Source organism: Prionailurus bengalensis, chromosome B1 (genome assembly GCF_016509475.1).
Source record: "Prionailurus bengalensis isolate Pbe53 chromosome B1, Fcat_Pben_1.1_paternal_pri, whole genome shotgun sequence".
In the NCBI taxonomy this organism is placed as follows: Eukaryota; Metazoa; Chordata; class Mammalia; order Carnivora; family Felidae; genus Prionailurus; species Prionailurus bengalensis.
The window spans coordinates 111,278,021-111,540,037 of NC_057344.1; the positions used below are offsets into that span (position 1 = coordinate 111,278,021).

The 262,017-nt window shown below is 37.9% G+C and overlaps 4 protein-coding genes, 1 long non-coding RNA gene, 1 other non-coding gene and 2 pseudogenes across 9 annotated transcripts in view; 2 read left to right on the plus strand and 6 right to left on the minus strand.

The window, feature by feature from the left end:
• Positions 1-61,124, minus strand: part of ANK2 (ankyrin 2) — a 671,502-nt gene extending 610,378 nt beyond the window's left edge. Inside the window, exon 1 of the mRNA XM_043569982.1 lies at positions 60,947-61,124. Coding sequence (XP_043425917.1) covers positions 60,947-61,018 — 72 coding nt within the window. The 5' untranslated portion in view covers positions 61,019-61,124. The remainder of the gene's footprint in view (positions 1-60,946) is intronic.
• Positions 61,125-97,272: 36,148 nt separating this feature from the next.
• Positions 97,273-97,772, minus strand: LOC122468048 (annotated as a pseudogene).
• A 21,204-nt stretch (positions 97,773-118,976) lies between these two features.
• LARP7 (La ribonucleoprotein 7, transcriptional regulator) lies at positions 118,977-138,444 on the minus strand. 4 transcript variants are annotated; one of them, XM_043570241.1, is made up of 13 exons: positions 138,334-138,444; positions 131,587-131,790; positions 130,912-131,012; positions 130,759-130,842; positions 130,453-130,617; positions 130,279-130,372; positions 129,855-130,208; positions 129,617-129,761; positions 127,800-127,948; positions 126,893-127,011; positions 123,631-123,790; positions 123,328-123,419; positions 118,977-119,598 (listed from the first exon to the last, which is right to left on the minus strand). In XM_043570241.1, exons 2-13 carry the CDS (start codon positions 131,786-131,788, stop codon positions 119,518-119,520), a joined length of 1,746 nt encoding a protein of 581 aa, XP_043426176.1. In that variant the 5' UTR covers positions 131,789-131,790; positions 138,334-138,444; the 3' UTR covers positions 118,977-119,517. The 4 variants fall into 4 exon arrangements, with proteins under 4 accessions (XP_043426176.1, XP_043426189.1, XP_043426171.1 ...); XM_043570254.1 differs by having other exon boundaries at positions 129,855-130,205; positions 131,587-131,797; XM_043570236.1 differs by having other exon boundaries at positions 131,587-131,797.
• A 170-nt stretch (positions 138,445-138,614) lies between these two features.
• ZGRF1 (zinc finger GRF-type containing 1) lies at positions 138,615-231,786 on the plus strand. Its single transcript, XM_043570225.1, is given in 30 exon segments — positions 138,615-138,931; positions 145,199-145,288; positions 146,937-147,017; positions 155,861-155,920; positions 158,134-158,319; positions 158,636-159,238; positions 159,240-160,908; positions 167,019-167,092; positions 171,306-171,356; positions 174,130-174,213; positions 181,595-181,697; positions 181,800-181,897; positions 185,947-186,070; positions 189,563-190,197; positions 191,325-191,463; positions 192,241-192,425; positions 193,586-193,782; positions 195,514-195,653; positions 204,185-204,328; positions 205,864-205,978; positions 208,213-208,472; positions 210,266-210,425; positions 211,678-211,755; positions 212,195-212,342; positions 215,959-216,086; positions 218,308-218,431; positions 229,063-229,239; positions 229,372-229,506; positions 230,201-230,462; positions 230,615-231,786. Coding segments are annotated over 29 exon segments (6,327 nt in total). The 5' UTR covers positions 138,615-138,931; positions 145,199-145,267; the 3' UTR covers positions 230,761-231,786.
• On the minus strand, positions 169,833-170,787 carry LOC122477339 (annotated as a pseudogene).
• An 11,431-nt stretch (positions 231,787-243,217) lies between the features above and the next one.
• LOC122479328 lies at positions 243,218-243,357 on the minus strand. Its single transcript, XR_006296349.1, has one exon. It is a non-coding gene; the product is annotated as a U4 spliceosomal RNA (small nuclear RNA).
• Positions 243,358-254,377: 11,020 nt separating this feature from the next.
• Positions 254,378-257,316, minus strand: LOC122477351. Its single transcript, XR_006295680.1, has 3 exons — positions 257,157-257,316; positions 255,625-255,703; positions 254,378-254,684 (listed from the first exon to the last, which is right to left on the minus strand). It is a non-coding gene; the product is annotated as an uncharacterized LOC122477351 (long non-coding RNA).
• A 587-nt stretch (positions 257,317-257,903) lies between these two features.
• On the plus strand, positions 257,904-260,630 carry NEUROG2 (neurogenin 2). Its single transcript, XM_043570273.1, has 2 exons — positions 257,904-258,270; positions 258,662-260,630. The coding sequence occupies exon 2, from the start codon at positions 258,663-258,665 to the stop codon at positions 259,479-259,481; it is 819 nt and encodes a 272-aa protein (XP_043426208.1). The 5' UTR covers positions 257,904-258,270; position 258,662; the 3' UTR covers positions 259,482-260,630.
• The last annotated feature ends 1,387 nt before the right edge of the window (positions 260,631-262,017 follow it).

A 262,017-nucleotide genomic window follows, 5' to 3' on the forward strand; every position in this document is an offset into this window, starting at 1 on the left:
GGCCAATGGAAATGATGTATGCGGATCGCTGAAGAAATGTACGTTGAAACATAGACTTAGGAATATCCCACATGAACATAATAATTATTGGCGGTAAATGAGATCAGTAAGTGTAAGAATGTTGAGCGTCAAATATTGGAATGGAAGAAGCTCTCAGAGCTCCTCAGGGCCTTTAAGGAGAGAGATTCCAAGGGCACAGACAGACACGGAATGTCCTCACAGATCTGCTACCCACCCATGTCCCTAGTCCACCTGCAACCTGCTGTGGCCATACAGCCGTAAGGAACTTTCATCTCAACAAGGCCAAAACTAGACTTATCAGCTTTCCCTACAACAAGACCTGATCTCACATTCTCAGTTTTAGCATTTGGTCTTCTTCAACTGAACGTGCCTGAGGCACGAGAGGCTCCCTTGAGGGAGGCTTCCCTTCCCTCTCTGGCTGACATCCAATTAACACCAGGTTCTGAGAAGTCAGTCTATGGAATCCACCTGGTCTCACTATCATGAAGGCAGCTAGCAAATCCAGGCATCTAATATCTCTTACATGTCTACTGTCTCAACATCCTTTTTACTGGGATCCTAGGTCCAGTCTTACCCCCGCAGCCATAGACAGAGAACCTCCCATAACTACAAATTTGACCCTTTTGCTTTCCAATGGCAAACTTATCAGTGGCTTCAAACTGCCTGTGAGGTAAAATCCTAAACAACTACTATAACCATTAGGGTTTGGACTCAGCTTCAAGTCTAATGTCTATTAATTTATTTTAGTTCTCAACTTCCTTGGTAGTGGTACTCATTACACCTTACACTAACTGCTTGATTAACTGTCTATCTCATACACTGTGCTAGTTAGTAAACTCGTTGAGAATGGAGACTGACTTTGTCATTCCTAGCATAGCATCCAAGCATAGGCACTCAAAAACTATCACATGGATGGACCGATGGCTATGAAACCTTCCAAACATAACAACCTCTCTTTATGTTTTAAATGCACATTTGACAGGGCACCTGAGTGGCTCAGTTGGTTAAGCATTGGACTTTGGCTCACGTCATGATCTCACAGTTCTTGAGTTTGAGCCCCACATCAGCTCTGTGCTGACACTACAAAGCCTGCTTAGGATTCTCTCTCCTCTCTCTCTGCCTCCCCCCCCCCCCCAGCTCTCTCTGTCTCTGTCTGTCTCTCTCAAAAACAAATAAACATTAAAAAATAATAAATAAGCATAAGCACTAAGAAACCTTGTTTAGAAAATGTACATTTGACGTGCCATAACCTCTGTCTAAAAGGTGCTTACATACAGTCCTAATTAAATCTTCTTCAAACTCTTCGACCTTCTTAAACATTTTTGTGTGTGATTTTCAACTCTGGCATCACTTCCTCAGCTGTCACTGCTCAGTCTGTATTTTCATAGGACTCTAGGTCACAGCCCACATCAGTCTATATCAGTCTATATGGCCCACATCAGTCTATATGGCATTGCAATCATACTGCAATGTCATCAGCTGTTTGTCTTTCCCACACCAGACCCCGAGCTCCTCATTACATGTACTTGTTTTTAAATGTTTTACCAAAGGGGTGCCTGGGTGGCTCATTCGGCTGATCATCCGACTTCGGCTCAGGTCATGATCTCACGGTTCATGAGTTCGAGCCCCTTGTCTGCTTCAGATTCCGTGTCTCTCTCTCTCTCTGCCCCTCCCCTGCTCATGCTGTCTCTCTCTGTCTCAAAAATAAATAAAACCTTAGAAAATAAATAAATGCTTTACTGAAGATTGACATAAAAAGCACAAATAATAATGCAGGGCTTCATGAATTTTCACAGAGTAAACATATTCTTCTAATAAGCACTCAGGTTAAGAAACAATTTTTCAACCTCCAATGACAAGTAGTGCCTCTTGCCTGCTCTGTCTCTTAATCTTGCTCTCTCTCTCTCTCTCTGTCTCTCTCTCTCTCTCTCTCACACACACACACACAACACACACACTAAATGAAAGCCTGAATAAATGACTCAAAGAAGGAACCGTCAAAGGAATGTAATACAATTAAGAGATTGATGTGTCACCAAAAACAAAAGAAAGAGTTTCAAGGAGGAAAGACTTAACAATGCTAAGAATAAAGGAAGGTTAAAAAAATGAAAACATGTGAAACAGCTGGTGATTACTGATCTTAAAAAAAAGGAAAGAAGTAATGTCAATAGAGAAAGGCAGAATGCAGGGAGGTGAAGAGTAAGCCATTGATAAGGGAATAGAGATAGTGGATGCGATTTGGGTGATGAAAGAACATGTTGGCAGGATCAAGAAAGGATTTAAGCAAAACAAAAAGCCTGCCTAGTACTATGGTTGACAGCAAGAACTCTGGAGTTATGCTTCTTGGGCTCAATTCTTCACCCTGCCAAATACTAGGAAGTGACTTTGAACACATTACTTCACATCTCTATTCCATCTGGTCCCTTATTTGTATCACAAGGTTCATAATAATACCTCCCTCATAAAGTTATGAGGATTAAATAAGAGTCTGCTAATAAAAAAAAAAACCCGAAAGTGTGAACACTCAATATTTCCTAAGTGTTGAGTGCAAAAGACAGGTAATTTCCGGGGGGGGGGGGGGGGGAGGGATTAGGGGGAAGACAGCAACGTATGCTGAGAGGCTCTGCCTCAGAAATGTTGGCAGTTATCCTTGCCTTAAGTTAATGAGAAATTATTGTAATAATTCAACACAAGCAAGGTTCTTCGGGCATTCTTAATAGTCAAGTTTCCGTGGAACTCCTGAAATTAGCTTCAGCAGTTGTGTATGGGCTCTCCATTAATGAGACTATGAGCTACTCACTGAATTAACAAGAGTTGAGAGTGGGGTCAAGACCAGATAGAAGATACTGGGAAATACTTCAGTGGAAGAAAAGTTTGGGACTCCCAAGGGAATGATTGCTTTGAGGGAGAATTTCCTGTTTGCCAGATGGTAGAGCTAGTCAAAGTATAGAAAGAACTCTTAGAACAGTGAACCTTCCCCATTCCAGAAGCTTCTCTGGGTCTGAGTTACTGCAGTGTTAACTCTCATAGGCAGACTCAAGTAGGAAAAAGCAGAGGTTTTGCATTGGGCCTGGATCTTAATGGTCATTCCTAAATAAAGTGATAATTGACATAAAATGAGTTTTGAAAAGTATCAAGGGCAATTTATAAAGGAATGAGATCACCCCAGACTCCCCCAACAACAGCTCAAATGAAGACCTAACAGTTATGTAGTGAAAAGAGAAAAGTGCAAAATAAACACTGTTCACAGATTTAGAAAGAAATGTGTAGTGCCTTTCCTGCAGGAGACTAATTCTTTATACTTTCATTTACCTTTCAGGCCTAGTCTCCTTTATGCATTACAGTTCTGAACTCAAGAGCTTGGCAAAATCTTTTAAATCTTTTAGCAGTTGCTAAAAGCCTGGCTGAAATGTCACTTCTGAAAGGCCCTGCATGGCTCCGTCTCCTCACAGCCTAGGAACAATAATAACCTAATTTTTAAAGATTTTTTTTTACCATTTATTTATTTTTGAGAGAGAGAGTGAGCAGGGATGGGATACAGAGAGGGAGACAGAGAATCCAAAGCGGGCTCTTTGCTGACAGCAGACAGCCAGATGCAGGGCTCAAACTCACAAACCATGAGATAATGACCTGAGCCAAAGTCAGACGCTTAACTAACTGAGCCACCTAAAGGTCTTTTAAAGTTAGGAAACACTCTATCTCTACATGTCACTTAAGGCACAAAAGTAATGAATGGTAAACTATAACTATCCCTACTTTACAGATGAGAAAACAAAGCCAAGAAGGATAATGGCAATGGCCAGTCGGACCTGGGGCAACTGCCCAAACTCAGTATTGGTATTCTGGATCTTGAGCCCACCACAAACATGATGGCAAACAAGGGCATATAAAATATTGTGGGAAGGGCGCCTGGGTGGCTCGGCTGGGCATCCGACGTTGGCTCAGGTCATGATCTCGCAGTTCATGGATTCAAGCCCTACATTGGGCTCTGTGCTGACAGCTCAGAGCCTGGAGCCTGCTTCAGATTCTGTCTCCCTCTCTTTCTGCCCGTCCCTCACTTGCATTCTGTCTCTCAAAAATAAACATTTTAAATATAATATAATATAATATAATATAATATAATATAATGTAATGTAATATAATGTAATATTGTGGGAACCTCCCTCCCACTAGTGACTGCTGATCAAAGACTGATCTTGAACTAGAACCACTTTACCTTAAAAGTAAAGTTTCAACTGGATGATTCAACTCAAGTTGGGAAACTGACCAGTTTATCTGGTACTTTGTAATTCTATAATCTGATTTCTGGGACAAGGGAAAATTCCACCACATTTACTTATCTTTTGAATGCAGCAGATTACCCCTCCTAGGGACCATATTCCCTAATTATCACAAATCTATAGATGTAAGAAACTATGTAAATTATCACTACACTTTGTATGTCCTCCATATCCTCTTGATTTGATACACTTATCTTCCTAGATAAAATTTCCATGGGATTCAGCTCCAAGCTATGTTCCTTAATACCTTTTGAGAATTGCAGCAGATTCTTTTTCTTGCCTTAAATGCATTGAATATTCATCATGTGTTCCAACAATATTTCCAGGAGTTATCACTTTATACTAATCCAAATTAGTACTTCCTTCCCATTAGTTGCAAGTTTAATTTTCTCCTAATGAAATGTTGAATATGCATAGAATTAACTCTATCAAGTAGTATTGAGCATTTTCAAAACACTTAATTAAGGATTTAACAGTTCATTCCTGCCACTGGAGGGCACCAAAAGCCAAGAAGCACAAACATTAAAAAAATAAGCAGTTTTCAAGTTGCTACACAATTCAATTCTGAAGTATTAAAAACAAACCAAAAAAGTACAAGTTAGAGTGTCAAGATATTTAGGAAAACTAACTTGTGCTTAATTTTATTCTTTCCCACTAAATATTTTTTTAAACTGATTTTTAAACATTGCCAATAAATATCTGAAACTCTTACAAAAGTAAAGTTTCAACAGAACAATATTGTCAAACCTTGCTGCAATTTCAAATCAGATGTTACTCTGCCTAACCAAGCAGATTACCTCGCCTTATTAAGAGTGCAAATTTGAGCTTAGCAATTTTCCCTTAACTAGCAAGTATCTTTGCATCCTTTCATTTTCCAATGATTTAATCAAAAGTTAAGGAAACATTTTTTTACTTAAATAATAAAGTAAATTTTAAAGAAGCACACTTTTCTTAGAAGTCTGTGTTTTCAATCTTCCGATGCACTAATCAACTGGGGCAACCTGGATAAAATCCCACCTAAAATGGTGGAACTCTCCCTCCTTTGGTAAAACAATTTCTTTTACCTGAAATGTCCTTTTCCCTAGCTCGGTAATTCCAGGCTTAGTTGAAATGTCGGTCCAGGTTTCTCTAGCACCACATCACCTGTAGAAAAAGCAAAGATTCCTTCCTCTGTGCATTTCTGTACTCCTACAATACTTGGTGTACTCAGTGCAATTACATGAAGGAAATATTTCTTAACGATCTACTATGTTGCATGCACCAGTGGCTTGGTTCTTCCCTCGAGGAGTCTATACCACAGGGTTCAGTACATGCTTCCCCCAAATATGGCAAATTAAATGTTAAATATTGTAAATATTGATTGAATGTGGCAAACTGGCATTTTGAATATCTTCTGCTTAAGGAATTTGAGAAATGACACCTGCCTGGAGTGCTTTCTGACCTTCTCCAGAGAAAGGTCACAAGTCCCAGAGGAAAGGAACATTCCCAGAGAGAAATCCGAATGAACAAGCCTCACTTACTAAGTTTCCCCAGTTTCCTACACTTTCCTCCTGTCTTCTGTCCCATCATATCTTTCCACCATTTCCTACTCTTCATCGAACCTAGCATAATAGCACTCAGGCTTAACCATCTCACTGGGACTTCCCTTCTCATGGAGGCTCTCATGTCACATTAAACTTACACTCAATACACTTGTATGCTTTTTTCCTGTTAATCTATGTCTTGTTACAGATGTCTCAGTTAAGAACTTAACAGGGTAGAAGAAAGATATCTTTGCTCCCTTACAATAAGTAATAGAGTAAAATGAGGGAAAAAATACAGTTACATGCAAAAATAGAAGTATAATCATGAAAGACAGGGAGATCAGTAAATGTTAAGAATACATTATTAAAAGAAATACTTCCAAACACTGTCTTTATATTCACCTTGGAAAGGAACCTTCTTTTTATTAACTGAGTACCAGCTCAGAACACCATACATAGGAGGCACTGTGGAGAAGCATACGAAAGAAATAAGGGATATCATTCCTCACAGACGTTTTAAGCCTACTAGATAAATAAAAAATACATATCCAACACTTCAGGACACTATAAAAGCAATATGTATTCGACTGTAATGAATTTACTATAAAAAAAACACGTGTTTAGGGGAAAAAAGAATTGTTTAAAAAGAACACATACCAAACCAATCTAAGACACTTTTGATTTAATACATCAGAAAATAAGAAGTCCCATTAAGTCTAGAGGAGAGAGGTCATCGTTACAAAAATGAAATTTGAAATCAAAAATGAAATTTGAAATCTATTTTCCTCCAAGCTTCACACTAAAGAACTAGAATTGGGGTTAGGGTGGGGGTGGGGAACTAAGCAGTCAGGCTTTAATTTGTGGCCTGGAAGGCAAGTGGTCAGGGGACCTAAGGGTACCTCTAATCTTGCCAAAGTTATATAACCGTGATCATATCTTAATATCTTTATTTAAAAGATGAGGAGTTCATATTAAATAATCTCTAAGGATACTTCCAGCCCCACCATGCTGTAATTTTTATGGTATCAGCTACTGGAATGGAGGGGTGGAATTTGAAAGACATTATAGTCAGGAAATCAATAGGAAGTTGACAACAAATTGCACGGGACGAAAATAAAGGGAAGAGAGGAACAACATATAGTACATCAGGAGGTAAGAGCACTTTGAAAAGCATCAAGTCCCCTATAAGGTATGGAGTTAAAATGATCATTAGTAATCCAATATGGTTCCAGACCTGGATGACAGGAAAATGTGGAAATGAAACTACAGGACCTAATCAAAACCAGGGAAGCTGAGGATAAGGGAGAAAGTGGGCTTTCCTTTCACATGCTAACTGACTCACCTCCCCATTCTCTACAGTATTGAGATGGAATTTACCACCAAGGGACAGGCTGGAGGGAATCCTCTTATTTTTAGGCAACATCCACCTTTATTCTTATTGTCTGATAACACTTCCTAGAAAGGGAAAGAAAATAGCTATTCAAAATTCAGTAATTAGAAAGATTGGCTATCTTCTAAAGACTGTTCTGACAGCAGATCTCACCGAAGCTATTGTTGTCTGAAAATTATAAATAGAAAAACTAATTAGGAAGAAATAACATTTAAAACTGATCAGAGAACAAAATATATGTAGGCTTGTATTTCAAATCCCAGGTAGGCTATAAATAGAAAACAAAATCCTATTTTCCAACTCACTAGTAAAACTTGAATGTAACTCAGAATCATACACCTAAAACAATGCGGTTTTTTTAAGATTTTATTTGTAAGTAATCTCTACACCCAAAGTGGAACTCCAACCTATAACCCGAAGATCAAGAGTCACATGCTTTACCGAGTAAGCCAGCCAGGTGCCCCAATTACGCATCTTTAAAATGATTATACAGGGTATGTAATCAAGACTTTCTACCCCAAAAATATGGCACCTGTGCATTTGGAACATTCTAAACTGAAGGCATCTAAAAACAGGAGGTGCAGGAAGAACTTCCTAACCTTCCCTGAAGCAAGTGATAAGTTCCTCACATGAGATGCCCTCCCTATCTCTAAAGAGAAAGGGACACAGAAGGAAATCTAATACATAGGGCTTGCTACATTTCCCCAGTTTACTACAACTACTTCACACTCTTTGTCCTGTCATATGTTTCCACAATGTCATTCTTCAGCAAACCTAGCATCAAAGCACTCCAGTTTAACGACTCGTTCAGATCTTTTCTCATAAGAGATCCCATGTCATGTAAAACTTGTATTAAACAAATTTGCATGCTTTCTCCTGTTAATCTTTGTCAGTCTACATTTCAGTCCCAGCCAGGAAACCTTGGAAGATCAAGGAAAACGTCTACAATTAACAGCTCAAAATTAAGAAACCTTTTACCTTTCTTTTTTTCCTTCACATACACACTTCTCAGTCCTCAGCCTTACCTCCTGTGGTATGAGAAAATGACTAAAGACACAAAAATAAGATTTAGCCTAAAATCTGGAGAGCAAAATGTAGAAAAGTATAAAATATTCATGAGTGAGAAGCTCCCTGGCTTCAATTTACGAAGATTCATAACCTGTAAACTGTGGATTACTTATTAAATAAGTGATTCATTGCCCATAAGTAATCTACCATAAACTAACTCTCTATACCTCCAATTCCTCATCTATAAAACCAGAGATGATAGTAACTCACACCTCACAGAACTGATTAAAAAATTTAATACACGTAAAAATGCCTGGACCTTTGCCTGGCACGTGGTACTCCATCAATGTAGACTCTCATTAATTCTGTTAGACAGTTACTGATAAAATATGTCACTGCTGGCATTAAGAGATCTAAGGAAAGTGCCAACCCAAATTGTCAGCAATGAAATTGTAACATGGCAATTACAGGGTGACGTAATCACACATGCAAAAAGGTGAAATGATGAGAAATCAGGGGTTGGCTTTAAAATACTATAACAACAGGGGCAGCTGTGTGGCTCAGTCAGTTGAGTGTCCCACTTCGGCTCCGGTCATGATCTCATGGTTCATGAGTTTGAGCCCCACATCAGGCTCACGGCCATCAGTGCAGACACTACTTCAGATCCTCTGTCCCCTTCTCTCTCTGCCCATCCCCCACTCATTCCCTCTCTCTCTCTCTTTAAAATAAATAAAAAACATGTTTTTAAAATGTTTTAAGAAGTAACAAAAAATAAAATACTATAGCAACAAAAATGAAGGATGGGCGGAAAGATAAAAATAGGGATGGATGAAGCAAATGTCAAATGTTGGTGACTGCTGAACCAAAGTGATGGTTATATAAAGGAATAATAAATTATTCATGTCACTTCTATAAAGGCTTGAAAACTTCCCTAGTAAGAAAAGGGATTTTAAAAATTAAAAAAGCAGTAAGAAGTACACAGCTCTTAAAACAACAACATAATTAAGAAATAACAACATCATTACTATTACCTATTATTGAGTCTCTTGCTAGCTTCAAAAGTTTTAACTCAAAAGACGAGTTTTATTTCTGCTGGTTTGTTCTTCATTTCTACTGTCATTAATAATCTTTGCTTTAAATCAAGTTCCTACATATATCAAAACTGAACTTCTTCTATGTCAGGGGAAGTCTGGTCCCTTCTAGGCTTTCCTCTCGTGTGGAGTCTGTCCACACACTGAAATTTAGGACTTTTAGAAGAATGACATAGTGACACGATGATCCCTCACCTGAGAGTCAGGCCACTTCTCTCATGCACCATTTGGTAGCCTTACCTTTCACAACACAATTTACTCACTTCTAAAATGAGGGATTTGAATTCCATCTTTAAGATTCTTCTAATCTAAAATATTTTGATCTAACTGCAACAGTGGTTTCCTCAACCACTGATACACTACTTGTCACCTGCATCTGATAGATTGATAGAACTTGCTTTCTGTAACTTTACCCTAAAAAGATAAGAAAAAAAGGGGGGGGGTGTGCTACATTAGCCTGTCTTCCTAGAGAATGAGGTGCATGTGTGCATGTGTGTGTGTGTGTGTGTGTGTGTGTGTGTGTGTGTATGACCTGGTTTTCTTGTTAAAAGTCAGATGCATAGAGGGGAAAATAGAAAAGTATACATCAAAATGTTAGCAATAAGGCAGTCTCTCCTTTGCTGTCCTATCTTCCACTCCCTAACAGTGTATTCAATAAACTTCTAACTCCTTTAAAAGCAAAAACAAAACAAAAAAACCAAAATGTTAGCAATGATCATTTGGGGGTTATAAAATCAGGGTATTTTTTATTTTCTTCTTTTTGCTTAATTTTTTTTTACTTTTATTTTTCTACAATTACAAGACATCGCTTAATTTTTTTAAATTACTACATACAAATGTTTTAAGAGATAAAATATACAAAAGTATCCTCTCCCTCCCCCAACATAAGCTCTTCTTCCCAGAGGCAACAAATAATATCAGTTTCTCAAAATCCTACAAGAAATGGTCGTTCTATTTAAAGAAAATACTTGGACACTGCTTTTGTAATACGGAGAAAGAGTGTTTTAAAGAAAGAAAGAAAGAAATCCACCTACACTTGCTTTCTCTTCTAGGCCCCTTTTGCATTGTCCTGTCACTAGATTCTATTTTAGTTTGGTGAAGGCTCAGTAGCCAGAAGCCAATCCTGCATTCCTGACTTATTCAAGGGCTGTTTGACATCCCAGCAAGGAAAGCCCTTTGTTAGAAGGACTGAGGGGTCTTTCTATCTTAAATATATTTTCCACTCATTAAAGAGTAGAGGACATTTTCTTCTTTTTGTTTAAAACTATCCAGAAACACAGTGACTCATTTTAATAATCATTTCTAGTAAAAAAGATGTAAAAAATAGCTAGACAATGTATAATACTTATAAACATAATGGTTAGAAAATAATAATACAACAATTAACCTACGTAAGAGATGGCAAGATACATAAGATTGGTAAAGTTAGCCAAAGTTGTAAATCAAATGAAGGGGGATAAAAGAATGCTAATTAACTGCCTCTGAGTAATTCTCATTTTACCTATTATGCTACCAGTTATTTTGAATTGTAACATCTTAATTTTGTTGCCTTAATATGGCATTCCTCCCCCCTGCATCACACTGCCACTCTTTGTTCAAGTCCTTTCCTCCCCGCCAATCTGTCAGCAGCTAAGGGCTAGAAGGGTCCCTATACATCTTATACCTTCTCACAAACAGCAAGAACTTAATGCCATTAATTGAACTATAGAATATAAATGTTGATAAAGATAAAGCACAGAGAACCTTTGGACTCTCAGTTTATTTTCTATAAACTATGGACAAGCTTATCTTCTTACCCTCAACAGTCTGATTTTATAAAGGCTAGTACTATATTGGTATTTTCCCAACAGAATTTACTACAAGGGCAATAGTAGACCTTAGCTTAAAATTAAAATAGACATTTGTTTCTAAAAATTTTTAAAGGCACCGAAATTTGAACCCAGATCATCTGATTCCTAAATGCAATAGCCTAAAAATGATGTTCAAGTGCCTCCCACATCCTACCAAGACATGTTGAACTAGGAGTTGAGCTGAGGGACTGGAAATAAGAAGAAAGGAGTGGCCCCAGTGGATGTCCCTGGGTAAATTCAATCAAACTTTTTTTTTATAAGATTTTATTTTATTGTTTAAAGATCTTATTTTTATGTAATCTCTATACCCAACATTCTGTTTGAACTCACAGCACCTGAAATCAAGAGTCCCATGCTCTGCCAACTGAGCCATCCAGGCACCCCTCAATCCACCTTTATTCAGGTGGGAGATTCTAGGTTATATAACCACCCACCAGATACAGCAATATCCTGTCTAATGGCATCCAAACCCAGAAAAGTTAAATCTCAGAATATTCAAATTTCTGCACAGCTAATTTCCCAGAATATATTTGAGCAGGATCTGGTGCCCTGGACACAACAAATATTTCAACAAATACCTGGACCTGGCATCATGGAGCTGGGAAGGGCCTCCACTATCTTTCTGGCACTCTCCTTGTCTACTCATCCTTATTGCCTGGAGACAGAGGACCGAAGGAGGAAAGCATCCCCCGCTCCACACTGATACACTTCCTGGGCAACTGTTGCAAGTCCCTACTGATGCCATTTTTCAGTCTTATATGAAGCTCAGGGAGAAATATGGCCCAGTCTTCACTGTGTACATGGGTCCCCAGCCAGTAGTTGTTTTATGTGGGCAGAAGCAGTGAAGGAGGCCCTGATGCATAGAGCAGATGAGTTCAGCAGCCGCAGAGAATTGGTTTCAATAAAGTGTAACTTCCGAAGTCATGGTGTAGATCTGGCTAATGGAGAATGATGGAAGATTCTCTGATGTGTCTCCCTAACCATTCTTTTGGGCTTTGGGATAGGAAAGTAGGGCACTGAGGAGTGGATCCAGGAGGAGACGGGCTTCTGAGTAGAGGTATGATAGAAGACAACAGGTGTTCCCACTGAACCCACCTTCTTCCTGAACCTCACTGTCTACAATATCATCAGTTGGTTGTCTTCAGAAGCCACTTAGACTGTGAGGACAAGCAGTTCCTGAAGCTGCTGCACATGATCATTGAGAGTTTCACTGAGATGAGCACACCTTGGGCAAAGCTATATGACATGTATTCCAGAATCATGCAATATTTGCCAGGAGGACACAACTGCATCTACTACTTGTTAGAGGAGCTCAAGAACTTCATTGCCTCTGGGATCAAAATCAACAAAGCATCTATTGACCCACAAAACCCTTGGGACTTCATTGACTGTTTACTCATCCAGATGCTCCAGGATAAAAATGATCCCCACATAGAATTCAATCTCATGAACTTGGTCCTTACCACTCTCAACATCTTCTTGGCTAGCACAGAGACTGTGAGCTCTATGCAATGTTGTGGATTTATGCTAATGATGAAGCATCCTAAGGTGAAAGCCAAGATTCATGAAGAGATTAAGTGATTGGACCACAGGTGTAGATAACCAAGTCAAAATGTCCTACACAGATGCTGTGATCCAGAAGATATAAAATCTGACAAATATTGTACCAAGGGTGTCCCCCATAATGTCATCCAGGGACATTCATTTCCAAGGCTACTTTCTGCCCAAAGACACCAATGTGTTGCCCCTGATTGGCTTTGTCCTCATAGACCCCAAATACTTACATTACCCAGATGCCTTCTATACCCAGCACTTTGTGAATGAGCAGGGCTGCTTCAAGAAGAATGAAGCCTTTGTATGCTTTTCTTCTGATAAGTCTCTATGGTCTAAGTTTTCCCTAGGAACATGTGAGATATGACCTCCAACAACTGGTCTATATTATTTTTTAAAGATTTTATTTTTTTAAGATTTTATTTTTAAGTAATCTCTACACCCAACTCACAACCCCAAGATCAAGAGTCACACGCTCCACCAACTTAGCCAAACAGGCACCCTCATTGGTCTGTATCTGATGTTCAGGTCTGAATGGTAAGTTGAATGCTATTTTATAGAATCTTAGAATCCCAGAATCCCAGAATCATAGAATATAAGAACCAATGATTCTGACCATTAGAAAAGGAATAACACTAAACAGTGGTCCACAAACTTTTTCTGTTAAGGACAAAATAGAAAATAGTTTAGGTTTTTCCAGTCATACCCTCTCTGTCTGAACTATGGAATCTGAAAACTACTCACCCACTACCATGTACTACAAAAGTGACCATGGACAGTACATAAATGAATAAGAATGTTTCTGATGCCAAAAACCATCATTTATGAACACTGAAATTTGAATTTCATTGACTACACATGTCACAAAATATTATTATTCTTCCAATTTTTCAACCATTTAAAACATTAAAAACATTCTTAGTTTTGTTGAAGAATATTCAATTGAGTAAACTTGGATATCTTTAAAAAATTAGAAAAGGCAGACCTACAGAGTAAACTAGATGACTTTCCTGAAAGAAACTTAAATGGTACATTGAATCTGTCTGGCATTTAGGAGGTGTTAGGGAATATAGATAGACCTAAACAGAGCTTGTATATTTAGATTATTTAAACTTCTTTAAACTGAAGTATTTTTATTTTTAAAGTTAAGGCTCCCATTTCCTCCACTGTTCTCAGTAGCAGAACAGCCTTGGATAAAAATGTTGACAAGATAATATTGGAAGGACCACAGTCATCTAGTCAACAAATATTTATGAGGAACTTACCACCTGACCTTTGAGAATGTAGTCTTTTTTTTTCTAAACTGTAGAAACCAGGTCCACAGTTTAAAGGGCAGGAACAGAGCCATATGACATGCTAATGCACTAGAATCCAATGATCTGCCCTCAGCCACTTGAATAAACATCCTCTAGATGCTGGCAAATGCACGGTCAGAAATACCGGAACCATTATCACAACAGATTCAAATTACATCCATAAACCTCAAAGACAAGACCAAAGGATTCTAGGAATCAACTCTGAGGAATACTGAAATATATGCATATTTCAATTACTTTTTTAAAATGTCTTATTTATTTTTAAGAGACAGAGCACGAGCAGGGTAGGGGCAGAGAGAGAGGTGGACAGAGGATCCAAAGCGAGCTTTTCACTGACAGCAGAGACCTGGATGCGGGGATCAAATGCATGAACTGTGAGATCATGACCTGAGCCAAAGTCAGATGCTCAACTGGCTGAGCCACCAAGGTGCCCCACATGTTTCAATTACATAAAAAAATAACCTTAAAATTAATATTTCTCTTATTTCAGGATTACCTGAGTGCCTTAGTCAGTCAAGCGTCCAACTCTTGATTTCACTCAGGTCATGATCTCACGGTTGCATTCATGAGTTTGAGTCTCTCATTGGGCTCTGTGCCAAATGCTCGGACCCTGCTTGGGATTCTCTCTCTACCTCTCTCTCTGTCCCTCCCTTGCTCGCATGTGTGTGTTCTGTCTCTCTCACAATAAATAAATAAACTTAAAAATATATATTTCTCTAATTTCAATTCAATAAACATTTATTCCATACCAGTAGCATTCCACAGGGCTTATAGGTTAATGAAAAGAATGAAAAAGAGTTGTTCCTGCCAAGGCATATGTATGACTTAAAATCTTAACAAAGTAAATATTAGCTAGTTTTAAGTTGCTGATATGCCTTTAAGTTTTCATCTTGGATTTTTCCTTGCTTGTGAACTGTCAAGACACAAGAGTTTAAGGTAAAAAGTAAAAAATTTCCTTTTCCTTTCTACTCTTCTGTCATTATTTGTAGAGGTAACTACTGTCATCATATTAGAATCTATCATTCAATTCAGTATTTCATTCCCCCAAATCTCTACTGTGGATTTTTCTTTCTATGACCCCTCACTCTCTTCTACCACTTTCCTTTCTAGCAGGTTTTCTTGGGCAGCTATAGGGCAGGGACAACAGACACAGTACACAGAGTGGCTAGGAAATACACATGAAAGGCTGACACGGGTTGGAGACCTGGAAACTGGGGAACTTCAAGGAGTCTGCAGGTGGTGGTTGTAAACTGAAGGAAAGTCACTGGCAAACTCAGTGTGCCATATATATATATATATATATATATATATATATACACACACACATATACATATATATATACACATATATATATACACACACACATATATATACATATATATTTTTTTGAAAGAGAGAGAGAAGGTAAAAGTCCACAGTTTTATATGAAGACTTTTAAGCATTGGAAGCTAATTTAAAAATTTTAATATAATGTAGCCAAACACACACACACACCAAAAATATGACATCAACCCAACCTAGCCCATAAGTTGACAGCTACCTCTGCTTTCGATTTACAAGAAGATTCAGATTGGCCATAGAAATTTAGAACTGGAAAGGATTTTAGAAATCATCAGGAGCAAACACTCTGTTTTATGTCAAAGAGAAACTGGCCCAGAGAGGAACTGTGGCTTCAGTACAAGTGAATCAGTGTTAATTGGTGAGAAATTACCACACCAGACAGAGGACATGGATGCCCTCAAGTCCCTGTTCTCAAGCTGCTCACAGTCTAGCAGAAGAAAGAAACTGTGAATGTTTGGAAAGTAGTTTTATCAATGTCCATGCAATAATAAAAGATTGTTCCATGTACAGAAGAAATAAAACAAAGAAAGAAGTATCAAGTATCTGATGGCCAGTTCATGCCTGTCATCTCAACCCAAGTCTCTTCTCCAGCCTTAAGCTCTTCCTGCCTCTACCATACTGCCTCTTGGTTCCCAAAAACAACCCCAATCCCTCCCACCAAGGAAATGTAGCAACATAAAACGTGACCATGCTTGCATATATGGAGGAAACCTGCCAGCATTTAGAATGCCGCAATCTGTGAAAGCAAAGAAACACTTGGCCTTTAATTTTAACAATATGGTGGCTCAGCTAACACAGCACTGGAATCAGAAAACAGAAGTCCGGTCCTGGCTCAGCCATTAACTAGCCAAAAGACTAAGCAAATATGTAAACTGATGAGGTTAGACTACAAGGCGACTTAAGGAGCTGCCTGCCAGTTTGGTGATTCTAAGACATTTCATGACAGATTTCATTGAAGTTCAAAGAAGAAAGATATCATTGTGGGCAGGAAATGTCAGGGAAAACTTTGCAGAGGAGCAATGGATTAGATTAGGTCCTAAAGGATGAGAAGGATTAAGGAGCAGTGGGGGAGGGATGGAATTAGAAGCAGGGGAGGGGAAAGCTGAAGGAAATAGTTTTAGCAAAAATGTAGGGACAGGAATGCACCCAGAGATATGCTAAGGTGTGGAGGGAGTTTACAGCAGATGGCAGAGATTTTATCTCTAAAGTAGGAAGTGAGGTCCATGTGCATAAAGAATCCCAAGAGAATTGTTAAGGCTTGAAGAAGTGGGGAAAATTTCTGGATCTTTTCTTCTGGGGGCTGTGCTGAGTGAGGGTTCAAGAAGGGATTTTGCAGCAGAGGTGAGAAGCTTTGCTTAAGGAAGGCTATGAAATTTTAGTGAGTTACTTTTACTCTCAGTAAAAAGAAGAAGGGAAATAGAGTTTGGGGTGTGCTCTGGTGTTTTTGCCACCATTCCTAAGACTTACTTCATGAGGGCAAACGACCACTGAAGGCAAGACTTCTTATACACGTGCCACAGACTGATGCCCTCATCCAGGAACTACCATTGTTTTAGGAGACAGAAATTAACGGAGGAAAAATCAACCCTTTATTCATTCATCAGTCTTCTACTGAGTTCTTTATCAGACACTTTGGAACCTCACTCTCTTTCTGATCCTCATTAAATTGACATTACTTTCTGCTCTTTACCATCTGTTTCTACCCTGAGAGATACTTGTAGGTTATCCATAGAGAGCACTGCTCTTGCCGCTGGGACACGGTTGGGATGAGGTGAAACAAGTGAGGCACTTTTTCTCTGGGTAATTACATTTGGGTCAATCAATGCTTCTCTGCTTCATTCTCAGCCTGGCCTTGAAGTATACACACAGCCTTTCTCACCAGCTCTCCCAAACAACCCTCCCCTGCCTGGGACTATCTCTTTCCCCCCACCGCCTTCATTTCATACCAGTGTTGTTCTCAGAAATCTTCCTACCAGGTTAGTTCCTCATTCTCTTCAGGCCTCGGTTTCCCGTTCTTTTCTCTAGCCCTAGGCCTTCTCCTTCTTAGGACTCCTCATTGTCTCACCTGGTGCTGCCCCTGGGCTCAGAGCACCTGTCTTGCCTCATCTGCTGAGATTTGAAAACCTGTGCAGGCAGATGGTAGAAAGAAATTTGGAGGAATCTCAAAGTCCATAGATACATACGATATACACAAGTGTTTGTGTACGTGTATGTGTGTGTGTGTGTGTGTGTGTGTGTGTGTGTGTGTGTAGAAATGATATATATGATAGTAATCAATAAATCTGGTTAAAAGAAAGTGTGCTGAGATCCTTGTCTGCACCTATAACTCATCCAGACATAAATACATAAAAGTTTGAAGGGTGATTTTTCTAAAAACAATGGCAGATTTTTCCCTACTTAGTGAATTTCTGAAGGGCTTCCATTACTCTCTTTCTTTGATGTGTGGAATGGGGCAAAGTGTCCGGGGTGCTTTCTTTAACCACTGACTCCTCCTGTTCCTCTTCAATTAACCTGAGATTTACTCCCTCAGTATCTGCTACCTTTAACAGAAAGCAAATGTTCTTATAGATAAAATGAAGCCTAATAATATCCATGCTCTACTGCATGGAAACAAACAGGTGTGTATATAGTATTGATCTATTTGGATTTTTCTCATTCATGATCACTAGGGTAATCAAAAAAGTTGGACATGAGGCATATTTTTTGGGTTTCTAAGTAAGAAATTGTGGAAATAAGAAAATAATGTGTTAGAAGGTGCCTAGGTTTGAATAATACTGAAATGAACACCTTTTATATTCCATGATAAGCCTCTCTATATATTTTTTTATTAAAAATTTTTTTAAACGTTTTATTTATTTTTGAGACAGGGAGAGATAGAGCATGAACAGGGGAGGGTCAGAGAGAGGAGACACAGAATCTGAAACAGGCTCCAGGCTCTGAGCTGTCAGCACAGAGCCCGACGCGGGGCTTGAACCCACGGACCACAAGATCATGACTGAGCCGAAGTCCGCCGCTTAACTGACTGAGCCACCCAGGGGCCCCAAGCCTCTGTATATTAAAAAAAAAAAAAATCCTTCCTCTTTATCCAGCACCATCCAGGAACATTACAGGGCAATCCTAGAAAATACTGCTGTGATTGTTTTCAATCCGGTGATTCTATTCAGACAATCTAGCTCACAAACTCTGCAGGGCTGGGGATAGCTGACTTTGGTAAATTTCAGAGTAAACAACCCATGCTTTTCCATACATTTTCTGAATGTAACATTTTCTTCCAAATTCCAAAATTTACTTTGATCCATCAACAAGTGCTTGCCATTAGTATCTATGGATCTACTTTTATACTTAAGTACAGAGCAACCCAAGACATTTTTCCACCAGAAACAAAATCTTCACATATGCGGTAGGAATAACATCACTGGAGATTTTATCTATGGTGATAACTGATGAAATGTACACGGGTCAAAAAGAATCAATTAAAGGGAGGGGCGCCCGGCTGGCTTAGTCACTGGAGCATGTGACTCTTGGTCTCAGGGGTCCTGAGTCTGCTTCCTACATTGGAGTTACAGATTACTTTAGAAGATTAAATAAAATCTTTAAAAGTATCAATTAGGGGCGCCTGGGTGGCGCAGTCGGTTAAGCGTCCGACTTCAGCCAGGTCACGATCTCGCGGTCCGTGAGTTCGAGCCCCGCGTCGGGCTCTGGGCTGATGGCTCAGAGCCTGGAGCCTGTTTCCGATTCTGTGTCTCCCTCTCTCTCTGCCCCTCCCCCATTCATGCTCTGTCTCTCTCTGTCCCAAAAATAAATAAACATTGAAAAAAAAATAAAATAAAAAAATAAAAAATAATAAAAGTATCAATTAAAGGTGATTGAGAATCATGAGTCAGTACTATACCTTTATTTTAAAGAACCAAATCTACTTTTCACTGCTATTTATGAAGTTAATAATGTGTAATTCTTGTTTCCAATAATCCAAGCATTTAAAAAATATAGGTATGTTTCAAGATGTTCTCCAACCAAGTGGTTTTCAATTGCCCTGCTTTAAAGGGACTATAAAACATGTACATATATGAGTATCCTGTATGCATCCATTTTCAGAGCATATCCAGGACAAAATCATGTTGAGAACTTCAGGCCCAAAAGAAGCAGGAGCCAGAGAAAAAACAGGAAGGTCAAACAGCAATATATTGTCTATGCATGAAATTAACATACCCTCCTAGGTTAAAGATAAAACAAGAAAAAAAAGCAGATTTCAGGAACAAAGAATTTATCACTATGAACTGACCCTCTTCAGAGACTAAGGACAGCTGGTCACACATGTTCCTAGAAGACATACTTTGTTTCAGGCTCATTATGAAGGTGTTCTCTACATTTCCTCAGCAAGCTCAGGTCTAGTAAGTCTGAATTAGATTTACCACCACGTGGGGACCTTGAAACTTATTTCTGACTTGCCACACCACATTTACTCTAAAAAACCCATGATGATCATTCTAATTTGCCATCTTACAATTGTTACACAGTAAACATGTCTGTGTAAACAAGCAAATCAGATGATATTCCGCTCCAGATTAAAAACTGGTTTTTGCTTGGAGCATCCCTTGTCAAGTGGTATGGGAATCCAAGATCAAGACAGTCTTCCAGAAGAGCTTTTGGTGTTATACATCATACAATATTAATCACCACATTTTCCTGATGTACTGAAGATATTGAAATTAGTTGAAGTATGCTTACCAAAAGATACATGTACGAAAACAGCTTTTACTACCTCTCGATAGCTAATGGAGAACTTATATTCTAGAATAATAGGCAAATCTTTTCATCAATGAAAAAAAGTTCATAAAATAGATTTGATGACATCTTTGGGAACTCTCTACAATAGAAATTAATTCATTGTGCAGGGATTATACTGAAAACATGAGCAGGTATCAGTATTCAACTTTTGTCTCACAATTAATACCTCTTTTCATCCCCTAAGATATTTAAGAGTTAAAGTCTGTTATTTAATGTAGATTGTTATTGTGTCCTATCACTCTTCATACTTTTCCCACCTTCTTTTCATTCTCAGTATTAAGAAGGGAAATGGCTTTCGATAAGCAGAACCAAATTTAGAGAACCACCATTAAAATAAATCAGAGCAAAAGCACTTTGCTTAATCGGAAGCACTTATTTACTTATTAATTTGAAAAAATAAATCTTCTCTTAAATTCAGTGCTTTCGTGTAAAATCATGCTTCGCTCCCCACCCCCAACAGTTCCTAGGAGAAAACAACCATCTTCCATCTCCCCAACAAAAGGTATTCACCTAATCAATTTGCGCATAAGCCACTCATTTTCACATGCAAATATTCTTGTGTATTACCATTTTGCACATTTGAATGTGATTTTTACATTTAAAGTCCGGTGGCAAGGCTTTAGACATCCCAGCCTGTGGTCTACGGATTAAGATTTCTTTTCTAATTATCATGTCCTTTTGGTGCTAATGTGTTTGTTCCTTATTAGTGCCACTCACTGACCTGGATGTAAGCCAGATTAAAAGAAATTCCTTTGATTTTCCTCGTTTCAAAGATACAAAAGAATTTCTCACTTTGAAAATCCGCACAGTTTGGGTGAAGAATGTATCACCTCAGGATGTTGATACCCTTTATTATAATTTATGCTCTTAGGAATTCCTCAACCTTAGAAGATCTGGTTACTGTTCCTCTCTTCTTTTTGAGAAATGTAAAGGTAATGTCTGCTGCTTTAAGTCTGACACCATTAATTGTACTCAATTCCCAAAATAATGTAATACATGTTGAAATTCATTTCAGGGATCTCATAAATATGTGAATACAGTTATAAACCTACTTACTGCTTAAAATTGGATTTCTGAATATATTTGAAGTATTTGCAGAAAAATAAAACCGTATCTTTTGTCATCAAATAGGAATAACTTTAACTTCCATCAGGTTTTCTCTGTTATGCTTGATTAAAATTTACCTTATTATTTAAACCTATCTTAAATTATAAAAATGAACAAATTCCTTTAGATTAACATGTCAAGTTATTTGTCTCTATTTTACAAATCTTCATGTGATACTAAATATTACTTAACAGTAAAGCATGTGCATAAGCTAAGGAACACATCACCCGTACCTTTCCAATACAAGAGAAAGGATGATATCATTTGCATGTCAGGAGAGAGAGGTATTCAAAGGCATTTTCTGGTTCCCAAGTTAATTCTGCTACTTCACAAACCAAACAGCATCTTATCTAGACTCTCCTTTATTTACATCATACTTAAGAGTTGAAAAAGTAGTTTTCACTGAAGTTAAACGCAAATAATGTGCTCTTGAAATATATTTGGAAAACTAGTCTCAGGTTAATATAATTTTTCTACTTTCTTAATTCTTGTACATGATGATCAACAAAAGCTGATTATACCTACTAACTTCATTGTAATCCCCCAAATTTGTGATCTTTTCTAAGAACTTCCAAAATACCTTAGCCACTGCATAATTGAAAATTCGGTAGATTCCTTTAATGGGCTGAAGTGAGAAGGGGTGGGTAAGAGGACAAGATGAGTACTGTGCTGCAAAAAACAGAATTTTTAAAATCGTTTTTATGTAAGAATTTATACCTCAGGCATATGTGTTGTGACCTGTGTGATAGGTGAATACATGTTACTGATTTTTACAAATTAGTCAAGGAAGAAGTAAATAGTGAAGAAAGAAAAGGGCTGATAAATGTGATTACCTACTTATGAATATATGAAGAAAAAACATGATAAATGGAATCCAAGGATTCCAATTCCACCAGGAAAGAATTATTTGATCGTATGTGACACATATATAAAAAGGCCTCACAAGTCACTTAGAAAGAGTCCAAAGCACCAATAAAAAATGACAAAGACTGTGTACAGACATTCACAAATAGGGAAATAAAAATAGCTAATAGGCTTACAAAAATATATTTAACCTGATGACAAAAGAAGAAATACATGCTAACCAAATGAAATGTATTTTGGCTATCAGACTAGCAAAGATTAAAAAATAAGAGAAAATAGTTAATATTGGGAAGCATTTGCCAGAACAGGCACTCTGATACTCTTTTTAAGCAGGAATGTAAATTTGTCCCATAACTGCAGAGGACAACATATACTAAAATTTAAAATGCATATAGTCTGACCCAGAAATTCTACTTTTAGGATCTCATCATAAGGAAATAATATAGATAACATGAAAAACTGGCAACAATGATTTGCAACTAGTGGATGGAACTGGAGGGTCTTATGCTGAGTGAAATTAGTCAGAGAAAGACAAAAATCACACGACTTCACTCATATGAGGACTTTAAGAGACAAAACAGATGAACGTAAGGGAAAGGAAACAAAAATAATATAAAAACAGAGAGGGGGACAAAACAGAAGACACTCATAAATATGGAGAACAAACTGAGGGTTACTGGAGGGGCTGTGGGAGGGGGATGGGCTAAGTGGGTAAGGGGCACTAAGGAATCTACTCCTGAAATCATTGTTGCACTATATGCTAACTAATTTGGATGTAAATTTAAAAACAAACAAATAAACAAACTGGCAACAATGGAAAGGTCTCAAAGAGTAGAATTATCCATTAAATTTAATACTCTATAGCCATTCAATAAATCTATCTGTGCTATTGTATCCAAATGTTAATGAGAAATATAAAATATAGAATAATACATCTCTAAGTGTTGGTTTAAGCAACCAACTTGTGAAAAAGCTGGAAGACTGTTGACTACAGGAGTTATCTTCAGAGAAGAAAGCTATGAAAGATCGCCATTTCCCTTTGATATGTTTCTAGAGTGTTTGATGATTTACAAGCATATATTATGCTGTAACCAGAAAATTGCACACTTTTAAATAAAATTCATTATGTAGGATTAAAATAAAATATGTAAATAATAACTTAGTAAGCAAAGTGAACCGTATAAAATTCTACTATATAGGACTTGCCAGGTGTCAGCCAAAGAGAACTGCCTTCACTTTCACACTTCTGTTTTAAATGGAAAGGAAAGATTATAGAACAACCATTAAAATGGCAAGACTGGATAAAAATCCAGTTCCCTAATAACAGTGTTATTGACCAAGCAAGGTACTGAGCTGATATGGAAAAAGATTTGCTTTTACAGCCTGAGGAAGATTAGAGTTCCATACTCTTCATGCAAAGGATCAGAGTCAATATTTGGGCTTTGATCTGTTATGGTAGCCCCCACAGATCTCAAAAGGAGATAGGGAATGAGCGCTAATCCCCCAAATCTCATGAATTGTCATTGAACCATCATCTGACATTTGGATCATCTGACATTTTATTCTGGGGCACTTTTCTGCAATTTTACTTTTACTTTGTTCTAAGAATGAAAATATATCTGTTCATGTTACTCCTGTACTTGCAAATCTATTATGGGTGACCATTGTTCAAAGGATAATGCCCTAACTCTTCCTTATCAAGACAAACAAGGCCCTTAACATTCTGGCCCCAACCTACCTGAACCAGCCTTATCTAGGGTCTCTGTTCATCCAACTCCACACCCTCCCTTCCCCCCCCCCCACTCTCTCTCTCTCTCTCTCTCGCTCTCTCTCATCAGTACAAAGTTTAAGGAGGATGCCATGCTAACATAGAATGGATTTCATCTCCTCTCTGAAGACCTTCCTCAGGTTTGCATGGTATTTATCACACTTTTGTTTTTTTAAAGAATTTTTTTTTCAACGTTTATTTATTTTTGGGACAGAGAGAGACAGAGCATGAACGGGGGAGGGGCAGAGAGAGAGGGAGACACAGAATCGGAAACAGGCTCCAGGTTCCGAGCCATCAGACCAGAGCCCGACGCGGGGCTCGAACTCACGGACCGCGAGATCGTGACCTGGCTGAAATTGGATGCTTAACCGACTGCGCCACCCAGGCGCCCCTATCACACTTTTGTTTAAGTGTTTATTCCCTTTTCTAAACAGTAACCTATTCAAGTAAAGGGGCCATGTATTTAGCATCTAGTACCTGAAACTTTGTTACATCATAACTATATCAATTAGTAAGGAAAATGCTTTATGCAGTTGTTTGAGTCCAATGCCAATTATAGAGATGTACAAACAAGCTGTTTTACAGGAAGAATAATAACATCTAAATGTAATGGTGAAGAAAAAACAAAATCGCGATTCTAAATTCTATCCAGAACGAACTGACTATGAATGCTTGCACTAGACAACGCTATGAACCCTAAGGCTGCTCTGCCACCCACACTTCCTAATTCCAGCCCTTAGAGAGAGCACGGACAGGACAGGCTTTGTCTGTCAAGACGACAATGTAAGGAAAAGGAAGCTCTCTGGGTAGGGCCAAGTGTAGGGGTGCCAGACTTGTTGGGAAGAAGATGTCTTATTGGAAAGTGCTTTTAGAAAAGGGGAAGCCTATTCGTTAGGGAAAAGACTAATGAGAGCAGTTAGATCACAGAAGGAAAGGAAGTTGAGCTAATCTCTTTCTCTTGTGTGTTGATGCCTGGGTGCAAAAGGCAGAGCTGAATCTCTGGATGCAGAAGCACATGATAAATGATGGTTGCTAGGGAGAGAGTGGTTGTCATATGAGATAATAATCCTTCGGAGAATAATGCCTTTGCCCTTTTGGTAATAGCTATTTGTTTCTGCTCTTCCTTTTTTTTTTTTTTTCTCCCTCTTCAGAACCTGGACTAGAATACTGACAGCTAACCACATTTAAAGGAACCGGATGGTGGTGAGAATTTGGAAAATAAAACATCCAAGCTAGAAAAATCATCCTGTAACCAAAATGTTTACTTCTTAAAGTTTTTTTTTTCCCAAGAAAACCACTACCATTCATTGAATGATTCAAATAACATATATCTTGTGCCTTCTCTGCACTATGCCCTGTGCTAGACACTGGGAATAAGATGAATAAGACATAGTCCATGCCTTTAAGGATGTGACAGATGTTACCAAAAAGAAGTGCAGTAAGCTGTTGTAGGCGACAGTAATGCAAGCCTGTAAAGGTGGAGGCAGAGCACAAAGAAGGGCTGATGCATTCAACCTTGGAGACTCAGAAAAGCCTCCCATAGAGGGGTGACTCTTGAGAGGACTCTAGAAAGAGAAGTAGACTCCTTGGCTGAAAGGGAGGGGGAAGACTTGGGATCTAAACAAAGGAATTTGGATGACAAGCAAAAATTTCCCGGCCCATTCAGAGACCTGGGGCCCTGAAGTCCCTGAAGGTCAGAAGGGACAAGCCAGACTTTGGAGAACCTCAGAAGCCTTATTAAGAATTTGGACTTTCTGTTAAAGGTAATGAAGAACCATTTAATTGTTTCAAGCAAGGAAATATATCTTTATAAGCCTTTATGAAATGTGAGTTTATTAAAGATCTCTCTAGTGGTAAAGGATAAACTAGAACAGCGTGAGACTAGAGACAGGCTAGGAAGAGACAAGAGAGAAAGGAAAGCAAAAGAACACAGGGGACATGTAAGAGTCACTACCTGATCATCCTACCTGGGGGAGGGGAGGGAACAATACTGGCAACGATTTAATTTTGATCTATTATTTTAGTATAAAAATACATTATACAGCCCTTCTCTCAGCCCCAAAAACTCTAATCATATTTTTCTGATAAATTGTAAAAAAAAGCATACTGATGTTTTCTGGCCCTGCATGAACATTAGTGCTAATTATGCACTTGCATCTAAAGCAGACCAGGTTTCTAACACGGAGCAAACTGTCACCCTCTTGGAAATAAGTAAACAGAGAAACTACTAATTAAAACAGTAACCTGACATTTACCTGGGCTTTCTTACAGCTAGAAAGAATCCCCTAGGATTAACAGCGATCCAATCAATCTGGAGTATGTTGAAGTTCCCGCATCTTAGTGCAGAAAATACAACATATGTTTATGCCGAGAGATTGAAGATTGTCCTCCTAAAGTATCTATCGTTCAATAAATATGTCACGATTGTTTCTGTAAACAGAATATTTTAGATATAAACTTTAAAAATATATGTAAGAATATATATAATATATATTACTTTTAGATGGCTTACAATTTTATTCACTATGTTTAATATTGTAAATGACATCTGTTACTTCATTCTCATTTTTTTTAAGTTTATTTCTTTATTTTGAGAGAGACAGAGAGAGTGTGGAGCAGGGGAGGGGTGGCAAGAGAGGGAGAGAGAGAATCCCAAGCAGGCTTCATGCTGTCAGCACAGAGCCCAACACGGGGCTCAACCCACAAACCTTGAGATGAGACTAAATTGAGAGTCCCATCTTTAACTGACCGAGTCACCCAGGTGCCTCCTTCTTTCTCATTATTAACGCAAGACAACAATTGGGGAAATACAGAAAGTATTAAGAGGAAAATAGAACAATGACTCGAACTATCATTAATGACAAACCTTGCATCATCTTGTTTCCCTTCTTTCCCTCAACAACCATATTCATCAGGAAGTCTGTGAACTCTGTCTCCTAAATATTCAATACCATTCACTTTTCTCTATCTCTATTGATGGCACTATTGATGGCCCCAAATTACCATGATCTCTTCCATGGATTACTGTACTGCCTTCACCAGTCATGCTAACACTCTTGTCCTCATTGCACCTAAGCACCACACGGTGGCAAGTGATTTTTTTAAACATAATTCAGATGATCACTCACCTACATAATATCTTTTCATGTGCTGACGGATCACTAATAAGCAACTCTTTATAGAAGTCCTTCATCATGACAATGACCTTTTGCCCAACAAAATAACTCCTGCAGTTTTTCTCCACTTAATTTGTCTATGGAAGTGACACCCCTCCTTCCCTTTTTGAGGATTATTCTGTCTCGTTTCAATTCCTATCTCATTATTCCACATTACATGAAGTCTTAAAAGCGATTCAGCTGCAAGGGATCTTTTTTTTTCAACATTTATTTATTTTTGGGACAGAGAGAGACAGAGCATGAACGGGGGAGGGGCAGAGAGAGAGGGAGACACAGAATCAGAAACAGGCTCCAGGCTCTGAGCCATCAGCCCAGAGCCTGACGCGGGGCTCGAACTCACGGGCCGCGAGATCGTGACCTGGCTGAAGTCGGACGCTTAACCGACTGCGCCACCCAGGCGCCCCTCAGCTGCAAGGGATCTTGAAGGTCATAAACTCCAGTGGGTTTTCAATTTTGTTTTTTGCAGTATAACTCAAATAGATAAATACGTAATATATTTATGTTCACTAATATAAAAGTGATATAAGCTGTATTTTATTAGGATAAATGTGTTATTTAAATTCAAAGCTTTATTTTGTTGTTAAGACACTTCATAAGAGGGGCGCCTGGGTGGCGCAGTCAGTTAAGCGTCCGACTTCAGCCAGGTCACGATCTCACGGTCCGTGAGTTCGAGCCCCGCGTCGGGCTCTGGGCTGATGGCTCAGAGCCTGGAGCCTGTTTCTGATTCTGTGTCTCCCTCTCTCTCTGCCCCTCCCCCGTTCATGCTCTGTCTCTCTCTGTCCCAAAAATAAATAAACGTTGAAAAAAAATTAAAAAAAAAAAAAAGACACTTCATAAGACTTATCTAAGAAAATAACTTGGTTGCTTATTATGTGCTCGGCCCCACTGGGTGGGCACAGACTTGCTGATGTTGATGGGAGTTTGCGTACTTCTCTTCTGATAGTTTCAGTTTTCTCAGTGAATCCAGAAGCAAGGTCATCAGCTGAGAATGAGTTGGAGGAGAAGGAGGAGATGTTAGAAGTTTAAGAGAATGGAGAGAGGAAATTATGAAATAAAGTGAGAGAGGGAGTGGCTTAAGACACAGGTTTACAGAACTGTGGTGCCCCGACCAGCCGCACCAGTATGGCATGGGAACTTGTTAGAAATTACAAATTCTCAAGGCCCCATCAGAAACTTTGGAGGTAGGGCACCCCTGATTCATGTTTTAACAGGCCCCCTAGGTGAGAGTGATGCTCAATGAAATCTGAATGCCTGAGATGAGGGAAGTGCAGGAATGTTTCCGGACAGCATTAAGAGTCCCTTATTTTTTTTTTCTAAAATTTTTTTAACATGTATTTATTTTTGAGATAGAAACAGACAGAGCATGAATGGGGGAGGGGCAGAGAGAGAGGGAGACACAGAATCTGAAGCAGGCTCCAGGCTCTGAGCCGTCAGCCCAGAGCCCCACGCGGGGCTCGAACTCACGGACCGCGAGATCGTGACCTGAGCTGAAGTCGGACGCTCAACTGACTGAGCCACCCAGGCGCTCCTTTTTTTCCTTTTTTCTTTTTCTAAAATTTTTTTTAACATTTATTTATTTTTGAGACAGAGAGAGACAGAGCATGAACGGGGGAGGGGAAGAGTCCCTTAAGGTTCAGGATTATTGATGGACAATGACACACCACTGTTGTATAGTTTTCATTGACCAAATTTAACTATCGGGTGCAGGCTTGAAAAAAATAGAGATTTTAATTTAACTCAAATTTGTGTTTGCCAGTTATTAAATTTTGCACTTAACGTATTTCAATGTGTATGCTTTTTAAAAAAAATGTCTAAAAATGAAACAAATATATTTGAGAAATGAAACTCAAACTACATGTTTTTAATTCCTAAAGCAGAAACAGAGTATTAAACCTAAACTGCTGGATCTAATCCAGCTTCCTTATTACACAGGTGAGTAGGCTTAAACTGATTAAATGTGCCCCTGCTTTATTCTAATTGATAAAAATGCCTACTTTAAATAGGAAATCAGGCAATGGTGATATTCAACAATGACAATGGTATTTTCAGTAAGAAATTTTTTTCTGGAAACTTCCCAGCACACCTGAATTAAACCAGTGGTTCTCTAATTAATTTTCCTCTGTTAATAAAAGAAAGGGCAACAACATAGATCTGTCAGAAAGAGTGATTGGAGGGGAGATGGGAGGAAACCGCTCCCCGCCCTCTTCCATGAGATTATCAGGAATTTGGTAATTTGGCACAAGGGAGGGAAGGCAGAGGTAGCCTTTAAAAGCTTGCATCCCGTGCACATTTGCCTTCCCTCTCTCTGGAATCACTTGGGTATTTTGCTGATTACCTCAAGGTCAAACAGCCAATCCCTAGATTCATGAATATCAAATGCACTCCTCTCTGCTTATTTTGTAAGCATGTGCCAGCCCCAAATTAGAGAGCAGTAAAGTACTACAACCCAGCACTCCTGCTGTAGAAAGGAACCACTCACCTCATTTCTCTCTCTCCCTCTCTCTCTCTCTCTCATCCTCTCTGTCTCTCTCTCTCTCTGTCTCTCTCTCTCTCTCTCTCTCTCTCTCTCACACACACACACACACACACACACACACACACACACACTTGCTTCCAGGCTCAGCACTCATTTCTTTCATCTGGAAAGCATCCTCCCTACACCTTATCATTTCAAGTGTTTCGCATCATTTAATACCAGAAAAAACAGACTTTTCCTTGCCTACTTTAACTCTGTTTCTCTCCTTTCATCAAATCCTATAGAATGTATTATTTTTACCTCACAAATCAAAATTTCCCTGAACCCACAGACTAAGTTGAGATCCCTGCTAAATGTTGGCAGTATAGCTCTTACCATTTTCAGAGCACCCATCAAATTACGAGTGAATGAAATCACTTGTTTAATTGCCTGATGTATGATCTATCAGGACAAGGACCTTGTACATTTTGTTCAATTGTACAAGTGGTATCCCCGGTGTCTACTACAAGCCCTGGCACAGGATAGATGCTCAGCAAATAACTGTGGAAATAATAAATGAATATTCTCTTATATTCCAAGAAGTAGCCAAATGTTTGTATTAGATGAGTGGTATGATGCTGTTTGGGCCCCAATGCCCACATCTCCTGCTATTTACATCCTTATGCAGTCCCCTTTTCTTGAATCTGACACTGTTGGTTTTTTTAAATTTGTTAATGTTTATTTATTTTTGAGAGAGAAACAGAGTGTGAGTGGCGGAGGGGCAGAGAGGGAGACAGAATCCAAAGCAGGCTCCAGGCTCTAAGTTGTCAGCACAGAGCCTGATGCGGGGCTCCAACCCACCAGCTGTGAGATCATGACATGAGCCGAAGTTGGATGTTCAGCCAATTGAGCCACCCAGGCACCTTGAATCCGACACTCTTTAACCAGTCAAATACAGTGGAAGATACATGCTCACCACTAATCAGGCCTAAGCCTCACGAAAGCTTAGTAGCTTCTCTTTTTGCACGCATGGAAGTTACTCCCTACATACACAGTCAACTATCCTGAAACCACCAAGTTAGGGGGAAACCCAAGTTATCTGTATGCTGAGGCCACGTGGAAGACAGCCAAGAACCCAGCTGACAAGAACCAAGGAACTGCAGCTGAGCAAGAACTGAACGTCTCCTGCAACCAAACTCACAGGTAACAACCAGCACCCACTTCCCAGTCATGTGATGAACCATCTTACAAATGGATCATCCAGGGGCGCCTGGGTGGCTCAGTTGGTTAAGCCTCCAACTTTGGCTCAGGTCATGATCTCACAGTTCATGAGTTCTAGCCCCACATCAGGCTTTGTGCTGACAGCTTAGAGCCTGGAGCCTGCTTCGGATTCTGTATCTCCACCTCTCTCTGCCCCTCCCATGCTCATGCTCTGTGTTTCTCTCTCAGTAATAAATAAAAATGTTAAACTTTTTTTTAAAAAAACAAAAAACAAATGGATCATCCAACACCAGGCAAGCTGTCCCAGCTGAAGCCATGTGCAGCAAAAACAAGGTGCTATACCCAGTCCTGCACAAATGGCAGAATCATGAACACATAAATGATTACTATATTTCTAAGCCAGTAAATATTGAAATGATTTGTTATGCAGGAACTGATAACCAAGATAGATGATTGATATATATTAATTTAAATTTCACAGAAATAATATTATATGTACACTGAAAGACTTATTTCAGTGACAGGCAGCAAATTTCCAGAGAGAAGCTATATGTTTTCTGGACATATCATAGTCTACTGTGTTTTTAAATCAAGCATTATGACCTGTTAGCACTTTTCTTTCAGCCATGTAACATAACTAATGTTTATAAAGTATTTACTATGTGCCAGATATAATTTAATTCCTTTTTTTTTTTTTTTAGTAATCTCTGTCCCCAATGTGGGTCTCAAACTCATAGCCCTGAGATCAAGAGTCCTATGCTCTACAGATGGAGCCAGCCAGGTGCCCCTCATTTAATTCTCACGACAGCTCTATGCTACACTTTATCCCTAATTTACAGATGTGGAAACTGAGGATTAGAGAGATGAGGTCACCAGTCTGAGGTCACAAGCAAGTAAGCATCAGTGCCAGCATTTCAACCTAGACAGTGACTCTTCAGAGCCTAAGATCTTAAAAACACTAGGGGACATTCTGGAAAGAGCCACCACCATCACCACCACCACTACCCAACTGTCATAACCATTTTAATTGTGCTCCTTAAAGGAAGAATTGCTGTCATGATTCTCTAGGCACTTCTCTTTCTCCCCAGCTCGGCAGAGCTCCGCTCCACCAGGGCTACTGGAATAAAGGGCAATATCACTGTAGGTTAGCCCCCCACCAGGGCCTGTGAGTGGGATGACTTATCACCCATTTTACCCCTAAAAAGGATTTGCAGAAAGAGAGTTAACCCTACCAACATTCAGCACCTGTGGAAATGATGTCGCTTGCAAGGAAAAGCCTATGTAATCAAAAATTTCTTCCCCAACTGGTACAAGCCTGAAATTTGCCACCACGGAGGGGAAGTGATGATGATTTGCCACATTTTTCGGTACCCCCAGTTCTCTAGATTCAATTTCTTCATGTGTAAATTAGAGAACTTGATCTTATAAATTCTATGGTTCTATTTTTCATTTCTTTAAGATATATTTGGCAGCTATGTCCTTAAGTTAGATAAATGAAGTAATTTAGCAGTTTAAGTCATTAAGTTAGGTAAAAGATTATACACATAAAATAATAAAGTAATAATATAATAAAATGTAGTAAAATAATAAATTCTATATATAACATATAGTATATAATATATAACATATATAGTTATATATAACATATATAACATATATAGTTATATATAACATATATAACATATAGTTATATATAACATATATAACATACATATTATATATAAAATTTAATTGAAAGGTACTGGTAATCCCTGGGTTTATTTCCATTCATTTTTTTTTTCAATTTTTATTTTTTTTTGAGAGAGAGAGTGCATTCATGATCAGAGAAGTGGCAGAGAGACAGGGAGACACAGAATCTGAAGCAGGCTCCAGGCTCTGAGCTGTCAGAGCTTGACGCAGGATTCAAACTCACAACCATAAGATCATGAACTGAGCCGAAGTCAGATGCTCAATCGACCGAGCCACCCGGGTGCCCCTCTATTCTGAAACCTAAAAGAAAACATAGAATTTGGGGGAAAGCAGTACAAATGACTCTCAAATTATCTACACTGAATCTTCCAGCAAAGCTAAAACTTGCTGTGAAAAGAAAAAAAAAAAAAAAGAACCTAGGAATTGGAAATGTTACCTAAGTATCCCTCATGGTTCCCACAAGTATGCAGGACATGTAGCTAAAGCAATTCTATGCATGGGTCAGATTTGAAAATCTGACTGTACTCATTCAACACAAGTTTATTGAACATATTTAATTTTCTTTAGTTTATTTATTTATTTTGAGAGAGAGAGAGAGAGAGAGCATGCAAGTGCATGCAGGAGGAGGGGCAGAGAGGGGGCAGAGAGAGAGGAGACAGAATCCCAAGCAGGATCTGCAGGGTCAGCACAGAACCCAATGTGGAGGCTTGATCTCAAGAACAGTGAGATCATGGCCTGAGCCGAAATCAAGAGTCAGACGCTTCATTAACCAATGGGCCATCTCAGCGCCCCATATTGAGCACATTTAATGAAAACTATTCCATACTGATCAATACAAAGGATCAGAAAATGTGCATGACAATATCTTTCTGGTAGCTTATCATCTGATAGAAAAGGAAAGACACATATGTAAATAATCACAACCAAGGAAAATGGAATATATGAAATGTCAGTCACAAAAAGACAAATACTATTTGATATCACTTACACAAGGTGTCAAGAGTAGCCAAATTCCTAGAAACACAGCAGAATGGTGGTCCCTAGGGGCTGGGGTAAGAGGAATGGGGAACTGTTGTTTAATGGGTACAGAGTTTCAGTTTTGCATGTTGAAAAAGTTCTGGAGATCAGTTGCACCACAGTATGAATATACTTAACATTACTGAACTGTACACTTAGCAATGGTTGATAGTCAATTTTACATTATGAGCTGTTGACCGCAATAAAAAAAGGGAAATGGAATATAAATACCACATGAATGGTACAGATAGTAAGTAGTGCAGGAGCTTGAGAAAATGACAGATTCACTGCTGTTTAAGTTGTGAAAGTTAAGGGTGAAAGTTAGTGGGACAAGGAAAGCCTCCTTGTAGGAAGTAAATCTGGAGGCAGTCCTTGAAGATGGCCTGAGTCTTGACAGGTAGAGATTGGGAAGATTGAAGAGATGAGTAAAAGTGGGAAGGTAGAAAAGGCCACAGAGTGCTGGGGACAGGAAAAGAAACACTCTGATTTTACACGAAGCAATATATACAGAGAAGAAATGTTTAAAGAACCACAATCCAGGGAATTTTAAATTCATTGTAGTTAGAGTTATATTTCCACTGTGTGTCATTTCTTCATAATTAAAACCATATATGAGAGATTGCCCTAAGGAATGAACTTTTATTGCTTCAATTTTAGATTGATAAGAACCCATTACGATGTATCATTAGTAACAGCTAATAACAGTAATGATTTAATAAGTGTAATGCAACCTAAGACACTTCACAAATAAACAAAAATTAAACCAAACTGGGCAAAATGCCCAGATTACTTCCTACACACACCAACAAAGTACTATAAAAAGTGAAAATGGAAAGAAATGTCTCACGGCAATGGTGGTTATTTTGGGGTGGTAAAACAATGGAAGACCTTTTCTCTGTATTACTTTTTATTCTTATGTTTTAAAATAAGCATGAACACTTTGTACAATGGAAACACATTGCATGAAACAAATCGCTATTATAATAAATGACACTGGAAAATGAGAGAATTATTCCTTGAGATCCTGAAAGAAAAATGATGCGGACTTTTTTTTTAAGATTTTACTTTTAGGTAATTTCTACACCCAACATGGGGTTCCAGTTTACAACCCCAAGATCAAGAGTCACATGCCCTACCAACTGAGCTACCCAGGTGCCCCAGGGATCATCCTTAATAAAATGAGGGGACATGTTCTCCCGGTCAGATTTCCTCAAAGTTCTCTCTATCTCTGTATCACCAAGCAAAGTGGGGACTACAGCTATTTGTCTTCCATTGATCTTACATACCCCTAACAGAGGTCTTCCCAGCATAATGTCTGAGTCAATAGCTCTTGACAATTAATGACTTTGAATACATACGATGGAAAGTCACTACACCATTCCTGAGGTGCCTTTTGGCCCTGCACTTAACTAGAAGGAAGGAACAGCAGGAAGGCTCCCATTGGTTAAGATGTTTTATAGAACTTGGGGACAGTCCCATCATTGAGCCAATTTGGAGAGTTAGTTTCTTCTCCACAAGAAGAGAAGATATGGCATCTTCTCTCTCTTTTTTTTTTTTTTTTTGTCTTTTTAAGTAATCTCTACACCCAGTGTGGGGCTTGAACTCACAAGAGATCAAGAGTCACATGCTCTTCTGACAGCCAACCAGACGTCCCAATGGGATCTTCTTTTAAGGAGAGACTGTGGGTAGGTTTACAACTGAACTTACACTTTTCATTCCTAAAGGAAAGCAATGTTATCAGTTTCTTCCATTTTCTTCCACAGATAGTCTTTTTTTTTTAATCTTTTTATTTTATTTATTGGAGAGAGAGAGAGAGAGAGAGAGAGAGAGAGAGAAAACATAAGCAAGGGAGTGGGGCAGAGGGAGAGAAAGAATCCTAAGTGGGCTCCACAATCATTGCGGAGCCTAATGGGGGACTCAGTCCCACGATCCTGGGATCATGACCTGAACTGAAACCAAGAGTCGGGAGCTTAAAGCTGAGCCACCCAGGCACCCCTCCTTCCACAGATATTCCATGCATATATATGCAAATATGTATGTTACACACACACATATGACATCACATCACTGGTGTCTGTCTCCAATTTTCTTTTCCTTTTATTTTGCTTTCTTTTTTTTTTTTAATTATTTTTAAGTAATCTCTACATCCACTGTGGGGCCTGAACTCACAACCTCAAAATCAAGAGTTGTATGCTCTACCGATTAAGCCAGCAAGTAGCTTTTCTGTCTCCAATTTTCTAATTTCTTTCCACCCCCAATATATTCAACTACACCCATAATAGTAACACTTGTTGATTTGAACTGCAGTTGAATTGCTGAAATGAACCAAAGAAAATTTCATGTAATCACTCAACAACTGTCAAAATTTGAGGTAATACTTCATCCATGCCAGTGAGCAAAACAGATAGGGCTTCCGCCTTCACAACGTTTAAAGTGTAATTTTCAAAATCATGATAAGCTATTAGCCTAATACCTACCTAATTTTTTTAATGCTTATTTATTTTTGAGAGAGAGAGAGAAAGCAGGGGAAGGGCAGAGAGAGATGGAGAATCCCAAGAAGGTTCTGAGCCTGACACAGGGCTCAATCCCAGGAACAGTGAAATCATGACTTGAGCTAAAATCAAGAGCTGGACGCTTAACCTCCTGAGCCACCCAGGTGCCCCAAACCTACCTGATTTCTATAAAAAAATATGTACGTGTATAAAACAACCAGAGAAAAATTGCCAGTAGACTCAAATGCTTGCTCACCGGTAGAATTGCAGGCTACCTGTGGGGCAGATGCTGAGTCTATAAACACTGGTGCCAAGAGACAGAATTGGATAGGCTTTGGATAAGTAGGAATTTTATACACGGAAGACATTTTAGATATAATCAAATTCTTTACTTTTAGAAGAGGAATACAAGTCTCAGGTGGTAAATGAGTGCTATTTACAAGTAGAGGGAGACCCAGGCTGTTTCCAATCCAGAGTAGCCCATTGTGTCTGCTGTTGGTGAAAACCAATGTAGACGACTTTTTTTTAATTTTTTTTTAATTTTTTTTTCAACGTTTATTTATTTTTGGGACAGAGAGAGACAGAGCATGAACGGGGGAGGGGCAGAGAGAGAGGCAGACACAGAATCGGAAACAGGCTCCAGGCTCCGAGCCATCAGCCCAGAGCCCGACGCGGGGCTCGAACTCACGGACCGTGAGATCGTGACCTGGCTGAAGTCGGACGCTCAACCGACTGCGCCACCCAGGCGCCCCTTTAATTTTCTTTTTAATGTTTATTTATTTTTGAGAGACAGGGCGTGAGCAGGGGAGAGGCAGAGAGAAAAGGAGACCCAGAATCTGAAGCAGGCTCCAGGCTCCAAGCTGTCAGCACAGAGCCAGATGTGGGGCTCAAACTCACAGACAGAGAGATCATGACCAGAGCTGAAGTCGGCTGTCACCCAGGCACACCCCCCACCCCACTCCCACCCCCACCATGTGGATGACTTTTAAGAATACATTCCAACCTTCCATTGTGAGGCTGCATTCTTTTTTGTAGAAAACACTGCAAGGAGAGAACACAGCTTTGGGATCAAGCAACATTGACAATGCAAAGAGTTTAAGACCATGAACTTCAGAGCCTGATTGCTGAAATAAAAATCCCTACTGTACAACTTATTATCTATGTGACCGTGGATGGGACAAGTGACCTCAACTTCCCTGGTCTCAGTTCATCATTTGTAAAGTGGGAATGATAATTGTATCCATTTTATGAAGTCACTGTGAGAGTAAATGGAGTTGGTGCACATAATGGTGTGATCGTAAATGTTTAAAAATAGGTCTGGGTAGTAAGGATGCTTTGTAGCAATTACCAATTTCCTACCAGTGTGAGGTCAGTCAACTCACAGAATTTCTGGTATTTTAATAATAGGTTTATCTTGAACTGGTTACATGGCCACATCACTGCATGTAAAGTTATTTATAAAAGTGGCACTTGGTAAGTGCTATATATATAAAATGTGTAGATATTAGTCACTATATACACTAATATGAATGATAGCATTTTCTCTGATTTTGGAATGTTGATACAGACTGTAATTTTCAGAATAACTAAATTCATAGTGGTGCGTAGGGGGCAAAAGAGGCCCCCAAAGAACATACAACCTAACTGAAACAGTACGTTTGCTATGCAACTACAGATTCAAGACAGATTCCCCCATGTATCTGCCCCTTCCAATCAGATTTCCACCCCTAATCCCCTTCTAAATGGAGGAGAGCCACTGTAAATGCATTAATAATTCCTATTTGAAGGACATTATTAACCACATATGATTTCTAATTTTGTAACAATTAATTAAGTGTATCCCATGTGCTTTACTTACAATATCTCAATTAGTCCATATAGCAACCATGTTGGATGGATATTATTTTCAAGTGAAGAAACTGAGTTTCAGAGAGGATTCTTAACTTTCCAGCTTTCCAAAGGGCTTACATCTAGTAAATAATACATGCTTGATCCTGGTCTTTTGAGGCTAAATCTTATGGCATAATCACACATTGTGCCATAATTACAACAAGTTTTGCTTTGTTTTGTTTTTCAGTTCCATGTAAAAATATGCGTTAAGTAATTTATATAATAGTACTTTAACAGTAACTGTCTATATTGAACACTACAGCTAGCTATATACTGAACCATGTATGTAATATCTAATTTTACATATAAAGCTAATAGTAAACTATTGCTGGATATTTATAAACACTAAGAAAACTCCTCTTATTATACATTTTCAGTAAATTGCTCAATGATTCTAAAATCAAGAAGGCTTATACTTTGATTTCTATACTTTTAAATTATTTTTGCAAAAGCAGAATTCTTAAAATAAGCTTAATTTCTGACTCTGAAGATATAAACACAATATTAAGTCTGTAATTTGAAAATCTTGGAAAAAGATTCCTTTAAAAGATGGGCAAATGGGGTAGAGTGGGAGGTGGTGAGGGGAGTAGAGAAGAATGTCACTAAAGACAGTTTAGGGGCTGTATACACCAATATGAACGTTCCTCTATTAACTGTAGGAGTATACAGAATGAAAACATATATGATTTAGGTCAATATGATCATCTGCTTTCAAACAAATGACATTATGCCTACAAGTATAGAGAAATATAATATCCATATTTTATTCGTACCAAGATGCATTTAACACACTCAGTGTCACAACCTGAAACACGATCTGCCCATCCTCACCTCTGAGGCCTCATTCGACCTCACCTAGACTGCTTAAACTACAACGACAATCTCCCTATTCCTGGAAAATACCAAACTGGTCCTACCTTTGACCATTCTCATCCGCTTAATATATGCCTAAAATGCTATTCCCCCAGATGGGTGATCCCTCCTTCCTATGCTTCAAAACTCTGTACGACTGACTGTCGCTCATCAGGGAGGTTTTCTCTGACCACCAAATATAAAATAGCAATCTGTACCCTGCTCATGCCATGTGCTCCCATATCTGTGTTTGACTTCTTGCATAGCCCTTATCACTACCTAATATTTCTACCTATCTTCCTTCCTTCCTTCCTTCCTCCCTCCCTCCCTCCCTCCCTTCCTTCCTTCCTTCCTTCCTTCCTTCCTTCCTTCCTTCCTTCCTTCCTTCTTCCCTTCTTGTTTTATTTTTTTTAATTGTGGTAAAATACAGATAACATAAAATTTACTGCTCAACTATTTTTAAATGTACAGTTTGGTAGCGTAAAGTACATTCACATTGTCATGCAACCAATTTCCAAAAGTCTTTACCATCCCAAACAGAAAGTTCATACCCCTTATACAATTTCCCCATTCCACCCTCTCCACAGCCCCTGACAACCACCATTCTACTTTCTGTCTCTTTGAATTTGACTACTATAGGTTTCTCATGGAAGTGGAATCACACAGTACTTGTCCTTTTGTGACTGGCTTCTTTTATTTAACATAATGTCTTCAAAATTCATCCATATTGTAGCATGTGTCAGAATTTCCTCCCTGTTTAAGGCTGAATAATATTTCATTGTATGTATATACCACATTTTGTTTATCCACTATTCCATGGATGGACACTTTGGTCGCTTTCACCTTTTGGCTAGAATGCTCCTGTGAAAATGGATATACAAATAGCTGTTCAAGTTCGCACTTTCAACCCTTTTGGTTATATACCTAGAAGAGCAATTGCTGGATCATATGGAGTTCTATTTTTTATGTTTTGAGGAACCGCCATACTGTTTTCCACAGCAGCTGTATCATTTTACATACCCAATAGCAGTGCACAGGGCTCCAATTTCTCCACATCCTTGTCAATAATTACGTTCTGCCTTTTGATAGTAGCTATACCAATAGGCGTAAGATGGTATATATTTATTTTTATATCTTTTTTTCTATCTTTCCTACCTGCTGCAATATAAGCTTCATGAAACTGGGGACTTCATTTTTCACTGTTGCCTCCCAAATTCTGTAACACTGCCTGACAGTGTGATAAAGGCATATTAGGTATCAAAAAATATTTATAAAATGAACTAAGTGATACCACACCTTCTTTTATCTTAGCATAATTTTCTTTGTGTTTTTTCTCTTTTTCTTTTTTTTAAGTAAGCTCTGTGACCAACTTGGCGCTTAAACTCACGACCCAGAGATCAAGAGTCTCATGTTCTACCAACTGAGCCAGCCAGGCACCACTATCTTAGCATAATTTCCAAGTTGAAAAGATAAGAGCATAGTTATTGTAGGAATTATTATATAGACCATCTCAACAGATTCTCTCAGAAGTTTGAGTGTAAAATTGAGACTCTTATCTCTATTGATTATTTTAAAGTTTAAACCCAGAGGTAATTTCAGTAATGTAATGCATACATCACATGAACTGAAGAACAAATTCTTTCTAAACACATTCTCAACAACTGCCAGGGACCATTTTTGTTTATTCCTGTGATCATCATCTAAACTGTGTCTTTTGCTGTTATGTTCTAAAGGAATGCTCTTAGATGATAATGCTTTTGATCACCATGGAAACATTAACCACAAAGTTTATATCAAGCCCTCATAGAGATAGCTAAATAGAAAGAGAACATAAAACTCAGAACATAAAACTCAGAACATAAGACTCAGTCTTTAAGCCTCACAGAAGTAAATTCCAGTAAATTAACTGCAGATTCATGAGATTTAAAATTCAATCAAGTTCTAGCTATTTAGTTTAGCAGATATTGTTGATTTGCTACTTAACACCTTTCTCTCATTTTCCCCAACCATTTTGGTTAAATGATAATGTACCCAACCCCAACACATGGCATCGTGTTCTTATTCCTAGAGATTTTTCTAGGGGTAGGCACATGATCCAGTTCTAACAATGAAATGAAAGGAGGTTTTTGAAGGATGACGTCTAGGAAAGATTTTTCTCCCTGATACACAAAAAGGGATGCGACCAGAGAAAGACCTGGCCATCATGTGCCACACTCCACATAACCTTGCTTTCTGCTTTGGATAACATTACATTGAGACATGATACTTGGTGGGCGCGGGGAGGTGGGAGTAATGGCGTCTGGCTGGGTCAGTCAAAAGAGTGTGTGACTCAAGCTGTAATCATCAAGACAGTACGGTACTGGCACAAGAACAGACACTCAGATCAATGGAACAGAATAGAGAACCCAGAAATGGACCCATAATCATATGGCCAACTAATCTTTGACAAAACAGGAAACAATATCCAATGGAATAAAGACAGTCTCTTCAGCAAGTGGTACTGGGAAAACTGGACAGCGACATGCAGAAAAATGAACCTGGACCACTTTCTTACACCATACACAAAAATAAACTCAAAATGTATGAAAGACCTCAATGTAATACAGGAAGCCATCAAAATCCTCGAGGAGAAAGCAGGCAAAAACCTCTTTGATCTTGGCCACAGCAACTTCTTACTCAACACGTCTCCAGAGGCAAGGGAAACAAAAGCAAAAATGAACTACTGGGACCTCATCAAAATAAAAAGCTTCTACACAGCGAAGGAAACAATCAGCAAAACTAAAAGGCAACCAACAGAATGGGAGAAGATATTTGCAAATGACATATCAGATAAAGGGTTAGTATCCAAAATCTATAAAGAACTTATCAAACTCAGCACCCAAAAAACAAAGAGTCCAGTGAAGAAATGGGCAAAAGACGTGAATAGACACTTCTCCAAAGAAGACATCCAGACGGCCAACCGACACATGAAAAAATGCTCAACTTCACTCATCATCAGGAAAATACAAATCAAAACCACAATGAGATACCACCTTACACCTGTCAGAATGGCTCACATTAACAACTCAGGCAACAACAGATGTTGGTGAGGATGAGGAGAAAGAGGGTCTCTTTTGCATTGTTGGTGGGAATGTAAGCTGGTGCAGCCACTCTGGAAAACAGTATGGAGGTTCCTCAAAAAACTAAAAATAGAACTACCCTACAACCCAGCAATTGCACTACTGGGTATTTATCCAAGGGATACAGGTATGTTGTTTCAAAGGGACACATGCACCCCAATGTTTACAGCAGCACTATCAACAATAGCCAAAGTATGGAAAGAGTGCAAATGTCCATCAATGGATCAATGGATAAAGAAGATGTGGTATATACACACAATGGAGTATTACTCGGCAACCAAAAAGAATGAAATTTTGCCATTTCCAACTATGTGGATGGAACTAGAGGGTCTTACGCTAAGTGAAATTAGGCACTCAGAGAAAGACAAATATCCTATGACTTCACTCATATGAGGACTTTAAGAGACAAAGCAGATGAACATAAGGGAAGAGAAACAAAAATAATATAAAAACAGGGAGGGGGACAAGACAGAAGAGACTCATAAATATGGAGAACAAACTGAGGGTTATTGGAAGGGTTGTGGGAGGGGAGATGAGCTAAATGGGTAAGAGGCACTAAGGAATCTACTCCTGAAATCATTGTTGCACTATATGCTAACTAATTTGGATATAAATTTTAAAAATAATTAATTAATTAAATTTACAAAAAAGAGAGAGAGCATGTGACTCTTGATCTTGGGGTCATGAATTTGAACCACACATTGGATGTAGTTTACCACAAAAAACTACATGATGCTTAGAACTGTGGCAGCCATCCTGTGACCAAGAGGTACAACATAGATTACACCTGAGGACTGCAAAACAGAAAGATTAGAGAGGCTTCAATCACTGATAACATTACTGATAACATCAATAACTTCTGACCTCCTTGTTAGGTAAACAGTAGATTCTTTATGGCTTAAGACAAGATTAGCTGAAGCATCTTAAATGATGTGTGTATATGTATGTGTGTTAGGTACACTCTTCCATTAAACAGCTGTGATTCCAGACCACAACTTCATCATTTGCAGAGAGAGGGAGAGAGATGGGGCGAGGGGAGAGAGAAGGAGGGAGAATAACGGTCCAATGCAGAATGCTGAGAGACACTAATAACGAAGACAAGTGAGAGAAGAGGAAATGATGGAGAATAATAAAGAACTTCCTGGGAAAGCACTGGGAGGAAAATCATGAATGAGTCATGGTCATAAATAAGGCTTTTTATGATCTGACTTTTGACTGAATTACCAGTCTCATCTCCTGTGACCCCCTCTCAACACTCTGGTTCAGCCATTCATATCTGCTGATAACTCACTAAAATACAATATGCTTTCTACTTCTATGCCTTTGCACCTGCTCTGTCCTCTGCCTGGAATTTCCTCTCTATCTTTCAAACTTTTACTCTTCCTTCAAGCACCAGCTTCTCTCCCAGGCCGTTACTGAATTCCACCCCCACCCCCCCCACCCCCCAGTAAACAAAGGCCCATACTGCCTGGGATCATACCCCCATGATCCAAATCATCACATTCTATTTGTTTTTTTGTTTTGTTTTGTTTTCCCGCCATAGGGTAACTTCCATGAGTAGTGACTGTTTTCACCTCTGCATTTCCAGGCCTTAACAGGGCACCTGGAACAAGGAGTGGGTATTATATGCTCTATTTAAGGACATGGCTATGGTGCCTAACACATGTGGATATAAATCCATTACTCTGCCGTTTACTTGCCCATGTGATCATAGGCAAACTATTAAGCCTACTTCTCTGTCTTATAGATTGGGATAATTACTGTACCCATCTCATAGAATGGATGGGAGAACGAAATGAGAGAATACATGTATAGAACTTGGCACACACTCAGGCTCCGTTAAGAGTTAGCATCATATTTCAGAGGGAGTTCAATGTAATGGTTGAATATATGAATGGTGCTCTACAGTCCTCCTGGGAAGAGTTTCAAAAAGGAAAGAAAGATCAACAGAATCAAAACTGCTGAGAAGTCTAGTAAGATTAGAGCTGTCAGTTGTTAAATTTTCAACCAAAGCAACCTTCTCTCCACATAGTTGGGCGTCTTGCACTTCAGCATCAGGCTCAACCCTGCTCTGGTCTCCATAACTATGAAGACAAAAAAAATGGGGGGAAAAAAAACAACTCCTAGGCAAAGTAACTTCCTAGAGTAGGCAAAAGGAGTGGAATCAAGGTCGGGATAATTCTTCCTACGAAACAGGAATAAAGAAAGCAAGAATATGTGAAAATACTATGTGTAGAGCTGGAGGTATGTTTCTGGTTTTCTTTTACAGCTAAAGAGGATGACTATAAAAGAGGCATTTGTGAATAAAACATTTTTTACTCTCAATGAAAGAATTAAGTCAGTAATACAAGAAACCAATCTGCTTTTATCAAAAACAGAGAGGACTGGGGCGCCTGGGTGGCTCAGTCAGTTAAGCATTTTGCTCTTGATTTCAGCTCACGTCATGCATGATCTCATGGTTTGTGAGTTTGAGCCCCACGTCGAGCTCTGCACTGACAGTGCAGAACCTACTTGGGATTGTCTCTCTCTCCTTCTCTCTCTGCCCCTCCTTCACTCTCTTTCTCTCTCTTAAAATAAATAAACATTTAAAAAAAAAGGAAATAGGATTTTCAAAGTTGGCATACAAGTTCCCTTACCCAATTAGAATTCTGATTTAGTCAACAGCTCTGGTGTTTTTGTACAACTTAGCTTCTTATATTTGTAAATGTGTCTTTTATTATTCATTGGTGTCTAAATCAACTATATGAGCACTTCTAACAAAGGTATACAAATACTTGATAACTATCATGGATAGGTAATAGCACTACATACATTGATTTGGTAAGCATTATTTTTAGCTCAATGGTGCAGATTTAAAAAACAAGTATTTTTCCTTATAAACTAGTATTATGAAAGTGAATAGTCCATATAAGTTATGTCAAATATATTTGTTATTCTTTTTCTTTAATGTTTATTTATTTATATTGTAAGAGAGATTGAGAGAGAGAGAGAGAGAGAGAGAGAGAGAGCATGAATGACAGGGAGAGAGAAAGGGAGAGAATCCCAAGCAAGCTCCGTGCTGCCAGCACAGAGCCCAACACGGCGCTCCATCCCACCAACCGTGAGATCATGACCTGAGTCCAAATTAAGAGTCAGAAGCCCAACTGACTGAGCTACCCAAGCATCCCTATATCCATTATTCTTAAATTTATAAGCTCACTTAATTTAAGCAATATCACAGTATGATGCATGTAATATTCATTACATGAGGCAGCAAGTTGGTTAAACCAGGTTAAATCCAGTTCCCAAAAGCGTTTATTTCACTTGCCTGATCCCAAAATGAACTAGGGTGAAATGACCTTACGATATGAAAGTGAAGACAGACATTAGAATAGAAACTCAGTATTCATAAAACCTGTGGGAAGATTTCTTTTAGTTTTAATGTTTATTTATTTTTGAGAGAAAAAGACAGAGAGTGTGAGTGGGAGACACAGAATCCGAAGCAGACTCCAGGCTCTGAGCTGTGAGCACAGAGCCCTACGCGGGGCTCAAACCCACAAACTGAGATCATGACCTGAGCCGAAGTTGGACACTTAGTTGACTGAGCCACCCAGGCGCCCCGATTTCTTGTACTTTTATAAGCCTATTCTTTAGGTCATACAAACCCAATTTATATTATATCATACATTGCAGAAAAATGACATGACCCTTCTACTTTTATTACCATAAGAGTTGAATAAAGGTTAATGAATTTAAAAAACTGCATTGCTAGGAGTCTAGTTTTTAATACCAAGTGTCTGGCAAGCTACCATCCATTATAAAGGAAAATTGTTGAAATAAATAATTTCTCCATAAGACAGTGTGGAAGATTCGAGGCGATTTATTGCTATGTTACTCCAAGTAAAATAAAGCATTTTTAAATGCTTTGTTCTTTTAAGAACAAAATTGTTGGGGCACTTGGCTGGCTCAGATGGTAGGGCATATGACAATCTCAGAGCCATGAGTTTAAGCCCCATGTTGGGGGGTAAAGTTTACTTTTTAAAAGGGGGTAGGGCACCTGGGTGGCTCAGTGGTTAACCGTCAGACTTCGGCTCAGGTCATGATCTCACAGTTCATGAGTTCAAGTCCCACTTTGGGCTCAGGCTCTCTGCTGTCAGCGCAGAGCTTGCTTCAGATCCTGTCTCTCTCTCTGCCCCTCCCCATTTGTGCTCACTCTCCCTCTCTGTCAAAAGTTAAGAAACATTAAAAAAAAGAAAGAAAGAAAGAAAGAAAGAAAGAAAGAAAGAAAGAAAGAAAGAAAGAAAGAAAGAAAGAAAAAAGAGGGGCAACTGGCAGCTCGGTCAGTTAAGCATCAAACTCTTGATCTGAGCTCAGGTCTTGATCTCAGGGTCGTGAGTTGAAGCCCCATGTTGGGCTCCACACCGGGCATGAAGTCTGCTTAAAAAAACATTGTTTTAGGGGCGCCTGGGTGGCGCAGTCGGTTAAGCGTCCGACTTCAGCCAGGTCACGATCTCGCGGTCCGTGAGTTCGAACCCCGCGTCGGGCTCTGGGCTGATGGCTCAGAGCCTGGAGCCTGTTTCCGACTCTGTGTCTCCCTCTCTCTCTGCCCCTCCCCCGTTCATGCTCTGTCTCTCTCTGTCCCCAAAATAAATAAACGTTGAAAAAAAAAATTAAAAAAACAAAACAAAACAAAACATTGTTTTAGATATATGCAAATAAAACAAAAGTATATGTCCTAGGTCCTTAATTTCATTAAAAGAAAAAATAAAGTCCAGATATAGAATTTGACAGTAACTCCTATCTTGATGTCTCCTCTAGTTTCTTTAAGCTGTAAGATACCCATTCTCAACTAGCATGATCATATCTTTGACTTTTTGTTGGGTTTCCATCACCTAAACTTGGGCACATCCCCACCTAAACTGGTTACATCCAACATAGGAAATACCATCAGTCTGTACTCTGCCCAAAGGATTCTGTTTTCAGTCTGAACTCAACCAAGAAATGACCTAGTAAGCTATAACTTAAAGTATCCCTCCTATCGCCTCTAGCTCACCAAATGGGGATCGTGACCAAATACACATGTTCAAGACAGAAGACACCAATTAGATAGATATCATTATCAGGTTAATAGTTAGATTATGGTAGAAGTTTTGCAGAGTAAAGTGACAGAAGCAAAAGACCCCAGAAATCAGACTGTAAAATTTAGTACTTTAAATAACATTTAAATTAATGTTGAAATTAATTGATTTAAATTAATTAATTTTAAACTAAATCACATTAGCATCAAATAAGATTAACATGTAAATAATGACAACAACCCTAAAACAAGGAAGTTATCAATCACAGCATGGACATTTCTAGGAAAGAATATGGAATTGACAATATGATCAGGCTGGATCTGGAAAAACCAAAGACTGAGACTTCCTAGTGAAGAGGCACAGTATTTTGTTTCAAACCCCGACTGGATAGTATTAATAACCACAGATGTGTTTAACTTATTGTATCTTCATTTTTTTTTATTTATTTTTTTTTAGTAATCTCTATTCCCACTATAGGGCTCAAACCCACAACCCCAAGATCAGGAGTCGCATGCTTTTCTGACCGAACCAGTCGGGTGTCCCTATTGTATCTTTAAATGCATGTAATTTTTATTTATATTGTGAGTTCCATTATTCCTTATGAATTATTTACTGGTTTCATAAAGTCTTAAAGTAAAGAACCTAGGTATGCCTGACTGGCTTAGGTGGTACAGCACAGGACTCTTGATCTGCAGGTCTTGAGTTCAAGCACCATGTTGGGTGTATAGCTTACTTAAAAAATGACTAGGGGCACCTGGCTAGCTCAGGTGGTAGGGCATGTGACTCTTGACCTCAGGGTTGGGAGTCGAAGCCCCATGTTGGCTGTAGAGATTACTTAAAAACAAAATCCTAAGGAAATAATACAAAATAAAATTTAAAAGGATGGGGTGCCTGGGTGGCTCAGTCTGTTGAGTGTCAGACTTGATTTCAGCTCAGGTCACGTTCCCAGGGTCATGGGATCGAGCTCTGTGTTGGGCTCTGCACTGAGAATGCTTCAGATTCTCTCTCTCTCTCTCTCTCTCTCTCTCCCTCTGTCCCTCTTCCCAACTCATGCTCTCTCTCTCTCTTTAAAATAATAATTTTAAAAACTTAAAAAAATAATAAAATAAAAATAAAATACAAAAATCTATTAAATCTATTATTGTCCAGCCTTTGAAATAAATTATTCTTTCAACTAAAATCCCTACATGCAGCAGCAGCTTCAGAATTTCTATTTAGTTGGGACCTAAGAGAGGCAATATGATAGGAAGACAGGGAGATTCTAAGGAAGCATGATGTGAAGTTACTAGTGCAGAACATAAACATATCGTTTTTCTTAGATTTTATGTTACAGAATTTATGAAAATAGTAGTTTCCTAGAGTTACTTTTATTCACATTTTAGTTAAAACTGTAAAAATATGGCTTATCCATGATTAGGTGATGATGATGATAATGATGATAGAGCCAAACCCTAGCAGGGGTATTTATCTTCTACAGAATAAAGATCAAACTCCAGCAAATTGAAGACTCTCCATGGTATACCAATTATCATTCCAGTTTCATCTTTCACTATTCACTCCTGGTCTCTTACTCTGTAGCCAGTCAGTTTTGATTACTAACTATTCTGTCTACTCTTCATTTTTTCCCCCCATTTCTATGTGTCTCTTCATGCACTCATTCTGAATTTCCAATGTTGTTTTCTTCTTCTTCTTCTTCTTCTTCTTCTTCTTCTTCTTCTTCTTCTTCTTCTTCTTCTTCTTTTAAGATTTTCTTTTATGTAATATCCATACCCTACATGGGGTTCAAACTTATAACCCAGAGATCAAGAGTCACATGCTTTGCCAGCTGAGCCAGCCAGGCTCCCTTCAAATGTTTTTTATCCAATCTCTACCTGTCAAAATTAAATCGATTCTTCAATATCCATCTCATATTTCAACTGCTTCAGTAAAGCTAATGTGATTTCCCCCAACCAAAATAAACATCTTTTATCTGTTTTCTTATGGTATTTTGTACTCTATTATTGTATTTACCATTTTCTATCTGTATTATAGTAAGTTGTGTACCTTCCTTGATTTCATCTTCCATAGAATTGTTAAGATTTTGAGAGTAGAGGTAAATCTAAAGTCCTTTTTAGGAAAAATTTTCCAAATAAACCAGAACTTCTATAATCGTGGCTTATCTTTTAAAAAATCTGAGGGGGCTCCTGGGTGGCTCAGTCGGTTAAGCGTCCAACTTCGGCTCAGGTCATGATCTCACGGTCCATGAGTTCGAGCCCCGCGTCAGGCTCTGTGCTGACAGCTCAGAGCCTGGAGCCTGTTTCAGATTCTGTGTCTCCCTCTCTCTCTGCCCCTTCCCTGTTCATGCTCTGTCTCTCTCTGTCTCAAAAATAAATAAAACGTTAAAAAAAAAATCTGAGGAACTTATCACTTATAATGTCCACCTAGAGGAATATTCCAGGAGACACCTACACTTGCAATTTGGTTTTTCATTTTAAGAGCAACCTTTTATAATGTCCAATGAAGTTGTAGAGGTAGATTACATTGTTAGTATATCTTCCATCAAATGATAGTTAAAATTGGAAATGTGATTGCCGATAGCACTCTTCTTTGAAAGACAATAAAGTTCCATTGATTAAAAGCAAATAGTTACTAATCAGGGTCTTTTTCAGACTGTCATTCGCTTGCTAGGTAATGCTGAGCACATTATGCTCCTTGTGCATCCACTTACCTAATCTGAAATCTAAAATACAGATTATCTGCTTTCCAAGCTGTTATAGATATTAGTCATTAAGTGACTGTCAGGAATGATTATGGGGGCACCCAGGTGGCTCAGTCGGTTAAGGGTCAGATCCTTGGTTTCTGCTCAGGTCATGATCTCACAGTTCAGAACCCATTGGCTGATGCTGTCAGCATACAGCCTGCTTGGGATTCTTTCTCTTTTCTTTTTGCCCCTCCCCCCTCTCTCTGTCTTTCTGTTAAAATAAATGAATAAACTTCAAAAAAAAAAGAGTGATTATGAAAGAGAGAATATGAAAAGTGAACAGAAATGGTACTTGCTAATAACATCCTGGAGCTTAATCTAAAGTGATCTAAGGTACTCCTGGGTGGCTCAGTTGGTTAGGCGTCTAACTCTTGATCTCAACTCAGGTCTTGATCTCAGGGTCATGAGTTCCACACTGGGTGTGGAGCCTACTTAAGAAAGAAAAGAAGAGAAAAGAAAAGAAAAGAAAAGAAAAGAAAAGAAAAGAAAAGAAAAGAAAAGAAAAGAAAAGAAAAGGATCTACGGGGGGAACCTGGCTGACTCAGTTGATAGAGCATGCTAATCTTGATCTCGGGGTTGTAAATTCAAACCTCTAGTTGGATGTAGAGATTACTATATACGTATAAAACCTTAAAAAATAAATAAACAAAGTGATCTAAGAAAATAATGGAGTTAAGAAAAAGTTTTCAGCCAAAGTATATATAATCCATTAGGACTCATCACAAGATTCTGATAACTGTTTCCCTAATATGATGACATATAAGCATGTAACATTAAAAGTGGAGGAGAGGTGCATGGGTGGCTCAGTAGGTTAAGTGTCCAACTTTGGCTCAGGTCATGATCTGGCAGTTTGTGGGTTCGAGCCCCACATTGGGCTCTGTGCTGACAGCTCAGAGCCAGGAGCCTGCTTCAGATCCTGTCTCCCTTTCTTTCTGTCCCTCCCCTATTCAACTCTGTCTCTCTCTCTCTCTCTCTCTCTCTCTCTCTCTCTCTCTCTCAAAAATAAATAAAACGTTAAAAAAAATTTTTTTAAGTGGAGGGAAACAAAAAAGGATCTGTAAAATATAAAGCTTGGTTGGCAATTGTATACTTAGGACCAAAATTGATGTAATTCACTCATTACTTGGAGTTTCTACATTGCTGAATATAGTACTCAGAAGTGAGAGGAGGTAAAAAGTAGCCTTTATCCAACAATTTTACTTCTGGGAACTTATCTACCAATACATGTGTTCAAAAACCCATATATTCCCACACATCTCCTTAAACACAATGTGCAAGATCTTCACTGTTGCAGAATGCTGGAAGCAACAGAAATGTCCATTCATAAAGAAAGTTTGAAATGAATTATGATATGTTAATTTAATAAAATAATACATAGCTGAATAAAAAATGAAGTGTATGTACCAAAATGGAGTGATGACCAAAATATTTTTTTATGAAAGAAACAGAGTACAAAGCAATGTATACAGTAGGATCACATTTATGTAAATGAAAGGGGGTAGAGGTATGTATACAGGTAAATTTTTATATAAACACAGAATATTTCTCTAGGGAATACATAAGAAATGGTTGCTTTAGTGGTAGGGGGTTGTGGACTTTGGGTTTGGAGTAAGGTTTACTAAGAATTATTAGAGTTTAATACTAGGACTTTCGGCTAGCATGATAATTATTTGCATTTTTTAAGTTTATTTATTTTCAGAGAGAGAGAAAGAGAGAGAGCAGGGAGCAGAGGAGGGGCAGAGAGAGAGGGAGAGAGAGAACCCCAAGCAGGCTCTGTACTGTCAGTGTGGTGCCTGACATGGGACTCATACCCACGAACCGTGAAATCATGACCTGAGCCGAGATCAAGAGTCAAATGCTTAACCAACTGAGCCACCCAGGTGCTCCTATTTGCATTTTATAGATTATAAAACTAAGGCTTAACAAGACTGAATAATTTATTTACTCAGAATTACTCAGAATTATTTATTTACTCAAATAGCAACCAGGTTAGCTGTACAAGCCTGACTTCTGACTTTTATGTCTACTCCTCAGAAAAATGACTTAGATGTCTACTTCTAGCACTGTCCCTGGGAAAGGGAAGGGGCTGATATTTATTAAGTATTTCTCGTGTAACAACAATACCTAAAATTATTTGGTATTTACCAAATGCCAAGCACTAAGCAAAAGGCATTGTGTACTGTATTCATTATATTCTTTAATTTTAAGCAAATTTTATGTAGTGGATACCACTATGATTCCCCCATTCATAAGTGAAGAAACTAGGCACAAATAGGTTAAGTAGTTTGCCTAAGATCTGGTCACATGGCCAATAAGTGATCAAACCAGACTTTGCACAGGACACCTGCATACCCCAGGCTTCGCTGTCAAGCTCTGTCTACACCCTCCACAAATAATATTTGGGCCACGGATGCACACGCGTACCTCTCAGTCTGCTCTCTGGAGAACAGACTAGGAGGAAAGCAGACCCGAAGTCACTGGAACAGAAAATTCTGGTTCCTGACTACCCAGAGCATAATTCCAAAGACAAAAGTACTGACTCAGTGTGAGCAAGTTCCCTGGCCCCAAGCACTCCTCCCTTGGTAGAAAAGGGTATCATCAGAGGAGGCCCAGAGTGGGAGCGTCCGTAGGCCGGGGACTCTTCTGCTTTTGTCTAAGGGTGATTCTGTGTGACACCCTCCAAACTCCAATGACAGAACCCAAATCTAGGACCACTGAGCAACTGAAAGTCAGTCAAAGTGTATTCAGTGTTTTCATATAGTGATTGACAAAGATGTAAGTGGGAAAATATTTCCTCTGAAATGTTTACTTAACTAGTTGTTGTCACCTGTGTATTACCTCCTGCTCCAATGACAAAAACAATGTGCTGAATATACCAACGTACTTTGTGTTAACTTGGTTCTCACTCTCTGAACGTGGTAGATCACGTTTGCAAAAGTGGCTAATATCCTAACCCCCATGCTGTTCTAAAAATGTAGGATTGATATTCACCCTTCCCATGGAGTAATGGGATCTAGGTCCCCTCCCCTTGAATCTAGGTGAAAATTTGTGACTGCTTCAACCAATAGATTATGGCAAAAGTGGCCCTATGTGATTTCCAAGTCTAGATCATAAAGATGTTATTTACTTCTGCTGTGATTTCTTGGGACTCTTACTGTTAGAGCACAGTCATCACGCTGTGAGGAAGAGAAGTGTCTACATGGCGAGGACTCGTGCAAGCGTTCCAACCAACAGCCCAGCCAGCACTGTCCACCAGACATGTCCGTGAGCAAACCTTACATGATTCCTGCCCCCAGCCAGAAAGTCACCTCAAGCCTTCTGGTAACCCCAGCTGATTCCCAATGCCCTCATCAAGCCCTGCTCACACTGCAGATTACAAAATACATGATTACTATTGCTCAAAACCACTATGCTTGGGGTGACTTGTTATGCAGCAATAGGTCACTGAAATTTTATTTATAAATCTTTGCAATCACAGCTAGGTTTACTGAACTCAAGGTTGTATGTGTCATTAGGAACAGGTGATTGCTCTATTTTTTTTTTTAACTAAACTCTATACCCTAGGTGAGGCTTGAACACACAACTCGGAGATCAAGAGTTACATGCTCTACAGGCTGAGATAGCCAGGCACCCCCTTATTAGCTCCTTAATATACAATAACCTACCTATAAAATAACTCTTTTTTTAATTTATTTTAATTTATTTTTAACTTTTATTTATTTATTTTGAGAGAGAGAGTGGGCGGGGGGGTGTGGGGAGAGAGAGAGAGAGAGAGAGAGAGAGAGAGAGAGAGAGAGAGAGAGAATCTCAAGGAGGCTCCCCGCTGTCAGTGCAGAGCCCGATGCACAGCTTGAACTCCTGAAACGTGAGATCATGACCTGTGCCAAAACCAAGAGTTGGACGTTTAACCAACTGAGTCACCCAGACCAGCCACCCCAAATAACTCTTTTTTAAAATAACTTCAAAAAACATGAAACGTTAATCTTCTCTAAAACCTACGATGAATGAAGTCCCTATTTATTTTTCATTTCATTACCAATATTGAATATAGCTGATTTAGAAACTTTTCTTAACGCCCCTGGAAGCTCTACTCATCAAGCAGACACAACATGACATATTATCTTGTCATTTTCCATTTGTTTTCTTGATATAGTTTTATTGTATGCATTTCACTTTTATAAATGGCTTCCCTCCCAGACATGAGGATTTGCCTCATACTTTCATATAACATTTAGATTTAAAATTATGTAAATAACATTTTTAAAAACAAAGCCAAAAGCATATTAATGTCATTAAGGTTTCCTAAAAATTACATGATACATACCTATTTCTGAAATCTGAAAAACTCAAAACATCTAAACCTAGAAGAAACAGTCTAAAAATGGACTCATGTCAATATGTCAATTGATTTTTTTATGAAGATTCAAAGGCAATTTAATAGATAAAGCACAGTCATATCAACAAATAGTGCTGGAACAACTGGATAGCCATAGGCAAAAAAAAAAAAGGATCTTGATCCATAAGTTATAAAAAATCAACTCAATATGGGCCATAGACTTAAACATAAAATGTTAAAACTATAAAACTTTTAAGAAAATATGGGAGAAAATATTTGTGACTCTAGATTAGGGAAAGAGCTCTTAAACACAAGAAAAATGCAACCCATAAAAGAAAAAAAAATGATAATTGGACTTCATCGAAATTATAAGCCATTTCTGAGAAAGTGTAAAGAGAAAAGACAAGAAACTGACTAAGAGCAAATGTTTTCAGATCTCAGATCTAACAAAGAACTTACATCCAGAATATACAAATAACTCCCTAAACAATAAGAAAACAACACCCAGTTTAAATGATGGCCAAAGTATTTGAATACTTCAACAAAAAAATGTAAGGATGGCAACTAAGCACATGAAAATGATGTTCAACAACATCAGTCATTAGAGAAATACAAATTAAAATTACAATGCAGTACCTCTGTGTACCAATTAGAATGACTAAAACAAAAAAATGATACCACCAATTTGTATTCTTTTTTTTAAATTTACATCCAAGTTAGTTAGCATGGAGTGCAATAATAATTTCAGGAGTAGAATCCAGTGATTTATCCCCTACATATAACACCCAGTGTTCATCCCAACAAGTGCCCTCCTTAATGCCCCTTGCCCATTTAGTCTATCCCCAACCCACAAACCCTCAAGCAACCCTCAGTTTGTTCTCTGTATTGGAGTCTCTTATGTTTTGTCCCCCTCCCTGTTTTTATATTATTTTTGCTTCCTTCCCGTATGTTAATCTGTTTTGTATCTTAAATTCCACATATGAGTGAAATCACATATGTCTTTCTCTGACTAATTTCGCCTAGCATAATACACTCTAGTTCCATCCACATTGTTGCAAATGGCAAGATTTCATTCTTTTTTACCACTGAGTAATATTCCATCGCGTATATATATATGTATATACATACACCAGATCTTCTTCATCCATTCATCTGTCAATGGACATTTAGACTCTTTCCATACTTTGGCTATTATTGATAGTGCTGCTATAAACATTGGGGTGCATGTGACCCTTTGAAACAGCACACCTGTATCCTTTGGATAAATACCTAGTAGTGCAATTGCTGGGTAGTAGAGTAGTTCTATTTTTAATTTTTTGAGGAACCTCCATACTGTTTTCCAGAATGGCTGCACCAGTTTGCATTCCCACCAGCAGTGTTAAAAGAGTTCCTCTTTCTTCGCATCCTCGCCAATATCTGCTGTTACCTGAGTTGTTAATTTTAGCCATTCTCACTGAGATAACATCAAATGTTGACAAGGACTCAGAGCAACAGGAATTCTCACTATTGGGAGGAAAGCAAAAATAGTATAATCACTATGGAAAATAGTTTAGCAGTTTTTTTTATAAAGTTAAATATACACTTACTATATGATCCAGTAATCCTATTTCTAGGTATACACCCGAGAGAAATTAAAACTTTATGTTCACACAAAACCTTAATAGCAACTTTATTCTCAATTGCTGCAATCTGGAAACAACCCAAATATCCTTCATCTAAATGGCTGAACAGTGGTACCATCCATACAACAGAATACTACTCCACAATAAAAAAGGAACAAAATATTAATGCACACAGGAAGTTAGATGGATATTTAGAGCATTGTGATGAAAGAAAAAAATCCAAAGGTGATTATCTAGATAATTCCATTTATAATAATTCAGGTAAAGGCAAAAATGTAGGGACAGGACAGGTCAGTGGCTGTGGTCAGTGGCGGCCAGGGGTCAGAGAAGGAAAGATTTGTTTGACTACAGTGGCATTAGCACAAGGGAATGTTTCAGGGAGATAGAACTGTTCTGTACCCGGGCAGTGGTGGTGGAGACACAGCCTAAGTATTTGTCAAAACTCATAAAACTGTATATAAAGTGAATTTTACTGTATGTAAATTTTTAAAAATTAAAAACTCGAAACCAGTTACATCAAGGTATTGCTATATTATTTATGGCCTTGTTCTTCCATTACTTCACTGTCTGAAGGAAATTATCCTCTTTTGTTACTAAAATACCTTACATAACATGAAAATTCAAAATATAAGTTATCTTGACAACCATAAACAAAGAATGGAATTGATATTAGAAGCATTGAAAAACTTGAAAATATAAGCCTATTGTTTGTTTGTTTACGCCTGTTCCAGAAGACTCTCCATTAACCCAACTCATTTTCAGAATTTTTAAAAATTTTTTAATGTTTATTCATTTTGATAGAGAGAGACAAAGACTGAATGGGAGAGGGGTAGAGAGAGAGGAAGTCACAGAATCTGAAGCAGGCTCCAGGCTCTGAGCTGTTAGCACAGAGCCCGATGTGGGGCTCAAACTCACAAACCGTGAGATCATGACCTGAGCAGAAGTCGGACGCTTAACTGACTGGGCCACCCGGGTGCCCCAGAATTATTTTTTTTCAGGACCACTGTATTAATAGCAGGAATAATTGAAGAGTTCTCAGGGGTAAGCAAAAGCTAAATGAGGGCTTTAGTCTCTCAGCAACCATGACGCTAGAGAAATACTCTCTTAGAGAATACAGAAGTGAAAATGGAATTCAAGTTATTCTCGTTTGACAAATTACAATAATTAAAATTATTTCACTCTGCTATAAGTTCTGCAGTTATCTTCAAGGTAACCTAAAGGAGAATGGTTACATTCTTAGCAAGAGTGCTAAGACAAGCTCCCTCAAGAGTCACAATGTCTGAAAATTAGAAGGGGAATACAATAAATAATACTGATCGTGAAACAAGGCATGATCAATTAAGACCAAGTTTGAAATCCCTGAGTTGCAACTGTCTAGCTATGACCTTGAGCAGGTAGCTCAGTTCCTCTAAACCCACATTTCTCATCTGGAGAAGAGGAATAACAATACCTCCTTCATGGAACCCTTGAGAAAAACCTAGCTTAGCATCACACCTGAGTCATTATAAATATTTCATCATTATCATATATGGGAGTTGTCTAAGTTACCACAGCATACAAAGAAGGAACACTGGTTTGCTGCCATAAATGCAAAGACACCAGTACCAACAAATCTTGGAGAAGGATTGATCATGAAATGAAAAAGACACTAAATGTTACTAGCACCAATTTCAAAGGATTTCTTATATCTTTTCAATTCTCCTAGCAATCATTGCCTTGGAAACTCCCATCAGCGTTCATCAGAAAGATGGTTAAGGCCAGAAAGAGGCTAGCAAAATATCTTAACTTCAAGATGTCAATAAATACTCATTTAATTAATTGATTTAAGTTTTCTGGCAATGGCCATAGGTATCATATGGGTCTCTTAATATACATAGACAAACTATTTAAAAACTTAGTTGCAAAACTACCATTTCTTAATCTTTTCTTTACAAAGTGAAAAAGTGAATGAAGAATAAACACAGGAAGAAATCCAGTAAATGTGTCTTTCTGCTGGAAACTAATCTAATGCAGATATTTATAAAGTAGGTGAAACGTCTGTACCACGTCATCTTGTATATAAAATAAAGATAAACCTTTATTTAAAAGAAGGAAAAAACTGGGGTGCCTGGGTGCCTCAGTCAGTTAGGTGACCAACTTCAGTTCAGGTCATGGTCTCCAGATCACGAGTTCAAGAGCCCTACATCGGGCTCTGTACTGACGGCTCAGAGCCTGGAGCTGGCTTCAGATTCAGTCTCTGGCTCTCTCTACATTTCCCCTGCTCTCTCTCTCTCTCTCTCTCTCTCTCTCTCTCTCTCAAAATATAAATAAACATTTAAAAAATGCTTTAATAATAAAAAAAAGAGGGTAAAATTATGTATCTAGTATCTTAGGAGCCTAAGACAGAGTATATTGATAAATTTTCTCTCCCTCAACATGACAGAATGAAGTTGAAGGTCATTTTCCCTTGACCTTCTCATTTTTGGAACCTAGATTTTAACCACGGTATGTGAAGCCACTGGACTACTTTAGCTATTTCATGCTGCATCAGTATTTTCCAAAAGCTAAGCAAAAATATTTGTCCAAAATATCAAATTGTAAAATAATACATGTAGTATCTGATATGTAATTCTAATAACATATTAAATAATTAAAAGAGAACAGAAGTATATCAAATTAATGCAAACAGGAATTTGGTCATACAGTGACTTTTTAGATATATGCAGGCCTAGGTATTATTTAGGCTCATTATTAGAGGAATGATCAAAACAAAAGCTGAGAAATAAACATATTTTTTAAATAATGTGGAAAGGACCTTATAAGCAGTTCAGAATTTAAATGTTTTAATGTTAGTCTTCATTAAAAATACCTACACCTGCTAATGGATAAGATTTTTGTGTGTGTCCTCTTCCTTTCTTTATCTTTAAGGCATGAAATATTACCTTATGCAGAATATATGTGTGTTGAATAAATGAATCTTCACATAACATATTCTCATTGAAATTAGACATTAAACACACTAATTTACCAATTATATTTATATTCACAAAAAGACTTTCTAAAGTATTTTTTATTTCTAAATGTCCATTACATAATTAAAATTCACTGCTTTGGAGTTCTATGCTTTCTCAATTATACTTTTTCTCTCAGTCATGACTTAAAAAGAAAAAAATTTCAGATTTTAAGTCAGTTGTGATTCAATCCAGAATTGGTTTGAAAAATAATTCTTAAAGAACAAGGAAAAAAGATGTGTGAGAAACAGTGACACCGTTAAAATATACTGGGACTGGGGCCTAAAATATTTCACCACTTGCAGGAAAACACTGTTATCTCTTCTGTTTTTTTTGGTTTTTGGGTTTTTTTTTTTATTCCTAATTGTCTCAAAATCACTTGCAGGCAAATGGTGATACTGCAGTCAGAGGTTGTCAGTATTTTTTTTTCCACCTGCCTGGATGAATCAGGTAGAATGGAATGACCAATAATTCCAGGAGCCTATTTCTACATCCTATGCAAATTAATGCACCAATCACTAAAAGAGTGCTTCTTTAAGGTCATATAAATGAAAGTCTAACCAGAGGACACCACTCAATTACTTGAATGTTGCAGCATTATGTCATTTACACAGCTTCTAGTTAGGAGGTCCTCTAAGTAGATATCTACAAAATAACAATGACCTTTCTTGCAAATTTTTTCTAGTAACTATTTACATATATAATTTCTTAGATCAATACAAGTATTCTAAATATAGAATAAGATTTCATAGAGATTTTTATGAGTACGTATATTCTGTTTAAACTAATATATTTTTATCCTTAATGCTTATATGAATATATATACTACATACATATATACATATTTAGTCAAATAGATATAGAAATGTTTTTTCATCCTATTTTTTTGCATAGGATGTGTTTTCTCTTATATTGCAAATACCAATAATTTCACCTTCATTCTTACATGCATAAATATCACAAATATTTATCACAAAGATTTAATGATACCTGCCACCACAATTCTTCAGGAAAAAAAATAGCTCCATGTGCAATTAAAAACGCATTGTCATAAAATTAGAGTCCTGTGCCCTATAAGAGTTTAAAACCCTAACAGTTTCTTTGGGATACCATTTTAAAAAGTGCCATTAAAAAAAATATACATTTTTAAGAAAGAAGATTTTCAAAAGTATACATTAATTTTTAGTTGTTGCATTAAAAAATGCACATAAACAAAGGTTGCCCCTAAAATAGCACTACCTGTACATATTAAAATTCAAATGTGGCAAAGACCTGGTTAAGTGTCAACTAAATTTTATGGGCAGAATTTCTTTTTTTCAGAAATTCTGAAGCCCCTGGTGTTCTTCATAATTTCTACACCGTCCTGAAAAAAGACCATTGTGTTGGGCATTATCTTCCCGCCCAGATAGTTTCCATAAACCGATTTTACCCTATTTCTAAACAGGAATCCAATTATCGTTGGTAAAGAGGTTGCCTCCTTGGAGTCAGTGGATCATATTTTCACACCCATGCACTACCCTGATCAGGGCTAACCCTTGCGTTCCTACGGCGATAACCTAAAGTGGTATGTAGTTCAGGCAATGACAGCAGGAAACACACACACACACACACACACACACACACACACACACACACACAAAACTCTTTCAGATACCAAATCGCAGATCACAACCAGATGGAGTACTCCCTTGTTTTAATATTACCATACAAACAGAAAACAGGACTCATTCAAATAGCCAAAGCAATGTGCATTCCCCTCTTGCAGTATTGGGGAAAACTGTCTTTGCACACGACAGAGCAGGAACACATGTTTTCTAGTACTACATGTCTATTACAGGGCTGCAGTTGCCCGGGGTAGCTCTCTCTGAAAGTTGAGAACTGGTAAGTAACATATAGACAAGATTCCTCCTCTCCTAAGAGTGGGAAGTGAATGCTTCCGGCAGTCCCTCTCAGAGTCCTCGCTGGATTTGGGTCTGGGGTGCATTTCCACCCTGAGGGCACCACGGGTTTCTTCTAATGGTGCAGCTCCGCAGTAGATCATGTGACATTTGGGTGTGTGCCTCTGTGCGCGACTTGGGGGGGCCGGGGGGGAAGGATGAGTTTGCGGGGGCGGGGGTGTGTGCAGAAGTTACACGTCTGGTTTTGGAAGACGTGTTTCTCTAGGAGTGTGTGTGTGTGTGTGTGTGTGTGTCTATGTGCCTGTGTGTGTGTCTGTGTGTGAAGTGAGATGAAGAAAAAGAGAGTGAGAGACTGGTCCTGGGCCAGGCGATGCGGCCAAGTACGCCTATGTCAGCCCCACCTCTCGCTCAGCCCCTACCCTGGGGCGAGGTCCCCGTCCTTGAGGGAGGCGAGGACAATGGGGTGCGCCCCTCCCGCACTTTGTGCACCCACCTGACGAATCCGCGGCGGGTTCGGCGGGGTGGAGGCCCCGCCTTCCGGGGCCGGGGAGGTGGGAGAAGCCATCTTCCTGGTGCTCTGGGTTTCTTGCTCCTGTCACGCCCGGGTCCCCCGCGTCTCCTGGAGTCCTCAGCGTCCGGCCTGCGGCCCGCGGCCCGCAGGGACCGGGAGACTCCGCAGCCGCCGCGCCCCGCGCCCCGCCCGGGCCCCTCCGCCGCAGAGTGCAAGGAGCGGCCGGCCCCTTCGCTCGCCCTGGCGGAGTCCCGGCCGGAGCCCCTAGCGCCTTCCCGCGCCCACCTACCTCCCGGCCGGGAGACTCGGGGCCATGGCGGTCCGGGGTCTGGCGCGACCTTGGCCGCGAAGCCGGGCGGACGGCGGCCACTTCCCAGCGCCGCGCTCCGCGCGTGTGTCTGAATGTGTTAGCGGCGGGGCTTATTCTAGCGGCGCCGGGAGAAAGGAGGCTGCTTCCCTCGCTGCTGCCGCTACCGCCAGGAGAGCGATGAGCTCATGGACAGCTCCCAGAAATATGTCTATATGCACCACTGACTGCCGGAGTTCGGGAGGTGGGTGGGGAGAAGGAGGCTCCTCGGCTGGCGCTCCCGCATCACAGGCAGACGTTCCCCCGGGAGGCCCCCGGCCTGCAGGACACGTCCAGCTCTTCCCTGCCCATCTCCACACTCGCTCGTCTCTCTCCATTCATACAGTGCACACATTGCCTGTTCACACCCATTCTCCCCCTTCGCATTGTGATAGCCACGCACTCACCAGCGCTCACCGCTAGCCTCCACAGGCACACATTCTTTGTTCTGTCAACCACTCCCTATTGAGAAGGAGAAATTAATTTATGGACTGGACACGGTGTGAAATGCCACTGCGACTTCAACCTATGTCATCTGTGGGCTGATGAACTGCCTTAAGCAGTGTGTCCTTTACTCTTTGGGCGTTTCCCCTTCCCCAAGACCCAGCTTCTCCCCTCCCATCTTCATTCATGAGAAAGTATCCATCAAACTACTGTCCAGGGTAGTGATGGACCCCATCCTCACTAAGGTGAAGAGAACGTCCTCTGTAGTAGCCCTGTGAAGAACTTAAAAGACAGGACTAGGTTTTGCAGACCTCAATCTGTGCAAGAACTTGTGGCAGCAGTAGTGAATCCCGCACAGGGACCAGCTTTGTTTGCATTATTGTCTCTCAGGGATAGATCTGGAGCTGTCATTGACTAAGTGCAAACCACTTTCCAAGACCTGATCATTTTTTCTCTTTATTGGCTCAGCTGCCCCACTGAGGTGGAAATGACAGCTTTTTACAGATAAGGTGACCCTCAAGAGATTAATTGTTCCCTCTCTCATGCATCAATTTCTTCTTTCTTATGGATCTCCATACAAACATATTCCCACCTTTAAAAAAACAAACTTTACCACAGATACCCTCCCCTTACTCCTATCCCCCAGCTAGTATTTCAGTTGATTATACCTCTTTCAGCAAGATCTTCAACAAAGTTCCATTACCTCCCATTCTTATCCTTACACTCTCCACTAAAGCTTCTTATAGAAGCTTTCCTCCATTTATTCCACCAAACTTCCTATTGCCAAGATTCCCAGTGATGTTCATGTTACCAGGTCTAATGGTCAATTCTCAGTCTTCATTTGGCTTGACTGCTAAATGATTTTTTCAAATGTTTTATTTATTTATTTGGGGGGGGGGGAGGCGAAGAGAGAGGGAATCCCAAACAAGTTCCACTTTGTCAGCACAGAGCCCGTCTCAGGGCTCAATCCCACCAATCGTGAGATCATAACCTGCACAGAAATCAAAAGTCAGATGCCCAACCCACAGAGCCACCTCAGGCACCCCTAAAGGATATTTTTTTTAATTGAAGTATAGATTGCATGTAATACTATATTAGTTTCAGGTGTACAACATAGTGATTTAACAATTATATACATTATGAAATGCTCATAAACATGACTGTAAAAAAAATCCATTCCTCTTGATCATCTTCTTAACTCATTGGTACTTCTCTTCTGTCCCCTTTACTATTTCTTCCTCATCTTCCAGACCTCTACACTTTGAAATATCAAAAAGTTCAGTCCTGGTCCACCTTTTCTTCTCTATTTATACTCACTTTGTTGTTGATCTTAAGATGACCTCAGTTCTATGGCTTTAAATAGAATCTGTATTATGGGGTGCCTGGATAGCTCAGTCGGTTGAGCCTCCGACTTCGGCTCAGGTCATGATCTCACGGCTTGTGAGTTTGAGCCCCATGTTGGGCTCTGTGCTGATGGCTCAGGGCCTGGAGGCCGCTTCAGATTCTGTCTCTCTCTCTCTCTCTCTCTCTCTCTCTCTCTCTCTCTGCCCCTCCCCCACTCATGCTCTCTGTCTCTCAAAAATAAACATGAAAAAAAATTTTTTAAGTTAAATAAATAAATAAATAAATAAATAGAATCTGTATTCTGATACATATTCCCAAATGTGTATCTCCACCCCCAAATTCCCCTATTAAGTTTAAACTCCTACTGCCAACTAATTCCTCCTCTACCTGGATATCTAGGAGTTTCAAGCTTACCCGGTGCAAAACTGAGCTCCTTTTTATCCTCCCCTCCCAAATCAACTGCTCAGCTATAGCTCTACCCATCCTTCAGATGTTCAGGGCAAAAACCTCCAATATGTTCTTAATTCCTTTCTTGCTCCCACGATCCACATTTGATCTAACAGCAAATCCTATTGGTTCTATGTTCATGCAGCATTTCATCACTTCGTTTACTAGTCTCTCTAGCCCAAGCCACCATCATCTTTCACTTGCCTGATAGCACAAGTCTCTAATCAGTCTGCATTCTCCACCCTTGCTCCTCACAGTTGGCTTGCAATGGAGCAGCTGGCCAATGCTCAAAGACCTCTTATGTCTATTCATCTCACTCATAGTCAGAGCAAACGCCTCTTGATATAAGATAAAGTCTATGTAATCCATCTTCCATTCCTGCCCACCACCTTGTTTCTACTTCTTGAGCATTCCAGGCCTACTCTGGTTTTGGCCTTTGGACTTAAACCAGTTCTCCAGAAGATATCATCATAGATCATTCCCTTACTTCCTTCAGGCCCCTGTGCCAATATCACCTTATCAGTGAGGTCTCCTTGGTGAATTATGTCTCCCAAAATTCATATATTGAGTCATAACCCCCAATACCTCAGAATATGACCTTATTAAGAAACAGAGTGGTTGCAGATGTAGTTAGTTAAGATGGGGTCATACTGAGTTGGCCTCCAATCCAATATAACTGGTGTCCTTATAAAAGGGGGAGATTTAGACACAGAGACACACACACAGGGAGAGCACCATGTGAACATGCAGACAGAGATTGGGATGATGCATTTCTTTTTTTAATTTTTTTTAATGTTTATTAATTTTTGAGACAGAGAGAGACAGAGCATGAACGGGGGAGGGTCAGAGAGAGGGAGACACAGAATCTGAAACAGGCTCCAGGCTCCAAGCTGTCAGCACAGAGCCTGACACGGGGCTCGAACTCACAGACCATGAGATCATGACCTGAGCCGAAGTTGGCCGCTTAACCGACTGAGCCACCCAGGCACCCCTGGGATGATGCATTTCTAAGCCAAGGAATGCCAACAAACTACTAGAAGCTGGAAAAGTGGCAAAGACCAGATTTTCCCTCACAGCCCTCAGAAGAACCCACTCTGCCAACATTGATCCCAGATTTCTAGCCTCCAGAACTGAGAGAGAATAGATTTGCTCTGTTTAAGCCACACATTGGACTCTGTGCTGATAGCTCAGAGCCTGGAGCCTATTTCAGATTCTGTGTCTTCCTCTCTCTCTCTCTGCCCCTCTCCCGTTCATGGTCTGTCTCCCTCCCTCTCTCTTTCTCTCTCTCAAAAATAAATAAACATTAAAAAAAAAATTTTTTTAAGTGCCTCAGGAAAGTGTGAGCTATTTCAAGTGGGTTAAGTAAAGACATGATTCAGTCCTTTGAATATAAGGTATTCAAAGTACAACGCCTCCCTTTTCCCTTATGCATCCCATCTATCCATTCATGTACACAAACACTCAAAACCTGCTTCAACCTCTTCATTCTTTTAAATTTTTTTTTCAACGTTTATTATTTATTTTTGGGACAGAGAGAGACAGAGCATGAACGGGGGAGGGGCAGAGAGAGAGGGAGACACAGAATCGGAAACAGGCTCCAGGCTCTGAGCCATCAGCCCAGAGCCCGACGCGGGGCTCAAACTCACGGACCGCGAGATCGTGACCTGGCTGAAGTCGGACGCTTAAGCCACCCAGGCGCCCCTCAACCTCTTCATTCTTAATCTACATAAAGAGTCTCGCTGTCGACTGAGTCACTCAAACTAGAAACTTGAGTGTCATTCTCAACCTCTCTACATCTCTCACACTCCATAATCTCTCACCAAACCCTGTGAATTCTAATATGGTAAAGTCCTGCTTCTTTTTCTCCATATCCATGGCTTTAGTCCAGGTTAGTTCAGCTACACTCAGTGTGTTATTGTAGTTTCTTAATAATGGCCCTTCAGAGCTTTTTCTATTCTGAAACATCTTGCATAATTCAGAGTATCTTCCTTAAAAACAAAAACAAAAACAAAAAACCCTCCCATTTCAAAAGCCCTGATGGCTTTCTGTTGCCCTCAGGATGAAATCTACATCCTTTCACTTTGAAATAAAAACCTTCTTAATATTAATGTACTTTTTTTATGCTCAGGAAGATTTCCTAAGAATGATAGCTATAAAAAAAATTTAAAGAGAAGTGGTAGATTTTCCTGCATAAAAGTATAAAACTTCTTTACATTAAAACTCACTCTATTATAGGGCATGAAAATATTTATGAATATGTATTTGTGTGTGAACAGAAAAAACTTAAAAGCTAAATGACCGAGGGCAGCTGGGTGGCTCAGTCAGTTGAGTGTCCAAGTCTTGCTTTCGGCTCAGGTCATAATGCTAGGGTCATGGGATAGAGCCCTGCTTTGAGCCCTGCGTTAGGCTCCAAGCTGGGCCCGCCCTGTTTGAGATTCTCTCTGTCTCCCTCTGCCCTTCTGCCTTATTTCCCGCTCATGCTAGCTCCCAAAAAAAACAAAAAAATTTTTTAAAGAGAGGAGGACTTTTAGGAGAACTCACAAAAGAATAATTTCTAATAAACAGAAGAAAAAAAATGTTTAGCCTCTTCTGTAATAAAAGAAATGCAAATGACAAACTACTATTTTCATGTTTAAATTGGCAGAAAAGAGAATTTTAAGCAATGAAAATCCCTCCAGAGCTTCCAAAAGAATTCTGAAGAATATCTTGTCACTCTGTACAAAAAAAGCTGTAAAATATACAAATATACATATAATTTTTGAGTTTGAAAATGATCACAAACATGAACAAAGGTTTTTTTTATTGCAGCATTCTTCATAATAGTAAAAACAAAGACAAATAAACAATAACAACATGGAAATCACCTAAATATTCTAAAGAAGGGAATTGAGTACATACATTGTAGAACTTCTATATACAGGAATGTATAATGGAATGCCATTAACTCATTCAAATAATTCTTCAGGCAAATATTTCAGGTATGGTAGTTTTCATAATAAAATCATTTCAAGGGGCCCCCGGCTGGTTCAGTCAGTAGAGCATGCAACACATAATCTCAGGGTCTTGAGTTCAAGCCCCACATTGGGTGTGGAGCCTACCTAACTTTTTCAAAAAGGCAAAAAAATAATTGTTTCAAGTTATCAGTTGTTTGTTTGTTTTCCTTTAGTGCCCTTCTCCATTTTTTCCACAACTAGGCCTTTGAGCTTGTTTCCTTCTGCTCCTGATTCACTCTCTGTTTCTGCCACTTTCTTGTCCTTGGAAACCAGCCTCGACTATGCCTTTGGCCCCCCACATGCTGGGTTCCATCTGCCCAGAATGCCCTCACCTCCCTTCTTCACCTAACTAACATCTGTGCACCTTGCAAGACCTAGATCAAGAAAAAGTCTTTGTTTACTCCTTTAGATAGAGTTTTGTTCTCAGTGCCCCCAGAGCAATTTTAGCCAGTTCTATTTTAATACTTGCACATCTGTAATTTTTCTGTCTACACAGTTATCTTCCCAACCAGACTACGAGATTTCAAAGGGAGTTAAGACTGGATATTTTTTTTCTGAATTTTCAGTTCCTAGCAGAGCCCTTCACAGTTAGTAAGTGCTCTATAAAGCTTGTGATTTCAAGGAGCACAACTTGAAACAATATCGAATCATAATTTATGACCACAGCTAGCTGACTGCATTGAATTTCCACCAAACTACGTGTGTGTGTGAGAATGTGTATACGTGTGTGTAGGTTCGTGTGTTTGTATAAATAATTTGGAGTGACCATTGTGTCAAATATGAAGCAAAGAAACATAACCACAAAATTCTTAACTTACAATTCTCAGAAAACAGTCAACACTTCTCAAAGGTGTATGTTTTGTTTCCTCAAAGAGATTACAACCACTTATGGAGATATAGAAATTTACACATAAATTTGTATGATCTTGTATTTTCATAGATCTACATATCTCCCCAAATAGTATTATATACATTATTATAAATATATTTAAAGTAAGTTCATTAGCATTTCAATCAAGCTTCAAAAAACCCAGAGCCTCCAACCTTTCAAATGTCTAAATAGCTATTGATCTCCATTCTAGAACAGAGACTCATTATCATTGGTGCGATATTTGTGCAGGTCCGAAAATTAAAGGTGCGTATTATGATGTGACAAACTTGGCTTTGAGTCTGGCTTCTATATCTGATTATAAGTTACCCCTCTAAACCTTATAGGTTGTATGTGTGTGGTAGGAGTTGGAGGTCTAGAGGCGATATAAATCATTTACTGTGTCTGGACACTCAATGACTACAAAGCTGTATTAGGTCTTATTTTCTTCCTTAATCTGACATTCCACATTTATTTTATCTGTAGGCTTTTTTTAATGTTTGTTTATTATTTTTGAGAAAGAGAGAGAGCACGAGCTGGGGAGGGGCAGAGAGAGGGGGACAGAGGTTCCAAAGCAGGCTCTGCTGGCAGCAGAGACCCCAATGTGGGGCTCAAACTCAGGAACAATGAGATCATGACCTGAGCTGAAGTCAGAGGCTTAATCAACTGAGCGACCCAGGCGCCCCTATCTGCAGGCTTTTATAGGTATCATATAATTTATGCCCACAACTACTATGTGGAGTGGCAGGACAGTGTTATGCTTATGTTATAAATAATGAAAATGAGTCTCAGGGTTTAGATGTATGACCCAAGTCATGCTAGTAAGTGCTGTTTTCAGAGCTCCTGTTGAACATTTTCTCTTGAATTACACTACATTGGAACTTTAGTAAAATTCACAGGTGGTTTTCTTTGGCAGAGGGTGGGGGGAGGGGAAAAATTCACGGGTGTTTTCTGATTCTGACAAAAAAAGAATTTTCTTTTGTTTGAACTCCGATGCCTAATATCCCTCTACCATTTTTTTCCCGGTTTCCTAAAATCAACTGAAGACCACGAATAACATGAAATGCATGCTTCAGTATGTAACCAGGGTACATCACCTAAACTGCTGAATCAACTTCCTAGAAGTCATGGGTCCACCATTAACGTGCCATTACTCCACCCCTTCTGATGTTTATCCAGGGCTGCCTTCCAGAGGATCAAGTATATGCGATAGCAAATTGTGAATAAGTAGCCAGGGCATACAGATGTCGAGTGTCCTTGTCCACCTGGCTACAGTGTTTTCATTCATTTATGGCTGCTTTCTCCTCTTCTAATTCCATTTGTAACTGGGGGGGAAAAAGCTAAGGACTCATCGTATTCATAAGAGAAGATAGTTTTAATATAGTACAGTTGGCATTTTAGGCAGGATTTGTAGTCTAAAGGCCTTACTTTCCACACTAAACTCTAAGGCTAAAAAAAGTCTCTTTATGTATGTCAACTATACTCAAAAGAAAAAAAAATAGAGAACAAACAGGGTTGCTGGTGGGTTAAATGGGGAATATTAAGGAGGGCATTTGTTGTGATGAACACTGGGTATTGTGTGTAAGTGATGAATCACTAAATCCTATGCATGAAAATAGTATCACACTGTATGTTAACTAACTGGAATTCAAAACAAAACAAAACAAAGCAAAACACAAACTTGGGAGGGAAAAAAAGAAAAAAAATTAAAGTCTTCCTACAGCTTCCAGACAAAATTGAAAAGGGTAATAAATCTCTAAAGAGAATTGGGCTCATTCCCAAATAAATATATTAAAACAATATATATATAATGTCCAAAACAATCTTAAAATTAATCAATGAAAAGAACAGGAGCTTCAACTACACAAAACAAATCAATAGGGGCACCTGAGTGTCTCGGTCAGTTAAGCATCCAACTCTTTTTTTTTTTTTTCAACGTTTGCTTAATGTTTCTAAGGTGCTGTTCTGAGCAGCCTGTAGGTAATTACTTATTAAATTCTGACAATCACTTTAACAAATAGGGATCAATATTATCCCTGTTTCATAGATAAGGAAAAAGTAACTTGCCTGAGGCCACAAAACTGATGAATAGAGTGGAGCTGGGATTTAAACCTGGGTGGGTATTCTTGCACCAGAATCTATGTTCTTTTTTTTTTTTAATTTTTTAAAATTTATATCCAAATTAGTTAGCATATAGTGCAACAATGATTTCAGGAGTAGATTCCTTAATGCCCCTTATCCATTTAGCCCATCCCCCCTCCCACAACCCCTCCAGTAACCCTCAGTTTTTTCTCCATGTTTATGAGCCTCTTCTGTTTTGTCCCCCTCCCTGTTTTTATATTATTTTTGTTTCCCTTCCCTTATGTTCATCTGTTTTGTCTCTTAAAGTCCTCATAGGAGTGAAGTCATATGATTTTTGTCTTTCTCTAATTTCACTTAGCATAATACCCTCCAGTTCCATGCATGTAGTTGCAAATGGCAAGATTTCATTCTTTTTGATTGCTGAGTAATACTCCATTGTGTGTGTGTGTGTGTGTGTGTGTGTGTGTGTGTGTGTGTGTATACACACACACACCATATCTTCTTTATCCACTCATCCATCGATGGACATTTGGGCTCTTTCCATACTTTGGCTATTGTTGATAGTGCTGCTATAAACATGGGAGTGCACGTGTCCCTTTGAAACAGCACACCTGTATCCCATGGATAAATTCCTAGTAGTGCAATTGCTGGGTTGTAGGGTAGTTCTGTTTTTAGTTTTTTGAGGAACCTCCATACTGTTTTCCAGAGTGGCTCCACCAGCTTGCATTCCCAAGCATCCAACTCTTGATCTCTGCTTAGGTTATGATCTCATGGGTTCATGGGATTGAGCCCTATGTCGGGGTCTACTTACAGTGCATAGCCTGCTTGGGATTCATTCTCTCTCTCTCTCTCTCTCTCTCTGCCCCTCCCCCATTTGTGCACCCTCTCTCTCTCTCTCTCTCTCTCTCTCTCTCTCTCTGTCTCTCAAAATAAACTTAAAAACAATCAAAAGACTGAAATTCAGATATTCTAGCTCACATAGATCTTGATCCAAGTTCTGTTTCCTATGAAATATAGGCTGAATGTTAGGAAGCTGACACTGAAGATTTCCATTAGGACTCCTTTGTTTCTTTCAAATTTTATTTCCTATCTTTTGTCTACATAAAACTTTTTTCAGCTGAACCAATTTAATGTGTAAATTAATCCCCACAGGGGCACCTGGCTAATAGAGCACATGACTCCTGATTTTAGAGTTCTGAGTTCAAGCCCTGATTTAGGCATGGAACCTACTTAAAAACAAACAAAAAAGTCATAAGTTAATCCCCACATTTATTTCTGCCTTCTAGTTAGAGTATTATTGGATTTCCCTAGACTTCTCTAATGGCCATAACTTTTGATTATTTATTAGCACTTTTTGTCTGTAGCAATCCTATCACTCTTATGTATATATAATACAGGGTAACAGTGTATAGTTTTCTGTATTTTATGTATGCAGTTTATTTCCCAATTGCTATGTCATTAACAGCTTAAAGTCAGGGGCTATGTCATATAATTGCCTTTATTTCCAGAACCCAGTACATGTCCTACAAATAATAGGCATGAAATAAATGATTGTTGATATTTCTAAAAAGTCACCAGAAATAAAAAAAATCCCTAGAAATGGACATTAGTTTTTATGTAGGAGCTCCAAAAAGAAAGGGATATTTTTCTCATTTTCCAGTCATTTTTGACTTCTTCAAAATAATAAGGAGTATAGAGAGACAAGTTTTGAAGAACACATTGGTCCTCAGTTGGCAGCTTATATCTGTACATGCATTACATATTATAATATATGGCATTACATTTACATATTAAATAACAATATACCTTATCACTTGAAGTTATTCCAGATGCTTTTGACATTCATATTTATAAGTGTATCTCAGTATTTTACAAAATTTTATTAAGATTCTAAATAGTTATTAAGCTTGAATCTTTTATAAAATATTAATTATAAAGGTAATGCATTCTCATAGTAAACAACAGACAACATACAAAGTATATAAAGTGAAAAAAGAGTCCTTTACTTCCCATTACTTTAGTCCCATGCCCTAGTAGTCAACTACTATAAATTATTTCTTATTTGTCCTTCCAGAACTCTTAGCACACATGTCTGAAAAGGCAAAATAAGTATATTTTAGGAATTATGTTATACATTCTACTTTACAGGTTGCTTTTTTCCTTTTTTCCCCCCACAAGGTGCTTTTAATCTCTGTACAATATAGCATGTTTCCATATCAGTATATACAAATCTACTTAGTTGTTTTTTTTTTAAGTTTATTTATTTATTTTGAGAGAGGGAAAGACAGAGCACGTGAGCCAGGGAAAGGCAGAGAGAGGGAAAGAGAAAAATTCCCCAACAGCCTCCACACCATCAGCGCAGGCTCGGGGCTCAAACTCACAAACCATGAGATCATGATCTGAACCAAGAGTTGGACGCTAACCAGCTGACCCATCCAGGCACCCCTGTAACACTTTCCAAATGATGATGTCCCCTTTGTCATCTCCTTTCTGCAGCCAGGACCAAAGAGTTGAGACTGACATTTTCGCTGGGAGGAATTCCCTGGAGACTCAGCCAAGTTGTTGGATGAATCAGTGGTTCGTTTCTTTTGATTGTGGTGTAGTAGAAGTCTTAATACCATAAACAACATGGTATTATCAGACACCACAGCATCTTCTCTCACAGCACATTTTTAAGAAATCAAATATAAGTGACTCTAAAAGTCAAAGGTTGTGTTATGAAATTAATATAGGCCCAGGCTTGGTTTCAGGAGTGTGATGGTACCTTTAAGAGTACTGTCCTGGATGAGGTACAGGATAATCTTTCCAATAGAAAATGTTTACAATTAGAAAATACCATTATTATTGCATGTTTTGGACATGCAATATCCAAAATCCAAAAATCATTTGGACAACATGATTTACTTTGACCTTAAAGGACAGAAAAGGTAATCTTGACTGAAATAAACCTCCAGAAGGCTTCTGACCTTCTTCTTCACTGGGATGTTTTCCAGTTCATCCAGGGCAATATGCCTGGTACATGAAGAGCCAATGTGACAATCAGCTGTGTAGGTCAAACAGGTGAAGTACTCTTTTATAGACTTGCTCTAGTGTTTGACACAAATCCCACTGAAAGACAGGAAGTACCTTAGTGTATTAAGATAGTATTATCCACCTTCCAAATAGATAATAGTGACCATTCAGAACAATTAGGAAACTGAAGTACAAGGAAGACTGAGGAAAACTACAAATTTAGGACACATTCACCTCACAGTTGCTGAAACAGCTGTATAAAGTGTTTCAGAAAATGTGAAAGAGCGGGTTCCTGGGTGGCTCAGTTGGTTAAGCATCCAACCCTTGGTTTCCGCTCAGGTCATGATCTCACAGTTCCTGTGTTCTAAATCTGGGTCGGGCTCTGCACTGACGGTGCAGAGCCTGCTTGGGATTCTTTCTCTCCCTCTCTCTCTGCCCTTCCCTTGCTCATGCTCTCCCTCTCTCTCTCAAAAATAAAAAATAAACATTAAAAAAATAAAATAAGAAAAAATGTGAAATAGGACTCTGTCAAAAAGCACTTTTCTAAAAGAAGAATGTAGAATAGAAAACAACTTTATAAAATAAATAAGAATTCTGCCATATGATAGAATTTCTTTCCTAATAGATATTAGTTCTTGGTGAAGTAATAAAGGGAATAAAAGCAGAGGAAATCAAGTTAGATATACTTTTATAAATGAGAAAATGTGCATTTGACGCTGTATGTTTTTTATCAATTAAAATGCAATCTAAGGATCTGTAAATTGGAGCAGCATATTCATAAACAACTAGGGAATTTTGAATAACAAACTTCATTGCTTTGCAGATGGCACATAGATGCGACTTTGTAAAAACAGATCAGAGAGAACAGGAAAGAAATAAAGACTAATTTACTTCGGTGATAAAATAATGTCTGAATCCCCACACTAAACAACCATTTTCCTGTTCTGCTAAAAGTGCTTTATATGTTACTTAGCTTTTAAGATAAGTATCTATTTTTTTTTTTTTTTTTGTCAATTGGGCACGTAAGCAAAGTTTCAGTTGGTGTCCTTGAAATAGTTTCTTCAATTCTATGCATCTTTCTTTCTTAAGTGCAAAAGGGGATATGGAGAATGATAATACTGAAAGACCAAGACAAGGATAAAACATCCTTTAGAAGTCAACTATTCAGGACCAGTGAGCACCCCACATGGCATGACCAAAACCAACCTCAGCTGCTTCTTCTCATTCTCACAGCACAAACCAGAAATTCCGGGATCATCCTAATCTCCTTCTTCTCTTCCACCAATCTTCCCCACATCAGTTATTAAATTCCCTTCATACCGACTTCTTTGGTAACAGTCCCTTTTTCTTTCTTCACAGTGGCCACAATTTCAAGCTCCTGACACCTTTTCCCATTTTACGGCAGGGACTCCTTGACTGCTCTGACTCTGATCCCATGATCTATCCTCCAATGATCTTTCTGAAACAAAAGTGTAATCAGGTGGCACTTCTGTTTTCACTCCTTCAAAGGCACTGCACAGGATTCAGGATAAAATCCAAATCCTCGAGTTTAATGAGCAAAGCTCTTCACAGTCTGGTCCCTGCCCATGGCTCTTGCATCATCAGCTACCATTTCCACACGTGCTCTGAATATATCTTGCTATTTTCTACCATCTTGCCTTCAAACACCCTGCTGCCTATGAGTCAAACGCTCATTCTTACTTCTATAAACCAATGCTCAAGGTCCCTCTTCTGGGTTCTATTACCTCCCACCCCCACATAAATTCCTGTTTTATGCTCTCATTTTACTTATGCTACGCATTCATTCATTCAACAATTATTTGCATGCCTACTATGTGCCAGGAATTCTACTATATTGTCACTGTGCTTTGATGATTTATGTGTCTCTTCTCCCTCTTTGAATGTAAATTCCCTGCATAGTGGATTCATCCATAAGGATGAATGGACAGACAGACAGAGGGTTGGAGATTTTAAAGGATAGCTGACAGTGTTCTTTATAAGCACCAAAAATATTTTTGTATTAATCACCCACCCTCCCCTCCCTCCCACCCCCCATCAACCCTCAGTTCTCAGTTTTTTTTTTTAAATTTTTTTAACGTTTATTTATTTTTGCGACAGAGACAGACAGAGCATGAACAGGGGAGGGTCAGAAAGAGAGGGAGACACAGAATCTGAAACAAGCTCCAGGCTCTGAGCAGTCAGCACAGAGCCCGACGCGGGGCTCGAACTCACATACCGCAAGATCGTGACCTGAGCCGAAGTCGGATGCTTAAACGACTGAACCACCCAGGCGCCCCTGTTCTCAGTTTTTAAGAGTCTCTTATGTTTGGCTCTCTCCCACTCTAACCTCTTTTTTTTCCCTTCCCCTCCCCCATGGGTTTCTGTTAAGTTTCTCAGGATCCACATAAGAGTGAAAACATATGGTATCTGTCTTTCTCTGTATGGCTTATTTCACTTAGCATCACACTCTCCAGTTCCATCCATGTTGCGACAAAGGGCCATATTTCATTCTTTCTCATTGCCACATAGTATTCCACTGTGTATATAAACCACAATTTCTTTATCCATTCGTCAGTTGATGGACATTTAGGCTCTTTCCATAATTTGGCTATTGTTGAGAGTGCTGCTATAAACATTGGGGTACAAGTGCCCCTGTGCATCAGTACTCCTATATCCCTTGGGTAAATTCCTAGCAGTGCTATTGCTGGGTCATAGGGTAGGTCTATTTTTAATTTTCTGAGGAACCTCCACAGTTTTCCAGAGTGGCTGTACCAATTTGCATTCCCACCAACAGTGCAAGAGGGTTCCCGTTTCTCCACATCCTCTCCAGCATCTATAGTCTCCTGATTTGTTCATTTTGGCCACTCTGACTGGCGTGAGGTGATAGATATCTGAGTGTGGTTTTGATTTGTATTTCCCTGATGAGGAGTGACATTGAGCATCTTTTCATGTGCCTGTTGGCCATCCGGATGTCTTCTTTAGAGAAGTGTCTATTCATGTTTTCCGCCCATTTCTTCACTGGGTTATTTGTTTTTCGGGTGTGGAAACTCCCTGCTGTTTGAAGAAATACTACTACTGTTTGACCTTACTAAATGACTCCTTATTACTTTTCTTTGAAGTATTTAAGTTTTTTCTATATTTTTGTTTTCCTTCGTTGCTGATATGAAATGATTTTTTGCTTACTACTGTTGTCAATATGCCACTTGAGACAGATGTTCTTCCTCTAACACCAATCTGATCAGTTTAAGTTTAGAAGACACATCATAAAAGTTGCTGTAACTATATGCAAAATACAAACAAATGGATACAGAATGAGGTCCTGAAGACTCTTTTGTAAGAATAGTCATGAGGGTGGCTGGGTGACTCGGTCGGTTAAGCTCTGACTTCAGCTCAGGTCATGATCTGGTGGTTCCTGAGTTCCAGCACTGTGTCAGGCTCTCTGCCAGCACAGACCCTGCTTCAGGTCTCTGTCCCTCTCTCTCTCTCCCCCCTCCCCCACCCCTTGCACACTGTCTCTGCCTCTCTCAAAAGAAATAAATAAACTTAAAAAAAGAGAATCGTCATGAACTCTAGAGCAATGGACTTTAGGACAATTATTTTTGCATACTCAGAATATTTTGCTTACTCCAAGATTCTTTGGGTTCTGTATAGCAGTGGTATTAATGTACCAAATTTAGTACCATTTTAAAAACTAAAATCTACCAAAACAGAAATTAGTATTTGAACATATACCTGTTTAGAAAATAGTAATAAGATATGGTATTGTGGAGGCCCCTGGCTGGCTCAGTCAGCGGAGCATGTGACTCTTGATCTCAGGGTCATGAGTTCAAGCCCCACATTGGGCTGGAGCCTACTTTAAAAAATAATTAATTAATTCATAAGTAAATAAATAAAAGATATGGTATTGTGAAAAGACCAATTACAAAATTGATTTGATTTAAACATCTGGCAGAATCTATGAAATTCCTCAGTATATGGTGAAATGAAAAGAGCATGAGCTTTGGAAACAGAATACCCAGGTCCAAATCCTTGCTCACCCCTGGGTGATCTTTGAGTAACAGCTATTTTACCTTCTGTGATCTATAAAATCCCTAACCTGAAAAATGGAGGTAAAAACACTCTTCTTGGGGGGTCTGGATAGCTCCAGTTAAGTATCCAACTCTTGATCTCAGCTCAGGTCTTGATCTCAGGGTCATGAGTTCAAGCCCCACTTTGGAATCCACGCTGTGTGTGGAACTTACTAAAAAAAAAAAAAAAAAAAAAAAAAACTTTTCTTATTGTGTTGTGAATAGATTAAGATAATAATTTAAATAGTCAACTATAATGTACACTTAACAATTTGTAAGAGAGTAGCTGTTATGTTAAGTGGATTTACCACAGTAAAATAAAATTTTTTTTAAAAGATAATAGTTTAAGAGCAATTGCTTATTGGGCATTTTCTCTTGTAGGAATGAACTCCTCCAAAATAAGATAGGCATATATATCAGTAATTAGAGAAAGAGAGCTGAAGCCTCAACAAAATAGTAGATCATTAATGTTTTACTAGGCAAATCTTGTAATCCCTTTTACATTTATGCTATCAGTGCCTCTTTCAAGCAACCTTGTAACCTTTGCTAACATGGTTACAGCCATGCTCAGCCTGCTTTCGTGAGATCTCCCCTCCTTTATTTGTCAACAAGCTTCAGGCCTTCCCCTAAAGAATACCAGGCCCGTTTTGAAGAAGGTGTAAAGGTGGTTTTTTGTTTTGTTTTTTGTTCTTTGTTTTTTGTTTTGTTTTGTCTTGTTTAATTCTGAGTTTGTGGTAAGCACTTTCTATCCATTAACTCATTTAATTTCATGGGACACGTACTGTTGTTTTCTTTTTTCTTTTATGCTATCTTTATTTTTTTTTATTGAGGTAAAACTGACAAATAACATTGTATTAGTTTCAGGCATACAACATAATAATTCAATACTTATATGTATTGCAAAATGATCACCACAATGCCTAGTTAATAGATGAAAACTTTTTAGATTTATTTTCTTAGCAATTTTCTAATATATTAATACAGTATTGTTAACTCTAGATGCCTTGCTGTACATTACATCCTCACGACTTTTTTTTTCTTTTTTTTTTTTTAGTTCATTTGCTTATTTTGAGAGAGACAGAGAGAACTTGAACAGGGGAGGGGAAGAGAGAGAGAGAGGGAGAGAGAAAATGCCAAGCAGGTTCATGGGCAGAACCCGATGCAGGGCCTGAATTCACAAAACCGTGAGATCATGACCTGATCTGAAATCAAGAGACTGAGGTTTAACTGACTGAGCCACCCAGGCGCCCCTGACGTATTTATTTTTTAACCCGAAGTTTGTAGGTTTTTACTTTTAAGTAATCTCTACACCCAGGCGGGAGCTCAGACTTACAACCCCAAGATCAAGAGTCACATTCTCCATCAACCGAGCCAGCCAAGCACCACTGAAGTTTGTAGCTTTTGACTCTCTTCCCCTAGTTTGCCTGCCCTCACTCCCACTCCTCAGACAGGTACTGATTTTACACACGTTTTACAGACACGCAGAAGTGGAAGCTAGGGTTGTTCAATACAGTAGTCAGAAGCACATGTGGCAATTGAGCACTTGAAACACGGCCTGTGTGGGGCGCCTGGATGGCTCAATTGGGAGAGCATGAGACTCTTGATCTCAGGGTTGTGAATTCAAGTCCCATGTTGGGTATGGAGCCTATTTAAAAAAAAAAAAAATGTGGCTCATCTGAACTGAGATACACAGATGAATACAAGCTGTTTCATTACTGTTGGTTTACATTGGGGTGCCTGGGTGGCTCAGTTTGTTGAGGATCTGACTTCGGCTCAGGTCATGATCTCACAATTTGTGAGTTCGAGCCCTGCACCGGCTCACTGCTATCAGTGCAGATGCTGCTTCATATCCTGTGTACCCCTCTCTCTCTGCCCCTTCCCTGCCGGCACTCTCTCCCTCAAAAATAAATAAATGTTAAAAAAAAAAAATGTGTCAGGGGTGCCTGGGTGGCTCAGTCGGTTAAGCGTCTGACTTCAGTTCAGGTCATGATCTCACGGTCCCTGAGTTCGAGCCCCGCGTCGGGCTCTGTGCTAACTGCTCAGAGCCTGGAGCCTGTTTCAGATTCTGTGTCTCCCTCTCTCTCTGACCCTCCCCTGTTCATGCTCTGTCTCTCTCTGTCTCAAAAATAAATAAACGTTAAAAAAAATTTTTTTAATAAAAAAATGTGTCTATGTGGAAAAATAAAACACAATCTTTAAAAAATATATATTGGTTTACATTTATTGCATGTTGAAATGATATTTTGTATATATTGATTTAAATAAAATATTTTAACAAAATTAATTATTCTTGTTTCTTTAACTTTCTGTAACTTGGCTACTATAAAAAATTTAAATTACTTATGTGTTTCATAAGTAATATGTGTCTCATAAGCTTCTATAGGACAGCACTGGCTTAAGCAATTTGCTCAAGATCACCCTGAGAGTGTCAGAGGCAGAGTCAGAACCAGGTGGTCTGGCCCCGGAGCATACACTCTTTATCACTGTGCTCTGAATCTGCATAAAGCATTCAATGCCTTTGGACACATAGTAGTACCACAAATTCAGTGAATGTGCATCCTTTGGTCTTTTTCCTTCTATGTTCTCTACTAACGTGTCCCCTTCCTACACCTTGGCTTCCTTCTAAACTACATATTAAGTAAGTCAGTCTAAAAAATAAAATAGCAATCTGTTAGATAGAGAGCCCATGTGGTACTGAAGTGATCTTCTTTTTGCTTTAATAGTTTTAAGATGACACAGTTATTTTATCCACAATGTGTGAAAAGCTAATGTCTAAGAATAGGCCTACAGGATACTGTGATCTATTTCTGAATACCATTAGGTCAACATTTATTATGTTTGAGGTATACCTGAATTTTCTAGCAAATATCTCAATCATGGCATCATATGCTCAGAGCTGGGAATGACTTTGGGATGAATCCCTCCATGATGCTCCCCCAGAAAATAGGTTGACAAGATATATCATTGCCTCTGTATGTGAAAATTATGGCTTGGTGTACATTTTTTGTTTTATAAACAGTTATGTTTTCAAGCTGATAATCCTGGGATGCCTGTCTGGCTCAGTCAGTAGAGCATTCGACTCTTGATCTCAGGGCGGTGAGTTTAAGCCCCACGTTGGGCGTCGAGCCTACTTTAAATACATACATTCAGGGGTGCCTGGGTGGTGCAGTCGGTTAAGCCTCCGACTTCAGCCAGGTCACGATCTCGGGGTCCAGGAGTTCGAGCCCTGCGTCAGGCTCTGGGCTGATGGCTCAGAGCCTGGAGCCTGTTTCCGATTCTGTGTCTCCCTCTCTCTCTGCCCCTCCCCCGTTCATGCTCTGTCTCTCTCTGTCCCAAAACTAAATAAACGTTGAAAAAAAAAATTTAAATACATACATTCATACATACATACATACATTACTTATATATGTATATAGTCCTAAACTGAACAACTAAAATAACCATAATAATTATTATTACATTTATTACATCATTTACTGAGTGCTCATCCTTAGAAGACTGTTTTACAGATGAAAAGATTTAATATGTGTAAAGATTAAAACAGTGTTGGCACACAGTAAGTAGTCAATAAATGTTAGCCATTATTATTACAAAGTAATATTAAACTTTGTCTCACTGGTGTATTTAGTCCTCAAGACTCCTGTAAGAGAGAAGTGAGGTTCAAAAAAGTTAAATAATTTGTCAAAGTTTATATAGTTGATGGAACAGCTGGATGACAAGACAAGCCATCTGACTCAGAGCCAATGCTTTTAACTGCTATGCTCTCATTCAATAAATGCCTTTCTGTGTGCTTTCGTAATTGTGCAATACCATAAGATTATCATTGAAAAAATTTTAAATATAGATAACAAGGTGAAAAAATGAAAAGTATTTATAATCCAACTGGCTCTGACATAGTAACACCTTGATTAATTCTTCCAACTATTTTTCTACTGATTTAAAAAGTGCAACATCTAGGGCACGTGGCTGAATCAGCTGGTAGAGCATGTAACTCTTGATCTCAGGGTCCTGAGTTTTAGTCCCACATTGTGGGTGGAGATTCCAAAAAAGAGGGGGGCACCTGGGTGGTTCAGTCAGTTAAGAGTATGACTCTTGGTTTCATCTGAGGTCATGATCTCACAGTTTGTGGGATCAAGGCCTGAGTCAGGCTCCACACTGACAGCACAAAGCCTGCTTGGGATTCTCTCTCTCCCTCTTTCTCTGTCCCTCCCCTGCTCACATGTGGTCTCTCTTTCTCAAAAATAAATAAACTTAAAAAATTATTTAAAAAACTGCATCTAATTTATTTAATTTAATAATATATTATAAATATCTTTTAAATGTGATTTTACAAAAAAAAAATTTTTTTAATTAAGGGGCACCTGGGTGGCTCAGTCGGTTAAGCATCCGACTTCAGCTCAGGTCACGATCTCACACTCAGTGAGTTCGAGCCCCGCGTCGGGCTCTGGGCTGATGGCTCAGAGCCTGGAGCCTGCTTCCGATTCTGTCTCCCTGTCTCTCTGCCCCTCCCCCGCTCATGCTCTGTCTCTCTCTGTCTCAGAAATAAATAAATGTTAAAAAAAAATTTTTTTTTTAATTAAAAAATAAATGTGTTTTTACAGCGTCTTTTTACGGCTGCATAGAATTCTATTATATTCGTAAATTATTATTCAGTTATTTATTTTTGACTATTCAGATTGTTTCTAATTTTTTATTTCATTATAACATATGTAAACTATGCTGTTATGTGTGCTTTTTTTTTTTCAATGTTTACTTATTTTTAAGAGAGAGACAGTACAAGCAGGGGAGGGGCAAGGAGACAGAGGGAGATACAGAATCCAAGGTAGGCTCCAGGATCTGAGCTGTCAGCACAGAGCCTGATGTGAGGCTCAAACTCATGAACTTTGAGATCATGACCTGAGCCAAAGTCGGATGCTTAACCAACTGAGTCACACAGGTGCCCCATGAGTACCATTATAGTTGAATATTTTTACCCCTTGTTAATTACGGCTTTCAAATGCATTTCTAGCACTTCAAAATATATTTTTTTACATATACATTTTGAAGCTTTAGATACATAACACAGATTTGAAAGAATTTACAAAATTAGACTCCTATGAGTGGTGAATATAAGAGTAGCCTTTTCACCATATACTTATGAACAGTGTGCATTGATTTTTTAAAAATATATTTTGATACGTGAAATACCATATATGGTGTAATTGATTTTTTTTTTATGACTAGTGAGGTTGAACTTACTCTTTCAAATTTTCATGTGTGCCTTTGCTTAGGAGAGCCTCCCAGAGATTGTTTTCCTCACTCTTATAAATATGTCTTTGTGATAATAAAAATAGCTGGTATTTGCTGAGCACATACTGTGTTTCAGACACTATGCCAAGTACTTTACAGATACCATCTGATTTAATTCCTACAAGACTACTAGTTACCTGCTATTATCATCCCCATTTCCAGATAAGAATACTGAAGTTTGAAGAGGTTAAGTTCATTGATCAAGATCACAAAGCCAGTGAAGAGCTGAACAATCTTGTAATATGTACATTAATAAGGATCATAATATTCGGTCCACCTAAATTGTCTGACACAAATATATGGGACATGCTCTGTGGAACCAGTGTTTCTAGGTAATTGTTAAGACTGTAGCAAAGAAAAATAAACAAACAAACAAAAAAGACTGTAGCAAAGACTTTGAAATCAAACAACCTCAGAAAATATCAAGCAATGACTACTATAATACTTCTTCTGTCATAAGCTATATGACAACTATATAGGAAATTTATAATTTTCAATATAAATTAATGTTAACCAATATATCTATATACATATTTTTCAAAGTAGCTCTAGACCAAATGGAGCCTGAACTCATGACCCTGAGATCAAGAGTCACATGCTCTACTGAGACAGGCGCTCCTTAAAATGTTTTTAAAAATGCAATCAATCAAAATATTTCTAATTTGGGACACAAAGTGCATTATAGTTCTTTATATACCAGATGTCTAGTACCTCTCATTGTACAGCTCAGTTTAACACATTATCTTATAGCATGAGGACATTTTGGAACTTTTCAACTTTCGAAACTGAAATTAAAGAAGAAATGAACTTAAGGTACCCTTATTACAAATCTTTGAGGTAATTCAGAGGGAACAACATATCATTAACCTTTTGATCATTAGTAATTGTGTTGTCATTTTCAAATAATTAATTTTGTGTGTAGCAGAGAAAAAACAAGAAAATCCCTTGCCCTAATGGAGCTTACATTCTAGGCAGGGGGTTGGGAGGGGAGATAGATGTTGCAAATAAATATATATATTTCAGGTGGGTAAAGGGGCTGTGAAGAAAAAAAAGGAAGGTAAAGGCACAGAAAATGATGGGAGAATAATGGATGGGAACAGTGCTGTTTTTAATAGAAGGATCTGGGAAGTCCCCTCTGTCATGCTGGCATTTGCACAGGGACCTGAATGAAGTGATGGAGCAAAGCCTTGCAGTTATTTTGGGAAAGAACATTTCAGGCAGAGAGAAAAGCAGATGCAAAGGACCTAGGGCAGGAGCAAAAAGCTAATGTAGCCGGAATGGAGTGAAAAGAGGTAGAAGAAGAGGTTAGAGGGAAGTGGGGCGGGGCCAGGTACAAAGGGCCTCATGGGCCACTGCAAAGACTTTTGATCATTTTGATTGACAGTGAAAGTCACTGGAGGTTTCAGAGCAGAGGAGTTATACATTCCGAGCCACACTCTTACTGCTTTTTAAGATTAGATTGTAGGCAGCAACCATGAAGGCAGGGAGGCCAGCTGAGATGTCATTGCACATGTCCAGTTGTGCAAGTATGTAGTTTAGGATGGTATCATAGGTGACAATAAAGGTCAGATTTGGGTTGTTTATAAAGATAAGACTGACAAAATCTGAGAATGGTTTGGATGTGAAATGTGGAGACAAGAAAGCAGTTAAAGTGGCTTAAATATACAGGACTTTGTCTTATTTCATTTATTCATCTACTTGTTCATTCTTTTATAGATTTATTTATCCAGTATTTCCGCAAGCTGACAGAATGCCAATCAATGTGCTGGATGCTGGAAAGCAAGGAAAAGAAAACCTTTTAGCCTAGCAGATTTTAGAAGCATATTTTTCAATAACTTTTTTTTTTCCTGATCATGAAACTAATATTGGGGCGGCTGAGTGGCTCAGTTTGTTAAGTGTCCAACTCTTGATTTAGACTCAGGTCATGACTTCAGGATTCGTGAGTTCCAGCCCCATATTGGGCTCTGTGCTAAGAGTGAGGAGCCTGGTTGGGATTCTCTCTCTCTGCCTCTCTTTCTGCCCCTTCTGTGCTCTCTCTCTCTCTCTCTCTCTCTCTCAAAATAAGTAAAATAAACTGAAAAAAAACTAATATTGATTGAAGATATTTTGAGAGAAAGAAGCAAAAAAAAAGAAAAAATCCCCATCAAGGTATTAAAGTCTTGAAATTTAAACATATATTCTTCCTTGAAATATTATTTTATTATAATATGAGGATTTCTTTAAGTTTTTTTTAATGTGTATTTATTTCTGAGACAGAGAGACAGAGCATGAGTGGGGGAGGGGCAGAAAGAGGGAGACACAGAATCTGAAACAGGCTCCCAGGCTCTAAGCTGTCCGCATAGAGCCCGACGTGGGCTCGAACTCACAAACCGTGAGATCATGACCTGAGCTGAAGTCGGACACCTAACCGGACTGAGCCACCCAGGCGCCCCTATAATATAAGCATATTAAACAAGGTTTCTTCCTGTCATTTAATATCTAATGTATGTATTGTCTAGAATACATGTAATGTCACATAGTTGGGATCATACTCTATACAGAGTTTTGAACCCAATATTTCTTCACTCAATATAGTTCCTTTGACATGTCATGTAAAGTCTTTCAAAAATATTATCTTTAATGGCTACATCTTATTTCTTCTTATGAATATACCAAAATTTTCTTGACCATTCCCACATATCTGACTTATTTTCTTTGGGAAAAAGAATCCTGGAAATGGAGTTTTTAGATCAAAGGACCAAAATTTCTTGAAAGTTCTTCAAGAAATTGTTAAGTAGTTCTCTTGAAAATGTCAAGTATATATGTATCAGCAACATATGATCACTTTTTTCTCTTTGGACCCTTGTCAGCACAGAGTGGTAAATTTTTTAAAGGTTCTATTATTTTTGTTTTTTAAGTAATCTCTACACCTAATGTGAGGCTCAAACTTACAACCCTGAGATCAAGGGTTGCATGCTCTACTAAGTGAGCCAGCCAGGAGACCCAAGTAGTAACTTTTTTAATTGCCAATTTTTGCAGTAAAGAAAAAAGTAAAAGATTTTCCGTTGTTGGGGCGCCTGGGTGGCTCAGTTAGTTGAGTCTCTGAATCTTGATTTCAGATCAGGTCATGATCTCACCATTCATGAGTTCAAGCCCTGTGCTGGGCTCTGATAGCTCAGAGACTGCTTGGGATACTCTCTCTCCCTCCCTATCTCTCTGACATCCCCTGTTCACACGTGTGCTCTCTCTCTCTCTCTCTCTCAATCTTTCAAAATAAATAAACATTAAAAAAAAAAAAAAGGTTTCCATTGTTGCTTTAGTTTTCATTTATTTGAATACTTTAAAATGTTTAAATATTAGGCATACTTACGTATCATAGTTTACCTGCCGTTTACTTTTGTGTTCACACCCTTCATGGGGGTTTCTTGTGGTGTGCAGGAGCAATTTTGAGACAAAGTTAACTGGAGATTAAGAAGACTGGGGACCTCCTGGGGCTAAAGATACTCTGGCAAGGGTAATGAGGTTAAAGTCTGTTCTTCAACTTCTTTGATCTGGGACCTTGGTAGCTTACTCAATGATGGCTCAAGCTACCCAAATTCACATGCTATAAATATAATATATTTTTTTAAGATTTTATTTTATTCTACACCCAAGGTGGGGCTCAAACTCACAACCCCAAGATCAAGAGTCACATGCCTCATGGACTGAGCCAACCAGGCATCCTAATTCACTTATTTTAAATAAAGTGTATAGTCCACTAGTGACTGAATATATGTGTCTTATTTGCAAATCACTCTTTTCCTATTGACGAGCTATCTGGTTAATCAGTTTAATAACAAATTCAACAAATACACATTAAGTGCCTATTATCTGCAAGTTAATACAGTTAAATAATGAGCAGCTTAAGGTCTTTATAGTCCTATGGGGAATAACAGATTCCATTTAATTATAACATAACAAAATGAAGGAATCACAAAGAAAAGACATGAGAAGATTGTTTGCTGAGCACAAATGGGGAAGGGAACTTAGTTGGTATTTAACTAAACCATTGTGGAGTATCCCCCAGAGAGTGTAACTTTCTAGTGTGCCTCAAATACATGTCTCTCCCCTTTGAGGTCTGTTGGGTCAACCCGAAATATTGGCCTTTTCCTGATAATACCACTACAGCCAATGCATTGCAATGTCACTCTTTCTTCTTCAATGTCTTTTCTATAGTACTTTTAAGTTTAAAGTTTTGAGTGTTTTATCAAAGTGCTGACCACATCTAGAGGGCAGAACCAAATTATCACCTTCATGGCCTTGGCACTTTTACCTTCATGGTCCCCTTATAAATATTGAAACTATAGTTAATAACTGTGCTGTATAAAGGCAAATATACATTATGTGTTAAAATATAAAATATTTTTTTGAACCTGAAAGTCATTTTTCCTTCTGATTTTAAAATAAATTAAAACATTTTCTTAAGCTCAAAAGAATACTGTGGCCTGCATATGTGATGTCTGCTGTGCCTATACCAAGTCATTAATTTCCTCAATAGCCAGTTTCTACTCAGGGAACTTTCTTGAACACAGTCAACCCAACTTGTAGGTATAGATACCTATTAGTCTTAACCAAAGAGAAAGACTCTTCTCTACCTTCAGCATGCCATATGCCCGGTCACTTAAAGAAGGTTTGATGTGGGACATCTGACTGGCTCATTTGGTGGAGCATGTGACTCTTGATTTTCGTGTGAGTTCGAGATTACTTAAGAAAAAAATCTTTTTGGGGCGCCTGGGTGGCACGTGAGTTCGAGCCCCGCGTCGGGCTCTGGGCTGATGGCTCAGAGCCTGGAGCCTGTTTCCGATTCTGTGTCTCCCTCTCTCTCTGCCCCTCGCCCGTTCATGCTCTGTCTCTCTCTGTCCCAAAAATAAATAAACGTTGAAAAAAAAAATTTTTTTTTTTAAAAAGAAAAAATCTTTTTATTTTTTTTAATTTTTTTTTTAAAGTTTATTTCTGAGACAGAGACAGAGCATGAGTGGGAGGAGGGGCAGAGGGAAAGGAGACAAAATCCAAAGTGGGCTCCAGGCTCTGAACTGTCAGCACAGAGTCCGACGGGGGGCTCAAACCCACAAACCATGAGATCATGACCTGAGCCGAAGTAGGACGCTCAACCGACTGAGCCACCCAGGTGTCCGACCCCCCCCCCTTTTTTTTAAAGAAGGTTTGATGAATAAATGAGCAAATGAAAGAAATTGGGTGAGAGAGTTGGTAAGAATGGCCCTCATTCATTGGGACATATGTTGTGTTAGATGCTATACTAAGCACTCCATTACTAATTCTTAAATAATCCTGTCAGATAGGTACTATCCTCTTGTTGCCTTTGCCTAGCCCAGACTTGCTCTCACATAAAGTAGCCCCTCTCGCTCTGTGGTTATTTTTTGAGTGGCAATTTTGTAGATGATTTTTCCCTTTAAAAAGCAAACTACATTTATAAAAATGTTTTAAGTTTTTTGTATATATAAAATAAGGGGAAATCATCCATTATAACACTTCCCTAAAGCTAACATTAATACTTTGTATATTCCTTTCCTAGTAATTTGTAAGATGCATGCATATTTTTACATAATGAAATTATCAGGGATAACCCATTGTCTCTATTGCATATTCAGTTTTACCTTTTGTCTGCATGATAATCAAAAGTAGCATGTTTAAAAAAAAGTAGCATGTACAATGGTTTTACAATACAAAGTATCTACATCCCAATTTCAGTAACTATTCCCCTTGCATCATCTTCCAATTCTTGTTATAAATAGCACTTAAGAATGAATGAATGAATGAATGAATGAATAAGTAAGTAAGTAAATAAATAAATAACATTTAAGGAGTGTTTCTTTTTTTGGATTATATTATTAGATGATAATTTTCTTTCTTTCTCTCTCTCTTTCTTTCTTTCTTTCTATCTTTCTTAAGATTTTATTTTTAAGTAATCTCTACAACTAATGTGGAGCTCAAATTTACAACCCTGAAATCAAGAGGAGAGCATGCTACTAATAATTTAGAGCATAATCTAAAATTATGATCTAAGGGATGCCTGGTTGGCTCAGTCATTAGAACATGTGACTCTTGATCTTGGGGTCATTGAGTTCTAGTCCCATGTTGGGGAGAGAGATTACTTTAAAAAAAAATGAATATTTAGTCTAATCTCATGAAATGTATTTTAATTCTATTTCTCTATTCAGTATCTATATGACTAAAACAAAAATTTAACTGAACTTGGTGAACATAAAATTTTATGGAGGCCTAAGTTTTTAAATTCTCACTCAAAAATCCCACAAGAACAACCTTCTCAAATTATTTGATTGATATAGAAAAAGATAGTTATTTAAAAACTTATATTACTATGGCTTTACTGTTATTTCCTATCAAAAGTAATACACTTATTTAAAAATTTTCAGAAATACAGAAAGAAAGAACTAGGAAAAACAGCTTATTCATTGTCCCACTACATAATCACTGTCATGGATAGACTATTGGTAAATTTCCTTCCAGTTATTATTTTTTTTAATGCTTAGATTACTTTAAAAAAATATTTGTATTCCTACTACAAATACAATTTTTCCTGCTGACTTATTCATTTGACATTTCCCCACACAATTAAGCAGTTTTCATAAAAATACTTTTTTTTTAATGTTTACTTATTTATAGAGAGGGAGAGAGACAGAGTGGGAGCAGGGAAGGGGCAGAGAGAGAGGGAGACATGTAATCCGAAGCAGGCTCCAGGCTCTGAGCTGTCAGCACAAAGCCCCAAGTGTGGCTCAAACTCACAAACTGCCAGATCATGGCCTGAGCCGAAGTCGGATGCTCAACCGACTGAGCCACCCAGGTGCCCCATAAAAACACTTTTTTAATGAAAATAATGTTCTATGGATTTACTTGGATATCAATATGGTTTATATTTAACTATTGTTAATCCATCCATCAGAGTTTAATTAGGTTAATCTATCAAGTTAAGCGGTCTTTAGTCTTTCCTCAGCATCCCATGTCCACTGAACAGACTCTCCCAAAAAGCGGAGGTATGTTTGCAGAAGCCTCCATGCTATATTTTTCTTAACTATTCACCCATTATTTTGAGTTTTCTTAATTCTATCTTGGTTCTGCATTTGTCCTTACATAGTCTTTGTTAGTTTTATTTGTTATTTTTCACTAACAAATTTGTTAGTTTTCACTTTTAATATGTCGATAAGTCATCATAGATGCATAGTAACTATAATCGTCATCTTCCTTATTAAAAAGGCAATACCTAATCACTTAAAAAAAAAAAGAACATTATAAAACAGACAAGGAAAAAGAACTACAAACACTGCAATCCAGACAACAGTGCTAACTCTTAGCATATACCTTTCTACATCTTTTTTTTTAAATTTTTTTAATGTTTATTTATTTTTGAGACAGAGAGAGACAGAGCATGAATGGGGGAGGGGCAGCGAGAGAGGGAGACACAGAATCGGAAGCAGGCTCCAGGATCTGAGCCATCCGCCCAGAGCCCGACGCGGGGCTCGAACTCAGGGACTGCGAGATCGTGACCTGAGCTGAAGTCAGACGCTTAACTGACTGAGCCACCCAGGCGCCCCTCTACATCTTTTTTTTTTTTTTTTAGGTATATGCATGTGTATGTATGTGCCCCTTGCACTTCATCTGCACTTATCTATGTTATTTGCCATTAACAGTGAAGAAAAAACTAATTTTTCATCTTGAAAAACACACACACAAAAGCTGTATCCTTGGACTGAAGTTTCATATTCTTGTGATGTTTTTTTTCAAAGGGATTTAGGGAGTCCTACCTATTTAGTTCAGGGAACAGAAAACACCAAGTGAGAGAAGGTTGATACTGGATGTAAAAGAAAATAGAAACCAATAAGTCAAGGTCGAAGAAAAAGAACAGGTTCAGAGGCCCCGGATCCTCAGCTGCTGTTGCTTCTCATCTTGCACCTGGCCTCCTGCCGAACACCAAGTGCCTGCCCTTGACTTCCCTCCTCCCTCCTGCCCTTGAGGAGACACACATTAAGACATGAGGAGCCTTAAACTCCCAGTCTCCTGTGCTAACCCTACAATGCACACACCCATGACACTCCAACTGGTACTGAGTGATTTCGTAGTTTCTAGTGATTGGCATTGCCTTAGGGGACTTCCTTGTGTTTTGACAACATTGGTATCTCAATAAAAGATCGAAGAAGAAATCTCTTGCCACAGGAATACACAATTCAAATAGGTTAATTATGTTAAATGTTCCATAGAATAATGAATACATATATGGGCTGTGTGCTTGATATTTACATTCTATTTTATAAAATGTTACCACCTATGTTGGCAAAACATGAGCTTCAATGTCAGCTGAATTTGAAATCTTACTCCTGACTTTGCCACTTATAAGTTATAAGAACTTCATCAAGGATCTTAATTCTCCAAGCTTCAATTTCCTTAGATGAAATGTAGCTAATAATACCTAACTAAAAATTTAAGTTTTATATGAAATAACATATTCAAAAAGACAAATATAAGGCCAGGCAAATAGTTTCTTAAACCTTTATTCCTTATCACAGCTAGAATGGTGTCTCGTGTATTTGTTGCAATTGAATTAAATAGATGAGCACACCACATAAACATGAGTTTAATTCTCTGCCAGCATAGGCATCTGAGAAGTTTTGCAAAATTGAGAGAGAGCTCCTTGGTCTTCTGGTGCTGCAGAAGGGTGCCCAACACTGCCATTTACTTATACATGTACCATGTTAAGAATCTACTTGGGTGCATGTCAAAGAAAAGAAAGAGACTGAGAATTTGAAAGAGTGGCCAGTAGGAAGGACACAGACCCAGGAATTTTCCACCATGTTGCCATAGAGCTTGCCCTACTGAATCGACACAAAGTTACATAGGACTTTGCATTAGCCATCAGCTTCAGAGATTCTCAATATAAATCTGATTCAAACAGAGAATTTAAAGAATTTAGGAAGAAAAGAGAAATAATTGCCCTGCACCATCCTAGAAAGAATTTAAGATTAAAAAGGACAGAGCCGTGAATTTGCATTGAATGGATATGAAGAGCTAAGAGTTGGTCAGCATTTTTTTTTTTTTTTTTTTTTGATGAGTTAGGAATGATGGGTTTCCCTTAATGATGGGTTTCCAGTAGGAATAGTGTTTCTGGAAAAATGTAATCTGAATCTTTTCTCTTTATTTCCTATTTTACCTCTTCTGACTGAAAGAGTAGTTTAGTTTCTACATCACCAGCAAAATTCAGGGCACTGGATGACTGATCTTGTCTGTAGACAGAGAATGAGAGAAAATGAAGTGTTTTCATAAAGAAGACACTTCCTGCCTAAAAATATCTATCGCTGAAATTCTATTTTAGAATCTCCTTATAAAATGCTTATCATAGTGCCTGTGCATATTAATTGTTCAATATATGTTGGCTATTTCTATCATCATTATAATACACATAATATTACATATTGTCATTACCTCTACAGTGTTGTAGTCCCAGAAAGGATAGTACTTTAAGATGTTTTAGACCACATTATTCTGCTCCAAACCTTCCAGTGGCTTCTCATCTCCCTCAGAATCAAAATAATTTTTTTTTTTTTTGCAGCGACCCCAAGGCTCTATATCATCTGATGTCCACCTCCACGCTTGGCCTCATCTCCTGCCTCTCTCTCCTGTATTCATTCCACACCATCCAGGCCAGGCTTCTTGTTGTTACCTCAATATCTGAGGCACATTCCCACCATAGGGCCCTTGCATTTGCTCCTCCTCGGCTTGAAAGCTGGATTGCTCTCTATCTCACATCTTTTAGGTCCTGACTTAAATGTCATCTTCTCAGTAAGACCAACCCCTGAGTGTCCTATTTAAAATTGCAGTATCTGCATACACACCACCCACTTGAACTCCCTATCTCCTTTCCTGGCTTTATTTTTCTACATAGTGTGTATCATAATCTAACATAGTGTATGCATGTGTGTGTACATTTATATATAAATAAATATAAATGTTTTATATATGGATGTGTATACATATACACATACACATATATATACATATACATATACATATACATATACAGCTATTTCCCTTCACTGGAATATAAGCTCAGCTAAGCCAGATATATTATTTGTTGCTGATGCTTAGCCCCAAATAGCTGTATAATAAAATTTGCTGAATTAATACATGAATCATATACATTGCTATTTGTAATGAAAAATCTAAGAAAATATTTTAATAAAAGTACAATCATGAAAGGAGGCATGAGATCAGATGGACACCACCCAAGAAGGTGAAGGACACAGAATGGAACAGGTTTTCGTTTTGTTTTGTTTTTTTAATTTTAGAGAGATAGCCCGTAGTGGGGGAGAGGGCCAGAGGAAGAGAAAGAGACACAGAGAGAGAGTCCCAAGCAGTCTCCACACTCAACAAGGAGACCAACGTGTGGCTTGATTTCATGAACCATGAGAGTTCATGCCAAAATCAAGAGTTGGATACTCAACCAGGTGAGCCATCCAGACATCCCAAAAATGGGACAGTCTCGGACCCTGAAGATTAACCTGTCTACTTGATCACTTTGCAGAAGGCCAACCCTCTTCAGTGGGCCAGAAACAAGACTGCATTAATCCTGTCAATAGAGGAAAACCCAACCCTAATCTCAGAAACTCCACTGCTGTATTAAAACCCTTTTGTGGTCACTTCTCATGTATGTTAATAGATCTCTCCTCTTCCTCTAAGGGTACTAAAACCAACTAAACAAACAAAAAATTTCAAGGGCTTAGAAGGGAATGACTAACTAAATATAACCACATTGTACTGTAAAAAATAAAGACTGCCAAAATAAGAGCCTATCAACAAGGAACACATTACGTTGTTCCTGGTTTCAACTTTGAGATAGGAAAGTTAAAGAAACTAAGGTTAACAATTCTCTATTTTGCATATAATAATCAGAAATTTTAAATGATTGGCTCATCCTTTCAAAGTGCGACCTGGATATTTAAAGGCAGGGACTATGTGACTCTGGGCAAAAATATACCGTATCACATTGGACGCTTGGTATGCCTTCCCAGCTGCTGCAAGAACATTTGTCATGTGCTGACAGCATTCTCACTTCTGAGGGTATGCATAGTCTCAAACAGTAGCTGCAGCCTCTGCTTCGGTTTGGGTGTCTTTGTGAAATCAATTCTCGATAACCCTGTGAGAGCAGAACATAAGGAAGGTCTTAAGTCCCCTCCTACCTTTTGAAACCATTTCAAAGTTAAGTATATAATCAGAAGAGGTTACCTTTCAATGATATGCAGGTTGGGGGCAGAAGTGTGGTGAAACCAAATACTTCTTCAGGCCTGCACAGGGTCTCATGCCTCTGGGATTAAACATCAGCTTTGGGTGTCGACTAAAGCAGAGTCATCAAAAACTTGCTCTGAGAACTTTTAATCATAGCTTTCTCTTTCTTGGCATAGGTAAGTTAGAGGGTGGTGGTGTTTTTTTCATAGAGGCCTTGGGGAAGGAAAATTAAGTAGAAAGAGAGAGGGGCTGTGTTGGATGGACGCAGACCATAGGTTAGTTTACAAGGGAATATGATATGGGCTTAAGCAAGTAGAAGAAGCCATATGATATGCAAAAATTAGCTGTACAAGGTAATCTGATTAGCGTCAGATAATCGTGAAGACAGTGGTCCTCAGAGAGCCATCTGGACCAGCAGCATCAGCATCATCAGGGGACTCGTTGGAGATGCAAATTCTCAAACCTATCCCAGACCTACTGGATCGGAAACTCTGGAGGTAGAGAGTTCAACAAGCCCTCCAGGTGATGCTGATGCAACCCTAAAGTTTGAGAACCACTGAACCACAGGATCTCGTGCCCTAGTGCAGAGATTCTCCAATATTAGTGAGCATCAGTCACCTGTAGGTAGATCACAACTGCCAATGCCCTGCACAGGATATGTTCTTCGTCAGTTCTTGTGGACTTGTGGACGACAGGAAAGGAGGGATGGGGGTGTATTCCCTTAAACTGAAGAAGCAGAACTATTCAACTTCCATCACTATCTCTTACTTTTTGTTTTTTGTTAGACTCAAATTTATAGAACAAAAGTTAATCTCTAACACCAATTACCAGGTATGAAATAAATGTACCTAATATTTTACTGAGTCGAAATCAGTATATATACTATTTTGTGATACAATTTTTATTTTATTTTATTTTATTTGTTCATTTATTTATTTATATTTAGGTAGGCTGTATGACCAACGTGGGTGGTTGAACTCAAGACCCTGAGATCAAGAGTTACATACTCTATCTTTTAAATTTTTTTAAAGTTTATTATTTAGTTTTTGAGAAAGAGAGACAGAGACAGAGACAGAGCATGAGCAGGGGACAGCAGAGAGAAAAGGGAGACACCAAATCCAAAGCAGGCCCCGAGCTGTCAGCACAGAGCCCGACACAGGGTTGGAACTGACAAACTGTTAAGATCATGACCTGAGACCCAGTCGGACACTTAACCAACAGAGCCACCCAGGGGCCCCGAGTTTCATGCTCTATTGACTGAACCAGCCAGGTGACTTTATTTATTTATTTTTAAAATATATTTATGTTTACCTTTATCTATAAAGCATTAGGGTCTATTGCTTTTTTTTTTCCACTTGGTTTATGTGCACACTTTCATGTATCAGTTTATCCCATGTGCCTGTTACTTTTATGCTTTACAATCTTTCTTTGTATTTCCTTTTCCCTGGCTTATAAATATTGAACAATTAACTCTGATATTTATGACAAGTAGTGGCAATAGCATTGGAATCAGTTAGTGCTGCCAGGTGCTAAGTTCAATTCAAATAACAAAGAAAGAATCAGTCCCAGTTCTGTAGAGACAGCAGTCACATGAAGTAATTTAAGGAAATTAACAAGGACCACAGTAAGAAGCACCTCAGAGTTTAGATGATTGGGGAATATGCAGTAAAGAAGTGATCAGAGTCTCCAAGACTCCTTGGAGAAAATTAAGTTTTGGATCAGCACTGAGAGGAAGTGATGGATATAGATTGGCAGAGAGTGGCAAAGCCATTCCACATTTAAAGAATGGCTTTTCCAAGGGCCCACAGAGAGGAACTAGCAAGTCATGTGCTGGGTGCTATCTGCCAATTAACTTGGCTCAAGAAGAAGGTCATGTTAGGAAATAACAAAAGATGAGGTTGAGGAGTTGACAATGAGCCCAGAATGCTAAGCTAAGAGATATAGTAACCAGTAAACAGGAAATCTTGATAGATTCACAAATGAGGCAGTGATGTGATAAAACTATTAAAAAAAAAAAAAAAAAAGGTTGACATCCAAAATGAGTATTGATATAGAAGTAAAATCCACAAGTTTTCATAGCTGGCAGTGTAAGCCATTTAAGACAAGAATTATTGTAAGATGTAAAATAATTTGCACTATTCTGCATCTCTTCCTTTGTTTGTATACTTCAGGTGCTTTCACAACTCTCTGTCCTATTTCCTCCAGCATCACCGGGTAAAATAGTTCCATTGTAAGTTTGTGCTAGGAAGAATAGCCTTTGACTGATACTCCGAATTCTGTCATGCAAAAGTAGTTCAAGTTTTCCTGAGTCAGTCTTAACACTGTATTTCTGAAGTACTTTTCTGATCCCCTTCCACCTACATTGAGCTCTAAAGCTGCATTGCTTAACCTTAGTCAACCCAGCGAAGCCCTTGCTTGTATATGCTTTGCAAACCCTGTTAGCTTCATTTAATGCAATTGCATCTCTACTCACATTTCACTGTCTTTGACTGGAGCAGTAACAGGGCTGAAAATAGCTCTTAAAAATCTTAATATTTTAGATATGCCAAATACATTAAATAAAAGTGAAAGTGTGATGCTACACTGTCCAGTTCTAATCCTGAATTCTATTTTTGTTTTTAATTTAAAAATCCTACATATATGAGAAGCCATCTATAATTGAGCAGTAATTGTTCACTCTGGGGTCCATATAACTCCAGGATACCTTAGTGAATTCAGTTTTTTTTCATTTTTTAAGATTTTATTTTTTTAATTAAAAATGCTTATTTATTTTTGAAAGGGAGAGAGAGAGAGAGGGAAGAAAAAGAACAACAACATGTGCAAGAGGGCGAGTGAGTGGGTGAGGGGCAGGGAGAGAGGGAGACAGAGTCCCAAGCACGCTCCACGCTGGCAGCACAGAGCCCTACTCGGGGCTCAGTCTCATAAACCATGAAATCGTGACCTGAGCCAAAATCAAGAGTTGGATGCTTAACCGACTGAGCCATGCAGGCACCCCATAAGATTGTATTTTTAAGTAATCTCTACACCCAACGTGGGACTTGAACCTACAGCTCAAAGATCAAGAGGGGCAGGCTCCTCGGACTGAGTCAGCCAGACACCCCCACAGGTAGTGAGTTTAAATCAAGGGCAGAGCTGATGGATAATGAATTGGTGAGGGAATTTTGCCAAGGCTCGATACCCTGCGGAGTGATGATTTTCAAATGAAACGTTTTCAAACTTGTTAAGGACTCTGAGAGCTAGGCAGAGCAAAGTATTGAAGAGCAGAACCCATAGATTTGGTTCAACGTGTTTAAATAGTTTTTTGGCCCAAACTGTTTCAAGTACTGAGAAATGAGGTCTGAGGTTTGGGAGAGTAAGTCATTGGGATGGTGAGAAAAAAATGGTAAATACTTCCTATGTGATATAAACCAAAGAAAGTCACTAGGCAGATTCCTAGATAACAGATGATTGTCATTCATGTATTTTCTTCGATGTTTCCACTATTCCGGTATCTCTTATAGAGTCCTACGGTCCCATCAACCTTGATGCAGTCAAGAAAATCCATGCATTTCCCTGAAATAACAAATCCTACAAGCTCAGAAAGGAGAGAGGGAGAAAAAGGAGAAAAGTAAAGAAGAGGGAGAAGAGGAGAGAAAGGAGAGTGTGATAATTTAATTTATATGGGAAAGTCTTAATTGGGAAACAGGAATATACTCTTCCCAGGCTTCATTTTCCAAATTCTTTTCTGAGTGTGAACATTGAGCCACACTTGTGTGTGATTTAGCACTTAAAGATTCACTTGGGGTGCCTGGCTGGCTCAGTGGGTAGAGCGTGTGACTTCTTGATCTCTGGTTGTGAGTTTGAGCCTCACTTTCGGTGTAGACATTACTTAAAAATAAAATCTTAAAAAAAAAAAAAAAGGTTTAGGGCACATGGGTGGCTTAGTCAGTTAAGCATCCAACTTTGGCTCCGGTCATGATCTCACGGTTTGTGGGTTCCAGCCCCACATCAGGCTCTGTGCTGACAGCTCAGAGCCTGGAACCTGCTTTGGATTCTGTGTCTCCCTCTCGGCCCCTCCCCCATTCATACTCTCTCTGTCTCTCAGAAATGAATAAATGTTAAAAAAAATTTTTTTTAAAAGATTCACTTGTCTTTTTGTTGTTGTTGTATATGAAAATTTATTGTCATGTTTTCATCATCAAAACGTAAGATCTTGGTCTTTGCTTCTTGCCTTTGTATAAGGCCAAAAGAGAGAGACGTTGGCTACTTTGACGACCTTAAAGCAAACTCCAGGAATGTCACCAACAGCATGACCTTTGCAACCAAATCCGGCAACCAGAACCTCACCGTTTTCCTCAATAAAATTCAAACAACCATCATTGGGTACAAAGGCGGTGATTTTCTTGCCATTCTTGATCAGCTGGACTCTGACACACTTCCTGATGGCAGAATTTGGCCGTTTGGCTTCAACCCCTACTTTTTCCAGCACAATTCCTTTCGCATGGGAAGAGCCTCCAAAATGGTTGGCCTTCAGGACTGTGCCCAAATTGGCTTTCTTGTACTGTTTATCGTACCACTTCTGATCTCGTCAGTGGCTACGGAGCTTCCTGGCAGTATGAAGACCACGACACTTGCCCATCCTGCCAGCACCATGGGCTTGAGCAAAAGCAAGATTCACTTGTCTCATGACATGATCTTCGCATACATCTGTGTCCATTGGAAGGAACAGGGACTGCTTCTAATAATGGGAAAATTGGCTCTGTTGAACTTCATTTTTGTTTTTTAACATGTATTTATTTTTGAGAGACAGAGTGGGGGAGGAGCAGAGAGAGAGAGGAAGACACATAATCTGAAGCAGGCTCCAGGCTCTGAGCTGTCTGCATAGAGACTGACACGGGGCTCAAACTTATGAACCGTGAGATCATGACCTCAGCCGAAGTTGGACGCTTAACTGACTGAGCCACCCAGGTGCCTCGAGAATTAATTTTTCTACTGAGGCATATTCCTGGGGGATTCTTTTTCCCTAGGATAAATTTGACTACTAGTGGTGTTTCTCCTAGGTGTTGGCTTTAGCACCTAAATCTAGCATCTGGGATAACTCCATTTGTCCTGTGACTTTGGATAAGTAATTGAACAACTCAGGGCTTCTGTTTCTCATCTGTAACATAAGCAATAATTTACAAGATGATGCTTGTGTGTCTTTTTTGCACATGATTATTCCACGTGCAGCCTTCCTTTCTCAGACCTATCTATCCCTGCCTCAGAAAGAGTCTGAACTTTTAGAACTATCAATAAAATATTTAACCTATTGAACCCCATCCTCGGGTTCAGGAATTTTTAGTCCCTGCTTAGATCACAACAGCAAGTATATAATTAATGAAAATTAGTTAATACTGCAAACCTGTATTACAGAAATTAAAGAAGTTTTCTAAATTAATTATCTATGTAGATTTGAGACTGAGATTTTGTTTCCTTTATTTATTTTGAGGGGGGGCAGGGGTAGAGAGAGGGAGAGAGAATCCCAAGCAGGCTCTGCACTATCAACACAGTGGCTCAATCCCATGAACCATGAGATCATGTCCTGAGTCAAAATCAAGAGTCAGATGCTTAACTGACTGAACCAGCCAGGTGTTCCCTTCCTACTTTATTGATTCTCTTTTTTTTAATTTACATCCAAGTTAGTTAGCATATAGTGCAACAATGATTTCAGGAGTAGATTCCTTAATGCCTCTTACCCATTTAGCTCATCCCCCCTCCCACAGCCTCTCCAGTAACCCTCTGCTCTCCATATTTAAGAGTCTCTTCTGTTTTGTCCCCCTCCCTGTTTTTATATTATTTTTGTTTCCCTTCCCTTATGTTCATCTGTTTTGTCTCTTAAAATCCTCGTATGAGTGAAGTCATGATATTTGCCTTTCTCTGACTACTTTCGCTTAGCATAATACCCTCTAGTTCTATCCACGTAGTTGCACGTGCAAGATTTCATTCTTTTTGAGTCCTAGTAATACTCCATCGTATACCTCTTTTATTGATTCTTAATGGAAAGTGTGTTTTTTAAGGATAAATGTAAGAAAATAAATAAAATAATAAAAATGAGTAATTATACGAAGAACTAGCTAAGAAACTGAAGACATCAGAATAAGAAGAATCCATAGAAAAAATAGGTAAAAGAAATGTGCAAAATGTGTCAGAAAAGAAAGATCACTCATGTTTGCTTATAGGCCAATCAATAAGCATTTTCTGTTGTTCTTTCACTCCACATCTCAAAATGATATTACTTTGAGACCTGAAAATTCTTTCAAAATTTAAAAATAAACTTTACAACTACTATGGCATAGAATGATCACTTTTCTCATATCCCTTCTTAAAAGATTATTGTATTATTTATATAAATACCAATCTTTTTTCTTATAGCAATGAGTATGTATAGAGCCCTTGCTACATGCCCGATATTGTACTAAGCACATGAGACCTATTAACTGACTTAATTTTCCCCACATGCTCTACAATAGAGTATTATCCTAATCTCTACTTCGTAGTTTGGAAAACTGAGGCAGAAAAAGGTGAAGAAAATTCCCAAAAGCAGTTAGCTAGTAAGTGGTAGGATAGGGTTTTGAGCCCCTATCATAAACAACATGAAATACTCCCTAAAGATTCCACAAAGATGGCCGTCTCTGAGGAGAAATGCTCAGTAGAACCCAGATCTACAGTTAATATACTTCTATGTGATTTCATAGATGTTGGCCTCACAAATTAAACCAATGGAGAAAGATGTCTGAATTAGTTAAAATCTGATTTAAAGAATAACTGAAAAGAATTTTATTCTTTATTTTGACATATATTCCTTGGCAGTACTTGAAGATGGACTAACAGCATGCACAGTATCATTAAATAGGAATAATTTGAAGTTAATAATACATGTAAATGAATGTTTCTTCTGTTTTTAGTATTTAAGTAATCAAAAATACCTTACTGATGCTATTTAAAATAAGCTTAATTTATTCATAATGTTTAATCTTTCCTTAAGGATGTACAATATAATAATTAAAAAAAATTTTTTTTAATGTTTAGTTATTTTTGACACAGAGAGAGAGGCAGCATAAGCAGGGCAAGGGCAGAGAGACAGGGAGACACAGAGTCCAAAGCAGGTTCCAGGCTCTGAGCCATCAGCACAGAGACCAACCCGGGGCTCGAACCCATGAACCGTGAGATCGTGACCTGAGCCGAAGTCAGATGCCTAACCGACTGAGCCACCCAGTTGCCCCACAATACAATGATTTACATATACATTATGAAATGAAAACCACAGTCAAGTTAGTTAACACACACATCACCTCACATAGTTACCAACTTTTTATTTTTCCTTTTTTATGATGAGAACACTGAAGATTTACTTTTCATAGTACATTTCAAGTATACAATACAGTATTATTAACTGCAGTCACCATGTGTAGATTAGATCATTAGATCCTCAGAACTTACCATCTTATAACTGAAAGTTTATGCCCTTTGACTGACATCACCCCATTTCTACCACCTGCAGCCCTTGGCAACCACCATTCTACTTTGTAGTTCTATGAATTTGACTTTTTTAGATTCTGCATGTAAGTGAGATCATACAGTGTTTCTGTGCCTGACTTATTTCTCTTAGCATAATGTCTTCCAGGATTATCCATGTTGTCACCAATGGCAGGATTTCATTTTTTTATGGCCGAGTAGTATTCCACTGCATCCATATAACACATTTTCCTTATGCATTCGTTTGTCAACAGACAATTTGGTTGTTTCCATTTCTTGGTTATTGTTAATAAATGCTGCAGTGGACTTGGGGGTGCAAATATCTCTTCAAGATACTGATTTTATTTTCTTTGTATATATACCCAGAAGTGGGATTGCTAGATCACATGGTAGCACTATTTTTAAATTTTTTAGGAATCTCCATATTGTTTTCCCTAATGACTGTTACCACTTCACATTCCCGCTAACAGTGTACAAGTATTCCCGTTTTTTTCACACGCTTCCCAACACTTGGTATCTATTGTCCTATACACAATAGCCATGCTGACATGTGTGAGGTGGTTGATTTTAATTTCCCTGATAATTACTAATATTGAGTACCTTTTTAGGAACCTACATACAGTACCATCTGTATGTCTTTATTTAGGTCCTCTGCCCATATTTTAATCAGATTTTTTTTGGCTATCAAGTTATATAATTTCCTTATATTTTATATCAGATATGTGACTTGCAAATATTTTCTCTCATTCCATACGTTGCTTTTCTTTCTTCTTTCTTTCTTTCTTCTTTATTTCTTTCTTTCTTTCTTTTTCTGAGAGAGAAAGAAGGAGTGAGGGAGGTACAGAGAAAGAGAGGGAGACAGAGAATTCCAAGCAGGCTCCACATTGTCAGTGCAGAGTCTCATGCAGGGCTTGAATTCACGAACTATGAGATCAGATGCTTAACTGCCTGGTCCACCCAGGCACTGCTCTTATATGTTGCTTTTTCATTTTGTTTGTTGTTTCCTCTGCTGTACATAAGTTTTTCAATTTGACATTGTTCCACTTGTTTATTTTTGCCTTTGTTGCCTAAGCTTTTGGTGTCCAATCCAAAAAATCATTGCCAAGACCAGTATCAAGGAGCTTTTCCTTATGTTTTCTTCCAGGTGTTTTATAGTTCCAAGTTCTACATTTAAAACTTTAATCCATTTTGAGTTAATTTTTATGTATGGTATAAGGTCCAATTTCATTATTTTCCACTTTGTCTCTCCAGTTTTTCCACACCATTTATTGAGATACTTTACCCATTGTGAATTCTTGTTGCCATGTCAAAGATTAGTTGACTGTCCGTGCGTGGGTCTATTTCTAGGCTCTCTATTCTGTTCCATTGGTCTATGTGTCTATTTTTATGCCAGTACCATACTTTTAAAAAATAACATAGCTTTGTAATATAGTTTGAAATCAGAGAGCAAAATGCCTTTAGCTTTGTTCTTTCTTAGGATTGCTTTGACTATTCAAGGTCTTTTGTGGTTCCATACAAATTTTAGGCTTCTTTTTCCTGTTTCTGTGAAAAATGCCATTGAAATTTTGATAGGGATTGCAATGAGTCCGTAGATAGCTTCGGGTAATATGGACATTTTAACAATATTAATTCTTCCAATTCATAGGGCATCTTTCTGTTTATTTGTGTCTTCTTCAATTTCTTTCATCAAAGTGTCATAGTTTTTAGTAAATATGTCTTTCAGTTCCTTGGTTAAATTTCTTCCTAAATATTTTATTCTTTTTTTTTTTTTTTTTTTTAAGTGAACTCTATTCCCATCATAGAGCTTGAACACACAACCCTGAGATCAAGAGTTGCATATTCTATTGACTGATCCAGCCAGGCACTCCATATTTTACTCTTTTTGATGCTATTGTAAATAGTTCATTGTTAGTGAACAGAAACGCAACAAATTTTTGTGTGTCAATCTTTCATCCTTCAACTTTACTGAATTCACTTATTAGTATTAACAGTTTTTGGTGGAGTCTGTAGTTCTTTTCATATATAAAAGCATGTCACCTGCAAACACAATTTCCCTTCTTCCTTTTCTATTTCCTTGTGCATTCTTTTTTGTTGCCTGGTTGCTCTGGCTAGGACTCCCAGTGTTATGGTCAATAGAAGTGGTAGGAGTGGGCACCCTTGTCTTATTATTCCGGATCTTAGAGGAAAGACTTTCAGCTTTTCATGGAGTATGATGTTCACAAGTATGATGGGCTTGTCATATAAAGTGTTTATTATGTTGAGGTAAATTGCTTCTATAGCTAATTTGTTGAGAGTGTTATCATGAAAGATGTTGAATTTTGTCAAATACTTTCTCTGCATCTATCAAGATGACCAACATGCTTTCTATGCACCAGGAACTTATCTGGGCACTGGGGAGACCTGGTTTAAAATCCCAGCTCTCCCTTTTATTAGCCTGTGATCTTGGACAAGTTTCTTAATCTCTCTGATCCTCAGTTTCTTCATATGTAAATGTATCTATCTCATAGGATTGTTCTAAGTATGAATTATAAATATATAGTGCTTGCTATAGTGCTTGGCACAGTAAACACCTGTATTCACTTTTATTATTAATTAATACAGAGTTGTATAAAGTAAAAAGTGAAAGGGGCGCCTGGGTGGCTCAGTTGTTTAAGCAACTGACTTCGACTCAGATCATGATCTCATGGTTCATGAGTTCAAGCCCCACGTCAGGCTCTGTGCTGACAGCTCAGTGCCTGGAGCCTACTTCGGATTCTGTGTCTCCCTCTCTCTCTGTCCCTCCCCTGCTCACACTCTGTCTCTCTCTCTCTCAAAAATAAATATTAAAAAATATATGTTAGGTGTACCTGGGTGGCTCAGTCGATTGAGCGTCCAACTTCAGCTCAGGTCATGATCTCACACTCCATAAGTTCAAGCCCCATGTCAGGATCTGTGCTGACAGCTCAGAGCCTGGAGCCTGCTTCGGATTCTGTGTCTCCCTCTCTCTCTGTCCCTCCCCCGCTCATGCGCTGTCAAAAATAAACGTTAAAAAAATTTAAAAAAATATATATATATATGTTAAAAAAAATAAAGTAAAAAGTGAAAATCCACACCAGATTCCACTCTGCAGATATAGCCACTGTTAATATTTTGGCTTATATTTGTCCCTACTGTTTGTATGCAAATATAAATTTTATATCTGTATGTATGTAAACATGTTTTATATGAGTGAAATTGTTTTACTCTTCAACTTGCTTTTTCACTTAACTATATTTATTTTATAATCAGAAAGAAATTGATATCTGGTATATATTATAGAGGATTAAATACACTGTAGGGATACATGGCTGGCTCAGTGGGTGGAGCATGCGACTCCTGATCTTGGGGTTGTGAGCTCAAGCCCCATGTTGGCTATAGAGATTACTTAAAAATAAAAATCTCTGGGGCACCTGGGTGGCTCAGTGGGTTAAGTGACTTAGGCTCAGGTCATTATCTTGCAGTTCATGAGTTTGAGCCCCGTGTCGGGCTCTGTGCTGACAGCTCAGACCCTGGAACCTGCTTCAGATTCTGTGTCTCCCTCTCTCTCTGCTCCTCCCCTGCTTGCACTCTCTCTCTGTCTCTCAAAAATAAACATTTAAAAAAACTTTTTTAATAAAAATCTTTATTATTTTATTTTTTTAACGTTTACTTATTTTTGAGACAGAGAGAGACAGAGCATGAACGGGGGAGGGGCAGAGAGAGAGGGAGACACAGAATCTGAAACAGGCTCCAGGCCCTGAGCTGTCAGCACAGGGCCTGACGCAGGGCTTGAACTCACTGACTGCGAGATCATGATCTGAGCCGAAGTCGGCCGCTTAACCGACTGAGCCACCCAGGCACCCCCAAAATCTTTAAAAATATATACTCTAGTGGCACCTGGGTGGCTCAGTCGGTTGTGTCTGACTCTTGATTTCAGCTCAGGTCATGATCTCACCATTGTGGGATGGAGCCCTGTGGGGGCTCTACACTGACCATGAGCATGACAGCATGGAGCCTGCCTGGGATTCTCTCTGCCCTTTCCCCTTGCTCTTTCTCAAAATAAAAAAGCATTTAAAAAATACACTATGTATAAATTAGGCCCATTCTTCCACACACTCGTAATCAAATATGGATAGGGAGATGACCTTTAGGCCACCTGAAAAACCAAAGTGGATAGTTTTTGGTTAGAGAGGGTAAGTGTATAATAGAGAATAGGGTCCATTGTTAAACTGAAAAATCTATTTGTTCACTGATATTGAGGTCAGCTTTTCTCCTTTAAGAGTAATCTAAGATAATTTGATATATGATATATTAAAACTGAGACCAAAGTCAGCACCATCCAAAACAAAATATGTCCATAAAACAAAGAATAGTCTTGAGGATTAGAGTCCTGGGTGGGACCAATGGGGAATTCAAGTCAATAGTATGATGTGATCAGAGGCTTTTGGACAGCTTATTCTTAGAAAGACTGTGGTTTTGTTTGTTTCATTGTTTTAAAATATTTTTTTAAAGTAAGCTCTATGCTCAATGTGGAGCTTGAACTCAGAAACTTGAAATGAAGAGTCATATGCTCTACTGACTGAACCAGCCAGGAACCCCAGAAAGGCTGTGATTTTTTTAAAACCACTTTATGTATGTATGTATGTATGTTTATTTTTGACAGACAGAGAAAGAGACAGAGCATGAGTGGGGGGAGGGGCAGAGAGAGAGACACAGAGAGAGAGAGAGAGAGACAGAATCTGAAGCAGGCTCCAGGCTCTGAGCTGTCCACATAGAGCCTGATGTGGGTCTTGAACTCACGAACCATGAGATCATGACCTGAGCTGAAGCTGGCCACTTAACCAACTGAGCCACCCAGGTGGGCTCCTTTATTTCATTTTTTTAAGTGTGTTTATTTATTTTGAGGGGGGGGGGAGGGGGCAGAGAGAATCCCAAGCAGGCTCTGAGCTGTCAGCACAGAGCCTGAGCTGGGGCTCTATCCCATGAACCATGAGATCATGACCTGAGCTGAGATCAAGAGTAGACCCCTATTTAATTTTTTTATTTGAGTGAGAGAGAGAGAGAGAAAGGCAGAGAGAGAGAGAGAGCTCGAATGGGGTAGAGACGCAGAGGGGGAGAGAGAGAAAGAGAGGGAATCTTAAGCAGGCTCAATGACACAGGGCTCCATCTCACAACTCTGGGATCATGACCAGAGGCAAAATCAAGAGTCGGACACTCAACTGACTGAGCTACCACCCAGTCACCCCAGAGAGACAGTGTTCTCAATCAGCTCAGTCAAACACTGAACCCACAGCTGGGAAGAAACAGGATGTATGAGTATTTATGCTGGCACGGATAGAGAGCAACAGTTCAGCTAGTGCTCCGAAGTACAACCATTGTATTCAGAACGAAGACAAATTTATAGTGCCTTAATATGTCTCGTAAGGTGTTCCTTCCAGTTTCTCCTATTTCATTTAAAAAAAAAATTTTTTTTTAACGTTTAAAAAAGAGAGAGGGAGACACAGAATCCAAAGCAGGCTCCAGGCTCTGAGCTGTCAGCACAGAGCTCGACGCGGGGCTCGAACTCACGGACCGCAAGATCGTGACCTGAGCCGAAGTCGGCCGCTCAACCAACTGAGCCACCCAGGCACCCCTCCTATTTCATTTTAAAGATGGAAGATCAGGTTCTAGAAGAGTCTTAGCAGAGAGACATACCCATGTCTCTTCAGTATAAGACACAGATGTCAGCTCCTCAGCCATTCAGTCAAGCTTTGGATAAGAGCAATCCTCTTGGAGCAGCACCGCAGGAGCTCGGTCTGTTCGTCGAGACACCTATCACCCAGGAGAGAAGGTGATGCTGGGTCCAGTGGCAAACCAACTGGATGGGATTTAACTCCCAGACGCCCCAGAGACACTTGGCCTCCCCCAGGTCTAGGCCACACATTTGCTTTTGGCTCTGGTCTAGTCAGTCATGGTCATTAGCAACATAAGTACTTGACATGCATGGCACAAACCATATGGACTTTATAGGAGGGGGAAAATGCGTTTAGAAATATTTAGCAGGCCCTTAGGAATTCATGGACCACTTCCTTCACTTTCTTTGTACTGCACCCCTTGCCTGTCATAAACACTTCTAGGAATTTTTTCTAAGCACACACACATAATAATAAAAAATTAGAGGGGCACCTGGGTGGCTCAGTCGGTTAAACGTTGGACTTTGGTTCAGGTCACAATCTTGTGGTCTGTGAGTTCGAGGCCTGCATCAGGCTCTGTGCTGACAGGTCAGACCCTGGAGCCTGGTTCAGATTCTGTGTCTCCCTCTCTCTCTGCCCCTCCCCCACTCACACTTTGTCTCTGTCTCTGAAAAATGAACAAACGTTAAAAAAAATTTTTTTTAAATTAAAAGAAAATTAGGAAACCAAATGTCAAGCAATAATTGTTTCATTAATAGGTTATAGTAGGGGGTGCCTGGCTGGCTCATTCGGTAGAGCATGTGACTTTTGATCTCAGGGTTGTAAGTTTGAGCCCCACATTGGGTACAGATAAAAACTACTTAAAACTAAAATTAAAAAAAAAAATCTTGGCGTGTCTGGGTAGCTCAGTCAGTTAAGCATCCAACTCTTGATTTCTGCTCAGGTCATGAGATCGAGACCTGATTCGGGATCTGCACTGACCATGGAGCCTGCTTGATTCTCTCTTCCTCTGCCCCCTCCCCTTACTCCCCACTCTTTCTAAAATAATAAAAAAGAGTTAAATAAAATTTCTAAAAACAAAAAATCTTTAAAAAAGAAGCTATAGTAGATAACATAAAGGGTATTAAGTAGCTATTAAAAATAACAATGTAGGGGTGCCTAAGTAGCTCAGCCGTTAAGCTTCTGACTTGGGCTCAGGTCATGATCTCACATTTTGAGTTCCACATGGGGCAAGCTTGAGGCCTACTTCCGGTCAACACAAGCCCTGCTTTGGGTTAAAAAAAAAAAAGAAAGAAAGAAAAAGAAACACACACGAGCCCCAGGTAAGCCCCACTTCTCTTTTTCTGTCTCTGTCTGCCCCTCATGGGATTCCACCCCCCCCCACCCTGCCCCTTGCTCACTTGCGCACTCTCTCTCTCTCTCAAAAATAAAGAAATAATAATAATAAAAATAAATAAAAATAAAAATAACAATGTGGGGCACCTGGGTGGCTCGGTCTAGTGTCTGACTCTTGGTTTCTTCTCAGGTCATGATCTTGTGGTTTGTGGGTTCAAGCCCCTCATTGGGCTCCATGCTGGCAGTGCAGAGACTGCTTGGGTTTCTCTCTCTCCCTCTCTCTGCCCCTCTCATATTCTTTTCTCTCTCTCAAAATAAACAAACATTTATTTATTTATTTATTTATTTATTTATTGGGGGGGGGGCGCATGTGAGTGAGGGACAGAGAGAGAGAGAATCCCAAGAGGAGAAAAGAGAGAGAGAGAGAGAGGGAAGTGGGGTTCACCCGAAGTGGGGCTCATGTTCACCCAAAGCAGGGCTTGAGCTCACCCACCGTGGTGCTCGAGCGCAACCAATGTAGGACTTGAACTCACAATGAGATTAGGACCTGAGCTGAAGTCAGATGCTTAATGACTGAACACCCCCAGGTGCTTTAAAAAAAAAAAAAAAAGATGCTATTTTTGAATGATTATCATATGCCAGGCCTGTGCTACACGGTACATAATATTACTGTCCATATTTTGTAGATTAAAAACATGATTTGGAGGGGCACCTGGCCTGCTCACTCAGAACATGCAACTCTTGATTTTAGGATTTTAAGTTTGAGCCCCCCATTGGGTGTAGAGATTACTTAAAAATAAAATCTTAAAAAATAAAAATAAAACATAAACCTCACTTGGAGAAGGTAACATCTATTGACAGAAAAATCTTTACAGTATACTATTCACTAAACATAGGAGGTTATGAAAGTGTAATAACCTGTATAAAATTTTGTGACTTTCTTTTCTGTTTTGTTCTCATACAATTTCTAATTTTTTCCTTAATAAATTTGTGTTATTTATGTAACTCAAATATAATAGGCAATTTTTTTTTTGTTTGTTTTTTGTTTTTTGAAAAAAAATTTAAGTAGGCTCTATATCCAACCTGGGGCTTGAACTCACAACCCCAACTGGGGGACAGGGGAGTGCTGGCTGGCTCAGTTGGTATAGCATGTGAGTCTTAATCTCTGGGTTGTGAGTTCAAATACCATGTTGGGCATGGGGCCTACTTAAAAAAAAAAAGTTATTTTCAGTACTTGCGAGAATTTAAAAATCTTTCTTCACTCTCTTAGTCTTTCTTCCTTATTGTTTATCAAACTTGTTGGTTTTCTTTTTTAAAATCCAGTGACAGGGCAAATAGAGTTGGTTTCCTTAGTAATAGCAGCTAAAGCTCCCAAACATTCTTTTCTTTTTGTTTTTTCCATTACTTTCTTTTAAAACTGTTTGGATTTCCTGAGTAATAGATATGCATACTAATTATTCTGATTTTATTCTGGGAGCTGGAAAATCATGACTGTGAAAATGGCCTGATTCAAAGTTTAAATCAACAATTTTAACAGCTTAAATCAACAATTTTAAGTGGGTCACCAGTTACTCCTAGAATTTTCAGACATTTTCAGTGCTGTGATTTAAGTTCTTGGGCCAATGTTTTATTACCACAGTAGTCAACAAGGGTTCTCAAATTAAATGCGAGAATTGTATTTAAAGGATTCTTCAACTTTCTACTCATGTTTTTTTTAATTGAATAAAATGCATGGTTGTTAAAATTAAAGACACAAAGAGCTAAAATTAAAAAGTCTGGTTTTTTTTAAAAAAATATTTTATGTTTATTTATTTTTGAGAGAGAGAAAGACAGAGTGCAACCAGGGGAGGGGCAAGGAGAGAGAGGGAGACACAGAATCCAAAGCAGGCACCAGGCTCTGAGCTGTCAGCACAGAGTCCTATGGGGGGCTCGAGCCCACAGACCCTGAGATCATGATCTGAGCTGGAGTAGGACTCTCAAACGATGGAGCCACCCAGGAGCCCCCAAAAAGTCTGTCTTTACTTCAGGTCATCTTCACCAAAGGCATCACGGTTATCAATTTCCTATGTAGTATTCTAAAATGTGTTTAATGTAAAGGGGCATCTGGGTGGATTGGTGGGTTAAATGTCTGACTCTTGATTTTGGTTTAAGTCATGACCTCAAGCTTCTTGAGTTTGAGCCCTGAGATTCTCTCTCTTGGGATTCTGTCCATCCCCTGGCTTGCCTTGTCTCTCTCAAAATAAATAAACATTAAAATAATAATAATAATAAAAAAATGTTTTTAATGTATGCAACAGCACAAATATGATAAATGCTTTTTGAAGTAGATACATTATCTTTAATATATTTACCCAGATGGGTTCATACTCTATTACTGACTTGTAACATCTTTCCTCCACTTCAATCTTAACCTCTGCAAAGCATTCAATTGGATAAACATATAGTAATGTAAAGAACTAGTTCTTTTTTGAAGATTTAGAGTTTTTCCTGGAATGACCACACCAATGACACACAAGAACATCTAAACATTTGATTCTACTTATATAAAGTACAAAATCAGATGAAAGTAATCTATGCTAAGTCTCCTCCCTTTGTGGAGGGAGTGGGGGTGGCTGGAAGAGGGACTCTGAGGGTGGCTCATGATGATAGTTCTTGATTTGGGTGCTGCTTACCTATGTGTTCCTTTTGTAAAATTTCATTGATCTTTACTAAGCTTCAAAAATCAAACAAAAACACAAAGTACAGTTTTCAGTATACATGTTGTGCTTCTTAAGAAGTTGACAAGGTAGTTGTTGGTTCTGTGCTTTATAGGACATAAACAGTGGTGCTTTATGCAACATAAAGTGATTAGCTAGGTTACTTTTACTGAATTTTAGCTCTGTGCTTCTGCATATTTAAACAACTAAATATATAATTGTTACAAATGTAGGACTAGCACATATAACCTTACATTCCCAGATATTGCTCTGGCATCATCAGTATTTATACACAGCTATTTGGGAGAAACCCAAAATCCTTGTATTTGGCCTCTTGTATTATGATTGTAGTTTCTATTCGTCCAACAGTTTGTAGGACATTTTCATACAGAACTCCACCCTCAAATTAACATGTTAAAAAGTTGCTAATTATATCCTCACCCCACCAGCACACCTCCTGAAAATCAACTCTCATCTTAACCTTATTTATTTATTTATTTATTTATAGTTCATTTTGAGAGAGAGAGCTTGTGTGTGGGGAAGGGGCAGAGATAGAGGGAGAGAAAGTCCGAAGCAGGCTCTGCATGGTCAGTGCAGAGCCTGATGTGGGTCTTGAACTTATTTTATTTTTTAAAATCAATTGTTGTGTTCTGTCACCTAGCCTAGAATTTCTTAGATAGCTTTTACTCTTCCATTTCCACCATTTTTTATCTGATCAGTCACCAAGGACCGTTAGCCCTTCTGACCTAGACCTTGCATTCATAACATCTTTTTCATTTTCTCTGAACTCCACTGCTTCATGACTGAAATAGTCTAATAGGTTTTTTTTTTTTTTAAGAACTTTTTTTTTAAACGTTTATTTATTTTTGAGAGAGAGAGCAAGCAGAGGAGGGGCAGACAGGGAGACAGAATCCCAACAGGCCCACAACTGTCAGCACAGAGCCTGACGTGGGGCTCAAACTCATGAACCGTGAGATCATGACCTGAGCCAAAAGCAAGAGTCAGACGCTTAACTGACTGAGTCACCCAGGCACCGCCCCCAACCCTGACACTTTTTTTTTAAAGTAAGCTCCATGTTGGGCTTGTAGCCCAAAACGGGTCTTGAACTCACAAAACTGAGATTAAGACCTGAGTTGAGATCAAGAGCCAGACACTTACTTGTTTCTTCCTTCTTTCCTTCCAATAGTTGACATATTGATGCTGGTTTTTTTACAGATACTTTGATATCTTTCCCTTGTTTAAAATCTACAGTTGCTACAGGGTAAATCCCTGAATCTAACATTCAAAAATTTCTATAGACCGATCCTTATCAACCTATCCTATTCTTTATCTTTCCCTATTTTCTTTTTACGAACTTTCTTCACCTGCTGAGATTTTTCAAACACACCAGGCAAGTTCCTCCTTTAGCATTTTCACATGTGCTGTTTTCTTTACTGATACAAGAGATGGTAACAAAGGTCAGCTAACAACCTTTGCTGTCGTCTTGAAGAATGAATCCTAAACCTGTAGTCGTCTTTCAGAGTATCTACTTATTATAATTAATAATAATGCAAGAATGTACTCGACTCGACCCAAGCTTGGTCATGAGAGCTGGTCTCCTAAGGGAAATGGGAATTTTGAACTGAGAGTCCATGAGCCTGGAGAACACTGTTGCTGAATCGACTGAACAGTAATTTGAAGTAGCCTCTCTAAAATCTGTGAGGAAATCCAGAGCTGTCCTGGCTCCTGTACTTTATTTACTTCTTTCTCAGATTTCACAAGTTTCCCTTGTATTTACAATAATTTTTTTTCCCTTTGCTTAATCTAGTGTAGTTTCTATTTCTTGCAACCAAAAAATAGTAAATAATAGGGCATCTGACTGTTCAGTCAGTAGGACATTCGGTTCCTGATCTCATTTTCATGAGTTCTGGCCCCACACTGGGTGTAAAGCCTACTTACAAACAAAAACCAAAGAGAAGGGGCATATGGGTAGCTCAGTCAGTTGGGCATCTGACTTCAGCTCAGGTCATGATCTTGTGGTTCCTGAGTTCAAGACCCACATCGGGGCTTTCTGCTGTCAGCACAGAGCTCGCTTCAGATCCTCTGTCGCCCTCTCTCTGCCCCTCCCGTTGTGCTCTCTCAAAAACAAAATATTTCTCACTTGCTCTTGCACACTTATTCTTTCTTCTAAGTTTTTTTTCTTGCATACTTATTCTGTAAGTATGTTGCTGGGTCCCATACTGACCTATCCTTACTCTGACAGGTGAAGAGAAGTAAATCAACAGTCACGGAGTGTTTACTTCATGAGACGGGCAAGTTATAGCACAGCACAAAAGCTCTGTAGTTATTTACCAGTCGTGAGCATGCTTGAGAAGTGGCATGAGAACTTTTGGGCTAAGTACGCAGGAACGAGGGATACTTATAAACCTGGAGTGAATGAATGACTTGGAACTGGGGCAGTGGCCTTCTCAGATAATAGGACTGGAAACAAATAGGTGCCCCTCCCACTTGCTATTGCATAAGCATCTAATATTGACTCAACTTTTTTTTTTTTATTTAAAAAAAAATTTTTTTTTCAACGTTTATTTATTTTTGGGACAGAGAGAGACAGAGCATGAACGGGGGAGGGGCAGAGAGAGAGGGAGACACAGAATCAGAAACAGGCTCCAGGCTCTGAGCCATCAGCTCAGAGCCCGACGCGGGGCTCGAACTCCCGGACCGCGAGATCGTGACCTGGCTGAAGTCGGACGCTTAACCGACTGCGCCACCCAGGCGCCCCTATTGACTCAACTTGTAAGAAAAAGGGAGAGAACCCTACACTGACTGAGGTTAAGAATTTTGTAGAAAGTAGGGCTTGAAATTGAAATTAAGTTGAATTATAAAAATATAAAGTTATACTTCTTGCACACCTTTGTGGGCCAAGAAATCTTATATCGCAACAGAAATAATGGATTTTGTAATACTTATTTTTGAGAGAGAAAGAGCACAAGTGGGGGAGGGGCAGAGACGGAGGGACAGAGGATCTGAAGAGGGCCCCAGGCTGATGGCAGCCAGCTATATGCAGGGCTCGAACTCATTAACCATGTGATCGTGACCTGAGCCAAAGGCAGTCATTCAACCGACTGAGCCACCCAGGTACCCTTGGATTTTGTAATACTTAAGTACTGTAAGATAAACATTATTTGACCATATCCATTGGATCCAAAATCTAATTTATCAATTATATAATGAATTCACTAGTTAACCCACAGTATATCAAGATTAATTTTAATACATTCACCCAATTTTTCTAAGTATCACTTTATTTAAAATAAGGATTAGGCAGGTGTGTGTTTGGTTACTAAGTAATTTCATGAAAAGTTCTTCAGGTATAGGGGGGAGAAGCCCCTTAAATCCTGATAAATTTTTTTAAGCTCTATGCCTGACATGGGGCTTGAACTCACAACCCTGAGATCTAGAGTTGCATGTTCTACCAACTGAGCCAGCGAGGCACCCCCGACAATTTTTATTTAGTTACCCCACTAGGGACTTACAGAAATACAAATTCAGATCTATTCCAGTCAAAAGATAACAAAGCTTACCAAATGGTAAGACCTAGAACAGACTTTTCCTAGTATCAACTAAGTCTTTTGTAGAGCAATAAGCATTTGGATATTTTCAGTTGATTCTTTCAGTAACTGAGTCAGTATAAAAGCTATTACTATAAATACTACCACTGATTCCAGTTGTACTGTGGTTTCTCCAAGTCAGTGCTATCTTACTGAAATATAATGTGAGGCATGTAAGTAATTTAAAGTTTTCTATTAGCAGGGGTTCCTGAGCAGCTCAGTTGGTTAAGCATCTGACTTCAGCTCAGGTTATGATCTCAAGGTTTCTGAGTTGGAGAGCCCTGCATGGGCTCTCTCCTGTCTGCACACAGCCTGAGCCTGCTTCCTACCCTCTGTCTCCCTCTCTCACTGCCCCTCCCCTACTCGTGTGTGCATACTCTCTCTTCCTCAAAAATAAACATTAAAAACAAATTAAAAAAATAAAATTTTCTATAGCAACATTAAAAAGGTTAAAAAAAAAGCAAATGAAATTAAGTTTAGTAATATTTTAAGCCAATAAATATTACCATTTCAATAAGCTATTCAAATACGAAAACATTATTATATATATTTTTAGTAAGCTCTATGCCTGAGGTGCCTGGCTGGCTTGGTTGGTACAGCATATGACTTTTGATCTTGGGACGAGTTTGGGCGCCATATTAAGTGAGTGTAGTTGACTTTTTTTTTCCAGATAAATAGAAAGTGACCACGCACATGCTCATGGGAGAAGGGCAGAGTAAAAAGAGAGAATCTTAAGCAAACTCCACTCTCAGCACATAGCTGACATGGGGCTTGATCTCACAACCATGAGATCATGACCTGGGTGGAAATCAAGAGTTGGATGCTCAATGGACAGAGTCACCCAGATGCTTTTTTAAAAATTAAACTCTGGAGGCACCTGGGTGGCTCAGTCGGTTAAGTACCCGACTTCAGCTCAGGTCATGATGTCACAGTTTGGTGGGTTCGAGCCCGTGTCAGGCTCTGTGCTGACAGCTCAGAGCCTGGAGCCTGTTTCGGATTCTGTGTTTCCTTCTCTCTCTGGCTCTCACCTGCTCACTCTGTCTCTCTCAAAAATAAATAAACATAAAAAAAAAATTAAAAAAAAATATATATAAAATAAAAACTAAACTCTGTGCACAACATGGGGCTTGAACTTGTGACCCCAAGATTAGTGAGAGTCTCATGCTTTACCCACTGGATCAGCTAGGTGCCTCCAAAACACAACTTTTAAGACCAAGCCCTGGTTAGTCAAGATAGAGCAAATCTAAAACATTTCGGTAGACATTCACAATATAGTTATATATATTATAGTTGTAAGTATTGCTATAGAAATTTTTCCTATAATGGTTGCAAAACCTCAGGTTGACATTTAGAGATCTCTAGTATAATGTCTATACTTGAAAGTCCCTATTTTGATAACCTGCTCTGTAATATAAACCAAGTCTCCAGGTTTGGATCACCTCAGACCTGGAGTACTGTGGTAATTTACAAGAATGTTAGTTTTTTGTCTTATTTCCCCAGCAGTGTAAGGATGGTCTCAATCACAAAACAGAAAAAGCTAAGGGTCACTGGCTGTCATGTACAGTGTGTAGATTGTGCACTATATACCTCCAAGAACACCTTCACATCGTACTCTATGCAAATGCTAGCACTGGTGCGTAACTTGTGCAGCTGCATAAATGAGGCAGTCTTGTTTGTGATAAGTCAGTCATCAGACAAATGGGGAATAAATAAAAGTGATAGTGTGGACTCTTCTAGTGTGACTGCTTCCTACTTTTTCATTTTAATTCTCTTTATATTATAAACTTCCCAAGGTATTAAAAAAAAATAAAATTTGTGACTTATTTTTTAAAGAAAGGTATTGCTTTAATTAAGATTGTATTTGTCCGCGGGGCACCTGGGTGGCTCAGTTGGTTGAACATCTGCCTTCAGCTCAGGTCATGATCTCACGGTTCACGGGTTCGAGCCCCACATTGGGCTCTGTGCTGACAGCTCAGAGCCTGGAGCCTGCTTTGAATTCTCTCTGCCCCTCCCCCACTCATGCTCTGTCTCACAAAAATGAATAAATGTTAAAAAAAAAAAAAGACTGTACTTGTCCACAAAGTCTCATGCTAACTCAAAGATTCCTGCTTATCTGTCAATATTCTGAACATGAGAAAATAAGAAAAGAAGGCAGGATTCACAGACTCCAGACTGGGAAAAATATTTATACAACAAATGTATTATAAACCAAGTTGAAAGGCAAGTGGTTGAATGGGAGAACATATTTATAAGGATATGTTAACATAAAAAGTTCTACAGTTCAGTCCTTAAAAATAAATTATCCATGCCATAAAAATCTACAAATAATAATTTGTTGCAGCACCCAGGTGGCTTAGTCAGTTAAGTATCTGAATCTTGTTTTTGGCTCACGTCATGATCATATTTATCATGAATACACTTCACATTTTCATGTTTAGATCGGGAAAAATGAAAATGATTATGATTAGAACCTGTACTTTTTTTAATAGTTTATTCAAGAGTGAACAAGCATAGGCACAAGTGGGGAAGGTGCAGAGAGAGTGGGAGAGAGAGAATCCCAAGCAGGCTCTGAGCTATCAGCGTGGAGCCTGACGGGCTCAATCTGAAGAACCATGAGATCATGACCTGAGCCAAAACCAAGAGTTGGATGCTTAATTGACTAAGCCACCCAGGTGCTCAACCTGTACTTTTTAAAAAGTAAACTCTATGCCCAAAGAGGGGTTCCAAGTCATAACCCTGAGATCAACAGGTGCATGCTCTGCTGAGTGAGCCAGCGAGGCACCCCAGATTCTGTATTAGTAAGAGTTTAGATTAAAAAAAAAAAAGGGAAAATGTAATTGTTGCCCAGTGAAAATTTATACACCATTTTGGGCTATTTCAGACATACTAATATAAAAGATATATATGTATTTTTAACTTTTAAGTAGGCTCCATGCCCATCATGGGGCTTGAACTCATGTTCTACCAAAGGAGTCAGCCAGGCACCCCTAAAAGATATCTTTGTCCCAATTCCTATTCCAGAAATCTATCCCGCAAATACATTTCAATAAGGTGGACATGATGTTCATTGCAGCATTGCTCTTAGTAGTAAAAAAGCAGACAACTACTTGTCCAATAGAAGCATGGTTAAATAAACTACAGTACATCTCTACCATAACATGGAAAACATTGGCTAGAAAGAATAAAATAAGGAAGAAAAGGAGAAAGGCGGGAAGGTGGTTAAGAAGGGAGGTATCACAGTTGTTAAATGTGTGGTCTTTAGAATAAGAGAAACTGAACTTAAATCTCAGATTAGGTATTATAACCTTTGACAAGTGCTTTAGTTTCAACAACTACTAACAACAGACAATGACCAATGAGTAGTACTGAGCTAATGTAAGGTGCTTAAATAAAATTAGTTTTGCAGTTAAGAAACTAAATCCCACCAAAATACATAAAGACAGGTACATAGCAAGCACTTACAAAAAAAAAGGAATGTGAACACTGAGAATCAGCAAGTTGAGTAAGAAAATATCCTTCATTGGAGCAAACTGTAACATCCATCCTGGGGGTACATCTTGAAACACATATTCAATTTAACTCAATTAAACAAATATGTATTAAACAATTACTATGTGCTAAGTGTTAGATAAAAAGGAAATTCACTTACCCCCCCCCCCCCCCCCCAAATTAAAGGTTCATAGAAACCTTGGAAGGTCACTCAATTATCATGAGTAAGCTTTTAGGAATGTATCCCACATAATCTGGAGCTACTTGTTACATTACTTACATAGTATCATGATTATGTTGGCTTGTGGGTCTTCCCCAAGGCTGTAAACTGCTCAAGGGCAGGATGCCTTACCTTTTATTTGTAGCTGTTTGTCAGGGTCAAATGTGTAGCAAAGACTAAGTATTTCTTTAATTAATTTTTTTTTTTTTTTTCAACGTTTATTTATTTTTGGGACAGAGAGAGACAGAGCATGAACGGGGGAGGGGCAGAGAGAGAGGGAGACACAGAATCAGAAACAGGCTCCAGGCTCTGAGCCATCAGCCCAGAGCCCGACGCGGGGCTCGAACTCCCGGACCGCGAAATCGTGACCTGGCTGAAGTCGGACGCTTAACCAACTGTGCCACCCAGGCGCCCCAGTATTTCTTTAATTAAATGAATTAAAGAATAAATAGAAGAATGAATGAATGGGGTTTCTCCTCCACCTTTTCTGTTTGTCCTAAGGAGTTACCTAACAAAGTATAACTTTTATTACTTATTTTTGCTTACCGTCTCTAACTACTGCTGAACTATAAGGTCCATGGGAGAGAGATCTTTGTCCCAAGTGCTAAAAGTGTCCAAAGATATTTGCTGAATGACCACTTATCTTGTTTTAAAAACTGCCAAGGGGAGAATTTCTTAAATTTTACCTAATAACCCTTCCAAAGTCACCTTAAGACCGTCCTCACTGAGACCAACTGAATCCTTTAAACATACATCCAACTGTTGACTATTCTGGATCAACTGAAGCATATTTAGTCATAATCTTCATAATAAGGTTTAGTAACTATTTACAGATATTTCTTTCCCTCCATTACAGTGTGTGTACGTTAGCTTTCCTTCATAGAGAAAAAAAAGGGAACGGGTCAGTTGGCAACTTGCCAGATACCTATTTTTAGTATTAATAAACTGCTGTCACCTCAACCAGTGAGGCAGCCAATCTCCTCAAATCCCTGGCCCACAGAAGTAGTTTCCTGACTGTAGGTCTTCTACAATTAGGCACCAAATGAGGCCCTCACTTCTGGATAAAGCTGATGGAACTACAAATGGTTTCTAGCCCAAGGAAATGAACCCCATGGCTGTTTTTAATATTCTGATAGGGGATCAAGATGCCAGTCATGAAAAGGCCCTGTAGATTCAGTTCTGAGAAGGACTTAAAATACTCCAGTCTGCCACTTTCCTGAATAAAATGATAGAGTTCAGTTATGCCCAAGGCTGATTCTGACAAGATGTTTTTTCTCCCTGTGTTCAGAGCATCTGGTACATTTTACTTTGGTTAAGCAAAATAAAATGTTTAACTTCATTTATGAAAAACAAACTCAATACTTTTAAAAGTTTAATATTTTAATTGGACAGTTCATATGGCCTATTCAGTGGAAGCTCAGATAAGCAAAGTGCAATGAACAGAATGAAGTATCACACAAGTCTCTGTATAAGTCAACATGAAAAGATATCCTAGATATTTGAAATGGAAAAAGCAAACTATAAAACAAGTACAGTGAGTATACTGTCAAACAGATTTTCTTAAACTATTTGTGTAGTATTATTTTTGCAAATATTTTGTTTTTTGTAATATAAAAACAACAAAATTAATGATAATGTTCAAAACATTTACTAATTATTTTGAGGTTGATTTGTAGAAGATAATTTCAGCAAATAAGACGTTTAATGTAAAACTGTGGGTATACAATGTACTTGTCTCAAAAAAAAGTCTTATTTACAAGTTAAGGAACAAAGGTATTTTTTTTAATTAACGTAGGTTTCAGAAAAACATTCTTTATTATTGACTACCATAATAAAATGGATTTCCTAAGAAAAGTTCAAGTAATCATTGAAATCTTAAGAGGTGAACCAAAAGTGTTTTTTAATCATATTCAGAAAATCTAATATGTTTACTTGCTTGTTGAGTCTTTGCCAGTCTAATCTTCTCAGCTTTGGTGATTAACTATGGAGAAAGAAATTAGAAATCAGAATGTACCGGATGCTTAAAAAGATAATTACGACTAAAAAAATCAGGTTGAATAAAAATTTTTTAAAAGAGGGAAAGGTAGACAAAAGACATAAATTAAGCATAGCCCAAATCAATATAGAAAGAACTGTTCAGGATTATGGCTTATTAAGTATAATAGATAATAAATCTTAGAATTACCTAAAACACTCAAATTTTAGTTTCACATTACTAAAAAATTTTCAGTTGAAAACAGCCACTCCATGCTGGCAATTTTTTTTTAACCTTTTAGGAGGGTTCAAGACCCATATTGGTTAGTTGTTTCATATCCCCTTGGACTTGAGTATTAATTACTAAGACATTCCTTAAAAGATATGTGGTCCTAAATAATTATATTGTGCGTGCGAATTCATGCATTATTGGAATGAGACAATATATTTTGGTCTGAGTGCTACACAAAGGTTTGCTTACAAATCTGAAGATTAAAATATTCTACCTAGGGATCCACTCTTAAGAGAACTTATTACTTACCACACCCTTACATAAATACTTTAATATTTTTAAAGGCAAATGAAATTGTATGGAATGTAGAAGACCGTTTAAGATGTCTAAATATTCCAAAAGTTTTCTTGATGTAAAAATTTTAAATATCTTACTGTAGCTTTGGAGGAAATGAAAATCTTACTCCCTTAAAAAATAGATTCTAGGGGCTCCTGGGTGGCTCAAGACGGTTGGGCATCCAACTTTGGCTCAAGTCATGATCTCATAGCTCATGGGTTTGAACCCCACGTCAGGCTCTGTGCTGACAGCTCAGAGCCTGGATCCTGTTCTGATTCTGTGTTTCCCTCTCTCTCTGCCCCTTCCCTGCTCGTGTTCTATCTCTCAAAAATAAACATCAAAAAATAAAAAATAAAAAAAATAGATTCTAGTAATTATTCACCAGTTTTGTTAAAATGTTTTGTGACTGTGGCCATTGGTAGGAAGTCACTTTTATTTATTGTTTAGTTTCTTAAAGTGTTTGCTTAATATTAAAAGTTTACTTAAAAGTTAAAGTAGAAGTCAGCATAGAGATAGACAGGCTACACAAGTTAAAAATACAAGTACTTAAAGACAAAAACTCAAAAGATGCCAAGGTCACCAAACAGTCTGTTTATGATAGAAAACAGTAATAGCCACATGAGGACCACATTCACAAAAGTCATCAGCAAAGCCAGAACCAGGGTTTATATCTATGGAAGTAAAGGTTTATGGGATATATTTAAGATTTTATTACCATGGAAATGAAATTAGGGTGCCCCTGTATTTGTTGTTTTTGTACAAAAGTCAGTTCAAGATTAAACCAAAAGCCTGTTCCTCATTATAATTTCATGAATTCTGTTTTTACCTGTTGAATATCTGATATATCAGTAATTTGTAGAAAAAAGACCATGCTAACTAAATTTCAAATATGCTTTAAAAGCTAAGGATGAATGAGAAAAGACTCATGGTCTCCAGTAGCTGTTACTGCATTTTACCCACATGCTCAAAGTGATAGGGAAGACTACAAAGAAGGAATGAGCCCCTTTCTGGGGGACGCTTCCTCATCTTACTAATCTTCTGTGAGAACTTACCCATATTGATCTCTATGTGTAAAAAATACGACCATGAGTATAAAACACCTTTTTTCTTCACCTATTCTCCTCTTTTAATATTGCATAACTGACTGGGACTTAGGAAACTGTCCCTAGTTTCCTTCTGCTCCCCGACATGAAAATGCAGAACGAAGATTCATTACCAGTGCTTTTCTTCCTTCGCTCATGGACCAAACACTACAATACAACTGGGAAACTTTGAACTGTCGTATCAGAAAAGCGCTAATGTCATACTTTTTTAGCCGTTAATTTTTTTCTAAATATTTAACTTCCGTTACTACGGTGCTTGCTCCCAGGGATCTAGCTGTAGTGGCCTCCTTCCCTTTAAGGCTTCTGTGCTTTCTGGTGCCTCTGCCTGGAAAGCTATGCATTTAAGCTCTCCTGCTTGTATGCTCACTTTCCTAAGGTCTGCTCTAGTGTCGCTTTCACAGAGAACTTCCCAGAACCTCATGTGATGTAAAGATATCTCACAATACCCTTTAATTTGCTCTTTATACACAGCATTTGTCATTACCTGACCTAAACTGTTCATCTGCAAACTTCATGAAAACAGGGTATTTTGTTACTTGCAGCTATTTCCTAGAATGGTGGCTAACATAAATCAGCACTCAAAAAATATTAATTAAATGAATTATCAAAAAGGTAGACTGACATACTAATTACTGTGTTTTCTGCAAAGTATGTACAATACCCACTTTGTGTGGTACCTTATTTTAATTACATGACGGGAGCCAACTAGCTACTTTCACATCTTCAGCTAGAATCCTATACTATTTATCAAACAAATCATGCTAAGGACAAGACTGGTGGTGCAACAGATAAATGAGATCAGGAAAAAACTTTCCAACTCAGTAACACAGGCACTCATTGTATTCCAATGAAACTTATAAAATTCCCCAGTCACTGTTTATTTCCTTGCCTCAAGTTTATTTATGGAGATTGGATCTTTGAAAAACAAAACTAATTCCTAGTTTTAAAAACATATACGATTTAAATGAAATTTCACACCAATTAGAATGGTAAATACTATTTAACAAAGTGATTTCATTTTAGTTATGAGCTCTGGTTCAATGATTTTAACATTTAAATAATCTCAAGCAGGCTTTGAAATTACCACCTCTTAGACCTGAAAGAATCCTTAGGGAAGAAGGAGGCCTTCCCACATTTCAGCAAATTCAGTCTGTATTCATGGAAACAGAATTAACAAAGACCAGTAGGAAACCTCCCTTCAAATCACCTTAAATTCCAGTGAATCCTAGGCAATGCAAGGCCAATGAAAACCACTCAACAAACCTAGCACACAGGAAGTATTATGATTTTAAGTGTAACCAGTCATAGAAGAATGCATATCTTTTTAGATTCTTATTTAATAATACACATTTAAAAATTTTATAATAGCATTAGTTATTATGTACCCTTAATTTGTCCTAAGCACTTAAAGATGTACTACTATTTATAATAATCTGATTAAAAAGAATAAACGTGACAGCACACAAGCAACAAGTATTAAATTACTCAGTATCATTTAAAATGAAATTATTGAAACAGAGTCTATTTTACATTATTTAAAGTATTTAAGCTTGTTTGTTTCACTTGTTGACTACTAGAGAGAAAAAGGAATAAAGCTTCTCATTGCTATAACAAACATTAGGCATAAAGTCTCCCAATCTTATCTGTGGGGGGTCATATCTTAAAAAACTACACCCTTAAGTACATTGTGTTTTTACCATTAAGACAATCTTTAAATAATCATTTACTAACCAAACTATGATACATAGCAGCCAGAATTCAACACTGTTGAAATTAAACTGCTACTAACAGGTACAATAAAAGACAGGAAAACAAGAAAACTCTAAATTAAAATTATGTACCCTGTGGGGAAAATAATTCTAATTTCGTATATTTCAAAATCCATAGAAACAAGTATTGTCTCTCACAATTTAAAATGCAGTATACACCATGTAAATCTTTATCGTGTATAGGAAAACCAAGGTTATTTTAGGACTACACATTACTGACTTCCAGAAAACATTCAACCTCTTATATTTAAGCTATCAAACAACTATAACAAAAAACAAAAAAATGAATTGATTACCTTCTCAGTGCCTCTTTTCTTTTCACGAGGCTGATTAAGTTTGGCCTGCCTATCTACCAAAATCTTCTGCCAATACCTCTGCTCATGATCACCTTGAAAACACACAAAAACAATAATCACTGATACAAATGAAGAAACATATTCAAGGCATTAATCACACTTCAATAATAAATCTATAGTTGCCTGATTAAATACTACTTTGTACATGCTAGAATATGAATAAAAAGTTTATTAATCAAAATCAGAAAACATCGTACAATCACCTCTAAGTAAGAGTTATTAAAAAAGACTCTGACGTTTTACCAGAAAGGATCTCGAGATTCCAGCAGTGTTTCTTTTTAATTTCCGTATATGCGTTTATTACTGCTTGAGCATCCTCAGGGGTTTTAAACCTAGCATGGCATTCTGTATCTCCTTCTAGCAAATCCACATAAACAACTTCTGAGATTGCTGCCAAAGTATCCTGCATTAGAGTTTAGAAAGATTTTACATAAATAATAGAAATGTTTGATAATAATTCTAAAATTATTCCCATGGTTGTGTTAGAATGTGTTACATAAATAAGCCATATCCAGTTTAAAATGAGGAGTAACTATCCTACTTATACACAGGGGTGCCTGGCTGGCTCAGTCAGTACAGGTTAGGTGACTCTTGATCTAGGGGTTTTGAGTTCGAGCTTCATGAGCTTCATGTTGAGGGTAGAGATCATTTACATAATCTGGGCTAGAACTCACAACCCCAAGATCAAGAGTCATAAACTCTCTTGACTGAGCCAGCCATGCACCTCTAAAATATACACAAATACTCTTAAAATTGACTTGGACAAAGTTGAAAACTCTAATCAAACCCTTTTTTTCAATCACAATCTTAGAATATTAACTAGAATAGGACTACTACAGAGAGACAACAGATTTATAGAGCAGGATGTACAAATAATTTCCCCTAGCCCCCACATCAAGAAGGGGATTACAAGTCACGGTATAGTTAAAATAAGGAATACAATTAAAAACAAACAAAAAACCCAGAATGGATTGGGGGAGAAGGTGCGTTTCCACTTATCTGTACAAAATCCCTTATGACTTAAAATATATGAAAAAAAATTCAACTTTTTCTAACAACTTGTGAAAAAAAACATTTCATGGGAGCCTATAAAAATCCTAGGTTCCTGAGTAGATCTATGGGAATATAGCTCAAGAGTTCATACTTTCTGATGAAATACCTCAACAATCTCTTCTAAACAAGTTGTGGTCCCCCAGCAAGGAAAAGTTTTACCTATAATGCCTGCTGTGAGGGCAAATTAACAAGATTCCTGCATTCCTAACCATTTCTTCCCAGCATGTTCTGTGGTGTAAACAATGCAATTATGCAGGAATGTTATATAATTCTTCATTCATCAACTTCCATTCAGAAAACCAAAGAAATTACTAGAGATTCCCAACTTAAAAAAAAAAAGCACTTTACGCATCTGGCTTTACTTTTGACCCAAATTTCAAGCCTCAAAGAATTTAGAATACTTTTAGATGTTGGATTTTTAAGGTCTGAATTCTGTAACTGAGCAGTATTCTGGAAATATTATTTCACCACAATATAAGAAAAGTTTATTACTTAATAATAAAGAATAAGCAATAAAAACCTGAGAAGCCAGGGAGTATTAACTCAACCCTACTCTTAGCATATTGCCTATCTCAAAATTGGCACTTACTGATTGCTAATTACATGAAAAAAACAGAACTGGAGGGAAATATACTTGCCAATTCTTTCCATTTGTACTTGAGTACTAAATTTAGAAAGCAAGACAAATAATTGGTATGAAGTTAATGAAATGTGAATATATTAACTGGTAGTGTTTTGTAACTGACTTACCAGATAGACCCGATTACTACAATTCAAAATATTACCTATATACCCATTATAATGTTAGGCTAATCCCAGGACTTAAAACCATTCCTTAAAATGATAAATTAGCCTGGTAATCACATGGACAAGTTAAATAGCAGTAAATACCATAATAACTCCATTTTTGTTCTGGCAAAATATAAGTAACTACTAACTTTTAACAATGTTATGATTTTGTAAGTAATTTTTAACTGATACACTTATCTTTTAGATAACAAAAGCTCTTTGATGAATATTACTGAATCTATGTTATTTCAAATAACAAACTTTTTCTAATTTTTCTTTTAAATCTTTTGCAACCTGGTTAACCACAGCTTCATTTACATCCTCAGTTTTTTACCCTTCTGATCTGAAATTCTGTATTGTTACCATACTCTGAAATATAAGTTGGTAATACCAATTTGGGATTCACCAAATCCCTCATCAACATCTTAAAGAGAATCTAAATTTATGTTAGTGACAGCTACAGGATTTTACAGGAAACAGGATTTCAGATAAAGTGTTCACAAGCTTATTTCAGTGAGCAACTTCAATGGTCATGCAAGTTAAAAAATGTGACTGGTAGGAGTCTATGCAAAATCAAAACAACATACCAGATGACGATGAATGTCAGCATAACAATTGAAAATACATTTGCTATGAAAATATATATGCTATTTTACATAGGAATATGTCAATAAGAAAGAAATATGGTTGTGCTGTTACAAAAGGCTGTTAGAAGATCAAATAGATAAAGTGAAAAAAGACTGCAGAGCAATAGATATAACAATGTGTACTGTAAATTATATAAGACTCCGTATTTATTTGTACACGCATACAAAATTTTTGTAGCTTTTCAAAATATTTTACCCTTTTCTGTAATTGTTTCACATTTTTTTAAATTGTTTCACATTTTTAAACAATCAGTGCAGACTGAAAATAGGAAAAAAAATAATAAATAGTATTAACAAAACCTTTCTTCTCCAAAAATATCTTTCATTTCTTCCAGGAAAAAAATTTCAATTTCCAAGAGGATTAACAGACAAAATTACTAAATTTACGTTAAGTTAAAAAATATGCATATGATATCCCCTTTGTTCCAAAATAGCTCTGACTTTCTTTAGGTCACAAAATCTTTTGGGAATCTACTGGAAGTTAAGAGCTCTAATGAAAACGAATTATGTTCGCTACAAAATCAGACAACAACAGATGATTAAAAATTCGTAATAACTTCAGACCAACTCTAACGTTGACTAGATATTTAATACATTTTAGCATGAAATATTTTCTAAAATAAATTTTCTCTGAAAATAGATGTCCCTTAAAGGAATACCAGGAAAGCATTTTACTAATTTATTCTTTTAAGTTATAATGACTATAGTAAGGCTTACTCATTCAACTACTCAATCAACCGTTAACGGCACCAATAAAAATAAGCCAAGTGCAGTTCTATAGAAAGATGTTTTAAACTGAGCTCACTGCAAATTTCATCCAGCAGGGAATTTCAGACTTCAGATTTTGCTTCAAGTCAAATACAAGAGTTACGGTAGAATCAAATCTAGACATAGTTTATTGCAGAGGAACAAATTCTAATTTTACTTGCTTTGTTTTCCATATGCAAAACATTTTCACATGGGGAAGTTTTAAAAAGGAAAGAGCAACAACTATCCTCAACACACAAAAGCATTACCCTGACTTGTTTCCTGCCAGGCAGAGGCTCAGTGCTAATGATCTTCACAATCACGCCACTGACAAACTGTGGTCCTGTTGCATTAACCTTTTCCTGGGGACAACACTCTTCACTGTTTGCTGTTGATTTGAAAAGGAAAGAGAAATAAGCCTCTTACACTCAGTAATTTAGTAGGCCCACTTTAGAAGAACAACAGTAATTTCTTCAGCTGATTTAAGTAACCAATTTTAATTTACTTAATGTAACTGTAAAATAAGTTATTCTGGTGTCATACTGCTTACTGCAGATTACCATGAATAAAAATACCCAAACCTTTACTACTCTAATTGCAGAGCCTGGTTAGAACACTTGTAAAACCTTAGAAAAAACTCCCCCTTTTTCTTAACCAAATAATAGAGTACTTTACTTAGTAAACAGACACAGAACAGTATGTTAACATTCAACAAACATTACGATTAAAATGTGAAAATTTAAGATTTTCAATTTGTAAGAATTCCAAATATGTCCTAATAGGATAAAATTACAGACGGAAATTGTAATTTTTGTTTCTACAAACTTGCTCAATTGATAGACACTCATCACTAATTCTGATTAATAAAAACTGTAGAGAAAACTTAAGTAAAAAAGACACTTTCTTTTTTCTTTTTTTAATTTTTTTAAATGTCAAGGGCTTGAATTACAAGGGGCTTGAACATAGGACTCAGATCCAGAGACACATGTTCTACTGAGCCAGCCAGGTGCCCAGAAAAACAGGAGTCATGGAAACGAGCACTTCAAATATTCTTATATCAAAAATAAATTGCACATTTAAGTTTTTAAAAATTAAGGTTTATCCTGTAACTCAGAAATAGTACATTAGTATATAAACACAATACAATGCTACAAAAACTATTATAGTGGTATTTACCTTTTTCATTTTCTATTCCAGAGTTAGGAGCTACTCCATTTGTTTCCATTTTTGACTCCGATTTTATTTGGGATATTGTTTTTTTTAAAGAAGACATGCTGGCTTTTTGCAGTGCTAAATACTCTTTTTTCAAATCCATCCATTCGCTCCTGTAACGAAAAGAATGTACTTTTGAAATAGTGAAAAAAGATGGTCAAATAAAAAGTTATTATCAAAGTATATACATTCAGAGTGCCTTGTAATCTTTTCCTTCTTCAAACACATACATTCACACTACTTCTGGAGTCCTAAGTCCATCCAGTAAATATATAAAGGGGAGTTCCATCTGACCCAACATTCAGATTAAATGTTTTAAATTTGACAATTCAATTCTTGAGTATGTTTCAAATGTTTTCATTTATGAAAATAAAACTTTTGAATTAATTAACTAGTAACAATTAGTCATCACTAGGGGGAAAATGGCAGATTACTATTTACAGATTATTTGTTAAACTGCTTCCAATTTGGGAGATAACATTCCTTAGCATTTACTTGACTCAAAAGGAATTTCTAAGAAGAAAAAAAACGCCCCATGGAAGCAATTTATTTATTTACATGCATTTAACATGTAGATGTTTCTTCAAACAGCTAGAGCTCCTCCAGATAGAAACACAATGCCTCTCCAGGCTCCACAGGAGCACTCATTGTTACTCTAATCTATGCCATCAAACAAGCAGATAGGGTTTTTTTTTTTTTTTTTAAAGAGGATATCTTGTGGTAATGGTCTTAGCTGTTATTATTGACATCTGTATACTTCAAAAAAAAAAAAAAAAAGTATCCAGACCCACCCAGGATCATACATTCCCAGAGAGCTGATACATTAGAATAACAAAAACCTCTTGTAATGATTCTCTGAGATAAAAAGGCAAGAGGAATTCAGCAGTTAAGAATAGTATAAATACAAGTGCCTGAAGTCCTTGCCTTTTAACCTTCAAGAGGAGGACAGGGCACTTCGAGAGTGCAATTCAAGAAGGATCAGAAAAACTTTCTTGGCAAAGGTATGGTTTTTTGCCTTTTCTTTTCCTACATGGCTTCCGCTTCTTGTGTGGATGGACTCCCTTTAACTTTAACATGGAAGTACTTTCTTTGACTTTTAAATAGTAAGTGCTTCCATGTTTTAGTAGAAGTGAATCCAAATCATTCCTCTGAATGTAACAAGGCAAGTTCCTTATATAGCCCAAGGGGAGACCCTTTGCTTTAACATGGGGGTACCTGCTGTGTAAAACAAAAGTAAGTGCTTCCATGTTTCAGTGGAGGTGTTCCCAAATGGACACAACTTTTATCTTGATCCGGCATTTTCTAAGCTTACTTTACAGGTTAAGGAATGGTAACTTTTTCACATTTTTACAAGACTGGGCTCCCCACCACTTAAACGTGGATGTACTTGCTTTGTATCTAAAAAAGTAAGTGCTTCCATGTTTTAGTGATGGTAAGTCTTACTTTTACATTTTAGGAACTTACAAGGCTTAATTTAAGCCTCACCGAAATGACCATCTATGGTATATTTAAGCTGTACCCTTAAAACTGTTAAGGAACGCCCTCTACTTTAACATGGAGACACTTGCTGTGACATGATAAAAATAAGTGCTTCCATGTTTTAGTGTGGTGGTTCCTTTCAAATCCTCAACTGCCTTATATCCATTATATGTGCAGATCTTGGCTACATGCCATGACTGTTGCTAATATGCAACTCTGTTCAATACAAATTGGAATTGCACTTTAGCAATGGTGATGGCGTGTGCCAATTTTCAACTACAGAATCTGTATCATCTACTTACTTTGAAAGTACTCTTAAGGGTATAACCTCTTCTCCCATTTTGTGCCTCTCTTTGTGTTTTTTCTTATGCTTCCTTTTTGCTTTTAAAAGGGATCCATCTTTTACATCTCCAGTATCCTTTTCCTCTTCAGTAGAGACTTCTAAATCTTAATATCAAAAAGTTAACTTTAGGTAAATAAGGATTTCTTAATCTCATTTTAATTTAATTGTAGATAAATTAACCTTGAAGTTGTCAATACCTTTGTTTTCTTTGGGAACTTCTACATCTTCTTTTTTAATGTTGTCTTTCTGTGTTATTTTCTTTACTTTTGACCTGGGAGTTGGGTGTTCTGCTTCTTCAGAGATACTTCTCTTCCTCTTCCCCGTTCTGACTGTAGGTAAGCTGGATGCTTCTGCTCTTTCCCGTTTTTTCTTTTTCTTTGACGGTGGCTTCTGGGGTTCAGTAATCTCTACTTCAGATCCCTCAGATGTGGTCCTGGATCTTTTCATTTTTCCTACAGTCTCTTTACTTGTGTCAATATTTGACTCTTTGGTCTGGATATTGTCCTCTTTCTTCATTCGGCCTTTCTTCTTCTTCTTCTTTTTCTTTTCTTCTGTAACAATGTTATCATTAGTGTTCATTTTAATTCAACTACGTTTACTTAAATATCAATATTAAGTTACCTGATACTCCAAGGACAGGAATAGGCTTATTTTTTACTGTTTTAGGAAATATGCCAGGTTTTCTTGGTGCTTCTTCTGGTGGGTTGTTAAGAAACTGAAAACCAATAAAATTTTGTTACTATTTAAAAACACTTGCTAATTGTCTTTGCTTTTCTTTTTAGGTTCGGGACCTACCTCAATAGCTTTTGCTGCTTGTTCTTTTGTTTCAAATTCTACAAAGGCAAATCCCTTTGGATCTCCAGTAGATTTATAATGTGGTATACTTATATAAACAACATTGCCACATTTCCCAAATACTCTTTCAATCCAGCTGTGATTAACATTTTTGGGAAGTAATTCCTATAAGTGAGAAGCAATATTAAAATAGAAGAACTTTTTCAGGGTCAATAAATTTTTTACTTGTAATGTTAGAATGTTTCTGTCATTCTTTTGAATGCCAGCACTGAGCTTTTAGAAAATAAGGTCTCACCACATACATACCACATACACTGTCCGCTCATCCTCATCTTTTGGTCGTTCACCTAAAGGCTTTTTTCTCCTGATTCTGGTGCCTTCTAAGTCCAGCTATGAAATAGTTACATGAGATTAATAACTGACATAATAATTCCACGATGTAGTTGCAATAATTCTTACCTCTACAACAGATGAACTTTTCAGTGCTCTGGCTATTAACTTCCCATCTGTGGTCAATTTTTTCATTTTGTTGAAAGACACGAGAAGTGATATATCAACATCTAATGGAAATGCATAAGTTAGTATTACAGAGAATAATTGCATTTTGGTAAAAAATTAATCACATTTCCCTCCTTTCAAAATTAATTAGTAAAATGCCTTATGAGAATTAATGCACTAAGCACACAGCATTCAAGAAAACTCAACACTGAAAACTTTGCTCACTGAAAACTGAGCTTGCAAGGAGCTCAACCACACAAACATGGAGCCTGGGTGGCTAGTTAGGTTAAGCCTCCGACTTTAGCTCAGGTCATAATCTGCTCTCAGCACAAAGCCTGCTTGTGAACCCCTGTCCCCATATCTATCTCTAAGATAAACAAAAAAATAATAGGATGTGTGTCTCCAGAATTAACTGAAATCTTTGTCTTTTAACACTAGAAATCTGTCTTCTAAAGCAAAAGTGAGCTGTAAGAGTTTTCACGTGTAAAAACTAATGGATTTGTATGTATAGTAAGTATATGGTATATATCACAATACAAAATGTGCTACCATTGTATTTATGGTAAACGTTGTACAAGTTTAAGGCAGTAACACTCTAAAACTAGTTCCATTCATTATACAGTGAAGTAAACTTACATCCATCTCTGGACTTTTCTATTTGTTCTCGAAGAAATCTATCCTTGTGAAGATTTGCATCTCCAAACCAGAAATCCACTTGCTTAGCAATATCTGCAAGCACTTGTTTAACTCGTGACCGTTTCTTTTTTTCTACTTCTTTTTTCTTTTCAGGGTTGTCTTCTTCCATTGCTTTTTCTTGATTTCCACTTTCAGCTTCCATTCCTGTGTACTGAAAAAAGTTTATATCACATGTAATAATAGGAAAATATTTAGGTTACCCTTTTTATTGTCTGAAGGGTTAATAGACTCATTCAGCTGACAGAGAACAAACTTTGGGTTAACACTTGTAATAAAATCTCTTACCTGTTCACTTTTCATTGGCCTTTTTACTTTCAAAATAATTTACAACCTATGTCATTAATTAGCTTAAGCTTTTGATGCATTTTAGTTCAGGGCCAGAATGTTCTAGTACAGCATAAAATCTCTACCAACATCTATCTCACCAAGCTACACTTCTAAATCAATATGTCAAATTATAAGATTAAAAGTCTCAGATATTCTCCATCTTAAACTAAAAAATACAATCTCCAATGAAATAAGTTGATCTTGGTTTTGATTTTTAAATCTCTACACCCAAAGTGGGGCTTGGGGGCTTGAATTTACAATCCTGAGATCAAGAGTCCCATGCTCTATGGACTAAGCTAGCCACGTGCCCAGAAATGTTAATTTCTGTTCATCAGAAACAGAACTGGCTTTCTCTTTTCCAGGTGACCTTCCCATCCCAGTGTTTATTTCTTGGGACAGCAAACCTCTTTCCTTGAGTTACTTTGCATGTATCTTCTTTGTTATCTAGCTCTTCCTAAAACCTGGTTATCTAGCTCGTCCTAAAACTGGTTTTCTAGCTCTTCCTAAAACCTGGCTGGCAAATCTTCAACTGAGGGCCTTCTGAATTTGCAAACACTTGCTGCCTAGATAACATGGCTTGCTCCCTCACTTGCTAAAGTCTTGTTCAAATGTCACTTCATTTAAAACTGCAAGTTTCTGGGGCGCCTGGGTGGCGCAGTCGGTTAAGCGTCCGACTTCAGCCAGGTCACGATCTCTCGGTCCCTGAGTTCGAGCCCCGCGTCAGGCTCTGGGCTGATGGCTCAGAGCCTGGAGCCTGTTTCTGATTCTGTGTCTCCCTCTCTCTCTGCCCCTCCCCCGTTCATGCTCTGTCTCTCTCTGTCCCAAAAATAAATAAACGTTGAAAAAAAAAATTAAAAAAAAACTGCAAGTTTCTGGATACCTGTATCTCCCTTGCCTTACTTTTCCTCCATTGCACTTATCTTCTAACATTATTGTACACTTAAAAAAATGCTTATTTATTTGTTTTTAGGAGTGGTGAGGCAGAGAGAGAGGGAGATAGACAATACTAGGGAAGCTCCTCAAAGCCTGACATGGGGCTCGAACTCATGAACCGTGAGATCATGACCTGACCTGGAAGTTGGATGCTCAACTAACTGAGCCACTCAGGTGCCCCTACTGTACATTTTTATTTATCCTTCCTAGAATGTAATATTAATGAAATCAGGTTTTTGTCTGTTTTGTTTACTGATGAATTCCCATTCCCTGGCACACAGTAGTCACTCAAAAATTTGTTGAATGAATTGTGGCCTCTTCACTGAAGCACTAGAAGTACATACACAAAAAGAAGTAAATGAGCAAAGGCTTATTAAATCGGGCCTGTGGTGAGATTTATCTCTGTAACATAGTTTTCCCATATTTTATTTCCCATAACTGTTTTCTTGGGACACAGGAGAGTGAAGACATATGGGGAGAGTTTTATCTGATTGCACCAGGGTGGGAGCCACTATTGGTTGGTATGCAGGCCTTGGACCTATGCGACCAGAATGGCATACTAGATTGATGGGAAACAGGGGCTAAGGCTTTTACACATCAAGGTGACCTAAAACATTCTGGTCCGTTATCTATGGAAGTCACACACGTCTGTTGTAATGTAAAGGGGGGAAAAAGTGGATTTGGATTAATTGCTCAGTTTGAGTAAGTGCTGGGGCCGAGACTCCAGATGAGATGAAGATGCTGTCCCTACTGTATCTTCTGTCTTTATCCTTCTTTAAAGCTCAGTGTACATAGTATAAAGCCTATTTCTGTCTCTTTGGCCTGTCAGCTGGAATCAGTTACTGAGCACCAATGCTGCAGACAGTAATAGAATAGAAAATGTGTTTCAAAGTGACACCCAGTAAGAGAGTACAAGCCATTAATGCATTTCACTTCAAATCTCCAACTAAACATGCAATCTCACAAAAATCAGATGAGTATTTTGGCATTTTCAGAACAGGCTGGAGCTGATTGACCAAGTACCAATTTTGAAAATATACAAGTAATGAAGTATTTATTGAGATACATATAAAAGAGTTACTTGTCAGAATTAATCATTAAAAAAAACAAAAAAACCCAAAAACCAATCAGGTGTCATTCAGTGCTGAATAACCACATTCTTCAGCCCATCCTGTGAAGCTTCCCTTTCCATCATTCTAGTGAAACTGAAAACAGTGATCTCCACTGACTACTGGACCCCTAAGCAGCTCTTGCAGTCAAACTCCCTCTTTGAAAATATTTTCTTCATCTGGCTTCCAGGAGAGTTTTCCTCCTTCTCAATTTCCTTTTCTGGACCATTCTACTCTGCTCTACCTTTACATGCTACCCAGAATTGAATTCAGTCCTGGGCTCCCTTCTTATCTCCACACATATCCTTTCTGAGGGTCCCAGGCTTTACGCTGTTTAGCTCTATGCTGATGTTTCACAAATCTATATTCTCCAGCCCTTACTTCTCCCATTAGCTCCCCCCATTCCAATATTCAATCATCCATTTGACATCTTCACTTATCTTCCTGAACTATATATATCTCATGTGGAAAATGGCAAAAACCTAACACTCAAATTTTAACAAACCTCTTTTTGCCTTGTTTTCCCCATTCTGGAAAACACCAATCACAAAACTGTTGAGAGCAAAAATTCTGAAATCCTCCTTTTCCTCATATACCACAACAAATCCATTAGCATTTTTGTTAGCTCTACCTTTATAAAATATATCCTGAATATGAATACTTTTCATTTATCACCTGGTTCATGCTATCATTGTGTCCTGTCTGAACTACTACAAGAACATAACTTGTGCTTGCTTCTACTCTCCTTCCATTATCACCAACTCTCCAGACAGCAGCCAGAATATGTAAACCAGAGATGTCAATATCTTGGACAAAGTCCTCCAAAGGATTTTTAATCACACTCAAAATCCAAAATCCATAGTATGCCTAAGCAGTATGCTCTCTAGCCTGGGGATATCTAACTTCATTTCTTAACAATTCTTTCCAACAGGTTCACTCCAACTACAACATATCATTCCTTAAACATGCTAAGGCCATTCCCATCTCAAGGCCTGTGCTCTTGCTGTTTACCTTCCCTGCCACATCGCAGGGATTACTTCCCTGTTCATTCAGGTCTCCATAAATGTCAATTTCTCAAAAAGGCTTTCTTTCACTCAATCTAAGATATTCCTTACCTGGCAACTTTAACCCCACCTATCCCCTCTGTCACCACTTTGTATCCTTGTATCTTCTTGGAGTTATAATTTTATTGTCTGTCTACCCCACTAGAATGCAAAAAACTCTGAAGGTAGGGACTTGAGCTTGATCACAACTTAAGCATTTGTTAACTAATTATTTAAAAGGATCTCTCGGGGCGCCTGGGTGGCGCAGTCGGTTAAGCGTCCGACTTCAGCCAGGTCACGATCTCGCGGTCCGTGAGTTCGAGCCCCGCGTCAGGCTCTGGGCTGATGGCTCGGAGCCTGGAGCCTGTTTCCAATTCTGTGTCTCCCTCTCTCTCTGCCCCTCCCCCGTTCATGCTCTGTCTCTCTCTGTCCCAAAATAAAAATAAAAAAAAAAAAAAAAAAAAAAAAAAAAAAAAAAAGAATAAAAAAAAGAAAAAAAAATAAAAAAATAAAAAAATAAAAAAATAAAAGGATCTCTCATACACTGCAAAACGTTAAGCACTTCAAGTTCTTTTGAAAGGGGGTAGGATTATAATTTAAAAATACGCGGAAGCTAAAAATTATAACATAAGGATCCAATGTTAACTTTCCTTTTTGTAAAAACTCCAAATTAGTAAATGGCATACTATTAGCTCTCTAGTTCCTTTCCTTGTCAGAGCCACCATCTAAAGAAACAGTGGACAGAATTGCAGAAGAAAGTCACGATTACCCCAAACCAGATTTTTCCTATCATTCTCATTTCAGAGACCCTCCTCATTCCTTTTCCTAAGGATTATTTTTGTGACCCGAATAATTAAGCTCCAAAACTCTTGCCTAGTGTGTATAACATATGTCTGCAATTTCGATTTTTTTTTTTAATTTTTTTTTTAACGTTTTATTTATTTTTGAGACAGAGAGAGACAGAGCATGAACGGGGGAGGGGCAGAGAGAGAGGGAGACACAGAATCAGAAACAGGCTCCAGGCTCTGAGCCATCAGCCCAGAGCCCAACACAGGGCTCGAACTCACGGACCTCGAGATCGTGACCTGAGCTGAAGTCGGCTGCTTAACAGACTGAGCCACCCAGGCGCCCCTGCAATTTCGATTTTAAGAAATATATCCTCTAGATAATCAAATACATCTCTGTTATTAGAGGAAGATATGGATGAAACATAAAGTAACAAGATAGGATTCAATTTAACTTTCCTATGCAATGGCTGCTAGAAAATCAGGAAGTTACACGGCAGTACTTTTGTCAGTCTTGATTCTCTAACTCTACCTTCTCACTCCCTCCATAAAACGTAACCATTATTATTACCATTATTATTACCAACTTCTGGAAGGGCTCTTTCTCTCCTTCCAGTGTGTTCACAACTACTGTCACTATAATACAGGAACAGTTTATAAATGGTTCCAGAAGTCATCTATCCTTCTCAGAAGCTGTGTGACTTGTCCAAAACACAGATCTAATTTTATGATTTTAATGTTACAACTTTCAACATTAAAAATCCTTTAGCACTTCCTTACAATATGCAAGTTTAAAAAATTGGTAATAAAAAAATAAAAATTAAAAAATTGGTGATGAACCAGTGACATCTAACTGGCTTCTAAACAGGGGCTTAAGGAATAAAAGTTACTGTATAACAATGCCAGTTACTTTACATATATTGTTTTAAATCCTCAGTCACAATCAGGTAGTTTCTTCCAACTTGTTTTGACACAGGCTTAAAGGTGAAGTGAATTGGCCGAAACTAGCTAGGTAAACAAGTTCTGGTAAATTCGACTCCTATTAGTAGAACCTCTTGTAGTCTGTCATCATTCATTCTATCTTCTGACTCAGATATTCTTAACCTAAAGTCCAGGGAATTTTGGATGGGTTTCAAACATTCTTGTCAATTTCATGAAATTGTTAAAAGATACATTTTAAAAAGAGAAATCTAAATATGTGAATATAAAATGAATACACATCAAATATTTTAAGTAATAAATCACGGAACTAGTTAAGTAGGATTTTTTATGTGTGTGTTCTGTGTTAGGAAACAGTTAAGTATTAAAAACTAGCTCAGGGGGTGCAGAGCTGGCTCATTCAGAAGACCATGTGACCCTTAATCTCAGGGTCATGAGTTTAAGGCCCATGTTCGGTGTGGAGCCTACCTAAAACAAGATAAATAAATAATAAATTTAAAAAATTATATAAAATACCAAATCGAAGGAGAATTAAAATAAATAAGCAATGAGGAACACTGAAATGAATTTGTTAATAGGTGTAAAACTGGTTATGGCAGTAATTGCAAAATTAATTTAATTCCAAGACTAATTTCCATTATTATCGTTTTCTACAACTTCCACAAGGTAAAATAACTCAATGACAATGAAAGAGATAACCTAGACAACACATACAATATAACGCTTCTTGGCCGTTTCAAGGTTCTTCATAATTTCCCTACAAAATTATACGCAAAATATTTGGACATGTACATGAATTTTCCTGGGAAACTCATCCATAGCTTTTATCGTTTTTGGAGGAAATGGTGTGTCAAAAACGTTAAGTTCTAGTCACGGCTGACCACCCAACGGTACCAGAACTCCCTTGCCTGTGTGCAAGTTCTGAATTAGTCTTTTTACCTTACTTGTCTTATAAACCTCTATTCAATTTTCAAGATCCACGTTAAATGGCATCTTACTCTCTATAGCTTTCCAAGACCACTTCTTCCTTAATTAACTGCTACCTTACTTTCCCTAAAGGGCATCTATGAACGCACTCAGTACACTTAACACTTCTACTTTGTTAGCTCCTTCCCGTAATTGATTTTCGACATCCTTTGATGACAAAAACTAGAATCCTGAAAAAGAAAATGACTTAACTTCACAACACAAGCCCTCACATTCGCTATCGTTTGGCCGCCAAGGCTCAGATCGACGAAGTAAGGTAATTTCCACTTCGGCTACGGCCCCCTTCAGCACCCGTCCTTTCGCAAGGACGTCGCCAAATGCTGGGCGGACCCCCAACCTCCCAACGCCGGACAATACGCGCCCCCAACCTCTGAAAACTGGAACTACAAGGGCTGCCAAAGTATTTCTGCGCGTGCGCACAGAGAACTAGCACAAGCAAACTGATGGGTTTGCGGGAGGGGGCGAGGTGAGAAGAACGATAGATAAAATGGACTGCATGAAAAAAGAGAAACTGAGACCTCGCTCAACCTGACCAACACTATCTACAGTCTACTTGGAACTTACTCCGCTCAATTCCCAACACACAGGGCTGGGGACTGCGTCTTCCAACCTTTTCGTCTCTAGATCCTTATGGTCCGGGTTTCCGCGTCATAGGACGAGCGACACCGTTCTCCCTTACGCCTCGGAAAAGACAAGCACGGAGACCGCGCGTCCGTCGCTTACGTCACAAGCGTGAGCTGGCGCAGGGGGCGGGGCGTCGGAGTACGCGGCTGGCCTAGGCTCTCAGCGAAAAGTTTGGCGGTTTGAAAATGCTGCTTCTCGTGGGCGGGCCAAGTATTGGGTCCTGATTTGTTCCGGTCGCGAGCTAATGACGCCACAGTTTTTCGCGGGAGAAATTCGAAAGTGGATTTTATGCAATGGGCCGGTGAAGTGTTTTCCCGGGATTGAGGGTGGATAGGCAAGGGGTTTTTGAGCGAGAGGCAGCGTCACTGATTTAGGGCAAAGAGTTAAAAGAATCTGTTCCGCCAGAAGAGGACTGGTCCGGGTGCCGTGCGGACCACGTTTGGGTAGTGACTGTCGCAACTTGCTCCGAATCCCTGTTAAATTGCTGCCTCCTCTTCGCCGCGTTTCCAAGCCTCTGCTCTGCAGTTCCCGCATACGTGTAAGGACCAGGGAGGGTTTTTCTGTTTGTTTTTAGGACTGACAAAGGGTCAAGTCCTTTGTCAGTCTCATTGCCACTTGGTTAACACAGGATCATGGTAATTACTATCTTGGTAAATGAAGTGTGGGCTTCTTTTGGTTACTTGGACTGACTGGTTTCTTAAACAGGATATTGGGTTCGAGACTCCAACTTTTGAATCTGAACCATTTATGGATTCTAAAGGTCCTGCTTGTTCCAGAATAAAAGACAAAAAAAATCCTGTGGTACTTAAAAGGAAGTGGTACTCATTTTATTGAGAACACTGAATTTTATATATGAATGTACAAAGCAGTGTAAGGATATATGAGTATATATGTGTGTGGGGGTGTGTTTGTATGTGTCTGGTTATATAAACATCACACCATCTGAGGGCTCCATACCACTTTAAAAGTTTTCCACATTAAACTTTGACCCTTTAGTGGATCAACACTTGATGTTGATGAAGACTTTAAGGAAATTTTTTTTTCTTTTCAAAATGTTATGTAAATTATAGTTAATTAACATACAGTGCAATTTTGGTTTCAGGAGTAGATCTCCGTGATTCATCACTTGCATACAACACCCAGGGCTCTTCACAAATGCCCTCCTTGGTACCCATTATGCATCTACTGTCCCCCACCTTCCTCCCTCCATCAACCCTCAGTTTGTTTTTTATCCTTAAGAGTCTCTTATGGTTTGTTTCCCTTTTTTCCCCCCATCCTGTAAGTCTCTGACTGACTTACGTGGCTTAACGTAGTATACTCTAGCTTCATCCACATCGTTGCAAATGGAAAGATTTCATTCTTTTTTTTTTTTTTTTTAATGTTTTTTATTTATTTTCGAGACAGAGACAGAGCATGAACGGGGGAGGGGCAGAGAGAGAGGAAGCAGCCTCCAGGCTCCGAGCCATCAGCCCAGAGCCTGACGCGGGGCTCGAACTCACAGACCGCGAGATCGTGACCTGAGCCGAAGTCGGACACTTAACCGACTGAGCCACCCAGGCGCCCCGATTTCATTCTTTTTGATCGCTGAGTAATATTCTATTGTGTGTACATGTATATATGTATAGATACAATACATCTTCTTTATCCATTCATCAGTTGCTGGACATTTGGGCTTTTCCCATAGTTTGGCCATTGTTGATGTTGCTATAAACATTGGGATGCATGTACCTCTGAATCTGTACTTTTTTTATCCTTTGGGCAAATACTAGTGCATTTGCTGGACTATAGGGTAGTTGTATTTTTAACTTTTTGAGGAACCTCCATTATGTTTTCCAGAGTGGCTGCACCAGTTTGCATTTCTACCAACAGCTCAAGAGGGTTCCCCTTTCTCCACATCCTGGCCAACACCTGTTGTTTGTGTTGTTTACTTTAGCCATTCTGACAGGTGTGAGGTGGTATCTTATTGTGGTTTTGATTTGTATTTCCCTTATGCTGAGTGATGTTGAGCATCTTTTCATGTGTCTTGTTTGCCATCTGAATGTCTTCTTTGGAAAAATGTCTATTCGTGTCTTCTGCCCATTTCTTAACTGTATTGTTTATTTTGGGGTGTTGAGTTTGATAAGTTTGTTATAGATTTTGGATAGTAACCCTTTATCAGATATGTCACTTGCAAATAGCTTCTTCCATTGCATAGGCTGCCTTTTAGTTTTGTTGATTGTTTTCTTCCCTCTGCAGAAGCTTTTTATCTAAAGTCCCAATACTTCATGTTTGCTTTTGTTTCCCTTGCCTTCCACAATGTCTCTAGTAAGAAGTTACTCTGGCCAAGGTCAAAGAGGTTGCTGCTTGTTCTCTTCTAGGATTTCGATGGTTTCCTACCTCACATTTAGTTCTTTCATGCATTCAAATTTATTTATTTATTTGTTTGTTTATTTATTTATTTTAAGAGAGACAAAGATGGCATGAGCTGAGGAGGGGCAGAGGGAGTTAGAGAATCCCAAATAGGCTCTGTGCTGCCAGTGCAGATCCTGATATGGGGCTTGATCTCACGAATTGTGAAATCATGACCAAAACCAAGAGTTGGACACTTAACTGACTGAGCTACCCAGGCACCCCCATTTTGAATTTATTTTTGTGTATGGTGTAAAAAAGTGGTCTGGTTTCATTCTTCTCCATGTTGCTGTCTGGTTTTCTCAACACCATTTGTGGAAGAGACTGTCTTTTTTCCACTGGATATTCTTTCCTGCTCTGTCAAAGATTAATGGACTGTATAATTATGGGTTTATTTCTGGGTTCTTTGTTCTGTTGATCTATGTGTCTGTTTTTGTGCCAGTACCATACTGTCTCTATGACTACAGCTTTGCAATATAGCTTGAAATCCAGAATCAGGATGCCTCCAATTTTGTTTTTCTTTTTCAGGATTGCTTTGGCTATTTGGGGTCTTTTGTGGTGCCATACAGATTTTAAGATTGTTTGTTCTAGCTGTGTTATGAATGCTGGTGTTATTTTGATCATGATTGCATTGAATATGTAGATTCCTTTTGGTACTATAGACATTTTAACAATGTTTTTTCTTCCAGTCCATGAGCATGGAAAGCTTTTCCATTTCTTTGTGTCCTCCTCAATTTCTTTCATAAGTGTTCTATAGTCTTCAAGAGTATAGGTCTTTTACCTCTTTATTTACCTAGGTTTATTCCTAGGTATCTAATTGTTTTGGTGCAATTACAAATGGGATAGATTGCTTGATTTCTTTTTCTGCTGCTTTGTATTGGTGTATAGAAATGCAACAGATTTCTGCATGTTGATTTCATATCCTGAGACTTTGCTGAATTCATGTATTCTGGTAATTTTTTTGGTGGTGTCTTTCTGGTTTTCTACATAGAGTATCATGTCATCTGCAAATAGTAAAGTTTGGCTTCTTCCGTGCTGATTTGGATGCCTGTTTTTTTCTTTTTGTTGTGTGATTGCTGAGGCTGACTTCTAGTACTATTTAAATAGTAATGGTGAGACTGGAAATCTGTCTTATTCCTTCCTGACTATAAGGAAAAGCTCTCAGTTTTTCCCCATTGAGGATGATACTAGCTGTGTGTCTTTCATATATGGCTTTTATGATGTTGAGGTATGTTCCCTCTATACCTACTTTGTTGAGGGTTTTTATTAAGAATGGATGCTGTATTTTGTCAAATGCTTTTCCTACATCTTTTGACAAGATCATATAGTTCTTATCCTTTTATTAATGTGTATCACGATCGATTTGTGAAGACTGAATCACCCTTGCAGCCCAGGAATAAATCCCACTTGACCATGGGGAATAATTCTTTTAATATACTGTTGGATTTGATTTGCTGATGTCTTGTTGAGAATTTTTGCATCCGTGTTCATCATTGATATTGGCCTGTAATTTTTCTTTTTAGTGAGGTCTTTGTCTGGTTTTGGAATCAAAGTAATGCTGGCCTTATAGAATCAGTCTGGGAGCTTTCCTTCCAATTCTATTTTTTTGGAACAGTTTGAGAAGAATAGTTACTAGCTCTTCTTTAAAAAAAAAAATTATATATTTTGGGATGGAGAGCAAGTGTGTGCACCTGTGTGAGAGGGAGGAGCAGAGAGAGAGGGTGAGAGAGAATCCCAAGTAGCCTCCTCACTGTCAGTAGGAACCTGATGTAGGACCCGAACTCACGAACCATGACCTGAATCAAAATCAAGAGTCAGGTGCTTAACCGAATGAGCCACCCAGGCACTCCAGGCCTCTTTAAATATTTTTGAATACAGTTAGCCTTTTTTTTTAAAACTAGTCTTTTTTTTTTTTATTATTATCTAATTTACACTTCTGAGAGCATGGATCTTTACAATTCCTTTTAAATTGTAAATCCCGCAAGTAGTATCTCAGATTTAGGAAAACAATGGGGATTTATCTTGCAATTCGTAAATAGAATATAAGTAATCCTATATTAGTAAATACCGGTTTCCTAATCTGTATGTTGTGGTGATAATATCTAAACCAGTGCTTTAGATCATGCCTTCAGGTTCTGAGACTGGCAAATAGTATATATAATTTTTATATGATATAAATTATCTAGTCTACTTCCTGCCTGATATAGTAGGCACTCAATAAATAGTTATATGTCATATTTGTGAGTATGAGTGCCAGAGTTTAGACTACTTAGTTTTTAAAATTTCACATTTTTTTAAGTAAACTTTATGCCCACCATGGGCTTGAACTCAACTGGAGATCAAGAGGTGCATGCTCTAGGGGCTGAGCCAGGCAGGGGCCCCTAAACTACTTAGTTTTGAATTTTGAATCTGCCATTTATTTTGTGATCTTGGGCAAATTATTTACTGATATATACTTTCGTTTCCTTTTTTTGTAAAATAATGTGAAAATTGAAATCTATACAGTAAGGTTGTGAGCATTTAAAGCATGTTAGATGTCTAGCACATAATTGCACTGAATAAATGATAGCTGTTATTAAAGCAATCTCATATCAATAACTGCCACATGCCAAGCACTGTGCCTACACCATGTAGTCTCATACCTATGTAGAATGTCCAACACATTCAGTGGCTGGGAGCAAGTTGCTCTAAAACAGTAGTGAAAGATGTGTTTCTCTGGACATCTGTTATCTTCTTGGCATTCATTAGGGATTTAGCAATTCCTGTGGGTTTGAGGGGAGGGATGTAGGATATGGGAGTTTTTATCTCTGAAAGGCAGTGCCTCCAATAGGCCTGTGTCCTGTCCTGTGAACTGTGTCCTGGGGCAAGTATTCATACCTCATTTGCCTAATCCCTTATCCCTCCTATCTCCATTCAGCAGCCAGAGCAATCTTTGTAAAACCCAAGTCAGATTATGTAATCTTATTCTTAAAACCCTACCCTTCCCACTGCCTTTATGCAAAGTTCAAACAACTCGGCATAGCATAGAAGGCCCTCCGACTCCTATTATTTCTCGGTTTTTTTCAGTCTTCTCTCTCACTATTCCCTATCTTGACTCCTTAATTGTACTGAGTTCCTTGATCATGCCTTGCTGTGTCTTTTCACACGTCCTTGTATATATTGATTTCATTTTGGAAATACATTCCTGGCATCTTCTTTTGGTTATGGTTATTTCAACTTGCAGCTTAGACATTATGTTCTTCGGGAAGCCTTATTTGATGCCCTAGACCCAGTTAAGTGCCCCTCCTGTGCTTATTTCTGTCATGGTTTATTGTAAGTACTGTTTTTCACCCTGCTACACTGAAATTTCCTTGATTAAGAATAGTATTTTGTTCATTTTAGTACCTAGTTTAGCACATTGTCTGGCAAGTACTAAGGGAAATAATATATGTAATTTATAAATGATACGTATGTGGTATATTTTATATGTATGAAAGGGGATTTGAATCTAGAATCGCAAATTATACTTTTATTGAATCATCCTGGGTGGTTTAGCCGTGTGTTCTCAAAATTGAGCATATATCACTATCACTTGCAGGGCATGTTAAAACGAAGTACTGGGCCTGACCTTAGACTCTCTGATTGAACAGGTCAGGGGTGGGACCCAAGACCTTGAATTTCTAACTAGTTCCCAGGTGATGTTGCCTTGTTAGTCCAGGGTTCATACCTTTGGAACCAGTGCTTTAGAAATTTTTTTTTCATTGGCATCTCTGTTTACTTCTTCAATTCCCCATCAGTAATTTTAGATTTCTAAATTTGCCCACAGTAACAATTTTATCCAGTAGCATAGGATAACTACAGTACTCATTCCAATATCATTGCAGTGATATTGCAAAGATTATTCCTTGCAGAGGAAATTTGTATATTCTTGGATGCTAGGATATGTTGACTTTAAGATGTAAAAGGAAAAATTCAAAACGCAAGGGGGCCATCTTGTGGTGCCTATAGCAATTTAGAAAATGGAAAATTGAAGCTCTTTCCACAAGGATCCCATATGTTGTAGGATCATTTTCAGATACATGTTATGGCACCTAGAAAAAGCTTTCCATGCTAATTATTTTATATAATATATATATTATTGTTATATAATATATATTAATAACATGTTATTTTATGTATTTTATAATATACATTATCTTACATATTTTACTTAGTTTTCTCTTTTAGTTTTTCTTGGCAAATTCTTTTTCCACAGGGTAGGGTCACTCTTTTATTGTGTACTTAGTATCAGATAATTTGATTATACCTATGTTTCCCTTGGTGATTCTAAGAGACTTAGAACTCTCAGATTTCTCTCTTCTGTCGAGTTTGTGGGAAACAATTGTTTTTGATATTTATTCTTTTCGTCAAGGTTGAATGTTCTTTGTTTTCATTTTAGGTGATAGAAATAATTGAACAACCACAGTTATTTTCTGGAGCTGACTCGTTTATAACTTCGGAAGAAATAATGGAAAGCCAGGAATTTATTGTGAGTCTTACCAGTTTTCACTATTTCCTTTTTTCTTTTTTCAAAATCCTCTTTATTTTATTATTATTATTATTTTTTAATATTTTATTTTCAAGTAATCTCTACACCCACTGTGGGGCACTAACTTACAACCTTGAGATCAAGAATTGCACGCTCCATGCATTGAGCCAGCCAGGTGCCCCACTATTTCCTTTTTCTTACTTCCTTTCACATTTCACAAATGTCTTGCTAGGGTTGATAGATTTAACAAACAACCTCAGAACCTAAAAGCAAGACACTTAGTTAAATTTAAGTATCAGATAAACAGTGAATAATTTTTTTGGTATAAATATGTATATTTCAAATATTGCCTGATGTTTTACCTGGCAACCCTATCTCTTGCCTACTATTCAGGTTTGTTATACAAAGTCCTTTGGAACAAACTCTTTGTAAGCTCTTTGTTAGGACCAGGAAATAATTTCTTTTGAAGAATTGGCATGCCTCTTCTATCTAGATTAGTGATTCTTAAAACTGTTTGGTCTTAGGATCCTTTTATGCTCTAAACAATTATTGGGGACCCAAGAGAATTTTTGATTCTGGGGCTTATGTCTATTGATGTCTTTCATATGATAAATTGTAACAAATTTAAAAAATATTTATTAATTCATTAAAAATAACCCATTACATTGGACATAAATTACTTTTTTTTTTAATGGAAATAGCTATATTTTCCAAAACAACAACAGAAGAAAAACACATAGAAAAAAGTGGCATTGCTTTACTTTTTTTTGCAAATCCTCCTAGCAATTGACTTAATAAAAGTCCGCTAGATTCTCAGATCTGCCTCTGCATTAGTCTGAAATTGAATCTTACAACATTGCATATACATAACCCTGGGAAACTCCATTCTGCATGCCTGAAGAAATGAGAGAAAAGGCAAATAACATCACGAAAATATGACCTCATAGACCTATGACCTCATAGACCCCTGAAAAGGTCTTGGGGACTTATAGGAGTCTCTGGACTACATTTTGAGCACAGATCATGACTTCTGTATAACTCAACAAATATTTTCCTTCCCACAGATGACTGAGAAGCTCAAAATTACCATTGTTATTATTTTTTTGAGCAAGAGAGAGAGAGTGTGTAAGTGTGCGTGCAAGCAGGAGAGAGGGGTAGAGGTGGGGAGAATCCTAAGCAGGTTCCACGCTCAGCACAGAGCCCAATGTGGGGCTCAGTCCCACAACCCTGGCATCATCACCTGAGCTGAAATCAAGGGTCAGATGCTTAAGTGACTAAGCCACCCTGGTGCCCCTCAAAATTGTTGTGGTCCAGTTAACTTTTCAGTTTCCTCTTTAGATTTTATCTTGTTTCTTTCCTGCCTTGACTTCTACTACCAAGTTTCTTTTTTTTAAATTGATGTTTGTTGTTATTTATTATTATTATTGTTTTTTCATGTAAGCTCAGGGCCCAGTGTGGGCCTTGAACTCACAGTTATGTACTGTGCCAACTGAATCAACCAGACACCCTGATGTTTTGTTGTTATTATTATATCTTTTGTTTCGATAAAAGATGTCTAAATATTTTTTGTGGGTAGGAAGTAAATAAAGATATATAACATTTAATACATGTAAAAAGAAACCATTTCTTTTGTACTTTTGGAAATAAGGTACTGTATACTCATCAAAAAATGAAGAAGTCAAAAGTGTGGCAAGATGGAACTCTGAAGATCGCTCACTTGGGAAACAAAGTAAGTACAAAGCAGTTGACTACAAAATTCAAGAGCTAGATTCTTGCCTTTTGATTGAGTATTAAAAAAGACTCTATAGATGATAGAATGTTAAATTTGTCCATAAACTGAAACAATATGAAAACAGAAGTGATCAGATGATTATAGTGATTAATTTGTGCATTATAGAAGTTCAGTAAATATTATTGAATTTGTTTTGATTTTCAAAAGTTGAATTAGGTTTTCTATAAAATGATTTAGGAATTTTGGCATTTTTTTTTTCTTTGCAGGCATGAGTTTAATGATAAAAAAATATATTAAAATATATTTCTAACATGGTAATAGAGGGAAATGGTATGTACAGAGTTGACACACCATTGTAGAAAAGTTGCTGATTTCTAAAATTATGTACAGAGTACTCTTTATTTTCATGTTTTCTTTCAATCAGTTACTTTGATCGTGATATGTACCTATCAGTCTTGAGAGAATTATTTGCTAGGGTGATCTTTTACTTTACTAGATATGGTAATCCTTCTATGGGTTACTTTTCTCACCCCCAAGGATCTCCATCTGCCAAATTGTAATATTCTTTAACCAGTTCTCATGACCTTATGCAACACTGTTGGCTCCTCCATTCTTCTTCCTGATACCTCTTCATTTGACTTTTGTGACACCACACTTTCCTGATGTTGCTTACTGACATCTAAGTATTTTCTGTGGGCTCATTCTCTTCTCAAAGTTTAAATTTTTCCTTAGGACTCAGTCTTACATGTACTTATAAAGAAATACATAAAGGTATATACATCTTTCTTTCTCTTTTATCCGTGTGTGTGTGTGTGTGTGTGTGTGTGTGTGTGTGTGTACACACACATGTAGAGAGAGAGAGGGAGAAAAGAGATTTATTCTAAGGAATTGGATGATGTGATTGTGGAAGCTGACAAGTCCCAAGATCCGTAGTTGGTAAGATGGGAGACCCAAGAAAGCCAATAGTGTAGTTTCAGTATAAATGTTGGAATGCTTGAGACTCAGGAAGAGCCAGTATTTCAGTTTGAGTCAAAAGGCAGGAGAGCACTCATAACTCAGCTGAGAGACAATCAGGCAGGAGGAGTTTTTTCTTACTCAAGCTTTTTATTCTCTTCGGTCCTTCCTCTGATCAGATGAGGCCCACCCAATTAGGGAGAGCAATCTGCTCTGTTTATTTTTTTATTGAAGTATAATTGACATTTAACATTATGTTAGTTTCAGGTGTACAGTGTAGTGATTTGATATTCATATACATTGCAAAATGATCACAGTAAGTGTAGGGTACCATCTGTCACCATATATAGTTAACAAAATTTTTTTTCTTTTATTTTTTGTGATGAGTACTTTTAAGATTTACTTTTAGCAACTTTTAAATATGCAGTATGGTGGTATTAATTATGGTCACTATGCTGTACATTATTTATTTTTATAATTAGAATTTTGTGTCTTTTGACATCTTCATCCATTTTGTCCCTTCATTCCCCTTCCCAGATGGATTAAAAAAACATTTTTTTTTAATGTTTATTTATTTTTGTGAGAGACAGAGTGCAAGCAGGGGAGGGCCAGAGAGAGGGAGACACAGAATCTGAAGCAGGCTCTAGGCTCTGAGCTGTCAGCACAGAGCCTGATGTGGGGCTCAAACCCACAAACCACGAGATTATGACCCAAGCCAAAGTAGGATGCTCAGCCAACTGAGCTACCCAGGTGCCCCCCCGGATGGATTTTTAGAAAAACTTATATTGTCAACTGCTTACTAGGTGCCAGGCATGCTTTAAATGTGTCAACTTACTTAGTCTACATAACTCCACTATTAGGTACTCTTTTTATCTTTATTTTACTGAGGATGAAACTGAAGCACAGAAAGGTGAAGTAACTTGTCCACAGATCTCACAGTTAGAAAATGGAGAAGTCATATGTGACCCTAGGCTTTTTGGCTCCAGAGCCCATATCCTAACCATTCTGCTGTCTCTGTTAATATTACAAATTAAAAACAAAAACAAAAAAAACCCTCCAACACATTTGAGTTGACAATACATGAAGTTAGAAGTCATACTTCTCAGTTAGCAGTTAAAGATCTCCATATTCTGTCCTTATTCTACATATCTATCATTAGTGAAATTACCAGAGAAGCTTTTCAATGTAGAAAGGCTACTTGTTATTATTTTTAAATTAGCAATTAGTTAAAACAAAATTAAAAGAAAAAAATCGTTTTGCCTTAAGCCTTCAAGTTCAACTTACACTTCCTATTAACTTTTTTTTTTTTTTTTTTTTAAACGTTTATTTATTTTTGGGACAGAGAGAGACAGAGCATAAACGGGGGAGGGGCAGAGAGAGAGGGAGACACAGAATCGGAAACAGGCTCCAGGCTCTGAGCCATCAGCCCAGAGCCTGACGCGGGGCTCGAACTCACGGACCGCGAGATCGTGACCTGGCTGAAGTCGGACGCTTAACCGACTGCGCCACCCAGGCGCCCCATACTTCCTATTAACTTTAACGTTCAGTGGGTTTAACGTTCAGTCAATTTAAGTTGAACAAACTGGATACTTTTAATCATCAGTCTAGTAACAGACAAAATTTTAAATATTTTAAATTTTTAAATTTTTTTTCTTTTTTCTTTTTCTTTTTTTTTTTTTTTTTTTAAGATTTTGTTTTTAAGTAATCTATACCCAACATGGGGCTCAAACCCACAACCCTTAGATCAAAAGTGAAATACTCCTCCTACTGAACAAGCCAGGTGTCCGTTTCTTTTTTTTCTTTCTTCCCCCCTCCCCCCCAAAGTAATATCTACATCCAATGTGGGGCTCAAACTCATGATCCCAAGATCAAGAGTTGCATGCTGGGGCACATAGGTGGCTCAGTCGGTTGAGTGTCTGACTCTTGATTTCAGCTCAGGTCATGATCCCAGGATTGTGGGATCAAGCCCTCCCTTGGGCTCCACATTCAGTGCAGAGCCTGCTTGGGATTCTCCCTCTCCCTGCCTCTGTGCCTCTCCCCCACTCACGCTCTTTCCATCTCTCAAGTAAAAAAAAAAAAAAAAAGAAAAAAAGAGTTGCATGCCATACCAATTGAGCCAGCCAGGTGCCTCTGATTTTCTTTCTTTAGCATTTTAGTTGTCCTAACAAATAAAAACCTCCCAATTGCCAAAATCCTTCTATTATATCTAGTAAATTAAACATAAACATAGTTATTCTTAAGGCTTTGTAAGTATTCTAATCCTGTTTATAAACTTAGTAAAATTTAGTTACCCACCTCTTTCACTTAAAAAGTCACATATCTGGGGCACCTGGGGGGCTCAGTTGAGTATCTAACTGTTGATTTCAGATCAGGTCATGATCCCAGGGTTGTAGGATCAAATCCCATGTTGGGTTCTGTGCTGAGCATGGAGCCTGCTTAAGATTCTCTTTCTCTCTCCCTCTGTTCTTCTCCCCTGCTTGCATTCTCTCCTGCTTGCATTGACCCAGCCAGGTGACTCTGATTTTCTTTCTTTCTTTCTCTCTCTCTCCCCTTTCCTTCCTCTCTCTCTAAGAGTTACAAAAAAATAAAGGCCACATATCCAAAATGAATTTTTCAGTTACACATTTGGGATCATAAATGTATAATCTGTCTTTGTAAATTGAAACATTACAAGTACTTTTTAAAGTAAAAAATAATTTTTGAATGTTAAAATAGCACAGATACTTCAAAATCATGGGTTGCATAATTACTAAAACCTATTCATGATCTTAACTCAAAAGCATTGATATTTTGGGGGTGATTTACTGCCTTATCACTATCCAGTTCTAAATGTTTCAGGAGTTCAAAAGTCCTTTTCCATAGTTTAAAAAAAAATTTTTTTTTAGGGGCACCTGGCTGGCTCATTCCATAGAGCAGGTGACTCTTGGTCTCAGGGTTGTGAATTGTGAGTTTGAGTCCATTGGGTGTAGAGATTACTTAAAAATAAACAAACAAATAAATAAACTTTAGATAAAAATGTTACTGCCCGTAAATTGAAGGTATATCAGTGAACACAAGTTACTAATTAGATTCTAGGCTGGGACTTGAGACCTAGGGTTATAGATAATCACTGTACCCTTACCAGCATCATAAAGGGATATGTTGAGCCTTGTGTTTAGTGGGCTTAACTACAGGATGTCTAAGTCCATGCCCTTTAGAGAGTGTTGGTCTCATAGTTGATATCTTAGGTTTAAGTCATGGCATTATCTAATTCTTTTATTATTTTTTAATTTTTACTTACTATTAAAAATTTTTTTCAATGTTTATTTTTGAAAGAGAGAGAAAGAGAGACAGAGCGTGAGTGGGGGAGGGGCAGAGAGACAGGGAGACACAGAATCCAAAGCAGGCTCCAGGCTCTGAGCCATCAGTACAGAGCCCGATGAGGGGCTCGAACTCATGAACCTTGAGATCATGACCTGAGCTAAAGTCAGACATTCAACTGACTGAGCCACCCAGGCATCCCTATTTTTTAAAATTTAAGTCAAAGTTAGTTAACATATAATGTAATAATTTCAAGAATAGAATTTAGTGATTCATCACTTACATATAACACCCAGTGGTCCTCCTGACCAGTGCCCTTCATAATTCCCATCGCCCATTTAGCCCATCCTTGCTCCTAACACCTTACCAGCAACCCTCAGTTTGTTCTCTGTATTTAGAGTCTCTTATGGTTTGTCTCCCTCTCTGCTTTTATCTTATTTTTGCTTCCCTTCCCCTATGTTCATCTGTTTTGTTTGTTAAATTCTACATATGAGTGAAATCATATATTTGTCTTTCTCTGACTGACTTATTTCACTTAGCATAATGCATTCTAGTTCCATCCACGTTGTTGCAAAGGGCAAGATTTCATTCTTTTTGATTGCCGAGTAATATTCCATCGTATATGTATACCACATCTTCTTTATCCACTTGTCAGTTGATGGACATTTGGGCTCTTTCCATACTTTGACTATTGTTTATATTGCTGCAGTAAACATTGGGGTGCATGTGCCCCTTCGAATCAGCACTCCTGTATCCTTTGGATAAATACCTAATAGTGCAATTGCTGGATTGTAGAATAGTTCTATTTTTAATTTTTTGAGGAACCGCCACATTGTTTTCCAGAATGGTTGCACCAGTTTGCAATTACCTAATTCTTTTAATCTGAATAAATGAATGTCTATGCCTGCCCTCATTCATATTTTTAAATAATTTGTCTTAAACTAATTAATCCATTCACTGTTTGAGCTATTCTTTCTCTCTCTATATATATACACATATTTAATAGTTTTCCTATTTGGTTGGGCCAAGTCTGCAAAGTCTTATAGATTTTGTCTTATATTAAAAGGACATCTGGGGCCCCTGGGTGGCTTATTTGGTTAAGCATCTGACTTCGGCTCAGGTCATGATCTCGCAGTTTGTGAGCTTGAGCTCTGCATCGGGCTCTGTACCAACAGCTCGGGGTCTGGAGCCTGCTTTGCGTTCTGTCTCCCTCTCTTTCTGCCCCTTCCTTGCTCTCTCTCTCTCTTTCTCTCTCAAAAATAAATAAACATTTTTAAAAAAGGCATCTGATTAGATTCTGCATATCCTTCATGTCTTCTGGTACAAAATCATAATATTAGGTCACACTAGTGGTGTTATCCAACTTTATCTGCACGTATAGCATATATTTATTGAATGTCTATTTTATGCCTCTCATTGGTAAGTTACAGGAAGACAAGATAAATTCAAGTTAGTCCTAGGGATTTTCTGTGATGCAAGAAAGTTAGTAGATCCTAAATTACAGCCTTGTTCTCAAATCCAAACCACTGCTTGCAGCATTTCTCTTACTAGTATTACCTTTTCCCTACCTATCCAAATTCTTACTGTGACAGTTACTCAACTTCCATTAATTGAGTCATCATTCAATAAACATATGTTGCTGGTAGGCAGTGGGAGAAGTTAAATAAGACATATGGAGGCAATGTAGAAGACCAGTTAATATCAAACAACCTTAGTTTGAATCCTGGTTCTTCACTTACTAGATGTGTAATCTTGGCAAGTTATTTAGTCTCTCAAGGGCTATAGTTTCTTTAAGTTGTCTTGAGGATTAAATAAGAAAAATAAGAAAAATGTATAAATCTCTTATCAAAGTACCTGGCACACTGTAAGAATGCAATAAATGGTAACTGTTATTATAGTTTTTGCCTTCAAGGAGCTTTTACCTGAGAACATAAGATTATAATATGTAAAGAGATATGCTTAGGGTTCTATAAGATCACAAAGGAGAGACATCAAAGTCTGACTCTGGTTCAGAGAAGTCTTTCCAGATGAAGCATAATTTTTGAGGATTTGTTTTGTTTTGTAAACAGAATTGATAGCTTGGAGGGACGGAAGTTAAAGATGGTATAACTGTAACAACGTGGAGGTATGGAAGTGTATTAAACATTTGGGGAACTATAAGCAATTAAATATGCCTGGAATGAAGGACTCATATTGGACAATTGTAGAATATAGCTAAAGAGGCAGTCAGGAGTCATATAATGAAGGACTTTGTCTTCTCTGCTTCAGGAGCCAGTGAAGAATTAGGAGTCGAAGAGTGACATAATCATGTTTCTATTTTAGAAAGATCACTTTGGCAGTAATGTGCATCATAACTTCTGAGCTGTGTAGGATGAAGTTAGGAAGAGTGTAGTCTAAAGAATAATGTAGACAAAAAGTGATGGGGGTCTGGCCAACCAGGCATTAGCAATGACAGTGGAGAGAAAGGATGATTAGGGAGAAATTATGAAAATATTATAGAATCTTAAGGTCTTGGATGTGAAAGGTGAGAATTCACAATGACTTTCAGGTTTTTGTATTGTTTTTATGGTACTGAAATAGGATATCTCAAAAAGAAAAAAAGCAAGTTTAGGAGGAAAAATTAAGATTTTGAGTTCCATTGCTTTGAATTTACTGAATTTTTTCTGTCCTAGGAACATTTAAGTAATTGTCTCTAGAGACCTGGAACTCAGGAAAGTTCTGGGCCACTGATATAGAGATGTTAGGAGTATTTAACACTTAGATATTTGAAATTCCTGGAGTGAATACATTCATCTATTCATTTAGCAGATATTTTTTGAGAACCTGTTATGAGTTACACACTATTCTAGGGGATGCAGAGAGAGCAAAACACATAAATCCCTGACTTCATGGAAATAGCATGGAGGAAAGAGACCAATAAACTAAATGAATACGTATGGCTAGTGAGTTAGGCAAACAACAAGGAGTAGGGTGAGCAAGGGTGAGAATGGAGATAAAGGGGATTATGTAAGCCTTATTGGTCATTGTAGGAACTTTTGTTCTTATTCTTTGGGAGCTGTGGAGACATTGGAAGGATTTGAACAGAAGCATGACATGATCTGGTTTGTGTGGATGATATCGCCAAAGGATGGAGTAGAGAATGTAAAGAATAGAGGGGAAAAGATAGGGCCTTTGTAAACACCAATCTTTTAAAGAGTTGTGTTGAGATAACATTCACAAACTTTTCAATTCACCCATTTAAAGTATTCAGTTTAATGGTTCTTTGTATATTCACAGAATTTTGCTGACCATTGCTACAATATAATTTTAGAACATTTGTCACCCCTAAAAGAAATCCCATACCTATTAATGGTCACTACTCAGTATCCACCTCCCAACCCTAAGCAACCACTAATCTACTTACTGTCTCAATAGATTTGCCTATTCTGGACTTTTCACGTGTATGGAATTGTATAATATGTGTTCTTTCATTGAATGACTACTTTCATTTAGCATGTTTTCAAGGTTCATCTATGTTGAAGCATGTGTCAATACTTTACTCCTTTTTATTGTTCAGTAATAGTCTATTGTGTAGATATGTCACATTTTATTTATCCATTCTTCAATTGGTATACATATGAGTCATTTCCACTTTTTTGGCTGTTATGTGTGTTATGTGTAATGTTGGTATGAACATTTGTGTGCAATATTTGTGAAGTTGTGAGATCTATGTTTTCATTTCTCTGTATATATATCTAGGAGTGGAATTGCCGGATCACGTGGCATCTCATGTTTAACCTTTTAAGCAACTGCCAAACTATTTTCCAAAGTGATGGAAACAGTAATATTTAAGGGACTAGTGGAGAAACTGGTAAAAAAAAATGTCTAGAGATAACAAGGAGAAAGCCAGAAAGTTATAACTACCTTAGTTTCCTTTTTCTCCTTCAAATTTTATTCCTTATACCTCATAAACAAGTATCCGTCCCAATGCTGATGACTTATTTCAAGCACTGATCATCTCCCTGGTGCTCTGTGCCACACCATTACCATAATCTCTTTACTCATTTTGCCTTCTGTTTTGCCCTCTAATACATTCCAGTTCTGTTTTCTTTCCAGTTCCATCCCAGATCCTTCTGGTAGAGATTAAGTTTGTGAATTCCTTATATGTATACCTTTGCTGTCTTGCACAGACTGAATAGTTGCTTAGGAAACATTTGAGATAGATGCACTTTTTTTCCTTGTTTTTGTTTTTTGTTTTTTTTACTTTTTAAAAAATGTTTGTTTATTTTGAAAGAGAGAGAGAGTGAGTGTGCTCAAATTGGGGAGGGCAGAGAGAGACGGGGACAGAGGATCTGAAGCAGGCTCTGCACTGATGGCAGCAAGCCCAATGTGGGCTTTATCCCATGAACCATGAGATCATGGCCTGAGCTGAAGTCACACTTAACTCACTGAGCCACCCAGGTACGCTGAAATACACTTTCTAGTCCAAAACAAAGTGGGTAATTCTTTCATTATATGATTACTTATGCAACAACTTTTGATTTGCTATTTATTGAAGATGTTTAAGAAAAGCAATATTATATTGTTTAACATTTGTTTTAATACAGGCAATTTTATATGATGACAAAGGAGAATGTTTGGAGAGTATATTTCTTAAGTGCCTTGAGGTATTTTAATGTTTCTATCTTATTTTTAAGTTATCTAAATCTCTATATTTAAGTTAAAAACATCTCTTTTTTTCCTTTATGAATATTGTCAAATACTGTTAGTGTTACTATTAGTGTTACTATAGTATTAATTATAGTTAGTACTTATTGAACATTTATTATTAGCCACACTCTGTGCTAAAAACTTTTAGATATTGTTTCATTTAATCTTTCCACAACCCTGTGATTTTTATAGATTAGGAGTGCAGTACAGAAAAGTTAAGTAACTTGCTCATGTTCATAGAGTTACAGTGGTAGGGCTGGGATTTGAACCCGGGAAGTGACCCTATAACCTAACTCTATTACATGATCTTGATAGGCTGAGAACTACAGTGGGGAATATTTTGTGAAATTATTCCTATTTATAATATTTTCTCAAATATTCTCTGTTTTTCCCTTTTGGAGGGAAAAAAAGGGAACTAAAGGCAATTTCAGTGTAAAGAATAAGGCTATTAAAGTAGGTCATTCTGGGTTCATGTCCCACTTTCAAATGCTTCCTAGCTAACCTCTCTCTGTGTCTAACTTCTCTACTGTTTATAAAATATAGACAATAGACAGATTTCATTGTGTTGGTCTAAAAATTAGAAATAATGTATGTGAAGTGCTTAGCAGTTTAGTATGGTGATTCTAAAAGTGTTAAAATGCATATTCTTGTTATCATTGTGTTGATTTTGACCATGGTGTTAAATCTTTTAAAATTTTTAAAGAAAAAATTTTTTAATGTTTATTTATTTTTGAGACAGAGAGACAGCATGAACAGGGGAGGGGCAGAGAGAGAGGGAGACACAGAATCTGAAACAGGCTCCAGGCTCTGAGCTGTCAGCACAGAACCCGATGCAGGACTCGAACCCACGAACCGTGAGATCATGACCTGAGCCAAAGTCGGGTGCTTAACCAACTGAGCCACCCAGGCGCCCCATAAATCTTCTAAAATTTTATGTGACATTAATAGTGGTTGTGGTATCTTTATATTTATCATAAAGAGGAAAAGCACTATCTCCGTAGATGCTTAATTGGGCCTAACTACTGTTATTTCATTTTAAATCATTTACTAATGAGTAAAGACTAAGCACATTGTCTGAGATAATACACAGATTTTGTGTATTACCAGGGGTTAATAATCTTATTTTTATGCTACAGAGATGGTGGCAGGTGCTATGTTTTTTGGTTTTTTTTTATTAAAAAATTTTTTTTGTTTTTAATGTTTATTTTTTGAGAGAGAGATTGACAGAGTGTGAGCAGGGGAGGGGCAGAGAGAGAGAGGAAGACGTAGAATCTAAAGCAGGCTCTAGGCTCTGAGCTGTCAGCACAGAGCCTGATGCGGGGCTCCAACCCACAAACCGTGAGATCATGACCTGAGCTGAAGTCAGACACTCAACCGACTGAGCCACCCAGGCGCCCCTGTTTTGTTTTTTAAAAGTATTTTGTTTATGGGGTGTCTGGGTGGCTCAGTCAGCTAATCATCCAGCCTCAGCTCAGGTCATGATCTTATGGTTTGTGAGTTCGAGCCCATGTCGGGCTGTGTGCTGACAGAGCCTGGAGCCTGCTTCGGATTCTGTGTCTCCCTTTCTCTCTGCCCTTCCCCCACTCACACTCTGTCTCTCTGTCTCTCAAAAATAAACATCTTAAAAAATATATTTTGTTTATTCAAGTAATTAAAATGCATTTTTGGATTATGATTATTTCAGCAATTTCGGTTAATAATTTATAATATTATTTCAATTAATAATTTATAATAATAATTAATTTGTAATAATTATGAGCATATAATTCATCTGAATTTATAAGGATAAATATATAATTGCTATTTAATAGCTCTAATTTAAAAAATTACGTTTAGTTCCTGATGAACTCCTTGAAAGAGGGCATACTTGTGCTGCTTGTCATTGTACCTCCTGCATGCAACAAAGGGTCTCATGTGTATTATTGGATACATAAATTGGTGACAATTTTTTTGCTGTATTGTTCCTTTTTGTGCTTCTTAACTAGTACATAATAATAAAGACTTAGTTATCGATTCATACATTTAACAATTATTTATCGAATACCTATTGTGTCTTGCTAGTAGTGTTAGTGACCTACTGGAACACAGAATCCAATAATCAGATATATGTGATTTTGAATTTATGTTTTAGAACTTATTTGTTCTTTAAAATGTATTGTTTAAAATTTAGGTGAAGCCTGGAGATGACTTAGAAGGTGACCGATACTTAATCACAGTTGAGGAGGTTAAAGTTGCTGGAAGCATAGCTATTAAACAGGATGTCAGTAAAGAAGCACCAGAGTTAAGTCCAAGGACATTTCTATCCTCTGGCCGATCCCTTGGATGTCAGCCTGCTGGTTTAAAAAGGAAGTTTACTGTAAGTTTATCTGTTGAAAATAATAAGTCAATATATATTTATAATATTGTTCCAAGAAGTAGTGAATTTGAAGCTATTGTACTCTATGTCATTAAAATGGTACTTCATAATATATGTTTAGGTAGGGAAGTAAACCCTAATTAGAAAAATCTTAATACAAATGAGCATTTACATTTTAATTTAGCAGATTTTATATCTTTATTACTGTACCTGGTAAAACAGACTCCTTTTTTTTCTTTCCTTTTTTTTGAGCCAGTTCATTTTACACTTCCTTTGTAGATAATGGGACAGCTAATAATTGTTTTAATATTTTTAGGGTTTTCAAGGACCACGTCAAGTGCCAAAGAAAATGATGATTACAGAAAATGGTGAATCAACGGCATCACTTGAGGCTAAGAAACCTGGCCCTAATTTTCTTTCTCCCTTGTACAGCATACCTCCTTTGTTTTCTACTGCTGGCAAGAAAGATATAAATAATATGCCAATAGACCCTGAGAACATTGTCACTTACAGGAATAGAGAAGCAAATGGCTTACGTTTTTCTTCAGTTGTCTCTACTCCATCTTTTAAGAGTAACCCAGAAATGCTATGTGAAGAAAGTTATTCTTGCTTTCCTGTCTGTTCTGTAAATAAGCATTCAGATTCTTTACTGACCAATGAGGCCATAAAAAAAGATGGTTTGGTATCTCACCGTTTGGGAGTTTCACAAAACGTCAGAAGCAAAGCACATATATTAGCTCTTTTGAAGTCCAAGTCAACTATGTGTAAGGAGCCAAATTCTGGGATTACAGAACATCTCCCTCAGATACAACTACAAGGAAGTATAAACATTCCTACTAAACCAAAGTGCATAATTGAACAGAAGGAGTGTGCTGACGTGAAGAGCACAGAAAGTTTACACGACCGGCATCAATCAGAAAAAAAACGTGAGAAATAAAAGCCGGTGGGCCGTGTATTTATCCTCACAGAGCTCACCTGTACATTCTTCTAGTGAAGATGGAAATAATATAGAAAGGAAACCCAAGGCCCAGGGAGACAATATAGATTTAAATTTGAGAGACCTTTTGGTACAAGAAAAGATACAGTTCTTTGAAACATGTGCTGAAGAGGGTAAAAAGTATAATGAAGACAAGCCAGTAGATGCTAATGATCAATTTTGGGATCAGGAAGTAGAACTGGAAATTCCTTCATTCTGTGAAAGCAACCATATACCAGTTACCTGTAGCAATGTAGAGAATGATGGCTTATTATCCGAGCCTGACATTCAAAAAAATAATAAAATACCTGTTAATGAAAATGACCAGATGTGTCTAAAAGGATCAGTTCTCATTAGAGAAAATACTCAGGAGATAAATATATGTGGAACACCAGAAAAGGAGTACAAACAGCCAGTGTTGTTTCTGCCAGAATCTGAACATCTACAGATTGAATCTTCTAGAAGTAAAAATTCTAGGGTCTCTGATGACTTTACCAGCATGCTTTCTAACAGTAATACTGATAGTGAAAGTCTTAATAGTATTCCCAAACCTATGAGCAATGTAACACAGCCACTTGTGGAGGTGACTTTTAATCTGAACAATTTTGAAACCAGTGACACTGAAGAGGAGTCACAGGAAAACAACAAAGTTTCCCAGGATTCAGGGAGTCGTGTAAAGGAAACTTTGGTTAATGACAGTCCAGATGTTCAAAAGAGATGTGAAGATATAAGCTGTACAGAAGTTGGCAGTAAACATTTGTCTCCCTTAACGTCTATTGGGGATAAACCTACAAAGACATTTCCTATTAAAGAGACTCTTCTATCACAATTTTGTGATAAAGCTTATGTGGGTTTTGACACAGGACCTTGGAAAGCTGAAAACGTTAGAAAAGGAACAGAAGAGTACAGTGACACATTAAGCAATTTTGACTCATCCTTAGAATGGACTGATGATGTATATGTAGATAATAATGAAGATGCTAATAAATCTATTCAAAAAGTGAGAATTAACTATGATACTGCTTCACTACTGAGTAAATCTAAAGATGTCAGCTCGAATTTACATATTCCTCATTTAAATATAGTCATTAATCAGACTCCTGAAAATAGCCTATTCTCAGGCCAGGAGGAGCCTCAGCCTTTTGTTATGGGAAGTAATTTAGACAAAAACGATGAATGGGTTTTACCATCAACTTCTAGCAGTGATATCAGTATCCAACAATTAAATGTCAATCAGAATCACTCTGAAGAATGTGTTGCACTTGATAAATCAAATACCCAAGTTTCTAATTCTTTGTTTTACCCTCTGGGAAAAAAGCGTCCAATTTCCAAAGACACAGAAGCGTGTATTCCTGAACCTGAAGATTTGGGAAGGATTAGAAGTTTAGACCATGACCATATTGATGTAGAAACTGTTGGAGAAAGCAAACAATACTGGAATATTCCTAGAAATCCTTCAGAACTCTCTGGATTAGTAAATAACATTTCCCTTTTAAAGTCATTGTCTGAACATAGTACGGCTTTAGAAGGCTTGGAAATATTGAAAAAGAAAAATACAACCTTTAAGCAACAAGGAACTCTGCAGACATGTGAGCCAGACAGCAATCCTGAAGGTTAGATTGGTGTGTTTGTTTTGGATTGTTCTCTGTATAACTGTTAAGGATGAGAAATATTTGCTTTGGAGGCTACGTTAAAGAATTACATGGTATTGGTGCATCTGGGTGGCTCAGTCGGTTGAGTGTCCAACTCTTGATTTTGGCTCAGGTCGTGATCTCACGGTTCGTGGTTTCGAGTCCTGCGTTGGGCTCCGTGCTGATAGTGCAGGGCCTGTTTGGGATTCTCTGTCTCTCTCCCTCTCTGCTCATTGTCTCTCTCTCTCTCTCTCTCAAAATAAATAAACTTAAGAATTACATAGTATTTAAATAGGTAATACATGTACTTGGTAAAATCAGTTCTAATAGATAATCTGGTAAGTTCTGCAGTCCCTCAGTCCAATCCTCAGAATTAGCCACAGTTTCCTTCCAGGATATCCTTCTGCAAATGTTTTATGCATATATAAACATATATAGGCATATATAAGCAATATGTGTGTGAATATCCATTCCTGTCTTACATTTTTAGATGTGTGCTAGAAGATGCTTTTTCTTTTTTTTTTTTTTTTTTTGAGAGAGAGAGAGCGCAGTGAGCAAGGGGCAGAGAGACAGAGAGGGGGAGAGAGAAGTGGGGCTCACACTCACCCGAAGCAGGGCTCGAGTTAATGAACCCTAAGATCATGACCTGATCTGAAGTCAGAGGTTCATCCGACTGAGCCACCCAGACACCCTGCTGGAAGATACTTTTAAAAAATAATCATGAGTTCATATTGATATCTCTAATTCCAGTTCTAAACCACAGGGTTCTTCCTGTCCTTCCATTTCATTATTATATTTCTTTACTTCTAAAATGAGAAGGGGCCCTGGTTCCCAACAACATCCGTATATTTACTTCCTCAATTCTACATACAATACACATCAAATAGCTTCCAAATTGTTATACTAGTATCACTACTAGCAAAAAAACCTTTACAAGTTTGTGAAGTTCACAAATCCTTTGATTTTTTTTTGTTTTTTTTGTTTTATTGGTTTTTTTTTTAGAATGTATCCTGGGAATATAGAGTTGGAGTATTATGTTCAAAAGTTACTTGGGTTACTTTTCTTTACTGTAATTGTAGTATCATTTGATGTAAATATAGTTAAGTTTATTGTTTATATTTCAGTATGAGGGGTTTTTTGTGCAACCTTGTTGATTTATTTTTATTTCTGACTATGTAAAATATGAACCTAGTTAAGAGTCAAAGCTGTATAAAAACATAAATTCATATGCCTTCCTTAAGCCTTTTATCCTGTTCTTACTCACCTGCTATATGTAACCAATATATCATACCTGTGTTTCTTTTTTGCAAAAATAAATAGCTCCATGTTTAAATTCTTGTCCCCCCCCCCCGCCCCCCCGCCCCGACACACACATATTCAACAAAAGACAGTAAAGTCTGTATATTCTTTAGCACCTACTTTTCACTTAATATATTCTGGAAATCACTTCATATCAATTCATAGGACACATCCTCATTTTATTTGTTTGTATCTGTGTAATACTCGCTGTGTGGATAAACCATCATTTATGCAACCTGTCTCCAATACTTTGCTATTACAAATAATGTGACAATACATAACCGAGTGTGTGTGTGTGTGTGTGTGTGTGTGTGTGTGTGTGTGTGTTTTGCATATTGTTTGAGGTGTGTCTTCAGGGCAAATTCCCAGTAGGTTTGCTGCGTAAATGCGTGACTTTATTAGATACTTCAACATTCCCTCCATTTCGTAGCCCTGTCAGTAATGTAGGAGAGTGCTTGTTTCTCTGGTCTTGCCAATATAGTGTGTTACCAAGCTTTTGAATTTTGCTTATCTAATAGATGAGAAATGGCATTCAGTATACTTACATTTGCATTTCTCTTACTACAAGTGAAATTGAGCATCTTTTCATATGTTTAAGTATCATTTATATATCTTTTTTTCATGAACTTTCTTACCCTTTTGTCCAGATTTTAATGGGTGTTGTTCTTTTTATTCTCATTGATTTGTAAGAGTTCTTTATATATTAGAGATACTAGCCTCTTATCTATGATATATGTTGCAGATATTTTCTTTCAGTATGGTATTGGTCTTCTGACTTTGCTTATGGTATGTTGCCAACAGCAACATTTTTTTTAAAGAAAAACTATTATAGAACATATTAGTAAATATAGCAAATATTATATACATATGAATGTGAACGAACAATGTACTTTATGATACTCAAACAAAAGTTAAAATTGAATTCTTATTTGAATATCTCAAGGATTCCTGAGGAAAATAGGAATAAATTATTATATGTACTGATATGTTTCTTTAAGTTTGTTTATTTATTTGAGTGAGAGAAAGGGGTAGAGAAAGCACAAGTATGGGAGGAACAGAAAGAGAAGGAGAATCCCAAGCAGGGGCTCGAACTCACAAACCGTGAGATCATGACTTGAGCCAAAACCAAGAGTTGGCCGGCTTAACCGACTCAGCCACCCAGGCACCCCTGATATGTTTCTTTAAAATGTAGCTGTTTGCAATAGCCAAATTGTGGAAAAAGCCTAAATGTCCATCAACTGATGAATGGATAAAGAAATTGTGGTTTATATACACGATGGAATACCACTTGGCAATGAGAAAGAATGAAATACGGCCTTTTGTAGAAACGTGGATGTAACTGGAGAGTGTTATGCTAAGTGAAATAAGTCGTACAGAGAAAGATACCATATGTTTTTACTCATGTGGATCCTGAGAAACTTAACAGAAGACTATGGGGGAGGGGAACGGGAAAAAAAGTTGGAGAGGGAGGGAGACAAACCATAAGAGACTCTTAAAAACTGAGAATAGGAGCACCTGGGTGGCTTGGTCGGTTAAGCGTCCGGCTTCGGCTCAGGTCATGATCTCACGGTCCGTGAGTTCGAGCCCCGCGTCGGGCTCTGTGCTGACAGCTCAGAGCCTGGAGCCTGTTTTAGATTCTGTGTCTCCCTCTCTCTGACCCTCCCCTGTTCATGCTCTGTCTCTGCCTGTCTCAAAAATAAATTTTAAAAAATGTTAAAAAAAATTTAAGAACTATAAAAAAAGCTGAGAATAAACTGAGGGTTGATGGGGGGTGGAAGGGAGGAGAAAGTGGGTGATGGGCATTGAGGAGGGCACCTGTTGGGATGAGCACTGGGTGTTGTATGGAAACCAATTTGACAATAAATTTCATATTAAAAAATAAGTAAAGTAAAAATAAAATTTAATTTAAAAAATGTAGTTGTTTGATGGCAGTTGATAGTTTGTTTTCTAAAAATTAAAAAAAAGGAGAAATTTTAATGAAAAATAAGTAGGGGTAGATATGATTATGTAATATCATATAAGGATGTAAATCCCTAGTATGAAGACTTGAGAATTATAGAATTTAGTTTTTTTTTTAATTTTTTTTTCAACGTTTATTTATTTTTGGGACAGAGAGAGACAGAGCATGAACGGGGGAGGGGCAGAGAGAGAGGGAGACACAGAATCGGAAACAGGCTCCAGGCTCCGAGCCGTCAGCCCAGAGCCTGACGCGGGGCTCGAACTCACGGACGGTGAGATCGTGACCTGGCCGAAGTCGGATGCTTAACCGACTGCGCCACCCAGGGGCCCCTAGAATTTAGTTTTAAGAAATCTTTTTTCTCATCAAGTTAAAAAGAGGATTGCAGTTGATTCTTCTTATTTGTGGTAGTTATATTCTATAAAATCAACATAAACACTGAATTAGTGAAAAATGAGTCATTGCTTTTAGGGGTAGATTCCTTCAAGCCTCTGGTCAAAGCATTTTCATCAACTGATCAAAATCTTGTTTTTATCTGTGTTTCCATTTGAAGACAATATATATTGTTGATCCATTAACATTGAATTTGTAGTGAACAGCACTATGACTAATGTCTGAAAGAAACCTCTGTCTAGGGGCGCCTGGGTGGCTCAGTTGGTTAAGCGTCTAACTCTTGGTTTTCGGCTCAGGTCATAATCTCAGTTTGTGAGTTGGAGCCACACATCAGGCTCTGTGCTGACAGTGCAGAACCTGCTTGGGATTCTCTCTCTCTCTCTCTCTCTCTCTCTCTCTCTCTCTCTCTCTCCCCCCCCCCCTTTCTTTCTGCCCCTCCCCTGCTTGCACTCTCTCTCTCTCTCAAAATAAATAAATAAACTTAAAAAAGAAAAAAGAAACTCATCTAACATATGTTCTCTCTGTAAGGGACATCACAGCCTTCTTGCACTTAGCAACACTAGACAGCACTATGCTTAGGGAACATTTTAAATAGCACAGTCCCTTACAAAAAGCCCCCAAACACAAAAACATGGGCTAAGTAGATGACAAAAAGGATACTTGTTTATAGTATGAGAGCTCAAGAAGGCAGAGTGTTGCCTTGTTCTACCTCAGCTGGGAATGTATATGTCGGGCAACTTATTTTTTGTAGTTCTGTGTGTCTACAAATGACCTCAAAAACAGGGTATTGATTTGGGGTTTCTGAATAAATTTTAGTGCGTAGGTAAGATCTGTGAGTAAGGAAGATTAACTGTATTTGTTTTCTGATATAAATGTATTTCTTCAAAAAGGAATGTTGGTTTTCTTAAGACAATCTGAGAAAATTAATACAGAATTAGAGATGAGTCAGTTTTACCACCAATTTAGGATGTGTGAATGTGTTAAAAAAAAAAAGATTTTCTTCAGTAGGTTAAAGTTTTTATGAGATCATTGAGAATAACTTTGAAATGTTAATTTAGAATTTTATTCTTGAGTGAAGGCAATCAAGGAAAACACCAATTTTCATGCAGTGCATGAAAATCTTTTTAAAAATAGCATCAAGTTCCAAGATCCACTTATTTTTATTTCATTTAATGTATTCTGAATTTTAACAGGAAAATAATGAAACCATAAATAACAATTGACTAAAAAATTATAGTCTTGGCGGCTTTAGAAGGAATTGAAATGATTGAATATGCACTTTTCTTTAAGAAAAAAAAATCCTATTTTGAAACAAGGTAGGATGGCCTGGCCACCATGTCCTTTGTATTCAGTAGACTTGTCAACTTCTCTGTCTCAGAGTCTTTTTACTTGTGCCTTTGGTCTCAACACCTTTACCCCTGGCATAGCTGGTGGCCTTTTCTTATATTCAGATCTCAACTTAAATATCACTTCCCACGAGAGAGCTTTCCAATCATCATGTCTACATTAGTCTCTGTCATATCAACCTTTATGATGCCCTTTTGTATCATAATCTGAATTTATGCGGTTTGTTTATTCTGTGGCTCTACCTTTTCAAGGGACTGCTGTTTTCCCAGTGTCTGGCATAATACACTTGGAAATAATTGAAGTTTTTTTCCTCAAACCATAGTCAAATGGGTTTAAAATAGACCCAGAAATAGCATGAAATTCTTCTTTTCTTTTCCGTGTTTGCACATAGCAGCTGTATAGTGCTGGTCTTGGCTTTCTTCTAACAGTTAATGTTTCATTTTTAGAATTTTTAGTATAGATTATTAGCTGTTTACTCAGTTTTTCAATTAGTTTGAAAAAAGGAAGCATTTCTAGTACTGACTTAGAACATAACCAAAAAAAATCTTATTTAAAAATTTTTATCATGAAAATGTTTGAACATACAGAGAATAGACAATGAATCCTCAAATATCCAAAATCCATATTCAACAATTATCAAGACTACCTTATCTTCAAATTTAAGTTGTATTCCTTGTTTCATTCAGTTTTAGGTGGTTTTTTAAAGATTTTATTGTTATTATTTTAAATGTTTATTTTGAGAGAGCATACACAGACTCGTGCAAGTGGGAGTTGGGGGGAGGCAGAGAGAAGGAGAGAGAGAATCTTAAACAGGCTCTGTGCTGTCAGCATGGAGGCTTGATCTCTCATGAGATCATGACCTGGGCTGAAATCAAGCATCAGATACTTAACCGACTGAGCCACCCAGGTACCCCCAAAGATTTTATTATTTTTAAGTAGTATCTATACCCAGTGTGGGGTTGAACCTACAACCCTGACATCAAGAGTTGTCATCATCAACTGGGCCAGCCAGGTGCCCCTAGAAATAAGTTTTTAAAAAGTTTAAAACACTACTATATGTATGATGAATAAAATAATTTCATTTTATCTATTATAGCTAGGAAACCATTGACTGAAGTAGTTTCACAAACTTTACCAAAGTTTCCTCATCTGAACCAGGATTCTCAACAGGTACGTCTTTTTTTTTTTTTTTTTCCTATCAGCATATTCTTATATTTTGATATAGAATGTTGTCATTAGTAATGAAATTACAGTAATATAAAGGGTTCCAAGCTATCTTGCTTCATGACTCTCCCACACCTTGTATCAGAATATTTTTCATTATATCCCTTGGCTAAAAGGAAAAAAGAAAAACCAAACCTGGCAGTTCCATTTATTAAGTTGTTAGTAGTATTAAACAACATAGTAAGTATTATGTCCTAGTAATTTAGTGAGCTTTTTATTTTTTCCATTTTCATTGATATAAAAGATATAACATTGTGATCAGTTTAAGGTGTACAACATAATGATTTGATATATGTATAGTGAAATGATTACTGTAAACATTTTATTTATTTTTAATTTTTAGTTTATTGTTTAATTTACATACAAGTTAGTTAGCATATGGTGCAACAATGATTTCAGGAATAGATTACTTAATGCCCCTTGCCCTTTTAAACCATCCCCCCCGCCAACCCCTCCAGCAACTCTCTGTTCTCTATATTTAAGTCTTTTAGTTTTGCCCCCCTCCCTGTTTTTATATTATTTTTGTTTCCCTTCCCTTATGTTCATCTGTTTTCTATCTTAAATTCCTCATATGAGTGAAGTCATATGATATTTGCCTTTCTCTGACTACTTTCGCTTAGCATAATATCCTCCAGTTCCATCCATGTAGTTGCACATGGCAAGATTTCATTCTTTTTGATTGCTAAGTATTACCCCAGTGTATATATATATATACCACATCTTTATCCATTTATCCGTCAGTGGACATTGGGCTCTTTCCATACTTTGGCTATTGTCAATAGCACTGTTGTAAACTTTGGGGTGCATGTGCCCCTTCAAAACAGCTCACCTGTATCCCTTGGATAAATACCTAGTAGTGCAATTGCTGGGTTGTAGGGTAGTTCTATTCTTAATTTTTTTTTTTTTAATTTTTTTTTTCAACGTTTATTTATTTTTGGGACAGAGAGAGACAGAGCATGAACGGGGGAGGGGCAGAGAGAGAGGGAGACACAGAATCGGAAACTGGCTCCAGGCTCTGAGCCATCAGCCCAGAGCCTGACGCGGGGCTCGAATTCCCGGACCGCGAGATCGTGACCTGGCTGAAGTCGGATGCTTAACCGACTGCGCCACCCAGGCGCCCCAGTATTCTTAATTTTTTGAGGAACCTCCATATTGTTTTCCAGAGTGGCTGCACCAGCTTGCATTGCCACCAGCAGTGCAAAAGAGATCCTCTTTCTCTGCATCCTCGCCAACATCTGTTGTTGCCTGAGGTGTTCATGTTAGCCATTCTGACAGGTGTAAGGTGGTATCTCATTGCGGTTTTGATTTGTATTTCCCCGATGATGAGTGATGTTGAGCATTTTTCATGTGTCGGTTGGCCGTCTAGATATCTTTTTTGGAGAAATATGTATTCATGTCTTTTGCCCATTTCTTCACTGGATTATTTGTTTTTTGGGTGTTGAGTTTGATAAGTTCTTTACAGATTTTGGATACTAACCCTTTATCTGATATGTCATTTGCAAATATCTTCTCCCATTCTGTCGGTTGCCTTTTAGTTTTGCTGATTGCTTCCTTCGCTGTGCAGAGCTTTTTATTTTAATGAGGTCCCAAGAGTTCATTTTTGCTTTTGTTTCCCTTGCCTCTAGAGATGTGTTAAGTAAGAAGTTGCTGTAAGCATTTTATTTTTAAACACAATCACTGATAGAATGTATGCATTTGTTGGGCACTGCTCAGCTTCTCAAACCTTAGAATAATTAGTTCATGTTGTTTTTCTCATGGTAATTGATTTTTTTTTTATCATAGCAATTTCTGAAAACTCAGCTTTACAAGGTGCCATTGAGAGAAATGACATAAGATCTGTTGTTGAAATAGAACTACCTTGGGGCACCTGGGTGGCGCAGTCGGTTAAGCGTCCGACTTCAGCCAGGTCACGATCTCGCGGTCCGGGAGTTCGAGCCCCGCGTCAGGCTCTGGGCTGATGGCTCAGAGCCTGGAGCCCGTTTCCGATTCTTTGTCTCCCTCTCTCTCTGCCCCTCCCCCGTTCATGCTCTGTCTCTCTCTGTCCCAAAAAAAATAAATAAACGTTGAAAAAAAAAAAAAAAAAAAGAACTACCTTGAGTTAGTAGTTCATTCAATAGAGGTCAAATGACACTGTATTTCCCTTAAATTTAAAATATCTTATGGAGCCCATGTTGAGTTTCCTGTGGCACCCCAAAGTACCTTGAACAGTTTGGGAACCATTGTAGTAATATAAAAATAATAGTACTAATTAGATACATTGAAATTCTAGAATAAAATTAATTTATTAGAATAAATCTAAATTCTTGTTTCTCAGTGGGGATACTATTAGCATATTTGGAGGGATAATTCATATGACACTTTTTCGAGAAGATATATTTAAAAGAAAAGAAAGTGAAATGTTTCATTTGTCCCACTTTGTATCTTACTCTGTTTTCCATGTTACTGTTTTTTTTTTTTAAATAATCTTGATGTTTTCTCTTTTTTAATTTTGGAGAAAGTGAAGAAAAAATAAAACAACCTACTGAGAGATAATTATTATTAGTGTTTCCAGGATTTTTTGGCCTATTTTTAAAAATATGGTTAGCTTGAAGTGTACAAATAGTTTTATGTCTTATCCCCTTAATGTATTTCTCACATCATTAAAACACTTATTAAATATCTTTTATTAATTTATTTTATTTTTTTAGCTGCTTGGTGAATAGGTTTATTATTATCTTTAATCTGAAAAATCTTCAAAGAAAATTATAGTTTGGTTTATTAGCTCTCAGCAGCCGATCCTGTGCTTTAAGGAAGCTGCCTTCTTCTCAGCTACTCGATCTTTCTTCTGGGCAAGAGACATTTTGGAATGGTTCCACCTTTTCTTTTGAACTTCTTTCTTAGGCTTCTCTCAAAGATTGGATTCTCTTGTACAGCAGCATGAGCTTTCTTATACATCTCCATCATGCCTGGAGTTACATTGTTCTTTATCAAGAGAATTGTTTCTTGTAAGCATCTTAGTCTTCTTCCATTAGTGGCACATATAATCTGCAGCATTCTGACCCAGGATGTGCTTCTGATGTATTTCTGCATTGAATTCCTTGCTTTCCCAATCACAACCAAGGAATCTTTTGGTACTGTGAGGGGTAGAGAAACCTCCATCCACAACTCCCTTGAGGGCCTCCCAAACTTGATTTTCAGTAGAGGTTCTGGCAAGCCCTGCATCCAAATAGCAGATGAAGACACCAGATTGACCATCAGTGTTTTCCACGTTGTATTCATCTTGTCACCTCCACTTGGCCTTCATAGACTTTTGTCCGTGCCAAACCTACTGAGAAGCCTCTGGACCAGCAGCATGCCTGTACACTATGCTGCAGCATGATTTGTCAGGCCAACCTTCACACCATACTTTGGGAGTTCATGCCCATGAGCTGCACAAACTACCGTATCTCCTTTAGGGGCATTAGCAATCTGACAAATGAGATCTCTGTTACACAAATTACCATCCTGTATTAAGGTGTGTTGTACTTATTTTTATCCTGAATCACCGAGCATTTCAAAGCATTGTAATCAGTTTTGTGCTCTTGTCTTCTAAATTTCACTTGGTATCTCTTGAAATCAGTCTTATTCTTGACAACTTTAATAAACCCCATCCTGTAGAACAGAGTTTGGCATTGGCGGCTTGCTACTGGGTACTGACCAGCAGTTAAATATATCTTTTAGAGGTTACTTACTATTCCGTCCTATGGATATCCTGTGCTTTGGACAAGCAGTGCCCTATTTTGAACATTTAGGTTATTTCCAGCATTTTGCTAGGATAAATAAAATATTAGTAAATGTTTTTGCACATAAATCATTGCTTACATTTAAGTTATTTCCTTAGATGTGAGTCCCAGAAGTGGAACTGATAGCTTGAAAGGCTATGAACAATTTTCTTGATATGTATTGTCAAATTTAAAAGTCTTACTGTTTTACAATATGAATATTTATTTCACTCTACATTCACCAGTACTAAGATATTTTCAATTCTTGCTAAGTAAAATAGTGTTTCATTAACATTTTTTACTTCCTTGATTATTAGTGATGGTGTTCTTTTATTTCTTATGTCTAATTGAAATTTATGTATTTTTTGTAACTTACTACTACTTTTTAGTTGTTCTTATATTAATATTCTGTTCCTAAGATTATAAAAGAAAATGAAGTCAAACCAAGTGGACCACTTCAGTCTTTGCAGGTATGTTCATTTTTAAACTATAAAGTAGCCAGAAATTATAGTTGTATATATAGGTATGGCATATAATTTTATGTTTGTATTTTACATTGTCAGTTTTCAGTCTCATGTATCTTATTTTTTATTTTTTAATTAATTTATTTTTGAGAGAGAGAGACAGTATGTGTGTAAGTAGGAGGGGGGCACAGAGAGAGGAAGAGAGAGAGAATCTTAAGGTCATGATTGTGAGATCATGACCTGAGCCAAAATCAAAAGTCAGATGCTTAATGCCTGAGCCACCCAGGCACCACTAGTTTTCAATCTCATTTATAATTAGTTGCTCCTTTATACTTACTTAGATGATCCTGCTATCTTTTGTACCAATGCCTGTGTGGTCAATGCAATTTGGTTATATAACAAATCTTTTATTGTAAAACTAAGTCTGTAAACTTTGTAAGCATTACTTAATCCAAGAATTGTCATTGACAATTACAGCTACACCTGCAACTCCTTTGCCTAAAAGAGAACAAAACATAACAAATAAAATTCATATTGTGGTGGCTCAATCATTTTTCACCCTTTATGTATATAATAAGAGCAAATGTATAAAATCAAAATTAGCAACTGCATAATTTAGCTTATAAATGGTCACTTTTTTTTTAATATTTATTTATTTTTGAGACAGGGAGAGACAGCATGAACGGGGGAGGGTCAGAGAGAGAGGGAGACACAGAATCTGAAACAGGCTCCAGGCTGTGGGGCTCGAACTCACAGACCGCGAGATCATGACCTGAGCCGAAGTCGGAAGCTTAACTGACTGAGACACCCAGGCACCCCTCTTTTTTTTTTTTTTAAGTTCATTTATTTCGAAAGAGAAAGAGAGCGGGTGCACCATGCACGGGAACAGGGGAGGGACAGAGAGAGAATCCAAAGCAGGAACCACGCTACTGGTGTGAACTCATGAAGCATGAGGTCATGACGTGAGCTAAAAGAAACTAAGAGTGGGATGCGTAAGTGACTGAGCCACCCAGGGGCCATATATGATCATATTCTTAATGCTTTCTTTCACTTGAAAAATTAGGATTTAACCCTTTCAAGAACAGTTATCACAAAGTATAAACTGCAAATAAACAATATCACTGTTTTTTCCTCCAGAATGAGTTTCCTCTTAAAACAAGTATTACATGTTTTGGGACGCCTGGGTGGCTCAGTTGGTTAAGCATGTAACTCTTGGTATTGGCTCAGGTCCTGATCTCACAGTTCATGAGATTGAGCCCTGCATAGGGCTGTGCACTGACAGTGCAAAGATGTTTGGGATTCTCTCTCTCCCTCTCTCTGCCCCTTCTTGCTCACGCTTTCTCTCTCTAAATAAATAAATAAGTAAATAATTACAAGGTTTTTAAAAAGTGCATTGTAATTTTAACAGTAATGAAAAAGGTCTTACGGTCCTTTGCAAAAAAAAAAATTATTTAAATCTGTAGCATTAATATAGGAATATATTTGCATTTATGTAATGCGTTTTGTACTACAACCCTCTGAAGCAATCTCTTCATGTACACTAGTGATAGAACTTTCAAAATTTTAAATTAGGGTCCTCTTTGAGGATACACTTAATGACACTGCCACTTTATTTCTTTTTAAAAATTTTTTTTTTTTCAACGTTTATTTATTTTTGGGACAGAGAGAGACAGAGCATGAACGGGGGAGGGGCAGAGAGAGAGGGAGACACAGAATCAGAAGTAGGCTCCAGGCTCTGAGCCATCAGCCCAGAGCCTGACGCGGGGCTCGAACTCACGGACCGCGAGATCGTGACCTGGCTGAAGTCGGACGCTTAACCGACTGCGCCACCCAGGCGCCCCAACCACTTTATTTCTATAATTAGCTACACATAGCAAAGCAGAAGAGAAGGTGCTATGCTAATTGATTTTTTAAATTCACTGTATTAGAAAATTCTAATTCTAAAATGTGAGTTGATAAAAAAAAATAAAATAAGAGTTGAAAGTTTTTAAGAACTACTTCGTTGGGAGATGTGTTAATGTATTTTGTTATTAATGGAAAGCTCCCATTATTTGAAGAAATACACTAATTTATCTCTTCTGTCTATTGGGGAAATTTTTTTCTCTATATTTTTTAAACATAAAAATTGCTTCTCAGTTGAATTCATTTTTCTATCTAAATCATAGCAGAAATCATGGTTATTTTACATAGGCATTTGATGAACTAAAAATGACTAGTTTCTATTGTCTATATCTTGTGTTTTATGGTTGCTAGAAAATTATTCTTTTTTTTTTTTTTTTTTTTTTAAGTAGGCTTAACACCCAGCTTGGGGCTTGAACTCACAACCCACAACCCTGAGATCAAGAGTTGCGTGCTTGACTGAGCAAGCCAGGCGCCCTGATTCATTCTTTAGATAAACTGTTAACACTGTTTACAATTTTTCCTCCTTTGATTTCATACTAATTTTTGAATTAAATAATCTGCATTCGCATTAAATATTAGGTTTGATGGATAATTATCAGGTACTCAACAATTTTTTCTAGTGTTAAAACATTCAATTAAAATTTTAGGATTAGAATTTTTTTATTGCTGAATTTTAAAATTAGTTAGCATAGTGCCTTATCTGCTAGAGAACTCCTTTGCCAGGGGTACCTTTTATACATATGTATATACAGAAGATTGAAATGGCAAGTGTATTTTCAAATGGGAAACTTTAAGTTTTGGGAGTATTTTCCCATCTAACCCATGAACCACCTACAAAACTATTGTAGCTAACACACTTACTGATATTTTATTCTAGTTCTTTCCCTTGGGAGATGAAGAAGAGGCTACTTTTCTAGATGTTATTCCTAAACAGTTAGAGAGAAAAACCTGTGATCCTAAGGTAAAACTTGTGAAGAACTTTGATTTTCTAATCTACTATCTTTTCCTGCTGTTTTTTATACAACTATCAGAGTTTTCATAGGTAGAAGGTTAGTGAGCATAATGAATTAACCTGGTTTTAAGAGCAAGAGTAACTGACTACTAGCCTTTGTTTGGTCTTGAGCCCTTTCTCTTTACTCATGAACTAATAATAATGCATCTCATATATATGTATATATGAAGGATATATATATACGTGTATATGTATATATATATGTGTGTGTGTGTGTGTGTGTGTGTGAAGGATGCCCTAGGGGTTGGACAGGAAGATAAATTAAGTATAATTAATGAATGTTCTGTGGAGAACAAAATAGAGATCTTTATAGCTATGAACATATAGTCTACTCTACCACTTCTACTTCTGTAGAAGTATATATAAACCAAGGTCTAAGTAGTTCCACCTACTGTATATCAAAAATTGATAGAGAAAGTAGCATATAAATAGTTGAGTTTTGTTAAGTATCGATTCTGTTTCTTAAACCCAATAGATCTCTACAGAAGAGATCCACTTAGAAACATAGACAACAAGGCATCTGTGTTCTTGTGGAGAATGTGTATTCCCCATCAAACAAAACGGAAATATACAGTCTTTAACAATTGAGACTTTTTTATTGAAATGTGTGTGCTTCATAATTCAGGATATTTTCAATAAAAGTCCCATACAGGGGCAATTTAGATTTGATTTTCCTCTCAAATGTATGATTTAGAATCTTCATTTTTAATAAGAGAATATTCAGATTATATACTATTATAATTTTCTTCATTTATGAGTTAGAAATAAATTTGTCCTTTATGTACATTCCTTTGGCTCTATTAGCAATCTTAATTTCCTACTTTTTGGGTAGGTTTGGTCACCCTGTGAGGAGTAAAAATCCTAGAGCCCTCAAGGGGGCAGCAGAGAAAACCATTTGGAGCCTGAAAGCTGATCAAGTCTCTGAGGAGATGACAGTACCTCCCTGAAGTACATGCCTAGATTGGCATCCTATTCTTAGGTCTCTGGTCTCAGAGCAATAGGATCAGTTCTTCTGGGAGCCCCCATCCCTCCTCTATTAAGCCTGATAGTGTACAAAATGCCTAAACAAAGTAAAATGCTTCTTGTATTTCTTCTCTTACTTTCTTTCCTATTATCATGTTTATTGGCTGTCTCCTATATGCCAAAGACAGTGTTAAATGCACATTATATCCTCATGAAACAAAAAGGTCTCTTCCCTCAAGGAGCTTACAGTATAGGTAGTATATAGACAAGAAGAAACTTCGTTGTACTATAATGTGATAAGTCTATAATGGAAAATTTTATAATGTACAGGGGAAGCATAGAGAAAGGAGCAACTATGTCTTCCTGGTTTTTTTTTCTTCTAATGGTTATTTATTTTGAGAAAGAGCACGCACAGGTAGGGGAGGGGCAGAGAGAATCCCAAGTAGGTCCCACACAGAGCCCGACTGGGGGCTCAGTCTCACAACCATGAGATCATGACCTGAGCCCAAATCGAGACTTGGACACTTAACTGACTGAGTTACCCAGGTGCCGCATCTTTCTGATTTTTTTAATTTATTCGTTTATTTTTGAGAGAGAGCAAGTGGGGGAGGGGCAGAGAGAAAGGGAGGGATAATCTGAAGCAGGCTCCATACTGTCATCAGTGCAGAGCCTGACACAGGGCTCGAACTCACAAACTGTGAGCTGCTCCACATCTTTCTGGTGGAATTAGTTCATTATAACTATACTTTTATGCTTATAATGAAAAAATTAGTACTTATTCATTTTGAACTGAATTAAATCAATAACTGAATTATATTTCATAATTAACATATTACGATAATAGGGGTCTTTCCTGGTTTTAGTATTGGTCACTTAGTAATTACTTACATTAAGTAATATTTAATAGAGCTGAATTGTGCTTTCTGTGTATATATACATTGTGACTATATATATCAATATATACTTATGCAATACTCATTTTTAATAATTTACTTGTAGCCTGTTGAGTTTCAAGGGCACCAAGTGAAAGGATCAGCCACTAGCACTGTGATGGTCAGAGGACACAACTCACAGCTAGAATGCAGTCAGTTTCCAGATAGTATTGAGTATGGAAACTGCATGACGGACTCTTGTTTTTTGACACCAAAATTGACTAGCGCTTGTATGCAGATTGATTTCTTGCAGGTAAAAATATTTTTTCTAGTTACACCTTGCCAAATCATTTTCTTTATGTAAGTGTTAAATCTTACAAACAGATTATATTTAAATCTTTGAACAAATGTAAGTTACAAAGGAGTTTAGTAAATTGATAAGAAGCATGATATCTGAAATCAATCTAAATAAGAGAAAAATATTTTATTTGAAAGATTTGCTGCCTTTTAGGACCTGGAATTTAAAGGATTACTTTTCATTTAAGAAGACTAGGGATTCATGACAATGGCAAATAGATCACATTTAGAAAATATATTTAACAGCTATAGATTTTTTCTTTTCTTCTATTATCCCCACCCCCACTTCACTGTGACACCAGGTACTTCTCATTGCTACCAAATAGAGGTCATAGAGAGGGAACAATATGCATATATTTGAAACAATGTCAAAGAGATTAATTTTTTTTTCTTTTTTATTAAAGTGTGATGCACATACAAAATAATGTATGTATATACCATATGCACATACCATATGTACATACCATGGTATGTATGTACATACCAAATGTACATACCATAAGTACACAGCTTAATGATTACCACGAAGTGAACACACCCATGTAACCTCCACCCAGAAGTCCCCTTCTACTCCCTTTCAACTACTACTCCTTCTGTTCCCTCCAAAGATAACCATTAGTTTGACTTAAAACACCATATATTCATTGTGCTTTTAAAACTTGATGTAAATAGAGTAGTAATATGCAATGTATTTTTTGTGTCTCATTCTTTTTGTTCAACACTGAACGTTTGAAATTCATCACTGTTGTTACCTGTAGCTGTAGTTTATTCATTTTCATTGCTGGTGTGCTAGTCCGTTGTATGAATATTCCCCAGTTTATCCATTCTTCAGTTGTTTGCATTTGGTTGTTATGGATAATGCTGATAGGAACATTCGTGTGCTGCCATGCACTTCTGTTAATTATACTTTATTGGAGTGAGATTGTTGAGTCACCAGATATGCATATCTTTGCTTTTAGTATATAATGCCAAACTGCTTTCCAAAAATGGTTGTTATAGTTTACATTTCTATCAGAAGTGTATGAGAGTCCCCATCACTCTATATCTTCATCAACGCTTGGTTCTGACAGTTTGTGTTTTGAATATTAGCTATTCTGGTAGATATGTAGTGGTATTTCATTGTGGTTTTAGTTTGCATTTTCCTGCCTAACAGTGAGGTTGGGACCTTTATAGATGCTTATTGGCCTTCTCTGTATTCTCTTTGATGAAGTATTTGTTCAGATTTCTTCCTCAGTTTTTAATTCATGTGTTTATCTTTTTAATTAATTTTTGAAATCCTTGATATATTGGATATATACTCATTGTCAGTTGAATACTTTGCAAATACCTTCCCTGATTCTGTCTTATATTTTACTCCTAATGATGCTTTTTGATGAATGGAAGTTTATAATTTTTTAACATAATACAATTTATCTACCCTTTCCTTTATGATCAATGCTTTTTTGTCTTAGGTCTAAGAAGTCTTTCCTCCATGGGGCACCTGGGTGGTTCAGTGGTTGAGCGTCCAACTCTTGATTTCAGCTTAGGTCATGATCCCAGGGTTGCGGGATTGAGCTCCGTGCTGACTGTGGAGCCTGCTTGGGATATTCTCTCTCTCTCTCTCTCTCTCTCTCTCTCTCTCTCTCTCTCTCTTTCCCTCTCTCTCTCCCCCCCTCCCTCTGCCCTCTCTCCCCTGCTCAGATGCACTCTCTCTCTCTCTGTCTCTAAAAAAAAGAAAAAGGAAAAAGAAAAGAAAATATTCTCTCATATTATCTTGTAGAAGCTTTATTATTTGCCTTTCACACTTTGATGTACAATTTTTTATGTATTGAGATATGGATAAAGTTTCATATTTTTTTCATATGGACATTCAGTTGACCTAGCACCGTTTATTGAAAAGGCTATCTTTTGTCCATCCTTTTGTGTTTCCCCCTTTGCTGTATAAATCACATGTCCTTATATTTCAGGTCCAGTTTTGGTTTCTGTTCTGATTCATTGGTTTGTAGTTTTGGAAGTCTTCATATCTTACAAAGTATGTGTTTTCATGCATCTCTAAATCTTCCCACTTTCTTCTTTTTAGCTTTTTGCATTTCCATATACATTTAGAATTAGCTTAATAATTTCCACACATGTACATAAACATGCTGGGAATTTGATTGGAATTTCATTGTGTATGTAAGTCTTGAAGAGAATTGACATTTTTATAATATTTTATTGATATTTTTTCAATATTGTAATAATGTATTTTCTATTTTGATCTTAAATTTTTCCCATAAAATTTTACATTTGTGGCATACAGCATTCTCTATCTGTTATTTGTATATTTGATTTGTAGGAGCTCTTTTCATATTAAGAAAACTAACCGTTTGCCATTTTTCCTAATGTATTAGTGTTTTGGTTCTGTTTATGATTTTCTGCAGAAATGCATTTTTAATATTTTTGTAATCAGATCTATCAGTGCTTTTTTTCATGGTTTCTGGAGCCAGAACTCTTAAGTTTTCCTTCAGTTCTTTTTAATAATGAATCTTGTTGCTTTTCTTTATTATCATGGTTTTACACTATTTTTAGTAAGAACTAATGATTGGCTATGTTAAGTAGAATAAGTTATTTCTGAATTCCTTCTTTATATTCTCTCAGATTCCTAGTATAACTATATCATTTTTAGATAAATAGATGTTCAACATTTGTATTATAAATATTGTAATATTTTCACAGCTGAAACAATATACTGTGGTTACATTTTGTTTCTTTTATAATTTTGAATTTTTTTTCTTAGTTTCTAATTGTCTCATTTTTAAAAATTTGCTTAGTATTCTTTGAATATTGGAGTAAAGATTTTTCACATACTCGAAAAGCTTTTTATAAAATACCCTTCAATACAGGAATCTACACAAACTTATTAGATAAACTTTGTTAGTTCATTTTTTTCCCCCTTGGATCTCTTTCCTATGTCCTCCATCTGTCTGTTCTAATCTACACTGTATAGTTGGCATCTTAAAATTAACCTTCGCCTAGGGGCACCTGGGTGGTTCAGTCGGTTGAACATCCGACTTCGGCTCAGGTCATGATCTCGCAGTCTGTGAGTTTGAGCCTCGTGTCGGGCTCTGTGCTGACAGCTCAGAGCCTGGAGCCTGTTTCAGATTCTGTGTCTCCCTCTCTCTCTCTGCCCCTCCCCCACTCATACTCTGTCTCTCTCTCTCTCTCTCTCTCTCTCTCTCTCTCTCTCTCTCTGTGTCAAAAGTAAATAAACATTTTTAAAAATTTTAAAAAATAAACTTTGCCTATTTCCTAGCTTGAGTTGCCTATATCTTGAACATTGTCTTTTTTTCTTGTTTTGTTATGACACATCTTAAGTGCCTCTGAAGAAAGGGAGAATGGGAAATAGAATTTGGGAGACTTTGTATGTTGTAAATATTTTTATTCTGTTGTCATCCTTGATTGATAGGCTAAATATAGAAATTGGATATGATCTGCTATTTTTCTTTTTAAATTTAAATTTAGCAGTGTTTTCTCCTAGAGGTTTTTAAGCATATTTTCTTTGTATTCTTTATTCCTGAAATTTCACAGTGATGAACCTTCCTTCAGGTTTTATTAATACTGGATATTGAATTCTCAGTGAATCTATCCTGCAGATACAAGCCCACCAGTCCTGTAAAAATTTTTTTAAAAATAATTTTTTGGTAATTTCCTCCCCATTATTTTCTTGATTTTTCTCATTCTAAAGCTTCTATCAAATGTTTTTAGCCTTTTGTAGCCTACTTTTTCAGCAGCCCCTGTGGACGGCATAGTTTCTAAGTGTTTCCATGGTTATAGGGGTAAATCACTTTACTTGTCATTGGACTCCCCTGTAATAGGTACTTTGGTGTGACTTTCTTTCATATGATGAAGTTTGTATTCTTCCCCATCCTCTTAATATATGGTTGTTAAAGGTTACCATTGTTTCTTAGTTTCATCAAAGATAAAAGATGTTTTTGTGTCTTATTTCCTATGGTTTTTTTGAGGAGAATAGAGGCACTCATATTGAAAATGAAATTTGTATCCATTTGTTTTATTTATTTTATTTTTATTCCGTGCCCAATGTGGGGCTTGAACTCACCACCCTGAGCTTAAGAGTCACATGCTGTACCGACTGAGCCAGCCAGGCACCCCCATTTGTTTTATTTCTAATTATTTTTACATACGTTGGTTACGGTAATGTTTTGTATCATGAGTTTCTATGATATGTTTTAAGGCAAAATGACCAGATAGATCTAGGACCAGAGAGAATTTTTTTGGTGTGAGTGTGGCAAATTGCATATAGCAGTCTCTGAACTTTAAAAAAAATTCTGTAGTTCATTAAATTCTCAGGTGCTCTCACTGATTGAAAGGCGCACTGTTCTATTATACACCACTAAGAAAGAAGAACAGTCAGTTAACATACGATGCTTTATCACTTAGACTTTTTATTGACAACTTTTTATTGTGGTAAAAAACACATCATAAAGTTTCCAACTTCATCCGTTTTCATGTGTATGGTTCAGTCATGTGAAGTATATTTACAATGTTGTGAAACAGATCTCTAGAACTTTTTCACTTTCACTTAGATTTTTAATGTTATATTTATTGAAAGAAGTCTTGGATTTATTTGTATATCACAAATAAGGTATATCACCCTGCTTTGTTTCCTTGCCCTTCTGTGAACACAAGACTTTTTTGTTCAATGGCAAATGATAATGTCATCCTTTTGAATACATTTAAACAGCAAAATTTCATAACATGGTAATTAATGCAAACTCCTATTTAAGTGACCAATATATGAACAGTATGTCTAACTTGCATATAGTTTCACTTGCACAGCAATACCGACTATGTTACAACCATTGCTGGTGCTATAGAGATGTAAAAGTGTCATCACAGGATTCATCTGCATTTCAATGGTGTTAAGGTATAAGAAATGTGAACTGTAAGAATAGATGAAATGTAATATACTCTACTTTCCCTGACTAGAATTGGTTTCATAACATATTGTTTTCTGTTTGTCTGTGTCTCGTTATAACCACAAGCTATGTGTGTATATATAGAGAGGTAGATAAAGATATAGATATGTACACACACACACACACACACACATACAGTTTCTTTTTACTAAATAAACTGATAAATGGATCTCTGTTTTCTAGTTCCCAGATGAAGACGACTTTCCAAAAGGAGGTATTAGTTTTAATATTGAAGACAATTTTCAAGTGAGAGCTGAGTCTAATAAGGACACAGTTGAAAATGACTGTAAGTAAATTCTAAATAAAACATAACATTAAAAAGTTATTTGACATTGAACAAACCATTATGTAAAAATCCATGCTTTTTTTTTTTTTTTTTTCTCCACAGCAATTTTAGATTTCTCTCCTAAAAAGTCAGAACGTTCATATCATTATTTGGATTCTGATTTTAAATCAGCAGAGAGGACTTCATTGGAAGCAAATAAGGTACAGTATAAGCAAAGTTTTAATAGTTGGTAGTAAAAAATCTTGGTAGTCTTATAGGAAATTAATCCATTAAAAACGAAAAAGATAAAAATTTTAAGATTGGATCATTTTTAACGTGATAAAGTTTATCAATAACCAGCCAACATTATTTTAACGATAAAACAAGCAGCAAAATTTCTGTTAGAATAATTAACAAAATGTAGATGACTAGCATCTTATTATTCAAAGGTGTTTTGAATTTTCTAATATGACATGACATAGGAGGCATACATAATTAGAGAGGAAGAAATAGAAGAATCAATTAAAAATGAGAAGTTTAAGAAGAATTTTGTAAGTTAGTTGAAGGCAAGATAAACTTAAAAAATTAATAGCTTTCCTGAACCAGTTAGAAAACATAATAGAAAAGTGTTCCGACAATAATAACAACTGATATACAATTCCTAGGCATAATCTTAATTGTAAATATATGGAACATGTGTGGAATAGACTATGAAATTTTACTGTGAAATATAAAATTCATGAATACATAGCAATGCACCAATACCAAATATCCTCTGTAGGTCAGAACTTGTAAGACTTGGGTATAGAGTGATGGACAAAATAGGTATGTATGATCTCTGTCTTTAAAGGCCAAGGATAAAGAGGATGAGATGGTTAAAGGAGAGAGAGAGATGTTAATCAAGAGTGCAAGCAAACAAATAAATTGAGATAATTGCTATGTAAGAAAGCTATGAACGTACTCTGAAATAGGGGAATCTACTTTATGGATAAATCTACTTTATGGCTTTTCCAGCTGTGGCAGCTGTAGGGGGAGGAGCATACCTTGTAAAGAAACTGCAAGTATAAATACCCTGAGATCGAAAAGAGTTGAGTGGGCTTGAGAAAGTGGACAAAAGCCAGAGTAGTGGGATTGTAGAGGGTGAAAGTGGTATTTAGAGATTGGAAAAGTGAGCAGGGCCAGACACACAATCTTACAGGTGAGGTAAAGAATTTTGATAGTCCTCTGTGTTCCTCAGGGAAATCCATGAAGGGTTTTCAGCAGAAAATTACATGACTTAATTTACATTTTTAAAAGGTTTGCTGGTTGCTCTGTGGTAGATGGGTTTAATGGATGCTGTGGTGGAAACAGAGAAACCAGTTTAGAGGAGACTTAATTGATAGGGACTTGAGGATAGGCATTGTGTCAGTGAAAGGAGTTAGAAGCATGGATGTTGATGGATTGAATGTAGATAGTTAGGGTGAAGGAAAAGGGAGAAGAAAGATTCCTGGCTATCTGACTTAACAATTGTGTGATTTTCACTGCGTGGAGTAAGAAGGAGGAGTGTATTAGTCTGCCGGGATTGCCATAACAAAATACTGCAGAATGTGTCTCTTACACAGCAGAAATTTATTTTGTCAGAATTTTGGAAGCCAGAAGTCCAAGATCATAGTTCTGGCTAATTTGGTTTCTCATGAGGACTGTCTTCCTGGCTTGCAGACAGCTACCTTCTCACTGTGTCCTCGCATGGCCTTTCCTCAATGTGTACACATGGAAAGAAAGAGAGCAGGTGAATGCAAGCTCTCTTTTTATAAGACCACTAATTCTGTCAGATCACAGCCCCACTCTTATGACCTCATTTATCATTTAGACTTTGTTACCTATTAGAGGCCATGTCTCCAAGTACAGTTACATTGGGGTTAGGGCTTCAACATCTGAATTTGTGGGGGACACAATTCAGTCCACAGCAGGGAGGAGCGGGTTTGGTGAATACATAGGAACAGACAGAAACGCCTGTGAATCAGTCGGGTAGATATGTAAAGTTAGATATCAGATACATAGGTCTGGTTCAGAGAAGTTTGCATGGTCATTTGCACATAGCAAAGTTTAAAGCACTGAGAATGGATGGGTTCATTTCAAGAGTGTGTAGAGAAAGGAGAATGTGTTATATCCCATTCTTAAGAATTGGGGGGTAGGGAGGGTTTGCTATGTCAGTTATTGTGGAGACATTGGTAAAATGACAGAAACAGGTTCATGTGGCAACTTGAGGGTCATTGGTGACTTTGGCAAGAGCAGTTTCAGTGAAATAGTGAGGATTGAAACCAGTTTAGATGGATTAAATGGTAAATGAGATGTAAGAAAGTAGTGACTGGATATGGAAAATTCCTTAAAAAGAGTAACATATTTGATTGATCAGCCACTCATTCCTCAAATATTTTGGGGACATCTACTGTATGTTGCACTGTCCTACGTGTTAGAGGTAGGCCTATGAATAAAACAGGCAAAGATCTGCTCTCCTGGAGCTTGCCTTCTGATGAAAGGAGACAGATAATAAGCAAGTATATAGTACCTTAGAGGGTTTAAGTGCTGTGGAGAACAATAAAGCTGTGTAAGAGGGATGGAGTTCTATTTTATAGGTAAAATAGGGCCTCTCTAATAAAACACTGGGGTGGAGAACTGAAAGAAAAGAGAGGAAGGGAGAGGACACGCATGCCATGCAGATATCTGGAGGAAGAGCATTCCAGGCATAAGGAATAGCAAATGGAAAGGTTTTGAGGCGGGGGAATGCTGGCCAATTTGTAGAACAGCAAGGAGGTAGCCATGGAATGAGTGAACAAACGAAGGGGAAAGTGGTAGGAAGTGAGATCAGAAAGGAAGTAAAGGACCTAATCTTATAGGGCAACTGGGTAGGACATTTTCAGAGCTTTGTACTTTGAGAGAGTTTGGGAACCATTAGTTTTAATGAGAAGAGTGAAATGATTAAACTTATGTTTAGAAAGAAACCTATGGCTGGTTGATAGAGAATGTACTGTGGGAACAAGGTGCATACTCAGTAAGTATTGCCTATTATTGTTACTTTTGTTGAAAGTGCAATACAATCTAGGCTGCCTAGGTTTGAATCCCAACTCTGCTGCTAATAAGCTAGATGAGTTTAAACAAGTTTAATTGCTTAACTACTCTTTTTCTCAATTCTCTCAGTTGTAAAATAAGGAAAATGAGAGTACTGACCTCATATGGTTGTGTAAGGATCAAATAAGTTAAAACTAAAAGGTACTTAGGACAGTCCCTAGCACGTAGTAAGAATTTGTTATTATAATAAGACTATTACTATGGTAATGATTGAATGTAATTTCCCATTGATTTGTCAGTTTCTTCTACTAGACTGAACTCCCTGAATGTGGAGATCATGAGTAATCATCTTCACATCCTTATTTCCTAGCACAGCAGCTAGAACCAAATGACTAATTAAGCGAGTGTTTTAAAATTTATATATACATTTTTTAACTTTATTGTAATTTACTGAAAAAAAAAAAGACATGCACATTCTAAAAATTTAAACCATTCAGGAGTACATAAAGTTACAAGAATCCTTTCTCCTTAATTCCACCTGCATTAGAAACCAACCACTCTTAACAGTTTGGTATGTATTCTTCCAAACTTTTATTCTTTCATTCTATTGTTATACAAATATATATATATATATGTTAAATGTGATCATCGTATTATATTTTTAAGGTGATTAATTTCTGGAAGCAGCAAGAAAATTAAATACTGTTCTAAGGAGAATAACATAATGAGTAATATGACTATTCATGTCTTGAATAGATCAAAAAAGTTCAGTCCATTTGGGAGTAGTATCTTCAAGTTTAGGTCAACTGTAGATAAACCCTAGACCTGAGGACATAAGAGAAAGCTGTTCATTCCATGAGTCTGCAGGAAGTTTTACCTTCACATCTTCAAACATGAAATCTGAGTTAGTTTAAAGCCCTATTGACTAGAAATTCATCTTCAGAACCAAATCCCCATAACCCAGATCAGTCTAAGTCAGGATCTGACCCATTTCAAATAAATCCAATGGTTTTTATGTTCTGCGTTTTTTTTTTTTATTATTCTTGTTGATTTTAGTGAGTTTACCCTGTCCCTTTGGGAAGAGTTTTTGCCCTACTGTAGTTCTACATAATGTGCTTCAAAGCATTATTTGTATGATATAGATTACTAGAATTCATTCAAACTGTAGGGAAAAAAATGTAGTAACATTTGGTTAGTAATTTTGTTTCTTCTTTCTGAATAGATGACATCACCAGAGCAAAAGATCTCGACCTTAAACCCTGTTTCTACTTTTTCTTTGAACTCAAGAGATGAAGACTTTGTGCTAGAATTCTCTACGGAGTCCCTGAAAGCAAGAACTTTACCTGGTGACCTTTACTTCCTCAGCTTAGACAGTTGCTACCCTGCTGCTCTAATAATACTTATATGTGTAAAATGAAGTTTTTTATTTGAGAAATTGTCACTAAACTAAAAATATCTTGAAACCAGATTCAGTGTCATCCGCCTCAATCCTTCCCACACCACTTCTCTATTTGAGATGGCTCTTACTTCCAAATACAGTACACCCTTCTAACTCTCAGGTCCTTCTTCTCCTCTCAACTTCTCATGACAGACCTCTGCAAATGTCTTCCATCATTGCAGTACTTCTCACAGCTGTAACTCCAGAGTCGGGCCCCTCTATAGTGCCCTCCCCTCCCAGGGAATGATTCATTGTGAGTGTCTGATTTACACCATTGGTTGACTTTGGTATAACCTCTTGTTTCCCCTTTTTTGCTTTGGGATCCTGGCAAAATCAGGGAACTCTTCCAACTGTTGCTACCACAGTTGCATTCTCAGATCTCTGTGTTTTCATACATTTTAAGTCTTCCCTATGAGTAATTTCCTGCTTCTTGATAAGTACAGTACATTCTGTAGGATTCTTTCCACTAACTTTTCTTTCCCTCTCTCTTTTCTTGAAATCTCACCAACGTATCTTCCCTGATTCCGAAGTTATGTTGGGTAAGGGATGAAGTTGTAGGTAATTTTGGGGAGTGGACGATATAAAAAAAAGAACAAAAAAACCCCACCAACTTTGTAATGTGAATGGGTAGTTGGTTTGAAGAAGGTTTAGTGGGTATGGCTAGTAGAGGAAGCAAGGTAGGGAAAAGTCAGTATGGGAGGAGTGGGTATCGAAAACAAATGAAGTGACAATGGAATAATAAATGATTTTCATAGTTAAAGCATGAATCTTACTCTTGATTTCTTAATTTTTTATTCAAGTATGATTAACATGTAGTGTTATATTAGTTTCAGGTGTATAGTGTAATGATTTAACAACTTTAGACATTTCTCAGTGCTTATCAAGATAAGTGTACTCTTAATCCCTTTATCTCTTTCCCTCCTCCTCCTGCCCACTTCCTCTCTGGAAACCACCAGTTTATTCTCTGTATGTTAGAGTCTGTTTTTTTATCTCCGTTTTTCTTTGTTCGTTTGATTCTTAAATTCCACATATGGGTGAAATAATATATTTGTCTTTCTCTGACTTATTTCACTTAGGATTATACCCTGTAGGCCCATCCGTGTTGTTACAAATGGCAAGATTTCATTTTTTTATGGCTGAGTAATATCCCATTGTGTTTGTGTGTGTGTTGTGTGGGTAGGTATGTACTACCTCTTCTTTATCCATCCACGAATGGATACTTGGGTTGCTTCCATATCTTACCTATTGAAAACAATGCTGCAGTAGACATAGGGGTGCATATATCTTTTCAAATTAATGTTTTCATTTTCTTTGGGTAAATACCCAGCAGTGGAATTACTAGATCATATGGTAGTTCTATTTTCAATTTTTTGAGGAATTCCATACTGTTTTCCATAGTTGCTGCACCAATTTGCATTCCCACCAACAGTGCAGTGTTCTTTTTTCTCCACATCCTTGCCAACACTTGTTATTTCTTGTCTTTTTGATTTTGGCCATTCTGACAGGTGTAAAGTGATATCTCATTGTGATTTTAATTTGCATTTCCCTGATGATTAGTGAACATTTTTACATGTGTCTATTGGTCATCTGTATGTCTTTGGGAGAATGTCTCTTCTGGTCCTCTGCCTATTTTATTTTATTTATGTTATATTATTTTTGAGAGAGCAAGAGAGAGAGGGAGCGAGGGAGAACGGGGGAGGGGCAGAGAGAGGGAGACAAAAGATCTGAAGCAGGCTTGGCGATGACAACGCAGAGCCTGGTGTGGGGCTCAAACTCACGAACCGTGAGATTATGACCTGAACCAAAGTTGGACCCTTAACTGACTAAGCCACCCAGGTGCCTTGGTTCCTCTGCCCATTTTAATCAGATTATTGGCTTTTTTTGGTGTTGAGTCATATAAGTTGTTTATATATTTGGGATATTAATCCCTTATCTGATATATCGTTTGCAAATATCTTCTTCCGTTCAGTAGGTTGCCTTTTTCTTTTGTTAATGGTTTCCCTCACTGTGCAAAAGCTTTATTTTGGTGTAGTCCCAATAGTTTAATTTTGCTTTTGTTGCCCTTGCGTGGGGAGACCTATCTAGGAAAATGTTTCTATGGCCAGTGTCAGAGAAATTACTGTCTATGTTCTTTTCTAGGAGTTTTATGACATCAGGTCTCACGTTTAGGTCTTTAATCCATTTTGAGTTTATTTTTGTGTCTCGTGTAAAAAAGTGGTCCAGTTTTATTCTTTTGCATGTAGCTCTCCAGTTTTCCCAGCACCATTTGTTGAAGAGATTGTCTTTTCTCAATTGTATATTCTTGCCTCTCTTGTTGTATGACCATAAGTGTGGGCTTATTTCTGGGCACTACTCTGTCCCTTGATCTATATGTCTATTTTTGTGCCAATCTTTTACTCTTTAATGATGTTTTAACTTTTCTGTCAGTGTTGCTTGATTGGCTTGTTAGAATTATAAAATAACACTATAAAAGAATATCATTTGCTCACTTACTGCTCTACTACCTACCCAAATGATCCCCAAAGTTTATTCCCAACAAATATTAACTCTGTCAAAAAGGTACATTATTATAAAATAGGAAACCATAGCATTGTCAGATAAAAACGTTAAGCTTATATAGCTCCCATGCGGTATTATTTATTCATTTATTTATTGAACAAATATTTATTATTGCTTTTTACATTTTAGGAATATATTTATTATTAATACTGCTGACAGAAGGAATTCTAAAACTCAGCCAAAATCTAGTTTAGGAGAATTATACTCTTACCACATACCAATAGATCAGAATAAAGCTAACTATCTTCTTTACCCTGAAGGTTAACATATCACTTCATGGGTATAGTAAATATAAAGGAAGTTACAGTCACATAGATAAATAAACCGTGAACTTCAGTCTCTGGAGTAGGAATATACAATTAAGAACAAAAAACCAGTTCTCAGTTCATGTCCTGACTCTGCCAGTTGATAGTCATGTTACCTCTAGGCCTTGGCAATCTCATCTGTAAAATGAGAATAATAAATCCCTTCATGGTTTTAAAGTACTTTGAAAAGTTAAGTGCTATGTAAATATAATCTAGTGATTGGTGGTGGTGGGTTGGGGGAAATCTTAGCTAAGGGAAAAAGAAAAAGGGAAGGATTTCAAATGCATTAACCTTAAAAAAGTTTGAGTCTCTTGAGCTTTGAAATCTTCATTTTTTTGAGACTAAAATCATTAAAAATATTTTATTATAAAAAAGGAACTAAAATTACCTATTTTTTGTTTTTTGTTTTTTTGTTTGTTTTGGCAAGGCAAGTTGTTACTTTTTCTTTCTTGTATAGATAGCTACTGGTTTTTAGAGCCTAGTTGATGGCCATAATACATTTTTATTTAATCAGCTCTTTTTTTTTTTTTTTCCAGTTATCAAAAAACCCAGTTCTCTGGGGAATAAGAACTTTCAAAGGCTTCCATTAGTAAGTAGAACCCGAGTTCCACTTATTACTTTGCCACGTGTTGATAGGTCACCTGATTTAGATTCTCGTTCATACGACATCATCTATGACAGGCAAGAATCTTCTGGTTCCCCCATATTCAACTTGTGTGAAAAGTCAGCGGTTCTTTCTTTTAGCTTTGGACTTGACAACCAAAGTGAAACTTCCTTCTCTAAAGAATCCAGAGAAGTGACTCCAAAGGATGTTTTACTTCTCAATAATACATCTACTCAAAGCAAGTGGCTGAAATATCAAAACATACCCCAGTGCAACTTGACTACTCTAAATGTAGTTGATAAAGTAACAGATGGCTTCTTTGCTGAGGTTGTTTCTGGGACACATTGTAGTGACATAGGTGAAAGACAGAGTGATGCTGTGAATGGAAGCTCCATGCATTTGAAAATGATAAAAGACATGCTCCATCAGCAGCAACAGGATTTTAGCAGTCAGGATTTGATTTCCAGAAAGAAAGCACTGTCTTTGAATTTAAAGCAGACTACCAAGACTGAGAAAATTCACAATGTGTTAGGAGAGTCTGCCTACAGTGTAACAGGAGATTTACAGGTGAGTAAATGAGCCAATGTATCTTGGTGCATTGTGTCCAATAGTTAGTGTTTGAATTTCAACAAAAGAATTACCAAAATCATATAGGAGCAATGATTTTACTTTTAGAGCTAATGACTTCTTTTTTTGAGTTTTACAGAACTCTAGCTATAGTCATATCTTCTTTGACTTAAAATCTTACCTAGTAGTTATGAGCATTAAAAGAAATTATGTGGTATCTGGCACGTAATAGGTACTTAATAAATGATAGCTCCAACTGTTTCCACTTCTGCCACTACTATTACTGTGATTGTTTTCATTTTTCACTATCAGCTCAATTTTGCCGATCAGATCATGATTAGGGTAAAGTTACATCTTATACATTGGTTTTGCAAAATTCTATTGTAGTTGTAACCGGAAATAGAAACACATAATGATACCATTCACATCAGCTAAGTTTTTCCTAGAAAAAAGTTTTTACAAACTATTAAGAGGCAGACCAGAAATGGTTAGTTTTGGTTTTTTTTAATGTTCATTTATTTTTGAGAGAGAGAGGGTAAGTGGGGGAGGGGCAGAGAGACAAGGGAACAGAGGATCCAAAGCGAAATCTGCCCTGACAGCAGTGGGCCCAATATGGGGCTCAAACTCATGAATCATGAGATCATGATCTGAGCTGAAGTTGAATACTCAACCGACAGAGCCACCCAGGCGCCCCACGTTTAGTCTTATTTATATGATTAAAAGTGCGATGCGTAGCCATTCTTGCTATACTTGGTATCTCATTTAAAATGAGAAAATGAAGAGCGCCTGGGTGGCTCAGTCGATTGAGCACCTGACTCTTGATATCAGCCGGGTCATGATCCCAAGGTCATGGAATGGAACCCTGCATCCGGCTCTGCGCTGAGCATAGAGCTTGCTTAAGATTCTCTGTCTCTCTCCCTCTGCCCTGCTCCCTTGCTTGTGCTCTCTCTCTCTAAAATACTACTACTACTACTACTAATAATAATAATAATAAAATCAGAAAATGATTTTCAAGGATTCTGAAAAATCAAAAAAATGTGTTAAATATATCTATAGAAAATAATTCACTCATTAGTAGACAGTATTTTTCTGGAGTTGTTATAATAACTTGAATTATTCCATTTCAGGGGATAAGTGGCTCTGAGCTGTGCTTCCCAAGTGGGCAGAAAATAAAATCTACTTATCTTCCCCAAAGGCAAATTCATATACCGGCTGTTTTTCAGTCTCCTGCTCATTATAAGCAAATTTTTACATCTTGTCTCATAGGTATGACTTATCTTCCTATTTTATTATAATTGGTTGCTGCTTAATGTAAGTAAGATAGCTGTGAGAAAACATAGTATCTTATATTGTGAACTTTCATATTAAATTCTCTACTTGAGATTTGTTACTTTCCATATGTCCATTCCAGTTTTCAACAGTAACTTACATTCTAATTTCAGGTCAAATTGAGTGTCAAAAGTAGGAAATGACAGTATTATCTTTTACAAGTTAGAATTTTTCATTAAAAAAAAAATGTTTACTTATTTATTTTTTAGAGAAAGAGAGAGCAGGGTAGGGGCAGAGAGAGAGGGAGAGGGACAGGGCTGTTAGCACGGAGCCTGATGCTGGGCTCAGACTCACAAACCATGAAATCATAACCTGAACTGAAATCAAGATTCAGCAGTTCAACTGATTGAGGCACCCAAGCACCTCTTCATTTTTTTTTTTTTATTAAACTAGAAGTGTTACTGGGGTGCCTGGATGGCTCAATTTAATTTTAAAAAATAATAATAACAACTAGAAGTGTTACAGATGGTTTTGTTAAGAAATTTTAAGTATGATACATGATTAGTTTTGATTGTTTTGTTGTATAAGGGCAAAACTTGCCTTTAAAAAAATGAATATTAGTGTTATAGATTACTGTTAAAAGTCATTTTCAAACTTAGCTAACAGTACACATGATACAAACACAAACTTATTTTGTATTTAATTTTCATCTGTATTTATGTATATATATAAACATGTATATACATATACATATATATATATTTTTTTTTGTAGAACATCTAAATATATTGCTGTTTGAATTGGCACAGAGGTTGCACAAAGCTCTTTCAAAAGTTGACATATCATTTTACACATCACTAAAGAGAGAGAAACTGAAAAATGTAGAAAGTAATGTGCCATCCTGCCATCATCATCAACCTGCAAAACTTGTCGCGGTTAAAAAGGAAGGTCCAAATAAGGTATTGTTCCCTGTTACTCACTGGTTGCCCCACCGAATACTTGTCTTGTAGAAAATTTAGGTACCTATTGCTTTATGACCGGCTTTGTTAAAGAGCAGGTCCTGATTAGGAGCCTTCTACTTGAGGTATTAGTAACTAACCTACAGTAAACTCCCAGTAAATTTTTACTAAAAGATGATCTGTGTTCTAGGATATAAAAGTATGAGTTAAGATAATCCTTCAGATTGCCTGTGAATCTATTGCATAGTGGTGGCTGGAGACAGAAACATAAAAATAAATTTTATGTAATAGTATAATTGATAGAATAGGAAGGATATGCCCAAGTTACAGTGAGAACACTGAGGAGGAATATGTCCCAACCTGAGATCTTAGAGAATGCAGAGATGAGCCTGAAGAAGTGAAAGTTGAAGTAGTCTCCTGTGTGAGCCCCAGTAGGAGTAATAGATAAGGCCTGAGGAATGTAAAAGCAAACTAATTTAATTTACATTGCTGATAACATTATTATGGAAGATGTCAATTTAGTAAAATGTTTATGTATTGCGTACATACATTGAGATTTAAATTTAGGCGTCAAAGGCAAGAATTTGTAAATAATATTATAACCATAGAATAAAATATTATAGAGCCATCAAAAGCCTTTTTTTTCTTTTTAAGATAATTTGATGACATGGTTGTCATGCGTACAGCATGTTATTGTGTTAGGTTATATTAGGTTATGGAATAGAAAACACATCATCATCTGAGTTTTACTTTTTTTAAAAAAAACAGTGTATGTGTGTGTCCTTGTGCGCACACACACTTATGTGAGTGACAAAAAAGGCCAAAAAGAAATGCACAAGATGTTTCTTGTAGTTGTTTCTGGGTAGCCTTCAGGGTGTCTATGGTGAACATTTTAAATTGGAGAAACAAAAAATTTTATTTTTCAAATAAGCTTATGTTCTCAGAATAATGTAATTTTCTGATAAAGAGAAATGTCAACTAAGTGGTTTTAAATTTTAATTTGTTGTTTAGTATTAATAAAAAGATTAACTTGTATGATGAATAATTTATTGGAGCACATTAATGCCAAGCACCTTTTTATAGAAGTCTTGACAAACATAATACAAAAATAGTAAAATATAAAATTTTTCTTACTCAATTGCAATATCTTTTCCTCTTAGGGTCGTCTCTTTTATACCTGTGATGGACCCAAAGCCAACCGATGTAAATTTTTCAAGTGGCTTGAAGAAGTGACCCCAGGATATTTAACAAAGGAAGCCTCTCTAACTAGCATGGTTTTAAGTGATATAAAGAGTATTGGCTTATACTTAAGAAGTCAAAAGATACCCCTCTTTGAGGAATGCCAGCTTTTGGTGAGGTATGCTTTGGTAGCAAATAATGCCTGTAATTAATTATTATATCAGAAAATAATAACCTCACATGATTGTTATCAGTTTTAAAAGATATTGAGATGGGTAAATTATCTGAAAGATAGAGTACCTCAGGTTTTCTAACTTTAAAATGGAAATAATTTTCTAAAGCTATTTTTAGACAATCATTTTTATATATAGTCACAATCCTTAGGAAACCCTGTTGAACAAACCACAAGAATAATTTTTGTCAGTGCAGGATAATAGGTAGCCTAACTAGTTAGTTTTATAGGATAATAGAATGCTACAATTTGGAAACATGTCCTATAAAAGTGGGATTATCCAAAAAGTAGCTATAATGAACATGTGCATTGTAATTTAATAACATCTTTGGAGAGTTTATACATGCCTGCATTCTTCTAAGGACTTTGCATGTATTATTTCATTTAATCATCATCATAACCTATAAGATACAGAAATAATGGGGATGATTTATTACAGTTATTGAAGCTGAGATACTCTATCTTTTGTGTACTTTTTCAATACTTGTCCTGGCTTAGTCTCTCTTTCTTTTTTATTTATTTATTTATTTATTTTTTTTTAATTTTTTTTTAACGTTTATTTATTTTTGAGACAGAGAGAGACAGAGCATGAACGGGGGAGGGTCAGAGAGAGGGAGACACAGAATCTGAAACAGGCTCCAGGCTCTGAGCTGTCAGCAGAGAGCCCGACGCGGGGCTTGAACTCACGGACCGCGAGATCGTGACCTGAGCCGAAGTCGGCGCTCAACCGACTGAGCCACCCAGGCGCCCCTTAATTTTTTAAATGTTTTATTTATTTTTGAGACACAGAACGTGAGCGGGAGAGGGGCAGAGAGAGAGCAAGACACAGAATCCGAAGCAGGCTCTAGGCTCGGAGCTGTCAGCACAGAGCCCAACGCGGGGCTTGAACTCACAAACCATGAGATCATAACCTGAGCCAAAGTTGGACACTTAACCGACTGAGCCACCCAGGCACCCCTGGCTTACTCATCTTAAAACTAATGATAATTCAGGGTGCCTGGGTGGCTCAGTCAGTTGAGCATCTGACTTCAGCTCATGTCATGATCTTGTAGTTTATGAGTTTGAGCCCCACATCGGGCTTGCTGCTGTCAGCCTGCCGGTGTGGAGCCAGCTTCGGATCCTATGTCCCTTCTTTCTGCCCCTCCCTCACTTGTGCTCCTCTCTCTCAAAAAATAAATAAAACATTAAAAAAAAATAAAACTAATGATTCTGTGAGGGTTGCTATTTTCTTCCTACTTTTTTATTTTTTGTCCATGGATGAAAGTATATAAACTACACTCACTCTGGTTCCCTCCTTTTAATGCTATATTTTAAAGATGAAAAAAAAAAATGTACTTTCAAACTTATAAAGTCCTGGCGTTGTAATGTATTGCATGGTAACTGTTGTTAATAATACTGCATTGTATATGTAAAAGTTGCTAAGAGAGTAGATCTTAAAAGTGCTCATCACAAGGAAGGCAGTTTGTAACTCTGTGTGGTGATAGATGTTACCTAGACTTATTTTGGTGATCATTTTACCATAAATACACACACACACACACACACACACACACACATATCTCGAACCATTATATTGTACACCTAATACAATTGTTTCAATTGTTATTGACAACTATATCTCAGTAAAAATTTGTATCTTAATATTTAAATTCATTTTTGTTTTTGCTCATTTTTCAGAAAAGGATTTGACTTTCAAAGAAAACAGTATGGCAAACTAAAGAAGTTTACAACTGTAAATCCTGAATTTTATAGTGAACCTAAAAGCAAACTTTATCTTAAGCTGAGTCGGAAGGAAAGTTCTTCAACTTATAGTAAAAGTAAGTTGACCTGGTCATGGTGGTGACAGAGTCTACCCTTGTATCTCAGTTACATACAGCTCTGCAAATTCTTTACATTAAAGAAGGTTTATAAAGTACTGTTTAATAGTAGCATATATTCTGAGTTATTATAGGAGTTATTATGTAATAAATTAGACCATTTCCAAAAAGCGTATTTTAAAATTTTAGTTTATTATTGTTATTTTTTAAATAAAAAAATATTTATTCATTTTTGAGGGTGAAAGAGACAGAGCGTGAGGGGGGAGGGGCAGAGAGAGAAGGAGACACACAGAGCACAGAGCCCGATGCAGGCCTCAAACTCACGGAATGCGAGATCATGACCTGAGCTGAAGTCAAACGCTTAACTGACTGAGCTACCCAAGTGTCCCTAAAATTTTAGTTTTAGTCCCTAAAAATTTTATTAAAGGCTAACAAAATCTATTTAATTTTGTTTAGAAAAATTATACTAGCTTCTTACCACTATATAAATAAGTATATTGATTCAGCTGTACTCTGACCTAATATCAAAAATAAACTGAAAATGTGGGCACCTGAGTGGCTCAGTCAGTTAAGCATCTGACACGTGGTTTTGGCTCAGGTCATGATCTCACAGTTTGTGGGTTCAAGCCCTGTGTCGGGTTCTAGCTTGGGATTCTTTCTCTCCCTCTCTTTATGCCACTCCCCCGCTCACAGTCTCTCTCTCTCTCTCTCTCTCTCTTCTTTTTTTCACTCTTTGTCTCAAAATAAAGAAATAAACTTTAAAAAAATAAACTGAAAATGTAATGACTTTATTGACACTTCTGTCATTGTCTGCACAATTTGACAGGACTAGACCACCAGTTTTAGAGAATTGGAAATAAAATCCTTAAAAGAATTTTTTTTTCTAAGGAGCTTAGATGCACTAAATTGGGTTCATCATTATCTTTGGTTTCATGACCTACTCATATCATTGGTCCTCACCTAGAGTGCTTTGATTATTTAGTTACTTTAAATGTAATTATCTGTGAATCTACAAACTGAGGCAAAATCAAGTACCTTTCTAGCTACCTACATTTAATATAAAGTGACCCCACTAACTCAATCTGGCTGTCTCCTAACCTAAGGTAATTATCATTTCATCCCTGTGTTCATCAGCATCTTGCTCCTCTTTGTTTGTAAGTTGATAGAAATGAATTCCTCAAGAGCGTACAGTTAACCATTGAGCAAAATAGGTTTGAACTGTGCAGATCCACTTGTACATCGGTCTTTAAAATATATACAGTACAGTATTGTAACTATAATTTCTCTTATGACTTTCTTAGTACAATTTTCTTTTTTGTTTCTTTATTGTAAGAATACAATAGATAACTCATATAACATACAAAGTGTTTGTTAATTGACTGTTTATGCCATCTGTAAAGTTCTGGTCAGTAGGCTATTATTAGTAGATAAGTCTTTAGGGAGTCAAAAGTTATATGTAGATTTTTGACTGTGGGAAGTTAGCACCTCTAACCTCCATATTGTTCAGGAGTCAGTTGTAGTTTAAATTTTTTTTTTAAACATTATTAAAGTGATATAAATCTGTAATCTTTTGGAGTTTATTTATCTTTTTCACTTAGTGACAGACATATCGTTGCAATATAGACATTTTATTGATGTTGATCTGAAATCTAGAGTGTAGATTACTTGCTTTGACTGCTATATCAATTTATTTTGTGAATGTGCCACAGTTTATTCATTCACTCTTCCACTGATGGTGATTTTGGTTTCTAAGTTTTGCCATTGTGAGCAGTATGCTACATATATTCTTGTACTGTCTTGTAGATGTTCAGTAGCTTCTTTTGGATATAATTTTAAGAATGAAAATGCCCACACCTTCAGGTGGTACTGCCAAAGTCATTTCTAAAGTGGTTACATCAGCTTATCTTCTACTGTCTTGCATCAGCCTGATCAAATGGGTGTAAAAGGATCTCACTGTGGTTTTAGTTTGCATTTCTCTGCTCACCAATGGTGTTGAACAGCTCTTCATGTGTTTTTTGCTTATGTATTGTTTCTTTTTTTTTTTTTTTAACGTTTATTTATTTTTGGGACAGAGAGAGACAGAGCATGAACAGGGGAGGGGCAGAGAGAGAGGGAGACACAGAATCGGAAGCAGGCTCCAGGCTCTGAGCCATCAGCCCAGAGCCTGGGCTGACGCGGGGCTCGAACTCACGGACCCTGAGATCGTGACCTGAGCTGAAGTCGGACGCTTAACCGACTGAGCCACCCAGGTGTCCCTGTATTGTTGTTTCTTACCCATTTTATTATTTGTAATCTTATTTATAGTTCTTCTGTATTTTTCGTGCTAATTTTTTGTTGATCATGTATATTGTGACTGTCCACTCACAGTTTGTATCCTGTCTTTTCACTTTACTTTATTTTTATTTATTTATTTGTTTGTTTGTTTGTTTGTTTGTTTAAGTTTCATTTATTTAGGTAATCTTTACACCCACTGTGGGGCTTGAACTTATGGCCCTGATATCAAGAGTCATGTACTCTTCTGACTGAGCCAGCCAGAGCCAGCTGACTCTGTCAGCACAGAGCCCTGCAGGGCTCAAACTCACAAACCAAACTGTGAGATCAAGAACTGAGCTGAAGTTGGACGCTTAACCAACTGAGCCACCCAAGCACCCCTCTGTGTCTCATTTTTAACATCTTTCCCTATACTGAGGTCTAAAATTATTCACCTTTATTTTCCACTAATTTTTTTTAAAGTTTTCTTTTTGACTTTTTTTTTTTTACTTCTTTAAAGTTTATTAAGGTTTTCTTAATGACATACTACATGCGAAAATCTTCAATCCATTTGGAGTTTTTATTTTTTTTTGTACATGGTATGAGATAGGGATCCAATTTCATTTTTTGTCTCTTTAATTAACAGTTTTGCTAGCATAGTAATCATTTTTTATTAATTAGTCCTGCTTTTCCTCTCTAAATTGAAATGCTATCTCGGTTATAGCCAAGTTCAAAATAATGTTGATCTGTTTCTGGACTCCCTATTTTATACTAGTGTTCAATTTGTATATCCTCGTGTCCATTCCATACTGTCTAAATTACTGTAGCTCCATCTATGGTATACTTTCTCCCTCCTATTTTACTACTTTTTGGATCTTATACATTGAGGTTATTTTAATATTTGAATATATTGAGGTTTATATTTTAAATTGCTATTATCCTCTTGGTAAACTGAAACTTTTATTATTGTATAGAGACTCTCTTCATCTGTAATAATACTTTTTTCTTATAATCTAGTTTTTAATATAACTATGTGAGATTTATTTCGATTAGTATTTGTTTGATAAGTCTTCTAACATTCTTGTTCCACCTTTGTGTGTTCCTACATTGTCCCTTATAAATAGCAGATGTCTGAATTTTTAAAATTTTTACTTGTAAATGGAATAAGTCCAGTATTTAAATTTATTATAATAATAATAATATGCTTGGGTATGTTTCTCCAATTTAATTTTTTAAAATTTTTATTTATTTTAATTTTTATCATTATTATATTTTAAATTTATATCTAAGTTAGCATGTGGTGCAACAATGATTTCAGGAGTAGATTCCTTAATGCCCCTTACCCATTTAGCCCATCCCCTCTCCCACAACTCCTCCAGCAACCCTCTGTTTGTTCTCCATATTTAAGAGTCTCTTATGTTTTGTCTGTCTCCCTGTTTTTATATTATTTTTGCTTCCCTTCCCTTGTGTTCATCTGTTCTGTGTCTTAAAGTTCTCATATGAGTGAAGTCATATATTTGTCTTGCTCTGACTGACTACTTTCACTTAGCATAATACCCTCCAGTTCCATCCACGTAGTTGCACATGACAAGATTTCATTCTTTTTGGTTGCTGAGTAATACTCCATTCATCCATCGATGGACATTTGTGCTCTTTCCATACTTTGGTTATTGTTTATAGTGCTGCTATAATCTCTGGGGTGCATGTGCCCCTTCGAAACAGCACACCTGTATTCCTTGGATAAATACCTAGTAGTGCCATTGTTGGGTTGTAGGGTAGTTCTATTTTTAATTTTTTGAGGAACCTCCATACTGGTGTGTGTGTGTGTGTGTACACACACACATATATATTGGTATATACACACACACACACACACACACACACACACACACCCCACATCTTCTTTATCCACTCATCCATTGATGGACACTTGGGCTCTTTCCATACTTTGGCTATTGTTGATAGTGCTGATATAAACATGGGGGCGCATGTGCCCTTTAGTGTTTCTACAATTTTAAATTATTTCTTTTTATCCCATTTTATCTATGCTCTTTTAAATCATTTCTTGCTTTTTTTTTAAGTTGATATTTAAAAGCTTACCCTCCTGGGGCGCCTGGGTGGCGCAGTCGGTTAAGCGTCCGACTTCAGCCAGGTCATGATCTTGCGGTCCGTGAGTTCGAGCCCCGCGTCGGGCTCTGGGCTGATGGCTCAGAGCCTGGAGCCTGTTTCTGATTCTGTGTCTCCCTCTCCCTCTGCCCCTCCCCGTTCATGCTCTGTCTCTCTCTGTCCCAAAAATAAATAAACGTTGAAAAAAAAATTTTTTTTTAAAAATAAAAGCTTACCCTCCAATAAGATAAGAACTTACAAAACACACCTCTTGTTTCTTCCTGTTTTGTTTTTTTTTAAGAGCTTGTTTCTTCCTCTTGACCTTTTCTTTCACTCTCCCCTTCCCTACATCTTATTGATATTTTCTACAATGGTGCCACTCAAAGGATGGTCTGCAGACTGGTTTTAGTCCAAACACTGTTACTGGTTTCCAAAGAGAGGTGAGGAGCTGCTCCAGGGTGTTATAAACTACCCATGTCAATAAGCAAACTAGTTTAGTTGGGTTTTGCTTTGTTTTGTTTGTAGCAAGACTTTCTGAATGAAGGAAGCGTTATGTGGATTTGTTAAATTGCATTCTAGCACAGACTTTATGTTGCAGACCTATAACAGAACTATTTAAGACAGGCTACTTTGAATAACACTAATCTAAACCTATAAATTTTAGGTTAGTATGGATTTCTTTTCTATCTTCTTTGAATGTAAGTACTTTTTAAAAGATGACTCAGACTTGTCCAGGGTAATTTAATTACATTTGTTTATGTATCTCTTTTAGCGTCTTCTAAATTTTTCTCTCTTATTAATGTATTTCATCAAAAACTGTTTTGAATGTAGGTCGTTGTATGGTAAACCTTCTAAGCCTTGAATGCTTGAGAATGTTTTTGTTATACATTCATATTTGAATGATAGTTTGGCTGCACATAAAATTGTAGGTTATAAGTTCTTTTCACTTAATACTTTTGACCCCCAGAAGCAGCAATTTTATATGTTTTAAGAAAATATTAATATACTTGGTTATCTTCTTGCTGTTGAAAAATCTGTTGGCATTCCAATTCTTATTCCTTTGTATGTTATTCGCTCTTTCTGACTGGAAGCTTTAGAATTTTCTTTCTGACTATTATAATCTTATATTTCCTTGTAATGTGTCTAAATGTGGTTTTTCCTTTTTCTCCTCTTGGGCACACTGTGAGCCTTTTAAATCTATTAAGTGTCTATTTCCAAACTCATCCAGTATATGCATTAAATAGGTACAGCTTTTTGTATGTCATTCATACCTCCATAAGGTGTTTTTTTAAAAAAAATACTAAAGTCCTTTATCTTTTTTTTTTTTAATTCTGGGAAATTGATCTCCTTTATCTTCGAATAATCTTCATTTTACTTTTATTTCTCTAAGACTTTTATTATTCCAATGTAGCACCTCTGACTCAACATTTCTTTTATATTGTCTAGGCTTTTGTCATCTCTTCCTTCTAGGAAATATCCTTAATATGGTCTTCTAAATTGCTTAGTTATTCCTCAAATGTATCCATTCTATGATTTAACATATCAATTATAGCTTTATTTCAACTACCATATTTTTTCAACCTGATATTTTTGTTCATTACCTTTCATTATTTTCTGGTTCTTATTTTGCATTGCAACTGTCTTCTCTTCCTTCTTGTAAAAAAATCTCTTTACCAGGCTAAATTTAAATGACTGGTCCATCTGTTCTGGTATTTCTTTTTCTGTAGGACTCTGTAATCCAGTATGTTTTTCTTTTGAAGTCTTTGTCTCCTTAAATGTCTCATTATTTTGGCCCGTGAACTAATTTTCCCCTCGTGGTATCAGCTGTTCTTTCTGGACAATGCATATGAGTGAAGGCTCACCACAGTCTGGTCAGCTCCAATGAGGTCAGGGAGTTGGGTTCAGTCCCAGATCTGCTATTTACTGGCCTTGTGTCTATGGACAATTTAACTTCTTTGGGCCAGTCTTCCTTCCTCAATAAAATGGTGATAATAATAATACCTACTTGACATTTAAAATATCTATTGACCCAGAATATAATATAGGTTATTGTGTGGGGGTTGTTTTTTATTTTTATTTTTGGAAGATTTTATTTTTTTAAAGTAATTTCAGCACCCAACTTGGGCTCAGGTTTACAACTCTGAAATTAAGAGTCGCATGCTCCATCAACTGAGCTAGCCAGGCTGCCCCTAGGCTATTGCGTTTTATTAAAAAAAAAAAAAAAATTCCCATAGATACATGATCTGCCAATAGATTCTGATCCATTCATCTTACCCTGGTGCCCAGGGAAAATTGTTTAAATATATATTACATAAGTTGGCAAGTAGTTTTTTAAAAATTAGATATAAAATATATATGAACTTTTAAAAAAATAGTTTCCTAAACATATTTTCTAAAACAGTAGTTTTATGGGGTATGATAAAATTCAGTGTAAAAAAAAGGGGCAGGTGGTTCTGTGGCTAAATAAATTTGGAGAGTGCTATGTTAAACAAATAACCTTAATCTAAGATTTTTCAGAATCTTAAACATGCTGGTATGCATTGGACTTTCCAAGATGGGAATGTAGCCCCAGTACACTATCTTTTCTGATGCAGTTGAGACTTGTGGTTTGTCAGTTAATTTTCTTAGTTGGTTAAGGTCAGGGATTATAATAAATAATGCATATGAACATTAAACATTTTAACTTAAAATATATGAGATAATTTAATGATCTTTTGATGAAGAATCAAGGTTTTTGCTTGGAATGTGGGGTTTTTGGTTGGAGATCTTTTTTATCTTGTATAAACTATACCCACAAATAAAGCACTCAGAGATTTGCCATTCTGAATTCTTAAACATGGAGCAAGAACTTGTGAAGCGATCTAAGTAAGGAATGATTTAAATGTTTTCAATTTCTTTTCTAATCTTTTATACTTACTTCACCTATGCTTGAGTCAACAGCAGTGTTTTTGTGTTTTGTGGTTTTCTTAAACCAAATTGTAATGAATTCTTTCTAAATTATTACTTTAGTTTTTGTAAAACAGTTATTTTTCTTCATACTCAAATAATTATATGTAATATATAATTATAACTAATCCAACTGTGTAAATAAGTTTTTTTTTAATTTTTTTTTAAGTTTATTTATTTTTGAGACAGAGAGAGACAGAGCATGAACGGGGGAGGGTCAGAGAGAGAGGGAGACACAGAATCGGAAGCAGGCTCCGGGCTCTGAGCCATCAGCCCAGAGCCCGACGCGGGGCTCGAACTCACAGACCGGACAGTGAGATCGTGACCTGAGCTGAAGTCGGACACTTAACCGACTGAGCCACCCAGGCGCCCCTGTATAAATACGTTTTAGAACAAATACAGTTGACTCTTTGTAAGTGTAAACTCAACTGGTGGTAGAAATGGTGTACAGGTATTGTGGAAAATAGCCTACTAGCTATGAGTGCTCAATATGCCATGGAGATGGCATGTTATACAGAAAGAAAGAAGAACATTAATTAATCTACAGCATCAGTTGAGGACAATCCATTAAGAGAACTTGTATTCTATCCACAGATTGTCAACTTTATTTGAGTATGAAAACCATTATATGGCAGAGCCTCTTTTCAGACTAATGTTCTACCTTGGGAAAGTCTAATACAGTTATAAAGTTGTCTTTTTAAAAATGCTTATTTACGTCCGACTTCAGCCAGGTCACGATCTCGCGGTCCGTGAGTTCGAGCCCCGCGTCGGGCTCTGGGCTGATGGCTCAGAGCCTGGAGCCTGTTTCTGATTCTGTGTCTCCCTCTCTCTCTGCCCCTCCCCCGTTCATGCTCTGTCTCTCTCTGTCCCAAAAATAAATAAACGTTGAAAAAAAAATTTTTTTTTTAAATGCTTATTTATTTTGAGAGAGAGAGAGAGAGAGCAAGAGCGTGAGCAGGGGAGGGGCAGATAGAGAGGGAGGAAGGGAATCCCAAGCAGGCTCTGAGCTGTCAGCGCAGAGCCCGTCATGGGGCACATTCTCATGAACCTGGGGCTCAATCTCACGAACTGAGCCAAGATCAAGAGTCAGATGCTTAACTGACCACCACCCAGGTGCCCTTCAATTTTGTTTTTTTGAGAAATAATATAGGACTAAACATGTAAGAAGTCCAGAGTAATTTTAAATTGAGCATAGTTCTAAGTTCTTTAAAAATTGTTTGTCTTCTCAGATGATCTTTGGGTGGTTTCAAAAACCCTAGACTTTGAATTGGATACTTTTATTGCATGTAGTGCTTTCTTTGGACCATCATCTACCAATGAGGTGGAGCTACTACCTTTGCAAGGTTATTTCCCCTCTAACTGGCCCACTAACAGTAAGTATTGCCATGCTTATATTAATTTATATTAAAAGAAGAATGATAGACATAAGATGTATTGTGAGCAAGGATGCTAACTTTGGGGTTATTTGATTAAAGCCAACAAAAAGCATCCACCTCTACTTCCTATTATTGTGTATAATGTGTTCCTGAAAAATGTGTATAAAAGTCGAATATATAAATATTTCTGTAGTTCAAGTCTCAGAGGGATAACAATATAATAAAATTTTGAATCCTCACTTAATTTGTTAAAGTTGATCTTTACACAGAATATACCTGATTTTTAAAAATATAAACATTAAACATATAAATAAGTATTTTCTCAAATAATTTCTTACAGCAAGTTTTGATTCTCTTGGTTTTTGAATTCTTTTGGTTTATTATTGTAGTAGGGTACATTTAGTAAATAAATCGTTTATTTTATATTGAGAAGGTCTTATAGATTTTGCAAGAGATTTTGTAGGCAACTGAAGAGGAGGGTATGATTTTTATTTTGAGGGTATTTTATCATCTGTCTTGAGAAATTTTCAATAAGCTACTAGGCTACCAGTCTTATTACTATTTTAATAAAGGAAATTTTAGTAGGCTGAATCCCTGTTCAGTTCTAAGAATCTGTAGATATCTCTATACATCTTGATCTCCAAAATAATTCCTGATGGTCGAATTTGGTCTATAACTAATTAAAGACAACATTTAATGATTCATTTAAGTACTTCATATACATTTCTAACTTTTGAATATTTTCTTCAAGAACGAAATAAATCTAGTCAACTAGCTTGAGTCCAGTAAGAGCCTGCCTAATTAAGTAAACATTTGTTACTTAGTCACTTTCATATGTGTATTTATTTTATTTTATTTTATTTTTTTGAGAGAAAGAGAGAGAGCATGCGCACGTGCATGCGTGCGAGTGGGGGAGGGGCAGAGAGAGAGAGGGAGACAGAATCTGAAGCAGACTCCAGGCTCTGAGCTGTCAGCACAGAACCTGATGTGGGGCTTGAACCCACAAGCTGTGAGATCATGACCTGAGCCAAAGTCAGATGCTTAACTGACTGGGCCACCAGGCGCCCCATATGTGTATTTTAATATTTGCTACCATTGTTTCCCCAGCAATATCAGCATTCTAACTTTCTGCTTTCCATATATTTCTATAAAATAGTTGAAGAATGAAAGAAAATGTTCCAAAGTTACACAAATACTATACAGCACAAGGTGGTATGCTGATTAGTTGGAACTGTCAAGGAGGGTCACCATGCACTAACTCAGAACAGTAGTTATTGCTCATTAGGTGATATATAGAAATCCGAGTTTGATTTAAGTTATGCAATTTATGGATACCCGTGGAAAAAGTATGAATAAGTAGATCGTATAGTAGTTTAATGGGTAGAAGTACCTCCCCATATATATAAGGGTTTATTTTATGTCATGTGATTAATGCAGTAGCTGAGCTCTGATTTGTATTGAATGTTTTAAATAGTTCCTTTATCATCCATTTTATTTTCATTAAATGTTCAGTTTCTGCGTTCTCTCTACAGTAGTGGTCCATGCATTGTTGGTTTGTAATGCTAGCACAGAGCTGACCACTTTGAAAAACATTCAGGACTACTTTAACCCAGCTACTCTACCTCTAACACCGTACCTGTTAACAATGTAAGTCATTATTTACCAGCGGTCATTGGTGTTCAAAAATGGTGACTGTGAATATGAAAATGCGTTCAAAGTACATTACATACATTTTTGCCAAAAATATTTTAATTATCTTTCAGAGACCATGAGGTTACTGTCTGTCAGTAGTTAAAAGGATGTTAGTGTAAATTTTTGCCTTCTTCAAGGAATGATATTTTAGGGACATTCTGAGTGTTGATTTTTTATTCATTTCTGTTTTTATGCCACAAATTATTTAACATGTAAAAGAATTCTTTTAGTGGGAATGCAAACTGGTGCAGCCACTTTAGAAAACAGTATGGAGGTTCCACAAAAAATTAAAATTAGAACTACTCTATGACCCAGCAATTGCCCTACAAGGTGTTTATCCATAGGATACAGGAGTGCTGTTTCAAAGGGGCACATGCACCCCAGTGTTTATAGCAGCTGTATTGACAGTAGCCAAAATATGGAAAGAGCCCAAATGTCCATCAACTGATGAATGGATAAAGAAAATGTGGTATATATATATGTATATACATATATATATATATATATATATATATATATATATATACACACACATACACACACACACACACACACACACACACACACACACACACACAATGGAGTATTACTTGGCAATGAAAAAGAATGGAGTCTTGTCATTTGCAGCGTGGGTGGAACTAGAGTGTATTATGCTAAGTGAAATTAGAGAAAGACAAATACTGTATGACTTCACTCAAAAGTGGAATTTAAGATCCAAAACAGATGAACATAAGGGAAGGGAAGCAAAAATAATATAAAAACAGGGAAGGGGGCAAAACATAAGAGACTCTTAAATACAGAGAACAGGGGCACCTGGGTGGCTCAGTTGGTTAAGCGTCCAACTTCATCTCAGGTCATGATATCACAGCTCGAAAGTTCAAGTCCCGTGTCAGGTTCTGTGCTGACAGCTCAGAGCCTGGAGCCTGGTTGGGATTCTGTGTCTCCCTCTCTAACTGCCCCTCCGCCGCTCATCCTCTGTCTCCCGAAAGTGAATAAACATTAAAAAAATTTTTTCTTTTAAATACAAAGAACAAGCTGAGGGTTGCTGGCAGGGTGTTGGGTCAGGGGATAGACTAAATGGGCAAGAGGCATTGAAGAGGGCACTTGTTGGGATGAGCACTGGGTGTTATATGTAGATAATGAATCACTGGATTCTACTCCTGAAATCATTATTTTACTATATGCTCACTAACTTGGATGTAAATTAAAAAGATAAACTAAACTAAAATAAAAAAGAATCCTTTTTATAGGTTGAATTCAGTATGTACATTGATACTATTTTTTTTATGTTTATTTTGAGGGAGAGGGAGCGTGCATGCACGAGCAAGGGAGGGGCAGAAACAGAGAGAGAGAGAGAATCCCAAGCAGACTCCATGCTGTCAGCGCAGAGCCCTGTGGGGGGCTGGATCTCATGAACTGTGAGATCATGTCCTGAGCCGAAATCAAGGGTTGGACATTTAACCGACTGAGCCACCCAAGCGCCCTGTACTCGCTTTATTCTTGACATAAACTTAATTTCTCAAGTTTTAAAATACCCCCTTTTAAAATATTGGAAGTGATATTCTATTAAATTCACTAAAACGGTAGAAAAAGTCTAGTTTCTAATTTGGAATGTTATCTGTCTTGTGGTGTTTCCTTTCAGTATAATGAAGTTCTAGGTAAAAAATAAAAATCCTTATGATCCTATTATGTTATTATCTATCTTTGTTATTTAATCTTTGAAATGAATTGATCCTTTATAAAAATAGAAATAAAACCAATTTATTTATTATAGTTTTACCTGAAATAGAGGCTGTATTAATTACCTAAGACAGCCTTGTATAATAGAACATGGGCTTTAAAGTCAGTACACCACTTATTATCTGTGTGCTTTTTGGGAAAAAAATTTAATATTTCTGTATCTTATTTGGGCTAATTAACTACTTCTTAGTGTTATTTTTAAGATCACATCAAATAATATGTAAAATGCTTAGCATAGTGCTGGCACATAGTTGGTATTCAAAATAGCATTAAAACATTAGTTTTCTTCTCCTCTACCCTCCTTCAAAATGGGGTATATATATCCATTTGTGCCCTTAAAAAATGTTCTCTATGATGCTTATGAAATGAAGGTTATTAATAGGTTTACTCACTATTTCAAAAACCCCTCATTTTCCTTTGATTTTTTTTTTTTGCTGCCTTTTTACTAGGTCTTCGTCAACTGTAGTTAGCAACAAGAGAGTCAGTAAGAGAAAATTTATCCCACCAGCCTTCTCAAGTATCAATACAAAATTTGAACTTCTCAGCCTAGAAGCAACATTGCAGTTAGCTAGTCAATTAATTCAGGCACACAAGTTAAATGAGGATCAAGCTACAGCCTTAATTCAGATAGCTCAAATGATGGCATCGCACGAAAATGCTGAAGTGAAGGAACTGCAAACACATACCCTCCCTATCACGATCATACATGGTAAGAAGCAAGAAAGAAAGCAGTTCTAATAAATATACTGTTATATGCACTTTTGTAACTCTGTCTGCTTGTAATTTCCTAATCACAGAAGATTCTAGAATGACTCTACATAGATTATTTTGGGTCTGAACCTACTTTAGTAAACAATTAGATGAGAGCAGAACTGACCATCCTGAAAGGGAGAATAGGCAGCGTATCTAATGAATGAGTAGCATTATATACTCATTATTCACAGTATCCAGACTTGATCTAGATATCTACGTGTTGCACTATCAGAGTGAACTTCAAGCCCGAGCAACAAAGCCTTTTATTAATTCCTAGTGAGCTCACACTTTCATCCTCCCCCAGCAGCTATTCCAAACCTTTAATCTCTCCTGGCCCTTGCCCTACTCCCTCTAAAATTGATTCTGCCTTTAAAACAGGAAATGGAGTTTATAACAGAAATTCCTCTCAATATCCTGCTCTCCCCCATTTTACCTAAGTTTGAACCTATTTTTACCTTTTTTGGTTCTGTCCCAGTAAAGGAGCTTTACTTCCCCCTCTTCAGAGCTAATAATTCTATCTGGATTCTGTCACCTTTTTAGCTCATTTCCTCAAACATCCACTCCAAAGCTATTTTGTGCTATTTTGAGGATTTATATCACATTCACCCTGTTGACCAAGCTAGATACCTGGGACTCATCCTTGATTATTCTTTCTCCTTAGATGAAGTGACTCTCTTAATCTTCCTCCTCCTCTCTGTTTATCTCCCCCCATCAGATTAGTCACTGAGATGTTTCACTTCTGGTTTCTACCTTTCTTTCCTATAAGTTTTCTCCTCTCCAGGTTACTTGGGTCCCCTCCATCCAAGCCTTCACTGTACCTCCTATATAGCCTGGTGGTGAAAAGGTAGGCTCTAGAGCTGGAATCCTGGATTCACATCCTGGCGCTCTCGTGTATTAGCTGCATGACCTTAGCAGGTTACTTATCTCAGCTTTAATTTCCTACTCTGTAACATAAGTTGATAACAGCATCTTTCTCTTAGGGTTGGAGGACCATATGAGTGAATGCTGGTAAAGGGCGTAGAACAGTGTCTGACACATGGGAGGCACTGAGGAAAGTCAGCATGTATTATTGTTATGGTTACCTCACACCCCTTTCTAATTGCTCCACCTTTAGTTTTTTCCTTCTTAATATTTTCACTCAAGTAGTTTTTACAAAATACAGTCTGCCTAAGTCAATTCTATTGCTTCAAATCCTTCAGTGACTTTCCCTGGTCTGCAAGACAAACTTTAAACTTTTTAGCCACACCAAGCAGAATTCTTGTGATTTATCCTCTTGCCTACTTTGTCGGCCTTGTCTCTTACCTATTTTGCTATAGGCTGTATAGAAATAGTTAACATCTGCATACTTTGTCATGCCTTTGCCTGGAATGACCCTTTCTTTAAGCAGTCTGGATATATTATGCTGGAAGACTTAGTTATGCTACTTCTTATTTTTAGGAAGCATTCCCATCTCTACCAAAGCAGAGAGGAATGTTCTTTCTTTGATACAATAACAGTGTTGCTTATCATATTATTTTATCATTGTTCCTTCACTTTGTTTTCCTGCGTAGATTCATTAAATGTGGAGGCCTTTGGTTATCTATTTATCCCTTGTGCAAAGCACATAGTAGTCACTCAGTGAATGTCTTTTGACTAAATTAATTAAATGAAAGGGAGAGGGAAGCAGATGGATGAAATATTTCTTATACTTTCAAAAATTTATTTATGACATTGCCTTTATTCTATTTCCCCTTCCTTCAAAATAATTAGGTGTTTTTGGAGCAGGAAAGAGTTATTTGCTGGCAGTGGTGATTTTGTTTTTTGTACAGCTATTTGAAAAGAGTGAAGTTCCTACAGTTGGAAATGCAAGACCATGGAAACTTCTCATTTCTTCTTCCACTAATGTAGCTGTGGACAGAGTACTTCTTGGGTAGGTATGACTAGTGTATTTAAGTGTCTAATATTTTATTTATTTATTTTTTTTACAAGTTTTATTTATTTAAGTAATCTCTACAACCAACATGGGGCTCAAACTCATGACTCTGAGATCTAGAGTTGCACACTCCTCCACTTGAGCCAGCCACGTGCCCCTAATTAACCAATTTTTGATCCGTTAATTTTTTCCATATTTTTGCCATTATAAATAATATTGTGACAAAATCCTTAAATACAAATCTTTATCTCCATTTCTGATTCTTTCCTTAGGAAACAGTCCCGGGTCTAGAATAAAAGATATCAACCTTTTTTTGTTATTAAGTAAGCTCTGTGGCCAGCGTGCCCAATGTTAGCTTAAACTCTCAACCCCGAGATAAAGAGTTGCATTCTTACCAACTGAGCCAGCCAGGTGCCCCAAGATATAAACATTAAAAAAAATTTTTTTTAAGTTTGTTTGTTTATTATAAGTTTATGTATTTGTTTTGAGAGAGAGAGAGAGAAGTAGAGAGAGAGAATCCCAAGCAGGCTCCACCCTGGCAGTGCAGAGACTGACATGGGGCTTGAACCTGTAAGCTGTGAGATCATAACCTGAGACAAAATCAAGAGTCAGAGGCTCAACTGACTGAACCATCCAGGCGCCCCAAGATACAAACATTTTTAAGCTCCCTAATATATTTTGCAAAATTGTCCTTCAGAAAAGGAGTGATGTATATATACAAATGATCATAGCCTTTAGAGGTAGACAGACTTGCCTAGGTTGAATCATGGCTGACTCCACTTTTTAGCTATGTGGCCTCAGCAAAATACCTCACTTTTTTTTTGGAGTCCTCATCTCTAAGATGAGATACTGTCGTGCAGAGCTGTAATGAATATTAAATGAGATAATGTATGTAAAGATAAAGTATTTATTCCTAATAAATCCTGATGCTAAGTATATGGTAGCTATTGTTTTCCATATTATTATGTTGTTGGAGACAATTTTATATGTGATAAATACTAACATCAATATTTTATAAACATTTAATGAACCCTCAGTTGAATTTAAAAATTCTCTATAAAACGCCTTATATAAAAAAGACTTTTAGCTACATTGCATTTACTCTGAGTTTGGACATTTCAGATTGACTTCTATAACTATAAGATACACTATTACACAAAATTAATTTTAGTAACATAAATATTATATGAAACTTTGCTTTATATTCTTCTAAATATTCGGAATCTATTTTACCTTGTTTTCTTTAAAGGCTTCTCAGTCTTGGATTTGAAAAGTTCGTCAGAGTTGGGAGTGTTAGGAAGATTGCCAAACCAATTTTACCTTATAGGTGAGAACACTGAATTCCAGAAGTCACAGAGTGCTCAGAGAAGTACAATTTTTTTTTTTAAGTTTATTTATTTATTTTTGAGAGAGAGTGCACCCACGTACACACAAGCGGGGGAGGGGCAGAGAGAGATTGGGATAAAGAAAATCCCAAGCAGACTCCACACTCAGTGTGGAGCCCAGCACTGGGACTTGATCCCAACACTTTGAAATTATGACCTGAGCCAAAACCCAGAGTCTGTTGCTCAACTGACTGAGCCACCCAGGCGCCCCAAGAAGTATAATAATTTTATGTAACTCTTACCTTAAATTTGGTTTTTGAAGAAGAGTGGAGAAAGATTTATCTTTTTTTTTCTGGTTAACTTAGAAAATCTGTATTTTATATTTTTATAATGTGAAAATGGGACAAAGAGGGATATTGTTTTATGTAATACTTTTTTTAGTTTGCATGCTAGCTCAGAAAATGAAAATGAGCAACTAAAGGAACTGAACGCACTAATGAAAGAAGACTTGACTCCTCTGGAAAAGATCTATGTCAGAAAAAGTATTGAGCAGCATAAATTGGGGACCAATAAAACCCTGCTGAAGCAGGTAAGTTTGTTTCTTCATTTATATGTACTATTCAGATTTCTTTTTCTTGTTGACGGAGAATATTTCCTTTAAATAAAACAAATGACTGTGATAGTTTAGATTCAAATAAGGTGTGTGTATGTCCATCTGGTGTGTGTTTTATCCTATCGGAAAACACTCTTCAAATTTGTGAACAGATCCAGCTTACCATGACTGAGTTATCTTTTCTCCTTTTCTGTATTTGCGTGTGTGTATTTAAAATATTTATTCATTATTTATTTATAATTTTGAGACAGAAAGAGGACATGTGGGGGAGGGGCAGAGAGAGATGGGGAGAGAGAGGATCCCAAACAGGCCCCGCACTGTCAGCACCGAGCCCAATGCAAGATTTGAACGTATGAAACTGTAAGATCATGACCTGAGCCGAAATCAAGAGTCAGACTCAGCCAACTGAGCCACCCAGGTGCCCCTATTTGTATATCTTTTTATAAGCTTAAAGAGGAAAGAGAAAAGGTTTTTATTATTAATGCATTATTTTATAATTTTTATATAAGTTATATATAAGTATATTATTTATAATAATTATTTATTATTGAGAAAAACCTCCCCTTAAAGAGGAAACAGAAGATAGTTTTCTTGGCAAGTTAAGTGAAACTTGGTTTTTTTCTAGGTGAAATTGGAGAGGAGAAGGTCTGACCTGGGCAAAATATCAAGTGAAATTTGTCTTTAATGCTTTCCCTAGAAAGCCAAGCCTTTCAGGGTCTGTCTGTATCTGAGAATCTAGGAGTCTCAAATACTTGCTTCTAGGTATTGGAAGCCAAGACTGGACACATAGGATCCTAACCTGTAACAGGTAGCATCATCCCTTTTATCAACTTCTCATCCAGAGCATCTTCCTTCAGCTGGCAGCTGATGAGAAAGAAGCCAATGAGTAGCTCCCACCAATGAAAGGAGAGCATGCAGAAAAGAAAGGAATGGAGGAAAAGGGGGTTGTTGGCTTTTTGGACCATGTGGACATTGGTCACTTTCTGCAAGAGATTTGGAAAAATCGGGGCACCTGGGCGGCTCAGTCAGTTGAGCGGCTGACTCTTGGTTTCAGCTCAGGTCATGATCTCACGGTTCATGAATTCAAACCCCGCATCGGTCTCTGCACTGACAGTGTTGGAGCCTGCTTGGGATTCTCTTTCTCTCCTTCTCCCTCCCCCACCCCTTCTCAAAATAAATAAACTTAAAAAAATTATATAAAAAGAAATTTGGAAAAATCAACATGCTTGGGTCCTGGTATTGCTTAGCTCTTTCCAAAAAATGCTGCTTAACAAACAAAATCTCAGTACTTTAAGACAACAGACTCATGACTGTAGAGGTCATTTGGCACGGCCCAGCTTGAGGCTGTGGTTCAGGTCTCTCGTTCTGAGAACAGTTGCCTATGGCATGATGGCCTTCTCCTGACGGATGGCAGAAGCACAAGAAGGTGGGCAGGATCACACAAATACATTTAAAGCGTTTCTTCATATTATGTCTGCTAATACTCCATTTGCTTTAACAGGTCAGATGGCCAAGCCCAGCAGTAGTGGGACAGGGAAATACACTCCACCTACTTCTCTGGTGGGAAGCGCTGCAAAGCCACATGGCAAAGGGTGCGGATGTGTAATACTCTCACAAGGAGGGAGGGGGGGAATTGGAAATGATAACCAATCTGCAACAAGTTTTGCTTACAGAAGTCCTCAGAAGGCTTCAGATGAGCTTTCAAGTATTTTGAATTATAGAGTCAAACTCTACTTCCTTCTCCTCAACTCTACTTCCTTCTCTACTTAATCCAGAAGGGCTTAGTTTGACTGTGTTCAATCAATGCAAATTAGTCACTTATGTAAATTATTTACCATTTTAGTCACTTATTCAACATAATATTGACATGTAAGAATAATTGTTAACGACTTCTTTGATAATTTTCTGAGCGAAAGCCCAGATAGCATAATCTGTTGCTCACTGGTAATATCTGTTCACAAATGAGAACTCTTTTAAAGGAAACATTTTTCTTAAAGTTTATTTAGCAAATTTCCAAGGTCAGAGCTAATACATTTCTAAAGTGGCATGTCTTTACAATAAAATTAATTTTAAAAAATGCTTCGTGGTTAACTATTTCCTAGATCAATAATAAAAATCTCTTCTGTGGTTAGAACCTCAGCAATACAAGGACAAATTAAAATATATAAATAATACAGTATTTTATTTTATTTTTCAATATAATTTATTGTCAAATTGGCTAACATACAGCATGTGAAGTGTGCTCTTGGTTTTTGGGGTAGATTCCCATGGTTCATCGCTGACATACAACCCCCAGTGCTCATCCCAACGAGTGCCCTCCTCAATAATGATGTGATATTTTAAAGAAAACTTAGTTATTTAGGTTTTTGTATTAGATATTTATTTAACTAAAAAAACTGCTTCCTGGGTCACAACTTCAGGGTTCTCATTCTAAGGTTGTCTTATCAGATACAGTTCCCAGAAATTAAATGAGGAATGCCATTTGAGAGTGGTACCATGAGAATGTATAGTGCTACAGTGTGGTGTCCCCTGCTGGATCCTTTCGCAAGAGCTGAATATTTAAAAACTGTGGAGTTTCTAATATAAATGGGGCCTTGGGATTTTTGGTTTTGTTTTTAACAAGAGGAAAACCTAACTGACGAAGGGTTATTGTATGTGATAAATGTTATCTATTATTAAAGAAAATAAGGAGTTTATAATATTTCTTGTTTCACAGGGCCTATGGAGGCAGTGTTTAATTTGTAAAGCATATTTTTGTCAATCACATTTGTTGACAAAATTTTGGTCAGTTTGTGTGGACTGCCCTTGCTACCAAGAAGTAGAATTATACTTCAGATTGTTAAGAGAGGAAAAAAAATGTATATATGCTTGTGTGTATGTGTATCTATACACACATGTGTGTTTGTGTGCGTGTGTGTGTGTGTGTGTGTGTGTGTAGCTATTAGACCACTAGTACAATGGCCACATGTAATTAGAAAATTCAGTCATTTTCCTCTTGTTTATATTTAGTTGCAGAGATTAAATATGAGTTTTTTTTGTTTGTTTTTGTTTTTTTTACATCAGGCTTTTTGCCTTGAGAATAATGGTATTCTCTTATAAGATTCAAATATACTTACAGGCCACAAGGACACTAATTTACTGTTGTTTAGAAGTAGCCATCTTTACTTTCTTAAGTAAGTTAAAATCCTAGAGTGCAGTTCATTAGTGTGTTCGGTGCTCTTCGTGGAGCACTTTGGCCTGTGTTGATGATAACACATGTGGTGTTTATTTAGCTTCATCTAGAAGGATAAAATATGCATGTCATCCTTAACGTTTTAAATCCTGACACTGTAATACCTCCCTTGTGAATATCAAAATGTGTCTTTTATCTGTTCTTATTAAGGGGCTTGTGGCTTAAGTAGCCTCTATGCTGTGATTTCCATTCACTCTGTGGGAATGACAAAAATGTGGAAATAAAGTGACCTATGATTTCTGATTGCCAGTAATTAAATTAGGACAGCTCGTTTCTGATTTTAGCCTACAAGTTCTTTGGTAAATACATTGTCTTTTTTTTTTAAGTTTGTTAATTAATAATATTCTTATTGTAATAAAGGTGCGGGTAGTTGGAGTTACCTGTGCAGCCTGCCCATTCCCATGCATGAATGATCTTAAATTTCCTGTAGTTGTGCTGGATGAGTGTAGTCAAATAACTGAACCGGCCTCTCTCCTTCCCATTGCAAGGTAACCTAAAAAATTCCTTTCCAAAACACACTCAGATATCATAATATTTCAAATGATTTTGCACTTCAAACTCTTACCAAACTTTTTGAAAATTTTTAACAGTTTAGGTACTAAAGTGACTTTTTAAAAGAATGCAGAGGGGAACTTGAGAGGGGTTAATGTGTCAAAATTTTGTTAGATCACAGTTGAGACATTTGGATCACATAATTCTTTTTAAAGTTTTCGTTTTAATTCCAGGGAGTTAATATACAATGTTATATTAGTTTCAGGTATACAATATAGTGATTCATCAGTTCTGTACATCATCCTGTGTTCATCACAAGTGCCCTCCTTAATCCCCATCCTCTATTTCACCCCATTCTCCCCACCCACCTCCCCTCTTGCAACCATCTGTTTGTTCTCAATAGTTAAGAGTTTGTTTCTTGGTTTACCTCTCTCTTATTTTTTTCCCTTTCTTGTTTATTTTTAAATTCCACATATGAGTGAAATGAGATGGTATTTGTCTTTTTTTGGTTGGTTGGTTTCACTTAGCATTATACTCTCTCACTCCATCTGTGTCATTGCAAATGGCCAGATTTCATTCTTTTTTTATGGCTGAATGATATTCATTGTATGTATACACCACTTCTTTATCCATTCATCAGTGGATGGACACTTGGGCTGCTATTATATCTTTGCTATGGTAAATAATGCTGCTGTAAACATAAGAGTGCATGTATCCCTTTGAATTAGTATTTTTGTATCCTTTGGGTAAATACCTAGTAGTGCAATTGCTAGATCATAGGGTAGTTCTATTTTTAACTTTTTGAGGAACCCCTACAGTGTTTTCCATGGTGGCTGTACCAGTTTGCATTCCCACCAATAGTGCACAAGGGTTCCTTTTTCTCCACATCCTCGCCAACACCTGTTGTTTTCTTTGGTTGTTGATTTTAGCCATTCTAACAGGTGTGAGGTGATATCTCCTTGTAGTTTTGATTTACATTTCCCTGATGATAGATCACATAATTTTTAAAGCCTTGATAACACTAGTGCTAGAATTTTACTAGGACCTTGCAGGTTTCTCACCTAGATTAGAGGTTCTTCTTTAGTCCTATTTTGAGAACCTAAGTCTACTGAAGAATGTTCTTCAGTTGCTTACTTTGATAAAGTTCCAGTGTTTAAGTTCTGAAGATAAAATTTATATTATGAAAGGATATAAACTAAGTACAGAAAAATAAGTTGAAAATGAAACTTTGTCCAATAAAATTTAGAAGACTATAAAATCTTCTAAGTTGCATCAGTTAATTGAAACATTGTGCTTTTAAAGCATCTCTAACTGAAGGATCCTGAAGGCAGTGGAAAGAGTGCTAGACTTGGACTCAGTAGGCCTGAGTTCTAATCCTTGTTCTATCCCCAGTTAATGAGGGAACGAGTACCTACTGTCATGATTTTCCCAGGACTTGGGAGGTCCCGCATCATGGGAATTTTAGGTTAAACTGGGACAGTCCTAAGCAAACCAAGATGAGTTGGTCACCCCACTCAGGAGCCGGGAATGGAGGAACAGGAAGGTCCTGCACAGAGGAGAGAGGAGTAATAGGGTTAATCTATTTAACAATAGAAGCAACAATGCTAGTATGAGTAACAAGAAATATTTCCTGTTATGTGAAGCACCTGCTGTATACTTAAACACATTATATACTGCACGAAGTCCTGATAACAGTTATGCAAAGTAGTAGCACATCCAGGTTACTGGTAAGAGTGCTGAAGCTTAGAGAAGTTAAATAACTTGTTGTGTCCATGGAATATAATGGAGTTGAGATTTAGATACAAGTTTTTCTATAAAAAATTGGACATTTTCCCACGATATCCTACCTAGATTTAAAAAGACATTTAGCCCCAGGAACCTAATTTATTTCATCTCTAAAGCAAGAGTTTAAGCCAAATGTTTTCTATGAAAGCCTCTAAGTTTATAGAATTTAAAATCACTGTTTCTCAAAACGTGTTGTGCAAAATGCTAATTCCACGCAGAGGCAAGGGGGCATTTAGTACGTTTTATGTAGGAAAAAATTGTAAGGGGTTTTTTACTGAGTAAGTTCAAAGCCTTTTAATACATTTATTAGCATTATTAAGCCTTGTTAGTTCCCAGAACTCTGGGAATACATGTTGGAAAATAGTGCAGCAAATGATGTCAATGCTTGCCTTCTCTTATTGCTTAGATTAATTTTTGGAATTCTGTTTTTAGGTTCGAGTGTGAAAAGCTGATTCTTGTTGGAGATCCCAAACAGCTTCCTCCTACTATTCAGGGTTCTGATGCAGCTCATGAAAATGGATTAGAACAAACTCTTTTTGATCGGCTCTGCTTAATGGTACTACTGTTCAATTCATGCAGAATTATCATTTATGGATTATATACTCCATAGATAGATCGAAAATGAAAATATTAGAAGACTTAGTTCCTGCCCTAAAATAATTGTAACTGTTTAGAAAGTACCCCTCTTAAAGATAACTAGCACCTTGTAATTTAAGTACCCTTTTATATAATGAATGTTTTCCCCATGTACTACTTTAATAGTGGGTAGTAAATATATTGCTTTTGCTCTAAAATCTTAAAAAACTCTATATAATGTCTTTATTATCCATGTCCCCTATTGTAGAGCTGTTGTAGAGTGCTGCTTCATATTTAAAAGAATTTTTTTAATTAATTATTAATATACACATATATATTTTTTAACATTTACTAATTTTGAGAGAGAGGGATCCTGAGCAGGGGAGGAGCAGAGAGAGAGGGAGAGACAGAATCCCAAGAAGTCAGCCAGAGCCCAATGCAGGGCTCGAACTCTGAACCATGAGATCATGACCTGAGCCTAAATCAAGTCTGACACTTAACCGATGGAGCCACCCAGGCTCCCCTAATTATGAATATATCTTTTTTAAAATTTAATTTATTTATGTATTTATTTTTACTTTACATCCAAGTTAGTTAGCATATAGTGCAACGATGATTTCAGGAGTAGATTCCTTAATGCCCCTTATCCATTTATCCCATCCCCCTCCCCCAACCCCTTCAGTAGCCCTCTGTTTGTTCTCCATATTTAAGAGTCTCTTATGTTTTGTCCACCTCCCTGCTTTTATATTATTTTTGCTTCCCTTCCCTTGTGTTCATCTGTTCTGTGTCTTAAAGTCCTCATATGAGTGAAGTCATATGATATTTGTCTTTCTCTGACTACTTTCGCTTAGCATAATACCCTCTAGTTCCATCCATGTAGCTGCTCATGGCAGGATTTCATTCTTTTTGATTGCCGAGTAATACTCCATTGTGTGTGTGTGTGTGTGTGTGTGTATACACCACATCTTCTTTATCCATTCATCCATCGATGGACATTTGGGCTCCTTCCATACTTTGGCTATTGTTGATAATGCTGCTATAAACATTGGGGAGCATGTGCCCCTTCAAAACAGCATACCTGTATCCCTTGGATAAATATGCTTTGTCAAAGATTAGCTGGCCATATGTTTGTGGGTCCATTTCTGGGTTCTCTATTCTGTTCCATTGATCTGAGTGTCTGTTCTTGTGCCAGTACCATACTGTCTTGATGATTACAGCTTTGTAATACACCTTGAAGTCCAGGATTATGATGCCTCCTGCTTTGTTTTTCTTTTTCCAGCATTGCTTTGGCTATCTGGGGTCTTTTCTGGTTCCATACAAATTTTAGGATTGTTTATTCTAGCTCTGTGAAGAATGCTGGCGTTATTTTTATAAGGATTGCATTGAATATATAGATTGCTTTGGGTAGTATTGACATTTTAACAATCTTTGTTCTTCCTATCCAGGAGCATGGAATCTTTTTCCATTTGTTTGTGTCTTCAATTTCTTTCATAAGCTTTCTATAGTTTTCAGTGTATAGATTTTTCACCTCTTTGGTTAGATTTATTCCTAGGTATTTTATGGGTTTTGATGCAGTTGTAAATGGGATCGATACCTTTATTTCTCTCTCTGTTGTTTCATTGTTGGTGTATAGGAATGCAACCAATTTCTGTGCATTGTTTTTATGTCCTGCAACTTTGCTGAATTCAAAATCAGTTCTAGCAGTTTTTTGGTGGAATCTTTTGGGTTTTCAATATAGAGTATCATGTCATCTGCGAAAAGTGGAAGTTTGACCTCATGGCCGATTTGGATGCCTTTATTTCTTTATGTTGTCTGATTGCTGAGGCTAAGACTTCCAATACTGTGTTGAATAACAGTGGTGATAATATATCTTTAAATAGAGGTGACATTCACATAATGTAAAATTAACCGTTTTAAAAGTGGATAATTCAGTGGCATTTAATATGTTCACAGTACTATGTAAACACGGGCTCTATTTGAAAACACTTCTGTCACCCAAAAATAAAAACCCATACCCATTTAGCAGTTTCTCCATTCCCTCCTCTCTCCAGACCCTGGCAACCACCAGTCTGTTTTCAGTCTGTATAGTCGTATCTAGTCAGTATACTTTATGTCATACAATCTTAAAACTTTCATATCATATACAACCCAGAATCTATACAATATGTGACCTTTTGTGCCTGGTTTATGTCACTCAGCACCGAGTTTTTGAGGTTCATCCACATTATAGCATATATCAATACTGTATTACATTAAATAAAAATACATTCTTAATGGTACTGTAGTCATCTCCCTACTCATATCTAGAACTTTTTCATTATCCCAACAGAAACTTTGTACCCATTAAACAATAATTCCTCTTCTTTCCTGAGCACCTGGTAACCTCTATTCAGCTTTCTGCCTCTGTGAATATGCCTCCTCTATGTGCTTCATATAAGTATAATCATATGATTTGTGTCCTTTTGTGTTTGGCTTATTTACTTGGCATAATCCATTCAGCGTGTGTCCATGTTGTAATATGTGTCAGAATTTCATTCCTTGTTAACACCAAATAATATTCCATTGTATGTAATACCACATTTCATATATCCACTCATCTGTGGATGGATATTTGGGTTGTTTCTGTCTTTCAGCTATTGTGAATAACAGTGCCATGAGCATTGGTATACAGATACCTATTCGAGTCTCTGCTTTCAGTTCTGTTGAGTATACATGCAGAAGTGCTACTACTGGGTCATATAATAATTTTATGGGTTTTTTTTTTAAATCCATTCTCTTTGTTTTTTAAGTTTTTATTTAAATTCCAGTTAGTTAACATACAGTGTAATATTAGTTTCAGGTGTACAGTGTAGTGATTCAACACTTCCATACAACACCTGACGCTCATCACAGTAAGTGCCCTTCTTAGTCCTGATCACCTGTTTAACCCATCCCCCACCCACTTCCCCTCTGGTAACCACATCAGTTTGTTTTCTGTAGTTAAGAGTCTGTTTCTTTCTTTTCTTTTCTTTTTTTCTTTCTTTAACCTTTGTTCATATTTGAGAGAGACAGAGTGCATGCAGTGATGGAGCAGAGAGAGAGGGAAACATAGAATACAAAGCAGACTCCAGGCTCTGAGCTATCAGCTCAGAGCCTGACGTGGGACTTGAACTCACGAACTGTGAGATCAGGACCTGGGCTGAAGTCAGACACTTAACTGACTGAGCCACCCAGGCGCCCCTTGACAGTTTCCTTTGATGAACAAAAGTTCTGTAATTTTGGTGAAATCCAGTTTATTTTTTTTTTCTTGTGTTGCTTGTGCTTTTGGGGTCATATCCATGAAACCTCATCCAGTATCATACAAATTTTCCCCAGTGTTTTCTTCAAGAGTTTTATAGTTTTGGTCTTACATTTAACTTAAGATTCTTTGATCCATCTTGAGTTTATTTTTGTAAAGGTATAAGATATGGTCCAGTTTTTTTTTCCCCCATGCGTATATTCAGTTTTTCCAGCACCATTTGTCAAAAAAATCTGTCCTTTCCCCATTGAATGGTTTTGGCACCCTTGACAAAAATCAGTTGACTATGTGCAGGTTTATTTCTGGACCCTCTATTCTATTCCATTGGTCTATATTATTTAATTTTTTATGGCTGAATAATATTCCATTGTATGCATGTACCACAATTTGCTTATCTATTTATTATTACTATTGTTTTGACGCAATATTCAAAATCAAGCTATTTTTATAAGCAGAAGATTAAAATATTACGGCCAAAAGAATATAGAAAATCTACCAAAAGAAAAATTTTATCAGTGTTGCTAGCTTAAATTGCATTTAAGGAGTTACTTTGCTGTTTGAACTTTCAATAATCTGTACTTTTTGAGAGAGAGAGAGAGAGAGGGTGTAACTGAGCAAAGGGCAGACAGAGAGAGAGAGAGGGAGAGAGAGAGAACTGGGGCTCACCCAAAGCAGGGCTCATGCTCACCCAAAGTGGGGCTTGTGCTCATTTGAAATAGGGTTTGTATTCATGAACCATGAGATCATGGCCTGAACTGAAGTCAGATGCTTAACTTACTGAGCCCCCCAGACACCCAATAATCTGTACTTTCTTAACAGAGGAAGAAAAATGGAAATGAAACTAAAAGAATGATTAAATCTCAAATAAATGTTTCTTCACCCTTAAGAGATAGTATTTCCTAAAAGATCCTTCTAACAAGAGATTTTAGATGGATGGATTGATTGCTTTGCTCTAAATGGTAGAGATATTAGTGCTCTCATGCTTTTCCCCCTTTTCTTATCCCTTCCCTTATTCCTATTTTTGTTAGTTACATTGTTATTCTTTTTGTTCTATAGTCATAATTTGTATGATTGTTTAGAGTCATTCTATATATTTTTTAATTTTTTAAAAAAAATGTTTATTTTGAGAGAGAGAAAGAGCACGCATGCACGTGCGCGCACACACACGTGTGCGCATGCATGTGGGGGAGGGGCAGAGAGAGAGGGAGAGAGAGAAAATCCCAGAAAGGCTCCACACTGTCAGCACAGAGCCCCGACCCAAGACTCGATCTCACAAACTATGAGATCATGACCTGAGCCACCCAGGTGACCCTAGAATTAGTTCTATATTTAGAAGTTTCAGTGTCATTCATATGGGTGCTTTGGATTTCATCATCATTTTTTTTTTTCAAGAATGACTTATAGATACATACTTTCCTGAGTCCGTTTTGTTTCAAAATGTCCATTGCTTTTAAATGTAAAAGGCATCTTGGCTTATTGAATAGTTGCATCAAGTATTACCGTGAATTTTAGGGCCAGCCTGATTATTTTCCCCTTGTAATGATTTATTTTTTCTACCTAGATACAATAACTCTTTTTACAACCTTAAAGTTTATAAATTTGCCACAGTATATCTCAGTGTGGAGCTTTCTGTAACTAATCGTTCTGTAATAAAAGTTCTCTCAAACTGGAGACTCTTGTTTCTTTGTTTCAGGAAAGGCTTCTGCTCTACCTGATGAATTCTCTACCAGTAGCTTAGTCTGTGCAGGATGCTGTAAGAAAATACCATAGACTGGGTGGCTTAACCAACAGGCATTTATTTCTCACAGTTCTGGAGGCTGGGAAGGCCAAGATCAAGGTACCTTCAGATTTGGTTCCTGGTAAGAATGCTCTTCTTGGCCGTGTCCTCACATGGTAGAATGAGAAAAAAACTCTGGCCTCTTCCTCTTCTAATAAGGAAACTAATCTTATCATAAGGACCCCATCCTCATGACCTCATCTGAACCTAATTACCTTCCAAAGGCCTCGCCTCCAAATATCATCTCTGTGGGGTTTAGGGCTGCAACATAGGAACTGGGGTCGGAGACACATTTGGTCTAAAATACAAAGGCCCCTCAATTATTTTTATATTGGGTATCTTTATCTGTTTCCATTAATGTTACTTTAATTTTTTGTCTTCATTATCTGTGAAGGCTTTCTAATATGTCTGTTCCCCTTACATTGAGTTTGAAGTTGCATTGAGTTTTAAGTTGGGTTGTAGTGAGTTTTATGAAGAAATTCCATTTTTTCTTTGCTTCCTTTAGTTCTCTAATGATACTATTTTGAAAATTAGTTTGTTTTCTTAGGATTGAAATTTCCCTTTTAATCTCATTATCTTTTTAAATCTCATTGTCTTTTCATCATCTCACTGTTGAGATTTTATTTCACTGAGTTACATTCTGATTATATTCTAAAGGTTGAGACTTGAGGAAAACTTTCTTCTGTTTCTTGGTTATATTTTGTCTAGGCTGCATTCTATACATAGTGTTTGCATTGTCTTTATCTTGTTAGTTTGAGGGGAAGGTGTGTTAGCACAGTTGCCATTCCTGCTTGATCTCCTGATGTTCTTGCTTAGGTAGCTCTCAGATTCTGTATTTTCTTAGTACCCTGAAAATAGGGTGTGAGGAGTGGGGTAGGTGTGGGACTGGAATAGAACTGAATTAAGAATGTGTACTGTCTTGGGGCACTTGGGTGGCTCAGTCGGTTGAGCGTCCGACTTTGGCTCAGGTCGTGATCTCACGGTTCATGGGTTCGAACCCTGCATGGGGCTCTATGCTGACAGCTTGGAGCCTGGAGCTGCTTTGGATTCTGTGTGTCTCTCTCTCTGCCCCTCCCCCGTTTGTTCATTCCCTGTCTCTCTTTCTCTCTCTCAAAAATAAGTAAAAAAAAAAAAGTTAAGAACGTGTACTGCCTTTTTTTGCTTACATGGGCTCTCTCAATTCTAAGGTTTTATTAAATATCCAGTATCAGGATTCATTCCACATAGTTGGAGGTATTGTCCCTTTGCCAGACAAGGAATATTCTTGGACTTCAGGTGTCCCCCCAGTTTGATGTTTCATCCTCAGAGCCTTCACTTCACTAAAAACTAACTGCTCAGATCACTTTCCCTCTTTCATTACTATTCTTAGGAGCAATTTCTATGTTATGACTTCTAGAGAAGTTAGGAATCTCACCATGCAGATGGTCCTTGAATTACAATATTTGGACTTAACAATTTCAACTGTATGATGGTGTGAAAGTGATACACATTTAGTAAAAACTATCCTTTGAATCTTGAATTTTGATCTTTTCCCAGGCTAACGATATGATGTAAGATCCTCTCTCATGATGCTGGGCATTGCAGCGAGCCACAGCTCCCAGTCAGCCACATGGTCATGACTGTGAACAACCTATACACTTACAGCCATTCTGCACCCATACAGCCATTCTGTTTTTCACTCTCAGTATCGTGTTAAATAAATTACATGAAATATTCAATATTTCATTATAAATTAGGCTTTGTGTTAGATGATTTAACCCAATTGCTAGCTAATGTAAGTATTCTGAGCATGTTTAAGGTAGAATAGGCTAAGCTATGATGTTCCATAGGGTAAGTGTATTAAATGCATTTTCACTTCCATTTTCAACTTACGATGAGTTCATCAGGATGTAACGCCATCATAAGTCAAGAAAGATCTGTACTGCATTTCTCCCTTCTGCTTTTTTTTTTTTTAATTTTTTTTAAACGTTTATTTTTGAGACAGAGAGAGACAGAGCATGAACAGGGGAGGGTCAGAGAAAGGGAGACACAGAATCTGAAACAGGCTCCAGGCTCTGAGCTGTCAGCACAGAGCCCGACGCGGGGCTTGAACTCACGGACCGTGAAATCATGACCTGAGCGGAAGTCGGCCACTTAACCGACTGAGCCACCCAGGCGCCCCTCTCCCTTCTGCTTTAAATTTTTTTTTTTTCTTTCAACGTTTTATTTATTTTTGGGACAGAGAGAGACAGAGCATGAACAGGGGAGGGGCAGAGAGAGAGGGAGACACAGAATCGGAAACAGGCTCCAGGCTCCGAGCCATCAGCCCAGAGCCCAACGCGGGGCTCGAACTCACGGACCGCGAGATCGTGACCTGGCTGAAGTCGGACGCTTAACCGACTGCGCCACCCAGGCGCCCCTCTCCCTTCTGCTTTAGAATGCTGTTTCTTGATAAGCACTTTATAAACTTTATGGCATTGAGTTGTCTCTAAACCTTTCTTTGGTGCATGGCTACTGAATTTTTCCTTTGCTATTGTTTTTAATATATTGTTGTAGGTGTTTCTTTAGATATTGGAGAATGGATTCTGCAAGGCAGTGTTATTCCACCTTTTTCAGAAGTTTCCCCTTACACTGAGTTTCAAGTTGTGTTGTTTTGAGTTGAGTTGTACTCAATTTTGTGAAGACTCAAGCTTTCAATTATCTTGAGTTATTAATTGTAACTGAATTGAATTGCACAACTTTCTACCACTTCCATGATAAGTCTGTGTTCAGATTCTTTTGAATCAGACCTTTCCATTGGCTTTTTAAAAATCTTAATTTAAAAAATTATTTAGATTCTGAAAACATTTTTAAATAGGTAACCTAGTCACATGATTCAAAATGCAAATTCTAAAGGAACCATAAAGTAGAGTGAAGATTTTTACTCCTGTCCCCCAACCACTCAGTTTTTCTCCCCCAAAGCACTGTCATCTTTTTCTTGTATTCTTCTAGTGATAATTTATGCCATCATAAGCAAAGACATAAAATATTTCCCCCCTCTTTTACAAATGCCACCGTACAATACATGCTGTTATGCTCTTTGCTCTTTCACTTATCTGTTGTCGATGATTTTTAAAACATGAAGTAGATTATTGAGGGAATTTTAAAAGGGCAAATAAAGATAGACTGAAAAGTGGATTTATTTGTAGAATATAATGGAATTGAATTTACAAAATGGAATATATAAAACATTCAAGGTGAATGAACTTGATCCATATAGATCATTCTCATAAACATAGTAGATGTTGAAAGAAGCAAGGTACAAAGAGATACATAGTATAAAATATAATTTATGTGAATTTCAAAAACACAGCAAATAATGTGTATTATTCATACATACATGCCCATGTATGAAACATATAAAGCTTGCATGGGAATGCTATAAAACACAGTTAGTATTGGAGCTGTTTCTAGAGAAGGTGGTAGAGGAAATAGATGAGCATGGGGGCGGGTGGGGGGGCTTAGCTATCTATGCCACATTTCATGTTTTAACAAAAAGGAAATCTGAAGCAAGATGCCTAAATACTAATGTCAGATTTGTGTGGTACACAGATGAGTATTATATTTTTTTACTTTTCTATATATTTTAACTAGTTCAGAATTAATTAAAAGAAACAAAAATAATATCTATTATTCATTATAGAAAGTGTGGAAACTACAGAAAACTAAAAGATTTAAAAAAATCTATAATAACCTCACTGCCCCCAAGAGAAAATCCTTTGTAATATTTTGGTATCATTCCTTCCAGCTTTTATCCTAGGGGTGTCTGCGTATATCAAATATATACACTGTAAGAATACATATATTTGATATATGTGCACACAATGGAATATCATTCAGCCATAAAAAAAAGAGGGAAGTCTTGCCACTTACAACAACATGGATATACCTTGAGAGCATTATGCTAAGTGAAATAAATCAGAAAGAGATAAATACTGTATGTTATCACTTACTGTAGAATCTAAAAAAAAGCTGACCTCATAGAAACAAAGAGTAGAATGGTGGTTACCATGAGCTAGGAGCTAGAAAGGTAGGAAGAGGGAGATGTTGGTCAAAGGGCATAAATTTCCAGTTATCAGATGAGTAAGTTCTGGGGATCTAATTAACAGCATGGTAATTATAGTTAATAATATCATATACTTGAAAATTGCTAAGAGAGTAGATGTTGCATGTTCTCACTATTAAAAAAGAAGTGTAATTACCTAATTATGTGATGTGATAGAGGTGTTACCTAATGCTATGGTGGTAGTCAATTTGCAATATATGAATATCAAATCAATTCATGGTTCACCTTCAGCTTATACAATTGTGTTATACTTACACAATTATGTTAAATGTCAATTATATCGCAATAAATCTGTAAAAATATGTATTTTTACGTAGTTGAAACCATACCATGTAGTTACTCTCCTGCCTTTTTTAAACTTTGCATTATAATAAACCATTTCTCTGTGTTATTACTAGCTTTGTAATCATCACTGTTGTCACAAATATTTTAATCACCAAATATTATGTGAATATACCATAATTTAATCATTTTTCTAACATTGTTTCTAGTACTAAATAATGGTCCTTTGAATAAAAAAAAATCATTTGAGAATTTTTGTACTTTGAGCATATTTTGTATTTTTGGCAAGGTTTTCACATGCCCACTGACTTAGACTCATCTGCAAACTTATGCCCTAAATAATACAAGGACTGTTTTTTTCCTTACTCTTTTTCTTCCATAAAAGATACCTTGTCTGTGTGATCATTAATCCTGCCTTTAACTATGCATTATTATTATTATTAGAGTACCTTGTACTTATTCAAAATGTTCAAATAGTGCTCCAGAACATTTTGCAAACACAGAGCATGCTCTACAAAAGCTCTAACTTGGATGGAGTGTGGATTTTATGATGCACTAACAAGATTGAAGATTCAAAATAAAAGATGGCTTATGCCCAAGGAGGAAAATTAATGAGCTATCAACAAGTCTTTCTAACATTTTTTTAAAATTTTTAATGTTTATTTATTTTTGAGAGAGAGACAGAGAGACAGAGAGAGAGAGCACGCGTGCAAGCGGGGGAGGGACAGAGAGAGGGAGACACAGAATCCAAAGCAGGCTCCAGGCTCCGAGCTGTCAGCACAGAGCACGATGCAGAGCTCAAACCCACAAACCATGAGATTATGACCTGAGCTGAAGTCAGACACTTAACCGGCTGAGCCACCCAGGTGCCCCTCAAATATATATTTTTTAAAGATTCCTTTTCAATTTAGTGCCACATACATTATGAAACCACCTAATGTTAGTCACCAAACTTACTAGATAAGTCTAATATTTGACATGCTTTATAATTTTGTGGTATAAATAATAGGTTACCATGAAGATATTTTTAGTAATTAAAAATTGTTATTTGTAGTCTATTTGATCATAGTTGTAATTCATTTACTAAGAGCACAGTATGTTGATATTTTTAAATTTTTAAATACTAATCTTTTTTTTTCTCCCTAAGGAAAAAAATGCTTTAATTTTTTTTTCTTGATTTAAATTTCTTAGGGTCATAAGCCAGTTCTGTTGAGAACCCAATACCGTTGTCACCCTGCAATCAGTGCTATCTCTAATGATCTGTTTTATGAAGGAAACCTCATGAATGGCATTTCAGAAACAGAGAGGAGCCCTTTATTGGAATGGCTCCCAACTCTGTGTTTCTATAACGTTAAAGGACTGGAGCAGGTAAATGACATTAATGAGAGTCAACATGGTTTAGTTTCCTGGTTTAATTTTATTGTTGTTGTTTATATGGTTTTCTTGGTCTTTCCACAGCCTTTCTGGGAAATATAATTTAGGCTCTGTTTCATATTCCAGATTGAAAGAGATAACAGCTTTCATAATGTGGCAGAAGCTGCTTTTACACTCAAGCTGATTCAATCACTGATTGTAAGTGGAATAGCAGGCTCGGTGATCGGGGTGATAACATTATACAAATCCCAGATGTACAAGGTTTGTATCGTATTGTGACACTTAAATATTGGGACGTTTTGTTACAATATTTGATAGTTACATTTGAGTAGTAGTTGGGTTTGGTACTTAAAAAACTTTTGGGAGTGTAACATTTTTAAAAATTCTGATTTTTGTGTGGTCTGGCTTTTTTTCTGTATAATTAAATGTAAACCTAACAAGGTTTAATTAAATTCAGTTTACAGCTGTTAGGGCAAAAATGCAAATAAACAAATTAGAGGGAAGAAAATACAGTGTATGCTTTGTGTTTTGGGCCAGATGGGATTCAATCTCTGTTTTCCAAAATGTTCTTTCATTATTATTTCATTTTATTAATAAATCAAAAGTAGATAGCAAATATTAATGTACATGTAAACCAATTACTTCTAACTAGTTTTTACTTTTTTTCTTTTTTAAAATATTTTTTATCTATTCTATTATTAATTTTCAACTCTGAATTAGTATATCTGGATGAATTCCCCAACAATAGATAAATCATCACTTTTGCTTTTGTTTCCTAATTTATATTGTCATCTAGTTATTTATGAATCATTTTAGAAACTACCAAATCTATGTGAATCATTAAAAAATGAAAATTATCCACTACTAGTTAAATAAAAATGGCTGCTGTGAATAGGTTCAGGGCTTAAGTTCTTCATGGTCTCTTCCCTGTGTGATCTCGTCTTTTCCTCCACAGCTTTGTCATTCACTCAATGCTGTGGACTTTGATCATCCTGATATCAAAGCCGTGCAGGTATCCACAGTAGATGCTTTTCAGGGAGCTGAAAAGGAGATTATTATTCTGTCCTGTGTAAGGACAAGACAAGTAGGATTTATTGATTCAGAAAAAAGAATGAATGTTGCATTGACCAGAGGAAGGAGGCATTTGTTGATCGTGGGAAATTTAGCCTGTTTGCGGAAAAATCGACTCTGGGGACGTGTGATCCAACACTGTGAAGGTAAAATATAAAAATGTCTTTAATTCAAGTGTTTTGAATTAAAAATGACTCTTGAGTTAGTGCTTGGAGTGGTTTAAGTAGGACTAGCTCTGACTTTGCCACTGTGTGAGATGACTGAAATATCGTCGTCTCACATTTTATCTCTTTTTTAGGAAGGGAAGATGGATTACAACATGCAAGCCAGTGTGAACCACAGCTGAATCATCTTCTTAAAGATTATTCTGAAAAACAAGCAGAAGAGAAACAGAAGAAAAAGAGTGAAAAAGATAAATCTCATTCACAAAAAGTCATGGCATAGATAATTTGTATTTATATGAATTCAAATTCATTTTACACTATATATTTTTTATATTTTTACTACCCCAAAATGTTATTGATAAAAAATTTATAATATTTATGTAATAAATTAACTCCAAATAAAAATTTGTTCTTCAAAAAATATACATACTTATATTAAGATAGGCAGATGTTGAACGTAATATAAAATCTTACTAATAAAAATACACTTTTTTCTAAAAATTATTATTTCTGTTTGCTAAAGGAATAAATTTTACAAAGGGTATGGAAAAGCCTTCCTGGGGAATACCAATGTTACTTCAAAAATAAGTAAATATCTCAAAAACTCATCTATTAGAACATGGCTACAAAGTTGTATCAATACACCACTGTCTGAACTACAGTTCTATCAGAATCTTTAAAAACTAAATATATATAATGCCCAGTTATAAGTAAAAACATATTCACAATAACTTTTTAGAAATATAAAAAGAAGAAGAAAAATGCAAAAAATTCACTCCTGGAGAATGCAGTGCTCAGTACCTGGCCTTGTCCAGTACCCAGTACCATACCTGGTATTGTAGGTTCTCAGTAAGTAGCCATTGGATGAATGAACAAATGAATGAATGAGAGACTACCTTTGGTTCGTTTCTTTCTCGTCTTTTTCCTGTGCATTTATTCACATGGTAGATATTGGTATATAAAATATATAATGGATTTAAATTTTTTTATTTTGAAGTATTTTTTAATATACACATATAGAAAAGTGTACAAATTACAAGTATACAGCTGAGTGAATTTTCATAAAGTGAATACATCTTTGTAATCAGCACTCAGATCACAGACGGAACATAACCAGTATCGGGAAGCCCCTTCGGTGTCCCCTCACTGCTACTACACTCTCACCCTCAGGGTAACCAATATCATAACTTTTAAAAACATAGGTTTGAGATTCATGTTATCGTGTGCAGGCTTTGGACTTTATAGAAATGTAATCACATTATGCTTCTACATGTGATTGATTAAATATTCTCACGAGCTTCATTCACATTGTTTTGAATATTGGTAGTTTTTAATATTCTCGTTCCTGTTTGATATTCCACTGTAAAAATAACTGTAATCTACTTACGTATATTACCCTTTTTTTTGCCAGTTTTATTGAGAAATAATTGACATACGTCACTGCATAGGTTTAAGGCATACAGCATGATGGCTTCATTTACATGTATTGTGAAATGATGACCACAGTAGGTTCAGCTAACGTCCATCTTCTCATATAGGTACAATAAAAAGAGGGAGAAAAAGGGAAAAATTTTTCTTGTGATGAGAATTCTTAGGTTTATTATCTTGACAACTTTCCTGTATATTGTACAGCAGTGTTAGCTGTGGTCATCACGTTGTCCATACATTCCTAGTACTTATTTATCATATAACTGGAATTTTGTGCTTTTGATCACCTTCTTCCAACTCCCCCTCCCTCTACCCTCCACTTCTAGTAACCACAAGTCTGATCTCTTTTTCTAGAAGTTTGGGGATTTTTGTTTTTAATATGCCACATATAAGTGAGATCATACAGTATTTGTCTTTCTTGGACTTACTTAATATTATGCCTTCAAGGTCCATCCATGTTTTCACAAATGGTAGGATTTCCTTGTTTTTTATGGCTAAATAACATGTGATATTCATATATGATGTACATTCATATTCATATTTACATATGATATATGTATCACAGCTTCTGCCTTTTTTAAGTAAACTCTGCACCCTTTTTGGAGTTTGAATTCATGACCCCAAGATCAAGAGTCACATGTGCCACCAACTGAGCCATCCAGGCGGCCCTATATCACAACTTCTTTATCCATTCATCCATCAATGGACACTTAGGTTGTTTCCACGTCTAAGCTGCTATGAATGGTGCAGATGACTTTTTGAGTTAGAGTTTTCATTTCCTCTGGATATATCTCCAGAAGTATATAATCGCTGGATCATATGGTAGTTCTATTTTTAATTTTTTTTTTTTTTTTTTTTTTTTTGAGGAAACTCCATGCTGTTTCCATAGTGGCTATACCAATTTACAATCCTACAAACATGCACAAGGGTTCTCTTTTCTCCATATTCACACTAACAGTTGTTGTCTTGTCTTTTTGATGATGGCTATTCCAACAGGCATGAGGTGATAGATACCTCATTGTGGTTTTAATTTGCATTTCCCTAATGACTAGTGATGTTGCGCATCTTTTCACATACCTGCTGGCCTTTCATATATCTTCTTTGGAGAAAAGACTTAGTTCTTTTGCCCATTTTTTTTAACTGATCTTAGAGGAACAACTTTCAGCCTTTTATCATTGAGTATGATATTAGCTGTGGGCCTGTCATATATAGCCTTTATAATGTTGAGATATGTTCCTCTCTGCCTAATTTATTGAGAGTTTATTGTGAATGGATATTGAATTTTGTCAAATGCTTTTTCTGCATTTATTGAGATGATTCATTTTTTTGTTCTATTGCAGGGTATCACATTGATTTGTATATATTAAACTGTCCTTGCATTCCAGGAATAAATCCAACTTGATCATGATGAATGATCCTTTTAGTGTGCATTTAAATTAGGAAAACAATGTATGAACAGAACAAGAAGTTCAACAAGGAAATAGGCACCATCTAAAACAAAAAACAAATCTAGAGTTAAAAAATACAACTGAAGAATTCAATAGAGATTTTCAAAAGTAGACTTTGCCATGTAAAAGAAAGAATTTGTTATGTAAAGGACATTGAAAGGGATATTGACAATTCTCCAGAGAAGCAAAAACTAAAAAAAAAAAAAAAGATTGAAGAAAGCCTTTGGGAATTATGAAACACAAAACAAACACTATTCACATTATGGGAATTCCAGAAGAAGAAAAAAGAACAGAAACTGTATTTAAAGCAATCAGAGAATGTGGGGAGACAAATGGACATTCAGATCTATGAGGCCCGAAGGATAAAGGATCCCAAGTAGGTCAACACAAATAGGACTACGCTGAGACACATAGTAATTAAGTTGTTAAAAGTCAAAGACAATTTTAAAAGGAGCAAGAGAAAAGAGAGAAGTTATATACCATGGAAACTCCATAAGACTATTGACCAGTTTCTCAGTAGAAACTTTTCAGGCCAGGAGAGAATGAGATGACATATTTAAAATACCAAAAGAAAATAACTGTCAACCAGAAATTCTATAGCCAGTGAAGTCCTTCAGAAACAAAGGGATAAAGAGTTTCCTGAACAAACAAGAGCTGAGGGGGGTCCTTACCACCAGACCTCCCTCCAAAGGGAGTTCTTTGAGCAAAAGTAAAAGAATGCTAATTAACATAAACACAGGTAGTGTAAATCCCACCAATAATGGTAAATATATAGTCATAGTTAGATTCTGCAACATAGTAATAATGGTACATAATTCACAATCCTAGTTTTAAAAAGGGGGGTTATGTCTCTGTTAATTTGTTTGATGGTTGCTATTCCTTGTCAAACTTCTTGTGGGTTTTTTTTCATGCATTGTTTTCCTAATTTCATTTATTTGTGTTTTCTTATAGTTCACTAAACTTTAAGAGGATTATTCTAAACTCTTTGATAATTTATAGATTTCCATTTCTTTAGGGTCAATTATTGGAGCTATATTAGCTTTCCTTGGTGGTATCGTATTTACCTGATTTTTCATGATCCTTGATTCTGTATGTTGTACCTGTACATTTGAGTAATCAGGCTCCCCTTCCAGTCTTTAAAGATTTGCTTTCGCAGAGACAGTTCTTAACCAGTCAGCTCAGTTTGGATTTCTTGGCGGTGTTGTTGGGCAGGTGGGGCATGCTATCGTCTGTTTTGGGGTGAGGTAAGGGTTTGAGCTCTGAGGATTAGGTGGGGGGTTGTGCCACTGGCAGAGAACATTTGGATAGAACGGCTGGCTCAGTCCCCTACCCAAGCGAGGCTGTAGGATGGTCTCTGGGTTGCCTGCGCAGTAGGAAAGGATCCAGGGCCCAGACAGCTCATCGCTGAGCGACCCAAATCAGGTCAGACTGTACACTGAATTCCCTGGTCAGGTGAGGCCACTGGCTCTTCTCTGCAGAGGGGAGAAGCCTGGGCTGCGCTCTGTGTTCCAGTGCCACAGTAAGCAGTGCTGTTGAATGGACTGTGTAGCATCTTGTGTATTAGGTTCCTTGGTCAGACGTACTAAAGGCTATATTCAGCAATGAGCGGAGCTGTGAATTAGATTCTCAAATGCCGTGGGAGATTCTCAGATGCTCTTTGTTGTCTTAACTCAAACCAACCCACATCCCACGTTCCCTGGATGAACAGGACCATGGCTTTGCTTGTCAAATTATTGGCTCTGCGGTCTACCTCTCAGTTTGAGTTCTGCTGGGCCATACAGTTTCCAGGAGTTGCCACAGCACTTCTGGTCAGATGGGGTCGAAAGCATTCACAGGGATGGGGCTATGTTGAAGCTCCTTTGTCTGGGTGGGAAGGGGAGAGGCTACTTCAGGCTACTTTGAAGTTTCACGGGGAGGAGCCAGAAGTTACCCTCAGTTTGGGCTGTGAATTGACCCCTCCGCTTGTGTGTAGTGTGGGAACACTCCACTCCCAGTACTGGCTTTGTTCCGGGGACAGTCAGCTCTGCCCATCCACTTCTCTGCTCTACTGCTGCTGCTGGACCACAGATTCCAGTTGTGCCAGCCCTTCTGGTCAGATGGGGCCATAAGACACTCCACAGAGGGTGGAGCTCTGATTCAGGTCCTTGGCTTGGGCCTGGGGCAAGCCAGGCTTTAGAGCTGGCAGAATTCATTTGAGGAACTAAGTCAGGCAGCTACCTGCTGAGCTCCCTGGTCAGAGTTTTGCAGGTAAGCAAAAAAACCCCTGGTTGGGATTACTTCTTGGGCTCTGCAGGTGTGAACTCAGTCTGACTGTCCTGTTTGTTGTAAGCCCCTGCCTCCTTTGTCACAGTCAGATTCCCAGTGGCTGGGCCCTGCAGATTCCCCAGCAATCTCCATGGAGTGAGATCAGAGTAGGGACTCCCTTAAAGTGACCCAATGCTGGGGATGACTGGCTATTCCTCTTGGGTCTCTTCTCACTGGAAGATCCACAGGTTCAGGGGAAACCTCTCCAAGCGGTGCTGTGCTATCTCAGGGGAGGGGCAATGTGGTCAACATGTAGTCACTTCTTACCCTTTGAAGGCAGTCTCTCCCGGTGTCTGTGATGTGGGGGTGTTTCAGCCTCATTTTTGTGTTCTAGGATTCTCTCAGTGGGTCTTATTCTTGAGTGGTGTTGTTCTGGTGTGGGGGAGCAAAGTCAGGAACAACTATGTCACCATCTTGTTGACGTCACTCCTAAATTTTTAAAAAATTGTTTGTTTGTTTGTTTGTTTGTTTGTTTGTTTGTTTAGAGAATGCGTGTGCTCATGTGCACATGAGCAGAGGAGGGGCAGAGGGAGAGGGAGAGAGAGAATCCCAAGCAGGCAGCATGGAGCTCAATGTGGGTATTGATCCCACCATCATGAGATCATGACCTGAGCCAAAATCAAGTTGGACTCTCAACCGACTGAGCCACTCAGGTGCCTACCCCCCCTCCAATTTTTTATTATGAAAAGAATACATTCTCTTTGTAGAAAATTTGTAAAATACAGCAGAGTATACAATAGAAAACAAAAAGCACCTAGGGATCCACTACCCAGATAATTGTTACAAACAACAATGTATATATGTGAATAAGTTAACCAATTTGTGGTATGATTTTAAACATTAACAAAGGAACATTTACTCATTCTATATGGAAAAATGGCAAGGGCTTGATTATAATTCATAGCAATGAAGTGTTGTCTTTATCAGTTAAAACAGAAAACCGCTTACTTGAATTATTTTAGAATAAAAAATGACCAGTCTACTTCTATAAAACTATTCTTTTATGTTTGGGAAAGAAATAAAGCCACTGAAGAAACGAAACTTGTTTCATAATTCTCCAAGCCTTGTCCCAAATGTGTTCCTGAGTTTACAGCAATTGCACGCTTAAACATTCATCCAAACTGTGAAGAAATCAGATTGTTGATTGCTCTTTGAAGGTCTTTGAAGGTCTACATTTGCTACTAGGATCCACTTTGCTACTTAATGCAAGAAAAACTGATTACCAGCAAAGAAGTTTAATAGCTGAGCTGGTGATTCCTAAAATCCTTATTTTCAAAAGTTGACTTAAAAAGAACATATATGTTTCATACTCTGCTGCCAACCCCTGTCCTTAGAAATATGCATTTCAATATTTGAGTCGTTTGTGAAAAATCACAAGTTAAAATCTGAGATTATGAAGCCCAGCTTAAAACTTCACAGTAAAATGTAACGTTTGGTATTGTTCTATGATATTGGAACAAATAGAATGTTTGATTTGGCAATGCTGCGTGCTCTTGACTATGGTTTAATTTAAAGACAGCTGTGAAATAGCTTTCTACTAATTTGATTTTTTTATATTAAATAAGAAGGAAATGGAAATTGGTGATTTACTCGACAGATATTGGACCTTGAAAATTAAATAATTGTTCTAAAAACATTAGCTTAATGCTGACTTGAAATGCCTGCTTCGTAATTAGTCATGAGTGAAATGTGTGTTTAGCTCAAGTTGTGTTTTTGGTTTATATTAGCATGACTTGATGATAGAATAAAGGAAAAATACAATACAAATATCTCTGCAAGGCCCTGAGTTCTTTTCATCCTGAAATACTAGATAGGTTAACATTTTTAACTCTTCTGTTTTATTTTTATTTTTTTAATTAAAAAAAAAATTTTAATGTTTATTTATTTTTGACAGAGCATGAGCGGGGGGAGGGGCAGAGAGAGAGGGAGACACAGAATCCGAAGCAGGCTCCAGGCTCTGAGCTGTCAGCACAGAGCCTGACGCGGGGCTTGAATCCACTGACCATGAGATCATGACCTGAGCCGAAGTCGGACGCTCAACTGACTGAGCCACCCAGGCGCCCCTAACTCTTCTGTTTTATTTAGTCTCTTTATTATTGATTTTCTCTCCTATTCTTTTCTTTCTTTCTTTCTTTCTTTCTTTCTTTCTTTCTTTTTCTTTTTTTTTTTTTTTTGTTTGTTTGTTTTTAGTTTATTTATTTATTTGGAGACATAGAGAGAATGAGTGGGGTAGGGACAGAGAGAAAGAATCCCAAGCAGGTTCCATTCTGTCAGTGCAGAGCCCGATGCGAGGCTCCATCTCATGAACTCTAAGATCATGACCTGGGCTGAAGTCAGGAGTTGGATGTTTAATCAACCAAACCACCCAGGAGCCCCTAGAGTACCTCTTTTACAACAGAAACTTTGAATATATTTATTTTATTGGCTGGATTGTAATGGATTTGTGGCTTTGGGGAATAGAAATCATTTCTTGATTCAGTTGAAGTCAGTGCATTCATTGAACATCTACTCTGTGGCTGGCCCCATATTCAATGGAAAGCAGGCTGGTTCAGTATTCGGGAACACATGTGTGCAGCTTGTCTTATTTGTCAGCCCAGGCATGGAGTACAGGTGAATTAGTTACGTACCACCTTGCGCCTATGTGGGGCAGGCTAAAGCTCTCCCTGATAGAGAAACTTGGCAGAATTGTTGAGGTAAAAATATCAGGCTTCTCTGACCATTCTTTTGGAGTGTCTATTTCTAAATAAAGCAAGAACTACCATGGCCATGATGATGTTGGGAGCTCAGATACATTGTTACCTACATTTCCAGATTCCTTACTCCTAGAGTTAGTGTCAGGCTTTGGGGTGTGAGGCAGAGGCCAGATCTTTGAAGACCAGGTAAGGCAACGAGAAGTAGAAGAGGGCTGGATGTGCATGGAGGTGGGTAACTGATGGGGAATATTCAGGGTTGACAAATTCTGAGGCATGAAAAGATACCAAGTCTCACAGATGGGGTGAGTGTGTGTGTGTGTGTCTAACCAGATGGCATCCCCAAGTAGTCTATGACTCTTTTCACGTATCATGGGCCATATCCAGTGTTTTGAATGCATAATGATGACCTTCCACATGGAGACAATCACATGAGTACAGAATCGGCATCAGACGAAGTATAATGAACAGCATTTCAGGAAAATTGCTGAGTCTAGACATTGTTGTATGAGAATTGCTTTCACGTATCAGGCATACTGTGTAAGCAAGCTGACTGAATACAAGGGGCTAAGGACAAAATAAAGAACATATTGCAAAGGGTGCTACATTCATAACTTTAGTGCCAATGGCTTTTCAAAACTTATTCTGCATTTCTAAATTAGGATCAGCACCACCACAATAGGTTCTCAGTGTTTGCACATTGAATAATATAAAATCTAGAATGTCCAGGTCGTATGTTTTCCTTTCTTCTTTTTAAACATTTTCTTCTATGTTTTTAAACAAATCAAGTTGAGCTTATTTTTCTCACCTTCTAGTATTTGTCCATATATATGCCTAATTTGTATACTTAAAGGATGAATACCTCACTTTGTATTCTGTGTTTATTCGTTATATCATATTTTCTTTTCCCTTCCTTTTGTCTAGGCTTATTTATATATTTTTGAGCAGGTAATAACATACACATGAATCAATATTCAAGAGGAACAAAAGGGAGTAGAGTGAAAAGTCTACCTCTCTGTCGTGTCCCTCAGCTACCCAGTTCTCTTCCCCAGAGTCAACCAATATTATAAGGTTCTTAAATTTCTTTCCAGAAATATTTTACTAGCATACAATAAATATTAGTGGCGTTGCCCTCTGATGGTACTCTACTATACACACTTTCTTGCACCTTGCTTTTTTTACTGAACAGTATTGTCTTCCAGTTCATGCCATGTTCATACTTTTAAACAATCACCTGAGATTTGTCATCAGCATAAATTACTCCAACATGCCACTGACCACAGCCTCTCCCTCACTTCCCCAACATGTACTCCCTGGCTTCATCATGATCTCTCATCTCCTGACTCCTTACTGTTCTGCCAACCCTATCGCATCCTTAGATCTTTTCCTGTCTGCCCAGACACCATTGTGTTAATCACACTCAACTGCCTTGGTGCATTGACTCTTCGCTGTGGGTTTTTCCAGCTGATAAAACTCTAACATCCTTTTCCATTTCTCATACCTGGGCTGCTGCTGGGTGCTCTTGAGAAAATTATACATGAAAAGATGAAAATTATACTAATATGCAAATGGGTGCCACAGCATGGCTTGATAGCTTATTTCTTTTTGTCATTGAATAATATTGCATTGTTTGGATGTACCACAATTTATTTATCTACTTACCTACTGAAGGACATCTTGGTTACCTCCAAGTATTGGCAATTATGAATAAAGCTTCTATAAACATCCATGTTCAGTTTTTTGTTTGGACAGAAGTTTTCAACTCCTTTGTTGAAACCCAACAGTGTGATTGCTGGATCATATGGTAAGAGTATATTTGGTTTTGTAAGAAACTGCCAAACTATCTTCCAAAGTGGCTGTACCAGTTTGCATTCCCACCAGCAATGAATGAGACTTCCTGTCACTCCATATCCTCACTGGCATTTGGTGTTTTTGGTGTTCTAGATTTGGGCCATTTTATAGATGTGTAGTGCTCTCGTTTTTTTAATTCACATTTCCCTGATGGCATATGGTGTGGAGCATCTCTTCATATGCTTATTTGTCATCTGTATCTTTTTTTTGGTGAGGTGTTAAGATCTGTGTACATTTTGGATACTCTTTATTAGATGTGTCTTTTGCAAATATTTTCTCCCAGTCCTGTGGCTTGTCTTCTAATTCTCTTGATCTTTTCTTTTTGTGTGTGCCCAAGTTTTTAATGAGGCACAGATTATCATTTATTTCTTTTATGGATCATGCCCTTGGTGTTGTATCAAAAAAGGCATCGCCATACCTAAAGTACTCTAGGTTTTCTCCTATGTTATTTTCTAGGAGTTTTATGGTTTTGCATTTCACATTTAGGTGATGGACCATTTTGCAGATTGTGTGGCGAGTGTCAAGTCTGTGTCTACATTCATTTTTTTGCATGTGCATGTCCAGTGGTTTCGGCATCATTTGTTGAGACTATCCTTTGCTCCATTTTATTGCCTTTGCTCCTTTGTCAAATATCAGTAGACTATATTTATAGGGGTCTATTTCTAGACTCCATTCTGCTCTGTTGTCTTTTTTTTTTTTTAACCAATACTACACTGTCTTGATTACTAAAACTTTATAGCAAGTCTTGAAGTTGGTAGCATCAATCTTTCAATTTTGTTCTTCTCCTTCAATATTGTGTTGGCTATTGTAGGTCTTATGCCTGGCCACATAAACTTTAGAATCAGTTTGTCAATATTCATAAAATAATTTGCTGGGATTTTGACTGGGGTTATATTGGATTGGCAGATCAAAGTGCAAAGAACCGATACCTTGATAATATCGAGTCCTCCTGTGTGTGAGGATGAAATACCTATTTATTTAGTTCTTTGATTTTGTTCTTCAGAGCTTTGTAATTTCCCTCAAATAGATCTTATATTTTAATAGATTTATACCTAAGTATTTCATTGAATCGGGTACTAATATAAATAGTATTGTGTTTTTAATTCCAAATTCCACTTGTTCATTGTCAACATATAGGAAAACAGTTAACATTTGTTTATTAACCTTGTAACTGGCAACCTTGCAATAATTGCTCATTAGTTTCAGGAGATTTTTGTGGACTCTTTTCTCCACAGATCAATTATATTATCTATGAACAAAGACAGTTTTATATCTTCTTTCTTAACCTCTTTGCCTTTTATTTCCTATTCTTGCCTTATTCCATTACCAAGGACTTCCAGTATGATGCTGAAAAGCAGTGGTGAGAGGGGACATCCTGCCTTGTGCCTGTTCTTAGTGGGAAAGCTTTGAATTCCTCACCATTATGTATGGAATTAGCAGTAGGTTTTTTGTAGCTAGGCTTTATCAAGTTGAGAAAGTTCCCCTCTTTTTCTAACTTACTGAGAGTTTTTATCATGTATACGTATTGGATTTTGCCAGTTGCCTCTTCTGCATCTATTGAGATGATAATGTGATTTTTCTTTCCCAGTTTTTGATGTGGTGGATTATATAAATCCCACTTGGTTGTGGCATATAATTCTGTTTTGGATTTCATTTGCCCATAATTTGTTGAGGATCTTTGCATCAATGTTCATGAGAGCTAACTGTTCTGTAGTTCTCTATCCTTGTTATATCTGACTGGTTTGGATATTAGGGTAATGCTGACCTCAAAAAAAAAAAAAAAAAGAGGGGCGCCTGGGTGGCGCAGTCGGTTAAGCGTCCGACTTCATCCAGGTCACGATCTCGCAGTCCGTGAGTTCGAGCCCTGCGTCGGGCTCTGGGCTGATGGCTCAGAGCCTGGAGCCTGTTTCCGATTCTGTGTCTCCCTCTCTCTCTGCCCCTCCCCCGTTCATGCTCTGTCTCTCTCTGTCCCAAAAATAAGTAAACGTTGAAAAAAAATTTTTTTTTAAATAAATCTCTAAAAAAAAAAAAAAAAAAGAATTCGGAAGTATCCCCTCTGCTTCTATCCTCTGGAAAGAGATTGCAGGGAATTGGATATTTGGTATAATTTCTTCCATAAATGTCTGGTAGAATCCACCAGTCAACCCATCTGGGTCTGGTACTTTCTGTTTTGGAAGGTTATTAGTTATTGATAAAATTTCTCTAAAAATATAGGTCTTTTCAGATTGTTTTTCTTCTATGAGTTTTGGCTGATTGTATCTTTCAAGGAATTGGTTCATTTCTATGGGATCAAGCCCCACTTTGGGCTCCACGATGAGCAAGGAGTCTGCTTAAAATTCTCTCCCTCTCACTCTGGCCCAAACTTGCTCTCTCTCTCTCTCTCTCTCTCTCTCTCTCTCAAAATAAATATATATACTTTAAAAAAAAGAAGTGTGTTGTTTAGTTTCCATATATTTTGGGATTCTTCAGTTATCTTTCTGTTACTGATTTCTAGTTTAATTCCACTGTGGTCTGAGAGTCAATATTGTATGATTTATATACTTTTAAATGTGTTACGGTGTTTTATGGTCCAGAATATGTTCAAGCTTGGTAAGTGTTCCATGTATGAGAGAAATGTGTATTCTGCTATTGTTGAATGAAGTAGTCTAGAGATGTCAATTATATCCAGTTCATTGATGGTGTTGTTGAATTCAACTATGTCCTTACTGATTTTCTACCTGTTGGACTGTTCATTCCTGAGAAGGGTGTTGAAGTATCTAATTATATTAGTGGATATATCTATTCCTCCTTACAGTTCTATAAGTTTTTGTCTCCCTTACGTTGATGCTCTGTTGTTAGGTGCATATATATTAAGGATTGTTATGTCTTTTGGAGAATTGATTCCTTTATCGTTATGTAATGCCCTTCTTTATCCCTGATAACGTTCATTACTTTGAAGTCTGTTTTGTCTGAAATTAGTATAGCTACTCCCACTTTCCTTTGATTAGTGTTAGGATGGTGTATTTTTATCCTTCCACTTATATTTAATCTATAATTTGTCTGTAGTCAAAGTGGTTTTCCAGTAGACAACATATAGTTGTGTTCAGTTTTCTCAGTTAGCAATAATCGTGCCTCGGATAAACCTCATTGGCTACGATACTGCCACTGCGCAAAGCTTGTGTTCTGTTTTTTGAACCACTCTGACAGACTCTGTTTTTTAATTGGTGCATTTAGAGCATTGACATTCAAAGTATTGTTGATATATTTGGATTAATATCTCCCACATTCATTATTGTTGTTGTCCTTGATCTTTATTCCTGTTTTGTCTTCTTGGCTTTTTCTACCTTTTATTGTTTCAATTGAACATTTTATATGATTACATTTTCTTTTCCTCCTTAGTGTGTCAGTTAGACTTCTTTTTTTGTTTTTGCTTTTGTTGGTTTGTTCTTACTTTTTTACTTTTTTTAGTGATTGCCTAGAGTTTGCAATATGTATTTATGACTAATCCAGACCCATTTTCAAATAACATTATACCACCTCATAGGTAGCATGAGTACCTTATAATAACAAAATAAACCTAATTGCTTTTTTCCTGTTCCTTGTATCTTTGCTTTTATTCATTTCACTTATATGTAAGCAGACATAAGCATATACACATAAGTATACATAACTCAATACACTGTTGTTATTATTAGTTTGAACAAATTGTTTTCTGTTAGGTCAATTAAAAATAAGAATAATAGGGTCGCCTGGGTGGCGCAGTCGGTTAAGCGTCCGACTTCAGCCAGGTCACGATCTCACGGTTCGTGAGTTCAAGCCCCGCGTCGGGCTCTGGGCTGATGGCTCAGAGCCTGGAGCCTGTTTCCGATTCTGTGTCTCCCTCTCTCTCTGCCCCTCCCCCGTTCATGCTCTGTCTCTCTCTGTCCCAAAAATAAATAAATGTTAAAAAAAAAAAAAAAGAATAATAAAGGGTTTCATTTTACCCTCACCTATTCTTTACTTGGTGTTCTTCTTCTTTATGTAGATCTGAATTTCTGAACTATATCATTATCCTTCTCTCAAAAGAACTTTTTTTTTAATTTAATTTTTTATTTTTTAAAATTTACCTCCAAATTAGTTAGCATATAGTGCTACAATGATTTCAAGAGTAGATTCCTTAGTGCCTCTTACCCACTTAGCCCACCCCCTCTCCCACAACCTTTCCAGCAACCCTGTTTGTTCTCCATATTTAAGAGTCTCTTCTGTTTTGTCCCCCTCCCTGTTTTTATATTTTTTCCCTTCCCTTATGTTCATCTGTTTTGTCTCTTAGTGTCCTCATATGAATTAAGTCATATGATTTTTGTCTTTCTCTGACCGACTAATTTCACTTAGCATAATACCCTCCAGTTCCATTCACGTAGTTGCAAATGGCAATATTTCATTCTTTTTGATTACTGAGTAATACTCCATTGTGTGTGTGTGTGTGTGTGTGTGTGTGTGTGTGTGTATATATATATATATATATATCACATCTTCTTTATCTATTCATCCATAGATGGACATTTGGGCTCTTTCCATACTTTGGTATTGTTGATAATGCTGCTATAAACATGGGGGTGCATGTGTCCCTTCAAAACAGCACACCTGTATCCCATGTATAAATGCCTAGTAGTGCAATTTCTGGGTCATAGGGTAATTCTATTTTCAGTTTTTTGAGGAACCTCTATACTGTTTTCCAGAGTGGCTGCACCAGCTTGCATTCCCATCAAAAGAACTTTTTTTAACATTTCTGATAAGGCAGATTTACTAGCCAAAAAATGCCCTCAATATTTGTATTCCTGAGTAAGCCTTTATTTCACCTTCACTTTTGAAGGATAATTTCTCAGGGTACAGAATTTTAGGTGAGTGGTATTTTTTGTTTGTTTATTTTTATTTTTATTTTTATTTTTATTTTTGTCTCAACACTAAACATTTCACTCTACTGTCTTCTTGCTTACATGGTTTCTGAGGAGAAGTCAACTGTAATTCTTATCTTTGCCCCTCTACAGGTAAGGTATTCCTTCCTGCCCCAACCCAGCTTCTTTTAGTATTTTTTCTTCATCTTTGATTTTCTGCAATTTGAAAATGATAAAGCCTAGGTGATTTTTAGCAGGAGGTGGGAGGGGGTGAGAACGGGCCATTTATCCTGCTAGGTACTCTCTGAGGTTCCTGGATTTGTGATTTCGTGTTTGGTATTAATTTGGGGGGAAATTTCAGCCATTGTTTCAAATATTTCTTTGCATTTCTCAAGGGAAGGGCATAGGCTTGGAGTTCTCAAGCCTGGGCATAGCAGTGTGACAGATCTAGTCTGTGACCGGGATCCTGACCTTTAATTAATATGTGACCTTGGTGTGTGTGTGTCTCTCTCTCTCAAAATAAATAAATAAACTTAAAAAAAATAGAGCACCCAGGTGGCTCAGTTGGTTAAGTGTTAGACTCTTGATTTTAGCTCAAGTCATGATTTCACGGGTTGTGGCATTAAGCCCTGTGCTGACAGCATGAAGCCTGCTTGGGATTCTCTCTCTCTCTCTCTCTCTCTCTCTGCCCCTCTCCCACTCTCTTGTGCTCTCTCCCTCAAAATAAATAAACAGAGGCGACTGAGTGACTCAGTCGGTTAAGGGTCCAACTCTTGATTTTGGCTCAGGTCATGATTTCACAGTTCACGAGTTCAAGTCCTACATTGGGCTCTGCACTGTCAGCTCAGAGCCTGCTTGGGATTATGTCTCCCTCTCTTTCTGCCCCTCCCCAACTTGCTCTCTCTCTTTCAAAATAAATAAAAATAAACTTGAAAAAATAAATTAACAAAAAAAAGAAGTAGTTTCTATTTTCTCAGTTTTCATCAGGTATCAGCCTGAAAACACTGTCTTCCCTGGATGTTCACTACAACCAAAAAATATGGGGAAAGGTTAAGTGGAGAAAAAACTGCCCAAGAAATCATTCCTTTAGAACACAGTTTTGGGGAATCTGGGTGTCTCATTTGGTTAAGCATCTGACTCTTGATTCCTGCTCAGGTCATGATCTCCCGGTTTGTGAGATCAAACCCCATGTGGGGCTCTCCACTGACAGTGCAGAGCCTGCTTGGGATTCTTTCTCTCCCCCTCTCTGTGCCCCTCCCCAGTCATGCTTGCTTGCACTCTCTCTCTCAAGATAAACAAATAAACTTAAAAAAAAAAGTTTTATCAAGATCACTGATGTTGATCTGGCACAGCCTTGATACATCTATCAACTACATATTATGTAATCAATATTGCTTAATGAAAAGAAACAAGAAGAAAAAGTGATGGTCCTCATCTCTGTGAATGCTGTGTTAACCTAAATTTTGACTTGACTTTCTACAATGATTAAATTTACTCTGTGTTCTCTAGTTATAGATTTATTTCTCCATAAATATTAAGTTAGAATTTCAGTTGCCAAATTATGATGAAATCACCTAGGTATTCTTTCTTGGCCAAATGCTTGGAACCAAGAAATGTATTACTGACTTCTTATTAGACTGTGTGCATATATTTTAATTTGTTGTATTTATTATTTAAAAAATATGTACTTGCTTTTATTTCTATTTTATGAGAAGAAGAAAAAGCACTTTGAGCTTTTCAGTTAAGAGGGAAAGAAAAACCTGTTACAGTAAAACCTTAGATTGCAAGTAACTTGTTCCGCGGGTGTTCCACAAGACGAGCCAACATTTCTAATCAATTTTAACTTGATAGATGAGTGATGTCTTGCCATACAAGTAGTAAGTGCTGACAAATGTCACATGATCACAACTGAGCCAGTGGTTCTCTCTCTCTCTCTCTCTCTCCTACATTGTGGGTGATCTCCCCTGCTCGGATGCTCAGTCTCAGACTGAGGTGTTTGGCAGAAATCAGTTAACATTTTCAGAACACTGGAAGGTGCCCACAATTGGCACTAGTGTATTTTTTATCACTTCAAAGCACCTATGGACAGTCCTTTGTTTTCCATACAAGAGGAAGCTTAGGAATGCTTTGCTTCATTCTGGGTCAGGCTGCCTATAGATATAGACCCTTTCCTCTGCTGCCTTATTGCCAGTTACATTAAATATAGTATATGACAAGCGTTTATTAATACTGTACTCAACATCCGTGTTAGCATATACAATGGCCCCCATGTAGAAAAAAGGTGAAAAGAAAGGCAGTAAGAAGGAGATGATTATGGTGGAAGTTAAGAAGGAAATCATCAAAAAGTATGAACAAGATATGTGAGTGGCCGAAATTGTAAGATTTTATAAGAAGTCTACATCTGTGTCTTTTCTGCAGAGAAGGAGAAAAAAACAGAGGAACCCCTCCCTTCAAATGAGATTAGGGAGATGTGTAAAATGTGGGAAACAGTGCAAAATTTTGTATAAAAAAAGCACCACCAGAATAAGGCTGTAGCAGTGTGAGTGGTGAATCTGTTTAACGACAATGCAATGTCACATTTCGGCAAAATCCTCAACAGGAGGCAAAAGCAAATGTCCTTGGATAGGTTCCTTGTTAAAGCTGCATAAAAAGAAAAAGATTCCACTGAGCCAAAAGATAGCAGTGATTCCATTAGTGATAGTGAAAGTCGTCCTACACAATAACCCTTCTCTCTCTCTCTCCTTCACACCAGCCACAAAGGTTTTCAAAGATAAGTACAGGTTAATTTGTTTTTTTTTCTTTATATTTTGCATTTTAAAAATTATTTGGTATTATATTACAGTATTGTAATCATTTTTTATATGAATATTTTTGGGTTGTGGAATGAATCATCTGAGTTTCCATTATTTCTTATGGGGAAATTCACTTTGATACACAAGTGCTTCGGATTACAAGCGTGTTTCCTGAACGACTTATGATGACAAACCAAGGTTTTACTGTATTTTAATAAGACACTACTCCTTGGTTAGCTTATTTTGAACAAAGAATTGTTTCCAAGCATCACCATGGGGGTAGGTGAGCACTGTTTTATGCCTATTTTGTGAGACACTGTGCCAAAGGAATATTCGGAGAGAAAACCAAATACCATGTGATTTTTCGGGAGCAGCCAGCAATTTATTCTCAGGAACAATGCACTTCGTCATAAAACAACTTCCTTTAAGCCTTCCAATGACTTGTTTTCTGAGAAACTGTTGATCTCAAATCCAATGTAGCCCAAATACTTTGAAGTATAAGGATAAAAGGTGATCAGATTCATGCAAAAAATAAACTGTATTTTCCTCCAATTTTTAGGGGCATATTAGATCCAGTGCAGCTGGGAAATTTAAAAAAGTTTTCTTTTTCAGAAATTTCTTAACAGACATTTACCATAAAAAAAACTTTAGAAAATATCTCTTGATTTTTCTGCTTAATATTGTGAAATTATTCTTTCCTTTCACCAAGAGAAAATGAACTCTCAAATCCTCAAAAATAAAAAAACCTTGGAGAAAAAGAGAATTTGCCGAGAAGAATGCCATTATCCTCTGGCAAATCCTTTCCTTTCTCTTATTCTCAGTCCTGCTGCCTCATACACAGACAATAACACAACATAGTTTCAGTGTGATGATTGGTACTATAAAAATGCAAAGTTAAATAGAAACCCACAATAGTCTCCTTCAGGGTAAAGATGGCTTCTGTCAATAAAGCCAAAGCCCTAATAGCATCAGAAAGCAAAATTCAGAATTAAACAATTTCTGGATCCTGACTGTTTTTTAAATAGAAGTTTTAAATGCCGTATTTTCAAGCACAGAATGTAAGAGGAGGAAAGTTTTTAATCACTACTAAGAACAGGTCAAGAAGAAGTACATTTAAGGAAGATTAGACACAAAGAATGTTCTGTTAACAAGTGCCATTTAAAAGGGGGATATATTACTTTGATACATGGTTAAAAAATCTTTCTTTAGATATCCATCAAAACACTGTGATGAGATCTCATCTCTTTGGGAAAATTATATGTGATTTACCCAGAATATAGAAAACAATAGCATCAAGGAGATTTCCTTTCCCTATCCAACCCCAAGAACTGTGATTTACAAAAATATTGAAATTAGCACTGAATGTTTCCTATACAACAATGTTTACACTGTGGTTCAAGAGCAAGTTTTAAATGCTGGTTTTCAAGTTACAGAAGCCAATATCAATCAATATCAATCAACCAAAGATGGATCAATCGATCCGTCTGTGTGATCCTTAATTTTAACCGTGAAGGAGTTCTATGATCTAACTCACCCCGGTTCAGGCATCTCTGATCTGAAATTTACCCCCAATCTTTGACAAACACTACAAAAGACAAAGGTGAACCCCAGAAGGTCATTAGCTTTTAAATAATAATTTCTGATTATAAATGTCCCCAAATTTACCTGGCAAACACAAAGAAGAAAATTTCAATTACCACTACCCAATGGCAAAAAAAAAAAAAAAAAAAAAAAGCACTATGAATATTTTTCTTTCCAGGATGTATGTGTTTTTATGTCCCTGCAATCTTTCAAGTATACATATTGTCTACAAACTGGGTCATACTAAGAATTATGTCATGATTTTAAAGGTGAATATCTGCCAAAAATATTTTAAAGTTTGCACGACATTTTGTTATTGTGGTAATACTATAACTTATTATTAGTCAGACTCTACATTGGTAAATATGGTCAAACTTAAAAGAATCACAGGTGAAGTGCTAAAATTATAAGTCCTTAAGTTATCTTTGACAATTGGAAAAGCCCAATTTGCCTGACAGAGTTAAAGACAAGTACATTCTAGTGGGGAAGAAATGAAAATGGGTAGCAGAAATTGGAATTTGAGCCTCTGAATCCAAGGGATGAAGCTTAAGGCAATTGGCACTGTGTGTCTCATAGCCCCCTCTCCCAACATACATGATATCCAGCTAAAATGTGTATCGAATATCAATTTGGAAGAGAAAAACATATACTAGGGGAACGGCAAGCTATCTGAGAAGGAGTCTGGAAAGTGGCTCTTTGTGTGTCAGGAGAAACATTCATCTACACCCTTTATATAATATACAGATATAGTGTATGCTCAATAAGTGCATATGAAGTCCTTTCAACAGTCTGGAATTCAGGCCTTTTCCTTAGTCTACTGCATCTTGGCGTCACTTCTAGCTGGTGAATAGAGAAATCCTCAAAACAAAAGCCTTGGGGCCTAGGCCCCCTTGTTCTCAAACTTGGCCGCCATCAGAATCGCTGGGGGAGTTGCCTTGTATGTTTACTTCGGCTCCGAGGCGCACACACACTCCGGACGCTTTTGAGTCTGATGGTTAGAAGTGGCCGGGTGCCATGCGTTTGTAAAACAAGTCCAGGTGAAGGCACCAGAGGGTACCACCGGAGGAACTGCGAAGTGACGGACAGCCCAAAGTCCTGTTTGCAGCCGGCGGACCCCGGGCCCCGCCGTAGTCCGCCCGTAGTCCCGCCAGGGGGCGCCAGGACCTCGCCGCGCGCCCAGCTCCCCTGGACCCTCTGCGCTTAACTCTAGGTGTGACCGGAAGGGAGCCTGACCCCGGGGGTGCGGCAGGCGGTAGGGGGCGCCTCTTCCAAACCCAGCAGCCTCTCGCGTTCCCGCGGATATCGCCCTCGCGTGAGATCTTGTTTTGTGTTTTGTTTTAAAAGCCTTCTCCGTCCCGGTACTGCTTGAAGGCGTAAATGAGAGACGGTGGGAGGGGTGGGAGGGGGAAACGGAGAAAAGAGGCGCTGGGGGACTGAATGCCTTCTTTAAATTACTGCTGACACCTCGGTTCCAGGCCCCTAAAATCTCAATCAACAATCCATTAGAACTCAACAGGAGTAAAACGAAATCCTCGTTTAAGTGTATTTATCCGATCTCCTTTCTCTCTTTCAAATGCAAAATCCATTTCAGCATATGCCCCCTTCTTTCTCTGGCCTTTCTCTCAAGACTGGCAGCCCATACCACTCTTGTAAATATGAAAGATGCTAATCATATGACATATCACGTCTCCGTCGGAGCCGGAATAAAGCCTTCAGATTTGGGATCATTGCCTCCAGACAACAGCTTCATCAGCCGGAAAGTTGGTTTTTTTTCTCCTTTCCTTCAACTCTCAATCCCTTCTTTGTCTGGAGGAAAATGCAGCCGACTCGAGCCACCCAGGCCATATGGTTCACTCTGTATTTTCTTAGTTGAATTCTGTATTGTTTCTGTGACTTGCGAAGTTTTTTGGAAATGCGTATAAAGACATAGACGAGCTACTTGTGCAGGGAGCGCTGCCCGGGCGCGCCGCGGCCGCCCCCTCCCGGCCTGGAGACCCGGCCGTCGCCGCTCCGCGGAGTGCGGTGTCAGCGATGGCATTAGCACACTGACGTGACCAACCACCGAGCCGGCCGCAGCTGTCTGGTTCGCTCGAGGTGCGTACTCTGCGCCTTGCACGGCGCCTGGCACACAGTAGGCGCTCGAGGAGACTCGGGGGCAATGAAAGAATGAATACATCAGCGACAAGGGTCGACCCCGGATGTTTTCGGTTCTAAAATATACTTTGGGTCTCTCAAAAGAAAACGTAGTCTCGCTCTCTCTTGACACTAATAACACTGTCTTATCGTCCACACAACACACGTTTTCCTGATTTCTGCAACTCTCTCTCTCTTTTCTTGCCTACTTATTTGAATGCAAGCTTTATGGGAGTAGAAATCGTGTCTGTCTTGCGCGTCGCATTGTTCCCAGGGGTTGGTACAGTGATTGGCACACATAGGGTACTCATTAAGTGTATTTTGAACGTAGGAAGGAGGGATGATTGAATGAGTTAAAGCGGTAAACGGATCCTCCTATTCTCCAAAGATACGATTAAAGAAACTTCTCTCCTAAAGATTCGAATTTATTTAGTGCAATCTCACCCTTTTTAAAAATCTATATCAGCAGCAATGAAAAATGCATTTATCTCCAGAAGAGAATTCGGTGTTTGGGGGGTTTTGTTTTTTTCTTTAGTGGGGAAAGCAGAGGGGAAAATCAGCTTTCAGATCTTTATCCATCGCTCTGAATAAGTTTTGTGTTTTCCAGGTTCGGTACTGTCCGGGCGAGGGAGCAGGCTGCCAAATTTCCTTTCTCTCGGTCTAACTCCTTATACAAACCCAAAGGGCCCTTTCACCAAATCATTAAATTCTACAGAGGTGGTCAAGCTCGCACTGCTTTTCATGAAACGGAGAAAGAAAAGGGTCCTTGAAGTTTAGAAGATGCCCAAGGAAAACTCCTTGAATGACATCAAAAGAATGAGTTTCCATAGCTGTTGAAGCACGAGGGCCGTGTATCCGCACAAAGGGGGACCGGGGCACCGGGACGGGCCCAACGCTCTGTCCCAGGACAATTGGGTCACTGAAATAGGGAATTAATTACCATTGGAGAGTGGGCAGCCCATTCACCACTGGCTGAGTTTTATTAAACGCCAATATAAATAACAAAACAACTCTTGTGGCTGCACTATTCCTACACGCCAAAGGAAGGATTATGCTGGGGATTAACATCTTAAAGTCTATGAGACTTTCTGACTCAAGGCTCGGAGCTGGTAATCGTGTTTGTCTCCTGGTTCAGCGATTAGTGCTCTCTTTCTTGCACTTTCCCCTGGATAGCCAATGTCCCTTTTTGCAGGCACGGAGGGTTAGGGTGGGGGAGCCTTCTTTCACTAGTGGGCCCCCAGGTCCCCATTCACGCGCCGGCTGTTCTTTTCCTCTTACCTGAAGAAAACAATCAGAAAGCTGGCGTGGATTGGCAAAATCTTCTAACAGGGATTTCTTTTCCTTCCTGGGAAAGCAAAGGGGCACTTGGGTCGTTTAAGGAGTGAGGAGAAGCCTGTAGGGCACTGCCTTTCCAGAGCTGATGGGGACAGGGTTAGGGTCCGGGCGGAAGAAAGGGAGCCTGCCCTCGCTTGCCGGGCAGATCTCTCCGCCTTCAAGACGACCTCGTGCGTCAAGATGGGTTCCCTGAATATTTGGCTTGAGGGACCAACGCACTTTGTGCGGGCTTGGAGCGAGGATCTCGGGAATGGGGCTCCGACAGGGAGTAGGGTAGGGTCGGTCGGGTGGGGAGATGGTCTACCCTGCCCTGATCTCCTCCCGTCGATTTCTCCGCGACTACCAGTTTATGGAAGAGAGGGGCGGGGGCGCTGGCGCGGTGAAGCTCCTAGCTTGCACCTCTCCAGTACGAGGGTGATGCCCAGTCCTCCCCGGACAGGATCCGAGGGGAAAGCCGGGGAAGACTGGGAATTCCATGCAGGGGTCCAGGACGAAAGTGGGGCGTGATTTCACATAGTTTTGTTTTGTTTTTTCTTTTTTTTCCCCCGGAAGGGGACCGCCAATATACCCGAGCTCACACTAGCTGCCAGCGCTTGTCGTCACAAATAACGAACTCTGGCAGCGCGAGGAGTCCTCGGCGAGGAAAGCTAACCTTTTCCAGCCCGGCCTCCTCGGCCCTGGAAACGGCGTTTGCAGCCCCCAGTGAAGAACTAACGATTTTCAGGATTGGCTAACTTTTTCTCTCATTCTTTACCCCTTTCTGAGCGCTCCCTCGGGGGATTAGGCCATTAGGCTATAAAATCCCTTTGGCAGGCAAGGCACCCTATCCTTTTAGCAGGGTGTAGACGCTCCCTCTCCTTGCAGGCAGGGTGGTTTACTGGGAATTGGGGGACAGGCTCGCTGGGCAGGCAAATTTTTCCTCCTGCACTCTGGGAAAAGAGCCCTCCCTCGCGGCCTCCCCGCCCACCCTCACCCCCGCATTCACCTGCAGCAGCGTGAGTTTGGGGAGGAGACCATTTGCCCTCTTTGGCCACTTGTGAGGTCGAAGTGTGGATGGGATGTAGCCTATGGCCCCACAGCAACACCTACCCTAAACTTTAGGGCTTTTGGGTCGCCTCAAAGTTCAAGCTTCTTAGAGGCAACAAAGACTTTCTAAAGATCTCCACCCTCTCACCCCTCCCCTTACTTCACTTTTCTCTCGCTACACGATTCGACCCCCTTTCTTTCGAAGGCTTAGGGATGAGTTTAAATCATTGTGCTCCCATCTCTTGATAACTGCCTGCTTTGAGCTTTTGTTCTCTTAAAGTAGGATTGCACACTGAAAGAAGGGCTGAAGATGAACAGTTTGACCCTTCAGGACAGTTCACGCAGTGGACAGGAGCGGCCCTCGGTCACCGTCCTCACTGATGCTATTCACGCGCTCCCCTCCCCCTTCGCATAACATTTCAGCCTCGTTTCATCTGGACAATCTTTTAGACCACACAAGTGCCTCTTGAATTTATTTAAGTTAAAAGAGTGCTAGAAGAGTCCAGCTAAGGATATTTGGCGTCGGTCACGTCTTCGCACATCTGAGTACAAATTAAAATCTCTTTTCTTTCAGCAAAACTGAGCAAAATGCTGAACAAAAAGAATTCTGCAACTGAGTGTGAATGGTTGGTTTCTGGACTTCACTAGCGTTGTTAGACTGTTCTTGGGTTGTTTCTTTTCTTTTCTTTTTAAAAATAATATTCTTCATAGTGGGAAATATTTCCAGAAGTGCTCTATTACTGAGTGACGATTCTCTTGAAAACTATAACACAAACATACAACCAAAATTCTTAGAATTCCAAGATGATATAAAGGGTGATTTTTAAAAACTCTGTACTTTGCACAGTAATCTAAGATACACCACTGCATACACCCAAAGAAGCCCTTATTTTAAAGATAAAATTCTATGAACTCCATGATATCCTTATATTTATAAAGATTAGAAGCTGATTTACGTCTATGTTTGAAACCTTAAGTTTCTCCACAGAATTTTTCCTTTTGAAGGAAGTTTCTGGAATCCAAAATGGGCAGTTTACCCTCATGATATTTTATCTTTACTAAATATCTGCACAGAACATGCTTAAATATGTATTATTAACTTCTTACGGTGTAGAAAGTTTGGATTTTGACAAGAGAAAGCATGCACCCCTTCGGTGCATCATAAAAACATAAAACCTGGGAGAACATAAAAGCTGGGAAGTCAGACACCCAAATGCTGTTAACAATCAACTAAAGAAATCCATTGTGTGTTTCACTAGCACTAAGCATTAGACCCAGTTGGATCTCTGTGTAGAGTTATATAAGATTTACCAGATTTTCCTTTAAGCTTCTTCTTAACTGGATTCTGATTCTGTTCTTCACCCAAATATATTTTATCGTATCAACCCAGCACTTTCTAGCCAAACCAAAATTTTACAACAACCTGTCCAAAGGGTACGTTTCTACTGATACCGAAATAAACCTTCCTTTGCTTTCTGATACATTAATCAATTGGCTTGTCATTCTTTGCGGGCAACTCCTACATGAGATGTATCTATCTAAAGACTGACACTCCGTGCGTGGTTCCTCCCATCATCCCAGTATTTCTTTTAGCAGTCTTTGATCATTTCCTCAGAACCCAGCCTTCTCATCCTCTGTTTCACTCAAATTAACACAAAAATCTTGCATCCACTGCAGTGTTCCTGTGTTCCTTCAATCTTTACCTGCTAGCCATGACTTTGAAGGCTTTCTTTTAGAGGGACTGTGAAGAGTATTCACTTGTTTGGTATCGGTGAGCATCACCTGCAAAATAATGTTAAGATATACATGCAACCATGGTAAAGCACTTCTGGTAACTTTTACTACTGACCTATCTTCTGCTTGATCAAACTCTTTTATGAAGTTCTGATTCTGTACGCTCATGATCCAGAATCAGAGACCCGAAGAAGTGTGAGAGAGGCAGATGCTGTATTCTGGAGACTGAAAGTGTCTCTCTTCTTTATAAATGTTTGCACTGCTAACACATGAAATCAAGCTGTTCTGAAAAGATTGAGGGGGCATCTGGAGAAATAATGCTTTTAAGCGTAGGGAACTTGCTCTTTCCAAGGGGAAGAGAGGCAAAACACAAATATCAACGAGCAAAGTGAAAATTGAGGCAGTTTTCAAATCATTTCAAGACAGAAGGGAGTCTGGAGGTTGGAGGGCTGCAGTGGGCAAAAGTCTCTTTCACGGGATTCTAATTTTCATTTTCTTTACTTTGCACCTTCCAAGCCTGCAGTTACTCCATGCAGAAAGCATTAAACAAATTGAAACCATGCCAAAACACTAACAACCGCTTTCATCATGCCCTTCTCTGAAATAAGTGTTTCCAATTCCTACAACCTGAGTGACACAGAGAACTGCAGACAAGAATCTTTTCTCTCTTGTCACTTTTCAACTTCCACCATTCCAAATACGCCTTGCTTAAACTGAATTTGCAAAAGGGAACTCAAGGGACTCCTCTCCTATCTACCGCAGTCCAGATTCTTGTCAGCTACTCTGGCACGGTCTAACGCTCCATCCGGCACACACACTGCTAGGGACTCTGGTTCTGTCTCTAAGAAAAGTCAGTCAAGGCGACAAGAGGGTGGGCGTGAGCGTGGGGGAGGAGGAGAGAGGGAGGGCCGACGAGCAATTCAGAACAAGTTCCCTCCGAAGTCCAGTAGCCCTCGGCTCTATTTTCCCGTTGAAAAGCGCCGAGTATCGGGAGGACGGGCCCCTTGTCCCTACAACGCCCCCCAGCGCGGAGCAGAGGTCACGGAAATGTCAGCTCAGCCCAGGCGCTCACAGGCGCTGCAGGTCGGCCGCTCCTCCCACTCCGCTGGCTCCCACCCTTGCAAGGAAGCCACCTTGTTGTCTGGCTCTGCCGTAAACCGGGGTTAAACCCCAAAACAAAACAAACAAAACAAAGCAAACGAACAGACAGAACCTGTGTCGGTTCCCGGAGACTCCGTTTGTCACCGGCAAAATGAGGAGGGTTTTAGCTTTAACCTGTGAGTGCGTTTATTCTCACATCCTCTAAAAGCCCATCTACTGCTCCCGCACTGGATCTCCCCTTCTAGGAGACGCCTCGATGAACCTTCCAACGTCCTCTTTCTTCACCCTTCTACGCCGTTCTCTCTGGAACCTAAACACGTTTGCCCACCATGTGCCCACAACTCGCCACCCACACCCCACTCCTCCCTTGACCAAATGAATGCGTTTTAAAACCATTTACTATTTGGTACAGCTCCTAAGAGGCTTTGCCAAGAGACGCCGGGTAGCACCAAAGGGTTGCTGCTTTCCCCGAGATTCTGACCCCCATTAACTAATTCCTCGGAGCTCAACGTCCGGGAGCTGAGAGGCCGGACAGCGCCTGGTGCGGTGAGCGAGCGCGCGCCGGGGCTGGGGGTGGGGTGCGGCCGCAAGGACGGGGGCGGGGGGAGGTAGCCTCCGTCTCCCCAACGGCCCCCGGCGCCCCGGCCCCTAATGAGCTGCTGAAAGGGAGCGGGCTCCGGTGCGCGTGGCTCGCAGGCCTCCCGGAGTCCGGGGCGCCCTGATTGGCCAGCTGCGCCTCGCGACCTCCATTCATTAATAAATTAGCGGCACGCTCCAGCCGAGCGCGAGCCACCAATCACAATGGGCAGCGGCGGCGACAACAGCCGCAGCTTGAGCTGAAGCTGCCACCGCGGCTTCAGCCGCTCCGACCGCAGCCTCGAGCTCCAACAGGAGCTTTAGAACCATTTTATGCTGATTAGATAAAGGGGGGAAAGAGAGGCGGGGGGCGATGGGAGGAGGAGGATGGATGGCAGGGCCAGGGAGGGGGGAAGTGGGTGAAGAAAGAGAAAGAAATGAATGATGATAATGCAATGAAAAGAATAAGCCGGGGGAGGGAAAAGCGGGGGAGAAGGGGGGCCTGCACAGGGGGGAGGAGGAGGCGGCGGCAGGGGTTGGGGGGGAGGTGGGGGCCCTGGGGGCAGATCTGATTGTTTTCTTGGTGGTATATAAGGGGTTTTAAGGAGAGTCGTGTGCCAGACACGCAGCCACTGAACCACAAGCAGCTTCGCTTTAACTGGAGTGCCCGGGAGTCGCGTGCCAGGAGCTGCACGGCCGAGGACTGACTGACAGACAGACACGCACCACCACCACAACACACGAGACCCGGGCGGATCGCCGCGGCCTCCGGGGCTCTTGGCAAACTCGCCAGTCGGAGAGGTCCCCCGCGGAGCCGCGCCAGATCCGCCGCTTTCACGTTAAGAGAAGGACGCAGCGCTGCGCTCCCGGCAGCGCGGAGAATCGCAGCACACGCCAAAGTAATAGCTTCGCCGAGACGCACTGAGGGAGCGAACTACGTAAGTATCCGCCGGTGTCTTCCAACTTGGAAGGGTGTTTCCGGCACTCTTTTCCGGCACTCTGTTCCACCACGTCCGAGCACCCTTTGCAGGCACAGAATCTTTGTCCCAGGGGCTGCTGTCTCTTTCCGGGCGGGAACACAGCCGCGAGGTCGACCAGCCGAGGGCGGGACCCTGTTGGCTGGCAGCGGGGACACAACGAGGGGCTCTCCTGAGCTTGGAGAGCACTGGCGGGGTCTCCTCCCTAACTACGTTCCTCCTTGGCGCCGCCCTTCCGAACCAGTCCTAGTGGGTGCGCGCAGGAGTACTTTCCGCTGGCACCAAGAACGTGCCTCTGCTTCTGTATTTACATCTCGTTTGGTTCTTTCTTCCTCCCCACTCTCCCCGGTAGGATGTTTGTCAAATCCGAGACCTTGGAGTTGAAGGAGGAAGAGGACGTGCTGGTCCTGCTCGGCTCGGCCTCCCCCGCCTCGGCTGCCCTCACCCCGCTGTCGTCCAGCGCCGACGAGGAGGAAGAGGAGGAGCTGGGCGCGTCGGGAGGGGCGCGACGGCAGCTTGGGGCCGAGGCAGGGCCCGGGGGGCTGGGCGGCCCGTCGGCCGGAGCTGAGGGCTGCCGGCCAGCGCGGCTGCTAGGTCTGGTGCATGAATGCAAGCGGCGTCCCTCCAGGGCGCGGGCCGTTTCCCGCGGCGCCAAGACAGCCGAGACCGTGCAGCGCATCAAGAAGACCCGTAGACTGAAGGCCAACAACCGTGAGCGCAACCGCATGCACAACCTCAATGCGGCGCTGGACGCGTTGCGCGAGGTACTCCCCACGTTCCCGGAGGACGCCAAGCTTACCAAGATCGAGACCCTGCGCTTTGCCCACAATTATATCTGGGCGCTTACCGAGACCCTTCGCCTGGCGGACCACTGCGGGGGTGGCGGCGGAGGCCTGCCGGGGGCGCTCTTTTCCGAGACCGTGTTGCTGAGTCCGGGAAGCGCTAGCGCCTCCCTGAGCAGCAGCGGAGACAGTCCGTCGCCTGCCTCCACCTGGAGCTGCACCAACAGCCCGGCGCCGTCCTCCTCGGCGTCCTCCAACTCCACCTCCCCCTACAGCTGCACTTTATCTCCTGCCAGCCCGGCTGGTTCTGACATGGACTATTGGCAGCCCCCACCTCCCGACAAGCACCGCTACGCACCTCACCTCCCCATAGTCAGGGACTGTATCTAGAACTGCCATCCTTGCTACCCGCGCCAGGCCTTAGTGGGTTCCCTTTCCTGTCCTGGACCAAGCCCTCCCACCCCTCTCCTGTCCCCACTTCTATGCCCTGGAAACCATCTCATTTCGCAGGGCAGATGTAGCCGTTCTGACTCCTGGGTTGTTTGCTGCATTCCTTGGCCAAGGGTTTCCTTCCGTCAGACGGTCTCTAATTTATTGAAGGTGTGATGGAGCTTATTGTCAAAGAGGATGGTAGAGTTTGGGGGGGGGGAGGGGGAGTTTCTTAAGGCTAAAAAGATGCTGGGAAGCAAAGAAGGTGGCCAGTCTAAAGAGTTTGCAGAGCGGACTGACGCTCCTCCCCCTCTCTGTAACACCAGAGGGACCCGGCACAGTGCGTGTGAATCTCCCAGGGGGAATGCAACTGGTTCCTCTGATCTCTTCACCTTTGCTTCTACATAGAGATGTTAATGTCGAGTAGAAAGAAATGTATCTTAGCATCTGAATGATTTTACCGGTAATAATATTATCCACAGATTTGCAATGGCTGGCATCTGCTTTATTCCCATTGCTGTCTGCGGGCTGTGGGAATTTCACCTGTCAAACCAAACTTTCCCTCTCTGATGTGCACTTTGTTCTGTTTCCCAGATTCGTCACAATGCCTATTGTCCCGTCCTTCTCTTTCCTTTTTCTTCTCCATTTTGCCATCTGTCTCTTATGATTTATAAGGGGGAAAAAGTTGTTTTGTTAGAGGGCCAGGTTAGAAGTCATTGTATAATTTGTAGGCTTTGTAATGATTGAATGCAAGCGTGGAAATTTAGGCTGAACTCTCTATCAAAAGGAAAAATGTGGAGGAAAAGGGAAAAATCAGGAGGGAGGATTGCTTCATGCATTATTTATCTCGACCTTTTAGGGGAGAAGGAACTCCCCCAGTCTTTCAAGAGATTAAAAATAAATCAACAGACTGAAAACCTAAGCAGACACGGAGCATTATCAGGATCAGCCACACACGTGTTCCCTTCTATTTATTATAAAGAAATTTTTCATGGGAAAAGTATGTATTTTTTGTATATTCTACAGAGTTTATTCTAGTATGTATTTACATCTTGAACAAAAAAATTGTTCTTGTGATTAAACTATAAATAAAATATATAATTTTCATAATTTCTCTGTGTTGTAACTTTTGCCTGCTTATGTGGTTTTTAGAAGAATGTGTTGTGTCTTTGTGAAATTCTCCTTATAGCAAACTGAGTAGAGTCCTTGTATTTTTCATCAGTGTTTGTGTGTAGAATTTCACTGACATATAAGGTCTAAGAAATCACAAGAAGCTGAATCATATTTGAGACATTAACACTGACATCAGAGTGTTGCTCTGCATACAACCAAAATTTGATTTTTAAGAAATCAATTTCTGAGTATACGAGATCAGTAAAAAAGGGGTGGGGATTAAAAGATAATTAAATCACGGTAATTTCCAAAGTTCAGAAACCTTGATTTAAAAAGAGATAGTGAAGTTGAAATTTCTTGTTAGAATGTATAAAAATGTGGTGCCTACACTTTGAGTCTCGATTATTATCTGTAAATTGTAGGAATTAGACAATGACTTCTAAGGAAGGCCCCCTTCCAGTTCTAGCATTTGTATTGTATTTATAATTCATTATCAGAAGCTGATTTTGTATTAGCTGCTTTAACAAGCTTGTTGGTTTGAAAAGCAAACTCCTGGAGAAAAAATACTCAGAGTGAGCTGCGATAAATTGTATCTAAGGGAAATAGCTCAGCTTTCATTTTTTGTTAGAATAATTACATAGCCAACACTTCTTCAAAGAGAAAGCAAAAATGGTTTCCTAATCTCCAAAGCACAAAACTCTATAACTTGCACTTCAATCTCCAAAGCAGAAATGAATAGCACCATGGGTCAAAGATGACCGACCAAGTGGGATGAGCACTGGGTGTTGTATGGAAACCAATTTGACAATAAATTATTAAAAAAAAAAAAAAAGATGACCAAGTGAAGGTTGACCCCTTTCTAGATTTAAGCCCCTTCCTTGGGGGCGGGGGTGTCCACTGGACTACACAAGCTTAAAAAACACCTTAGCAAAGAAATGGTCATTCATGTCCAACTCCTCCACCGCCCATGAACTCCATATCTGCTTCTGGTTTGGGTTAAATCCTCCAGTCCTCTGCTTCAAGCAACAATAACTTCTCCTGAGATATCTATCTGAAATGACTCCTCCTGTCTATCCATATGGAAAACATTAAGTGTTTAATATCTTAATGACTCCATTTTTTATCAAAGGAAGAACCGAGCCAGGGTTTTGCTTTGTTTTCATAGCTGGACATAACAGAGACCTGTTGGAATACCTTTCTATTTTCAAGCCTGTTATTCCTAGGCACTCTTGATTATCTGATATGAGAAAAAAGTGCCATACCTCATATTTACATTTGTAATTCTAATGTTTAAGAAGCTAAACAATTGTAAGCAAAACAATTGTATGTATGGGCGTTTTAAAATGTCAGCGTTAGTGACAAATAATTGTTCTCATCATGACGC

Bases quoted from the DNA above. Each gene is read 5' to 3' on its own strand.
- LARP7 (XM_043570241.1), bottom strand. From the start codon at position 131,788: ATGGAAGCTGAAAGTGGAAATCAAGAAAAAGCAATGGAAGAAGACAAC. The intron at 130,843-130,911 runs GTAAGAATTATT...ACTATTTCATAG, and splicing joins AAAGTTCATCTGTTGTAGAG to CTGGACTTAGAAGGCACCAG. The intron at 123,791-126,892 runs GTAATGCTTTTG...ACTCTAATGCAG, and splicing joins CTGGCAGGAAACAAGTCAGG to GATACTTTGGCAGCAATCTC.
- NEUROG2 (XM_043570273.1), top strand. From the start codon at position 258,663: ATGTTTGTCAAATCCGAGACCTTGGAGTTGAAGGAGGAAGAGGACGTG.